Source organism: Salvelinus namaycush, chromosome 23 (assembly GCF_016432855.1).
Source record: "Salvelinus namaycush isolate Seneca chromosome 23, SaNama_1.0, whole genome shotgun sequence".
Classification (NCBI taxonomy): domain Eukaryota; kingdom Metazoa; phylum Chordata; class Actinopteri; order Salmoniformes; family Salmonidae; genus Salvelinus; species Salvelinus namaycush.
In genome coordinates, this window is record NC_052329.1 from 14,784,840 (window position 1) to 14,997,357 (window position 212,518).

The 212,518-nt window shown below is 43.1% G+C and overlaps 8 protein-coding genes and 1 non-coding gene across 17 annotated transcripts; 5 read left to right on the plus strand and 4 right to left on the minus strand.

Moving 5' to 3' along the window:
* Positions 1–11,351: 11,351 nt before the first annotated feature.
* LOC120018870 (AP-1 complex subunit sigma-3-like) lies at positions 11,352–16,960 on the minus strand. Its single transcript, XM_038962089.1, has 4 exons — positions 16,782–16,960; positions 15,675–15,783; positions 11,466–11,603; positions 11,352–11,387 (listed from the first exon to the last, which is right to left on the minus strand). Exons 1-4 carry the CDS (start codon positions 16,958–16,960, stop codon positions 11,352–11,354), a joined length of 462 nt encoding a protein of 153 aa, XP_038818017.1.
* Positions 16,961–18,793: 1,833 nt separating this feature from the next.
* On the plus strand, positions 18,794–24,308 carry LOC120018862 (DHRS-12_like_SDR_c-like domain-containing protein). Its single transcript, XM_038962082.1, has 10 exons — positions 18,794–18,864; positions 20,403–20,536; positions 20,704–20,786; positions 20,933–21,028; positions 21,335–21,416; positions 21,512–21,573; positions 21,708–21,812; positions 22,749–22,839; positions 23,104–23,241; positions 24,193–24,308. The coding sequence occupies exons 1-10, from the start codon at positions 18,794–18,796 to the stop codon at positions 24,306–24,308; spliced, it is 978 nt and encodes a 325-aa protein (XP_038818010.1).
* Positions 24,309–25,595: 1,287 nt separating this feature from the next.
* wdfy1 (WD repeat and FYVE domain containing 1) lies at positions 25,596–46,486 on the minus strand. The gene is made up of 12 exons (XM_038961085.1): positions 46,278–46,486; positions 38,671–38,738; positions 38,464–38,537; positions 38,198–38,252; positions 37,278–37,428; positions 37,012–37,124; positions 32,923–33,049; positions 32,505–32,610; positions 31,745–31,846; positions 29,550–29,680; positions 29,212–29,320; positions 25,596–28,718 (listed from the first exon to the last, which is right to left on the minus strand). Exons 1-12 carry the CDS (start codon positions 46,412–46,414, stop codon positions 28,659–28,661), a joined length of 1,233 nt encoding a protein of 410 aa, XP_038817013.1. The 5' UTR covers positions 46,415–46,486; the 3' UTR covers positions 25,596–28,658.
* A 3,141-nt stretch (positions 46,487–49,627) lies between these two features.
* Positions 49,628–56,391, minus strand: LOC120018101 (glia-derived nexin-like). Its single transcript, XM_038961087.1, has 9 exons — positions 56,071–56,391; positions 53,980–54,264; positions 53,346–53,573; positions 52,903–53,100; positions 51,881–52,079; positions 51,153–51,250; positions 50,689–50,775; positions 50,470–50,553; positions 49,628–50,216 (listed from the first exon to the last, which is right to left on the minus strand). Exons 2-9 carry the CDS (start codon positions 54,239–54,241, stop codon positions 50,179–50,181), a joined length of 1,194 nt encoding a protein of 397 aa, XP_038817015.1. The 5' UTR covers positions 54,242–54,264; positions 56,071–56,391; the 3' UTR covers positions 49,628–50,178.
* A 7,016-nt stretch (positions 56,392–63,407) lies between these two features.
* Positions 63,408–85,697, minus strand: prss16 (serine protease 16). Its single transcript, XM_038961088.1, has 9 exons — positions 85,415–85,697; positions 85,078–85,268; positions 82,895–83,127; positions 79,778–79,913; positions 70,370–70,484; positions 67,204–67,411; positions 64,292–64,382; positions 63,958–64,160; positions 63,408–63,761 (listed from the first exon to the last, which is right to left on the minus strand). Exons 1-9 carry the CDS (start codon positions 85,607–85,609, stop codon positions 63,649–63,651), a joined length of 1,485 nt encoding a protein of 494 aa, XP_038817016.1. The 5' UTR covers positions 85,610–85,697; the 3' UTR covers positions 63,408–63,648.
* A 156-nt stretch (positions 85,698–85,853) lies between these two features.
* On the plus strand, positions 85,854–99,905 carry LOC120018103 (26S proteasome non-ATPase regulatory subunit 2). Its single transcript, XM_038961089.1, has 20 exons — positions 85,854–86,044; positions 86,952–87,008; positions 87,237–87,401; positions 87,978–88,099; positions 88,259–88,483; positions 89,919–90,077; positions 91,452–91,596; positions 95,012–95,072; positions 95,176–95,322; positions 95,645–95,751; positions 95,895–96,022; positions 96,213–96,300; positions 96,417–96,681; positions 96,825–96,970; positions 97,190–97,273; positions 97,443–97,611; positions 97,911–98,005; positions 98,113–98,239; positions 98,578–98,696; positions 99,010–99,905. Exons 1-20 carry the CDS (start codon positions 85,940–85,942, stop codon positions 99,190–99,192), a joined length of 2,697 nt encoding a protein of 898 aa, XP_038817017.1. The 5' UTR covers positions 85,854–85,939; the 3' UTR covers positions 99,193–99,905.
* Positions 99,906–100,451: 546 nt separating this feature from the next.
* Positions 100,452–193,117, plus strand: LOC120018104 (eukaryotic translation initiation factor 4 gamma 1-like). 9 transcript variants are annotated; one of them, XM_038961098.1, is made up of 34 exons: positions 102,590–102,678; positions 109,280–109,361; positions 109,456–109,573; positions 109,695–109,778; positions 112,342–112,374; positions 115,441–115,461; positions 115,812–115,988; positions 116,675–116,774; positions 151,592–151,731; positions 158,919–159,035; positions 159,236–159,314; positions 159,635–159,751; positions 159,860–160,663; positions 161,122–161,210; positions 162,829–163,021; positions 163,358–163,491; positions 163,667–163,822; positions 163,945–164,352; positions 164,550–164,696; positions 164,830–165,063; positions 165,193–165,297; positions 174,476–174,775; positions 175,155–175,278; positions 175,371–175,488; positions 176,787–177,046; positions 177,261–177,376; positions 177,615–177,787; positions 178,172–178,297; positions 178,410–178,491; positions 178,654–178,752; positions 180,436–180,582; positions 183,942–184,023; positions 184,369–184,509; positions 191,672–193,117. In XM_038961098.1, exons 3-34 carry the CDS (start codon positions 109,499–109,501, stop codon positions 191,857–191,859), a joined length of 5,169 nt encoding a protein of 1,722 aa, XP_038817026.1. In that variant the 5' UTR covers positions 102,590–102,678; positions 109,280–109,361; positions 109,456–109,498; the 3' UTR covers positions 191,860–193,117. The 9 variants fall into 9 exon arrangements, with proteins under 9 accessions (XP_038817019.1, XP_038817020.1, XP_038817026.1 ...); XM_038961091.1 differs by lacking the exon at positions 102,590–102,678 and adding an exon at positions 100,452–100,470 and having other exon boundaries at positions 159,635–160,663; XM_038961092.1 differs by lacking the exon at positions 102,590–102,678 and adding an exon at positions 100,740–100,816 and having other exon boundaries at positions 159,635–160,663.
* Positions 160,830–160,961, plus strand: LOC120018990. Its single transcript, XR_005472287.1, has one exon. It is a non-coding gene; the product is annotated as a small nucleolar RNA SNORA17 (small nucleolar RNA).
* Positions 193,118–199,741: 6,624 nt separating the features above from the next.
* LOC120018490 (alkaline phosphatase, tissue-nonspecific isozyme-like) lies at positions 199,742–206,748 on the plus strand. The gene is made up of 4 exons (XM_038961722.1): positions 199,742–199,811; positions 205,835–205,951; positions 206,127–206,242; positions 206,479–206,748. Exons 1-4 carry the CDS (start codon positions 199,742–199,744, stop codon positions 206,746–206,748), a joined length of 573 nt encoding a protein of 190 aa, XP_038817650.1.
* Positions 206,749–212,518: the final 5,770 nt, after the last annotated feature.

Here is a 212,518-nt window from a genome sequence, read left to right on the forward strand (position 1 = left end):
CATAATATTCAATGTTTTTGATAGGCTAGCTAGAACAACACTGGTTACAATAGACCACTTTATACTGGCCGTACATCCACTTGTGTTCGTCCTCGTAAATTATATTTCCTACATGTATTCGGTAATGTGTAATGTATCAGGTTAATAAAGCATTGACTTTATTTTTTCCTTACTGTGTAGTGTTTACTAATTGGAGCGCACAGATGGTGAACAGGCTGCAGAATATCAAATTCACAACACCATCTGTCTCAATGTGTCAGCAATAACAATATGTAGCCTCGGCTTGTTGTTGTAAAATCTAAAAACTCTTGATCAATCAAACATCTTTGATTGACTGATAAGCTAGTAGTATGTTGCAATGCAATCAATTTGGTCAATTTAAAGCTACAATAATGAGCAAACGTGAAGATGGACATTTCAGCCACACAGAATAAGATTATATTTCTATGATTTCAGCACCTTGGACAGCTCCGGTCGCAACAAACAAGAATGACACATTTATTTTTAAAAATTTAAGAGGTGGATCAGCTTTAATATTGCGGATAGATTGTTGCTTCCATCAATATAATTGTCTGCATCATTTCCAATCCCCCATATATTCTTTGGGTAAACAAATATATATATATATAAAACACACATATAAGGTTGAAGTCGGAAGTTTACATACACCTTAGCCAAATACATTTAAACTCAGTTTTTCACAATTCCTGACATTTAATCCTAGAAAACAGTCCTTGTCTTAAGTCAGTTAGGATCACCACTTTATTTTAAGAATGTGAAATGTCAGAATAATAGTAGAGAGAATGATTTATTTCAGCTTTTATTTCTTTCATCACATTCCCAGTGGGTCAGAAGTTTACATACACTCAATTAGTATTTGGTAGCATTGCCTTTAAATTGTTTAACTTGAGTCAAACGTTTTGGGTAGCCAGCCTTCCACAAGCTTCCCACAATAAGTTGGGTGAAATTTGGCCCATTCCTCCTGACAGAGCTGGTGTAACTGAGTCAGGTTTGTAGGCATCCTTGCTCGGAACACACGCTTTTTCAGTTCTGCCCACAAATTTTCTACAGGATTGAGGTCAGGGCTTTGTGATGGCCACTCTAATACCTTGACTTTGTTGTCCTTAAGCCATTTTGCCACAACTTTGGAAGTATGCTTGGGGTCATTGTCCATTTGGAAGACCCATTTGCGACCAAGCTTTAACTTCCTGACTGATGTCTTGAGATGTTGCTTCAATATATCCACATAATTTCCCTCCTCATGACGCCATCTATTTTGTGAAGTGCACCAGTCCCTCCTCCAGCAAAGCACCCCCACAACATGATGCTGCCGCCCCCGTGCTTCATGGTTGGGATGGTGTTCTTCGGCTTGCAAGCTCCCCCTTTTCCTCCTAACATAACGATGGTCATTATGGCCAAACAGTTCTCCTTTTGTTTCATAAGACCAGAGGACATTTCTCAAAAAAGTACGCTCTTTGTCCCCATGTGCAGTTGCAAACCGTAGTCTGGCTTTTTTAATGGCGGTTTTGGAGCAGTGGCTTCTTCCTTGCTGAGCGGCCTTTCAGCTTATGTCGATATAGGACTCGTTTTACTGTGGATATAGATACTTTTGTACCTGTTTCCTCAAGCATCTTCACAAGGTCCTTTGCTGTTGTTCTGGGATTGATTTGTACTTTTCGCACCAAAGTACGTTCATCTCTAGGAGATAGAATGGGTCTCCTTCCTGAGTGGTATGACGGCTGCGTGGTCCCAGGGTGTTTATACTTGTGTACTATTGTTTGTATAAATGAACGTGGTACTTCAGACGTTGGAAATTGCTCCCAAGGATGAACCAGACATGTGGAGGTCTACACTTTTTTTTTCTGAGGTCTTGGCTGATTTCTTTTGATTTTCCCATGATGTCAAGCAAAGAGGCACTGATTTTGAAGGTAGGCCTTGAAATACATCCACAGGTACACCTCCAATTGACTCAAATTATGTCAATTAGCCTATCAGAAGCTTCTAAAGCCATGACATCATTTTCTGGAATTTACCAAGCTGTTTAAAGGCACAGTCAACTTAGTGTATGTAAACATCTGACCAACTGGAATTGTGATACAGTGAATTATAAATGAAATAATCTGTCTGTAAACAATTGTTGGAAAAATGACTTGTGTCTTGCACAAAGTAGATGTCCTAACCGACTTGCCAAAACTATAGTTTGTTAACAAAAATTTGTGGAGTGGTTGAAAAAAGGGTTTTAATGATTCCAACATAAGTGTATGTACACTTCTGACTTCAACTGTACATACACACACAATATATATATACACTGCTCATATATAGGACGATATAGGAAACGTATGATTTCTGTAATTGCAAACAAAGGTTTCTGTACCAAATATTAAGTTCTGCTTTTCTGATGTATCAAATACTTATGTCATGCAATAAAATGCAAATGAATTACTTAAAAATCATACAATGTGATTTTATGGATTTTTGTTTTAGATTCCGTCTCTCACAGTTGAAGTGTACCTATGATAAAAATTACAGACCTCTACATGCTTTGTAAGTAGGAAAACCTGCAAAACCGGCAGTGTGTCAAATACTTGTTCTCCCCACTGTATATATATCCAAGATGGTGTAGCAGTTCAGACATCTTTGTCTTGTTGTGTCCCGTGTATATATATATTTTTCTTTGTATATATTTCGTATATATTTTTAACCTCAATTTCAACATACTCTCCTGCAACACGCCGCACCCAATGTGGTATGGATCTGCTATTTTCTATACTTTAGAACCGGAATACCCAACAGAAGCTAGCCAGCTAACTAGCTACTAGCTAGTAGTCAGTTAGCCACTGCTAGCGGTCATCAGCTAACCTTAGCCCAGTCAACTCCTGCCAGTCTGCACAGCGCGATTCAACCCAGAGCATACCGGACTGCTTTTTCTCCACCAAATGTCCAAATCTCCGGATTCCTACCACAAGCTCTGAACCTTTTCACTTGGATCATCGCAACTAGCTAGCTGCTATCCGAGTGGCTACTCCTGGCTAACGTCTCTGTCCCGAAGCAAGCATTAGTTAACCTGGAACTAGCCTCGTGCAAGGCCCATCTCCCGGCTAGCTGAAGAGGTCCATCAGCCACTCCTTGGGCTACAATACCTATTTTGCCAATTGGCCTGGACCCCTTTTACTGCCGACACGGAGCCCTGCCGATCCATCAAGACTGGTCTGCCGATGTAACCGTCCGAGGGGGCTACAACAGACTCTTCCGTCGCGACGTCCCCCTAAGGCCCTTCTGCTAGTCCGCTATCCCCGGCCCGCTAGCTGTCTGAATCGCCGTGTCTCCAGCTCGCCTAGCTACTCACTGGTCCCTATGATCATTCGGCTATGCATGCCTCTCCCTAATGTCAATATGCCTTGTCCATTTCTGTTTTAGTTAGTGATTATTGCCTTATTTCACTGTAGAGCCTCCAGCCCTGCTCAATATGCCTTAGCTAGCCATGTTGTTCTACCTCCCACACATGCAGTGACCTCACCTGGTTTAAATGGTGTCGCTAGAGACAAAACTTCTCTCATCGTCACTCAATGCCTAGATTTACCTCCACTGTATTCACATCCTACCATACCCTTATCTGTACATTATGCCTTGAATCTATTCTTCCACGTCCAGAAACCTGCTCCTTTTACTCTCAATTCCGAACGTACGAAACGACCAGTTCTTTTAGCCTTTAGCCGTACCCTTATCCTACTCCTCCTCTGTTCCTCTGGTGATGTAGAGGTTAATCCAGGCCCTGCAATGCCTAGCTCCACTCCCATTCCCCAGGCACTCTCATTTGTTGACTTTTGTAACCGTGAAAGCCTTGGTTTCATGCATGTTAACATTAGAAGCCTCCTCCCTAAGTTTGTTTTACTCACTGCTTTAGCACACTCTGCCAATCCGGATGTCCTAGCCATCTGTGCCCTGGACACCATATGTGAATTTATTGCCCCCCTTCTATCTTCAGAGCTCGTACTGTTAGGTGACCTAAACTGGGACATGCTTAACACCTCGGCCATCCTACAATCTAAGCTAGATGCCCTCAATCTCACACAAATTATCAATGAACCTACCAGGTACAACTATAAATAGATATCATCCTGACCAACCTGCCCTCTAAATACACCTCTGCTGTCTTCAACCAGGATCTCAGTGATCACTGCCTCATTGCCTGCATCCGTAATGGGTCTGCGGTTAAACGACCACCCCTCATCACTGTCAAACGCTCCCTAAAACACTTCAGCAAGCAGGCATTTCGACCTGGCCCGTGTATCCTGGAAGGATATTGACCTCATTCTATCAGTAGAGGATGCCTGGTTATTCTTTAAAAGTGATTTCCTCACCATCTTAAATAAGCATGCCTCATTCAAAAAAAATGTAGAACCAGGAACAGAGAGAGCCCTTGGTTCACTCCAGACCTGACTGCCCTTGACCAGCACAAAAACATCCTGTGGCATACTGCATTGGCATCGAATAGCCGCCGCGATATGCAACTTTTCAGGAAAGTTAGGAACCAATATACACAGGCAGTTAAGAAAGCAAAGGCTAGCTTTTTCAAACAGAAATTTGCATCCTGTAGCACAAACTCCAAAAAGTTCTGGGACACTGTAAAGTCCATGGAGAATAAGAGAAGCTGCCCACCTCACAGAGGCTAGGAAACACTGTCACCACCGATAAATCCACGATAATTGAGAATTTCAATAAGCCTTTTTCTACGGCTAGCCATGCTTTCCACCTGGCTACCCCTACCCCGGTCAACAGCCCTGCACCCCCCCCACAGCAACTTGTCCAAGCCTCCCCCATTTCTCCTTCACCCAAATCCAGATAGTTGATGTTCTGAAAGAGTTGCAAAATCTGGACCCCTATAAATCACCCAGGCTAGACAATCTGGACCCTCTCTTTCTAAAATTATCCACCACAATTGTTGCAACCCCTATCACTAGCCTGTTCAACCTCTCTTTCGTATCGTCTGAGATCACCAAAGATTGGAAAGCTGCCGCGGTCATCCCCCTCTTCAAAGGGGGTGACACTCTAGACCCAAACTGTTATATCTATCCTACCCTGAGGTCTTCGAAAGCCAAATCACCGACCATTTAGAATCCCACCGTACCTTCTCCGCTATGCAATCTGATTTCCGAGCTGGTCATGGGTGCACCTAGCCACGCTCAAGGTCCTAAACGATATCATAACCGCCATCGATAAAAGACAATACTGTACAGCCGTATTCATCGACCTGGCCATGGCTTTCGACTCTGTCAATCACCACATTCTTATCGGCAGACTCAACAGCCTTGGTTTCTCAAATGGCTGCCTCGCCTGGTTCACCAACTACTTCTCAGACAGAGTTCAGTGACCAAATCGGAGGGCCTGTTGTCCGGAACTCTGGCAGTCTCTATGGGGGTGCAACAGGGTTAAATTCTCGGGCCGACTCTTTTCTCTATATACATCAATGATGTCGCTCTTGCTGCTGGTGATTCTCTGATCCACCTCTACACAGACGACACCATTCTGTATAACTCTGGCCCTTCTTTGGACACTTTGTTAACTAATCTCCAAATGAGCTTCAATGCCATACAACATACAACTCTCCTTCCGTGGCCTCCAACTGCTCTTAAATGCAAGTAAAACTAAATGCATGCTCTTCAACCGATCGCTGCCCGCACCTGCCCGCCCGTCCAGCATCACTACTCTGGACGGTTCTGACTTAGAATATGTGGACAACTACAAATACCTAGGTGTCTGGCTAGACTGTAAACTTTCCTTCCAGACTCACATTAAGCATCTCCAATCCAAAATTAAATCTAGAATCGAGCTTCCTATTTCGCAACAAAGCATCCTTCACTCATGCTGCCAAACATACCCTCGTAAAACTGACTATCCTACCGATCCTTGACTTCGGCGACGTCATTTACAAAATAGCCTCCAACACTCTACTCAGCAAATTGGATGCAGTCTATCACAGTGCCATCCATTTTGGCACCAAAGCCCCATATACTACCCATCACTGCGACCTGTATGCTCTCGTTGCCTGGCCCTCGCTTCATATTCGTCGCCAGACCAACTGGCTCCAGGTCATCTATAAGTCTTTGCTAGGTAAAGCCCTGCCTTATCTCAGCTCACTGGTCACCATAGCAGCACCCACCCATAGGACGCACTCCAGCAGGTATATTTCACTGGTCACCCCCAAAGCCAATTCCTCCTTTGGCCACCTTTCCTTCCAGTTCTCTGCTGCCAATGACTGGAACAAATTGCAAAAACCACTGAAGCTGGAGACTCATATCTCTCTCATTAACTTTAAAGCATCAGCTGTCAGAGCAGTTCACAGATCATTGCACCTGTACATAGCCCATCCAACTACCTCATCCCGATATTGGTTTCTTTCTCCTTTGTACCCCAGTAACTCTACTTGCACATTCCTCTTCTGCATATCTATCACTCCAGTGTTAAATTGCTAAATTGTAATTACTTCGCAATACAGCCTATTTATTGCCTTACCTCCCTAATCTTACCTCATTTGCACACACTGTATATAGATTCTTTCCATTGTGTTATCGACTGTACGTTTGTTTATTCCATGTGTAAATCTGTGTTGAGGTTTGTGTTGTACTGCTTTGCTTTATCATGGCCAGGTCGCAGTTGTAAATGAGACCTTCTTCTCAACTGGCCTACCTGGTTAAATAAAGGTGAAATAATGTTATATATATATACATATATATACACACACACACACATAAATATACATATATACACAGTTGAAGTCGAAAGTTTACATACACTTAGGTTGGAGTCACTCCACACAGTCACCACTCCACACTTGTTAACAAACTATAGTTTTGGCAAGTCGGTTAGGACATCTACTTTGTGCATGACACAAGTAATTTTTCCAACAATTTTTTACAGACAGATTATTTCACTGTGTCACAAATCCAGTGGGTCAGAAGTTTACATACACTAAGTTGACTGTGCCTTTAAATGGCTGGGAAAAGATGGCATCATGTGAAAGGAAACTTATGTGGATATATTGAAGCAACATCTCAAGACATCAGTCAGGAAGTTAAAGCTTGGTCGCAAATGGGTCTTCCAAATGGACAATGACCCCAAGCATACTTCCAAAGTTGTGAAAAATGGCTTAAGGACAACAAAGTCAAGGTATTGGAGTGGCCATCACAAAGCCCTGACCTCAATCCTGTAGAAAATGTGTGGGCAGAACTGAAAAAGCGTGTGTGAGCAAGGAGGCCTACAAGCCTGACTCAGTTACACCAGCTCTGTCAGGAGGAATGGGCCAAATTTCACCCAACTTATTGTGGGAAGCTTGTGGAAGGCTACCCGAAACGTTTGACCCAAGTTAAACAATTTAAAGGCAATGCTACCAAATACTAATTGAGTGTATGTAAACTTCTGACCCACTGGGAATGTGATGAAAGAAATAAAAGCTGAAATAAATCACTCTCTCTACTATTATTCTGACATTTCACATTTTTAAAATAAAGTGGTGATCCTAACTGACCTAAAACAGGGAATTTTCACTAGGATTAAATATCAGGAATTGTGAAAAACTTAGTTTAAATATATTTGGCTAAGGTGTATGTAAACTTCCGACTTCAACTGTAGGTTAATGAGCCATATATGTTTATTGTCCAATAACATATTTAAAATAATCCATCTACCTTGATGATCTGTTTGGACAATTTGCAAATTTGGATCAAAATTACTGTTAATATCATCACCCCTTTTGAATTTCTTTGCCCATGGAAGAAATATATTTCGCACTCCGCGTCATTTTTCCACAAAACGTCATCTAAAACTGTTGAATGGTTTTCCTGTAAACAATAGATATTATATTCCTTCTCTTTTAGCCAGTTAAATACTGATCGTCTTTTCTTATTATCTGCTAAGCCATTACAATTATAACTGGCTGTACTTATTTCACCACTTACCATAATGAGACACAACTTTCAATTCTATGTATCAAAATATATGTTTGTAAACGTACCATTAAAAAGTAACATGATGATTGAGTGTCTATATAGCTGTACCATGATATTTGCATTGCTACTAAGTTAACCTCCAATTGGTCTCCACTATTCCACCCGCTAATAGCCCTCCTCATCCCGAGTTGGGTTGTCATCCCAATGCCCTGCAGATCACCCCCGACCCCCCGGATCCCATAGCCCCGGAGACACCGGGACCCATCCTTGAGAAAGAGCACAGTGCCACCCACAGAACAGAAGTAGATCAACCACCAACTGCATTTCCATCGCCCTCACCTCGATTTGTATTATATATAGCAGTAAAAAAAAATATATATATATATATATATTTTTAAAATCCTGTTTCTTATTTTCCATAATTAGCTATTAATATTTGTAGTAATGTAGGCAATTTATGCAAAGGATTTTTACCTCTCACCAGTCTCGCCATTACCAAAATTACATTATGGCAAGCAATTATTATATTAGCAAACAATTATTGTGAATCATCCTATATTGCCCCTAACATATTTTACTCCTACGCAACAGTTGTGGGATACACACACACACACACACACACACACACACACACACACACACACACACACACACACACACACACACACACACACACACACTCAACCCCTTTTCCCCACAACAACCATAGACTCAGATTCTCAACAGTTGCACCATCCCAGAGCCCAACTCAAGAAAGGTCTTGATTTACAAATGCATATACAGATGCAGCTGTATGAGAAGTCCTGCAAAACTGGGCAGAAATGGGGAGATTTGATTAACCATTGTCACGTCCTATATGATGGAGGTCAGATATACCCCCTTCACCTGCAACACATACAACATGGTCCCCCGTCGCGACCATATTCCCAAGCATCTCCGTGCAGTCAGACCTTTGATTTTGTGCCACCAGGGCCACAATAATATGCGCCCTCTCTGAATGTCCGAGTGTGACCCCCTCCCCATGTGTTACTGCAGCTGGTGTTGCCAGCACTGCCACTGCCTGGAGGAGGGCACCCCACCGGAATCCCCACCGGCTAGGTACAAGGTCATCAAGGTTCTCATTAGCAGCTTTGAGAATTTCCTTGTATATTATGCTCTCCCATCAGGGGGCTTTGCAGGACCAACACTGCCAAGCAGGCTCAGAATCTTGAGTGGGCGGTGCTGCTCTAGGTCTCTGACCGCATTTTGGCCGCATACAGGCCACTTACAGCAGGCCCATAAAACAGATAGGGACTTCTACTTAGTATCTGGGTCATTCATGATGTTAAGCAATGTCTAGGGTATAGGGTTGTGGACCGTTCCATCAATATAGGACCATAAATAAAATGGTCTTAGATGTATAATTTATTTTAAAAATGTAGTTCCCAATGATAGGACAATAAACAAATGATATGTATAATTTATTTTAAAACGCTGTTCCACCACGATAGGACAATAAATAAAATGTATAATTCATTATAAAATGTATATCCCTCATCTGAACAACATCGAAAGCTCTCTCACAACCCCCGCTCACAGAAATACATTGGTTCTGGGATATGCAACCATTTCCTTTCTCACTCAACACCACTTTCCCAAACACCAAAAAAACCACACAGCATCCATCCACACTGTGCCTTCTGTTTACTGAGTTTTTTTTTTCTCCACCATGTTGAATTAGTGCTTTTGTGTTCCAATTAGTTATACTTGAAGATAGCTTTTCTATCTATATTTTTCTGTTGTATTATTACAATCCATAACCGGGCTAGAATTGTGTTTCCTTATTTGCCTCCTCTATGAGAACTTTGTAATTTTTTAAATAGCCATGGAGTAGTCTTTGTGTCTCTGAACAACTGGTTATCAATATACAGTTTATCTACTATGAGAGCTACGTGTTTCCCTTTCAACCTATTTTCCTTGAAAATTGGATACAGAACTTTACGCCGTTCTGCAATTTCCTTTGGGAACTGGTCATTCATGCCAGCAAGTCTTTTACCCATTATTATATCTTTAAAGAAAGCAAATTTGGCAACGATTGGGCGTTCATACCTCTGCCCTCTCTGTCTGAAGCGGTGTACACGTTCAAGTTGGATTTTGTCGATAGCTTCACGTGGAATCTGAAGCGCTGTAAGGACGAACTCTCTAACTGTAGATTCAGGAACTTCTCCTTCTTTCTCTTGGATACCTGTAAGTACTAGATTCTCTCTCATGGATCTAGTCTGTATTTCAAGTAAGGCTTCTCTCAGAACGATGACGAATTTCTTAACCTGGGGCAAACAGGGTAGTCCTTGTCAATTCCACTAATAAAACCAAGAGATCAATATTCAACAGGTGGAAACAACGTACCCTAACTAACATTTAAAAAGACAGACTATTCTGGAAACAAAACTATTTATTCAGACAGTACAACTTTAACGGCACTGTGAGTAGGCATCACTTTCCAAAATGTCAACCTTTAGCTTCAATCTTAGAACCCACTGGCTCTAGCTTGCCAACTGAGAAATATTACAATAAGGCACTATCACGTTTGTGCAGGCAGTGGCTATGTTAGCCAACATAGAATTAAAATCATAAATGTGACTTTCGAAGTGGTAAGAAGTTGTGGTTACAATCCTTGGATCAACTCGCAACGTTTGAAAATGCAGCAGCAACATGCTAAAATAACATTTTTGCTTAAAAATCAGATAAAGCAAAGCAGGCTACAATTACTGTAAAACATATGTGATCCTATCAAATATGTAATAATAAAATTATTTTAACTAATAACACATTTAAAAATAAATCGCAAAGTTAAACTCTGTGTTTTAAAATGAACTCTTAAATTATAAAACTCCTAATGCATCTTTTAGAAAGTGCATATATGGGCCTCCCGAGTGGTGCAGCGGTCTAAGGTACTGCATCGCAGTGCTTGAGGCGTCACTAAAGACCCGCGTCACTAAAGACCCGCGTCACTAAAGACCCGCGCTCTAGCGACTCCTTGTGGCGGGCCGAGCGCACACACACTGACACAGTCGCCAGTTGTACACTGTTTCCTCCGACACATTGGTGCGGCTGGCTTCCGGGTTAAGCGAGCAGTGTCAAGAAGCAGTGCAGCTTGGCGGGGTCGTGTTTCTTGACCGAGTCCGTATGGGGGTTGCAGCAATGGGACAAGACTGTAACTACCAATTGGGAAGAAAAATTAGTAAAAAGTACAAAAAAGACTAATAATATTAGAACGTGCTTATATAAAAACAGACTATGTATTCTGTCTGAATGGAAGAGTATTCCAGTTGAATAAGTCTTCTTTGAAATGTTGTGGCACTTATGGCAATTGAGAAAAGGATTCTTCAGTCTTAAGATTCGACTCACGTCCCTGTTATTGGTTCAGTAGGTCGGTTTACTCATATACTCCTCCATTGTCTGTTGAGAGAACAGAAGAAACATATTTAAATATTTTGGCAAGTGTGTCACACTTAAGTGACTGTGTGTGTGGGTCACCTCTTGTAGTGTCTCTGCCTCCTCCATAGCGATGCCCACAGCTGTCTTGGAGGTCTCCAGGATCTCTCCTCCCACCAGGAACTCATCCAGGATGAAGTAGGCCTTCTCAAAGTTAAAGATTATGTCCAGCTCACACACCTGCGCCACACACACAGGATGAAGTAGGCCTTCTCAAAGTTAAAGATTATGTCCGGCACACACACCTGCAGCACACAGTTGAAGGCGATCAATGAGTCACTCACTCCCAAGATCGGCCAAAGAATGAGTCAGGGTTGTAGGGGACTGCAGAAAGAGATGGTGTGCTACGGGAGGTGCGTATGACTGTGCTATCGTCAGCCAGTGGTCTTTTATTTTGGTTGCCTGTCAAGTCCTGTCTGGTGCAGGTCAGGGTGACGGCGTCACTTTCATTCATAAATATCCGTTGGGAGTCAGCACTCCAATAGATGAGCATGGTAGTACGATTTGTTTACTATGGATCCTGATTCCTTATACACTTTCAGATGACTTCCATTTTGGCATTGTAACAATAGATTAGGATGGTATCTCAGTGTGACTGTATGCATCTGTTGATGTATTTGGCTGATGGACCAACCACATCATTTTACTTTCAGCACAAGCCTGCACTTTTCATGTAATTCCCCAATAACCACACACATACACACACACAGCAATGTCTTACTATACTTGTGAGCAGAGGCACAACTTTCGCTGGGGACATGTTCCCCCCACCCAGTTTTATCAGTGCATTGTGACACAAAATGCAGCATCAGTGTGTGCTTTAGGACCATGCGGACGCCTCAGAGCGGTCGTTTAGGCTGTTTGGTGGTTTCAGCCTGCTGGATTTAGGACTGCATGGACGCCACAGAGCAATGTTGCCATGTCTGTATTTTTTCCGCAAATTGGGCTACTTTGAAAATTATGTTGAGGGTGAAAATGTATTGGTCACAGGTTGCAGATCTTTGGGCTACTTCTAAAAGCATTTTTCTAAAATAAAACATATATATATTTTACTGTGATCTGCTGCTCCTGACTATCAGGCGGTGAGGCAGGCTGTTGCTGAGTGAGTGAGTGAGTGTTGAGAGAGCACTGCAGCAGGCAGCTTAGTCAACTATTGGCTGAGTCACTTGAGTGATAGGAGACAGTCATGACAACTTTTTATCAGTTGTAGGTAGGCCTCTTAACTTGTCATTATTGAGACACCGTTTTTTCCCCTCAACCCTTTTTCCATAAAACATGGCATCAAGAAATAACAGCGACAAAACACTGGAAAACTACTTTGGGCGCACTAGAGCTCATTAGATAATTTGCTCGGAGGTGGTTTAAACTCCATTATAATGTCGATTTTTGCTTTGCTTATGGAAAACGGTATCAAGCAACAAAAAATAAAATTGGTTTTACGCATGCTCAGTTCTTGGGGGCTGCACAAGTGGAAATGGAAGTTATGGAACTCCCTTGCGTGCTTATGTTATGGAAAAAAGTCCTCAATAAAGTACTTTAAAGTACTAATTAAGTAGTTTAATGGGGTATCTGTACTTTACATATTTTTGACAACTTTTACTTCACTACATTCCTAAAGAAAAGAATGTACTTTAACCCCATACATTTTCCCAGACACCCAAAAGTACTCGTTACATTTTGAATGCTTTGAGGACAGGAAAACAGTTGAATTCACGCACTTATCAAGTGAACATCCCTGGTCATCCCTACTGCCTCTGATCTGGCGGACTCACTAAACACAACTGCTTAGTATGTAAATTATGTCTGCGAGTTAGAATGTATCCCTGCCAATCCGTATGAGATATTTACGTAATTTAAAAAAAATACATTTATAAAAACCTGTTTTTGCTTTGTCATTATGGGGTATTGTGTGCAGATTTAGGAGGGATAAGGCTGTAAAGTAACAACATATGCACTGTACCATATCCTTTCGTGCCTTATTGTTTAATCATAGCAGTCAAATTAGTTACATCGACATCCATTGATGGAAAATGATCTGGCGATTTAAATAAGGGCAAATTATCTTTTCTCTCTTTTTCTAATTTTGCTTCTAGTCGTTCCAATTCCTTCCTTATTGGCTCGATAACATTATGGAAAAAGGGTTTATTGTATAAATATGGCAACACCTCTCTTGCTTTGGAAAAAAACAATGGGCTAGTTTTCAGGCCTTCTGGGCGGGTTTTGAGTGGTCATTGTTCTAAAAATCTTTGCTAGAAATGGCATCCCTGCCACAGAGCACGCGAACAGAGGCAGCAGTTGTCTGTGTGTGTTGTGCTTTTTCTCCGAGTAGTAAAAGCAAGCTGAGCAAAAACTGTCTACTCTTTATTTGACTGATGTAGCTAGCAAAGTAACTGCTGTTTGACTTAACATAAAAAATGTATTTATTTCCAGTGATGAGCTAGTAGTGTAACTGACATGTAAAGTTAGCTAATGTCTCATCCCCCCTCGACTGAGGTTCTGTCTGAAGTGAATGAACTAGAGCTAGCTCATAGCTACCACAGCCAGTTCAGCTCTAGCCAACTGTCAGGTAGCAGTATCTAACAGCTGCTGTGAGTATGAAAATGTTTGGTAGCCTTTGTTTGTTTTCTCCAGTTGATGTACCATTAGAGCTAGCCAAATGTTGGCTAACGTTAGATATTATTTTTACCCCAATCAGAGTCAATATAGCAATGTAGCATTATTGATCTGTCAGTTTCCCTAGTTAGTTTCCTACTTGTTACACTGACATGGTATAAACAGCTCTACAGGCTTCACTGTCGCAGTGCACAGTCAGTACACAACACTATGCTCGTCTTAGCAGGATCAGATGGTGACAGGTGTCCCAGCAAATTCATACAGCCAGGGAAGACCAATCTTCGGCGCTCAGGTGAATTTTGCAGTATATTATAACAATCAGTGACTGATACAAAGTTCCATCTTGAATTGATGGGTAGACCTACAGTAGCAACAGGACAGCATCTTATATCTACAGTCTGGGATCTGGGAATAATGGTAATTTCAATAATTGAACCATTTATTCTATTCTTGGATAATATAATGTATAAATGTACACCAAGGTTATTCTTCTCCTGCCTCATCTGAGCAGGATCAGATGGTGACAGGGGTCTCAGCAGTGTCAGGTAGCCAGGGAAGACCAGTCTGTGATGTTGAGGAACTTTCACAGATGCAACACTTTATTCTCTTTGTGCAGTAAACACCGGACAAGCCAGAAGCTTCAAAGATTTAAACTATTTTAAGGCAGTCTGATTAACCTCTAAAGTTGATTTCCAAACTGTATCAAGGGTTAATAGAAGCTTTTCCTGACGACACAAAACATATAAAACAAAAATGTGAGGAAGACCTGGTAGAAGCTATTGATGATGGTGAATGGATACAGATGTGTTTGAATACTTCATCATGTTCATATAATCTCAGACATAAATGACTGCAGTTTAAGACCATCCAAAGAACATTCTATAAAATGCTAACCTCCCCTGTTATTGTAATGGTGAGAGGTTAGCATGTCTTGGAGGTATGATATGAGACTAACTTTCTCACTCATCATTATTCACGATTCATTAGGGATTATTCATAATCATGGTAGAAGTGTTTAGAAACATATTCTATTTACAATAAAAGACCACTCGCCAGGTTGTCCCCCCCCCCCACTCCTAAAACCAAAGTTGCACCCCTGCATGTAAGGACCTTTTGGGGGCCAATAATTGATTCCCATTCAAAATCCTATTTTCCCTAACCCCAACCCTAAAATAGCAAGTTAGGACTGGCAAAATGTCCTCACTTCTCAGAATTTTAGTTGGTTTACTATTCTTGTGAGGACTTCTGATACTCACAAGTATAGTAAAACATGTGCACACACACACACACACACACACACACACACACACACACACACACAATGAAGTAGGCTTTGTCAAAGTTAAAGATGATATCCAACCCACACCTGCAGCAGAGCAGACAGGGCAACACAGAGCAGACAGGGCAACACAGAGCAGACAGGGCAACACAGAGCAGACAGAACAGCACATCAATGAGAGGCAATAGGCACCATTAAGACTATACAATGTTGAAAATACTGTAAAAACATAGACCTTAACATTTAGTTTCTATTCATCAATTTAACCTATACTTTTCCCTTGTTTTAATGAACCTTTCCCCAGCGAGACCTTAACCTGACAATAAATATCCCTTACATTGCCTGTACATTATGCTTACGTTGCCAAAGTATTTGTCCAGCAGCTCGACATATCGTTGCAACACCTCCAGGGTCAACAGTTCATTGTCCTGGTCCTCCAGACCACAGCAGAAGTAGAGACTGGCATACCTGCAAGGGAGCAGAGGGTCAGGGGTCAAGGAACAGGGTTACAGTTGTTATGTTTATATGCAAGGGAGTCACTTTACCATAGAGGTTAATGTGTGAGGTTAAGAACAATCTGCTTGTCTGTTATGTGTTTAACATGTACACTGACTGTACAAAACATTAAGAACACCTGCTCTTTCCGTGACATCGACTGACCAGGTGAAAGCTATGATCCCTTTTTGATGTCACTTGTTAAAGAAGGATTTTTAAGCCTTGAGACAATACCGACATGGATTGTGTATGTGTGCCATTCAGAGGGTAAATGGGCAAGACAAAATATTTAAGTGCCTTTGAACGGGTTTATGGTAGTAGGTGCCAGGCGCACCGTTTTGAGTGTGTCAGCAAAGGTTTTTCACTGTCAACAGTTTCCCGTGTGTATCAAGAATGGTTCACCACCCAAAGGACATCTACCCAACTTGACACAAGTACTGTGGGAAGCATCCCTGTGGAATGTATTCGACACCTTGTAGAGTCCATGCTCTGATGAATAGAGGCTGTTTTGAGGGCAAAGGTGGGTGCAACTCAATATTAGGAAGGTGTTCCTAATGTTTTGTACAATCAGTGTATATTTAACTTGAGCGTGTGCCGTGTGTGTGTGTCTAAGGAGGATTGGTGAGGAGGAAGGGGTTTAGGAGGTTAAACATGAACCACTAATAAAGGGGCCAAGGATGGTTCCAGTCTACCCAATACCCTCCTCCCATCCCTCCCTCTACACTACAGTACACAGGCACCATAGTCTGTTCCAGCCCAGAGACAATAGTGAGAGGGGGTAAACACAGACAGCAATAGGCGTCAACAGAGAAACAGACAAAAGAAGACAGAAGTCAAAAATAGGAAAACAAATAATCTGCCAAATAAAGAAAATCAGAGACAGCGAGAAGGGGAATAAGAGAAAGAGATCGAAGGTAAACCACAGAGAGATCCATCCCAGACCCAGACAGAGGTTCTACTTCCTCAGTCACCTTTTGTAAACAATCTTGAGGTCCCTCCAGAGGAGGAAGTTACAGGAGCGGGGAGGGCGAGCCAGCACCATCAGAGTCATTTCCCTGATCACCTTCTTCTTCTCTCTCTCCGTCACCGGAGTGAACCACTTTTGCAGTCGCAACTTGCCCTGCCGGCTTAACAGCAGCATGAAGTGCATCTGTGGGGGGAGGGGGCAGGAAGTTGACCCGCATGGGACCCAAATCGTAGAAATAGAATGACTAGAATGGGTATTATTGTAGGCAGCAGATTGAAGAAATACACTCAGACATAGTATGCTCATGTAACACATGAATGGACATATTCATGCAGGCTACTCACACATACTCAGACACTTTGAACACACCCCACAATTACACACTTAGGCCTAGTTGATGTGTTGCAATCCAAACCACAATTCAAAACAACACTTCTAACTGATAAGTGGTTGTTGGGGTGGGTATAATTTGTTGAACGTTCCAACAGGAATATGTTCCAAAAACTTCGTAAAGTACAAGGTTGCCAACAAACAACGCATACAAAGTTGCATGATCAATTCACCTAGCTAATTAGCTGTAGAATAGGCATCAACTCACCACATAGCTTATTCTTAATGTTTGTCCATAGGCTACCAGAGAGAGGGCAGACATTTTTCGGAATAAACCTGGTGAGTGAAAAAATTGCCACCACCCTATTCACAAATAGGATGCCATGAAAAATGTACAAGTATTAAAATACATGTATCTTATTCTGCTGCTATACAACTTTGTATGCGTCGTTTGTTGGCAACCTTGTTATTTACCTTGTTAGTTTTTGGAACAGATTCCTGTTGGAACGTTGCACAAATTATAACCACCCTGGTTGTTGTGCCAGACAAAAACGATATTTCACAATTCTCCACAAAATCAGCCTTATAAAATTGACAGTTTTAGCAAAAATGTAACTTACACATGACTTTCAAAACGTTCTAGTATAAAAACAACCCATCAATAAACAGCTTCTTATGCAAGACAGACGGCACAACTGTTCAAGTGGAAGAGGTGGTTCCAGTGGTGCCAGCCAGCAACGCTTCTTTAAACTATTGTAGCGTCCGGGCAAACAGGTGGAGACAACCTGCCAAAGGAACTGTGTGTGCCATAGACAACACCGTTACTGTATACAGCCTACTCACCTTTTGGACAGGTGCATGTTCGACAGAGAGAATGTACTTGCCCTGTAAAATATGTCAAAACATGGAACCAAAAGCAGACATTTTACTCACCATCGTGAAGCTGCAATGTGAGAGTAAGGCCAACAGTTGAGGGAAAATATGTTAACTACATTCTTGCGTAAAACCGGTACATAGGGACGGGCATCGTCAAATTCCCACAATGCTGTGGGTTAAGTTGCGAAACCATACCTTCTCTAGTCTAGACTGTGCCGCGCCCCATTTTTTGCTTTGCTTGGTCGGAATTGGTTCACACCTTTCACAGGAGGTTCCTGGGCAAGGTGCATTGTACTACTGTACTAACTGGTTTATGATCAAATATAGATATTATCCTGTTTGTCAAGCCAAATTATGTGGGTCTATTATTTCATTTCCAGCGACAGACATATTGCGTGTTCTTTTGGATGTTTCTATTGTAGCCTAAAGGCCTATACAAACCGACAATAGTCTAAGTTCCCCCAGAATTATTATCAATAATTCCCTGATTTAATTTTCTTCTGTTACTGAAATATGCGGTTGTTGAAATTTTATTTGAAATGCTGTGCATGCAACTCCTGAATTTGCCATGCAAACCTATTGGAGATTCAATAGGATTGTTTTTTTTCATTCATTCAAGCCTATAGACATCATGGACAGTGTCGAGCTGACACCAGTTGACACCGAGTTTGATTGTGCTTCAGTTGTTGATCCCAACTCGCCGCTGGGTGGCCGAAGGTGTCATCCAATGTAAATTCACACACGTGGGTTTGGTCCAAGTTAAAACCGGAGCAGAGAGTGCAATAACGGACGACGGGACGAGAGGATTCCATGGGTAATACAACGATGTCTCTTTACCGCAACTCCGCGTGGTTTCTGAAAGGAATGACTGAATTCACCAGGTAAGATTTTCTCCTCTATGGTGTTTCTGTCATCATCATCATCATCATCAGCAGCATCATCACATTGATGCTTATATATTTACTCTGGAGAACAGTAGGCAATTGATCACTGGTCTCCTATCTGTTGGGCCCATACGCACACATTTGTTATAGTTGATTTTGATATTTCATGGAATCAAATCCCTGGCTACAAATGTCACAAATTACAAACTAAATCAATAAAATGTCTGAAACTGAATGTTCAAAAATATATATTTTCTATTCCAGAACAATGTGTATATTCTCTCTCTCTCATTTCCCTTTCTTTCTCTCTCTTTCTCTCTGTGCATGTGTGTTCATCCTTTGGCAAGATAGTATTAGATTCATCACAGTGAACATTCAGTGAACATCACAGTGGTTCAGGTAGATTCTAGATGTTCACTGGTAAAAAGAAACATCAACAAATTAAACTGATGGAGAACAATGGTTAAGCAGTGTTCCAACCCTGTCTTGATTAATCCTGTAATTTTGCTGCAGCAGACATACAGTATGACCTTTGAATGCCTCAGTCAGTGACCTGTAACTTGTATGTACAATACATATGTATTCATGTCTATATTGCTTACCACTGTCATTTGAGTTATTTTACCCTCATTGATTAAGTATTGCATTAGGATAGCAAAACCGATCCAAGATCTGGAAAATAGGGCCTGGGCCATTACTGCTGTGTTGTGTCAAAATCACTAAATGGACAAAACTGTTAAAGTTCCGTTTAATTTTTGCCATCATATTACTAATCAATTGGGTTATTAATGCTAACTACAAAGCTTTACAATCTTATTTGGATATCCACCAGCTCAAGTCAAGGCCATCATGTGGAACTATTGATAAATGGTTTACCAATAGCATCAGACCACACACTGCCCTTCCTCATTCTGAACAACAAAGCAATCAAATCCAACTGAAGAGGTGCCTTTGTCATTTATTCCCCACTTTCTTTGTTCAATGTTGTGTTTTCTTGCAGAGACCAGTCTCTTTACCCGCCCTGACCCTTGACTCCGCTAGTGTTTACGCTGCATGACACCACCAAACAGAGCATGCATTTAGCCCAAAACGATCCCTAAGTACGGCGCTGCCTTCCTCCCTTCATCCCCCATTGGGAACAATGGCTGCCATTGAACCCCTTGACGTGGCACACAGGCTGCTGTCGATGTCACCAGCGGTGGCCTCAGAACCGCCTCCTCTCTCCTTCTCACATTACCTAAGAGATGTGACAGTCTTTCCCTTTGTTAGACCTTTGTCTTGCTCACTGAATATCTAAACTGTTTTGAATTTGTTCCATTTTAGATGCTGTCTCCCCACTCTGACCATATCTGACCCCAGGACATCTATGTGCACTGGCACTGACCTACTTTCTTTTAATCTGTTTTCGATCAATCATTCAATGAATTATTTCAAATGGAAAGGGGTTTATTGTCACCCTCTACCACCCTGTGGAATGGAGCAGGGGATGGATAGCCTCCACCTGACTGCTGTCTGTCTATCTGTGTGTGTTGCAGGAGTGCGTTCCTCTCTGCTGCCAAGCACTTTGTGGAAAAGGACCTGGAAGTGTCCATGGCAGGCAGGGTCTTCATGATCACTGGAGCCAACAGTGGCATAGGGAGAGCTACAGCCATGGCCATCGCCAAGAGAGGTATGGTGTGTGTCTGTAGAGGAGAGAGAGAGCGAGTGTGTGTGTAAGTGTGAGTTAGTGAGTGCATGTGTGTCTTCGGAGGAAGAGCATCATCACGTTTCACCGCACTGAATACACCCCTGGTTCAGCCACTCTTGCTCTACTGTTATCCCCCATCCCCTTTCCAGGTGGTACAGTCCACATGGTGTGCAGGAACAAGGACAAAGCAGAGGAGGCCAGGGCTGACATTGTCAAGGAGTCAGGAAATAAAGTGAGTGAGTTTGGGCCTCTCTCTTATCCTCAAAATGTGTGTGTGTGTGTGGGGGGGGGGTGTAATAATCATGTAATGTGCCCCTGCTCCCCTCACCTTGTGCTCTGTACCCCTGCAACCAGAGTGTAATAATAATGTAATTTCAGGAAATATATGTCCACATTCTGGACCTATCGGAGACACGGAAGGTTTGGGAATTTGCAGACGCCTTCAAGAGGAAGTACAAAGCCTTGAATGTACTGGTGAGTGCTGAACACATGTTTGAATCAAAGTGATAACCATGTAACATATATTTCTACCTCTGGTCATCACCCTGCCTTTTATCATTCTCTCTCTCTCTGGCTTCTCTCTCTCCCTGGCTGCTCTCTCTCTCTGGCTTCTCTCTCTCTCTGGCTGCTCTCTCTCTCTGGCTTCTCTCTCTCTCTGGCTTCTCTCTCTCTCTGGCTTCTCTCTCTCTTTCTATAAATGTACACAGAGTTCTTCCCATGTTTTATATGTGTACAGTATTCATAATGTAGGATTATTGATTGACTGATTGACGTGGACAGATAAATAATGCAGGCTGCATCATGAGTGAGAGGGATGTGAACGCTGAGGGGCTGGAGAAGAGCTTTGCCAGTAACGTCATGGGTGAGTCAATGACAGAGGTTAATGTGAATACTTCAGGCTCAAAACCACTTCAGTTCAAAACCCCTTGAAAGAAACACATCTCTCTCTATCTCTAGGTGTGTATATCCTGACCAGGGGACTGATTCCCTTACTGGAGAAGAGTGCAGAGCCCAGAGTGGTGAGTTTGAAACCCACAACCCACTGGCGGTTTTTCTCTTAGATGTAATTTGACAAAAAAATAAAAATACTTTAGTGTGTGTCCTGTTTATGATTATTTAATGTTTCCCGTCTCCCCTCCCTCCTCCTCCTCAGATCACAGTTTCATCTGGAGGGATGCTGGTCCAGAAGCTGAGGACAGGGAACCTGCAAACAGAAATAGGCCGCTATGACGGGACCATGGTCTACGCACAGCACAAGGTGAGGGGAGCAGGGGCACACGGCATCAGGTGAGGGGAGCGGGGGCACACGGCACCAGGTGAGGGGAGCGGGGGCACACGGCACCAGGTGAGGGGAGCGGGGGCACACGGCACCAGGTAAGGGGAGCTGGGGCACACGGCACCAGGTGAGGGGAGCAGGGGCACACGGCACCAGGTGAGGGGAGCAGGGGCACACGGCACCAGGTGAGGGGAGCAGGGGCACACGGCACCAGGTGAGGGGAGCAGGGGCACACGGCACCAGGTGAGGGGAGCAGGAGCACACGGCACCAGGTGAGGGGAGCACACGGCACCAGGTGAGGGGAGCAGGAGCACACGGCACCAGGTGAGGGGAGCAGGAGCACACGGCACCAGGTGAGGGGAGCAGGAGCACACGGCACCAGGTGAGGGGAGCAGGAGCACACGGCACCAGGTGAGGGGAGCAGGGGTACAAGGCACAAGGTGAGCAGGGGTACACAGCACAAGGTGAGGGGAGCAGGGGTACACAGCACAAGGTGAGCAGGGGTACACAGCACAAGGTGAGGGGAGCAGGGGTACACAGCACAAGGTGAGCAGGGGTACACAGCACAAGGTGAGGGGAGCAGGGGTACACAGCACAAGGTGAGGGGAGCAGGGGTACACAGTACAAGGTGAGCAGGGGTACACAGCACAAGGTGAGGGGAGCAGGGGTACACAGCACAAGGTGAGGGGAGCAGGAGCACACAGCACAAGGTGAGGGGAGCAGGGGTACACAGCACATTTTGTTATGGGTCAGACATCCATACAAGGTTGGAGACAATTATAGTAAATGCATGATGTGGTGGTCTCTTGCTGGTCTGTGCTTGTCACATGGTCTAGGGCTGATTTTACTTGGTCAGAAATGTTACATTTGAGATTTGTCTTTGAACTGGTCCCAGCTACTGGTGTATGTGTGTTTCAGAGGCAACAGGTGGTGATGACAGAGCAGTGGGCCAAAACCCATAGCAACATCCACTTCTCAGTGATGCATCCTGGCTGGGTGGACACACCAGGTACTGTATCAATACACCACAGCTACACAACTACCAGCAGCAAACAGCTTCGGTTCTAAGTATGACAACATTGTAAACACATATCCACATTTGGAGATTGACATTTACTATTGAGATTTACAATTTCAATATATAAATCCGATGCCGTTTTAATACAAATCTAATAGTCTAAAAACTGTTTTAAAATGTAATACATTCTGATAAACAATTGATTATTAAAATAAAATATCTGTGTTACTGATGCGTCTCTCTCTGGAGTTGTAGCTGTGGCCAATGCCATGCCTGACTTCCACCAGTCTATGAAGGACAGCCTGAGGACCCCGGAGCAGGGGGCTGACACCGTGGTGTGGTTGGCCATCTCAGAGGCCGCCGCCACCAAGCCCAGCGGAAGCTTCTTCCAGGGTAGGCAGTAAAAGACACAGAATACACTTACCACACAACTTCTCCATTAAATGAAGTATCACAAACAAAAGTAAAGCATGGTCTGAAGCATGGGATTGTCCCCGTTTTTTTACCAATTACAGGGAGCGATTTAATACGTGTTTTGTGGTAAAGTATCGGAGGTCATGACCAGGAGAGAGACAAAACTACAGTTAGACAGCAAAGTGAGGTCCAGCGTGTTGTCATGGGTTAACTGTCAGATCCACACACTCTCTCTCCTCACAACTCGTTCTCAATCTGTGCTTCTGGAGAAAACAAGAGCTCTTTAAAACAGCCAGGCTTCTCGGGTACAGTGGACCTCAGTCAGAATTGGAGAAGAGAGACCGAAGTAGAGGGAAAGAGAGAAGAATAGAGCTAGGGAAAGAGGATATTTGGAGCATATGGGAGGGCTTTAGAGAGAGGGAAAGGAGAGAGAGAAAGAAGATGAGTGCTGTCTGAATGAAGTGTTTGTCTGTGTGGGTTTGACTGAGGGCATGAGAAGACGGGAGGTCGGGGATAGCGGGCGGGGGTGGGTTGGGCTGGGCTGGGTTTCTGGCGTTGGTCCACTGCAGCTGGAGCTCTCGGTACCAGATACTGCCAGAGAGTACAGTGGAACCCCCCCTCTGACACACACCCTCTTCCTCCATTGCGGCGACCTCAGTGACCTTCCCCAGCACAGCGGGATAGCAAAGAATCACTTCAATAGAGTCACTAACACAGACACCCCCTCTCATCTCTGCGCCTGCATTTACACAATACATATCAGGGGATCTGGGGTCAACAGCTATGCCTACATTGTATTGTTTTGGTTGAACTGTATTTTCTAGATAACTTCATTGACACGGCTATAGGACGGATCAATCACAACGTGAATAGTAAATGCTTCTATTTTAACCAACCAGGTTGTAAAACAGATTGTATTGTGTGTGTCAGATCGGAGGATGGTGTCGGCCCACCTGCCCCTGGCCTGGACCCACAGTTCCCCGTTGGAGCAGCAGAAGTTCATGAGTGTGATGGAGGATCTGGCCAAGACCTTCCAGCCCCACTAAGACCACTACCACACACCCCCCCACCAGTACTATAGTATACACTGGAACCAGTGCCGTATACTGTGACCCAGTTCAGCAAAGCTAACAGTCTACACATACCTGTCAGGTGGGAGAGAGGGGGAGTCCTACTAGATTTGATTTGCACTACTTTAACAATTTAGATATTTATTGAACTAGGGCACTTTTAATATGTAACCTCTACATGGCTTAAAACACTATATTGTAAGCTAAACTCCAGCACTGAGGGCTAAAACAGAACAGTGTTTGATGGTGATGATGCTGATTTAGGGTTCTTTACCTTGTTGCCTTTGAGCTGCTGATAGGGAAAGCACTTTTCAGTTATTTATACATTTAACCCAACAAACACAGTATGTTGCTTTTCTACCACTTCACACAGTGACTCAATGGAAGCTGTCAATCAGATGGGAATCTGATGTGACCAAAGTCACTTCCTTATTCATCCACAAATCACATCACAGCCTGTTGCTATGGGCCCAGCCTAACACGTGGTTGGTTGGTTTACTCTGAATGTGTTCAAACTAATTTACCCAAGTGCTTCTTTAGTATTACAACCTTATGAAGTTGTCTGTTGATCCATGAATCATCTACAAAGCTTGTGTACATAACTGATTAAATGCATGGTGTACATTAACAAAATGACAACATCAGGAGGGCAAACACCAGAGGGATATACTACAAAGCAGGATCAAAGTTAGCCAGCTAACTTTGATTAACAACCAGAAATAACTATTGAAACCTAAACTTTGATATGTGTTTTTGGTTGTTGAGTCAATTAGACCATGCCAATTTCATGCTTATCTTATAAAAATACAAGCTATTTCAGAATATTTGGCAAGTTAGCTGGCTAAATCATTGATCTTGCTTTGTAGTATAACACTTTGGGTGGTTATACTGAGCCCAGGCATGAAGAGACCTTTCACTATCAGCAGGTAGATGGGCATTTACCTATTTCACACCCAAGAGGTACAGGAGGGAACCACAGCATTACCTGACATGTCCAATACAGCTAAGGTATATTTATTTAATACTATTGATGTTTAAGGGGCACTTAAACAGTTTGAGGAAGTGATAAGCTATATATATATATATATATATATATATATATATATGCTTAAAGATAAGGCGATAATGTAGGCAGTCATGTATTTTGTGATTTCATCCTTGAATAAAATAAAATTCACTTATGTAAAACCCAGCTTCCAAGTCTTTTCTGACTGTTACTGTATTGCAGACGGGAGGCATCCAACACAAGAGTTATAGACTTAATAACAGGTCTGAATGGATTTCTTTATTAAGATTTCATTTCTTTCTTCACCGTGACAGAGTGCCACAGGGAGACTAAAGTCAGTACTGTCAATATTATCAAGAGTTTCTCTTTAAAAATACAATTATTAAAGATATACAACAATGGTCGGAAAAACAAGATTATTTACGAGCAGTATGACATGATAAAAGGACAACAAAGAGGTTAAAGAGTAATAGAGAACGTAAACTGTAGAATTCAGAGGAGGCTGGTGGGAGGAGCTACAGGAGGACAGGTTCAATGTAATGGCTGAAATGGCATAAATGAAACGGTTTTAAACACATCAAACATGGAAACCACATTTGACTCCATTCCATAAATTCCATGAGCTGGTCCTCCTATAGCTCCTCCCAGTAGTCTCCTCTGCTAGATACGGCTCCAGTTTGAGATCTTACAATTTTATACCTGTGTGAAAATGTGGATGGGGTTTAGTCAAATTACATGTATGCCCACCATATGATGAAAATAACTAATCTAATCATGTAAAAAGTATATACATTCTTCTTCATGGGATCGACCCATCAAACAGACTTATACTTCATTACAAACCAACATACCTAGAGAATAGTATTGATCACAAATGTGGTGGGAACAATATGTGGAGGGAATCACAAATGTTAGCTTCTAAACGTTACTGGCTCTTGGTTACACCTCATAATGGAATTAATCTAGTTGGGAGCAGAAATCACTGGGACTCCAGTTAACTGTCCCAAGTATCCTCTATAACGCCGGTATCCTCTATAACGCCGGTATCCTCTATAACGCCGGTATCCTCTATAACGCCGGTATCCTCTATAACGCCGAGGGTTAAGGTTAGGGTCATGTTTACAGAGCACCAGAGATTTCTTTTGATCTAACACAGTAAAAAAAAAGCTGAACTTGAGCCTTGATTGTACTGTAGTAAAAGTGTCCCCAAGAACACTGCACATCCCTGATGTCTGTACTTTACATTTTAGTCATTTAGCAGACGCTCTTATCCAGAGCAACTAGGGTGAAGCGCCTTGCTAAAGGGCACGTCGACCGATTTTTCACCTAGTCGGCTCGGGGATTCGAACCAGCGACCTTTCAGTTACTGGCACAACGCTCTTAACCGCTAGGATACCTGCCCCTTCTGTGACCTCACAATGTCCATCTGTGACATCAACACCCCTGTATCTCTGTGATGTCACAATTTCTTTATGATGTCAACACCTCTGTGACATAAACATGTCTCCCAGAGATGTCATCATGTTTCTGACATGACATGGTAAACATATCTGTGACAGATTTCTCAATGACATCATCCTGTCTGTGTGAACTCACCACCATCATCCTATACATGAAGTGTACATGACGTAAACAACCAGACACAATCAGAAACACATTGCTACAAATATAAATATTATACACTAGGTGATCAAACCTGGAATGGGATTACATTTGAAAAAAATCAGAACTCCCACATCATGTTCAGTTTACCTTTAGGCAAGCGTTAGTCTAACCTACCACAAATTAGCCAAATATTTACCAGTTTAAGGACGCCACGTAACTCAAGCCGTAATGAAGCAAATCCCCCAAAATGCAAACTTACAAAAACCTTTTTGTTTTAAATGCACAGCACATCTGCTCTCTAAACCACATGTAGTGCATTTCAATGCAATGGAGAACCTTCTTGGGCTCTGGAAACAAAACAGAGTGGGAGAGTGACAAAGAAACTAGAAGCAAGTCAATAGTGTTGAATGCTAAGTATTCATGGGTGACGGTTGAGTGTAAAATGCAGCTATGCTACAGAGCAGAGTGTGTATGTGCGTACATGTGAGAAGAGTCGTGAGCAGTTTGAAGGTTCTAGAAGGCTTGGGGCGTCCCGCTCTCTTAAGGCCTTAGAGGAAACGCAAGCAGCTTCTAATTTTACCCACAGTGAGAAGAAACAGTGTAAAACATCAGCGTGCATGGAAACTAGTGCTACATTGACTTTTATACAGTACCATTTCAGTACCTAAGTGCCTGTCTAAATAGAGCAAAAGCCGAACAAAAACCTCATTCAAAACCTTACACCGTTTTTCATTATACGCAAATTCATCTTAACTTATCGCAAAGGCAATAGAGTATGGGGTCTTGGTTATCAGGACTAGAAGTGATATCTGTACAGAAAATTGACAAAAGATGTTTTAGGTGTGTCTGAGGTGAAGTTGGACAATGTCTGGGGGAGAACAGCTGTGCCTACAGCTCGGCAAGGGTTGTCATGCCGACGGCTCAAGCATCAATCGGGCACATACAGCCATGCCGGCTAATGACTCTTCCATTTCCTCCTCCTGAGACAAACAAGTGAGTTTAATAAGGCCAACTAGTGAAGAGAGGACAAGAGAGGTGGAAAGAGAAGGACTAGCGAGAAAGAGAGAAACTGACCTCATGATCATTAAGGGATATACAGAGGTAAGTACACTGCATCTCATACTGTACACACTCTGCATGTGCATATATAAAAGCAGTGTTGTAATGGTTAGTATTTGCAATATTTCAAAATGTAGAAAGTTGAAGTCAGCAGCCAATAGGAGAGCCCTGTGTGTCTGTTGGGCAGGGTATTGTGGATGATGGGTGTTAGCAGTCCAATGTTACAGTGCAAGAGGAATGTGACCCACTTTGTCAAAGAAACCTGACAGAAGTCTAACATACGTCAACACAAAACACTGCTCCTTCCACCCATGCGCACACGCACACACACTAGAACATTGTGCTTGGAGCTCCACTGAATGGGTACACACTGGAAGTTAGACCTGAGACACATGAGACTTAACTTCTGTCGTACAAAACTGACACCAAATCAAGCGAAGGGTTACCAACACTAGTACCCACCCATTTACACAGCACACACGTATCTTCATCCAAACGTCCAGTGGGACGTGAGAGAACAGAAGCAGCCAGACAGAGAAGAGGAGCCAGAAGGATGAGACAGAGGAGTTGTCATTGCAACAGAGGTCCCAAGTAGAGAGACACCTGTCAGTAGTGCAGAGGACAGAGTTTGGGGGCCGATCGGGGGCAGGGGTTAATCAACGTGGGGAAAAGCCTGTTGCTATGCTACAGCCAACCACTTGCGTCATGTCCCATATCTGTCGAAAGAGCCAATCAGAGAGTCAGTAAAGTCAGATGAAAAACAGATGTATGAATATTGAAAGATGACATTAATACGCATGGAAGAAAGTGGATACGCATGGATGTACGTCACAATGGTGAAATGTAAACAACCGACACCGTGTAATTTTTGGAGACAAGGCAGAGCTAATGTAGTTAGCAATCTCTTCTACACTATTTTGCTAACTGTAAACAATTTTAGCTGGCTAGCTAATAATCTTGGCTAACTTTGGGGCGAAACAATTCACTTACTTACTGTTAACCAGCCACTGTAAATCTCTTTGCTAATAAAAGGCGATGCTGTCTCCAAAACTGCAAGATGTCTCTATTATTGTTTACTTTTTGACATTCTAGAACATTTTCACTTTCCAAGCATATTAAAAAAATGTAATAGTATTGAGTTTAATCCCCTATGATCAGGGACTGTCCATCTGACCACCAGTGAGTGATTGGGCTGATAGTATGTCTGACCTTGATGACACGGTCGCTGCCACAGGTCACCATCAGGCCTCTGGAAGGGTCCATGTCCATAAAGGCTATGTTGTGCTTCCCCTCATGGAACGTTGCTAACGCAGTGCGACTGGAAGATGAGACAAAGTGGTACGTGAGGACAATAAGTAGCAAGGAATAAGGTGGTTGGATGAAGACAAAAGTAAATCTGAGTCACACATTTTTATTATACTCATTTTTATCATCACACATTTTTATGTTACAGTATTATTATATTGACAGTACATTTGAGTCAATTAGCTGACACTGTTAACCAGAGCGACTTAGTTAGTTTGTTTTGGCATGTTTTTATTACTCACTCCTCGTCCTTGACGGTGTCGTAGCAGGTGTCACACACTCGCACCTGGAACTCAAAGCCCATCACAGGGTATGTAGTGCGCTTGGAACTACACTTCCCACACACCGCCTTGCCACACTTCCTGCAGTGGTGCTGAACCAGGAAACACATGAGGGTTAGCCAAGGGTCAAATAATAAAAACTGATCACGCCTAGTTCCTGTATTTCTATATGCCTGTATCTCAAATCAAATCAAATTTTATTTGTCACATACACATGGTTAGCAGATGTTAATGCGAGTGTAGCGAAATGCTTGTGCTTCTAGTTCTGACAATGCAGTAATAACCAACGAGTAATCTAACCTAACAATTCCACAACTACTACCTTATACACACACGTGTAAAGGGATAAAGAATATGTACATAAAGATATATGAATGAGTGATGGTACAGAATGGCATAGGCAAGATGCAGTAGATGGTATAGAGTACAGTATATACATATGAGATGAGTAATGTAGGGTATGTAAACATTATATTAAGTGGCATTATATTTCCATCAATTCCCATTATTAAAGTGGCTGGCTGTTTAACAGTCTGATGGCCTTGAGATAGAAGCTGTTTTTCAGTCTCTCGGTCCCTGCTTTGATGCACCTGTACTGACCTCGCCTTCTGGATGATAGCGGGGTGAACAGGCAGTGGCTCGGGTGGTTGTTGTCCTTGATGATCTTTATGGCCTTCCTGTGACATCGGGTGGTGTAGGTGTCCTGGAGGGCAGGTAGTTTGTCCCCGGTGATGCGTTGTGCATCACTACCCTCTGGAGAGCCTTACGGTTGTGGGCGGAGCAGTTGCCGTACCAGGCGGTGATACAGCCCGACAGGATGCTCTCGATTGTGCATCTGTAGAAGTTTGTGAGTGCTTTTGGTGACAAGCCGAATTTCTTTAGCCTCCTGAGGTTGAAGAGGCGCTGCTGCGCCTTCTTCACAACGCTGTCTGTGTGGGTGGACCATTTCAGTTTGTCCGTGATGTGTACGCCGAGGAACTTAACTTACTACCCTCTCCACTACTGTCCCGTCGATGTGGATAGGGGGGTGCTCCCTCTGCTGTTTCCTGAAGTCCACAATCATCTCCTTTGTTTTGTTGACGTTGAGTGTGAGGTTATTTCCCTGACACCACACTCCGAGGGCCCTCACCTCCTCCCTGTAGGCCGTCTCGTCGTTGTTGGTAATCAAGCCTACCACTGTAGTGTCGTCCGCAAACTTGATGATTGAGTTGGAGGCGTGCATGGCCACGCAGTCGTGGGTGAACAGGGAGTACAGGAGAGGGCTCAGAACGCACCCTTGTGGGGCCCCAGTGTTGAGGATCAGCGGGGTGGAGATGTTGTTACCTACCCTCACCACCTGGGGGCGGCCCGTCAGGAAGTCCAGTACCCAGTTGCACAGGGCGGGGTCGAGACCCAGACCCACCACAATGGTGGCCCTCTTGAAGCATGTGGGAACAGCAGACTGGGATAAGGATTGATTGAATATGTCCGTAAACACACCAGCCAGCTGGTCTGCGCATGCTCTGAGGACGCGGCTGGGAATGCCGTCTGGGCCTGCAGCCTTGCGAGGGTTAACACGTTTAAATATTTTACTCACCTCGGCTGCAGTGAAAGAGAGCCCGCAGGTTTTGGTAGCGGGCCGTGTCAGTGGCACTGTATTGTCCTCAAAGCGAGCAAAAAAGTGATTTAGTCTGTCTGGGAGCAAGACATCCTGGTCCGCGACGGGGCTGGTTTTCTTTTTGTAATCCGTGATTGACTGTAGACCCTGCCACATACCTCTTGTGTCTGAGCTGTTGAATTGCGACTGTACTTTGTCTCTATATACTGGCACTTAGCTTGTTTGATTGCCTTGCAGAGGGAATAGCTACACTGTTTGTATTCGGTCATGTTTCCGGTCACCTTGCCCTGGTTAAAAGCAGTGGTTCGCGCTTTCAGTTTCGCGCGAATGCTGCCATCAATCCACGGTTTCTGGTTTGGGAATGTTTTAATCGTTGCTGTGGGTATAATGTCGCCGATGCACTTTCTAATGAACTCGCTCACCGAATCAGCGTATTCGTCAATGTTGTTGTTGGACGCAATGCTGATGATGATGTATCTGTATTTCTACCACTACTATACAGTCGCAAGGATATTTGTATTTCAGTAACGGCTACACCAGGGGCTGCCTTCCCTCTCACCTGCCGAAGCCCAATGGTCTTTGAGTCCCACATCTGTTTGACATTCCAGAAGAAAGGCTGCTCACACTTCTGACACGAGTCACTGTCCAACCACTGAGGAGCCTGTAGAGAGTCAAGCGGGAACAGAGAGAGAGAGAGAGTCAAGCGGGAACAGAGAGAGAGTCAAGCGGGAACAGAGAGAGAGTCAAGCGGGAACAGAGAGAGAGTCAAGCGGGAACAGAGAGAGAGAGAGAGAGAGTCAAGCGGGAACAGAGAGAGAGTCAAGCGGGAACAGAGAGAGAGTCAAGCGGGAACAGAGAGAGAGTCAAGCGGGAACAGAGAGAGAGTCAAGCGGGAACAGAGAGAGAGTCAAGCGGGAACAGAGAGAGAGTCAAGCGGGAACAGAGAGAGAGTCAAGCGGGAACAGAGAGAGAGTCAAGCGGGAACAGAGAGAGAGTCAAGCGGGAACAGAGAGAGAGTCAAGCGGGAACAGAGAGAGAGTCAAGCGGGAACAGAGAGAGAGTCAAGCGGGAACAGAGAGAGAGTAGCTACTTTGTAGCGGTATTGAACTTTCAACACCAGAGGGCAGTAGGGAGTTGGTGATGCTCCGTAACCAAGGTGATTGGGAGTTCAGCAGCCTGTAAGGCAGAGGTGGGCAAACTACGGCATGTTTTTTGTTCTATTTTTTGGGGCCAGAAAGTTTGCCCACCCTTACTCTAAGGAGAGTAGAAGGTGAAGAGGTATTGAGATGTATTCCTGGTTCCTGACATACTGTACCTACCTCTTCTCTGGGAGTGTCCATGTTCCACACTGTGACGCCTCCATCTGCAGAACAGGACACCAGCTGTCTAGTCAGCTGCAGGTAGCGCACCGCCTGCACTCGTTCACTGGAGACGGGGAGGAGAGAGGAAGAGAGAGAGAAGGAATAACGTAGAAAATATTCAGGGTGATCTTCCAAAGAATCTCAGACAGCTGACTTATTTAATGTATTAACATAATGACAGAACTTCAGAGGAACTCCACTGACTTGGTCTGATAGCTACGCCATCTGAGGAGTTCACAGAACATAAAACATACAAATAAAACAATACGTGGTGAACAGCTCCCTGTGACAGCTGGTGCTAACCTACAGAGCCCTGCTACTGACAAGCATATGCACTGGATGACACACACTCCCTCAATCCCTCCCTCCCTCTTACTGGTGTCCCTGGAGCAGTAGTGTTCGTCCCTTGCGGCCCCCGATGTCCCACATGATGACACTGTGGTCAGACGCTCCTGAGAACAAAAGCCTCTGAACAGGATCCCACCACAGAGCTCCAATACTACCTGAGAGGGAGGGGGTGACAAAAGGATAATAGGAAGTGAGAAGGGGGGGTGAACAGGAAGTTATGACACAACAGACTGGTGGTTGGTAGTGTGACTGCTTTGTATGGGAACTGCTTGGTATGGGAACTGCTTGGCACCCAACAGCAAGGTGCTACAGAGGGTACATCACTGGGGCCGAGCTCCCTGCCATCCAGGACCTCTATACCAGGAGGTGTCAGTGGAAGCCACCAGCCGCCCAAGTCATACTGTTCTCTCTGCTACTGCACAGCAAGCGGTACCTATGCACCAAGTCTGGAACCAACAGGACCCTGAACATCCCAGCCTCTACCTCCAAGCCATAAGACTGCTAAATAGTTACTCCGGGTAGCTATTGGTTATCTGCATTTACCCTTTTTTCACTCTATTGACTCATCACATACGCTACTGCTATGTAAAGGATAATCAACGAGGGGCTATGCGTTCAATGGAAATTATGAAAGACGTGGAATGTGTGTTCCACGACGCGCTAGCATAGTAGAACTTACCTTCCGCGGAGTTGCATTATTTACCGTTGAACACATAGCCCCTCGTTGATTATTCGGGCTCAAGACATAGAACATGTAAAACTGAACTATAGCCATTGAATTCTACCGTGAGTTATAGGGAAATAATGCATGCTCTAGAATGCCCTTCAAGCCAATCCGAAATGATTATTCAACAATGCCATGGTATGTTTATTATAAACTGGGTGATTTGAACCTGAATGCTGATTGGCCGAGATCCATGGTATATCAGACTGTATACCACAGGTATGATAAAAAGTTTATTTTTACTGTTCTAATTACGTTGGTAACCAGTTTATAATAGCAGTAAGGCACCTTGTGGGTTTGTGGTATATGGCCAATATACCACGGCTAAGGCCTGTATACAGGCACTCCGTCATGCATAAGAACAGCCTTTAGCTGTGGTATATTGTTCATATACCACACCCCCTCGGGACTTATTGCTTAATTATCTATCCTGTTGCCTTGTCACTTTATCCATACCTATATGTACAGTGCCCTTCACTAATATTGGCACCCTTGGTAAATATGAGCAAAACGGGCTGTGAAAAAATTTCTTTAATTCAAAATATTCACAAAAATCAAAGCTTTAAAGTAAAATAACTGAAGAAATATCATAAAATGGCACCCCTTCATTCAATACTTTGTGCAACCTCCCTTTACCAAGATAACTCTGAGTCTTCTCCTATAATAATGCATAATGAGGTTGGAGAACACATGGCAAGGGATCGCAGAACATTCCTCCATACAGAATATCTCCAGATCCTTCAGATCCCGAGGTCCACACTTGTGGACTCTCCTCTTCAGCTCATCCCACAGGTTTTCCATGGGGTTCAGGTCAGGGGACTGGGATGGCCATGGCAAAACCTTGATTCTGTGGTCAGTTAACCATTTTTGTGTTTATTTTGAGGAGTGCTTTGGATCATAGTCCTGCTGGAAGTTCCAACCACAGCCCAGTTTAAGCTTCCTAACAGGCAGTGAGGTTTGATTTAAAGAAAAACAGCTCCACAAAGATACACCACCATACTTCTGCATGGCTATCCTTCTGTCTACACCAAACCCACCTCTAGTGTTTGTTTCCAAAAAGCTCTATTTTGTTCTAATCTGACAATATAACCCAGTCCCATTGAAAGTTCCAGTAACATTTGGCAAACTGTAGGCACTGGAGTTTGTTGTTTGATGACAGCAAAGGCTTTTTTATGGCAACCCCCCCAAACAACTTGTGGTTATGTAGGTGGCATCTGATCGTAGTGTTGGAGACTTTCTGACCCCAACACCCAACTAACATCTGCAATTCTCTAGCTGTGATCCTTTGGAGATTTTTTGGCCACTCGAACCATCCTCCTCACTGTGCGTGGGGTCAATATAGACATGTTCTTTTCTAGGGCGATTGTTAACATCTCCTGTTGCTTTAAACTTCTTAAATTATTGCCCTGATACTGGTGTCACACATCATTACTGTATTCTCGGGTCTTTCCCATAGTGATGGATGACTATTGGATCTTGGCCTGTGTGACACCTCATATTTATACCCCAGTGAAACAGGAAGTCATGACTTACCACTTAATTGCTCCTAATCCCTCAGGTGAACTTAAAAACGTAAAATATGAATGGGAATATACTTCAGTTAGATTTTACACAAGAATTTCTAGGGGTGCCAATAATTGTAGCACACGTGAAATATTTATTTCACATGTATTTTTTCAATCATTTTACTACAATTAAAAGGTTTGATTTTTGTGAATATTTTTAATGAAAGACCAAGATGATAAACGGCAGACATTGTTTTCACAGCCCGTTTCGCTTATATTTACCAAGGGTGCCAATATTAGTGGAGGGCACTATATGACCAAAAGTATGTGGACATCGGCTCGTCAAACATCTCATTCCAAAATCATGGGCATTAATATGGAGTTGGTCCCCCCTTTGCTGCTATAACAGCCTCCACTCTTCTGGGAAGGCTTTCCACTAGATGTTGGAACATTGCTCCATTTAGCCACAAGAGCATTAGTGAGGTTGGGCACTGATTTGGGCGATTAAGCCTGGCTCGCAATCGGCATTCCAATTCATCCCAAATGTGTTCGATGGGGTCAGGTCAGGGCTCTGGGCAGGCCAGTCAAGTTCATCCACCATTTCTGTATGGACCTTGCTTTGTGCACAGGGGCATTGTCATGCTGAAACAGGAAAGGGCCTTCCCAAACTGTTGCAAGAATCATCTAGAACAGGGCTGCCCTACCCTCTTCCTGGAGATCTACTGTCCTGTAACTTTTCAGTCCAACCCTAAATTAGCATATCTGATTCAGCTAGTTAAGGTCTTGTTGAGCAGCTAATTAGTAGAATCAGGTGTGTTAAATTAGGGTTGGACTGAAAACCAACAGGACGGTAGAGCTCCAGGAAAACGGTTGGGCAGCCCTGATCTAGAATGTCACTGATGCTGTAGCATTAAGGATTTCACTTCACTGGAACTAAGGGGCCTAGCCCGAAACATTAAAAACAGCCCCAGACCATTATTCCTCCTCCACCAAACTTTACAGTTGGCACTATGCATTGAGGCAGGTAGCGTTCTCCTGGCATTCGCCAAACCCAGATTCATCCATTGGAATGCCAGATGATAAACGTAATTCATCACTCCAAAGAACACATTTCCACTGCTCCAGAGTCCAATGCCATTCTACTGCCAGTGTTTGTCTATGGAGATTGCATGGCGGTGTGCTCGATTTTATACACCTGTCAGCAACGGGTGTGGCTGAAATAGCCAAATCCACTAATTTGAAGGGGTGTCCACATACACAATATATACAAAAGTATCTACCTCAATTCAATTACCTCGGACTCCCGAACATCGGCTCGGTACCCCGTGTATAAAGCAAAGTTATCTTTTACCCGTTGTGTATTTATTCCTTGTGTTATTATTTCTCTTTTTTTCTCTCTGCATTGTTGGGAAGGGCCCATAGGTAAGCATTTCACATAAAATTGTATTGGATTTTAGAAGGTTGGGGTGAATCACAGGGAAATGATTAGAGAAACCACAGGCAACCAGAGTGAGAGAAAATCACAGCACTGCAAAACTGTTACCACACTGCATGACAATACAGTATAGCGCCATACAATCTGCTACCAACATTTCCTCTTTTTAAAATGATTGCCAGTTGGCATTTGAGCAGTTTGCAGTGTCCGTTTCCATATTGTGCATAGGCAGTATACGTACAGTATACGTATATACAGTATACGTATGTCCATGTGTGTGTAGCACAGGAGGCTGCTGAAGGGAGGACGGCTCATAATAATGGCTGGAACAGAGCGAGTGGAATGGCATCAAACACCTGGAAACCACGTGTTTGATACCAATCCACTAATTCTGCTTCAGTCAGTCCTCCCCCCAATTAAGGTGCCACCAACCTCCTGTGATGTGCATGTTACCTTCGTGGCCCTTCAGTGTGGTGACGGTAGAGTAGGTCTGTCTCTCCAGTTTCAGCAGGGTGATCTGTCCTGAGTGGTCCCCTATAAAGGCATGCTGAGTGTCATTGTCATACCTAGACACGGAGTCAAGGAAGATACAGAGGAAGGGCACATAGGACAGACAGGAAGTGACCTTTGACCCAAGAAGTAATTCTTAAGAATATGAACATTACAATGCAAACTGACACCTGTCCAGCTCTCTCACACACACAGAGAGAGAAGGATACTGTAGACAGGAGGCCCAGGAGCCGAAGTAGTGGCGCCCCAGCATACTGCCGCTCTGGGTGCACATCCAGCTCACACTCTTGTCATGTCCGGTGCTCACCACCCACTCGCTCTCCAGAGAAAACACCATGTCTGACACACGGTTCTGATGGGCTAGACACACACACAGACAGCACACACAAATGGGTTAAATACATACACGCACAAATGTTTTAGTCATTATACCTTTTGCAGAAAGTTGAATGTAGGAGCGAGTTAAATTACTATAAACCATTTAATGTAGCTTTTCTGTTCTGGGGTCATTTTCTCTGCTGAAAGAGAACTGCTGGAAACTTCCAGTGACATCTGTTTTTTTGGCATCTAATGCTTAAAACTCAAGTTTCCAAAAGCAGGGATTTTCCAGTGATGAGAGTAAGGTCCAGGCTGCATGGCTAGGCTGTTAGTCACAGATATCATATTCACTGAGCCTGCGGGAAGGGGACTGTAATAACCTAATAATAAGCCAATATGTGGTGGTGGATCATCAAGCTATGATTGCTTGGACAATGATTACTTTCTCCTCTTACACTGTGGGTCTGGGTCTGTGGTTGTGTGCATGCATGTGTTCTAAGCAGCAATGACATCAGCCTCTATTTCCTGTTTGAGTCCACAGAGGGACATTTGCCCAGAGGCATGCTGTGTAGGGACCAGATGATTTCTTATGGGACTGGGTGAGGATGCAGAACACAGCCCAGTAGACAAGACACACAGACAAACATCTAATACACACTAAAGAGAAATGATCACTGAAATAGCAGATCATTATACCATTACTGATACACAAGACTTCCTTACTGAACACTAGAGATCATGTCTAACGTCACCAAAGCTTTTTTGTTGTCATTTGCTTTGTAAAGGCAGGAAACCCCCTCTCAGATCTCACCAGGATATGTCTTCACATGGTTCATCTTGTTGAAATCTTCAGATAGAAGGAATTCCTGTTAGAACCACCAAACAATAATAAAAATCTGCTACCAGTACCACTCTTATTCTATGTAACTTCATACTTTTGCCTTGATTCTCAATCAAAGCAGGGAAACATTGGAAAAAGGGTCAGTGTGAACAAGAATGGTATGTTATGAGTCCAGTCAAACACAGCCAGACTAGAGTTTAAGCATGAGGTCATCTTTAAGGCTTTAGCTCACTCACCACAATGGCCCCGTTGTCCTGCCCTATGAAGATGCGCCTGCTATCATGGTGGTACGACATACAGGAGCACGGCGCTAGTACAGAGAAGAAAAATATGCATTGAAAAACAATTATGTATGGCCAATGTTTTGATTCAGTAGTATACGCTTTAGCATCTACTGGATGTGTCAACTAAAGCCTACTTCTAAAATCGGTTGTGGTACTTACAGGAGACCGTGTGGTAGATGCTGGGCCAGTACTGTCCACTGTCTCTCTTCAGCCATACCCGGATAGTTCTGGACATAGGACACAGGAAATGTAATATTCAAACTTCAAGTGCCCCTCTTGGCACTGTTCCTGCAGGTGCAGCATGATAGTCTCAGATGTGAACAGGGATTACAGTACTAGAACTTGGGCTACTTGGGAGGAAAAGGTCTGTAGAAAAACATCAGTTCATCTATTGCAACAATTTTATAACGCAATGAAATTCTCAAGCCACAAGATCATTGTGACCCGTGACACAAAAGGAGAGTAAAGTGCCATTACGACAGTCCAGTCATGAGATATAAAATAAAAAATACTGAACCAACATCTCATACTATTTGATTCTCCCTTCCTCAAACTTTCCTTATCTCTTCAACCATGAGAAGCTAATCCTATTGTTGACAGGGAAAGGTGTCGATCCAGAGCATTCAATTGTCTCTATACCATGCTCAGGATATTGCTCCTCAATGTACAATTGACCAAGCATGACCGCCACATTTTTATTTCACCTTTATTTAACCAGGTAAGCTAGTTGAGAACAAGTTCTCATTTACAACTGCGACCTGGCCAAGATAAAGCAAAGCAGTGCAACACAAACAACAACAGAGTTACACATGGAATAAACAAGCGTACAGTCAATAACACAATAGAAGAAAAAATTAAAAAAATATTTATATATATATATATATACACAGTGTGTGCAAATGGCGTGAGGAGGTAAGGCAATAAATAGGCCATAGTAGAGAAGTAATTACAATTTAGCAAAAAAACACTGGAGTGATAGATAAGCAGATGGTGATGTGCAAGTAGAAATACTGGTGTGCAGAAGAGCAGAAAAGTAAATAAAAATAATATGGGGATGAGATAGATAGATTGGGTGGGATATTTGTAGATGGGCTATGTACCACTGCAGCTGCTCAGATAGCTGATGCTTGAAGTTAGTGAGGGAAATATAAAAGTCCCAAGCTTCAGCGATTTTTGCAATTCGTTCCAGTCAATGGCAGCAGAGAACTGGAAGGAGAGGCGGCCAAAGGAGGTGTTGGCTTTGGGGATGACCAGTGAGATATACCTGCTGGAGCACGTGCTATGGGTGGGTGTTGCTATGGTGACCAGTGAGCTGAGATAAGGTGGAGCTTTACCTAGCATAGACTTATAGATGACCTGGAGCCAGTGGGTCTGGCAACGAATATGTAGCGAGGGCCAGCCGACTAGAGCATACAGGTCGCAGTGGGGCTTTGGTGCCAAAATGGATGGCACTGTGATAGACTGCATCCAGTTTGCTGAGTGTTGGAGGCCATTTTGTAAATGACGTCGCCGAAGTCAAGGGCCGGTAGGAAAGTCAGTTTTACTAGGGTATGTTTGGCAGCATGAGTGAAGGACTTGCGACATAGGAAGTCGATTCTAGATGTAATTTTGGATTGGAGATGTTTAAATATGTGTCTGGAAGGAAAGTTTACAGTCTAGCCAGACACCTAGGTATTTGTAGTTGTCCACCTATTCTAAGTCAGAACCTTCCAGAGTAGTGATGCTAATCGGGCAGGCGGGTGCGGGCAGCGAACGGTTGAAAGGCGTACATTTGGTTTTACTAGCGTTTAAGAGCAGTTGGAGGCCACGGAAGGAGTGTTGTATGGCATTGAAGCTCGTTTGGAGGTTAGTTAACACAGTGTCCAAAGAAGGGGCCAGATGTATACAGAATGGTGTTGTCTGCGTAGAGGTGGATCAGGGAATCACTCGCAGCAAGAGCGACATCGCTAATATATACAGAGAAAAGAGTCGGCCCAAGAATTGAACCCTGTGGTACCCCCATAGAGACTGCCAGAGGTCCGGACAACAGGCCCTCCGATTTGACACACTGAACTGTCTGAGAAGTAGTTGGTGAACCAGGCGAGGCAGTCATTTGAGAAACCAAGGCTGTTGAGTCTGCCGATAAGAATACAGTGATTGACAGAGTCGAAAGCCTTGGCCAGGTCGATGGAGACGGCTGCACAGTACGGTCTTTTATCGATGGCGGTTATGATATAGTTTAGTACCTTGAGCGTGGCTGAGGTGCACCCGTGACCAGCTCGAAAACCAGATTGCACAGCGGAGAAGGTACGGTGGGATTCGAAATGGTCAGTGATCTGTTCATTAACATTCATTTGCTCTGATCTAGGCCTGGTGCCCTAAAGTTGACCAGAAGAGGATGGCCACCCGCTCTAGAGAATTGCCCATGCTACTCGCTCTTCCTCACCATTTATGTATTACTTTTTGGAGGAAGGTGTTTAGGCTTACATCTCTCTTTTGTGTCTAAATAGTATGGTTATGGGTCAGGGGGTCACAAAATGGCTCTAAACACCATTTTCAACTGCAATTGTGGTTGGAGGTGGTAGTAACACTTGTCAATTGATTCACAGTGCATACCCCTAATTTAAAAAGTCTCAAATAATGGTGACCGTTGGGTTGGGTATGTAGTAGTAATATTTTTGACGATATAATCGTATCGTTTTGACAATATCACAATATTATTTTTGTGCTAGTTTGCTGTACCAAAACACCAGTATTGTTCCTTCATAGCTTGTTCTGCCTCTTTTTAAATAGGGAGCCCATTGGTTTTCAGCACTTATTTCCATGACTGATCAAAACTAATTTTCTCATGGCTCTCCTCGTCCCTCTGCAGCAGACATATGGTGAACAATATGTTTGGAACATCGAATCGCAATCAAAGCAAAGTATCTAATCGCAATACGTATCGTAACCTACAAATTGTACTAATACCGTATTGTGAGGTCCCTGGCTATCCGGATGTCGGTGCCAGGATTATGCAGTTAGCTAGCTAACGTTACACACATCAATTTTATGCCCTGAGGATATGCATTCCATACCTATTAGCTAGCTAACTTGCTAAATCAATAAAGAAACACTATTTGCTATAGCTAACACCTACGAAAGCTGTAAACTGTTTAGGCAGTAGCCTCTTGGAGCGAAGTTGATTCATCCCGCAACAAGCCATTGTTTACAGCAATAATGTAAATAAACCCTGGATTGCTGATGCTATGTATTGGCCAAAGAGAGGCTTTAAACCCATCGGTCGGCCATATTGGCACTCCCCAGAAGGAGCATGCCTCCATTGGAATGAATGGAATTCTATAGTATTTAATTTAAATGTTTTGGAAAAATTGACATGTATTTAAGTAATTTTTGACTCCTTCAAGACTGTTGGAAATATATACACAGTACCAGTCAAAAGTTTGGAAACACCTACTCATTCAAGGGGTTCTTTATTTTTTTATTATTTTCTACATTGTAAAATAATAGTGAAGACATCAAAACTATGAAATAACACATATGGAATCATGTAGTAACCAAAAAAAGGGTTAAACAAATAAAGTAGCCACCATTTGCCTGACAGCTTTGCACAGTCATGGCATTCTATCAAACAGCTTCATGAGGTAGTCACCTGGAATGCATTTAAATTGACAGGTGTGCCTTTTTAAAAGCTACTTTGTGGAATTTCTTTCCTTCTTAATGCGTTCGAGCCAATCAGATGTGTTGTGACAAGGTAGGGGTGGTATACAGAAGATAGCCCTATTTGGTAAAAGACCAAGTCCATATTACAGCAAGAACAGCTCAAATAAGCAAAGAGAAACGACAGTCCGTCATTACTTTAAGACAAGAAGGTCAGTTCATCCGGAAAATGTCAAGATCTTTGAAAGTTTCTTCAAGTGCAGTCACAAAAACCATGAAGCGCTGATGAAGAAACCGGCTCTCATGAGGACCGCCACAGTAAAGGAAGACCCAGAGTTACTTCTGCTGCAGAGGATAAGTTCATTAGAGCTGAATGAGTAGGTGTGTCCAAATATTTGACTAGTACTAATGCACACACACATTTTATTTTGTTTCATTTTTTGTTGTCGTTTCTCTGTAATACTACTAGCCACCTAGCATTTTTATGAAGTTGGCTTTAGCTAGCCCAGATTGGGAACCTCTCCCCCAAACTCATAACCAGCTACAAATCAGTCAATTCAGGCTATCAATCAACTACCAATCAGGTTGGTAGACTTTAGAAAAGCAAGAAATTAATTACTAAATGTACTGAATAAGAATCCCATCGCTTTCAATCTTTTACACAGATTTTAGCAGAGATGCCGAGAAGCATATTTAGATTCTTTAAAAAAAATAACCACCAGTCAGGAGGATACAGACAGCTCAAGAGGTATGCTTAGATTTGGAGAACAATTTACATCGAATTAAGTAAAATTATTATGGCTGTAGATTGCAGGAAAAGGCTGTTTCAGGTGTTTCAGCCACTATCTGGACCACCACCCACCCATCCTCACATACTTTGTGCCCCCTCCGTTTTTGGGGTGCATGACTTGGGGACAGTAACATTAGTATTATCAAAAAATTATACTTAAAAAAATAACATGTTTTGTTTAGCTCACATAACACAATAAAAAAATATATGCATTAAAAGGTATCTGTAGAATAAAAGTGGCAAAAACAAAAGGTAGCCTTAACAAAATAAATTTTGTATAGCTTCTAAAATATTTTTTACAATGGTGGGGGAGTGCCAAGATGGATCACGGTGGCTTTAGAACAGTCATCTAGTGTAAATATAAATAATTGGTTTACAGGCTATTTAGGCAGAGGACAGCGAGCTGTTTGGTCAGTTTGATGATAACCTAGCCACGGAACGTGGCGATGTCCTCAAATTATGTAGACAACGCCACGCACATTTACATAGAGAAATCCTAAACGTCCCTTGTCTGTTAAGAATGTTGAATAAAATTCAACCGTGGCCTTCTCTTGTGAAGGCCAGACGTAAGAGAGAGAACAATGTCTAAACCTGGTCTTAACTGCCAATGCTCCATCCCCCTGCCTAACCCCCCTCCACGCCACTCCACCAACTGCCAGGATGCCCGGCATCAGAACATTCCAGGCATTCCCGTGATTGGCAGATAGCAGGTTGATTGGCATGTCGGACCCCGCAAACACTGGGTACTGGTAAGTACAACACAACCACCTCCTAGCCTAACACATAACTGTCTGTGCGGGTCGCTACAATACTAACCAAAATCTTGCACATAGAATTAGAATACTAAAATGGACAGTAACCTAATTATGATGGTCCAAAGGTTAATCATGGTTTGCCAGTGCAGTGATAAGAAAGGTGTAAAACAATGAAATGTTTAGAATTGATCTGCACTGTATCCCAGCTAGCAGTGGATCTGGGCCGATTCCGGCTGAGAGTCGGGGCACTCGGCTGAGTCAGACTCGGCCGACGTCATGTGGCCCGAGTTTGGGCTGACCTCAGCAGCATTAATTATGGCTAGGATGCGGCGATTGAGCTCGGGCCGATTCCGGTGTGAGTTATCTGGCCCAAATGTATTACTTGGGGCTCGGGCCGATTGTGGCTACTCTGGCAGATGATTACACGGGCTGCTTTATACAATTAACATTTATTTATTTATTTTTCCATATTTTCTCATTGTTTCTGTGATAAAAAAATGTTAAATAACATTTCAATTAAATTCTTTAAGAGTCCTGTTTAAGTAGTATTTTGATACTTTGTGCAAGGCAATTGATAAGAATTAAAACCTTTGTGGATGGGGTCTCCCGAGAGGCGCAGCGGTCTAAGACACTGCATCACAGGGAAAACTGCGATGCTGCAGATGCTGGTTCGATACCCGTGCCGGCCGCAACCGGGAGACCCATGAGGTGACGCACAAATGGCTCAGCATCGTCCGGGTTAGGGGAGGGTTTGGCCGGCCGGGATGTCCTTGTCCCATCGCGCTGTAGCGACTCCTGTGGCGGGCCAGGTGCATGCACGCTGACACGGTCACCAGGTGTACGGTGTTTCCTCTGACACATTGGTGCGGCTGGCTTCCGGGTTAAGCGTGCATTGTGTCAAGAAGCAGTGCAGCTTGGCGGGGGTTCTGTTTCGGAGGACACATGGCTCTCGACCTTCGCCTCTCCCGAGGCCGTACAGGAGTTGCAACGATGTGACAAGACAATTTGATATGACGAAAAGGGGGTAAAAAATAAATACAATTTAAAAAAAAATTGGGATGGTATAATTTGTATGTATAAAATGTATAATATTTAAAATGACTAAATCAAGTAATTTTGTATTCATATATTTAAAATTACATCAGGCCGCTTCTGGGGGGATTCCAGTAAGATGCCGGTAAAGTTGGCTGAATTCCGGTAGACGGAAATGGCCCGATGTACTTGGGCCGATTCTGGGCAGTCATTCATTTTGATTCCGGTCCAAATCCAACACCCGATTCCGGGCCGATTCAATCAGATCCGGGGGACTGCTTCTGGGCCGATTCCTCATTGCTAGCTGGGATCTGTGTTAGCTAGCTAGCCAGTCTTAGAGGAATGATTCCATTCAAACAATGCAGTCAATCCACAGCCACAAACTGTTTCAAATCAGTTGATGATAGGACTTAGACAAGTTGTAAATGCAACAAGTACTGATATTGTATCATAATAGCACAGCTTTCCAAGAAAAACACATCTGAGAAATGTATGGTCTGTTTACATATATTTTTGAGGCTATTTATACAGAAATGTGTATAAAAGATGTATAAACTGTATTTATAATTATGACAATATTTTAGGTTGACAAAAATTCCATTACACAACTTCTGATACATCATGCCTCAGCTGCCATTCTTCCAATTAGACTGTTTTTTGGATTTCTCCCTGAGGAAGATGGCTTCCATTTTCGCCCCATTAATGGAACTTTGAGGGTTTATGACATAGCTAGCACAGATAGAACAATAAGACAGATATTTCACCAGATGTATAAATGTGAAGCATCCGGTTGGCGTTTCCACTCACTACCAAATATGGTGATGGGCGGAAGCCCAGTGGCTGACAGTGGGAAAAGATGGAACGAGACTAATTTTGGCCTAGCTGTGTTTTGTAGACTTTACCCTTTGCCAAAGGGTAAAGTCTAAAAAATGCATTGTTTAGAGTGCAAGGGCGAATCGAGTTATTACATATGCGCACTTCAGATTAGGCATTCCCTGACGGAAATATGCAAATAAAGGCTAAAACGGGCCAATAGGATTTCACTAGCTCGTGCTTGACTCTGCCCACCTCCTTGCTTGTTCTGTCCACTATGATTAATTTGCTCCCATTGGAAAAACAGGCTCTGGTCAATCGTGGGTTAGTTATACAAATCTTTGTAGCTAGACCCTCTAGTAATTTAATAGGATCTCTATGGTCTTGCAGGTGTTAGAAATCTCAACGTCAGTACCGGTGTTGTAAAAAGTCGACAAAACAATACTTTCCTGTGGATATTTTGTCAAATATTTTGAGCAGCTAAAGGACCAACATCACGGACAATCGGCAGAGGAAGTTCAAATAATTGTATTCAACATTCCTACTTTTAGAGAACCATTTCCAGAATCAAACACTCATGATGTTCCAGACCGTGTATTTAGAAATTCACCGTCTGGTCCCCAGGCAAATGATAACCTAGTAAGTAGGCTAACAAGCTAGCCAGCTAATGTTATGTGGCTAGATCATTGTCTGGATAACAGTTAGCGTGCTAGCTAATGGGGCGTCAGCCAACCTACCTGTCCTCGCTAACTGTGATCACTCCGTCCTCTTTCGGTATCAAAACTGCAGCATTGACCGCGTCAGAGTGCCCTTCGATCTTATTTAGAAGAACTGGTCTTGAGCTTTGAGGCCTCGAATGAATCTCTGCCGCCATGGCTATGTTTTCTTTTTCTCCCAACTCGACAATCAGCTGACAGCTAAAAGGTTGAGTAGGATTAACGTAATCTCTAGAATAGCAGCGCAAATCCCGTATTTTTCTTTTACTATAATATTATGGCGGTACGTAAACAAACGTTAGAGGTAAATACCGCCAACTACTGTACTGGAGTGTGTAGTCAATCACAGTTTACAGACTAAATGAATAAAGAAACAAACAATAAGAGAGACTAAATTATTCTATCTAATCCTGTACTAATAAGAAAAGAAAAAGAGCCCTAATAACTTCTATCAAACCCTTCCCCATTGCTGTCCAACCTCAATAACCCTACACATGAATCTTTCCCTCTTTTCCACATACAGGTACTTACAACAATGCATCAACACATGCTTGCTTCACTGTTTCATCAACCATACACCATTTGCATGCTTTCCAACCAGATATGATGACGAGTTCAATGTACAATGTCCTGCCGAGACGGCAGGTAGCTTAGTGGTTAGAGCGTTGGACCTGTAACCGAAAGGTTGCAAGATCGAATCCCGGAGCTGACAAGGTAAAAATCTGTCGTTCTGCCCCTGAACAAGGCAGTTAACCCACTGTTCCTAGGCCATTGAAAATAAGAATTTGTTCTTAACTGACCTGACTAGTTAAATAAATCAAATAAAAAGATGCAACTGAGCAAACACCACCGCTTCCTGCCTAATTTGAATCTTGGTCAACCAACCTTTCTTTGGAGGGCATATAAATGCCGGCTCTGAGTCCCACCTCTTCTGCCACACATCTATGATAATGGCTCTACTCTTTAATTCCCCCCACTCCCAAATGGTCTGGGACCCAACAGAATCGCACTACTACACCCTATCACTCGATTCTCCATAATAACATGAATGCCTCCAATAGCAGATCATTCCTACTAGATTTGCCAGATGATAAACTATTAAATACAGACAGGGAATCTGAGCATACTGCAATTCTGACAGGTTGATGGTCCTCCACCCACTGGAGGGCAGCTACTATCACCAACAGTTCAACAGAGTATACTGACAGTTAATTTGTTAGTTGTCAACATATCACCACATCAAATTAAGGAATGTATTCACCTGCTTCTGTATGACCACATCTGTAAAACTATGTAAAAAAACAAAAACATCTACCAATGTAATTGTTAAACCCCTATGTCACTCACTTCTGACATTTATTTTTTGTTTCTACCAAGATTAGATCAACAGCAGGATCCAGAAGAAACCACGGAGGAACACCCCATCGCCACAGCAGGGCCAACCACCAACCACCAACTCCCTCAGACCACACTCATCAGCAAGCTTTTCAACTGTCCATCCAAAGCCACTGCCTTGTCTACTAGGGCGCACCACTCTTTGCTGCTGTTACTGTTCTATGGTCACACATAGGGAGATTCTCAATTGGTTTGCTCAACTCCTCCGTCCTCTCCTCGACTCCTTTTGAAAAATGTCAAAGCAAACCGAGGAGAGGAAATGTGGAAACAAATACGCTTGTATGAAATGAGAATCTCTTTCTTCACTTCTCCCATCATGCAAATTACATTTACAGGGGTGGAATCCCAAATGAAATGTGTAATGAGGTAAAAAGTAATCTGTATGTGGTAGACATTTTATAGATAAAAGTATAAGTAGCATAGTGTTTTTAAATATATGCATGCTTTTCTCTGAGTAAACAACAGCTGATTCAAAGGGGGTGTAGCAGATCTCAAAACTCTTCTGGGAAGGGCTCAAGTAGGATACTCTTGTTCTTCCTCTTCTTCTTCTTCTTTGGTATTATGGCATTTGCACATTTTGTTTGTCCATCCCGCCACCTACTGTGTGGTATTGTGTGGTTGATCACGTTACATTTTGTGATACGAAAACAAAAAGGGAAAAATTGCACCACCAACTAGCCCTATATCTATATACCACTATTACATACCACCAACACCTACATATCACTTTTGCATACCACCAACTAACCTTACACCTATATACCACTATAAAAAAATAAAAAAATCACCACCCCATGCCAGTACCTTGACCCTAAGTGATCCTTCACCAGGCCGACTGCTTGGGAGGACAGGACTCTTTTGTTCAACACACCTTGTAACTCTTCTGCAGTAAAACCTAGTACACCCAAGTACTTATCTGCAACTGCCACCAAAACATCTATTTTCTGTGATTTACATTCCATTTCTGCGGGACAGTTGATAATCATAGCAATGAATGTTAAGAAGCCAACCTTACTGAAGCACACATTTGTATCACTCTGTATTGCCCTAGGCATACTGCTCACCCGTGACTCATCATCCTCTTCTCTCTTCACTGCCTCAGCATACACCTTCTGTTCTACGCTGACCCTGGCAACTACAACCTATCTCTCTTCTGATCCCCAGTTAAGACTCTGCTTCCAAACTCAAAAGGACAGTGTCTTCTCAGTTTCATCACGCTCGCCACCGGGCCTGTGTCACACCAAATGGCAGGCGTCACAGACAGGGAATTTTTAATTTCAGTTGCTCCACCTCAACACTTAACGCCACCCCAGTAATCACTCCTTTCAAAGGCACCCTGTCTGGAGAGCAAAGCAAGTCACAGATCTTGTCCCTAGGCACGTGACACGAAGTGCCCGCTCCCTATGGATGGAAGAAACACAGAAAATCATCAAGTCCACTTCGAACTACCTTCACCGATTTAACAGTACCCAACTTATTTTCTACTCAGCCTGAGACTACATATGGATCAGCCAAAAGGCATGTATCCACTTTCTCCAATACCCACCTTTTCCTTGGCCCAATTTACTAGTCTGCCTTTTTCTAACCTCTCCATGCTCGCAAAACCTTACCTCACATGTGCTTCGTCGGTGGGAGGAGGCAAGGACACTCCTCCATTCGCCTACTAACTAAATGACACTCTCCTCGACCCCTCACCAACTTGAGTTGTTTCCAGGGCACGGAGGAGAGGATGGAGAACGGTCTTTTTCCCAAATGAGAATCTCCCCCAGTCAACTTGCACATCCAACGGTACTTTTCCCTAATAGAAGATATCCTTTACATATAGCTATAACATTATAAATACATTAATTTACTTTATGGAATGCTTTGTTTATTTGATTGATACAAGAGAAAGGATGTTTATTTAAGCACACCCCTCAATTTTTTCAGTTTTTCAAATACCAACTCATCCACCTCAATAACAGATGGTAATTGTTACATTCCATTTGGGGGAAAAAAAACAAAGTACAAGAGTACTCAAACAGAGTTTAATGCAAATGATTGACATATCAAAACATGGGTTTGAGTGGCTAAATGAATTCAGTGACTTGGAGTGTAACTTTCTAATCTGAAACTGAACATGTAAAACCACCAATAACATTAATTCAAACTGAAATGTACCCCATATAATATACACGTTTGACATTCAGGGTCATATAAAAAAGGTAACAAGTACTCTAGAAAGTATACAAAGGATAATTAAAACACTACAGAAATGTCTCATTGGCAGAACACTATATTATGGACCATAGAAAAAGTCAAATCAAATGCAAACATTTAAAACAAATAGCATCAGAATATATCCATATTGTACACAAATCTCCAGATGGCAAAAACACAAGTCTGAGTATGAGTGTGAATTGTGTTTGTGTGTTGTATGGGTGTGTTTGCATGTGAGCAAGGAAGTGTGTGCTGTGTATATTAATGTATTATTCTGAAGCTCAGAAGGCACATTCCAGGGAAAGGGATATCTGCAGGCAGGAAAAGCTCAAGGCTGGTTGACCTGTCCCATGAAGAGGATCGTACCTAAGGACCAAGGAAACAACAAGTAATTCTACAGCAAATAGAAGGAAATTAACATGGCATGCATGTCAACAAGAAAGAAAAACAAAGACAGAATATGACCTGACCTTCTTCCCGATGTATGTCGTTTCAATTACACAACAGCTAGATAAACAACTAGTGATCTTTGCCAAAGAGGATGTCAGTCTTTTGAAATGATTAGAGTACATTCTAAAAGTTACAGAAAAATGAGAGCCAGCCAGACAGCATGCTGTACCTGTTGGGTTGTGCCGGATGAGGAAGAGGAAGGGTCGGTCTACAATGACCCAAGGTGGAGAAGACCTGGCCATTAAGATGGCAGCTGGAGGAAAAGGATAAATACAAATCAAAACATGTCTTCAACCTGCCTTATCTTTAATATTCAGAGAGAATATCCACACAGATACGCAACTCAATTCAATACAAACACAAAATGACTAAACCAACAAACACTCACTCGTGGCAGCAGCTGCTTTGGTTCCATCCTCATTGACCTCTATCTTAGCTTTCTGTAGCGCTTTAGATACATACACAGGCTCTGTACCTGAGGGAAAAGTTAGATGACAAAATATTCAAGTGCTGTAAAGTTCCATTGATAAAAACAATGTTCCACTGGGTGGCACTAGAGGACAACAAGTCTGCACACGTTATATCTGGTCCATAATATCAGAAAGTCTGCAGAAGTCGTTAGAGGAAAATAACATCGTATGCTTCTTCACCACTTCACACCAGACAGCTAGACATGAATCATGGCTATTTGGAGCTCTCATTGCAGTAAACAGTCAAGCAATGTTTTCATATATTCGCACCAGTCATCGTTGTGTCAAGCCAGACTGAGACCAATGGTTGGTTGATACACTGTCAGAAAGAAGACCTTACAGTTCTATGTGATTTTTTATGTATGATCCCAGTGCCACTCACTGAGGTGCCTGAAGTCGGCTTTGCCATCATCAAATATGTCTGTTATCCCCAGGGCTGAGAGGGAGGCTCGCAGGTCCACTTCGGCTTCAGCAGTAAACCTACACACACATGCCAATGACATAATGACCATTTCATTCACCAATTAGTGAAGACTTTTCATACACATAACAAATAGCACAAATGTTGAAGCTAGGAGTGTTAGCAGGCGTGTTATTTGCTGATAGGAAGTGCTTCCTGGCCATAGGGCTCCCAAGTGGTGCAGCGGTCTAAGGCACTACATCGCAGTACTAGAGGTGTCACTACAGACCCTGGTTCGATCCCGGGCTGTATCACAACCGGCCGTGATCAGGAGTCCCAAAGGGTGGCGCACAATTGGCCCAGCATAGTCCGGGTTAGGGGAGGGTTTGGCCGGGGTAGGCCATCATTGTAAATAAGAATTTGTTCTTAACTGACTTGCCTAGTTTAATAAATGTTAATTAAATATTATTAAAATAAGAGCCAGGAGTGGGTGTGTTATCTTTGACCCGTCCCTGCAACAATACTTGGAAGTTACTTGGTCATTGGGGTGCAACATTACAGACACACTTCTCTGTCATGTAGTGGGCAATAATGTCAGCTCTATACAATATATTTTTACCTGCAATGTGTTCAGGACATTGCGTCCTACTGAACAGAATCCTGGGTAAGGGTTTTTGACCAGTGAGTGGGTTGTTGTGTTTGGGTCTTACTTGGGCAGCAGCAGGCGGACCTTCCTCTGGTGTAGCAGCTTGGTCCAGCTCTGTACCGTGGCTGTGCTGATGTGAGAAATGACATCACCTAGGGGCGTGTCCTCCTCCGATGGCAGGGCGATCAGCATGCTTATGCTGTTGCCGTGATACGGTAGCTCAATGACCTTATAATTCAGCCCCTGGGGTGTGCTGGCCAGACCTAGGAGATAAGGGGTCAGGAGTATCCATACCGTGGGCTAAGAAGTGTTACTGCATTATTGGTCTATCTGAAATTCTGACAATATTCAACACCCTTATGAGGATACTATATCTCTCCTCTATAGTGACATGAATATTGTATGTCAAAGAGTTTAGTCTAGTTTGGCTTTAGTTGCATAATGAGAAGGATGACGTTTGTTGGTTCCCAGGACAATCTGTGGTAGGGATGTGGTCCGCAAGACAAAGACGCCAAAACCACAGTGATACCAATCCAACAACATGTACAATCATGCTGTAAAACAGTCATAAAACAAGTCATCAAAGCTGAACTCCATATGTAGTCATAAAGCAACAATATGGTTCCCATTATACTCATATCAACCCACAGAAAAGTGATTTAACCTGTCAATTATGTCTGAGAAATATGCTTGCCAAATGTGTTGCTCTATAGTATTTACCCTGTAAATCGAGGTTGAAAAGATGACTCCCAAGAGCAATGCTTAATTCATGAGGCTTTCACAATTTATTATCAGAAATAAACTAGGCATGTCAGGGAAATAATCCCAGACAGTCCAGAGTAGCTATTCTGTCCTGAAACTGTAAGGCATTGATACAGTAAATACCCCACTCGACTACACTTAGGCCAACATGACAAACTCTATCCATGTCACTTAACAGGCTAAACTACAGCCAAGATGGAATTATGTGGTCTAACTACAGCAGACTAGTACAGTATATAATTTCACACACAGGTCAGAATATTAGCCCAGTGAGCAGGTCAGAAGGGTTCAGAGTGGTGTCTTAGGTTTCAGAGCAGAACTCACCAATGTTGAAGACCGACAGCTGGGACATCATAGGGACCTTGTATGCATTGCCGTCTCCCGCGTTGAAGGTTCTTATCTTGGTGTTCTCCAGCTGAAAGCGGGACTTCCACAGGCCTTTAAAGTAGATGGCGTTGACGGCCACCAGGCGGGTCAGAGCACCGTCCAACATGTCTGCCTTGACCAGAGTAGGGATGTGGCCTGCAAATTAGAACACAGCAGTCAGGAAAATGTATGATTCCAACACAAATGACACACTGACCAAAATAAACAATGAATTGAATAGGACAAGTTAGTTACCCCCATTTAATGTAAAATCACCACAAGACCTAGTGAAATAAAGTCTGGTGCTACATGAATGTAGCCTAATTACATACCATTAGAGATCTATGGTAATGTTTAAATTGACTGTCCTACAGTAAGCTTGTCTCCAGTTGGAGTCTCACCTTTGGTCTGGTTGTTGACCCAGTCATTGATGGTGGCTGCAGCCACCTGGGTGTCAGTGAAGTCCAAGGTCCGGCTCTCACACTGGAAGTTGGCCCTGTTGGAGGACATGAAAGCCTCCTCCATAGGGAAGCCCTGCTGGGAGAACATAGCGTTGGCGATAGTCACGATGTCCTGGTTGGACTTGGCTGTCAGCGTCTTGTGGAGCTTCCTCAACATCTTATAAGGTCCTGGAAAGAAGTTGGGTTGAATTGGGGTTGGGGAATTTCAATTAGATATTTTGGGATTTTCTGAAAACATTGTCGTTCCTCGTGGTAGGAGTATAACTGGAAGGCATGTCCTTCAAGTCATCATGTTGTTACTCTGGGTAGCGCAATGACTGGAAGTCTACAAGTACAGTAGCATATGCTAGCGTACCTGTAGACTTCCAGTCATTGTGCTAATACTAGTCAGCATTGGCTCGCAAAACTACCTTTTAACTTCCTTCATATTGCAAGGAGACATAAAAATGGTATCCATGAGTTCATCTGACTCTGGGTAAGAAGAAAAGTGGCTTAATTGGCAGAATCTTGCAGTATCCTTTAATGAGAGACACTGTATGAGGCTATGAAAGGACTAGTATTGAGGGAGTCTTACCATTCTTCTTGTAGCGGAGTGCTGTGAGGAGCTGCCTGCGGGTCTCTCCATGGGCGCCTGGCAGCAGCATGCCCAGGATGGAGGCCACGCCGTGGGGGGAAAGCACCACGTTCTCCTGGGGTCTGGAGCGGGCCACCTGCAGGAATACCTGGAGCCCCAGGTCGGAGCCCCGTTCGCCATAGGAGGGGGCTTGGGAGAGCACCCCCCGGTGGCCACACAGGGTCACCAGCACACACAGGCATAGTAACGAGGGGAGGCCCATCTCAGGTCTCAGGTCTCACACACCTGGAAGAGGAGAGAGTGTCATGGAAGTTATTTGTACGTAGGATTATGACTCAACGTGGTTCACCACAATCCAAACAGAGAGAGCAGTCTTGCATGTTCTTGTTCCTTATGGTTTTGACAGGCGCTGGAAGGTCTTGTGCCCCTATGGCACTGGCCTTAGTATCGCCATTGTCAAGTGAAGTGTTAGTCATGCTGTCTAAACATGACTAATGGATACTGTCAGCACCCAAAACCAGTAACAAGTAGTGCACTAATTACCTTGTTATTGGCACCTCATTGCCAGTCTTTCTATAGTTCATATTAAGTCTTGTTATTGGCACCTCATTGCCAGTCTTTCTATAGTTCATATTAAGTCTTGTTATTGGCACCTCATTGCCAGTCATTCTATAGTTCATATTAAGTCTTGTTATTGGCACCTCATTGCCAGTCTTTCTATAGTTCATATTAAGTCTTGTTATTGGCACCTCATTGCCAGTCTTTCTATAGTTCATATTAAGTCTTGTTATTGGCACCTCATTGCCAGTCTTTCTATAGTTCATATTAAGTCTTGTTATTGGCACCTCATTGCCAGTCTTTCTATAGTTCATATTAAGTCTTGCAGCAATTTTTAGAAGACTACATCAGCTCTAGCCTCCTTCCTGTGGAAATACCAGCTTTATGCAACAGCTTGCAATAAAACCCAGACAACCATTGTCTAAGTACAGATTGAGAAACAGATGGGGTGGGTGAATTATATTAATACAAATATTCAATAATATAAGTAAGGAGTTTTTCTCTACATACATATGGCCTATATCAATGTATTTTTATTTAACTAGGCAAGTCAGTTAAGAACAAATTCTTATATACAATGATGGCCTTCACCAGCCAAACCCAGACGACACTGGGCCAATTGTGCGCCGCCCTGTGGGACTCCCAATCACGGCCAGTTGTGATACAGCCTGGATTCAAACCAGGCAGCGGTCTAACAAGCCAATCATTGGAATTCTCTGACATGTAATCCTCATCACAGTTACTTTGTTGTGAAACTGTTCGTAAAAGCAAAAGCCCTGAGAACAGTAGGCTACTCACTGAGATACAGAACAAGATAACCCAACACCAAGCCCAATCTTGACCAGGAACTATCAACAACACTCAGTCATAGCCTCCTGCAGCCGAGGTATTTAAGGTTGGTGACAACCCACCCGCCTCTTCCCTACAAGTTAATTAAACTAACTCCAGTTCAGACGTGTACAGACAGACTGTAAACAGAGCTCCTTCAGAGCTGTGTGTGTGTTGGCTGGTAAAATGTAGGCTAAAGCCTGCCCTACTGTAGGCTATTCATAAAAAATTGTTGCAAAAGTGAAGGATGCCAGTCTGGAAATTTGAATAAATAAATTAGTTGACAAGCAGCCAACTAAATCACCTTGACATCTACTTTGAGAAACACTATCCATGGATTGAAAAAAAAATTAACAAAATCAACAGCAGTATAATTCTGCATTTCAGTTCTGGAAATGTGGTAGGCTTTGCTAACAGTACATGACGTTTAACCGTGAAGTCGAGACAAATGAGAATATGACCCAGGTGTTGACCAATGATGATCATTGTTTACAAAGTAGCTAATTAGAATAGATCCACTTTGAAGCGTCGCACTTGAAGGTGAATATTCGTCCACCCTGGCTGGCAACAATGTAGCTTCACATCACTCATCTCTCGAACTGTACAAACGACGTAGGCTAGCCTGAAACATAGTAACATTGCCATATCCTACATACATTTTTAAACTGTATATCGCGTCTCCATGTGGAGATAACCGATCCTTACCTGAATAGTTTGGATGTAAATGGTCCAAAAACGTTATTTGAGCATAAAACAGTTCCGGTTGGTAACGCAATATGAATACGACACCAGCCTCTCTCGAGTCACCAGTAGAGTGAACAGCCAGGCACAAGGTCTCCGTCGATGTTTGTCCCAAAGGTAAAGGTGCTGTCTAACACTCAAGATTATAATATGGAGGGTTTTACTAAGTTGATCTCCGCCCTCCCGACAGTCAAATTCGAATCGGAGAATGGTTGTTGAGAGAAGAAAGAATAACGCATAAAGTGACAACTTGCAAGTGTATAGTAGGCTACTGTAAACAGGAAGTCCTTGATAGTTCACGGTTAAAAATAACTGTTTTATAACTGCTAGCCTACCATTTGGGATTCAAAATGGTTAATTTAATTTAGCTTTGTGCATGTGATATGTGATATGTGTCCTATTTGAAACATAATTTCGTTTACTCATTTTTATTATCCTGATGTTATGTTGCGGGTCAATTTGACCCATTTCCACTTTTGAGTTGTCTAAAACACTACTTAATCTATCTTTTTCTACATGAAATTAAATTACTTTTACTCATTTAGGGTCACACACTGATATGTTTTGGAATGTCTATGTCGATTTTGTATACAAACCTTATGTTGTGGGTCATTTTGACCCGGAGGCTTTCATGTGTATAGATATTTGCACAGATCCAAATTAAACAAGTGTCTTTGATGTATTTTGTTTTGACTATTTCTGGTTGCACTTTTATAATTATATTTGGGTGAAAGGGAGCTTTCCCAAGCTTCTCCTTCTCAGTGTGAGAACAGCAGGTCTCTGACACTCCAAAATGAGCTCCAAACAGAAAATACTTGTTTGGGAGAAAGGAAATATGTTTAACAAATAGTTCTTAAATATAGAGTTTTTGAAATCAAATGTTCTTGTATTTCTTCTTTCTGAAAGGTCTGACAAGACAAAATAAAGTTGAGTGTGTTTAAACTGTGTGGGTCAATTTGACCATGTATGTATGTAATTTTTTTGCAGCAAAGCACAAGGGTTAATGCACAGACAAGGGAGTGGCTCACCCCGCAATGACATTTCATACCCAGAAGAGAAAGTGTTTGTAACATAAAGTTATAAGTAGCCTACTCAAACTCCACCTCTCCAACACTCACTATGGAGACATTGGAAGACAGCTTGTATTGTAAGTCAGTTTCCCCCAGTGGCCCCTGTATGGGTCACCCAGATAACTGTTGGCAGGACAAAAGGACCACCTGGTGCCTCTGTTTACCTGTGTGCACCCCACCCCCCAAACACACACACACACACACATATACAGGAGAGGCAAGCCCTGGCTTAGTTACACCGACTCTGCCATACTAAAAATACATGATTTTTTAAAAGAGTTAGTGGATGTATGGCGTGTTGAGTTACAGGAGATTAATTAAGAGAGAGTGAAGGTACACAGTGGCGATTTTAGCATGTATATCTTAGTGGGGGGGGGGGGGATGCATGCCAGCAACGCAACTACAGAACACAACACTGAACAATACATTAATTTCACTATAATGGTGAAAAACGGTGCCCACAGACTTTTAGGGTCTACATAAAGCTGTCCCAACACCTTACCACTGCTACACCTGGCCTTGTCTAGTAGCAAAACAGTTCATTCAGCCTCATTTACTGCCTTTAAAAAAAAAAGCTGATATTGCTGACTTGCTTAAACAAATGTGGTTTCTACTGACAATTGAGATGTACAAACTATGGCATAAGGGGACGACAAGCGGATAAGAGGCAATCCGTAATTTTGATAAAGACAATGAGCGAGCTAGGACGGATGTAGTCAATATAACTACTTGCTCAGCGCTTTTGAAATGTACAGCGACAGAATTCATAACATGGGCTGTTCTTACAGTGTTCTCCCTGTACACCAAGTCAGAACCGTAGGATAAATTAAGGGGGCATATAAGCAGACAATGAAAGCAGACAATATAAGCAGTATAAGCAGACAATATTTTATTTATTTAACCTTTATTTAACTAGGCAAGTCAGTTAAGAAAAAATTCTTATTTACAATGGCGGCCTAGGAACAGTGGGTTAACTGCCTTGTTCAGGGGTAGAATTACAGATTTTTACCTTGTCAGCTCGGGGATTCGATCTAGCAACCTTTCGGTTACTGGCCAAACTCTCGATGATTGCATTTCTCTAAAACAGGTTATAGGCTACATGTGCACCACCAAGTCAGAACAGTAGGCAAAATTAAGAGGGGAAAATAGACCAAATTATTAGGGTGAGGCACGTGGGCTACTAACAGCTTACTACACAACACTTAGTATTACTTTCTTAGCTACAGTATACATATCTCCCTGCCATATTACATAATTTATGCAGCAGCATACAAGACATTTTTGGCCTCACCTTGTTGTGCTGTGCTCACTTGAACAGGAAGGTGGCGCAGCGGTCCTTCGCGGGCAAATTTTGTCATCAAACTTTATCATCAAAGTCTGACATTCTCTTGATTTATGGTGATTTGAAGACAACTGGGAACTCTGAAAAAAACAATGTCGAATCATGATGACGTCAGTGATCTTCAGGTCGTGGCTCTTGAAAGAGGCCCGCGTTCTGGATGTACAACTCCGAGTTGGATGACCGCTCAAAATGTATTTTCCCCAGTCGGAGCTCGTTTTTCCCCAGTTCCCAGTTGTCTTGAACTCATTGAAGTCAGATTTCGCAGTTCCGAGTTAACAGTTGTTTTGAGCGTGGCACAAATCATGCTTCATTGACAGCATGGCCAATGTTGAATGTTTATCATTTTAACCTTGGAAAAGAGTCCCGTAATCCCAGACTTGGGACCACACAGCCACTCCACTGAATAGCAGGCTAGTGATTGCTTTGCAATGCTTGCAGTTAGCCACTGATTCCTTCCAAACCACTCATTGTTGAATTTGCAATTTCCAACTTGATGTGTAGTTTATGTCCAATGGCCAATGAGCACAGATATGTTTTATCTATAATTTCTCTTCATGTGACAAGGATTAGAAAGGATTTGCCAGTAGATTGTGATTCATGATGATGACTGCTAGCTAAGATTTTGAAAGTCTGATGTTGACATGATCAGTCCAATCAAAGCTACTGTAGTGATTTGACGTCATTTTATCTGCGGCCAATGACCTTGAGCCTTCTTGGATGGGCACTTCTAATGTAACTCCATGGCAGCGTGTATGTGGATATGTAAGCATGTCCAGCTCTTAAGGCTGCTGAAACTAGAAGAAGAGCAGATCCTGCCTGCAGACTGCTGTCATTTACACAAATAACATGTGCTCTATTGTAGGCTATATCTACAGGAGATATTGGAGCCATCTCTGCCCTTCCCCGTAATAGACCCTTACTCTATATCTACAGGAGATATTGGAGCCCTCTCTGCCCTTCCCCGTAATAGACCCTTACTGTATATCTACAGTAGATATTGGAGCCCTCTCTGCCCTTCCCCGTAATAGACCCTTACTCTATATCTACAGTAGATATTGGAGCCCTCTCTGCCCTTCCCCGTAATAGACCCTTACTGTATATCTACAGTAGATATTGGAGCCCTCTCTGCCCTTCCCCGTAATAGACCCTTACTCTATATCTACAGTAGATATTGGAGCCCTCTCTGCCGTTCCCCGTAATAGACCCTTACTCTATATCTACAGTAGATATTGGAGCCCTCTCTGCCCTTCCCCGTAATAGACCCTTACTCTATATCTACAGTAGATATTGGAGCCCTCTCTGCCCTTCCCCGTAATAGACCCTTACTCTATATCTACAGTAGATATTGGAGCCCTCTCTGCCGTTCCCCGTAATAGACCCTTACTCTATATCTACAGGAGATATTGGAGCCCTCTCTGCCCTTCCCCGTAATAGACCCTTACTCTATATCTACAGGAGATATTGGAGCCCTCTCTGCCCTTCCCCGTAATAGACCCTTACTCTATATCTACAGTAGATATTGGAGCCATCTCTGCCCTTCCCCGTAATAGACCCTTACTCTATATCTACAGTAGATATTGGAGCCATCTCTGCCCTTCCCCGTAATAGACCCTTACTCTATATCTACAGGAGATATTGGAGCCCTCTCTACCCTTCCCCGTAATAGACCCTTACTCTATATCTACAGTAGATATTGGAGCCATCTCTGCCCTTCCCCGTAATAAACCCTTACTCTATATCTACAGGAGATATTGGAGCCATCTCTGCCCTTCCCCGTAATAGACCCTTACTCTATATCTACAGGAGATATTGGGGCCCTATCTGCCCTTCCCCGTAATAGACCCTTACTCTATATCTACAGTAGATATTGGAGCCATCTCTGCCCTTCCCCGTAATAGACCCTTACTCTATATCTACAGTAGATATTGGAGCCATCTCTGCCCTTCCCCGTAATAGACCCTTACTCTATATCTACAGGAGATATTGGAGCCCTCTCTACCCTTCCCCGTAATAGACCCTTACTCTATATCTACAGTAGATATTGGAGCCATCTCTGCCCTTCCCCGTAATAAACCCTTACTCTATATCTACAGGAGATATTGGAGCCATCTCTGCCCTTCCCCGTAATAGACCCTTACTCTATATCTACAGGAGATATTGGGGCCCTATCTGCCCTTCCCCGTAATAGACCCTTACTCTATATCTACAGTAGATATTGGAGCCCTCTCTGCCCTTCCCCGTAATAGACCCTTACTCTATATCTACAGTAGATATTGGAGCCCTCTCTGCCCTTCCCCATAATAGACCCTTACTCTATATCTACAGTAGATATTGGAGCCCTCTCTGCCCTTCCCCGTAATAGACCCTTACTCTATATCTACAGTAGATATTGGAGCCCTCTCTGCCCTTCCCCGTAATAGACCCTTACTCTATATCTACAGGAGATATTGGAGCCCTCTCTGCCCTTCCCCGTAATAGACCCTTACTCTATATCTACAGGAGATATTGGAGCCCTCTCTGCCCTTCCCCGTAATAGACCCTTACTCTATATCTACAGGAGATATTGGGGCCCTATCTGCCCTTCCCCGTAATAGACCCTTACTCTATATCTACAGTAGATATTGGAGCCCTCTCTGCCCTTCCCCGTAATAGACCCTTACTCTATATCTACAGGAGATATTGGAGCCCTCTGCCCTTCCCCGTAATAGACCCTTACTCTATATCTACAGTAGATATTGGAGCCCTCTCTGCCCTTCCCCATAATAGACCCTTACTCTATATCTACAGTAGATATTGGAGCCCTCTCTGCCCTTCCCCGTAATAGACCCTTACTCTATATCTACAGTAGATATTGGAGCCCTCTCTGCCCTTCCCCGTAATAGACCCTTACTCTATATCTACAGTAGATATTGGAGCCCTCTCTGCCCTTCCCCGTAATAGACCCTTACTCTATATCTACAGGAGATATTGGAGCCCTCTCTGCCCTTCCCCGTAATAGACCCTTACTCTATATCTACAGGAGATATTGGAGCCCTCTCTGCCCTTCCCCGTAATAGACCCTTACTCTATATCTACAGTAGATATTGGAGCCCTCTCTGCCCTTCCCCGTAATAGACCCTTACTCTATATCTACAGTAGATATTGGAGCCCTCGCTATCCTTCCATTTAAAAGACCCCGCAGACAGAGCCTTTGCTCCTCTGCCCAGGAACCTATAACCGTTGCCTACATTTCACATTACATTTCTGAGTGCACCATTTCTAAAAAGTCTGCGCACGGACACAAATATTGTATAAACTTGACGAAAACAATAAACTCGTTACAAATAAGACCTGTCATAAAACTGCGCGTGTGAACGAGCATTAAAACCCTGCCAGGAAAACACCCTCCATATACCTTTTATGGCGCCAATAACCCTCTTTATTTGCAGTATAATTTAAAAACGATTTGAATTAGGCCAGGGCAGTTTCTTAAAGAGCAATGGCTATTTTGATCCCATTTCTGTAGAGGTGTGCGCAGAATGTTTTGATATTTTGTAGTGACTTTTTCAAACTAAACAAGCATGCTACCAACAATATATAGCGAGTACCTGTCCATGCATTCAGAAAGATTGATTGTATATTCGAAACAATTTAAAAGTAGGATAAACGCAGCCCACACTATGCAAAAGACGAATTGTTGTTCAATATTTAGTTCAATAGATTATTCTGTTTCTATGTCCTGCCTTGGTATGTCCCACTCTTATCGCACAGCAATACTGTGTAGACTACCCATACGTTCACATATTTTACATAAACTACCACTGTGTTGGCAGGATGTTTTAATCTTTAGCAGTAATTTATGATGTATCTGGAAAATGATTTGTGTCAGTTTCTATATGATTAAACACATTGTTGACCTGTCAGTAGAACGTTTGAATTCAACAATATTTTGCATCAACTTTTCCCCTAACCTAAATATGATGGACTGCCCATGAATTCTAAAACATTGTAAAGAAAATAGAATTACAACCACTGGGAAATGTGGAAACATTGATTTAACCAGTGTGCCCCCAGCAGGAATAGGGTAGCCTAGTTACAGTAACATACATAGGCCTACTTCAATGTCAAATATAAACTGTTCACCTGTTAATTAAATTTGACTGTATATTATAAACTGCGCTGCCTGTGGCATTGCAAAACTTGAAATCTATATTTAACCTTTCTATTTAGACTACTAGGTTTAAATAAACGAGAGATGTGCATGGTCATTAGTTGTATGGCTACTTCAGGAATATGAACCCATCACAGCCTGCAATGGTCATGAAAATAAAATATGAAAAAGATTGCTATGTAATTATTTTAGATTCTAAAAATAAAACTTGTCCACGTACATTTTGTACATATGCAGTTTATGAGGCCCCAGATGTTTCAGAGTTCACACCCCACCCCCTGTGTTGCTGTGGGTTGAATCCAGGGGACTGGGGGAGTAGTGGCCCTGCTGGGATATAGAAAGGGGATTGTGAAAAGAAACACTGTGGCGAGAGAGAAAGATTGGAGAGAGAGAGAATACAGCTGTGTTAGGATCATGTCCTGGAGAGGGATTTTGCAGTATCACTGAATCTCAAGCTCTTAAGGACAAAATCTCCCCATACATTCTTGACCAGGGCAAATATGAACTGAAAGATATACTGTAACACAGCCCCTCTGCTGTGGAGTGACTGTATTTCCAGAATGTTGTTTGTGTTTGACACGTCATCTTCTGGCATTTTTGTAGGACATAATCATGGTTCTCCTACTGTCATAGTGCCAATAGAGAGAGCATCATTTATGCATTTTCCTGCCGATATTTCACAAGAGTAGACAGTCAGACATTGTGAAGTGCACCGACTGTCTGGAAAAAAACTATTCAGTAATATTGGGAAATACACTTTATTTTGAAAGAATTTACTGGAAGAGGATAGTGTAAATCAAATCTGATTAATCTCTTAAAAGTTGTATTTGTCATGTACAAGGAGACAACATTACATTGATATAATCAATAGTCCTTACATTCTTATAGCACAGTCACTATTGTACAACTGTGGTCATTTTCTTTCTCCAAACAAACATAAATCCTTATCCTTCAGCCTGATTGACCACCGTGGCTGTCTCTCACTTCTCCTTCAGCCACTTCTGTAGGAGCTGGAAGACGTGTTCCCGAGCCAGGGTCAGCTGGGGAAGATCCTCAGCTCTGGCAGGGTACATGTTGGCACAGTGGGCTGTTCCTGGATCAGAGTGAGTGATATATATATATGAGAGAGAGAGATAGAGATTGCTGTTATACAGTGACATGACACAGCTGCTCTCTTGATCTCTTCCTGTACAAAGCATTTGTCAGATGCTGAAAGGACCTGAATGTAGTCACAAGACACCATAGTTGAAGGAGTTGAAGGATAGAACGGACCAACGTTGAGCCCTCACCCTTTATGAAGATGGCAGGGAGGTCATCTGAGATGCTAGAGGTGATGCCCAGGGCATGCCAGGGGTCGATGGAACCGTTGGGGAAAACTATTCTCGTGGCACGGATGTTGTAGCTGCCGTAGTTCTCATTGGTCTGGTCTATTCCAGCATAGAGTGTCTTAGCGCTGATGTTGAAATTGTCCTGACACTGTTCCACATGGTACCTGCCAGAGAGGGAAGGGATGGAAAGAGAGGAGAGGCGCCCATTGATCCAGTTATTCCACAGAGAGACATTCCTTCACTAGTACACACACACCTGGAGGAGAATACTTGTCAGCATTAAATAAGTACTCACTGGAGGCCAAAGCCACCGAAGGGCTGGTTAGGAGAATCAGTGGTCTGGAAGTAACCAAACTCAGTGCAGGTCTGGTATGTCCACTGTCTCCCTGGATACACAGAGATACATACATACACACACTGCCTATGGAAAGTATTCAGACCCCTTGAATTTTTCCACGTTTTGTTAGGTTACAGCCTTATTCTCAAATTGATCAAATTGTTATTTTTCCTCATCAATCTACACACACACAATACCCCATAACGGCAAAGCAAAAACAGTTTAGACACTATTGCTAATTTATTTAAAAAAAATAATAATATTAAATTTACACAAGTATTCAGATCCTTACTCAGTACTTTGTTGAAGCACCTTTGGCAGCAATTACAGCTTCACGTCTTCTTGGGTATGACGCTACAAGCTTGGCACACCTGTATTTGGGGAGTTTCTCCCATTCTTCTCTGCAGATCCTCTCAATCTCTGTCAGGTTGGATGGGGAGCGTTACTGCACAGCTATTTTCAGGTCTCTCCAGAGATGTTAGATCGGGTTCAAGTCCGGGCTCTGGCTGGGACATTCAGAGACTTGTCCTGTAGCCACTCCTGTGTGGTCTTGGCTGTGTGCTTAGGGTTGTTGTCCTGTTGGAAGGAGAACCGTCGCCCCAGTCTGAGGTCCTGAGCAGGTTTTCATCAAGGATCTCTCTGTAGTTTGCTTCGTTCATCTTTGCCTCGATCCTGACTAGTCTCCCAGTCCCTGCCGGTGGAAAACATCCCCACGGCATGATGCTGCCACCACCATGCTTCACGGTAGGGACGGTGCCAGGTTTCCTCCAGACGTGACACTTAGCATTCAGGCCAAATAGTTAAATATTGGTTTCATTAGACCAGAGAATCTTGTTTCTCATGGTCAGAGAGTCTTTAGGTGCCTTTTGGCGAACTCCAAGCGGGCTGTCATGTGTCTTTTATTGAGGAGTGGCTTCCGTCTGGCAGCTCTACCATAAAGGCCTGATTGGTGGAGTGCTGCAGAGATGGTTGTCCTTCTGGAAGGTTCTCCCACCTCCACAGAGGAACTCTAGAGCTCTGTTAGAGTGACCATCGGGTTCTTGGTCACCTCCCTGACCAAGGCCCTTCTCCCCTGATTGCTCAGTTTGGCCGGGTGGCCAGCTCTAGGGAGAGTCTTGGTGGTTCCAAACTTCTTCCATTTAAGAATGATGGAGGCCACTGTGTTATTGGGGACGTTCAATGCTACAGAAATGTTTTGGTACCCTTCCTCAGATCTGTGCCTCGACACAATCCTGTCTCGGAGCTCTATGGACAATTCCTTCGACCTCATGGCTTGGTTTTTGCTCTGACATGCACTGTCAACTGTGGGACCTTATATAGACAGGTGTGTACCTTTCCAAATCATGTCCAATCAATTTAATTTACCACAGGTGGACTCCAATGAAGTTGTAGAAACATGTCAAGGATGATCAATGGAAACAGGATGCACCTGAACTCAATTTCGAGTCTCATAGCAAAGGGTCTGAATACTTGTAAATAAGTTATTTCTGTTTTTTTATTGAAAAAATGTCTAAAAACCTGTTTTCGCTTTGTCATTATGGGGTATTGTGTGTAAATTGCTGAGGAATTTATTTTATCCATTTTAGAATAAGGCTGTAACGTAACAAAATGTGGAAAAAGTCAAGGGGTCTGAATATTTTCAGAAGGCACTGTACATATAGTAGGGGCCAATCAACACTGTCAGTTCCAGTATATTTAGTTATAAAATAATAATTTGTATGTACATCTCCGGTGACTTCAACTTGTCTGATTCACTAGAGCAAATATGTGTCTCACTAGAACAAATGTTAACTTTCAACTTTATTGCTTAAATTACATAGTAATACCACAAGACTTGAATGACAGATTAAGTTGTCCAAAATAATTTGAGGGAAAAACTATTTACTGTTCAATGTACTGTTTTGTGCCTTTGAGCAAAGACAAAGAAAGGAAAGTGAGAGGGAGCAAAGTTACCAGGAAGAGAGGGAGAGAGAAGGGAAAAGTGGGTGGTTTACAGAAGCTCCGGGCGGCTCTTTAAAAGCCCACTTCCTGTCCCAGTGATCCCCACTAAACCAATAAGCCCTCCCAGCCAAGGAAACTATCCATGGGAACCACAGCCACAGCCAAAGGCCAGAGCACAACATGGAAACTGGTTGAACATTATTACTAACCGAACACAACCTATGACAGGGCTCTAACCAAAGTTCTAGATCAGAGGATATAGAGAGACAATACTATCCACTGTAAAACTAAAAGGAATATATGTAAAATGCCTGTCTTAGCAAATGCACGCATGCACACACACGCAGACAAACAAACACATGTACGCACACAACACCACTGTCAAGCAGTATAACAAGGAGGGATCTTTCTTTAACGCCGAATAATACTATTAAAAGTGTATAAAACACACTTTACACGCTGCAGAGGCAACAGGAGCCAAACCTGCTCTAGCTCCAGGCCATCACTTGTACTCTTCATTTTCTTCACAAAACATATAGCATGAGATAGTCCATTGAAATGGTGTGTACGGTGATCACCATTCAAATTTAGCAAAGCAAATAATTGTGCAAATAGCAATGTAAATAAAAGCCTTATGGACAAGGATCCCCTGGACCAGTATTGAGTGACGGCCTCAGTGTTCCTCAGCGTGTTAACTGCTGATAAAGCAGGTTTGGCTTCTTCTGTCCCTTGGCATTGTACAGAGTTGGTTTTATTGAGGACATTGACATACATCTCCAGAGAGATGCTCTACCCCTTCCCCCTCACCACTCCAACCCCTCTCCAACTATGGGATCCTTTGCCCCTCACATCCCCAGGCTTAGGGTCCTTTGCCCCTCTCCCCCCGCACCTCCCCCGCAGTGCGGTCCTTTACCACTCTACCCCCTCACCTCCCCCACCATGGGGTCCGCTATAGGATGTGTTCCTGAGGTCCTGAAGGTTAGCGTTGTAGGTGAGGTCTTTAAAACAGGGCTTAAGAAGGTGGGTAATGGTTCTGAGGCGAACAAAAGCAGCGAAGCGGTAGTAGGGGTCTCCCAGAGAGGCATCGGACATCACACCACACACAGTCTTAATGGTGCAGTTCGTGTCCAACACATGCTGCAATGACACAACATCATGGTTACTCACTACAACTGTGGGTGGAAGTCTGTAGATTCTCATTGACTACCGCTGTCTATATACAGTACCAGTCAAAAGTTTGGACACACCCACTCATTCCAGTTTTTTTTTTTTTTTACTATTTTCTACAATGTAGAATAATAGTGAAGACATCAAAAGCTGTCATCAAGGCAAAGGGTTTAACACTTTTTTGGTTACTACATGATTCCATATGTGTTATTTCATAGTTGATGTCTTCACTATTATTCTACAATGTAGAAAATGAGTGTGTCCAAACTTTTGACTGGTACTGTACTTCACTGGTATCATACAGAGCTATACATTTCTACTAAGTATGCTAAGCAGCTATGGTACACGTGAGATCTTTAGTTAGTTACATATTTACTACAACTGGGTTCGACACAGAGCTGTATAAATTAACCCCACCTGTGACCATCACAAGAAGACATGTCTATGTTTGGATCTCTGCTATATTAAGTTAATACATGGAAAAAATAATAACCTTATAAACATTGTTTCATAAGATTACATAATTTCCTTCCTATTTTCTGAGCCACACATTGCTCAACCATGCAGGGGTATTAGACGTTTTGGTTATCTGCTTTACTCCCTATACAAATTCCTCAATGGTACCTGAACCCCCAGCCCCTATCCACCCCTCTGGGTGCTGGAGCCAACCAATCACTTTATTAGTGTGTTGTTCTGTGAAGTTCATACAAAACCACTCCTTTTAAAGCAGCTCTCTGCTCTGAGGCCAGGAAACTGGAGCCTGTCTGAATCCAAAGGCTCTTTTGTGCCCTTTTTCCACATTATTGGTAATTGGACTCACATCTCCACCGGCAACAAGCCACAGAGAGAATCGCCATGGTGACCACAAAAGACCCCTGGGAAAATGGTCAGATCTCTAAGCTCGGACGCCCCTCTCTGGCCTCGCTTCCTGAGGTAAAGACAGACACTACTTGGTTATGAGAGGGGTCACGGTTTCAGATAGGGGTGCATGAAAGCCCAGAGAACCGCCAGGAGAGCCTCTTTTCTGGGCCACAAACCTGGGCCTCTCGCTTTGGAAGAATTGCGGTTTTATTTCCTCCCTTGGGCTTCAGCTTTGAGCTACCTGTCCCTTCTTCCTCAACCCCATTTCCAGTGGTGTAAAGTACTAAAGTTAAATTACTACTTAAATATTTTTTTTTATGTATCTGTATTTTACTATTTATATTTGGACTACTTTAACTTTACTACATTCCTAAGAAAAGTATTTTTATTTTTACCTTTATTTAACTAGGCTAGTACGTTAAGAACAAATTCTTATTTTCAATGACGGCCTAGGAACAGTGGGTTAACTGCCTTGTTCAGGGGCAGAACGACAGATGTTTTACCTTGTCAGCTCGGGGATTTGATCTTGCAACCTTTCGGTTACTAGTGTAACCGATGTGAAATGGCTAGCTAGTTAGCGGGGCGTGCGCTAATAGCGGTTCAATCGGTGACGTCACTCGCTCTGAGACCTTGAAGTAGTTGTTCCCCTTGCTCTTCAAGGGCCGCGGCTTTTGTGGCGCGATGGGTAACGATGCTTTGAGGGTGGCTGTTGTTGATGTGTGCAGAGGGTCCCTGGTTCGAGCCCAGGTAGGGGCGAGGAGAGGGACGGAAGATATACTGTTATACACTAGGCTACCTGCCGCCCCGATGTATTTTCAGTGGTGGAAAAAGTACTCAATTGTCATACTTAGAAAACAACTTAAGTTAAAGTGAAAGTCACCCAGTAAAATACTACTTGAGTAAAAGTCTAAAAGTATTTGGTTTTAAATATACTTAAGTATCAAAAGTAAAACTGTAAATCATTTCAAATCCCTTATATTAAGCAAACCAGACGGCATAATTTTCCTGTGTTTTCAATTTATGGATCGCCAGAGGCACACTCCAACACTCAGACATAACTTACAAACGAAACATTTGTGTTTGTGAGTCCGCCAGATCATAGGCAGTAGACCAATGATGTTCTCTTGATAAGTGAGTGAATTGGACAATTTCTGTAGGCAGTAGACCAATGATGTTCTCTTGATAAGTGAGTGAATTGGACAATTTCTGTAGGCAGTAGACCAATGATGTTCTCTTGATAAGTGAGTGAATTGGACAATTTCTGTCCTGCTAAGTATGAAAAATGTAACGAGTACTTTTGGGTGTCAGGGAAAATGTATAAAAAACGTATTTTTGTAAAGTAAAAAGTACATTATTTTCTTTAGGAATGTAGTGAAGTAAAAGTAGTCAAACATATAAATAGTAAAGTAAAGTACAGATACCCCCAAAAAACTAGTTAAGTAGTACTTTAAAGTATTTTTACTAAAGTACTTTACACCACTGTGCACTTTTTACTCCATACATTTTCGCTGACACCCAAAAGTTAAATTTTGAATGTTTAGCAGGACAGGAAAATGGTCTAATTCATACACTTATCAAGAGAACACCCCTGGTCATTCCTGCTGCCTCTGATCTGGCGGACTCACTAAGCACATGCTTCATTTTTAAATGATATCTTAGTGCTGGAGCACGCCCCTGGCTATCCATAAATTTAAAACACAAGAAAACGAGGCTGTCTGGTTTGATTAATATAAGAAATGTTAAATGATTTATACTTTTACTTTTGATACTTATTATATACGTATATTTTAGCAATTACATTTACTTTTAATACTTAAGTATATTTAAAAGTAAATACTTTTAGACTTTTACTCAAATAGTATTTTACTGGGTGACTTTCACTTTTACTTGAGTCATTATCTATTAATGTATCTTTACTTTTACTAAAGTATGACAATTGGGTACTTTTTCCACCACTGCCCATTTCAGCCCTAAACTACCCTAATCCTGATTCAAAATGGTTCCTCTCCTAGGTCAACCAGGCTCCTTATACCCTGAAATGACATACTGTCCACAAACCTCTCTTACCTCAAATTCTCTATTGTCATTGTTGTATTGGACTGTGTTCATAATGTTGTCTGCCAGGGCATCTAGGATGTATGCCCGGTCCTTCTCTGACTGGATCTGCAGTTTTGAACATAAACTGAGAGACAGAGAATGAAAGAGTGAGAGTGAGCGAGAGAGAGAGTGAGCTGTGTTACAGAGACCGAGGGCCACTGCTGATGACAGTATAGAGTATACACATTCATGGAACTAGTCCTCTGTATAAGTAAGCCTGGCACGCAAACAACCTCATCTTATACACTAGGTCACTATTGTTCTGTTTTAGAGTCCATTTGACACTCACATTAGCTCACTCCTTTCTATCTAGTAATTTTTGTACAAGCGGAAAGGAGCCCCAAGGTACTCCTGACGCTTACAGTATATACATCAGTGGAGGCTCCTCAGAGAAGGAAGTGGAAGACCATCCTCCTCAGTGAATTTTTGTATTTTATATTTCACCTTTATTTAACCAGGTAGGCTAGTTGAGAATAAGTTCTCATTTGCAACTGCGACCTGGCCAAGATAAAGCAAAGCAGTTCGACACATACAACAACACAGAGTTACACATGGAATAAACAAACACACAATCAATAATACAGTAGAAAAGTCTATATACAACATGATCAATTTAAAAAATAATATTTAAAAATGTATCCTTTTTAGATAAAACTACACTAAATATATTCATATGTCACCAAATAATTGATTAAAATACACTGTTTGCAATGAAGGTCTACAGTAACTTCAACAGCACTGTCTGGGCTAGCACCATGGTGTAGCCTAAGGACAGCTAGCTACATTGACTTTAATACAAAACCTAGGAGGCGGGTAGGCCTCACCCCCTTCCATAGACATACATGGTAATTATGACCACTTCCGGAGGACGTCCTCCAACCAATCAAAGCTTTTGCAGTATGAACTGACATGTTGTCCATCCAATCATAGATGTAGGATCAGAGAACGAACCTAGATTGTTGTATTGGGATTGTGCCACAGAGCATTGTGGGGATTCTATGTGTTGAGAAGTTTGGTAACATTGTTGGATAGAGATTAAGAGTGAAGAGTTATAGTTGAGCATTTTTGGGACATTATTCAATTTAAATTCGTTATTTTTTAATTACAGGAGATGGAGGAGGTATATTATAAATTGTTTTATTGGGTTTAGAACGTTATTGCTGTGTACAGTTAGTGCAATTGATTTACATTTGCCTTGCTAACTTCAGTAGCTAGCTAGCTAACGTTACCAGCATGAGTGTGCTGTTTTCTCAACCCGAATGGTAGAATGGCCAACGCTGCCGAAAATGTTGTGGCCTTTTTGTTGAAGAACCCCTTTCACTCTCTGGGGTACACGGAAAAGGTGCAAATTAAAAGCGAGGGTCGACCTCTGCCTGAGATCAGTTTCATGAGGAAGAATGAAAAGGTGAGGGCATTCAATACAAACTGGTGTCAAATGTGTAACGTAAACTCACCCCATTCCGTACAAATGTGCGTAACCGCAACATTCAAAGGAGGCTACAAAGAAAACTAATGGGACTGTAGCAACTGTGTTGACTTCAAAATCGGGGGTGTGAACTAGGTTTCTATTCAAGCGTTGATCGACATGGTAATGGCTCTATAGTATTGGAGAAAAGTTTAAAAAACGGACCCTCCGTTACATCGTGGCGTGTCATGTCGTAACGTACAGCACGCATAAAGCAACTATTTCTGTCTTACAATCTCTCTCCACCAGGTGTAGCACCTCTCTCATCCTTTAAAAACAAGAAATGGACAGTGACCGGGGTAAGGGGGGATACCTAGTCATTTTTTGCTTCATCATTGCATGCGATCATCATTCTCAAAGCCGCTGTTCTCCTCTTAAGATCACTTTAGCACCGCCCTAAAAACCCGATTCAAATTCGACACAAACCTTCAAATAGGTATGTAATCACACATTATATAAACTCTTTATAGTGTTTTATTTACATTTTAGAGGCGATAAGGTGATAAGTTGGACAGATCGTGAAAAAAAAGCCATTTTCCCACAAGACATCTCTCCTTCTCACTGTCACGCATTAGTTTTGCTTCCCCACCCGCCATTTTTAAAAAGACCTGACGGTGCTCATTGCCTGCTTGAATTATGCAGAAACGGGCAGTGTTTAGGTCATGTAATTGATTCTGTTGGAAAGGGGAGAAATTGTGCTTTACAATGGTATTGATATTACAGTTGATCTGGAAGTATTACGTTTTTGGGGCGCTAAAATAAGGGCAATTGTACGGACCAAGGCGATGTACGAGTTTACGTTAGCTGGCTAACAGGGAGCCTATCATCAAGCCGTCTGTAATTGCACGTTACGATGTTTTCTTTACATGCTGAACATCTTAACTGGGATGTTGAAAACAATTCCAAATGATTTGATAGCTTCCATCGCATCATCCAGTAACATTTAGATTAGAGAGCTTGATGCAGCTATTTTTTTTGCGTGCGCTCAAGTAGGGTTTGCACTGTCCTCTGGTATATATTTAACAAAGATATCAAAGTCACTCCGGACAGACAAGCAAAAACTCATGACATAAATGGTGCAGCAGCCTAGGCTACACCGAAACATTAGAGATCTGACATGCTGTATGGGATGAAAACGAGACGATTTTTCTGTCTGATCAACTGTAGGCTACTAATAAGAGCAGCTGCATACATCCTATGCGCCCTGTCCATCTGGTCAGGGTAAACTAATTGGTAACGTTATTTATTTATAGTCCATTTGTGTGTCAGGAGAAAATTTGAATGTGATCAAATTTAGAATATATTCAAAATTGGGCTGGCAAGACTGCCTATACTTTTTTAAATCCAAAATTATCTGGAATTAATCAATCAACATAATAGTGATGGCAGATGCAATATTTATTTATTTACAAAGCCTACAGTTGCATAGGCCTGCAGGATGCAAACATGCATGAAGCAAGCTCAGCCCTGTGAGTTCTATTGTCTTCCAGTTGTTGTCTATGTGTCTGGGTAGAGGAAACCCCCCTTCTAATCTAGTCTAAATATAATTCATATGAACAAATATAAGGTAGATGCAGTTTGACAGGGTTTTCATCCCCCCCAGGGCCAGGAGTTTTTTAAAAACCATGTGACTTGATTATGAAAAACTGGTCCCATCATGCCCATATAAAACCTTTTACAACTGATTAATCACTGTCATACCTTATAGGGTCCAGAGTTTTCCTAGTTCGGTTAACATATAAGGAAAAACGCCAGGCCCCTGGGGGTAAAAATTGCCCCAAGGCTCTGGGACCTATGGTGCCACCAGTCTGCTTGCAGTTGTCAGTTATCATCAGGTATGTGGATGATCAGGGCTTTATTCAGGAACATTTCTCAGGCTACTTTGATGTGTCAAGTGGTCAAGATGCACAGTCTGTGTTTGACTTTTTTGAGATGTCTGAGTTTAAGTTCATAGAGAAACTCGTTGTCCAAACCTACGATGGCGCAGCTGTAATGGAATGTATCTGCTATTTGTATTTACAGCCAAGTCCCCTCCTGTTGCCTGATTAAGCAGTGATGACCACTCCACTCCACTACCATCAACTTTCTCCTGACATGAACTGAAGCCACGACTTCTCATGTGCCCACACATCCACTGGCACATTGAGTGTTTCCCTTCCAAGCACTGTGAGTACCCCTATCAATTTCCTCACATTACTGTATGTAGAGTCAATCACATCACACATTATTATGCTTTGCTTGGACTAACTCATTCTTAGCTCTTTTGTCTAACTGTGTAGTGTGTTGTGTTATTGTTTTGTCTTCCCAGTAAAATCCTGTCCAGCACTGGTCAAGCCTCTGAACATCTCAACTCATGCCTCATAACCTCATTCAATCACTGCTGTGATCCCTTTCCAACACTGTAAGTAGCCCTCTCATTCCCCTTCCCCATAATATTTTACAATACATGTCGTTATTAAATGTTTTAGGTTAAAATAATTCGTCTATGATTTTTGAAACGCACTTTGTGGTCTCCGTGCGTTCCGCGCCTATACTGTGAGTCTCCCATCCACCTCAATTTTAAGTCACCAGCCTCCACTGATATACATACACAAACATAAAACTACCTGGAAGTGTAAGAAGAGTCCAAATTTGGTGCTACCAAATGCACTCCATTGATATAAGTGATATGTTGCAACAGACTGACAGAAGGAAATACTTGACCCATCCCGTCAGCTAGGTTTAAGATAACAGGTTAAGACAACGTAATAATTCCATACAGAAGCGTTCGAAAATAAATTCATTGGACTCCGCGCCGGAGTGAAAATGACGGCGTGAATGGTAGCAGTACAGAAGTTCGCCATCAAAGTGTAAAATGAACACAATCGTATTGAATTTCAGCTAACTGCTCAGCAAACACATAGCATACACTGTTTTACTGTCATTTTATTCATTTAAACGTTTTTCTAATTCTCTAAAGCCAATTTATTACTTGATTTCCCGAACACTGGTTAACTTTTCAATGCTGATCCTGTAGAATCAGCCATGGCGCTGGTGCAATGAGTGTGTTTATTTTTGAACGCTCCGCATGGATTTATTATGTTGTTTTATCCTGTATTTTTTCGACCTAGCCTGTCAGTTTAATATAACCAGGATATTACACGGGTCCCTCACACCCATAACCAGGGGATCATGAAGTCGTTCGTCATGGTGACAGTGATTGGGTTGAGGGGGGCTGCCTAGGGGTTAGTGTGGGGTGGGGCTGGCACAATTACCGTGTAACCGACGTTTATGGATGAAGACCAGCATGAAAATAAAATAACCGTCATAACATAAAATAAATATGAACAGCTGAATGAACACGGGACAGCTGGGCATTAGTGTGGTTGAGTCCGTTTCTGCTGTAAGATGGACTCTTAACAATGTGATTAAACTTTGTTTCTCCTTTCTGAAACAAGCAAGGTATTGCAGCAAATGAGTCTTCGGTTGCATAGGCAACACCCCCTCTCTGCAGCAGCAGCACACATAGGGTGCGTTCGTAAATATACTCTGGTTATCTACTCTGATTTCAGAGCACTCTCGCCTGAGTGTGCAGAGTGCAGAATAACTGATGAATTTGCGAACGCTCAACGCCCGTTGTATATGGCCGGTGCCAGTAAACGTCAGCAAAAAAAGTGTAATTAAATTGTTGCCACCATCACAGTTAGTCACAAACGCTCTGGATAACATGAAAACAGCCTAACCAGCTCTGCTAGGGCGAGTAAAAAGGTGTTCTCTCATTTGAGCCAGCTAGCCAAAGTTAGCCAGTTAGCTTGGGTGCTTGACTGACGTTGTGAGGTAAGAACGCTCGGATCAACCCTACTCCTCAGCCAGTGTCCAGTGAGTGCTCTGAACATTCAGAGCGCGAAACGCTCTGAATTTACAAACGGACAATCTGACAGCGCTCTGAATTTACGAACGGCCAGAGCGCACTCTGAGTGCCTTCTGGCACTCCAGATTGAATTTACAAACACACCCAGAAATAGAATGAATAGAACGGGCTTGGAACCTCTAACCCTGGCAATTTGACTGGTAAACTCATGATTACTCGTAATGGCTGCCTGGTATTGTGATGTAATAATTTCTTTGGCAATGGAATGTCATTTTTGTAATGTCAGTTAAGTTGAATCAACAAATCACGGCACATATTGATGAGTACACTTCCTGCTTTTACTTCCCCCAATGGCCGCCAGTCCACCCATTATACCCATCATTGACTTGAATGGGGACGACTGTTCTATTCATTCTATTTAAGGACTCAGGAGCAGAGGAGAAAATGTGAGGTAATGTGTGTTTTTTTGCTATTCTAACATTGGGCTAGCAAATTACCGTCATCCAAAAGCCCTAGAGGGTTGTTGTTTGTGTTGTCATTAGTCACCGCCCACAACAGGCACAGTCCCACACACTAGTTGAGGTCACATGTTGACTTTGGAAGTGACCCGTGACAGAGCGACCTCAGGACAGAACTGTGACGCTGACACTGTCTCTCAGAGGTATCTTGTGGTTAGAAAATTGGACAGACGGAGACATGGCCTACATGTACATTTGTGTTTTTGTGTGTGCGCACTTGTACAGTGTGGTCAGGCGGCTGCCCAGACAAATGCATGGTCTATGTGTGTCAGTCTGACATCAGTAGCAGTAGCCAGACTAATAAAGCAGTCTCAGCCCACTGTTCTCCATATAAAATGACCATACAGTCACTATGACAACCTGGAACAAGCACACAGAACATGCAGTAATAAGAGACTGCCCATTAAGCCAAAGACCAATGTGACCAAGGCATGCAGACATGCAAACTCATAGCCACACAAACACTTGACTAAAACCCTACAAAAAGTCTACAAACACACCAAGAAATGATACGATGAAGGTTAAGAGGTTACCGGCTAGGGAGAGGTTAACAGGGAGAGGGAGAGGTTAACAGGGAGAGGGAGAGGTTAACAGGGAGAGGTTAACAGGGAGAGGGAAAGGTTAACCGGGAGAGGTTAACCGGGAGAGGGAAAGGTTAAGAGAGAGAGAGAAGGATAAGAGGGACTGAATGAAGAGGTGGAGAGTGATTCCTTTGTCCGCCTGGAGCACCAATGCCTTTCAGAGAGACTATTGCCGTGTCTAGACTTGACAGTTCTTGCAGCTTTAGTATTCTGATCGAATTTCGAACCAGTCATACATCTACACCTACATTTAAATGTCCACAGTGTGCCCGAATTCCATTTCCCCGCACTATATTCCTGTATGCATTCTACAAAACGGTAGAATAGGTAAAATAGCATTGCTTGCTGGCTAGCTACAGTATTTAGCAGCTACAGTATTTAGCTACTGCTGATGGCCTCTATAGCTAGCTAGCCAGCAAGCTGGCAAGCAATGCTAAAGGGATTACATACGGGTTAGCATAACTATAGCCCCCAAAAAAACATTATTCTAAAAGAAACGGCCCTTTTTCAGGACCCGGTCTTTCAAAGATAATTCGTAAAAATCCAAATAACTTCAGATCTTCATTGTAAAAGGTTTAAACACTGTTTCCCATGCTTGTTCAATGAACCATAAACAATTCATGAACATGCGCCTGTGGAATGGTCGTTAAGACACTAACAGCTTACAGACGGTAGGAAATTAAGGTCACAGTTATGAAAACTTAGAGGACACTAAAAAGAGGCCTTTCTACTGACTCTGAAAAACACCAAAAGAAAGATGACCAGGGTCCCTGCACATCTGCGTGAACATGCCTTAGGCATGCTGCAAGGATGCATGAGGACTGCAGATGTGGCCAGGGCAATAAAATGCAATGTCTGTACTGTGAGACGCCTAAGACCGCGCTATAGGGAGACAGGATGGACAGCTGATCGTCCTCGCAGTGGCAGACCACGTGTAACACCTGCACAGGATCGGTACATCCGAACATCACACCTGCGGGACAGGTACAGGATGGCAACAACAACTGCCCGAGTTACACCAGGAACGCACAATCCCTCCATCAGTGCTCAGACTGTCCGCAATAGGCTGAGAGAGGCTGGACTGAGGGCTTGTAGGCCTGTTGTAAGGCAGGTCCTCACCAGACATCACCGGCAACAACGTCGCCTATGGGCACAAACCCACCGCCGCTGGACCAGACAGGACTGGCAAAAAGTGCTCTTCACTGACAAGTCGAGGTTTTGTCTCACCAGGGGTGATAGTCGGATTCGCGTTTATCGTCGAAGGAATGAGCGTTACACCGAGGCATGTACTCTGGAGCGGGATCAATTTGGAGGTGGAGGGTTCGTCATGGTCTGGGGCGGTGTGTCACAGCATCATCGGACTGAGCTTGTTGTCATTGCAGGCAATCTCAACGCTGTGCGTTACAGGAAAGACATCCTCCTCCCTCATGTGGTACCTTTCTTGCAGGCTCATCCTGACATGACCCTCCAACATGACAATGCCACCAGCCATACTGCTCGTTCTGTCCGTGATTTCCTGCAAGACAGGAATGTTCTGCCATGGCCAGCGAAGAGCCCGGATCTCAATCCCATTGAGCACGTCTGGGAACTGTTGGATCGGAGAGTGAGGGCTAGGGCCATTCCCCCCAGAAATGTCCTGGAACTTGCAGGTGCCTTGGTGGAAGAGTGGGGTAACATCTCACAGCAAGAACTGGCAAATCTGGTGCAGTCCATGAGGAGATGCACTGCAGAACTTAATGCAGCTGGTGGCCACACCAGATACTGACTGTTACTTTTGATTTTGACCCCCCCTTTGTTCAGGGACACATTATTCCATTTCTGTTAGTCACATGTCTGTGGAACTTGTTCAGTTTATGTCTCAGTTGTTGAATTTTGTTATGTTCATACAAATATTTACACGTGAAGTTTGCTGAAAATAAACGCAGTTGACAGTGAGGACATTTCTTTTTTTGCTGACTTTATTAGCTAGCTGGCTAGCATTTATGAGGCCAGCTCACATACTAGGAATGTATTTCCTCCAATGACTTGCCTAGTTAAACAAAGGTTAAATAAACACACATATATGTGTGTTTATTTAACCTTTGTTTAACTAGGCAAGAAAAGGTGCCTCTAGGTCCCAAAACACAAGCTTTCTGGAGACTTGTGGGAGAAGTGCTGATGATGTTGCCCACTCTATGCGTTTTCGGTTGCCTGATTGCATCCAGACTGAGAAATCCGCACACAATGCATCCCTGACCACTTCCTGAAGTGGTCAGCCAGATTTGAACACAATCAGACCACAAAGCGACTTTTGTGCGTCTAGACCAGTCTTTTCAATGCGATCTTCATATTCTGATAACAGAAGTCGCGGAGTGACTGGATAATTTCCTGCCACTTGACCCCAATTTAATAACACACCTGTTTGTCCTCAGCCACACCACACACCTGTTCTGTGGTATTCGTCATTCTCTACTATGTAGTGATTCTTCTTACTGGAACTATTCCAGTAGATGAGAATAACTAATTGAGGGAGCGTATATGCTTGTGGTGTAACGACCCTCCTACTCTGTCTGCCGAATTCTTTCTCTTTGCTCTTGTTTTCCTTAATAGGATGTCTTTGGGCGGAGCCGGGAGGGTCGTCAGCGAAATGGGACACACGTGGGCCCGGGTGTGTCCCGGGGATAAATACACCTCTTCCCCATTCATTGAGGAGACTCTCTCCATGCAGACACACTGTTAGATTTTGGTTGTGACCGGTTTGTTTGTTTGCTTTGGCACCCTTCATTATCACATCTATGCATGCAACCACTCACTTACACACACACACCATTGTTTATTGTATATAGGTTACTTCAGTTATTAAATATATTTTTAAATATATCTCCACGTTGTCTCCCTTTTTGTTACGGGCTTTGATCCGGTTCGTGACAGTGGGCTATATTGTGAGAGACGGAGGGAGGGCAGGAAAAAGGAGAGGTGTAGTACTTGAAGTCTTTGGTGATGTTGTCGTAGTTGTTAGGGTCTTTGACGCGCTCCTGCAGGGTGTCAAAAGCCTTCTTTACCAGCAGGGGGCACTCTGGGTTCTCAGCTGCCAGGGCCTGCCACACCACCTCCAGGTATTCTGGGCAAAATGCAGAGAGAGAGAGACAACACACAGTTCAAACACGAGTCACTATAAACCAACACTATTTAAACAGAGCAAATAACATTTTGAGACAACATAAAGACATGGTGACTGTTCCAACACAGAGCCAGTAAGTCATGTCATAATATATAATGAGTAGATTGTATTTATAGAACCCTTTCTGCCTCCAGTCTCTAAGTACCTCCCAAAGTCATACTTAAACAGTGCGTAGGAGTACTGTTCAAATAACCTGAACCTTATTTAGAATATCGTACAGTGTTCAGAGTTATAAGAGTTTTCAAACATATTGTTGAAGTGTCTCCGTCCCAGTATGGACACAGGCTAGCTCCATGTGTGGTTACCACAATAATAACCATATTATTTCAATGTTTATGACTTTCTAAAAATGATGATCTTTACAGTGGAAAAAGTGAGCCTTGTTTAGACGAACAAGAGAAAGCACTTATGGTTAAAAACACTCACTAAACCACAATGACCTGCTCATTGTTGGGAAATAGAAACTTGCGTGGACTGGGAGAAATATGACGGTATCTGACATCAGTGCAGTATTCCCAACTGAGCTTCTGTGTTTGTGTGTGTTGGTTGATCTCTAAATGTTCCCTGTCTCATCAAAAAGGGTCAGTGTGTGTTGTTATAGTTGTCCATATTCGAAGACACTGTTGCCTTGGTGACACCCTTGTCAAATCAAATCAAAGTTTATTTGTCACGTGCGCCGAATACAACAGGTGTAGACCTAAGTGAAATGCTTACAAACAGGCTCTAACCAACAGTGCAAAAAAGGTATTGGGTGAACAATAGGTAAGTAAAGAAATAAAAACAACAGTAAAAAAGACAGTGAAAAATAACAGTAGCGAGGCTATATACAGGCACCGGTTAGTCGGGCTGATTGAGGTAGTATGTACATGTAAATATGGTTAAAGTGACTGCATATATGATGAACAGAGAGTAGAAGTCGAGTAAAGAGGGGTTGGCGGGTGGCGGGACACAATGCAGGTAGCCCGGTTAGCCATTTGATTATCTGTTCAGGAGTCTTATGGCTTGGGGGTAAAAACTGTTGAGAAGCCTTTTTGTCCTAGACTTGGCACTCCGGTACCGCTTGCCATGCGGTAGTAGAGAGAACAGTCTATGACTGGGGTGGCTGGGGTCTTTGACAATTTTTAGGGCCTTCCTCTAACCCTGCCTGGTGTAGAGGTCGTGGATGGCAGGCAGCTTAGCACCAGTGATGTACTGGGCCGTACGCACTACCCTCTGTAGTGCCTTGCGGTCGGAGGCCGAGCAATTGCCGTACCAGGCAGTGATGCAACCAGTCAGGATGCTCTCGATGGTGCAGCTGTAGAACCTTTTGAGGATCTGAGGACCCATGCCAAATCTTTTTAGTTTCTTGAGGGGGAATAGGCTTTGTCGTGCCCTCTTCACAACTGTCTTGGTGTGTTTGGACCATTCTAGTTTGTTGGTGATGTGGACACCAAGGAACTTGAAGCTCTCAACCTTCTCCACTACAGCCCCGTCAATGAGAATGGGGGAGTGCTTGGTCCTCCTTTTCCTGTAGTCCACAATCATCTCCTTAGTCTTGGTTACATTGACGGATAGCTTGTTATTCTGGCACCACCCGGCCAGGTCTCTGACCTCCTCCCTATAGGCTGTCTCGTCGTTGTCTGTGATCAGACCTATCACTGTTGTGTCGCCTGCAAACTTAATGGTGGTGTTGGAGTCGTGCCTGTCCATGCAGTCGTGGGTGAACAAGGAGTACAGGAGGGGACTGAGCATGCACCCCTGAGGGGCTCCAGTGTTGAGGATCAGCGTGGCAGATGTGTTGCTACCTACCCAATCCCTGCCACATAAGACGAGAGTCGGAGCCGGTGTAGTACGATTCAATCTTAGCCCTGTATTGACGCTTTGCCTGTTTGATATAGCAGGATTTCTTATAAGCTTCCGGGTTAGAGTCCCGCACCTTGAAAGCGGCAGCTCTACCCTTCAGCTCAGTGTGAATGTTGCCTGTAATCCATGGCTTATGGTTGGGGTATGTACGTACAGTCACTGTGGAGACGACGTCCTCGATGCACTTATTAATAAAGCCAGTGACTGATGTGGTGTACTCCTCAATGTCATCGGAAGAATCACGGAACATGTTCCAGTCTGTGATAGCAAAACAGTCCTGTAGTTTAGCATTTGCTTCACCTGACCACTTTTTTATAGACCAAGTCACTGGTGCTTCCTGCTTTAATTTTTGCTTGTCAGGAGGATAGAATTGTGGTCGGATTTACCAAATGGAGGGCGAGGGAGAGCTCTTCCTCGAGAAACCAGTGAGACAATAGAAGAGAGAAAAGAAGAGAAAGCCAAAGACAACAACCTAGAGAGGACCCTTCACTCTTCCCCATCCACCACTATTCCTCTATCTGCCCTCCAGGGTATAACACTGACCATTATCCTCAAGTCTAATATACATAGTGACCAGTGGAGGCTGCTGAGGGGAGGACGGCTCATAATAATGGCTGGAATAGAGTCAATGGAATGCTATCAAACATATGGTTTCCATTGCCTCCATTCCAGCAATTACTATGTGCCGTCCTCCCCTCAGCAGCCTCCACTGATAGTGACAGGCTCATAGTCAGTGCATGACTATTTCCAGTTCATTATTCCATAAAATGGATCTGCCTGGGGACTATATTCAGCAAGGTGAAACATTCCGAACATTGGGATCTTCTGAAGTCCAGGCCAATCCAGGCTCAACCTTTTGTTATGCCTCTGCTGTTTATTGAGTGATTTGCCTAAGTTTATTTCAGACAAATGTTAAAATGATTGAGACACCCTCCTCCAGGTATTCTGTAACACCCTGAAACTCCTGCAGGCAGAGTGACACTGGTCATGTAGAGGAAGAGAGATGGGGACTTGGACAAGCCTGAGAGAAAATTGACAGATCACTGAGAGAAAGGAGGATTACTGTGTGTTATTATTACCTGAGAAGTTGACCGTGGCGTGGAGAGGTGCGCTGCTTGCCACAGCAGCATGAATCAGGTGGGGGTACTTGAGTCGGGACCAGGCTGCCAGCGCACCTGGGTATGACCCGCCGAATGCCACCCACTTGCTGTTGGTCAAGCCCCGTTGTTTAGCGATGACAGTGCGGAAGTGAGCCAGGTCGGCCAGAGCTTGTTGACTGCTGAGGAACCGCAGGTTCTCTGTGCTCAGGTCACTGTGAGGGACAAGACAGACAAGGGGCTAATCAAGTCAGGAGGAAGCCAGTTTGAGAGCCTCACTCAACACCTGGTTGACTATTTCTATACTCTGTATGAACGACACGTCAATCAATCCCACTAGATTCTTTGAACTAGCCAGATACAAATAATGACAGATATCCATCAGTTAAATGAGATTCATATTGAGAGAGCACAGGACACTGCTGGACAGGGGGGCTCACCTTTTAATGGAACTCTGTCACCTAGAGGTTATTTGATGAAGAACAGCCACCGTAATATAGTGATACAAGCACATTTAAAATGACTAGATAAATCTAAACATACATAAAACCATCCCATATACAGCACCAGTCAAAAGTCTGGACACACCTACTAATTCAAGGGTTTTTCTTTATTTTTACTATTTTCTACATTGTAGAATAATATTGAAGACATCAAAACTATGAAATAACACGTAAGGAATCATGTAGTAACCAAAAAATGTTAAACAAATCAAAATATTTTATATTTGAGATTCTTCAAAGTAGCCACACTTTGCCTTGACGACAGCTTTGCACACTCTTGGCATTCTCTCAACCAGCTTCATGAGGTAGTCACCTGGAATGCATTTCAATTAACAGGTGTGCCTTCTTAAAAGTTAATTTGTGTAATTTCTTTCCTTCTTAATGCATTTGAGCCAATCAGTTGTGTTGTGACAAGGTAGGGATGGTATACAGAAGATAGCCCTATTTGATAAAAGACCAAGTCCATATTATGGCAAGAACAGCTCAAATAAGCAAAGAGAAACAACAGTTCATCATTACTTTAAGACATGAAGGTCAGTCAATGCGGAACATTTCAAGAACTTCTTCAAGTGCAGTTGCAAAAACCATCAAGCGCTATGATGAAACTGTCTCTCATGAGGACCGCCACAGGAAAGGAAGACCCAGAGTTACCTCTGCTACAGAGGATAAGTTCATTATAGTTAACAGCCTCAGAAATTGCAGCCCAAATAAATGGTTCACAGAGTTCAAGTAACAGACACATCTCAACATCAACTGTTCAGAGGAGACTGCGTGAATCAGGCCTTCATGGTCGAATTGCTGCAAAGAAACCACTACTAAAGGACACCAATAAGAAGAAGAGACTTGCTTGGGCCAAGAAACATGAGCAATGGACATTAGACTGGTGGAAATCTGTCCTTCGGTCTGATGAGTCCAAATGTGAGATTTTTGGTTCCAACCGCTGTTTCTTTGTGAGACGCAGAGTAGGTGAACGGATGATCTCCGCATGTGTGGTTCCCACCGTGAAGCATGGAGGAGGTGTGATGGTGTGGGGTGCTTTGCTGGTGACACTGACAATGATTTATTTAGAATTCAAGGCACACCTAACCAGCATGGCTACCACAGCATTCTGCAGCGATACGCCATCACATCTGTTTTTTTCCCCTCATCAATCTAGACACAATACCCCATAATGACAAAGCAAAAACAGGGTTGTTTTTCAACAAGACAATGACCCAACACACCTCCAGTCTGTGTAAGGTCTCTTTGACCAAGAAGGAGAGTGATGGAGTGCTGCATCAGATAGCCTGGCCTCCATAATCACCTGACCTCAACCCAATTGGTTTGGGATGAGTTGGGCCACAGAGTGAAAGAAAAGCAGCTAACAAGTGATAAGCATATGTGGGAACTGTTGGAAAGCATTCCAGGTGAAGCTGGTTGAGAGAATGCCAAGTGTGCAAAGCTTTCATCAAGGCAAAGGGTGGCTACTTCGAATAATCTAAAATATATTTTGATTTGTTTAACACTTGTTTGGTTACTACATGATTCCATATGTGTTATTTCATAGTTTTGATGTCTTCACTATTCTATTTTACAATGTAGAAAATAGTAAACATAAAGAAAAACCCTTGAATGAGTAGGTGTCCAAACTTTTGACTGATACTGTATATTTAAAAAACTTACACTGTGGGACGACTGTCGCCGTAGAAACGATGCTCTACCATAAGGCAGAGGGCGCCGAGCTTCTTGGCATAAGTAAGCCAGGCCGACCCAGGGTTCATGGCCATCCATCCGGCGTTTATTGGACCCTCTCCGCCGATCATCAAAAACACCGGTCCTCCAGCTCTGTAGTGCGTCTCAGTTACAAGGAATTTCTGGAAATGTAATAAACAGTATGTTGTGTTATGCATGAACTAACAGACTTGATCACGCCTAGACAGTAGACAGAAAAACTAACAGGTAACTGATATCTCCATATACTGCAGTGCGAATAAGAATATAATAAAATGTCAGAACTTACTTGATTCCACACTCGACTGTCTGCACCGTTGAAGTGGTCCAGTTTTTGCGTAATCCATTGCTCCTGAAAGACAAGCTTGCTTTTTCCCTTCTGCACATCATTAGAAGGTGTATCTATTTTTATGAATTTTCTGTTACCGTCACAAGGGACACACAGACATGCTAAAGTAAAAACTATGAGCGCTTGAAAAGCCATGTTGACGGGCTGGGAAAAACTAACAAGGAAAGATCATAGAAAAGTTGAAAGTACTCTTTTGGAAATAGAAAGACACGTGATATTTGTTTACGTGATCATGTGAATGTTTTTTTCTTATTTGTGTATGTGTCAACTTTGGATATACTAAGTGCTGCCATCTATCGTCGTGGGGTTAAGAGTAGGGATTGGTGCAATATTATTCCCGCGTAGCAGGTGGCGGTAGAACACTATCGATGTCAGCAAACTTCCACGGTTCTGAAGAGAGGAAGTTGTGCGCCTGGTCTCCTGTTCTTCAGTTTATCCGTAGCCGAATTTCGTAAAACAGCAACCATGGAGGACGCAAAAAAGAAAGAGAAAAAGCAGTCCGAAAAGACAGAGGAAAAGAAGATTAAGCCCACAGGGAAGGACAAGGATAAAAAAGAAGAGCAAGAACTGGTGAGTTGGGCCACTTTTCTAAACATCTTGAACAAGGGAAGCAGAGCAGCGTTTTTGCCTGAGTCACTCACTGCCTGGTTGACATGGTTGAACAGGCCGAAAGCATTGTCATTCAAAATAATAATGAACTGTTTGAGTCGCCTTTAATGAAAAGTATGTCATGGCTGGCTATATACCAGGTGCCAACAATTAAGATTGTTTCTGACTGAAAGCGAGTTATAAAACACGTATTCATCTAGCTAACGTTAGCAAAGCCGGTAGCTGGCTGTGCGAGCTAACGTTAGCTAACAATTGCTAATGATAGGCCAGAAATTAACTACCGATAGATAAACTAAAAGTTAGCTAAGTAGTTAGCTAGCCAAGTTACAATAACGTAACGTTAGCTAGCTAAATGACGTTAGTTTTGCATTGTAAACAGTTCGCTAATGTTGTTACAATACAGTAGCTAGTGACTTTGCAACTGCAGTAAATTAACCTGCCTGTCGTTATCAGATTTTCTTGTTGAGAGTAACTAGATACCTAGATGTGTTATGATCAGTGATCTTTGATTGCGAGGTGGGTATAGTTATTACGTGTGGTTTGTTTAGCTAGTTATTTACATAAATGGGTTTGTAAACGTATTAGCGAGTACAGTACATTAGCCAATTTCAGACACCATAACAATGGAGGCAACGTTGGATATAGCTAGTTATCAGGGAAACCCTTCCATCCGTCGACAATGGTATAGGACCGGTGTATGACAGAATGCTCCAATATTTATCAGTTAGCAAATTGCAGAGCCTTTTATTGCTTTAGTTTCCTGTTGGAACACACATTGTTCTTTGTTTACTGTGCAGGGTTCGTTTTTTAAAATTTCCCATGTTGAATCTGTCATACTGTAATGTCAGTTCCTTTCATTTCTCTCCAGTCTGATGAGGACAAACAGCTGCAAGAAGAGCTGGAGATGATGGTGGAGAGACTTGGTGTGAGTACCACTACCACAAGAACTGCTAAACCTCAAGTCTGGTTTTGCTTTGGACATTCTGGGACTATAGCTTCTTTTTTTTTTTACTGTACATAAGGTGTTAGTATGGAGAGTCAGTCATTTACACACACTGCAAGTCTTTGGTGACTCCATATCAAACAACATTATTTGTACTTATGAAATGTACACCTCCCCGCCCCTTTCTCTCTCTCAAACACCCATCCACAGGAGACGGACACGTCTCTGTACCGGCCTGCTCTAGAGGAGCTGCGCAGGCAGATCCGCTCCTCCACCACCTCCATGACCTCTGTGCCTAAGCCCCTGAAGTTCCTGCGGCCACACTATGGCAAGCTCAAAGAGATCTACGAGGGCATGGCGCCTGGCGAGAACAAGGTGGGAACACCGATGGCTATGTGGATAACTGCTAAATGGATAACTGACAGTTCGGGAAAACAGGAGATTGGGATGGCAAGACTTTATTGCTTCCTTTCCCTGTCTGCTTTTACTCCCAGTAATTTATTGGGTAAATCACCAACGTTTTGGCTTCACTGTGCCTTCAGGGTGGCATCACTGTGCCTTCTTCAGGGATCCTGAAGCTGGCACAGTGATGCCGAAACATTGGTGATTAACCCAATAAATTACTGGGAGTTTTATACACAGTGTGCGACTCTCTTTATTATTTTTTATAGCTTATAGTTTATTTGCTGTTAGGCAGCACCTCTACATAAAATAATTTTCTCTGGGTGTGCGCTAGCTCATGTTTTTTTGTTGCTTTTACTTTATAACCACAAAATCGGGATGGATTTATTTTACAATGTTACTGGAGATACAGAAAATTTAACAGTGATACATACCTAGTATATTGGACATTGCAGAACTGGATGGCACTAGAGGTTCATGTTCAGAACGACCCATCATAACTGTCATTATATAAACGTCTAGCTAACTCTTGTCTGTTTTGTTTTGCAGAGTTTCTGTGCGGACGTGGTGTCAGTCTTGGCCATGACAATGAGTGGGGAGCGGGAGTGTCTGAAATACCGTCTGCTGGGCTCCCAGGAGGAGCTGGCATCCTGGGGACATGAATACGTCAGGTAGGATACAGGATGCCAATCCAAATGGCTAACAACGCATACAGGGGTGAATCCTACCTACTACTTAAGTAGAATTTTCACTTAGTCATGCTTTAACAATGGTAGACTAAGTAAAAATGACCCAAACTCGTGTGTGTGTGTGTGTGTGTGTGTGTGTAGGCACCTGGCAGGCGAGGTGGCCAAAGAGTGGCAGGAGGTTGAGGATAGTGATAAAACACAACAGGAGACTCTGCTAAAGCTTGTGAAGGAGATTGTGCCCTACAACATGGCTCACAACGCTGAGCACGAGGCCTGTGACCTGTTGATGGAGATTGAGAGACTAGATATGCTGGAGCTCTATATAGATGATAATGCATATGCCAAGGTCTGCCTCTACCTCACCAGGTGAGTGGACAACACACACTCCTTACCATATGAGGGGCAAACATATGTACAGTTGAAGTCCAAAGAATACATACACCTTAGCCAAATACATTTAAACTCAGTTTTTCACAATTCCTGACATTTAATCCTCGTAAAAATTGCCTATCTTTGGTGAGTTAGGATCACCACTTTATTTTAAGAATGTGTAATGTCAGAATAATAGAGCGAATGATTTATTTCAGCTTTTATTTATTTCATCACATTCCCGGTGGGTCAGAAGTTTACATACAGTTGTGGCCAAAAGTTTTGAGAATGACACAACTATTAATTTCCACAAAGTTTGCTGCTTCAGTGTCTTTAGATGTTTTTGTCAGATGTTACTATGGAATACTGAAGTATAATTACAAGCATTTCATAAGTGTCAAAGGCTTTTATTGACAATTACATTAAGTTGATGCAAAGAGTCAATATTTGCAGTTAACCCTTTTTCAAGACCTCTGCAATCTGTCCTGGCATGCTGTCAATTAACTTCTGGGCCACATCCTGACTGATGGCAGCCCATTCTTGCATAATCAATGCTTGGAGTTTGTCAGAATTTGTGGGTTTTTGTTTGTCCACCCGCTTCTTGAGGATTGACCACAAGTTCTCAATGGGATTACGGTTTGGGGAGTTTCCTGGCCATGGACCCAAATATCAATTTTTTTGTTCCCCGAGTCACTTAGTTATCACTTTTGCCTTATGGCAAGGTGCTCCATCATGCTGGAAAAGGCATTGTTCGTCACCAAACTGTTCCTGGATGGTTGGGAGAAGTTGCTCTCTGAGGATGTGTTGGTACCATTGTTTATTCATGGCTGTGTTCTTAGGCAAAATTGTGAGTGAGCCCACTCCCTTGGCTGAGAAGCAACTCCACACATGAATGGTCTCAGGATGCTTTACTGTTGGCATGACACAGGACTGATGGTAGCGCTCACCATGTCTTCTCCGGACAAGCTTTTTTCCGAATGCCCCAAACAATCAGAAAGGGGATTCATCAGAGAAAATGACTTTACCCCAGTCCTCAGCAGTCCCTCCTTTTGAAGCTTCCAGTCTGTTATTCGAACTCAATCAGCATGGCACAATTGTTGTAAGAATTACTTGTGTCATGCACAAAGTAGATGTCCTAACCGACTTGCCAAAACTATAGTTTGTTAACAAGAAATTTGTGGAGTGGTTGAAAAACGAGTTTTAATGACTCCAACCTAAGTGTATGTAAACTTCCGACTTCAACTATACCTTCACTCACACACACACACACACACACACACACACGTTCAAACACCTGTACCACAGTCTGCTTCTGCCTCAATATACCTGTAGTGTGCTAAGAGCAGCCTGAAGAGACAAAAGGAAGTTCCTCTATTCAGTAATCCTAAACCCCTCTGCCATTCCTCTCTCCTTCTCTCTCCCTCCATTGCAGCTGTGTGAGCTATGTCCCTGAGCCAGAGAACTCTGCCCTGTTAAAGTGTTCCCTGAACATCTTCAGGAAGTTTAACCGTTATCCAGAGGCCCTGAGGCTGGCCCTGATGCTCAACGATGTGGAACTGGTGGAGAACATCTTCACCTCCTGCAAAGACATGTAAGGACGGACACAACACATTCACTGCGTTCTCTCTCGCTGAATTATCTCACAGCAACACTTTCGCGAAAGTGCTACTGCTAAAATAAAGGAAACTCTTGAGTAAATGAGGGATACAAAGTATATTGAAAGCAGGTGCTTCCGCACAGATGTGGTTCCAGAGTTAATTCATTCTTAAAAGTCTAAGCTGTTGGGGGGGGGTTCTAAGCTGACATGGAGATGTATGACGTTGGTCATACTATAGATCATTTAGCTATTTGATTTTGAATTTTCGGATCCTAGATATTGAAAAAAAAATATTTAAAAAAATTGAATATTGAATTTGCTCTTTACTCCTTTACACCAGAGAAACTTGTTGAATAACACATTCATAAATGGCAAAGACTAACAAGGTTTTGAAGTATTTGTCCTATATCTAGGAGATATAAAAAAGCTCAGGAAAGATGTTTTTTTTTTTTACACACCTTTTACACTACCTTCATACATACATGCATATATACATGTTTTAAAACCGGTACCGGTTACCTTCAAACAACTCCCAAACAACTCCCAAGCCGCTTGTGGGGGTCGTAGAGCAAAACGGAAAACACCATCGTATTTGTGAGATTCTCCACATTCCATAGAGTGGTTGCAGACCCATCAAACTGTTCAGATGCTACAGACGTTTTTGTGAGAAGACAGATTTTTGGGATGTCTCATGGTCTGGCAAACACTGCTCTCGGTCTTTCACCTTTCACCGCAGATGCAGAAGTGCAACATCGGCGGATGCAGTGGATTGAGACCCATCTAATGGAGAAGTAATAACACATCTCTAGCTTAAACTGACAGATTTTTATGGGGATTTTTTATTATGTTGCTTAGATGTGTCAATCGACTCTAGGGAATTAAGTTATTAAAACATCTCATCATGCTTAGGGTTGCCCATAATCTACCATGGCTAGAAGAGATCTGAGACTTTAAAAGATGGGTCTCAAAGGAGCATAGGGGGTTTAAAGGGGTGTGTGTCTCTGTCACCAGATCTCAATCCAGTTGAACACTTATGGGAGATTCTGGAGCAGTGCCTGAGAGAGCGTTTTCCACCACCATCAACAAAACAACAAATTATGGAATTTCTCATGGAAGAATGTTGTCTCATCCCTCCAATAGTGTTCCAGACACTTATACTATCTATGCCTAGGCACATTGAAGCTGTTCTGGCAGCTCGTGGTGGCTCAACGCCCTATTAAGACACACTATGTTGATGTTTCCTTTATTTTGGCAGTTCCGTATTTATTCATATTTTCAACTGACAATCATTGGGAATGCATTCAGCAGTGTTTTCCATAGTTAATGATGTGCATGAAGAGTTGACCGTTTAGTGGGTGTTTCCTGTAGCGTGATCCAGAAGGAGATGGCCTTCATGCTGGGCCGACACGGCATGTTCCTGGAGCTCAACGAGGACGTGGAGGACTACGAAGACCTGACGGAGATCATGTCCAACGTCCAGCTCAACAGCAACTTCCTGGCCCTGGCCCGAGAGGTGAGGAGAGAGGGAGAGTTAGAGGGGGGAGAGAGGGTAGACTACTAGAGAAAGGGGATGGGGTTGGAAGAGGTGAGACTGTTTCAAATCAAATCAAATTTTATTGGTCACATACACATGGTTAGCAGATGTTAATGTCAGTGTAGTGAAATGCTTGTGCTTCTAGTTCCGACAGTGCAGTAATATCTAACAAGTAATCTAACAATTCCCCAACAACTATCTAATACACACAAATCTAAAGGGGTGAATGAGAATATGAAAATATAAATATATGGATGAGCGATGGCCGAGCGGCATAAGCAAGGCGTAAAAGATATAAGTATAAAATACAGTATATACATATGATATGAGCAATGTAAGATATGTAAACATTAAGGTGGCATTGTTTAAAGTGACTAGTGATTGAGTCTCAATGTAGGCAGCAGCCTCTGAGTTAGTGATTGCTATTTAATAGTCTGATGGCCTTGAGATAGAAGCTGCTTTTCAGTCTCTTGGTCCCAGCTTTGATGCACCTGTACTGACCTCGCCCTCTGGATGGTAGTGGTGTGAACAGGCAGTGGCCCGGGTAGTTGTTGTCCTTGATGATCTTTTTGGCCTTCCTGTGACATCGGGGTGCTGTAGGTGTCATTGAGGGCAGGTAGTTTGCCTCCGGTGATGCGTTGTGCAAACCGCACCACCCTCTGGAGAGCTTTGCGGTTGAGAGAGGTGCAGTTGCCGTACCAGGCTGTGATACAGCCCGACAGGATGCTCTCGATTGTGCATCTGTAAAAGTTTGTCAGGGTTTTGGGTGACAAGCCAAATTTCTTCAGCCTCCTGAGGTTGAAGAGGCGCTGTTGCGCCTTCTTCACCACACTGTCTGTGTGAGTGGACCATTTCAATTTGTCTGTGATGTGTACTCCAAGGAACTGAAACTTTCCCCCTTTTCCACTGCTGTCCCTTCGTGGTGGATAGGGGGGTGCTCCCTCTGCTGTTTCATGAAGTCCACGATCATCTCCTTTGTTTTGTTGATGTTGAGTGAGAGGTTGTTTTCCTGACACCACATTCCGAGTGCCCTCACCTCCCTGTAGACTGTCTCGTCGTTGGTGGTAATCAAGCCCACTACTGCTGTGTCGTCTGCAAACTTGATGATTTGAGTTGAAAGCGTGCATGGCCATACAGTCATGGGTGAACAGGGAGTACAGGAGGGGGCTGAGCACGCACCCTTGTGGGGCCCCAGTGTTGAGGGTCAGTGAAGTGGAGATGTTTCCTACCTGCACCATCTGGGGGCAGCCCGTCAAAGCCCAGGACCTAATTTCACAGTATGGGTTTGAGACCCAGTGTCTCCAGCTTGATGATGAGCTTGGAGGTTACTATGTTGTTGCTTGCTGAGCTGTAGTCAATGAACAGCATTCTCGCATAGGTATTCCTCTTGTCCAGATGGGATAGGACAGTGTGCAGTGTGATGGCGATTGCATCGTCTGTGGACCTGTTGGGGTGGTATGCAAACTGAAGTGGGTCTAGGGTGGCCGGTAAGGTGGAGGTGACATGGTCCTTGACTAGTCTCTCAAAGCACTTCATGATGACAAGTGAGTGCTACGGGGCGGTAGTCATTTAGTTATCTTTGCCTTCTTGGGTACAGGAACAATGGTGGCCATCTTGAAGCATGTGGGGACAGCAGACTGGGATAGGGAGCGATTGAATATGTCCGTAAAGACAAAGCGGTCAAAGAAGGTGTTTAGTTTGTCTGGAAGCGTGACGTCGATGTCCGTGACGTGGCTGGATTTCTTTTTGTAGTCTGTGATTTCCTGTAGACCCTGCCACATACGTCTCATGTCTGAGCCGTTGAATTGCGACTCCACTTTGTCCCTGTACCGGCATTTCGCTTGTTGGATTGCCTTGCGGGGGAAATAACCACACTGTTTATATTCAGACATATTCCCAGACCTCTTTCCATGGTTAAATGCGGTGGTTCGCTCTTTCAGTTTTGTGCGAATGCCGCCATCCATCCACAGTTTCTGGTTAAGGTAGGTTTTAATAGTCACAGTGGGTACAACATCTCCAATGCACTTCCTTAAACTCACTCAGATTCAACGTATAGATCAATGTTGTTCTAGGAGGCGGACCAGAACATACCCCAGTCCACGTGATCAAAACAATCTTGAAGCGTGGATTCCGATTGGTCAGACCAGCTTTGAATGGTTCTAGTCACTGGTACATCCTGTTTGAATTTCTGCCTATAAGACGGTAGGAGCAAGATTGCGTCGTTGTCGGATTTGCCGAAGGGAGGGCTTTGTATGCTTCGTGGAAGTTAGAGTAGCTGTGGTCGAGTGTATTACCCCCGCGAGTACTGCGATCAATTTGCTGATAAAATGTAGGTAGTCTTGTTAAAATCCCCAGCTACAATAAATGCAGCCTCCGGATATATGGTTTCCATTTTACATAGAGTCCAGTGAAGTTCCTTGAGGGCCGTTGTGGTGTCTGCTTGAGGGGGAATGTACACAGCTGTGACGATAACTGACGAGAATTCTCTTGAGGTAAAATGGCGGCATTTGATTGTAGGGAATTCTAGGTTGGGTGAGCAGAAGGACTTGAGTTCCTGTATGTTGTTATGATTATGCCATGAGTCGTTAATCATGAAGCAAACACCCCCATCCTTCCACTTCCCAGAGAGGTGGTTCTCTGTCGGCGCGATGTATGGAGAAGCCCGGTGGCTGAACTGATTCCGACAACATATCCCGAGAGAGCCATGTTTCTGTGAAACAGAGAATGTTACAATCGCTGTCTCTCTGGAAGGCAACCCTGGCTCGAATTTCGTCTACCTTGTTGTCAAGAGACTGGACATTGGCAAGTTGTATACTCGAGAGTGGTGGGCGACATGCACGTCTACGTAGCTTGACCAGGAGGCCGCTCCGTCTGCCCCTTCTGCGGCGCCGTTGTTTTTGGTCGGCTTCTGGGATTAGATCCATTGTCCTGGGTGGTGGTCCAAACAGAGGATCCGCTTCGGGAAAGTCGTATTCCTGGTCGCAATGTTGGTAAGTTGACGTCACTCTTATATCCAATAGGAGCAGGACTAATGAGTGGGTCACTGTTCAAGTCAGTGGATGGAGTGTGACTGACAGTGGGGACTGAGTGTATGTTGGAGAGGGGGAGAAGGTGTTTAGAGTAGGGCCAAGGAGAGAGGAATTTGACGTGTAGAGATGAGTCAGAGGACCGTGCTCCATTTGATATTGTTGACGGGGAAATGGAGGAGGCTTGAAGAAGGTACTAAGAGGAGAGTGAAAGAGTGGGGTAGGGGTCAGGGTGGGAGAATAATGGTGCTTAGAGTGAGAGAAGAGATGAGGCTGGAGGATAATGAACGGCCGGCTGGTCTCGTGAATAAACCAGTTAGTGAAAGAGATGAAGCGAGCCAATAACACACTGTTCCCTTTCTTTACAGTTGGACATCATGGAACCCAAAGTCCCAGATGACATCTACAAAACCCACCTGGAGAACAACAGTGAGTTTTCCTTCGCTACAGCAGCACACTAATTGTCCTGGTCGTGTTATATCACACTCCTTTCCTCATCCTCCCTCTCATCACGCCATCTTCTGTCTGTCAGGGTTTGGAGGAAGTGGTTCCCAGGTGGACTCTGCTCGTATGAACCTGGCCTCCTCGTTTGTCAACGGCTTCGTCAACGCAGGGTTCGGACAGGACAAGCTCCTCACAGATGATGGCAACAAATGGCTGTACAAAAACAAAGATCATGGTGAGAAACCCCTTCCCCCCCACACAGACACAGCCTCACATCCCTTTCTGAGGCTCATGGTTCACATTTTTTAGGGCTTGACTGAAAATGTTTCATGTTTTGTGGTTCGACAGTGAGTACTAGTCTCATGAATCTAGGATTCTTAGCAGCAACTTAATGTACAGTGCCTTGCAAAAGTATTCACCCCTCTTGGCATTTTAACTATTTTGTTGCATTAAAACCTGTTGTATTCGGCGCATGTGACGAATATTATTTTATTTGAATAACAAAAATAACATTGCTGTTGTGTAAATGTTGATGCTAATTCTGTGTTTCTCTCCAGGTATGCTGAGTGCTGCAGCCTCTCTGGGGATGATCCTGCTGTGGGATGTGGACGGTGGTCTGACACAGATAGACAAATACCTCTACTCCTCAGAGGACTACATAAAGGTCCGTGCACACACTCACCCTCTTACCAAACACCCTGCATTAAAACCTCCGTACCACAACCTTCACAGCATCCAGAAAAGCCTTACAAATGCTATTAATGTAGATATGTCTCCCTTTCTCTTCCCTCTTCTCTCTCCCTGTAGTCGGGGGCCCTCCTGGCTTGTGGCATAGTGAACTCTGGGGTTAGGAACGAGTGTGACCCGGCCCTGGCTCTGCTGTCAGACTACGTCCTCCACAACAGCAACGTCATGCGGATTGGAGCCATCTTCGGGTAAGGAGAGAAGGAAATGGGTGTTCGGTCTCAAATCAACCCCTAGCCCCTACTGCCTGTCACCTCTTACACATTAATGACCTTTGTTGAGGTCTGTTTAGTCCTTTCTTAGCACTGTATAATCTCTGCCTGTTAAAAGTACTTGTTTTTGGTAGGGTTTGTCCCCCTGACCTTTCCCCTCTATCTTCAGCCTGGGCCTGGCGTACGCTGGCTCGAACCGTGAGGATGTCCTCTCTCTGCTGCTGCCTGTCATGGTAGACTCCAAGTCCAGCATGGAGGTACGGGGTGTGTGTGTGTGCAGTTCCAAAGTTTGTCGGGGTTTAAGTCAAGTACACATCCACACTCATTAAACCCAGCTCACTGTCCCTTGTTACGTGTCTTGTCACACACTCAGGTGGCAGGTGTGACGGCACTGGCGTGCGGTATGATCGCCGTGGGCTCGTGTAACGGTGATGTCACCTCCACCATCGTCCAGACCATCATGGAGAAGAGTGAGCTGGAACTGAAAGACACATACGCCCGCTGGCTGCCCCTGGGCCTGGGCCTCAACCACCTGGGTAAAGGGGAGGCCATTGAGACCACCCTGGCAGCGCTGCAGGTGGTGCCTGAGCCCTTCCGCAGCTTCGCCAACACACTGGTGGACGTCTGTGCCTATGCAGGTCAGTCTCATCATAGCTCCATTTTGTCTCCAATTGTTTTTGGTTTTTATTTGATTTAAATATAATTTATTTATACAGGTGATCTCATTGAGATTTAGAAGAAATGGCTTTCCTATATTTATCTCTGTTTCTCTCCATGCCAGGTTCTGGTAACGTACTGAAGGTGCAGCAGCTTCTCCACATCTGCAGTGAGCACTATGAAGCCAAGGAAAAGGAGGAGGAAAAAGACAAGAAGGATAAGAAGGACAAAGAGAAGAAAGAGAGTGCAGCCGACATGGGCTCCCACCAGGTATGCCAGGTTTTTGTTAATAAAGGGGTGTCAGGTAATCTAGCATTTAAGAGCGTTAGGCCAGTAACCCAAAAGGTCACTGGTTTGAATCCCAGAGCAGACTAGGTGAAAAATGTGTTGGTGGCCTTGAGCAAGGCGCTAAATGACAAAAATATAATCTGAGTGGTTTGAATGAAGATTTGATATTGAACTAATTTGCTCTCTGCTTCCCCCTCCCAGGGTGTGGCTGTCCTGGGTATTGCACTCATTGCCATGGGAGAAGAGATTGGCTCAGAGATGGCACTACGGGCATTTGGGCACCTGGTCAGTCTAACCTCTGACCTGTTAATTCCATTTGGCTTCAACACATTTTGAGGATATGTTTGGGGTTGATTTAGCCCCTGTCTCTTTCACTCGATCCAACCATCCCACGTGTTTTTCTCTATCTCTCCGTTGTCTTGCCTTCCTTCTCTCACCTCACTCACTCTCATAGTTGCGGTATGGAGAGCCTACTCTGAGGCGTGCGGTGCCTCTGGCCTTGGCCCTGATCTCCGTGTCGAATCCTCGCCTCAACATCCTGGACACACTCAGCAAGTTCTCCCACGATGCTGACCCAGAGGTTTCGCACAACTCCATCTTTGCCATGGGCATGGTGGGCAGCGGTGAGTGGGCCCTGGCATTACTGGCCAATGGGCTCTATTGTGTGCCTACTGTCTGGAACCCAATCAGTCAGTGGCTTCATTATTATATTGAGAAGTTATGTTGATTTGCCTCACTAAGTTATCACAATGTTCCCCTGTAATTATTCCTCATCCTTGAATAAGAAACAACATACCATATAACTGAATTCCCTGTGACAGATGACATCAAAGTATGAGACCTTCTCCACTGACTGTGTCTCGAGCTGTGGATGGTTGCCATGAGAACTCACTGACTCACAGCTCCATCTCTCTGTCCGCAGGAACAAACAATGCCCGCCTGGCTGCCATGCTGAGGCAGCTGGCTCAGTACCATGCCAAAGACCCCAACAACCTCTTCATGGTCCGACTGGCACAGGTGGGTAGCAAAAAGAGGTGCCGCTCTGGCACTCTAACCTGTGTGTTTAGAGAGAGGGGGAGAGTATGTGTCTGTCTCCTAACCCTTGCTCTGTGCCATGTCCACAGGGTCTGACTCACCTGGGTAAAGGGACCTTAACGCTGTGTCCGTACCACAGTGACAGGCAGCTGATGAGTCAGGTGGCCGTGGCAGGACTACTCACTGTCCTCGTCTCCTTCCTCGACGTCAAGAACAGTGAGTCCTTTTCCTCATTAATCTACCTTCACCATTCCTTTTATTTGCCTCTCCCTACCCTCCCTTTTTCCACGTCCTTGTGTTTAGGGTTGGGGTGAAGTTAATTTCTGTTGAGTCATTTGAGGAAGTGAACTGAATTTCAATGTATGGCTGGAAAATTCCACATAGAAAACAATTAGCATTTGTTCAACTCCTGAATGGCATTGGCCCTTGCCCAGCTTGTTTCATTGTCCTCCTTTTATGTCAGGTAGTAAGTCTGCTGAATGTCATAACCTGGGTCTGAGTATTTGGCTGTTTGTGTTGACATCGCCCCCTGCTGTTTCCTGTGTGTGCTCCAGTAATCCTGGGGAAGTCTCACTACGTCCTCTACGGCCTGGTGGCTGCCATGCAACCCCGTATGCTGGTCACCTTCGACGAGGAGCTGAGACCGCTGCCCGTGTCCGTCAGGGTGGGACAGGTAAGCCTGCTGCTCACCCTATGCTCTTAATAAGAGTCTGGGTGATTAGCTTCATATTTAAAATGTAATGCTAGTTAAGGATGTAGCTTAGATGGTGTGATGAAGGCCGAAATGTCAGCACGATATGACGCGATGCTTTGCAAGTAAAATGTGCTGGAGATTCTTTTCATTTTTTTAACTATGGTTGAACATCTCTAATGCAAAGTAACGTGTAGATGTGCAAGTGCTTTTTACTCTCAAGATTAGGATGTAATGTCATAAGATGGTAGAGTGGACTCGACCTTATGGTTCATGTAATGTAATTGTTCCATAGGCGGTGGATGTAGTTGGCCAGGCCGGTAAGCCCAAAGCCATCACAGGTTTCCAGACCCACACCACGCCGGTGCTCCTGGCCCATGGAGAGAGGGCAGAGCTGGCCACAGAGGAGTATCTCCCCGTCACCCCCATCCTGGAGGGCTTTGTCATCCTCCGCAAGAACCCCAACTACGATGCCTAGATTGCGCCCTATTGTCCTCCCCTGGTACCCACGCTACTCTCCTTACCGGTCTCTCATTGGTAGCCCTCCCTGACTCTTTTAGACCTCGTATTTTACTACTTTATTCCATGTCTGAAAAGAGCCAGGAAGGCCTACCCTTCTTTCTCTTGTCAACAGCCTCTGTGAAAATAAATGGTTGTGTTCTGGGTGGTCAAACTGACTGGCGCAGGGAGTGGAAACTGTCCCCTCATTCACACTATTTAGATTGGATTCCTCTTTGTTCTGATCTAGGATCAGTTCCTCATAAATGTATTAAACCAGCTTTTTAGGCTCCACAAATATATAACTGATCTAGGGTCAGCTGTCAGAAGGGAACTGTGTTTAGCCTCTCCCTGCTTCTCATTCAGCCTCCAAAGCTACATTTTCACAGGCATCCCCAAAAATTTTTTTTCACTAATTGGTCTTTTGACTAATCAGATCATTTTCAGAGTAGGTCTGATTGGTCAAGAGAACAATTTAGTGAAAAAAAATATCAGATTTGGGCTGCCTGTGTAAATGCAGCCCTAGTGATGAACAACACACACTCAGTCCACATCAATAATACAACCGGTTTCTCTTTCCCACATGACAACCTCCTTTTTGTAATTAGAGCATGGAAAATGTCTTCTTCATCATTCAGTTTTGTTGGTTTTGTTACAGTACTGTAAAAGGTTCAAATAAAAGTTTCAGATCCAGTTGGTGTAATTGTCTGTTATACCTGAGGGACAAGTTTCTGAAAGATACATTTCATTACACAGTTGGCAGATCTGGATGGCTAATTATGAAACTGAGCAGTGGAGAGCTACTGAGGTGAGATTGGTAATGAACCCTCACTGCAGCAGAGGTTCTGAATACTAACTTGCTGGATGTTGCAGACAACGGTATGTAATGAACATTCGAAATACACATTTAAGGAAAGTAAATGCATATTAAACTGATACGTTTTACATATCTTAATAAACTTTTCAGACTGCACACTGACATCACAGACACCAATCTGGCCATGCCCATGCGAGCAAAAGCAACCATCTAGCCGCTAGTGATGAGTGTGTTTTATTGTGCGTGTATGAATTAGTTTTAATATTACACGAATACTGTACTGCACATTAGTTTGTGGTTTAGCAATTCGACGTTTCAACTAAAACGGGTAGTAGCTACAATCATACCGGCTTCCCTGTCACATGACTGATTAAACCGGAATTTGGCTACCGGCTTCCGGGACCGCCCATTTCGTCCGACTGCGGACTGAAGGAGAGAAAGGTAAATGTTATGATTTCCATCTATACTCTTTGCTAATTCAGAATTGTGTGAGAAACAAATTGACAAACCGCATTCATCCGCGCTTTTAAAATTGAAATTAAACCCAGTAGATCGATATGGGGGCTCGAGCTGTGTCTCCACTCCCAGACTGTGATTTTTCCTCTGTTAGCCCAACCAACCCCCACCCCAAAAAGAGATAGGACACCCCTTCCTACGAGGTGATAAACATTAGCCTACGAAAGAGAATTGACGAAGGCAGGAGATTGACAGACCGAATTAAAAACATCCATTTGAATCCCTTTATTAGCTAGCTAATACTATTCTAAACGTGTATAGCTAATTAATGGTAAGCAGTTTTCTACTATGCAGCTAGCGCTAACGTTATGAGAAACTGTCACATAATTTGCTCGGTTTGTGGTGAATAACTGTTTGTTTTCGGTAGCAACTTTTATGACACATGTGTTCTTTACTTTATTCTTGAGAAATGGACATTGAACCCAATCGTTCCTTACAAAAAAATATTGCAGTTTTGAACGTGCGGTAACTGCAGTCGACTTATTTTGGACGCAGCATACTGCACTCTGACTGCTATCTTGTTTCGTAAGGGTGGTAATGTTATAGTTGAAGTACCGGTAGTTAGTTGGTCGAGGAGGCATAATTTTGTCGCCTTCCCAGTCTGCACGTCTGTGTTGTAACTAGTTAACACTGTGGTTATGTGGTGCTTCCAAGACAACTGGGAATTCGGGGGGAAAAACGAGGTGAAATGATAATCGACATTCAAAACGCTTTGTCCAGTCGGTCGTTTTTATCCCCGAATTTCCAGTTGTCTTCATTGCACTGAAGTCGGAGACTTCAAGACAACTGGAAATTCGGGGATAAAAACGACCGACTGGACACATCGTTTTGAATGTCGATTATCATTTGACCTCGTTTTCCCCCCCGAATTCCCAGCTGTTTTGAACGCGGCATATTTATTTGTACATTTTATTTAACTAGTTAAGTCAGTTAAGAACAAATTCTTATTTACAATTACGGCCTATCTGGGAACAGTGGGTTTACTGCCTTGTTCAGGGGCAGAGCGACAGATTTTTACCTTGTCAGCTCGGGGATTCGAACCAGCAACATTTCGGTTACTGGCCAAACGCTCTAACCACAAGGCTACCTGCCGCCCCACATGTTTAACTGTGGCGTTTGTAATTTGACAGAGGGATATATTGTGGGATCTCCGTTTACTGAGAATACATATTGCTGATGCATGGACAATGTGGTAGGATCCACATTGGCAAGTTCGTTTATCCTTGGATCCCATGCGTAATGTTCAGAGGATGACACAGCATATCGAGGATGCTACCGTGCGGTTGAAATGGTACAGATGCTGATCAGTTTCCGGGTGGTAGTTGCCAGAGACTGGTTACCATCTTTTCGGTATTTGGGAGACCCCTTGCTTGTTAGCTGAATGCTAAACTCAGTTTTCTTATATATCCACCTCGATGTAAGAACGGAGTTGAGCGTTCCTCAGCTACATGCTTGCTAGCCTGCATGTAATTATATGCAGATTGAGCATTGTCCGTTTATGGTTGCTATAAATGTTGGCAAATTTGAAAATCAAAACCGATAAGAGAATAGAGTAGTACAAGAAGCAGGCTGCTGTGTGTGCGCATTGTGCCACACTTGCTGCGCGCGCTAAAGCCGGAGATTCACCCACGTGGTAACTCCAAAGTGGGTTTGGGGGAAAAATGGTTGCCACTAGTTAGCACAGCCTCAAAGTCAGAATTGGTTATATCGTAAAGAACTCTAAAATGTTTGCTTTTTGTTCTTAATTTAAGGTTAGGCATAATGTCGGGGCGGCAGATAGTCTAGTAGTTAGAGCATTGGACCAGTAACCGAAAGGTTGTTGAATCGAATCCCTGAGCTGACAGATTAAACATCTTTCGTTCTGTCCCTGAACAAGGCAGTTAACCCACTGTTCCTTAGTAGGCCGTCAATGTAAATAGGAATTTGTTCTTAACTGACTTGCCTAGTTAAAAAAAAAAAAAAAATGTTAGCAGTGTGGTTAGGGTAAATTGTAGAACTGGGCGGGGTTTATGACTTTGTGGCTGTGGTAACTAGTGACGACCGAAAAAGCTGTTGGAGCAACATGGCGCTGCACAGCAAAGCAATCCTACACGCCTTATCGTCTCACGTTACCGGAGCTTGTCAGAACTGAGGGTTTGAAAGTTATCCACTATCCGTAGACTGCATGCCTGTAGCTAGCAATATTACTGTGTGTATTGTGTGACAGTCGTCAGGTCTGCCTTGTTTGTTGTCCCGTGAATTTGTAGCTATGTATGTTTTGCGTGACTGATAAATTACCGGTGTATGGCTTCTAATGCTAATGTAGCGTAGGGAATAATACATTTGGCATTAGCTCAAATGCTTTGTTTGACTGCTCAACTATTCAGTCCGCAGGGGTGTCTGGCAAGATGTCTTTCTGTTGTAGTAACATCTGCATTAGAGAAGCGATTACTGATATACGGCGATTACCGACACGTGAACTTGGCTGAGAACCTCGGCTCAAAATGGATGCCGCTTCAGAGCCAGCTCGTGAGCCTTGAGGAAGCAGGCGAGCCATGATCCCAGATTTACCCCATTATTAATTAGTCCTCTACCAAATGCCTTTCTCTGAATAGCTTTGGCGCTCATATTGAATTAGTTATTGTAAATAATAACAATAGTGGTGGAATTGTGATGATGATCAATAACAAATGACTGATGTAGCTTGCCAAGTGTACGGTCATTGACTAGAACCTGTCTGGTCCTGGGTGAAAAGGGTTAGGAAGCCCTGGTGTAGGGAATGAGGTCACTCACCTGCAATGTTCTGAACGTTGTTGATCATACAAATCTACTTTACAGAGGACACTGTCATTCAATTCTGTCCAACAGATGTGAAGTTGTTCTTTATCACATTTCAATTTGAAATGCTCTCTGGGATGGGATCTGGCAGATGGGTAGTGATTGGAATGAGGTAATCTTTTTTTTTTGGGGGCATGACACACCACAATACTTTAGAAACAATTGGCCCCTGATGTCCCTCCGTAAGGCGTGTTATATTAAGCTATGGGTTACATATAAACATTATTTGGCAGTAGCTATGCGTGCAGTCTTGACAGGTGTCTTTTTCCTTCGTTTCCACCACAGAAATGCATTACTTTTTTGGCACTGCCATCGGCCCATTGACCTGGCTGGTACTGTTCAAAGAGTTACCTAGCTTTAGAGTTGAACAGACATTTCAGAGGTCATCACATCTAGTGTGTTTGTGCATGGCCATCCAGGCAGTACAGTGCTTTTAAGGCCGACTATTGGGTAGGCTAAGTTATATGTGAACAATGTCTGAGAATCAGAGGCTAGCAATTCAAACGTTACAAACATGACATGTAGATCTCACTGTTTAGTCATTCCCTTCAGCACTCTTGGGGTTTGAGACTGCGTAACAAACATTGTGTAAACTTCCCATGATACTACCATTCACACAGACTAACACCTAAAATTATCCATTAGTACATAGGTAAACACACCCACACACACACACACACCTTTTCTGCTTTGTTATGGCGACAGCCTGGGTCTTAGGCCTCTGTGCTCCCACCCACACTAGGTCATGGGGTCCGTGTTGGGGTTATGCATCGGTCTCTGTTGCATTGGTGGTTGACCATGAACGTCCCCGCCCCACACATACACATTCATCCCCCTCTGCTGCCTGTCAGGCCAGCTGGATGACTGGAACTGGTGGGTGTGGTCTCGGCTGGGTTTCACACATCCCCCCTCCCTTCAACCCCTTCTCCCTTGGGCTATCCTGCCTGGTCAGTTCTGCACTGCAGCACTATTGCTGCGGGAGTAGGACACATACTGAGTTTATTTAGTATGCACACAGTTAATGCTGCTGGAATAGGAGGTGATTGAGATATATGGTCATAGCTGTTTGCTCATCAGGGAACTCAACTGAATCCTTCATGTATGTGAAGTGCTCCCTCATCCTTCCAGAGGGAACAGTTTTAGGACTCAGCTATAGGGTGTGGCCCAAAACATAGGTCTCTTCCCCTCAGGGTGAATTAGTTTTTCATTAGCTGTCTTGCTGTCAGTTTGAGTGTGTCAGGGTAAGCACAGGGAGACCCTCCAAAAGGCTCTACACAGTCTACGCAAACCAAGGCGATGGAGGGCCGTTTGCATCACTCTACGTAGTTCTACGTACATTTGTGCGGCTGAATTTTTGGAACTTGACGCAAACTAACTCTTGTTGGCTTCTTTTGCGTAGACTGGAGAGACCTTTTTAGCTCCGGAGTGTCAACTCAGCACAAACTCACTTTCTGTCTCTGACCTTAACCAACTACGACCTCCTTTTTTAGAGACATTGCCATTTCCCTTCTAACTCCCCCACCGGTCTGAGGGTGTAGTAGTGCTAGTGGAAAATGTCTATTTCAACATTTCTTTAAGTTTGCTGTTCCACCTGTCCATTTGAAAGGTGCTGGGTTTATGTTTAGTGTGCTTTTCTTCTCTGTCTTATAGTCAGTGTTTGTTTTGGCTTCTTTCACCTGACAGAAGTGTAATTTCCCTTAGAAAACACTGACTCAGAATGACTCAGGGCTTTTCCCAACTGCTCTTTGTGTGTGGCTGAGACGGAGAGAGGGTGTGTGTCTACTGTTAATTCAAGAGTGAATGGCCGTTAGATGAAACCCAACATATTCTATCGGGACAATAGTAGTGATGGGGTGAAAAAAATCAATAGTTATATATTGCAATATTATTTTGGATGATATATCGATACTTTGACTCCAAGTATCGATTTGTAAAGCAATTAAATGCTAGATGGCTAAGACTATCAGGGGTTTTTATGCATAGAAAAGTCTTGGGTGGGCCTCCTATGTCTAAACAGTTACAAAATAGATAATAATAATCGCGTCCATGTGTATACGGAACGTATTCAGACCCCTTCCCTTTTTCCACATTTTGTTACGTTAGTCTTATTCAAAAATCTACCAAATAAAACATTTTCCTCATCAATCCACACACAATAACCCATAAAGGCAAAGCGAAAATCGATTTTGAGATTTTTGGGGGGATTATTTATATATATAAAAAAACGGATACCTTATTTACGTAAGTATTCAGAGCCTTTGCTATGAGACTGGAAATTGAGCTCCTGTTTCCATTAATCATCCATGATGTTTCTGCAACTTGATTGGAGTCCACCTGTGGTAAATTCAGTTGATGGCACATGATTTGGAAAGGCAAACACCTGTCAAAATACGGTCCCACAGTTGACAGTGCATGTCAGAGCAAAAACCAAGCCATGAGGTCGAAGGAGTTGTGTGTAGAGCTCCGAGACAGGATTGAGAGTCGAGGCACAGATCTGAGGAAGGGTACCAAAACATTTCTGCAGCATTGAAGGTCCTGAAGAACACAGTGGCCATCATTCTTAAATGGAAGACGTTTGGAACCACCAAGACTCTTCCTAGAGCTGGCCAAACGGAGTAATCTGGGGAGAAGGGCCTTGGTCAGGGAGGTGACCAAGAACCCAATGGTCCCTCTGACAGGGTTCCTCTTTGGAGATGGTTGTACTTCTGGAAGGTTCTCCCATCTCTGCAGCACTCCACCAATCAGGCCTTTATGGTAGAGGGGCCAGACGGAAGCCACTTCTCAGTAAAAGGCACATGACAGCACGCTTGGAGTTTGCCAAAAGGCACCTAATGGACTCTCAGACAATGGGAAACAAGATTCTCTGGTCTAATGAAACCAAGATTGAACTCTTTGGCCAGAATGCCAAGCGTCACGTCGGGAGGAAACCTGGCACCGTCCCTACGGTGAAGCATGATGGTGGCATCATCAAGAAAACTATTTAATCAACTTTAGACTAAGGCTGTAGCGTAACAACGTGATAGTCAAGGAGTCTGAATACTTTCCGAAGGCACTGTGTAGAGTACCAGTCAAGTTTGGACACACCTACTCACCTACTCATTCATTCTACATTGTAGAATAATAGTGAATACATCAAAACAATGAAATAACACATGTAATCATGTAGTAACCAAAAAAGTGTTAAACAATTCAAAATATATTTTAGATTAGCCACCCCTTGCCTTGATGACAGCATTGCACACCCTTGGCATTCTGTCAACCAGCTTCATGAGGAATGCTTTTCCAATAGTCTTGAAGGACATCCCACATATGCTAAGCACTTGTTGGCTGCTTTTCCTTCACTCTGCGATCCAACTCATCCCAAACCATCTCAATTGGGTTATGGTCGGGTGATTGTGGAGGCCAGGTCATCTGATGCAGCACTCCATCACTCTTCTTGGTCAAATAGCCCTTAAGCAGCCTGGAGGTGTTTCGGGTCATTGTCCTGTTGAAAAACAAACTGTTTTTGCTCTGTCATTATGGCATATTGTGTGTAGATTGATGAGGGGAAAAATAACAATTTAACACATTTTAGAATAAGGCTGTAATCTAACAATGTGGGGAAAGTACTTTCCGAAAGGCATTGGGTGTTGACATATAATTTTTCGAGATGGAAAAATGTTTTCAGTGTGAACTTAAATGACGAAAACAAGATTTAAAGTATGTAGAAAAGATAATGGACCTATATAAACTCAGCAAAAAATGACACGTCCCTTTTTCAGGACCCTGTCTTTCAAAGATAATTCGTAAAAATCCAAATAACTTCAGATCTTCATTGTAAAGGGTCTAAACACTGTTTCCCAAGCTTGTTCAATGAACTATAAACAATTAATGAATATGCACCTGTGGAACGGTCGTTAAGACACTAACAGCTTACAGACGGTAGACAATTAAGGTCCCAGTTATGAAAACTTAGGCCACAAAAGAGTTCTTTCTACTGACTCTGAAAACACCAAGAGAAAGATGCCCAGGTCCCTGCTAATCTGTGTGAACATGCCTTGGGCATGCTGCAAGGTGGCATGAGGACTGCAGATGTGGCCAGGGCAATAAACTGCAATGTCCGTACTGTGAGACGCCTAAGACCGCGCTACAGGGAGACAGGACGGACAGCTGATCGTCCTCGCAGTGGCAGACCATGTGTAACAACACATGCACAGGATCGGTACGACCGAACATCACACCTGCGGGACAGGTACAGGATGGCAACAACAGCTGCCCGAGTTACACCAGGAACGCACAATCACTCCATCAGTGCTCAGACAGTCCGCAATAGGCTGAGAGAGGCTGGACTGAGGGCTTGTTGGCCTGTTGTAAGGCAGGTCCTCACCAGACATCACCGGCAACCACGTCGCCTATGGGCACAAACCCACCGTCACTGGACCAGACAGAACTGGCAAAAAGTGCTCTTCGCTGACGAGTCGTGTTTTTTTCTCACCCGGGGTGATGGTCGGATTTGCATTTATCGTCGAAGGAATGAACGTTACAATGAGGCCTGTACTCTGGAGCGGGATCAATTTGGAGGTGGAGAGTCCGTCATGGTCTGGGGCGGTGTGTCACAGCATCATTGGACTGAGCTTGTTGTCATTGCAGGCAATCTCAACGCTGTGCGTTACAGGGAAGATATCCTCCTCCCTCATGTGGTACCCTTCCTGCAGGCACATCCTAACATGACCCTCCAGCATGACAATGCCACCAGCCATACTGCTCGTTCTGTGCGTGATTTCCTGCAAGACAGGAATGTCAGTGTTCTGCCATGGCCAGCGAAGAGCCCGGATCTCAATCCCATTGAGCACATCTGGGACCTGTTGGATCGGAGGGTAAGGGCTAGGTTCATTCCCCCCAGAAATGTCCTGGAAGTTGCAGGTGCCTTGGTGGAAGAGTGGGGTAACATCTCACAGCAAGAACTGGCAAATCTGGTGCAGTCCATGAGGAGGAGATGCACTACAGTACTTAACGCAGCTGGTGGCCACACCAGATACTGACTGTTACTTTTGATTTTGACTCCCACTTTGCTCATTATTAAATTTCTGTTAGTCACATGTCTGTGGAACTTGTTCAGCTCATGTTTCAGTTGTTGAATCTTGTTATGTTCATACAAATATTTACACCATGTGAAGTTTGCTGAAAATCAACACAGTTGACCGTGAGGGGATGTTTATTTTTTTGCTGAGTTTATTATTTTTAAGAACTAACAATCACCAAAATGAACCACATTCATTAGTATTTTTGTCGTGGCCTGGGGCCTCCATTAATTCTGTTATGTTTGCGTCACTCGGCTAGGGTAAATCATGGCAAAATGTGTAGAATTGCAGGAAATTGGCTTTACAACAGCACATTTTTCTTTGACTTGTGGAAATGTGTAGAATTGTAGGAAGTTAGGTTTTAACCGGCTACATTTTGTCACTGCGGACAACAGAAGGGCCTCAAATGTTCGGTTAGCGACCACTCCAATGGCCACGCTCACCACCTAAGCACCATTTCTGAACCAGAATAAACCCTGTCTAACTCTCATTGGCTGTACCTGTGCCAACTCCGGTATTTTTATCATATAGCTTGTTCTGTCTTTAAAATAGTGAGCCAACATGTTTTCAACACTTATTTTCATGACTGATCAAAACTCATTTTCTCATGCTCTCTTCGCTGTGCAGCAGACATATAGTGAGCAATAGGTATGTTTGGAACATCAAATCGCAATAAAATCGCAGTATTGAATCGCACTAACCTACATATAGAATTGTGAAATCGTATTGTGATGTCCCTGACAATTCCCAGCCCCTGACAATATGTCTGTCTCCTGGGGAATAGAATTGTATCCCCTGTGTACCAAACCATTGGATTCATAACTGAGATGACAATCTGACCTCTCTCTTTCTGACAGGGCGATCAGAGGACAGACGACCACCACATTGGCACACCACCGAGCCTTGCTCCCGTTCCTGGGACTAAACACGGTTCAAAGTGTGAGTGCTGATCAACAAAGCCTAAACACCGTTCTCTCTCTCGCATAGTCTATCCCTGATTTTCTCTTCACCTCCTCCACCCTCTTCCTCTCAGATTTCTGTACAAGTCCGAGTGCGCCCATGCAGAACCACATGAAATGAATAAAGCACCACAGCCTATAACGGGACCCCCCTCTGCCACCCACCCTGCCCCCTCCCCCGGACTCCAACGGGTAATGAGAATCTACTGTTTGTTTTAATTGGGGCTTCAATCTTGTCTCATGGTTGTTTGTCCAATCAGCAACCAATAGTGTTGATCACGGTCTCTCCCCTCCTTTCCTCTCCCTTTCACAGGCCACCTTCCCTCCTGGACAACCCCCCTCTGTTGTCTTTGCCACCCCACCTCCACAAATGAACCCAGCACCACAGCACCGACAGGTACACACTCCGTCACCCCACAGCTTCATTTAGTCCCTAGTATAGTGTCTTAATCCATTGGTAGGAATGTAGATCCTGCTTAGGGCTGTTGTGACCGTATTACCGCCACAACGGCGGTCAAGAGTCATGAAGGCAGTCAAATTCCAAGTGACTGTTTAGTAATTAGGCTTCTCCAAGCTCTGATGCTCCTGATGGTCATTAGTAGCCTACCAAACTTGCTAACTGCATGGTACTCAGCGCTGTAACACTTCATGTTGCGCAACATTTCTATAGGCTGTGCAATTGCATGAGACAACAGAGTGATGGCCTCTATTAAAAATAGGAGGATCCTATCAGCTTTCAATAGGCTAGGCCTACCAAATGTATTCCTCAAGTTTCCTAATATTAAGCACATGGCTTCTCTTTAAAACAGAAGTATAGCCTACCTGGCTGGCTTGAAAATGTACCACGGGAAAAGCCTCCTCCATTTGCTATTTAAGTGCATAGATTACTTGTATTTTTTCCCCCGCCCCTGTTTCGAGACGGGTGCATGACAATGGTACATTATAAATCAAAACACATTTAATATATATAATTTTGACTTTTTCGAACCACAGTCGCGCACCTCATGTAGTCTAGCCCATAGGCCTATATGTTTAATTAAGGTTTGTATCACAACTAAAGTGGCCAAATAACTTCTTAGAATTAAGCACATGAATCCTTCTTTACAAGTCGTGTAGAGCCTAATTGCCATAAATAAGCAGCGGTTGAGTTTCAAATGTAGTGAATTTTTTTACCATAAACATGCACCTTTTTATAATAAAAGCATTACATACATAATCGCATTTGTGGTCACTTTTGATAATGGTGTTTTCCCTCTAATGGAACATTGCTGCGCTTATAATGTGAAGAAATAGCCTAATAGTTTATCAACATTTTAAGCTACGTTCTGAAAAGTTGTCCGCCTCATTGCATAAAAAAATATTTATTGACGCTAGGGGTTGTATTAATTTGGGATCTATCGCATACCACAACTGTCCCAGACTTATTTATTTCTCGGACAGAATAGAATAGGTCAACTTTTGTACTATGGGAGATATTAGATTGACATAAGACTAGTGCTTTTGCTGTTCGTTAGGCCTACTCATCTACTCATCTTGTTGGATGACAAGAAGTAAATCTGGACAGTTCTTCCAATATCTTTAATATGCACCTCGGAATTGCAGAAGGATGCGCGCAGTTGCGTCCCTGATGTGTCTGTCTCCGCTTGTAACCTGGGAGAAAGACCCGATCACGTGCTGGAGAGCCATGTGAGTGAGAGGTGCTTCGGAGCACGCAGTACTCGGGGAGAAGGGAATTATCATCATTATATCTAGCCCAAGGGCACAACGGCCACTAGCCGCAAAAGGCATCGATTTTTGTAGAGAGCATTACAGCCACACAAAGGGCATGCCGCCAGGAAATTCGAGACATTATCAAGTGCTTGTCAAATTGTGAATGAGAGACTGATGAAGTGTGTACAGCCTGCGCAAAAATAACAAAGCAGAGCTCATGCCTTTTCACGCGACCTTTTTTCAAATCATTAGTCGCATCATGCAGCCTTACAATGTATTAATAATCTAAACATATATCCCAACGTTTGTAGAACTAAAGGTACATAAATAACTCTAAATTAAGCATATAGGAGTACTCAACACAGAATAGCCGCACGTGCTCACTCCCTCAAATCTTTTGGAGAAAATAGCCTTTCTATTTTATTCAGCTTTGTTCAATTGTATTCTTCATACTATATAATAATGCCACGGAATTCTAAGCAAATCTTGTCTGCTAAAAGAACTAGTGTAGCCCACAGCCATATGGCATATCCAGATCAGGACTTAATATAAGGACAACTCAGAGTATGCTATTCTGTTCTTCTGAAATGGACTACATTTTCTTCGTATCATGTTTCTTTAGACCTGTCTTAAATACATATTGGATTTATTTTGAAGGTGTGGGCTATATTACATGGATTTATTAGACTTTTTACAAATTTAAATATTCCAAAGGTCTGCATCAGTGGCTTTGGAAGCCAGGAGATGCTAAATGTGTTTGTTAATTAACGGTCAACAATCACAGGCTGACGAAATGTCATGACAGCCATAATCGTGCTACGTGTAAACTTTCATTCTTTCCTCTTGATACCATCTCTTACTGTTTAGTGTTCAGTGAGTGTACGTTCCACACTCCAACCTGTCATTGTTACTGCTAGAAGGCAAAATCATTCTCTCAGATGAGACCTGTATTGTGTTCTGAATCCTCTTGTTGAGCCCTGCTCCATGCCTGCCTATCTCTCACTCTGTGTGTGTGTGTGTGTGTGTGTGTGTGTGTGTGTGTGTGTGTGTGTGTGTGTGTGTGTGTGTGTGTGTGTGTGTGTGTGTGTGTGTGTGTGTGTGTGTGTGTGTGTGTGTGTGTGTGTGTGTGTGTGTGTGTGTGTGTGTGTGTGTGTGTGTGTATCGAGGAGGGTTGTGTCTGCTGCTCTCCAGCTGGTGTCCTATGTGGGTTTAACCTCTGACCTGTGACCTGTCTTGCTCTCCTTTTCTAGTTTGCCCCCGGGCCCCGTGCTTTACACCAACAGGTACTAACAGCCTAACCAGGGACTTGGGTGGGCTGGGTTGAAATAGGGGGCAGTGTAGAGTTCTCTCTATACTTGCATTTCCTGTCTTTCTAAACTGTTTTTGAGCACTGAATGTTGTAAAATCTACACGTTTATTATGGTAGGCTAAGAGATTGAATCTGCTGTAGAATCCTATTCCAAAAGTATTCTGGGATATCTTGGCTCTGGGATCCCTCATTCATTGGGAACTTGTCATGTTCACACACACACCAGGATTTCCGTTAGCGGGTAATTATTGGCTTTTGTCCGGTTACATCTAATTATTTGTATTAAAAAAAAATAAGCCATAAATTAAATTGGCTCCAGACAATTGTCCAGGGGGAGAGAAAAAAATTATAAGTGCGAAATAATGCTTTTTAGGCTATTCATTGATGGAAATACCAGTCGATGGAAATACATTTGACTGGTCATGCTTATCGGTTTGTAGGCTAATTTGCATAATTTAGTGGAATTAAATTGGCCTGTGTGTACATTATATTCATTATGTATCTTATTTATTACACGCATACAGATACAGAGCCTTTGAGTAGAAAATCATCTGTCAAACAGCACAAGAGCTGCTGCTGCTGCGTTCCAAGTTGTTTTGAAGGCGGCATCAAACTGCAACATAAGGCAGACTTCATCAGCACGTCACACACCACTTTGCAATGAGCTGGAGGCAATGTGCTGTTAGAAGACATAGACATATACGTTTTAATACATACACTGAACAAAAATATAACATGAAACAATTTCAAAGATTTAATTGAGTTAGAGTTCATATAAGGAAATGAGTTAGGCCCTAATCTATGAATTTGGTCACAAATACCTTAACATTTAAACAATAAATAAAAGTATGGATGTGGATCAGAAAGCCAGTCACTATCTGGGATGGATCTCAACACAGTATCTCTGTGCATTTAAAATTGCCATCAATAAAATGCAATCGTGTAAGTTGTCCGTAACTTATGCCTGCCCATACCGTAACCCCACCGCCACCATGTTCACAACATTGACATCAAAAAACCGCTTGCCCATCCGACGCCATACACGCTGCCTGCCATCTGCCCAGTACAGTTGAAACTGTGATTTATCCGTGAAGAGCACACTTCTCTAGCGTGCCAGTGGCCATTGAAGGTGAGCATTTGCCCACTGAAGTCGGTTACGTCGCCGAACTGCAGTCAGGTCAAGACCCTGGTGAGGACGACAAGCACGCAGATGAGCTTCCCTGAGATGGTTTCTGACAGTTTGTGCAGAAATTCTTCGGTTTGCTCAAACCCACAGTTTCATCAGCTGTCCGGGTGGCTTATCTTAGACGATCCCGTAGATGAAGAAGCCAGACGTGGAGATGCTGGGCTGGCATGGTTACATGTGGTCTGCGGTTGTGAGGCCGGTTGGACATAATTTCTCTAAAACGACGTTGGTTGCGACTTATGGTAGAGAAATGAACATTCAATTCTCTGGCAACAGCTTTGGTGGACATTGCTGCAGTCAGCATGCCAATTGCATGCTCCCTCAACTTGAGACATCTGTGGTATTGTTGTGTGACAACTGCACATGTTAGTGGCCTTTTATTGTCCCCAGCACAAGATGTACCTGTGTAATGATCATGCTGTTTAATTAGCTTCTTGATATTCCTAACCTGTCAGGTGGATGGATTATTTTGGTAAAGAAAAAATGCTCACTAACAGGGATCTAAACACATTCTTCACAACATTTGAGAATAAGCTTTTTGTGCGTATGGAACATTTCTGGGATATTTTTATTTCATCTCATGAAACATGGGACCACTTTACATATTGCGTTTATATTTTTGTTCAGTACATTGAGGAATTTCTTACCTTGCTTCAAAGTAGCCTATTAGATCTCCTCTCTTTTAAAATGTTCATCTCTGTCACATGAAAGTGCTTGCATGTGCTGTGCGCTTTTGACAACTATGGTTTCTGGCTAATTCCCGACTGCATTGTGTGCATTGTTGCGCTTATAATGTGAAGAAATAATCTTTTATCAACGTTTTAAGCTAAAAGTTCTGATCTGTTGCGTCAGACTCATTGCTTTCTGTTTGTTTTTATGTAGCCTAGGCCTGCTGGTTGTATGAGTCTGTTTGGAATAGGCTATTTCTTTCTCAACAAGCTGACCAATAAAATAAGTAGCATAAACTTTTCTACTCTTGATTGACATAGACTATTGATTTTGCTGTTTGTTACTCTTCTTGCTGGCTGAGGAAAAGTTAAATAGGAAAACAGTTATTCTAACATGTTCAAAGTGCACATCAGAATTCAGTAAGAAGGACCGTACATCGTTGCATTCTCCACTTGCATGTTCTGTTAATATGAATGACCATATACTAAATGTGATTTTTGTCATTCTGAGCACAGTGCCCTAATCAGGTTATGCACCCAATGCATATTGGTCTGGTAAATAACATTTAAAAAGCCAAATGTCCGGCGCCACATTTTCCTAACGGAAACCCTGACACACACACACACCGACTCAGTGTTCTATGTTAGCTTTGACATGGACACAGTTGCTCACACACCTGCATTTTTAAAGGACAATGGATGCATGCTGCTTGTTAATTCACTACTGTGGGGGTAGGTTCTCTGCTTTCTATCAACTGACTGCTGCTCTCTCTCTTCCCCCCTCTCATTCTCTCTTCCCCCCTCTCATTCTCTCTTCCCCCCTCTCATTCTCTCTTCCCCCCTCTCATTCTCTCTCTCCCCCCTCTCATTCTCTCTCTCCCCCCTCTCATTCTCTCTCTCCCCCCTCTCATTCTCTCTCTCCCCCTCTTTTCAATCTCTCTCCCCCTCTTTTCTCTCTCTCCCCCCTCTCATTCTCTCTCTCCCCCTCTTTTCTCTCTCTCCCCCTCTTTCTCTCTCTCCCCCTCTCTTTCTCTCTCTTTCTCTCTCTCCCCCCTCTCTTTCTCACTCTCCCCCCTCTCTTTCTCACTCTCCCCCCTCTCTTTCTCTCTCTCCCCCCTCTCTCTCCCCCCTCTCTCCCTTGCGTCCGTGTGCATTCACGTGGTGTCTGTGGGATGTGCTGCTGAAGGGAGGATTCAGGTCACTGCAGGTAACACTTCTCCTCTTCTTTTTCCAGAGGAGTCGGTCTGTCTGTAGTTGGCAGTGTTCGTGCCTGTGGTCCTGCCATCATTTTTTGGCTTTAGTTTTGCTTAAAGAGACGCATCAGAATGTAAATGAAGCAACACAGAACGTTCTAGTTTTATTCGGTCTTTAGCAGTTTGAATTCTGCCTTTATGAACAGGCTGTTAGTGTCAGAACAGACTGTTAAATTGTTGTAGTATAAACTGCCATAAGGAATGGCAAGGGGAAATATAATAGCCCTCATTTAACGTTTTAATTGTTGAATGTTCTTTACAAAAGAGGACTTTTCCATAACTTGTTCCTCTCCTACCTCTCCAGCCGTACTACAGCCGGCCCAGTCTGCCCAGCAATGCCCCCCGGGTGCCCCCCAGCAGCACGGCAAGGCCTGTGGCGCCCACACACGTCTACCAGCCGGGCCAACAGATGATGATGATCCCCTCACAGCAGATCCCCTTCCCCAACCAACAGGGCCCCGCCTACTTCATACCCGGACAGGTAACTTCACCCCGCCCCTTCCACCAGGGTGCTCCATCTATACTAGGGGCCACTGTCATTCTCTTTACTCAGACATTCACTATACCTTTTGGGACTGTTCCTTTGCACCAGGCAAGCTCAATCAAACGCAGCTATGGTATTTGGAAAGAAAGGAAATGCTTTTTGAAACCAGGTCTGGTAGCAACTAGCAAGGCAGTCCCCCTCCCCGTCTGTGAGGGAGGCCCCACATGGAGTGGTCTGGTGACCCTGGCTCAGGGACAGATTCTGCTGAGTCTGGCCTCCGCTCTATGGAGCCAGTGCTGGGAAAATGCCCCTCTCCCCTTCCCCAGGCGATCAGCTGACCCTCCAGTCCCTTCCTGATTGTGCAGTGCTTAAAAGCACCACAGAGAAAGAGAGACGGATGGCTGTTACTGTGTGTTAGAGGGAGGTGGAGGGGTGCAAGTTAAACCTTCAGAGAGGTTTTCCTGCCTTGCCTGTGTGTGGGACAAAGAAAGGTATAGGTATCTGTGTGTTGAATGAGTTAGATCAAATACTAGTTGGCAGGCTGTCTTAGCACCTTTTCCATCCTACTCATTGTTTTGAAGTTGAATTTTAGCTTGCCTTTAATACTCTGGGCTTGGGGAACATTCTACAATGTACCTTTTTAGATAATATCTAAACCATTCTGTCATGTCTCTCTCCCTCAGTACCGGTCAACGTACGTGGCCACCCCTCAGCAGTACCCGGTCCCACCGGGCAATCCAGGCTTCTACCCAGGCACCAGCCCAGCTGAATATGGCACATATGGTAAGAGGCTCTGTTTGGGGCCTTGCCTGCCGATACCCACCTTTACCCAAAACCACAGGCCTCAGCTTAACACTGCTCTCTCCTGGACACACTGAAAACAGGGATGTCAATTCCTGAGATTAATTTAAATGTATTTTCAACAGAATTTCAATTGACTAAATTCAAGTGAAATTGATTTCAACCCTGACACACAGGTCAAATTCCAAATCTGTTACTTATTTCGGCACAAATAAGTAATTCCCAACAGTGTTGTCTGTTCCAAATTCCTTAACTTCCCTGTTCATTTTATCTAGTAAAGAAGGCCTCTGGGCTGGTGATGCAGAGTATGACTGCCCTCTAGTGGTATGTGTTTGCCAGTACAGGGGCTATAGAAAGCTCACTGGTTGTCCTGAAAACAAGCTTGGTGACCCTGCTCACAAGTCTGTGTGCTATGTAGTGGCTTAGTCTGTCTGCACAGTTGAACAGTGACCAGCCATGGGCAGAGCAGTCCGTATGTGGAGTCTACTTTAGAAATGTTAAGTCTTGACATGCATTACTCCAACATGGTATACAAGAGAGAGGGGGGAGTTGATGTGTGGTTGCTTGTGTGTGTGTGTGGATATATTTCTGCATATCAATATTTCTGTGTGTGTACTTTGTATAGATCTGGTCAGATGTCATTGTAGAGCTGTTTTTCGACTGCAGACTAGAAATCTTTCTTCCTTCTGAGCTAGAACATTTAGAGGAGTGAGCACATTTTCTGAATTTTTCCCTCGTGCTGCCAGTCTAATAGATTTAGCTTGTGTGCTCATGTTAGTCACGTGCTCGCTCAATGACTCACAAAGGTACTGACTCATGTTCTCTCACACCTGGCTAACACATGCACTGTCACACACATGCACCAGTCTCACACTGACATTGACTCCCTTTTTGTTTGGGCCTCTGCAACCATGGACAGACAGATAAATGTGCACAGAGCCTCTGCCTGTATGCGTGTGTGTTTTGAGACCGCAGTGCAAAGTTTGGGGGCAGGAATGTATTTGAGTCTGCTCCAGTAGGCTTCTGGCTGAGACCAAGACCAGGAGGAAGGGAAGTGAGTGTGACCTCAGGCTTAGCTCACTGGTGCTTCTTCCAGTTTTGGCAGCAAATACTAGTGTTGAGGCTGGTGCTCTGGAGGTGTGTGAAACTCAAATACCTCCCCCTCAGTGCCTCACAGATTTGCCTTGCTTCCATTATGCCCCCTAGCTCCTTCTCCCATTCGCTGTTTTAAAATACCTGAAAGGACTGGATATGTGTAAGCAGTATGGTGATGGCTCCGCCGGCCTAGCTCTTCAGTAGGCAAAGTGGAACTTCCGCTCGACTGTTTTCACCTACACAGTCCTTTGAGATTTTCACACCTGAGGGAGTGGGAACTAGAGGGCAAGATGGAAGCAGATTGAGTACATGTTAGCTGGTGACAGATTGACATTGAAAGGGGCCTATGTAGTGCGTTAGTGATCATTCCAGAAATGCCTCTTCATTTCATCCCCTCAAGCCCACACACTAGATTTGACATGCCCAGTTTATCAAAACCAATTTTATGTCACATGCGCCGAGTACAACAGAATTCACCTTACCGTGAAATGCTTACTTACAAGCCCTTAAACAACAGTGCAGTTCAAGAAATGGTTAGAAAAATATTTACTAAATAAACAAAAAAATACTTTTTAATTGTAACACAATAACGAGGCTATATACAGGGGTACCGGTACCAAGTCAATGTGCTGGGGTGCAGGTTAGTCGAGGTAATTTGTACAGTTAAAGTCGGAAGTTTACATACACTTAGGTTGGAGTCATTAAAACTCGTTTTTCAACCACTCCACAAATTTCTTGTTAACAAACTATAGTTTTGGCAAGTCGGTTAGGACATCTACTTTGTGCATGACACGTAATTTTTACAACAATTGTTTAGACAGATTATTTCACTTATAATTCACTGTATCACAATTCCAGTGGGTCAGAAGTTTACATACACTAAGTTGACTGTGCATTTAAACAGCTTGGAAAATTCCAGAAAATGATGTCATGGCTTTAGAAGCTTCTGATAGGATAATTGACATAATTTGAGTCAATTGGAGGTGTACCTGTGGATGTATTTCAAGGCCTACCTTCAAACTCAGTGCCTCTTTGCTTGACATAATGGGAAAATCAAAAGAAATCAGCCAAGACCTCAGAAAAAAAATGGTATACCTCCACAATTCTGGTTCATCCTTGGGAGCAATTTCCAAATGCCTGAAGGTACCACGTTCATCTGTACAAACAATAGTACGCAACTATAAACACCATGGGACCACGCAGCCGTCATACTGCTCAGGAAGGAGACGCGTTCTGTCTCCTAGAGATGAACGTACTTTGGTGCGAAAAGTGCAGATCAATCCCAGAACAACAGCAAAAGGACCATGTGAAGATGCTGGAGGAAACGGGTACAAAGGTATCTATATCCACAGTAAAACGAGTCCTATATCGACAACCTGAAAGGCCGCTCAGCAAATCAAATTGTATTTGTCACATGCAGATGTTAATGCGAGTGTAGCGAAGTGCTTCTAGTTCCGACCATGCAGTCATATCTAACAAGTAATCTAACCTAACAATTTCACAACAACTACCTTATACACACAAGTGTAAAGGAATGAATAAGAATATGTACATAAAAATATATGAATGAGCAATGGCCGAATGGCATAGGCAAGATGCAGTAGATGGTATAGAGTACAGTATATACATATGAGATGAGTAATGTCGGGTATGTAAACATTATATAAAGTGGCATTGTTTAAAGTGGCTAGTGATACATTTATTACATCAATTTTTTATTATTAAAGTGGCTAGAGATGAGTCAGTATTTTGGCAGCAGCCACTCAATGTTAGTGATGGCTGTTTAACAGTCTGATGGCCTTGAGATAGAAGCTGTCTCTCGGTCCCCGCTTTGATGCGTCTGTACTGACCTCGCCTTCTGGATGATAGTGGGGTGAACAGGCAGTGGCTCGGTGGTTGTTGTCTTTGATGATCTTTTTGGCCGTCCTGTGACATCGGGTGGTGTAGGTGTCCTGGAGGGCAGGTAGTTTGCCCCCGATGGTGCGTTGTGCAGACCTCACTACCCTCTGGAGAGCCTTACGGTTGTGGGCGGAGCAGTTGCCGTACCAGGTGGTGATACAGCCCGACAGGATGCTCTCGATTGTGCATCTGTAAAAGTTTGTGAGTGCTTTTGGTGACCAGCCGAATTTCTTCAGCAGCCTTCTTCACCACGCTGTCTGTGTAGGTGGACCATTTCAGTTTGTCCGTGATGTGTACGCCGAGGAACTTCAAACTTTCCACCTTCTCCACTACTGTCCCGTCGATGTGAATAGGGGGCTGCTCCCTCTGCTGTTTCCTGAAGTCTACGATCATCTCCTTTGTTTTGTTGACATTGAGTGTGAGGTTATTTTCCTGACACCACACTCCGAGGGCCCTCACCTCCCTGTAGACCGTCTCATCGTTGTTGATAATCAAGCCTACCACTGTAGTGTCGTCTGCCAACTTGATGATTGAATTGGAGGCGTGCATGGCCACGCAGTCATGGGTGAACAGGGAGTACAGGAGAGGGCTGAGAACACACCCTTGTGGGGCGCCAGTGTTGAGGATCAGCGGGGTGGAGATGTTGTTACCTACCCTCACCACCTGGGGGTGGCCCGTCAAAGTCCAGGACCCAGTTGCACAGGGCGGGGTCGAGACCCAGGGTCTCGAGCTTAATGACGGGTTTGTAGGGTACTATGGCGTTAAATGCTGAGCTGTAGTCGATGAACAGCATTCTTACATAGGTATTCCTCTTGTACAGATGGGTTAGGGCAGTGTGCAGTGTGACTGCGATTGCGTAGTCTGTGGACCTTTTGGGGCGGTAAGCAAATTGGAGTGGGTCTAGGCTGTCAGGTAGGGTGGAGGTAATATGGTCCTTGACTAGTCAAAGCACTTCATGATGACGGAAGTGAGTGCTACGGGGCGATAGTCATTGAGCTCAGTTACCTTCGCTTTCTTGGGTACAGGATCATTGGTGGCACTCTTGAAGCATGTGGGAACAGCAGACTGGGATAAGGATTGATTGAATATGTCTGTAAACACACCAGCCAGCTGGTCTGCACATGCTCTGAGGACGCGGCTGGTGATGCCGTCTGGGCTGGCAGCCTTGCGAGGGTTAACACGTTTAAATGTTTTACTCATGTTGGCTGCAGTGAAGGAGAGCCCGCAGGTTTTGGTAGCGGGCCGTGTCAGTGGCACTGTGTTGTCCTCAAAGCGAGCAAAGAAGTTTAGTTTGTCTGGGAGCAAGACATTGTTGTCAACGACGGGGCCGGTTTTCTTTTTGTAATCCGTGATTGACTGTAGACCCTGCCACATACCTCTCGTGTCTGAGCCGGTGAATTGCGACTCTACTTTATCTCTATACTGACGCTAAGCTTGTTTGCTTGCCTTGCGGAGGGAATAGCTACACTGTTTGTTTTCGGTCATGTTTCCGGTCACCTCGCCCTGATTAAAAGCAGTGGTTCGCGCTTTCAGTTTTGCGCGAATGCTACCATCAATCCACGGTTTCTGGTTGGGGAATGTTTTAATAGACGCTGTGGGTACAACATCACCGATGCACTTGCTAATCAACTCGCTCATCGAATCAGCATATTCATCAATGTTATTGTCTGACGCTATGAGGAACATATCCCAGTCCACGTGATCGAAGCAATCTTGAAGCATGGAATCCGATTGTTCGGACCAGCGTTGAACAGAACTGAGCACGGGCGCTTCCTGTTTTAGTTTCTGTCTATAGGCTGGGAGCAACAAAATGGAGTCGTGGTCAGATTTGCCGAAAGGAGGGCGGGGGAGGGATTTATATGCGTCGCAGAAGTTAGAATAACAATGATCCAGGGTTTTGCCAGCCCGGGTCGCGCATTCGATATGCTGATAGAATTTAGGGAGCCTTGTTTTCAGATTTACTTGTTAAAATCGCCATCTACAATAAATGCAGCCTCAGGATATGTGGTTTCCAGTTTACATAATTTGACTCTAACTTCTTTCAGGGCCATCAATGTGTCTGATTGGGGCGGGATATACACAACCTTGATTATGATCGAAGAGAATTCTCTTGGTAGATAATGCGGTCGGCATTTGATTGTAAGGAATTCTAGGTCAGGTGAACAAAATAACTTGAGTTCCTGTATGTTGTTATGATCACACCACGTCTCGTTAATCATAAGGCATACCTTCTTCATACCGCCCTTCTTACCAGAGAGATGTTTGTTTCTGTCGGCGCGATGCGTGAAGAAGCCGGGTGGCTGTACCGACTCTGATGTATCCCGAGCGAACCATGTTTCCGTGAAACAAAGAACGTTACAATCTCTGATGTCTCTCTGGAAGGCAACCCTCGCTCGGATTTCGTCTACCCTCTTGTCAAGAGACTGGACATTGGCAAGTAGTATGCTCAGGAGCAGTGCGCGATGTGCCCGTCTACGGAGCCTGACCAGAAGACCGCTCCGTCTGCCCCTTCTGCAGTGCTGCTGTTTTGGGTCGCCGGCTGGGATCTGATCCATTATTCTGGGTGGTGGACCAAACAGAGGATCCGCTTCGGGAAAGTTGTATTCCTGGTCGTAATGTTGGTGAGTTGACGTTGCTCTTATATCCAATAGTTCCTCCCGACTGTATGTAATAAAACCTAATATTTCCTGGAGTAACAATGTAAGAAATTACACATAAAACAAAATACTGGATAGTTTCCTAGGAACGCGAAGCGAGGCGGCCATCTCTGTCGGCGCCGGAAGGAAGAAGCCACTGCTCCAAAACCGCCATAAAAAAAGACAGACTACGGTTTGCATTTGCAAATAGGGACTAAGATCGTACTTTTTTGGAGAAATGTCCTCTGGTCTGATGAAACAAAAATAGAACTGTTTGGCCATAATGGCCATTGTTATGTTTGGAGGAAAAAGGGGAACGCTTGCAAGCCGAAGAACACCATCCGAACTGTGAAACACGGGGGTGGCAGCATCATGTTGTGGGGGTGCTTTGCTGCAGGAGGGACTGATGCACTTCACAAAATAGATGGCATCATGAGGGAGGAAAATTATGTGGATATATTGAAGCAACATCTCAAGACATCAGTCAGGAAGTTAAAGCTTGGTCGCAAATGCGTCTTCCAAATGAACGATGACACCAAGCATACTTCCAAAGTTGTGGCAAAATGGCTTAAGGACAACAAAGTCAAGGTATTGAAGTGGCCATCACAAAGCCCTGACCTCAATCCCCTAGAAAATGTGTGGGCAGAACTGAAAAAGCATGTGCGAGGAAGGAGGCATACAAACCTGACTCAGTTACACCAGCTCTGTCAGGAGGAGTGGGCCAAAATGAACCCAACTTATTGTGGGAAGCTTGTGGAAGGCTACCCAAAACGTTTGACCCAAGTTAAACAATTTAAAGGCAATGCTACCAAATACTAATTGAGTGTAATGTATACTTCTGACCCACTGGGAATGTGATGAAATAAATAAAAGCTGAAATAAATCATTCTCTCTGCTATTATTCTGACATTTCACATTCTTAAAATAAAGTGGTGATCCTAACTGACCTAAAACAGGGAATCTTGGATTAAATGTCAGGAATTGTGAAAAACTGAGATTAAATGTATATGTAAACTTCCGACTTCAACTGTAGGTAGGGGTAAAGTGACTATGCATAGATCATAAACAGCAGTGTAGAAACGGGTGGGGGGGGCAATTTAAATAGTCCAGGTGGCCATTTCATTAATTGTTCAGCTGTCTTACGGTTTGGAGGTAGAAGCTGTTAAGCCTTTTGGACCTAGACTTGGTTCTCCGGTACCGCTTGCCGTGCGGTAGCAGAGAGAACATTCTCTAACTAGGGTGGCTGGAGTCTTTGACAATTTTTTTAGGCCTTCTTCTGACACCGCCTAGTATATAGGTCCTGGATGGCAGGAAGCTTGGCCTCTGATGTACTGGGCCGTACACACTACCCTCTGTAGCGCCTTACTGTCGGAACCTGAGCTATTGCCATACCTGGCGGTGATGCAGCTGGTCAGGATGTTCTTGATGGTGCAGCTGTATAACCTTTTGAGTAATCTGGGGACCCATACCAAATATTTTCAGTCTCCTGAGGGGGGAAAAGGTGTTGTCGTGCCCTCTTTGCGAATATCTTGGTGTGTTTGGACTAGGGTTGCACATTTTGGGGAATATTCAGAGGTGGAAACTTTCTGTGGGAGTTAACGGGAATAGATGCAAATTAATATTAATACCATTCAAATGTAGTTGCTTTTTGCATTGGATATATTTACCATATCATATGGAGACAGAAACATAAACCTTTTACCTTATCAAATGTAGACAATTTCAAATGATTAAATCCTTCCAATAGAAATAAAAACAATTTAGTTACGAATTGAACTTTAAATGAGTTGACTCTTCACATGGGATGATTTCACTGAACAATAAAAGGGAATGTTAACTTCTCTAGGGTATGTGGGACGGTAGCGTCCCACCTCGTTAACAGCCATTGAAACTGCAGGGCGCCAAATTCAAAACAACAGAAATCCCATAATTTAAATTCCTCAAACATACAAGTATTTTACACCATTTTAAAGATACACTTGTTGTAAATCCAGCCAAAGTGTCCTATTTCAAAAAGGTTTAACGACAAAAGCACACCAAACGATTATGTTAGGTATGAGCCAAGTCACAGAAAAAGACAGCAATTTTTCCAGCCAAAGAGAGCAGTAACAAAAAGCAGAAATAGAGATAAAATGAATCACTAACCTTTGATGATCTTCATCAGATGACACTCATAGGACTTCATGTTACACAATACATGTATGTTTTGTTCGGTAAAGTTCATATTTAAATAAAAAAATCTGAGTTTAGACGGGACGCTACTGTCTTACTTGGCAAAAAGCCTGAGAAAATGCAGAGCGCCAAATAAAAATTAATTACTATGAAAATTACTATAAAATCAAACTTTCATTAAATCACACATGAAAGGTATCAAATTAAAGCTACACTGCTTGTGAATCCAGCCAACATGTCAGAATTCAAATAGGCTTTTCGGCGAAAGCATACGATGCTATTATCTGAGCATAGCATCATAGTAAACAAAAGAGAGAAAACATTTCAACCCTGCAGGCGCGACACAAAACGCAGAAATAAAAATTCATAATAATAATAATTCATGCCTTACCTTTGACGAGCTTCTGTTGTTGGCACTCCAATTTGTCCCATAAACATCACAAATGGTCCTTTTGTTCTATTAATTCTGTCGATATATATCCAAAATGTCCATTTATTTGGCGCGTTTGATCCAGAAAAACACAGGTTCCAACTTGCTCAAACGTGACGACAAAATATCTCATGTCAAACTACTTTTGTAATACAACTTTAGGTATTTTTTAACGTTAATAATCGATAAAATTGAAGACGGGATGATCTGTGTTCAATACCGGAGGAAAACAATGTGTAGCATGCTTTCTGGTCTCCCGCCTCTAACAAACAGGACACGTCGAGTGACTCTCGTTCAAGATGGCCGTACTTCTTCATTACACAAAGGAATAACCTCAACCAATTTCTCAGGACTGTTGACATCCACTGGAAGCCGTAGGAACTGCAAGCAGGTTGCTTAGAAATCTGGTTTCCCAATGAAATTCATTGAAAAGAGAGTGACCTAAAAAACAAAATCTGAATGGTTTGTCCTCGGGGTTTCGCCTGCTAAATAAGTTCTGTTATACTCACAGACATGATGCCAACAGTTTTAGAAACTTCAGAGTGTTTTTTTATCCAAATCTACTAACAATAAGCATATCTTATCTTCTGGGGATGAGTAGCTGGCAATTGAATTTGGGTATGCTTTTCATCCAAACGAGAAAATGCTGCCCCCTACCCTAGAGAGGTTAAATGATCCCCAATGATCCATCGCATCTCTCAAAAACATTTTCAATATACATCTGTAAAATTATATTCTAGAAGCTAAAGCTTTGGCTGTCTTCCTCTCAGGCTTCCAAGTCTTCCCCCTGAACCTCCTCAATGTCCACCTCTTGAACATAGGACTCTGTGGCCTCATCTTCACTGTCACTTTCCAACCGATGGCTCGTTGTCAGGCTCAAAAAGCCTCAAATTTTGACAACCCTTGTATTGGTCAGCCTATTGCGTGCTTTGGTGTGTGTGTTCCCAAACAAGGACCAGTGGCGCTCTGAGGCGGCTGATGTTAGTGGGATTTGGAGGATGATGGAAGCAACAGGGGAAAGAGCCTCAGATCTTCAAAGTCCCTTCCACCAGGTGGCTGATGAGATGTTGGCATGACTGCCATATTGCATCTCCATCCCAAAGCCCTTGCTTGGAAGTGTACTTCGCCAGACTGCCAAGAACCTTGCCCTCATCCAGGCCAAGGTGGCGAGACACGGTAGTGATGACACCATAGGCCTTATTGATCTCTGCACCAGACAGGATGCTCTTGCAAGCATACTTGGCGTCCAACATGTACGCTGTGGCATGTATGGGCTTCAGAACTGCAGTTTCCTCTGCTTGGAGCAACAGTGAAGTGGGCAGGGCAGTACGGATTTCTTCTCTTACATCTGCAAGCAGAGTTTGAACATCAGACAGGATGGCATTGTCTCCCTCAATCCGTGCAATGGCTACTGCTATAGGTTTCATGAGTTTCAGGCTGCTTACCACTCTCTCCCAAAATACATCATCCAGGAGGATCCTCTTGATGGGGCTGTCCATATCGGCAGACTGTGATATGGCCATTTCTTGGAGAGACTCCTTCCCCTCCAGGAGACGGGTGTTGCTTGGCAGCTTCAATGTGGCGCTCTTATCCTTCTCATTTTGCTTCATGAGGTAGATTGCTGCTATAACTTGATGACCCATCACATACCTAACCATTTCCTTGGCTCTTTTGTAGAGTGTATCCATTGTTTTCAGTGTCATGATGTCCTTGAGGAGCAGATTCAATGCATGAACAGCACAGCCAATGGGTGTGATGTGAGGGTAGGAGTACTCAACTTTAGACCAAGCAGCCTTCATGTTCGCAGCATTGTCTGTCACCAGTGCAAATACCTTCTGTGGTCCAAGGTCATTGATGACTGCCTTCAGCTCATCTGCAATGTAGAGACTGTTGTGTCTGTTGTCCCTTGTCTGTGCTCTTGTAGAATACTGGTTGAGGGGTGGAGATGATGTAGTTATTTATTCCTTGCCCACGAACATTCGACCACCCATCAGAGATGATTGCAATGAAGTCTGCTTTCTCTATGATTTGCTTGACCGTCACTTGAACTCTGTTGAACTCTGCATCCAGCAAATGAGTAGATAAAGCATGTCTGGTTGGAGGGGTGTATGCTGGGTGAAGAACATTCAGAAATCTCTTCCAATACACATTGCCTGTGAGCATCCGACTTGGAACAGTTGCATACACAGCTCGAGCAAGACATTCATCAGCATTTCTCTGACTACGTTCCTCAATTGAGTCTAAAAAACGTTGGATTCCAGGAGGACCATGAGCTGTTGCTATCGATAAGGTGTCTGATTCATCATTTTCACCTTGAATAGAAGTAGAGGGACTTTTGTCAGAGGTTGCTTGTTGTGAGCGCTGAGGGAACTTTATGCACTTGGCCAGATGATTCTGCATCTTTGTTGCATTTTTCACATATGATTTGGCACAGTATTTGCAAATGTACACAACAAACATGAGTAAAAAATAACCCAAATACAATTCCATGTACAGATAAATAGTTAAGCAGTTAGATTAAACAACTTCTTTGTAAGAACTGTTTTAAAATGAAACATGTATGGAAACAGGTGAATTAACACTTCTCAGTTAGCAGGCTCAAGCAAGCTAAAATCCACATGGTAGCAAAAACAAACTACTAGAAATTGTTAAGATAGAAATTATTTAAACACACTTTGCTCTAGGCACCCAGTATTTTAATCAAAATTTACCAGAAAGCTTGTAGTCCTTGCCTCAGACAGTGTAGTAGTGTGGGCTCAATAGCATCTCGTTAGTGTGCAAGATCTTGAGAATCAGCTGTACATGTGATGGAAGATTGCACTGTGCATGCAGAGGGTTGCAATTCCATTGAATTGGGAATAGTTTAACCAAAATATGCCACAAGACCTAGAATTGCCTTGTGTATCCCACAAAAAAAGGTTCACTGTTATAAGCTAACTTTATTGATGAATTTAAGCAAAATTCCCAAAATTCCCGGGTTTAACTTCCCATTGAAAAATTCAGGAAATTTACTGGTAAATTTCTGACCCTTTGCAACCCTAGTTTGGACCATGAAGGTTTGTTAGTGATATGGACACCAAGGAATTTAACTTCTTATGGCTGCAATCCTGTTAACGGGATGATATGACAACAGCCAGTGAAAGTGCAAGGCGCCAAATTCAAACAACAAAAATCTCATAATTAAAATTCCTCAAACATACATTTATCTTATACCATGTTAAAGGTAATCTTGTTGTTAATCCCACAAGTGTCCGATTTCAAATAGGCTTTACAGCGAAAGCACCACAAACGATTGTTAGGTCACTGCAAAATCACAGAAAAACAGTCATTTTTCCAGCCAAAGACAGGAGTCACAAGAAGCAGAAATAGAGATAAAATGAATCACTAACTTTTGATGATCTTCATCAGATGACACTCATAGGACTTCATGTTACACAATACATATGTTTTGTTCGATAAAGCTCATATTTATATCCAAAAACCTCAGTTTACATTGGCGCCATGTTCAGAAATGCCTCCAAAATATCCGGAGAAATTGCAGAGAGCCACGTCAAATAACATAAATACTCATCATAAACTTTGATGAAAGATACATGTTTTACATAGAATTAAAGATACACTTGTTCTTAATGCAACCGCTGTGTCAGATTTCAAAAAGCTTTACGGCAAAAGCACAATATTCAATAATCTGAGAACAGCAATCAGCCACAAAAGGAAGCCATACAGTTACCTGACAAATTGTGCAGTCAACAAAACTCATAAAAAGCATTATAAATCTTCACTTACCTTTGCTGATCTTCATCGGAATGCACTCCCAGGACTCCCACTTCTACAAGAAGTTTTCGTTTTGTTCGGTAATGTCCATCATTTATGTCCAAATAGCTATTTTTGTTAGCGTGTTTGGTAAACAAATCCAAAGTCAGAAAGCGCGTTCACTAAAAGCTGACAATGTCAAAAAGTTCCGTAAAAGTCAGTAGAAACATGTCAAATGATGTATTGAATCAATCTTTAGAATGTTTTTAACATAATTCTTCAGTAACGTTCCAACCGGAGAATTACATTGACTTCAGATATGCGATGGAACAGAGCTCCCTCTCATGTGAACGCGCATGGTCAGAGCATGGCCAGGTCATGGTAGACCTGACTATTTCCTGTATCCTTCGGCCCCACTTCACAGTAGAGGCATCAGACAAGGTTCTACAGACTGTTGACATCTAGTGGAAGCCGTAGGAAGTGCAAACTCATCCATATCCCACTGTTTGTTCAATAGGGGCTGTGTTGAAAATCTACCAACCTCAGAATTCCCACTTCCTGTTTGGATTTTTTCTCAGGTTTTTGCCCTGCCATATGAGTTCTGTTACACTCACAGACATCATTCAAACAGTTTTAGAAACTTCAGAGTGTTTTCTATCCAATATGAATAATAATATGCATATATTAGCAACTGGGACTGAGGAGCAGGCAGTTTACTATGGGCTCCTCGGTGCACCTTTCATCCAAGCTACTCAATACTGCCCCTGCGGCCATAAGAAGTTAACTCCCGACCCGCTTGACTACAGCCCCGTCGATGTTAATGGGGGCCTGTTCGGCCCTTCTTTTCCTGTATTCCACGATCACCTCCTTTGTCTTACTCACATTGAGTGAGAGGTTGTTGTCCTGGCACCACACTGTCAGGTCTGACCACCTCCCTTTTGGCTGTCTAATTGTTCAGGCCTACCACTGTTGTCGTCAGCGTACTTAATGATGGTGTTGGAGTCTTCCTTGGCCACGCTGTCGTGGGTGAGCAGGGAGGGAGTACAGGGGGACTAAGCACGCATCCCTGAGGTGCCCCAGTGTTGAGCATCAGTGTGGCAGATGCTGCTTCAGTGTTGCTTGCCTCGAAGCAAGCATAAAAGGAATTTAGCTGGTCTGGTAGGCTCGCGTCACTGAGCAGCTCGCGGCTGGGTTTTCTTTTTTATACGTAATAGTTTGCAAGCCCTGCCACATCCGAAGAGCGTCAGAGTGTGCGTAGAATTATTCAATCTTAGTCCTGTATTGATGCTTTGCCTGTTTGATGGTTCGTCTGAAGGCATAGTGGGATTTCTTATAAGCGTCCGGATTAGTGTCCCGCTCCTTGAAAGTGGAAGCTCTAGCCTTTAGCTCAGTGCGGATGTTGCCTGTAAGCCATGACTTCTGGTTGGGATATGTACGTACGGTCACTGTGGGGACGACGCCATCGACGCACTTATTGATGAAGCCGGTGACTGTGGTTGTATACTCTTCAATGCCATTGGATGAATTCCGGAACATATTCCAGTCTGTTTAGGCAAAACAGTCCTGTAGCGTAGCATCCGCATCATGTGACCACTTCTGTATTGAGCGAGTCACTGGTACTGCCTGCTTTCGTTTTTGCTTCTAAGCAGAATCAGGAGGAAAGAATTATGGTCAGATTTGCCAAATGGAGGGCGGCCAGTTGCTAATAGCCTTGTACTAAGCGCTCTATTGTCCCTCTTATCAGTCTGACATTATTGCAATCGAAAATCAAATACTTAATGAGAGCCCTGGCATTCAGAGTTTGAGAGCCAGCTCCTCATAGCTGGCATGAAAATTAAGCGTGAGAAAAGTGTCCTCCAATTTCTATTCAAGTGCATACAAATGGCGTCTTTTTTTGCCCCTCTTCCGACAGGTGCAGCATAATATCCCATTCTAAATCAACTAATATCGCACACAATTTTTTTACATACCAAATTAAATTGAGAATAGTCTGACAGGTGAGAATATTATCGCTGGTGAATGATGCCCAGCGTGTGCAGTCTAAAGAGGCAAGGAACAGTGCATTACTTTCAAATTCAAATCAGTTTTCTTTTTTAGTTTGACATTTCAAATCAGTTGCATGCATCATTTAGCCTATTCCATAGGTCTATATGTTTTGATAAGGTTTGTATCACAACTAAAGTGGCCAAATAACTCCGAACGTAGCCTATAAGTCTAGGACCCCTGGAACACGTTTAGAGAGCCCATCGTCTACAAAGCCCAGTGAAACACCTGTTCTTATAAGGCCAGTCATTGCACAATCATGTGTGAAAACAGAGTTTTGACTGGCCACTATTTAAGAGGATCCCAGCTTTCTTTTGCTGCAATGTTTATTGCTAAATTCTTAAAATTAAACACATTCATCCCGCTTTACAACCAGTATAGACTACCTGGCATATTAAAAAGTATGTTGACACCTGCTCGTCCAACATCTCATTCCAAAATCATGGGCATTAATATGGAGTTGACCCCCCCCCCTATTTACTGCTACAACAGCCTCCACTCTTATGGGAAGGCTTTCCACTACTGGTTTTCATTCAGCCACAATAGCATTAGTGAGGTCGGGTACTAATGTTGGGTGATAAGGCCTGGCTCGCAGTCTGCTTTCCAATTCATCCCAAAGGTGTTCAATGGGGTTGAGGTCAGAGCTCTGTGCAGGCCAGTCAAGTTCTTCCACACCGATCTTGACAAACCATTTCTGTATGGACCTTGCTTTGTGCACAGGGGTATTGTCATGCTGAAACAGGAAAGGGCCTTCCACAAACTATTGCCACAAAGTTGGGAGCACAGAATCATCTTGAATGTCATTATATGCTGTAGCATTAACATTTCCCTTCACTGGAACTAAGGGACCTAGCCCAAACCATGAAAAACAGCCACAGACCATTATTCCTCCTCCACCAAACTATACATTTGGAACTATGCATTGGTGCAGGTAGCATTCTCCTGGCATCCACCAAACTCAGATTCATCCATCGGACTGACAGATGGTGAAGCGTGAGAACGCGTCCAATGGCGGCGAGCTTTACACCACTTGGCATTGTGCATGATGATCTTAGGTTTCTGTGCAGCTGCTCGGCCATGGAAACCAATTCATGAATCTCCCGGTCAACAGTTTATTGTGCTAACGTTGCTTCCAGAGGCAGTTTGGAACTTGGTAGTGAGTGTTGCTACTGAGGAAAGACCATTTTTACGCGCTACGCACTTCAGCACTCAGCTGTCATGTTCTGTGAGTTTGTGTGGCCTACCACTTCATAGCTGAGCCTTTGTTGCTCCTAGAAATTTCCACTTCACAATAACATCACCTTATTGTGTGGGACACTTTTTTTTAAATGTGCCTTTTAGAGGCCATGCAATTCAGTACTCATCTATAAAACAAAAGCAATTTAGATCAAAAGAGTCCATATTAACAAAGGAAATTGAAGGACTAACAGTACAGTTAGATAGCAATAAAAACGGTGCCATAGAGGCACAGAATAAGTTAGAGGGAAAATAAATGGAGCAACCTATTCAAGAAAGATCCAGTTCAATATATTATAAAAATAAAGTGAACTGGATGGGATAAGTTATTATTTCTCTGTCTTCAACATAGAAATTCTACCAATTTTTTTTTTATTGACACTTGTTACAAAAGGATTTACACATGATTCACCAAACAATATTTTGAAAGAGGAAGTAAAATAAGCTAATTGTATGGATTTTTTCCCTGTTAATAATGTCAAATTAACATCTGTACAGAAAGACTCATGTGAAGGCCAAATTACAGAGGAGGACCTTATTGATGCAATTAAAGCCTTTAAGGCTGGTAAAACTCCAGGGCTGGATGGCATATCAGTGGAAGTATACCAAACTTTATTTGATATACTCAGAGGACCATTATTATCATTATTACCACTCCCATCTTAACTGTAGATTATCGGACACGCAACAAGGTCTGATTTCATTATTACTGAAACAGGATCCAAGTGGTGTGTGTATATATAAAGATCCAGTCCATTGAAAAAATGGAGGCCTCTTAAACTTGTTTTTGCATCACGAGGTGTGATGCAAAAATTCAAGCTAAATGCTTGGCGCATAGAATTAAAAAGGTATTGACAGATATTATTCAACCTAATCAGACAGGTTTTTTACATGGACGATACTTTGGAGATAATATAAGACAAGTACTGGAAACAATAGAATACTGATTTTGAAAAGGCTTTTGATAAAGTATGAATAGTTTATATATAAATGCCTAGAATATTTCAGTTTTGGAGAATCTCTTATTAAAATGCTTAAAGTTATGTATAGTAACCCTAGGTGTAAAATAGTAAATAATGGCTAAATCTCAGACAGTTTTAAACTATCAAGAGGAGTAAAACAAGGTTGTCCACTATCGCCATATCTATTTATTATTGCCATCCAAATGTTAGCTGTTAAGATTGAATCCAACAATAATATTAAGGGATTAGAAATCCGTGGCTTAATAACAATGGTGTCATTGTACGCTGATTCGTGTTTTCTTTTAAAACCACAATTAGAATCCCTCCATAGCCTCATAGAGGTTCTAGATACTTTTTCAAACCTCTTTGGATTAAAACCAAATTATGATAAGTGTACTATATTATGTATTGGATCACCAAAAAATTCAACTTTTACATTACTGTGTAGTTTACCAATAAAATGTTCTGACGGGGATGTGGACGTACTCGGTATACAGTGGGGCAAAAAAGTATTTAGTCAGCCACCAATTGTGCAAGTTCTCCCACTTAAAAAGATGAGAGGCCTGTAATTTTCATCATAGGTACACTTCAACTATGACAGACAAAATGAGGGGGGGAAATCCAGAAAATCACATTGTAGGATTTTTAATGAATTTATTTGCAAATTATGGTGGAAAATAAGTATTTGGTCACCTACAAACAAGCAAGATTTCTGGCTCTCACAGACCTGTAACTTCTTCTTTAACTTCTACTTGGTCACAATCCCGGATCCGGGAGCACCCCCATCAGTAAAAAAGCTGACTAGCATAGCCTAGCATAGCGTCACAAGTAAATACTAGCATCTAAATATCATTAAATCACAAGTCCAAGACACCAGATGAAAGATACACATCTTGTGAATCCAGCCATCATTTCTGATTTTTAAAATGTTTTACAGGGAAGACAATATGTATTTCTATTAGCTAACCACGATAGCGAAAGACACAACTTTTTTTTCTCCACCATTTTTTTCCTGCATAGGTAGCTATCACAATTTCGACCAAATAAAGATATAAATAGTCACTAACCAAGAAACAACTTCATCAGATGACAGTCTTATAACATATTTATTGTATAGCATATGTTTTGTTCGAAAAATGTGCATATTTCAGGTATAAATCATAGTTTTACATTGCAGCCACCATCACAACTCTCACCAAAGCAACTAGAATAACTACAGAGACCAACGTGAATTACCTAAATACTCATCATAAAACATTTATGAAAAATACACAGCGTACAGCAAATGAAAGACAAAGATCTTGTGAATCCAGCCAATATTTCAGATTTTTTAAGTGTTTTACAGCGAAAACACAATATAGCATTATATTAGCTTACTACAATAGCCAACCACACAACAGCATTGATTCAAGCCAACAATAGCGATAACGAATAAACCAGCAAAAGATATACATTTTTTCACTAACCTTCTCAAACTTCTTCAGATGACAGTCTCATAACATCATATTACACAATACATATAGAGTTTGTTCGAAAATGTGCATATTTAGCGGCACAAATCGTGGTTATACAATGAGAATAGTAGCCAAGCTGCCAACAAAATGTCGGGAGAAATCTTGGGAGAGGCACCTAATCTAATCATTAACTAATCATAAACTTGACTAAAAAATACAGGTTGGACAGCAAATGAAAGATACATTAGTTCTTAATGCAACCGCTGTGTTAGATTTTTAAAATTAACGTTACTACGACATACAGCGTGCGTTAAAGCGAGACCGCACCGAAATTAATGGCGGAATAGTAGGTCAACATTTTTCAACAGAACAACGAATTAACATCATAAATACTTCTTACTTTTTGATGAGCTCCCATCAGAATCTTGGGCAAGTTGTCCTTTGTCCAGAGGAATCGTTGCTCGGTTGTAGATTGTCGCCTTCAACTTTGGAATTAGCAGTAAACATTAGCCATGTGGCGAAGACGTGTCCAACTCACTATAACGCAGCACTAAGAAATATCCGAAAATCGCAATATACTGATATAAACTGATATAACTCGGTTTAAAATAACTACATTATGATGTCTTTAACACCTATATCGAATAAAATCAGAGCAGGATATATCTAAGGCCTATAACGGGAGCTTTCCAGAACGCAATCCTGAGGTCTGTCTTGCGTCATGGCGAATGATGAAAAGACTGCACCCCACGTTCCCAGACCATTTATATGGCCTCAGATCTGCCTAGCAACTCCATTCCAATTCTCACTATTTGCTGACATCTAGGGGAAGGCGTATGCAGTGCATCTCGACCAATAGAAGACATGCAAATGAATAAACTGACCCCAGAACTGCCTGCCTGATTTCAGATTTCTCACTTCCTCACAGGAAAATTGCTCCAACTTGAGTTCTGTTTTACTCACAGATATAATTCAAACGGTTTTAGAAACTAGAGTGTTTTCTATCCAATAGTAATAATAATATGCATATTGTACGAGCAAGAATTGAGTACGAGGCAGTTTAATTTGGGAACGGAATTTTTACAAAGTGAAAACAGCACCCCCTATTGAGAAAAGGTTAAGAGGCTCCTCTGTCCTCCACTCGTTACCTGTATTAATGGCACCTGTTTGAACTTGTTATCAGTATAAAAGACACCTGTCCACAACCTCAAACAGTCACACTCCAAACTCCACTATGGCCAAGACCAAAGAGCTGTCAAAGGACACCAGAAACAAAATTGTAGACCTGCACCAGGCTGGGAAGACTGAATCTGCAATAGGTAAGCAGCTTGGTTTGAAGAAATCAACTGTGGGAGCAATTATTAGGAAATGGAAGACATACAAGACCACTGATAATCTCCCTCGATCTGGGGCTCCACGCAAGATCTCACCCCGTGGGGTCAAAATGATCACAAGAACGGTGAGCAAAAATCCCAGAACCACACGGGGGGACCTAGTGAATGACCTGCAGAGAGCTGGGACCAAAGTAACAAAGCCTACCATCAGTAACACACTACGCCGCCAGGGACTCAAATCCTGCAGTGCCAGACGTGTCCCCCTGCTTAAGCCAGTACATGTCCAGGCCCGTCTGAAGTTTGCTAGAGAGCATTTGGATGATCCAGAAGAAGATTGGGAGAATGTCATATGGTCAGATGAAACCAAAATAGAACTTTTTGGTAAAAACTCAACTCGTCGTGTTTGGAGGACAAAGAATGCTGAGTTGCATCCAAAGAACACCATACCTACTGTGAAGCATGGGGGTGGAAACATCATGCTTTGGGGCTGTTTTTCTGCAAAGGGACCAGGACGACTGATCCGTGTAAAGGACAGAATGAATGGGGCCATGTATCGTGAGATTTTGAGTGAAAACCTCCTTCCATCAGCAAGGGCATTGAAGATGAAATGTGGCTGGGTCTTTCAGCATGACAATGATCCCAAACACACCGCCCGGGCAACGAAGGAGTGGCTTCGTAAGAAGCATTTCAAGGTCCTGGAGTGGCCTAGCCAGTCTCCAGATCTCAACCCCATAGAAAATCTTTGGAGGGAGTTGAAAGTCCGTGTTGCCCAGCAACAGCCACAAAACATCACTGCTCTAGAGGAGATCTGCATGGAGGAATGGGCCAAAATACCAGCAACAGTGTGTGAAAACCTTGTGAAGAGTTACAGAAAACGTTTGACCTCTGTCATTGCCAACAAAGGGTATATAACAAAGTATTGAGAAACTTTTGTTATTGACCAAATACTTATTTTCCACCATAATTTGCAAATAAATTCATTAAAAATCCTACAATGTGATTTTCTGGATTTTTTTTTCTCATTTTGTCTGTCATAGTTGAAGTGTACCTATGATGAAAATTACAGGCCTCCCTCATCTTTTTAAGTGGGAGAACTTGCACAATTGGTGGCTGACTAAATACTTTTTTGCCCCAATGTACATATCCTGAAAGAAAGAAATGATTTCACTTCAATAAATGTTTATAGAAAGTTAGCAAAAATAGATAAGCTCTTGCTACCATGGAAGGGAAAATACCTGTCTATTTGTGGAAAAGTCACCCTGATTTAACTCTTTAGTCATATCACAGTTTACCTATTTGCTTATGATTTTGCCTACCTGCTTTTTCAATTATATAAACAAAAAATATTCCATTTTATTTGGAATGGCAAGCCAGACAAAATTAAACGGGCCTATTTATATAACAAATATTAATTCGGAGGGCATAAATTATTAAATATTAAAAGCGTTAGACCTCTCACTAAAGGCATCAGTCATACAAAAGTTATACTTAAATCCGAAATGGTTCTCTAGTAAATTAGTAAGAATGTCTCACCCCATGTTCAAGAATGGACCTTTTCCCCTTTATTCAGATTACAACTGCTCACTTTCGGTAATTTGAAAACCAAATCATCTCCAAAATATCGTTCTTTTTTAAACAAGCCTTAGAAAGTTGATTACAATTTCAGTTTAATCCACCTGAAAAGACAACAAATAATACAACAAATATTGTGGTTAAACTCAAATATACTAATTGGTGATAAACCCTTATTTTTCAATACATTTTTTTAAAAAGGTATAATTTTTGTAAATGATATCATAAATAAGACCGGTGAAGTTGTCACACATGCAGCTAACACAGACATATGGAAATGTCTGCTCTACCCAAAATTATAACCAACTAATTGCAGCATTACCACAAAAATGGAAGAGGCAAGTACAAGGGGGAAAGTAAGGAACTTGTCTGTCGGCTCTGCATTAAAGACCATAAATGGTTAAAGAATATTGTGATAAATAAAAACATAGACCAATTTAATTTAACCTCTCTTGGGCACGTGAGACGGTAGCGTCCCACCTCTTCAACAGCCAGTGAAACTGCTGGGCGCCAAATTCAAATACAGAAATACTTATTATAAAAATTCAGAAAACGAAACATATTTTACATAGGTTTAAAGATTAACTGCTTGTGAATCCAACCACGGTGTCAGATTTTAAAAATGCTTTACGGCGAAAGCATACTTTACGATTATTTGAGAACATAGCCCACTAGACAAATCATTACAAACAGTAGCCAGCCAGGTAGAACAGTTACACAATTTATAAATAGAGATAAAATGAGTCCCTTACCTTTGATGATCTACATATGGTTGCACTCAGCAGACATTCATTTACTCAAATGTTCATTTTGTTCGATAAAGTCTCTTTATACCCAAAAACCTCTGTTTTGTTTGCATTTTCTTCAGTAATCCACAGGCTCAAACGCAGTCAAAACAGGAACACAAAAAAATCAAAATTGTATCCATAAAGTTCATAGAAACATGTCAAACAATGTTTATATTCAAACCTCAGGTTGTTTTTAGCCTCAATAATCGATAATATTTCAACCGGACAATAACGTCGTCAATTTAAAAGGTAAACAAGAAACGCACTCTCTCGGTCTGGCGCAGGAAAAAGCTCTGTGACACGGCAGGGTCCACTCATTCAGACTGCTCTTACTTCTTCATTTTTCAGAATACAAGCCTGAAACAATTTCTGAAGACTGTTGACATCTAGTGGAAGGCATAGAAACTGCAATTTGAGTCCTAAGTCAATGGATACTGTATTGGCATTGAATAGAAACCTACAAAACCAAAAAAAATAACTACTTCCTGAATGGATTTTTCTCAGGTTTTCGCCTGCCAAATCAGTTCTGTTAAACTCACAGGCACACTTTAACAGTTTTGGAAACTTTAGAGTGTTTTCTATCCAAATCTACCAGTTATATGCATATCATATATTCTGGGCCCGAGATGCAGGCAGTTTAATTTGGGCATGCATTTCATCCAAAATTCTGAATGCTGCCCCCTACCCTAGAGAAGTTAAGGACCACAAATGTACAGCTTTGCCATATAAATGGCAAAATAGTTTGGAAGAGATTTTCGATGTACCGATTCCGTGGCACATGGTTTATGAATTGACACGCAAAACAACGCCGGATTCAAAACTTCACATTTTTCAATTTAAATTATTATACAAAATTCTTGCAACCAATAGAATGTTATATATATATATATATATATATACATATATATACATATATATACATATACATATATATACATATATATATATATATATATATACATACAATCTTCCCTGCTCTGCAGATTTTGCTGCGAGGGGGCAGAGTCATTAGATCATTTATTTTTGTGCTGTTCATATGTAGCTGATTTTTGGTCTTAGGTCCAGGAATGGCTGAAGAATTGCAACATTTACCTAAAACTAATGCTCCAGATGGCAATAATGGGTGATTTGAAAAGTCATAGTCAATCGATCAATAATATAATTATTTTAGCAAAAAATTGTATCTTTATTTTACCATCTGTAGAAGCTATGCGAATCGAAAGGTTCCGTACTTTTGTGAAGCATCACAGTGCAGTTGAAAAATATATGGCGACTAGAAATCCAAAATATGGTGTTAAGAGATAGATGGGAGGGATTGAATGGACCTGAAGGGTGGGGATAATAACACGATAAAAATGTAAAACATACAGGGTCTGTAAAATGTAAATAGGTTCAGACATTTTGTGAAATAGCACAGTTACAAATAGAAATCAAACTGGATGGACATCAGAAATGTTGGAATGCCAGGACTAAAATTCTAATAAAATAAAACTATTGTAAAATAGATTGTGCCTGTAAAATGTGTATAAACTGAAGGTAGAAGCCTAATTGTTATTGTTTATTAGTTTACTCCAATTGGGGGAGGGGTGGTAAGGTTTGCGGGGAATAATAAAGGTATATTCTAAGAAAAGTGTTTGTATACATGTGTTTCTGTGTATATGTATGAATGTTTGTGTGTGTACGAATGTTTGTGTGGAGAGAGCCAGAGAGAGAGACTCCCAAAAATATATGGGGGATTGGAAATGATGTAGACAATTACATTGATGGAAGCAACAATCTATCCGCAATATTAAAGCTGATCCACACCCTGAGAAAATAAAAAATAACAGCACTTAGTTGACCGGGGCAGTTCTAGCAGGGTAGAAATTTGTCGAATTGACTTGTTGGAAAGGTGGCATCCTATGACGGTGCCATGTTGAAAGTCACTGAGCTCTTCATTAAGGCCATTCTACTGCCAATGTTTGTTTCTGGAGATTGCATGGCAGTGTGCTTGATTTTATACACCTGTAAGCAACGGGTGTGGCTGGAAAAAGCCGAATTCACTAATTTGAAGGGGTGTCCACATACTTTGTGTATATTAGTTGGCCGTACTGTATGTAAAGACCACAGCCCAAGTTGTAAATCTGCAGTGGGGCTATTGAGACTTGCTTCACTCTGCTTTAGGTATGATCATCTCCCTAGAAAATGTGTGCATGGCCTGTTCTTTTTTTAGGATGTCGTATGGTTGTTGCATCTTTATCAGCCACGTCGTAAGGTTGTCATGGTGTGTGTGTCACTCTTTTTTCCAGAAGTCACATGTCCTGAGGTCAGTCTGACACACAACCCTCTTCTTCACTTGTCATATGACAAGGAGACGAGAACTTGGTTTCAGCAACCCACACACACACTAGAGCCCTGATGAGACAGCAACATGTTTTCTTTTTTTATTTAACCAGACTTAATTCGTGAGAAAATTGGGGGGAAATACAGTTGGTTTCTGCTTGCATCTTTCAGTGTGAATACGATAAGTGTTTGTTTGGGCCCTCTTTTGGTGAACTAGTAGGTTTACTCTGTTTCGTCAATACACCCTCCTGGAGGTGGAACCAGGCATGGTTTGGGTCTGCCATATTTTTCCACAGCTAAGGTGTATTCTTTAGAGGTCGACCAGTTAATCGGAATGGCCGATTTAATTAGGGCCGATTTTCATAACAATCGGTAAAAGGTGTTTGCCGATAAAAAATAAAATATATTTTTTTAAACTTTATTGAGAAAAACACTTATTTTCAATGACGCCCTAGGAACGGTGGGTTAACTGCCTTGTTCAGGGGCAGAACGACAGATTTTTACCTTGTCAGCTCGGGGATTCGTTTTTGCAACCTTCCGGGTTACTAGTCCAACGCTCTAACCCACCTGCCTCTCATTGCACTCCACGAGGAGCCTGCGTGGCAGGCTGACTACCTGTTACGCGAGGGCAGCAAGAAGCTAAAGGTAAGTTGCTAGCTAGCATTAAACTTATCTTATAAAAAAACAATCAATCTTAACATAATCACTAGTTAACTACACATGGTTGATGATATTCCTAGTTTATATAATCGATGCGGTGCCTGTTAATTTCTCATTGAGTCACAGCCTACTTTGACAAACGGGTGATGATTTAACAAGCACATTTGCGAAAAAAGCACTGTCGTTGCACCAATGTACCTAACCATAAACATCCATGCCTTTCTTTAAAATCAATACACAAGTATATATTTTTAAACCTGCATATTTAGTTAATATTGCCTGCTAACATGAATTTCTTATAACTAGGGAAATTGTAACTTCTCTTGCGTTCCGTGCAAGCAGTCAGGGTATATGCAGCAGTTTGGGCCGCCTGGCTCATTGCGAATTGTGTGAAGTCCATTTATTCCTAACAAAGGCCGTAATTAATTTGCCAGAATTGTACATAATTATGACATAACATTGAAGGTTGTACAATGTAACAGCAATATTTAGACTTAGGGATGCCATCCGTTAGATAAAATACGTAACGGTTCCGTATTTCACTGAAAGAATAAACGTTTTGTTTTCGAAATGATAGTTTCCGGATTCGACCATTTTATTGACCTAAGGCACGTATTTCTGTGTGTTATTATGTTATAATTAAGTCTATGATTTGATAGAGCAGTCTGACTGAGCGATGGTAGGCACCAGCAGGCTTGTAAGCATTCATTCAAACAGCACTTTAGTGCGTTTGCCAGCAGCTCTTCGCAATGCTTCAAGCATTGCGCTGTTTATGACTTCAAGCCTATCAACTCCCGAGATTAGGCTGGTGTAACCGATGTGAAATGGCTAGCTAGTTAGCGGGGTGCGCGCTAATAGCGTTTCAATCGGTGACGTCACTTGCTCGCAGACTTGGAGTAGTTGTTCCCCTTGCTCTGCAAGGGCTGCGGCTTTTGTGGAGCGATGGGTAACGCTGCTTCGAGGGTGGCTGTTGTCGATGTGTTCCTGGTTCGAGCACAGGTAGGAGCGAGGAGAGGGACAGAAGCTATACTGTTACACTGGCAATACTAAAGTGCCTATAAGAACATCCAATAGTCAAAGGTATATGAAATACAAATGGTATAGAGAGAAATAGTCCCTATAATTCCTATAATAACTACAACCTAAAACTTCTTACCTGGGAATATTGAAGACTCATGTTAAAAGGAACCACCAGCTTTCATATGTTCTCATGTTCTGAGCAAGGAACGTAAACGTTAGCTTTCTTACATGGCACATATTGCACTTTTACTTTCTTCTCCAACACCTTGTTTTTGCATTATTTAAACCAAATTGAACGTTTCATTTTTTATTTGAGGCTAAATAGATTTTATTGATGTATTATATTAAGTTAAAATAAGTGTTCATTCAGTATTGTTGTAATTGTCATTATTACAAATACATTTTTAAATCGGCTGATTAATCGGCATCGGCTTTTTTGGGTCCTCCAATAATTGGTATCGGCGTTGAAAAATCATAATCGGTCGACCTCTAGTAGTCGTGACAGGAGTAGCAATTAACTGAGTACCACAGTGGAAAACTGGCATAAGCAGCACATTCTGTAGAGCCATAGAATACATGCCATATACCTCCGATCCATTAGGTGGTACTGGCAACATGATCACGGCCAGGTGAAAAACAGTTTCCTCCTACCCTCTCAGGCTTTGTGGTGATGGGATACGGGTGGGAGGGGGTTATTTTTAGCCCACATTTGAGTGATTTACTAACCCCTCCCCCCACCTACGTCCTGGGCTCTGACCTAGCTGGAAGCCCAGATCACTTCCATTAAAAAAACATTTTTTAAACGACGTGTCTCTCTTTTCTCTCTCTCTCTCATGGTGTACAGCTCTCTCCTCTGCATCTCCACACTGCTGACCCCGGGAGACTTGGGCTACTTGTTGATAGAGTTGAGAGAGAAATAGGGAAGGAGAGGGGGGTGAAACAGAGAGAGGTCAAATGACGGAGGAGAGTAGTAAAGACTCTTAAGCAGTTGAGGGGATAACTCAGCTGTAGACAGGAGAGGAGGACTTCAGAGACGATACCCTCTTCTCCCCCTTGTGTTCTCCTCTCTCTCACACTCTCGGGATGCCATTGAGATTGGGGAACTGTGCCTCTAGGATGAGCTCCCAGCAGGCTGAGGGTAACTATGTGATGTGGTCTGGTTACACCGTCTCCTTTAACCCCACTCGCTCTCCACCCTGCTCCCCATTCCCTCCCTCTCGTCGTGACTCATATTTCAAACTCTTATTTACTGGGAGGGGAACTCTCCAAGAAAGTCCTGTTCCCTTTGCTTTCTCTTTTTGTGCATGTTCCCCCTCTCCCTCCCTCCCTCTCAGTGCTCGGTGTGGGTTTTGACTAAATTTAGTCGGTGCTCTTCCTGGTCAACAATGCGAGTTAGACTGAAATGTGTGCTATTCACAGAGGCCACTTCCGTGAGTTTTTTTTCTGTGAGAGAAGAGGGGGATGTGTGTGAGTTTGAGAGAGTGGGAGGAGACTGGTTCATACTGTAGCTGACGGCCTTGGAAGTTCAGGTCCGGAAAGAACTAGGAAAGCCAGGTCTGGAAAGACCAGGTAATACTAATTAATTGTGGAGTCATGTACAGTGAGGGAAAAAAGTATTTGATCCCCTGCTAATTTTGTACGTTTGCCCACTGACAAAAAAATGATCCGTCTCTAATTTTAATGGTAGGTTTATTTTAACAGTGAGAGACAGAATAACAACAAAAAAAATCCAGAAAAACGCATGTCAAATATGTTATAAATTGATTTGCATTTTACTGAGGGAAATAAGTATTTGACCCCTCTGCAAAACATGACTTAGTACTTGGTGGCAAAACCCTTGTTGGCAATCACAGAGGTCAGACGTTTCTTGTAGTTGGCCACCAGGTTTGCACACATCTCAGGAGGGATTTTGTCCCACTCCTCTTTGCAGATCTTCTCCAAGTCATTAAGGTTTCGAGGCTGACGTTTGGCAACTCGAATCTTCAGCTCCCTCCACAGATTTTCTATGGGATTAAGGTCTGGAGACTGGCTAGGCCACTCCAGGACCTAAATGTGCTTCTTCTTGAGCCACTCCTTTGTTGCCTTGGCTGTGTATTCTGGGTCATTGTCATGCTGGAATACCCATCCACGACCCATTTTCAATGTCCTGGCTGAGGGAAGGAGGTTCTCACCCAAGATTTGACGGTACATGGCCCCGTCCATCGTCCCTTTGATGCGGTGAAGTTGTCCTGTCCCTTTAGCAGAAAAACACCCCCAAAGCATAATATTTCCACCTCCATGTTTGATGATGGGGATGGTGTTCTTGGGGTCATAGGCAGCATTCCTCCTCCTCCAAACACGGCGAGTTGAGTTGATGCCAAAGAGCTCCATTTTGGTGTCAGCTGACCACAACACTTTCACCCAGTTGTCCTCTGAATCATTCAGATGTTCATTGGCAAACTTCAGACGGGCATGTATATGTGCTTTCTTGAGCAGGGGAACCTTGCGGGCGCTGCAGGATTTCAGTCCTTCACGGCGTAGTGTGTTACCAATTGTTTTCTTGGTGACTATGGTCCCAGCTGCCTTGAGATCATTGACAAGATCCTCCCGTGTAGTTCTGGGCTGATTCCTCATCGTTCTCATGATCATTGCAGCTCCACAAGGTGAGATCTTGCATGGAGCCCCAGGCCGAGGCAGATTGACAGTTCTTTTGTGTTAGTTCCATTTGCTAATAATAGCACCAACTGTTGTCACCTTCTCACCAAGCTGCTTGGCGATGGTCTTGTAGCCCATTCCAGCCTTGTGTAGGTCTCCAATCTTGTCCCTGACATCCTTGGAGAGCTCTTTGGTCTTGGCCATGGTGAAGAGTTTGGAATCTGATTGATTGCTTCTGTGGACAGGTGTCTTTTATACAGGTAACAAGCTGAGATTAGGAGCACCCCCTTTAAGAGTGTGCTCCTAATCTCAGCTCGTTACCTGTATAAAAGACACCTGGGAGCCAGAAATCTTTCTGATTGATAGGGGGTCAAATACTTATTTCCCTCATTAAAATGCAAATCAATTTATAACATTTTTGACGTGTTTTTCTGGATTTTTTTGTTATTCTGTGTCTCACTGTTCAAATAAACCTACCATTAAAATTATAGACTGATCATTTCTTTGTCAGTGGGCAAACGTACAAAATCAGCAGGGGATCAAATACTTTTTTCCCTCACTGTATTTCTGAAGATGGAGTGTTGGAATTTGGGATCTCTGTGTGAATGTGGAAAAGACTAGAGAGGGGTGGGGCAAGGATTGCTAGTGGGCAGGCAACTCGAGGAGGGAGTGCTGTCATGGTCCTATGGCCTACCTTAATTGCTTCTGGTCCAGGAACAACCCCTAGCCCATACTCCCTAGGCACTTAACATATAGGTCTGAAGATGGCTAAAAATTGCTCTCTGATAGGCTTGGTAGCATTTTAGCTATATTGCTTGATGCCAATACATTCCTCTCAAATCTACCCTAGATGCCTAGGGCCTAAGATTTGTCTGTGGACTGTTTTGTTAGACTTAAGTGCGGCTTTTGACATTATCGATCATAGTCTGCTGCTGGAAAAAAGTTGTATCTCTTTACACTCCCTGCTATATTGAGGATAAAGCGTTACCGGTCTAACAACACAGAGGGTGTTCTTTAATGGAAGCCTCTCCAACATAATCCAGGTAGAATCAGGAATTCCCCAGGGCAGCTGTCTAGACCCCTTAATTTTTCAATCTTTACTAACGACATGCCACTGGCTTTGAGTAAAGCCAGTGTGTCTATGTATGCGGATGACTCAACACTATACATGTCAGCTACTACAGCGACTGAAATGATTGCAACACTTAACAAAAAGCTGCAGTTAGTTTCAGAGTGGGTGGTAAGGAATAATAATAAATGATGTGGAAATTGAGCAAGTTGACGTGACTAAACTGCTTGGAGTAACCCTGGATTGTAAACTGTCATGGTCAAAACATATTGATACAACAGTAGCTAAGATGGGGAGAAATCTGTCTATAAAGTGCTACTCTACCTTCTTAACAGCACTATCAACAAGGCAGGTCCTACTGGCCCTAGTTTTGTCGCACCTGGACTGCTGTTCAGTCCTGTGGTCAGGTGCCACACCACGGCTGGCCTTTGGATGTACACAGAGAGCTAATATTAATAATATGCATGTCAGTCTCTCCTGGCTCAAAGTGGAAGAGAGATTGACTTCATCACTATTTGTATTTATGAAAAGTATTGACATGTTCAATGCACCGATCTGTCTGTCTGAACTACTGGCACACACATCGGACAACCATGCATACCCCACAAGAGGTCTCTTCACAGTCCCCAAGTCCAGAATGGACTATGGGAGGCGCACAGTACTACATAGAGCCATGACTACATGGAAATCTAGTCCACATCAAGTAACTGATGCAAGCAGTAAAATTAGATTTTAAAAAGCGGTAACAATACACCTTATGGAACAGTGGGGACTGAAGCAACACAAACATAGGCACAGACACATGCATACACACACGATAACATGCGCTATACACACACTTACACATGGATTTTGTACTTTAGATATGTGGTAGTGGTGGAGTAGGGGCCTGAGGGCACACAGTGTGTTGTGAAATCTGTGAATGTATTGTAATGTTTTTAAAATTGTATAAACTGCCTTAATTTTGCTGGACCCCAGGAAGAGTAGGGATCCATAGTAAATACAAATGTCATTATAACAGAGGAAAGAGTTAGCCCTGTTTCCTGAAGTAGCCTAGTCTGATTTTTCTGGGATGACACAATTTTCCATAGACAGACATGTATGCATTAATGCATACATTTTTTAATCAAACAATACATTTGACTTAGTTTTTTACCAATCTAACTACATAACATAATGGTAATAATTGTATTTGAATGGCAAATCTCTTGATAAACTGGGTAACTGAAGGTGTCATAGGCCTACTCCAGATGCAGGTGAATACATATTCAAGTGTGTGCATGCATTGAGTTATTGTTTTGGCTGATCAGTAGTGCTACAGATGACAATCTGTTTGCCTTCCATTTGGGACTTATGGTGCCTTCAGAAAGTATTCATACCCCTTGACTTATTCCACATTTTGTTGTTACAGCCTGAATTCAAAATAGATTTTTGTCACCCATCTACACACAATACCCCATAATGACAAAGTGAAAACATGTTTTTAGAAATTTAGTGAAATTTATTGAAAATAAAATACTGAAATATCTAATTTACGTAAGTATTCGTCAATACTTTGTAGAAGCACCTTTGGCAGAGTACAGCTGTGAGTCTTTCTGGATAAGTTTGTAAGAGCTTTCCACACCTGGATTGTGCAACATTTGGTCATTATTTTCTAAATTCTTCAAGCTCTGTCAATTTGGTTGTTGATCGTTGCAAGACAACCATTTTTAGGTCTTGCTATATATTTAAGTCAAGTGTTACTCAGCCACTCAGGAACATTCACTGTCTTCTCCAGTGTAGATTTGGCCTTGTGTTTTAGGTTATTGTCCTGCTGAAAGGTGAATTCATCTCCCAGTGTCTGATGGAAAGCAGAGTGAAAAATGTTTTCCTCTTGAAATTCTTCCTTTGCTTAGCTCCATTCTGTTCTCTTTTTATCCTGAAAAACTCCTGATTACAAGCATACCCATAACATGATGCAGCCACTATTATGCTGGAAAATATGGAGAGTGGTTTTCAGTAATGTGTTTAATTGGATTTGCTCCAAACATAACACTTTGTTCAGGACAAAAAGTTGATTGCTTTGCCACATTTTTTACAGTATTAACCTTGTTGCTAACAGGATGCATGTTTTTGGAATATTCTTTTCTCTAGAGGCATTCCTTTTCACTTTTTTGTCAATTAAGATAGTATTGTGGAGTAACTACAATGTTGATCCATCCTCAGTTTTCTATCACAGCCATTAAACTCTGTAACTGTTTTAAAGTCACCATTGGCCTCCTGGTGAAATCCCTGAGCGGTTTCCTTCCTCTCCGGCTACTGAGGTAGGAAGGACGCCTGTATCTTTGTATTGACTGGGTGTATTGATACACCATCCAAAGTGTGATCAACATGCTCAAAGGGATGTTCAATGTATCATATTTTCATTTTTATCCATCTACTAATGGGTGTCCTTCTTTGTGGTTGAATCTGTGTTTGAAATGTACTGCTCGACTGAGGGACCGTACAATTTTCTCTATGTGTGGGGTACAGAGATGAGGTAGTCATTCAAAAATCATGTTAAACACTATTGCAAACGGGAGTGAGTCCATGCAACTTTAAGCAAACGTTTACTTCTGAACTTATTTAGGCTTGCCATTAGAAAGGGGTTGAATACTTAAAAAAAAATATATATATATATATATATATATATATATATATATATATATATATATATATATATATATATATATATATATATATAAACCTTTATTTAACTAGGCAAGTCAGTTAAGAACAAATTCTTATTTACAATGATGGCCAAACCCGGACGATTATGGGCCAATTGTGCGCCGCCATATGGGACTCCCAATCACGGCCGGGTGTGATACAGCCTGGATTCGAACCAGAGACTGTAGTGACACCTCTTGCACTGAGATGCAGTGCCTTAGACCGCTGCGCCACTCCGTAGCCTGACTTCTTATTGATTCAAACAATTTCAGCTTTACATTTTTTATTAATTTGTAATAAAATAAAATAAAAGCTAAATTCCACTAACATGGGGTATTGTGTTTAGGCCAGTGTAAAAAATATCAAAATTTTATCCATTTTAAATTGGGGGTGTAACACAACAAAATGTGTAAAAAGTTAAAGGGTGTAAATACTTAATGAAGGCATTGTATATTAGCCTACTGATCAACAACATTTGCATAGAAGCATCACTCCAGCATGTCATGCCTGTATGGAAGGACATCATATAGGCTCTGCTGTTAGTTTGAGAATATAAAATAACATCTACAGTGCCTTCAGAAAGTATTTTTGACCCCTTGACTATCCACATTTTATGTTACAGGCTTACTCTAAAATGGATTACATGGTTTTTCCCACCTCGTCCATCTACACACAATACCCCACAATGACAAAGCAAAAACTGTTTTTTAGAAATGTTTTAACAATAAAAATTTAAAAAATCACATTTCACATTAGTATTCAGACCCTTTACTCAGTACTTTGTTGAAGCACCTTTGGCAGCGATTACAGCATATAATGCTGCCACCACCACGTTTCACCATAGGGATGGTGCCAGGTTACCTCTAGACGTGACACTTGGTCACTCTTCAGGCCAAATAGTTCAATCTTGGTTTCATCAGACCAGAGAATCTTGTTTCTCATGGTCTGAGAGTCTTTAGGTGCATTTTAGCAAACTCCAAGCGGGCTGTCGTGCCTTTTTACTGAGGAGTGGCTGGCCGCTCTACCATAAAGGCCTGATTGGTGGAGTGCTGCAGAGATGGGAGAACCTTCCAGAAGTACAACCATCTCCAAAGAGGAACCCTGTCAGAGTGACCATCGGGTTCTTGGTCACCTCCCTGACCAAGGCCCTTCTCCCCTGATTGCTCAGTTTGACCGGGCGGACAGCTCTAGGAAGAGTCTTGGTGGTTCCAAACTTATCAATTTAAGAATGGAGGCCACTCTGTTCTTGGGGACCTTCAATACGGCAGAATCTTTTTGGTAGCCTTCCCCAGATGTGTCTCGACACAATCCTGTCTCAGTGCTATACGGACAATTCCTTTGACCTCATGGCTTGGTTTTTGCTCTGACATGCACTGGCAACTGTGGGACCTTGTATTGACAGGTGTGTGCCTTTCCAAATCATTTTCAATCAATTTAATTTACCACAGGTGGACTCCAGTCAAGTTGTAGAAACATGTCAAGGATGATCAATGGAAACAGGATGCAACTGAGCTCAATTTCGAGTCTAATAGCAAAGGGTCTGAATACTTATGTAAATAAGTTATTTTGGTTTTATTTTTAACTTAGCAAACACTTCTAAAAACCTGTTTTTTGCTTTGTCATCATGGGGCATTGTGTGTAAATGTTTTATGTAATCCATTTTAGAATAAGGCTGTAACAAAATGTTGAAAAGTCAAGGGATCTGAATACTTTCCGAAGGCACTGTATTCAAAGCAGCATTTGGTTTTCGCCAGGCATAATGGGACCCATGTCGTCCAAAATGTTGACTCAGGTTTGCCAAAAAGCATCATGAAGACTCTTGAAAGAATGTTCTATGGACAGATGTTTTAAAAGTGTAACTTTTTGGATGACATGGGTCCCATTTTTATACCTGGCGAGAACCAAACACTGCATTCCACAATCGTGTGACAATTTAGGAATGCTTTGCTGCCACAGGACCTGGACGACTTTCTTTAGTAGAAGGAACCATGAATTCTTCTGTGTCAGAGAATTCTACAGGAGAATGTCAGGCGCTCCGTCTGTGATCTGAAGTTCACCTGGGTCATGCAGCAAGACAATGATCGAAAACAAACAATAAAGCCTACATGAAAATGGCTAAAAAGCAACAAATTAGAAGTTCTGGAATGGCCTAGTCTAGACCTAATCCCTATTGAGATGTTGTGGCAGGACTTGAAACGAGCAGTTCATGCTTCAAAACTCCAAAATATCGCTGAGTTAATGCAGGTCTGCATGCAAGAGTGGGCCAAAATTCCTCCACAGCAATGTGAGAGACAAATCAACAACTACAGCAAGCATTTGGTTGCAGTCATTGCAACTAAAGGTGGCACCACCAGTTATTGGGTTTAAGGGGGTAATTACTTTTTCACTCGGGGGCATTGGGTGTTGCGTAACTTTGTACATTAAATAAATTAAATTGGAAGGTAATTGTTTGTTCACTCAGGTGCCCTTTATCTAATATTAGGTTTTGGTTGAAGATCTGATAACACTCAGTATCATAAATATAAAAAAGTAGAGAAAATTAGAAAGGGGATAAGTACTTTTCACGGCACTGTATGTGAAGATGGTGCTTTTATCTGTTTTGTAGTAAAAAACATAGCGGAAGATAAGTGTTTCGAATGCCTATTCACAATTGGTCAAAATCACACGAAGCACACCCATGTCGTCATTGGAAACACTTATCTTCCGCTATCTTTTTTACTACAAAACAAAGAAACATTACATTTTCTCATATGTTGGGGTGATGCTGGAGATGATGAATATAAAGTAGAAAAATTGTGACGTTTCCTTTTAATTCTGAAAATACTCCGACAATCTGCCGCGGCTGGTGAATTAGTACGGAGAATGTTTTTAAGTGCTTCTCATAGTGGTTAGTACTGCAGCTCTTCTCACAACACATATGCTTGACACCAAACTTTGGCGTTTTGCTGGTGATTTCCAAAAGTGCTGACATTCATAACTACTTGCGTGCTAATTTAAAGTTTGTGGGACAACTCTCTCTGTCTTGTCCACAGCAGGGGCATACTACCCGGCCCAACAGCAGTACACGTCCTCAGTGCCGGCTGCTCCGGTCATCATGAACCCTCCCCCCCAGCAGCAGCAACTACCTCCACAGCAACAGATCCACCCCAAAAGGGAGCGCAAACAGGTACAGGTAAACTCATCGTCCCACCTCTACTGTTATACACCACACACAGTTAAACTCATCACCCCACCTCTACTGTTTCATTTTGTGGTTTTATTTAGCAGATAGGATAGTAGAGAAAAGACAGGAGAGATGGGAGGAGCACAAGGTCAGTGAGTTGGATTGGAACCCACAGGGCCAGCGGCACTAACTGCTGGACCGCAGGCCAGCCCACGTAGCACCTCTCCTAGATCAGACAATCAGGTAGACAATCAGGTATCCTGATCCCAGAATGGACAAGTAACACAACTGGAAACAACCACCATGAAACATTTGGGGTCTGATGTTATACAGACAGTGTTCCCCCTCATGCAGAGCAGGGTTTGAATACTTCAGTGATTCTCATGTTTTAAAGGAAGATAAGGACTGTGCTAATAAAGCGTGTGAATATAAAAATAAATAAAAAGTATAGTTTGTCAGCAAGGTGTATCCAACACTGATTCCTTTCCCCATCATCCACTGTGAAGGTGCACAGTGCAGTTTTGGTCTACAAAACTGGTCTACTGTGTCTTCCTGTCTGGCCGGATGTGACATGACACGTTGCCATGGTAACGAGAGGACTTGTGTGATAAACACTGTGCTGTGGGGTAGTGTTGCATTCTGTCTAGGGAGGATTCTAGATGGGTCTACTCCTCATGATTTACGTTTGGGTCAGTCATTGATTTGAAATGGATAACTTTTTACGTGATGAACTATACTACTAAACTGCTGTGTGACTGAAGCATGTTCTTTAGGGCTGTAGTACTAGTGTGCCTCTGCTGGTGGCCTCTGCTGGTCTGGATTCATCAGGTATGTCTATTAGTGATGGGGAGGGGGGAAATGATAGTTACATATCACAATATTATTTTGGACTAATATTATATCAATACTTTGACTCAAAGTATCAATTTGTATAACATATATATTTTTTACAAATTTGCTAGGTAGCGTCAGCTAGCGCTAGTCGGCTGTATCTGCCAAAACTCCGGTATTTTTCATCATATAGCTTGCCCTTATTTTTAAATAGTGAGCCAACATGTTTTCAGCAATTTTCTCTTGTCTCTGTGCAGCAGGCATACACTGAGTGTACAAAACATTAGGAACACCTTCCTATTATTGAGTTGCACCCAATTTTACCCCCAACAGCCTACAATTTGTCGGGGCATGGACTACAAGGTGTCAAAAGCATTTCACAGGGATGCTGGCCCATTGTTGACTCCAATGCTTCCCACAGTTGTCAAGTTGGATGCATGTCCTTTGGGTGGTGGACCATTCTTGATACACACAGGAAACTGTTGTGTGGAAAAACTCCAGCAGCATTGCAGTTCTTGACACACACAAACCGTTGTGCCTGGCACCTACAACCATATCCCGTTCCAAGGCACTTAAATCTTTTATCCGAATGGCACACACAAACAATCCATGTCTCGATAGTCTCAAGGCTTAAAAATCCTTCTTTAACCTGTCTCCTCCCCTTCACCTACACTGATTGAAGTGGATTTAACAAGTGACATCAATAAGGGATCATAGCTTTCACCTGGTCACTCTGTCACTCAGTGTATATTGAGTCTCCAGTGTACCTGTGCTCTGTATGGTACGATGGGCCTGGCTGCTTTATCACTGGCAGTGGGAGCATGCTGTTGTAGCTGGGGTGGACTTTGGCCAGCCAAGCGGCCTCATCCCACGCTGCACGCTGCTGAAGGTTCTTCAAGAGAGGCCCCCTGAGCTTCCAGTCCCACTATCTGTCATACTATCCAGGTCTGTGCCCAAACAATACGGGCTTCTACTTTTAAAAATCCTCTTTTCTAGAAACAAGTCTCTCACTGTTGCTGCTTGTTATAGACCCCCTTCAGCCCCCAGCTGTGCCCTGGACACCATATGTGAATTGATCGCCCCCCATCTATCTTCAGAGTTCGTACTGTTAGGTGACATAAACTAGGACATTCTTAACACCCTGACCATCCTACAATCTAAGATAGATTCCCTCAATCTCACACAAATTATCAAGGAACCTACCAGGTACAACCCTAAATCCGTAACCATGGGCGCCCTCTTAGATATCATCCTGACCAACTTGCCCTCTAAATACACCTCTGCTGTCTTCAACCAGTATCTCAGCGATCACTGCCTCATTGCCTGCGTGCGTAATGGGTCCGCAGTCAAACGACCACCCCCATCACTGTCAAACGCTCCCTAAATCACTTCAGTGAGCAGGCCTTTCTAATCGATCTGGCCCGGGTATCCTGGAAGGATATTGACCTCATCCCGTCAGTAGAGGATGCCTGGTTGCTCTTCAAAAGTGCTTTCCTCAACATCTTAAATAAGCATGCCCCGTTCAAAAATGTAGAACTCAGAACAGATATATCCCTTGGTTTCACCCCAGACTTGACTGTCCTTAACCAGCACAAAAACATCCTGTGGCGTTCTGCATTAGCATCGAATAGCCCCCGCAATATGTAACTTTTCAGGGATGTCGGGAACCAATATACTCAGTTAGGAAAGCTAAGGCTAGCTTTTTAAAATAGAAATTAGCATCCTGTAGCACTAATTCCCCAAAATTTTGGGACACTGAAGTCCATGGAGAATAAGAGCACCTCCTCCCAGCTGCCCACTGCACTGAGGATAGGAAACACTGTCACCACCGATAAATTTATGATAATTGATAGTTTCAATAAGCATTTTTCTACGGCTCGCCATGCTTTCCACCTGGCTACCCCTACCCCGGCCAACATCTCAGCACCCCCTGCAGCAACTTGCCCAAGACCCCCCCGCTTCTCCTTCACACAAATCCAGACAGCTGATGTTCTGAAAGAGCTGCAAAATCTGGATCCCTACAAATCAGCTAGACTAGACAATCTGGAACCTCTCTTTCTAAAATTATCCGCCAAAATTCTTTCAGCCCCTATTACTAGCCTATTCAACCTCTCTTCGTATCGTCTGAGATCCCCAAAGATTGGAAAGCTGCCGCGGTCATCCCCATCTTCAAAGGGGGAGACACTCTAGACCCAAACTGGTATAGACCTATATCCTGCCCTGGCTTTCTAAAATCTTCAAAAGCCAAGCTAACAGATCACCGACCATTTCGAATCCCGTCGTACCTTCTCCACTATGCAATCTGGTTTCTGAGCTGGTCATGGGTGCACTTCAGCCACGCTCAAGGTCCTAAACGATATCATAACCGCCATCGATAAAAGACAGTACTGTGCAGCCGTCTTCATCGACCTGGCCAAGGATTTCGACTCTGTCAATCACCGCATTTTTATCCGCAGACTCAATTGCCTTGGCTTCTCAAATGATTGCCTCGCCTGGTTCACCAACTACTTTTCTGACAGAGGTCAGTGTGTCAAATCGGAGGGCCTGTTGTCCGGACCTCTGGCAGTCTCTATGGGGGTGGCACAGGGTTCAATTCTCGGGCAGACTCTTTTCTCTGTATACATCAATGATGTCGCTCTTGCTGCCGGTGATTCTCTGATCCACCTCTACACAGACGACACCATTCTGTAGACATCAAATCAAAGTTTATTTGTCACATGCGCCGAATACAACAGGTGTAGGTAGACCTTACAGTGAAATGCTTACTTACCAATAGTGCAAAAAAGGTATTAGGTGAACAATAGGTATGTAAATAACTAAAAACAACAGTAAAAAGACAGTGAAAAACAGTAGCGAGGCTATAAAAGTAGCAGGGCTACATACAGACACCAGTTAGTCAGGCTGATTGAGGTAGTATGTACATGTAAATATGGTTAAAGTGACTGCATATATGATGAACAGAGAGTAGAAGTCGAGTAAAGAGGGGTTGGCGGGTGGCGGGACACAATGCAGATAGCCCGGTTAGCCAATGTGCGGGAGCACTGGTTGGTCGGGCCAATTGAGGTAGTATGTACATATGTACATGAATGTATAGTTAAAGTGACTATGCTTATATGATAAACAGAAAGTAGTAGCAGCGTAAAAGAGAGGTTGGGGGGGGGAGGGCACACAATGCAAATAGTCCGGGTAACAATTTGATTACCTGGTTCAGGAGTCTTATGGCTAGGGGGTAAAAACTGTTGATAAGCCTTTTTGTCCTAGACTAGGCACTCCGGTACCGTTTGCCATGCGGTAGTAGAGTGAACAGTCTATGACTGACTACTCTACCCTCTGTAGTGCCTTGCGGTCGGAGGCCGAGCAATTGCTGTACCAGGCAGTGATGCAACCAGTCAGGATGCTCTCGTTCTTGCAGCTGTAGAACCTTTTCAGGATCTCAGGACCCATGCCAAATCTTTTTAGTTTCCTGAGGGGGAATAGGCTTTGTCGTGCCCTCTTTACGACTGTCTTGGTGTATTTGGAACATCTGGCCCTTCTTTGGACACTGTGCTAACAAACCTCCAAATGAGCTTCAACGCCATACAACACTCCTTCCGTGGCCTCCAACTGCTTTTAAATGCTAGTAAAACTAAGTACATGCTCTTGAACCGATTGCTGCCCGCACCCTCCCGCCCGACTAGCATCACTACTCTGGATGGTTCTGACTTAGAATATGTGGACAACTACAAATACCTAGGTGTCTGGTTAGACTGTAAACTGTAAAATCCTAAATTAAATCTAGAATCGGCTTCCTATTTCGCAAACAAAGCCTCCTTCACTCATGCTGCCAAACATACCCTACTAAAACTGACTTTCCTACCGATCCTTGACCTCGGCGACGTCATTTACAAAATAGCCTCCGACACTCTACTCAGCAAACTGGATGCAGTCTATCACAGTGCCATCCGTTTTGTAACCAAAGCCCCATATACTACCCACCACTGCGACCTGTATGCTCTCGTTGGCTGGCCCTCACTACATATTTGTCGCCAAACCCACTGGCTCCGGGTCATCTATAAGTCTTTGCTAGGTAAAGCCCCGCCTTATCTCAGCACACTGGTCACCATAGCAACACCCACCCGTAGCATGCACTCCAGCAGGTATATTTCACTGGTCATCCCCAAAGCCAGCACCTCTTTGGCCGCCTTTCCTTCCAGTTCTCTGCTACCAATGACTGGAGCGAATTGCAAAAATCACTGAAGCTGGAATCTTATCTCTCCCTCTATAACTTTAAGCATCAGCTGTCAGAGCAGCTTAACGACCACTGTACCTATACTCAGCCAATCTGTAAATAGCACACCCAACTACCTCATCCCAATATTATTACTTACCCTCTTGCTCTTTTGCACCCCAGTATCTCTACTTGCACATCATCATCTGCATATCTATCACTCCAGTGTTAATGTAAATTGTAATTATTTCGCCTCAATGGGCTATTTATTGCCTTACGTCCCTAATCTTCTACATTTGCACACACTGTACATAGATTTTTCTATTGTGTTATTGACTGTACGTTTGTTTGTAACTGTGTTTTTGTCGCACTGCTTTGCTTTATCTTGGCCAGGTCGCAGTTGTAAATGAGAACTTGTTCTCAACTGCCCTACCTGGTTAAATAAAGGTGAAATATAAAATGTAATTTATTAATAGGGGGATGGTAGACCGGGGTGGCAGGGGAGGAAGTGCTGCAGCAGCAGACAGCGAGTCAGTTGTGATTCAGACAGTCTGTGTCTGAGCGTCACATTGTCTTTCTCTATGATTTCAATAATGTCTGCCAGCATGCTGGCAAAAGAGTATGAAGTGTAAAGCTGTTGTTTTTCAGCAAAGCTAAGCAGACTGTTTAGTCGTAGCTGTGAGGTAATTTTCTAAATGTTTTCCTTTTTTCCCCACTGCCTTCAAGCAGTGCATTGGCCTGTTTTTTCTCCACTGATCTTTATGAATCTCTCTCTCTCTGGTCTCTGGGTAGACCAGGGGGGTTTAAGGACATGTCAGCACATAGCTCAGCTCCACGTGGCTGCCGGGCTCCTCCCCCTCTGAGCCAGAAGCACAATGGCTGACCTATCTCCTCCCCTTCTCTCTCGCTCCCTCTCTGCTGCTGCTTCTGTGGCATACCCCCCCTCTCCCCCAGGAAGAGGCTGAAATGTTTTGTAGTGCGTGAGTACAGAATGACAGAAGAGCAGCTGAGAGGGAGATAAGGGGGGGGGGTTACACTAGCCGGAGCTCATTTGTTAAAGTTTTGAATCGGTTTTTTTCTCCTCCTTTTTTTTCTGGAGTTGCTCCTCCCTCTTTCCCCCTCTATTTGGCCCCCTTTGACTGTCTGTACGGTGCTCAGTGGGCGGGGGCGCTTGCATTCCAGTGCTGCAGCTCCACAAGGCCAGTCACTCTGGCTTCTCTCTCGCTCGCTCTCTTTTTGTCTTTTGTCTCTCCCTCTAAGTGTGTGTGTGTGTGAGAGCTGGGAACGAGGCTCTGCCCTGCTGGCTCTGCGAGTTGTTGAGGGAGTAGGCTACGTGCGCTATCCCAACCACGGTTGCAAAAGCAGCCTACTAGCTGGGAGAGGCCTGCAGGCCGACAGCTCAACTCCGGCCCCAGGATGAGAGAGGCCTGCTAAGGGTTCTGGAGCCTGTCCGCGTCAGGTAAACGACTCTACCAGCGGGGGAATGTGCTGGCTCATGCCTGTTGCTGACAACTCTTAGAGTGTGTGACAGACAGAAAGAGAGCGAGGAGAGTTTGTGATAGAAAACATGTGGCTCTGTGTAAGGGCACACCTTGTAAATGAGTAATCCGTTTTTCAGTTTCAATAACAGCAAATCTGGCTGATTTTCTAGGTATAGTTTGAGTTCATATGGAGAGAGAAAAAATAATGTCTGGCTTGCACTGGAATTTATTTGACTAAAGTTGAGTATGTCCGTAGTCATATTTTGTTGGGGAAGAATTAGCTTAAACAAGGCAGCAATCTGTCTACAAATCTGTGTTTGTCAGGCTGCATAGCTTTGTGGGGCTGGTGTTTCTTGTGTGAGTGTGAGAAATGTAGCTCTGCTGATTGAGAAGACGCTGCTAGGCCACAGCCCTACAGTACAACACAGAAGACTTGGCAGAGTTGGAAACAGGGCCTAGCATCATAGGAAGCAGTTAAGTTGTGACAGCTATTCTCTTCAGCTTTCTCCTCACCCTCCCTCTCGCCTTTACTCTCGTTCGTTCTCTCTTTTTTGCTCTCCCTCCTTTAGAAAGGGAATGAAACGAGAGCGAGTAACACGTTTTTCTCAAAGTCTCTCCTGCATTCTCTAAATGTTTCTTCTTGTATCCCTCACTGTTGTCTTGTGTCCTCTCTATAGATCATAATACGAGACCCTAACCAGGGTGGTAAAGACATCACTGAGGAGATTATGTCAGGGGGCACCCGCAGTGGCACCACCCCCACACCCCCACAGGTGAGCGACGACTCTTCAGAGGTGAGCTACCATACCCTCGTCACCAACCATCATCCCATTACACACTTTTAGCTACCATACCCTCCGGTTATTGGATGTGCAGACATTTTGTTTTCATATTGGGCATTGTATCTAACCTGTCACAAGGTTTTCATAAGGCTGTCATATGGTTGTGTCCACTCCAGTTACCTAATGTCTGTGTGTTGTATTCGGTCCCTTAGTCGTCTATATCTGGATCAGAGGGCCCAGCCATTGCCCAGGCAGACTGGGAGAACGTGACACCTGTCGTGGTCAGACCAGGTGAGTTGGCCGAGGGGTCAGGTCATCTTGAAGGACGTAGCTGGCCGTCGCTCATTGGTTCACCTTCAGTACATAGAAGTCATTTTTTGTGAATTTGACTGAATCACATAGACAAAATGCTCCTTTGGAAAGGACCTGTGTATTTTTACCATTTAATGTTGAATTGATAATAAGTGGGTAATTATAAAAAGATCAACAGACATGAGGGTCAATTTGAACATTAGTATGGTAATATGGTCCATTTGAGTCTGTTAACCATTACCTTTCTAAGGTGAATTTAACCAGTTGTTTTTCCTCGTGGCATCTCCTTTCCTCCTCAGATGACCGAGGGAAACCTGCAGCCACTCTCATAACGGGCCCCCCAGCCCCGTCTAAAACCCCTGAACTGGTCAAGACTTCCCCTGCCCCAACAGAGGTCAAACTCCCAGACACAAACAGTAAATCCCCTTCCTTATCCCAGGACCTACCCTCACCCCCGTCGGTAACTACCACCCTCCACACTACTGTCCCTACTACCCCCCAACCCTCAACTTGTCCCATTGCAGACATGATGGACGCTCCAGTCCCAGCCGCTGTTCCAGCCCCATCTGCCCCTGAAGTGCCCGCTTACCCTGCACCCCTGCCTGAACCCCGCCCCACTCCTGCAGCTGAGGAGCATCCCTCAGCTGCCAAGAAGGAGCGGGAGGAAGTGAAGGAGAAAGAGGAGATTAAAGAGGTGGCAGAGGCTAGGCAGAAGGGGACTACATCATCCAAACCTGAGCCTTCCCTTGCTCCAGTGACCACCCCTAGCAGCAGCACTAATGGTATCTCTGCCACCCAGCCAACCCCAGCCAAGGAGGAGGAGCCAGCAGCCCTGTCCATCAACATGCCCACCCCCCAGGCAGCAGAACCCCCCCCGGAGTCTCCCATCGCCCAGCCAGAGGAGCTCAGGCTGCCCAATGGCCTGCCGCTCCCCAGCCCCCAGGACCCTGAGAAGATGTGTGCGGAGTTGTCAGAGTGTGACGTCAGCCCCATCGCTGAGCCTGAGGTGGCCCAGTTACAGAGCGAGGCACCCATGCCTAAACCGACGCCTGTTGCAGTCACAGCAATGCCCGCCCCCGTTGTCAAGGTGACGCCCGCCCCCGTTGCCAAGGCGACGCCCGCCCCCGTTGCCCAGGCAACGCCCGCCCCTGTTGCCCAGGCGACGCCCGCCCCTGTTGCCCAGGCGACGCCCACCCCCATTGCCCAGGCGACGCCTGTCCTAGCTGAGACTGCTACTACTACAGTTGTAACTGCTCCCCGTGTGGAAGACGAGATGGACTCTCCACCACCACAGAGCACCACCCCAGCCGGGGAGAGTTCTATGCAAGGTCAGTATCAGTCTGACTTGCTTTTTCTCTCTCTACTTCTTTGAAACAGTCTCCTTCTGTCTGTCTTTTTCTCTATCTGGATCCATCTGTCTCATTCAACCACGTTGTCTTTCTCTATTTTAATTCCTAACCCTACCGCTTGGCACTTGGTGAAGATTAAACAGGATCTGCCCCTTGAGGCGTTGCAGTCCGACTGTGTGTGTCGAGCCTGTGTCGTGAGGGGCAGAGAGTTACCGGGTTATGTCTATGCTGAGGACCCAGAACAGTGGCTACTTGGAGTGATCACAGCTCCAACAGAAAGCCATACAAATAAAAAGTTGGATAGGTGGCAATGTGGTAACCGCTCCACCTTGATTTCTGATAGTCTAGGTGGAGTTTGGGTGCTAGGGTTGGACTTGGGATTGAGTGTCAATCCATAGAGGTTTAGTCTGACTGTGTTGGTGGTGTTCTGCTTGTAGCTGCTGTTTCTGTGCCAAAGAAAAAGAGGAAGATGAAGGATCTGAACAAGAAGGAGGCTGTTGGAGACCTCCTGGATGCCTTTAAGGAGGTCCGTTCACATGAACTACCCATTCAATCCATATCAAACACACCACCCACGCCATCTCATGTCAAACACACCACCCACGCCATCTCATGTCAAACACACCACCCACGCCATCTCATATCAAACACGCCACCCACGCCATCTCATATCAAACACACCACCCACGCCATCTCATATCAAACACACCACCCACGCCATCTCATGTCAAACACGCCACCCACGCCATCTCATGTCAAACACACCACCCACGCCATCTCATGTCAAACACACCACCCACGCCATCTCATATCAAACACACCACCCACGCCATCTCATGTCAAACACACCACCCACGCCATCTCATATCAAACACGCCACCCACGCCATCTCATGTCAAACACACCACCCACGCCATCTCATGTCAAACACACCACCCACGCCATCTCATATCAAACACACCACCCACGCCATCTCATGTCAAACACACCACCCACGCCATCTCATATCAAACACGCCACCCACGCCATCTCATATCAAACACGCCACCCACGCCATCTCATGTCAAACACACCACCCACGCCATCTCATATCAAACACACCACCCACGCCATCTCATATCAAACACGCCACCCACGCCATCTCATATCAAACACGCCACCCACGCCATCTCATATCAAACACGCCACCCACGCCATCTCATGTCAAACACGCCACCCACGCCATCTCATGTCAAACACACCACCCACGCCATCTCATGTCAAACACACCACCCACGCCATCTCATATCAAACACGCCACCCACGCCATCTCATATCAAACACGCCACCCACGCCATCTCATATCAAACACGCCACCCACGCCATCTCATATCAAACACACCACCCACGCCATCTCATGTCAAACACACCACCCACGCCATCTCATATCAAACACGCCATCTCATATCAAACACGCCACCCACGCCATCTCATATCAAACACGCCACCCACGCCATCTCATATCAAACACGCCACCCACGCCATCTCATATCAAACACGCCATCTCATATCAAACACGCCATCTCATATCAAACACGCCATCTCATATCAAACATGCCACCCACGCCATCTCATATCAAACACGCCATCTCATATCAAACACGCCATCTCATATCAAACACGCCATCTCATATCAAACACGCCATCTCATATCAAACACGCCATCTCATATCAAACACGCCATCTCATATCAAACACACCATCTCATATCAAACACGCCACCCACGCCATCTCATATCAAACACACCACCCACGCCATCTCATATCAAAGCTTTAAGAATGCCTGTTTACAGCTGGCCCATTAAAAACCCCAGAATGAAAACAATGTACACTGACTAATACCCTTTCTCTCTCTCTCCCCCCCCCCTCTCTCTCTCTCCCCCCTCTCTCTCTCCCTCCTCCCCCCCCCCCCTCTCTCCCCCTCTCTCTCTCCCTCCCTTTCTCTCCCCCCTCTTTCTCTCCCCCTCTCTCTCCCCCCTCTCCCTCAACCCTCTCCTTCTCTCTCCCTCAACCCTCTCCTTCTCTCCCCCTCTCTCCCTCTCTTCCCCCTCCATCTCTCCTCCCTCTCTCTTTCCCCCTCTCTCTCTCTCTCACCCCCTCTCCAGGAGCAGGTAGTGGAGAGCCCTCCTGAGCGAGAGCAGGCCACACCCACTTCTGCCTCTGACGCTAAGGAGCCCCGCCCAGCCGACACCCCTGCAGTCGAAGAGGTGGATGAGACGTGGGAGGAGAAGGAGGACAAACTGGATGCAGAGAATATCGAACCCAAGCCCGAGGATCTGAAGTACCAGTACAAAGAGGGTGGGTTCTGAACCTTGGCCCGGAGATGCCCTATAACATTTCTATACTTAGAAATGTTATCCTCTTAACGTTATCCTCTACACCTTATCTCACAAGGTATGCGTGTCAGTCAAGAGAGGATGCAAAGTTTCACTTTATTGGAAATGCTTTGTCAGAGCACGAGTCATAAAGTCCCATTTGACATCAATGTATGATTTTTAGAAGTGAAACGGAGTAATACTCAGTTCGGATGACAGACTATATACCCCAACTCTACCAACCTAAACCCTGAACACTATACTGATGAAAACTCACATAAATGTGATTCATCGATAATTCCTTGTTCCTCTCCATCAGAACTATGTAGGCCTATAGACCCAGAGGAGAAGAAGAGGTATGACAGGGACTTCCTGCTGGGCTTCCAGTTCATCAGTGCCGCCATGTCCAAGCCTGAGGGCCTGCCTCAGATCAGTGACGTGGTGCTGGACAAGGTACAGTACAACACTCTGTCCCCTGCTGGACTGGAGGAACCGCTGCACGGTCCATTCGAGAATATAATTTTTTTTCTTCAGATAGACCACTTTGTTTACCAGTTATTTATTTTGTCTTTCTTTGTGTCTGTCATTCTTTCTCTTCTGTCCTTGTTCGGTCATTCTTTCTCTCCAGGCGAATAAGGCCCCTCTCCGCCAGCTGGACCCCAGCCGTTTGCCAGGGATGAACATGGGCCCCGACTTCACACCCTCGTTTGCCAACCTGGGCAGGCCTGGAATGGGAGGAGGAGGAGGAGGTGGTGGAGGTGGAGGTGGCCACAGAGGAGGACCAGTGAGTTATCATGAAAAACTATCTGTCAATCTTCTCAAAGACTACACTCTGATTCTGAAACTCTGGGATTATATTAAAACAATGTTGACTGAATTTCTTTCCCCTTCCCTCCTCTCCTCCAGCCCTCTGGTATGGGTGGTGGAGGACCGCGTCGCTCCCAGCAGGGCCAGCGTAAGGAGCCCAGGAGGATCATCAACATCTCTTCGTCTCTGACGGAAGACGTGAAGCTCAACAAGGCTGAGAAGGCCTGGAAGCCCGCTGTCAAGAAGGCTGCCAGTGGGCAAGCTGCTCCTGAGGAGGAGAGCGACGACTCGGAAGAGGCCAAGACCCAGGAGCTGTTCAAGAGGGTCCGTAGTATCCTGAACAAGCTGACCCCTCAGATGTTCCAACAGCTGATGAAGCAGGTCACAGAGCTGACCATCGATACAGAGGAGAGGCTGAAGGGAGTGATAGATCTGATCTTTGAGAAGGCCATCTCTGAACCCAACTTCTCCGTGGCCTACGCCAACATGTGCCGCTGCCTTATTGGGGTGAGTGACTCTGAAGGGTGTGTGTCTGTTTGTGTGTGTACACCTAGTGTGCTGGTCTCTGTTCTGTGCCACGTGTCTGAGTGGTGCCACTACACACTCATGACGTCTCTTCTCACGTTCCCTCTTATGCTTTATGTGACGTCTGCAAAGCTCTCCAACCGTGGCCTAAATGTTTGTTTTTCTGTTCCTCTCGTCAGCTCAAAGTCCCCACCACAGACAAGCCGGGAGTCACTGTGAATTTCCGCAAGCTGCTTCTGAACCGCTGTCAGAAGGAGTTTGAGAAGGACAAGGACGATGATGTCATCTTTGAGAAGAAGCAGAAAGAGCTGGACGCTGCAGCCACGGTACGAGCTGTGCTCTGTGACCAATTCAAATGTCCTTCACACACACGGTTATTGTTTCTGTAGGCGTTAGTTGACCATCTGTCTGGTATGCCTCCCTCCCCCTACTTCCTGTTACATCACTTCCTGTCTGAAGGAGGAGAAGGATCGCCTGAAGGCAGAGCTGGAGGAGGCCAAAGACCAGGCGCGGCGGCGGTCGCTAGGCAACATCAAGTTCATTGGTGAGCTGTTCAAGCTGAAGATGCTGACAGAGGCCATCATGCACGACTGCATCGTCAAGCTGCTGAAGAACCACGATGAGGAGTCACTAGAGTGCCTCTGTAGACTCTTGTCAACTATAGGGAAGGACCTGGACTTTGAAAAGGCGAAGGTAACGCTGAACCAGTGTCACTGACAGACACACAGACACGCATCGTTTAGAACACTTATGCCTTATTTCTAAGAATCAGATTTACACACAAACGCATACACATTAACCTGCCTGTCTCTCTTTCTGTAGCCACGTATGGACCAGTACTTTGCCCAGATGGACAAGATCATCAAGGAGAAGAAGACATCGTCCAGAATCCGCTTCATGCTGCAGGACGTACTGGACCTCAGGAGGGTAATTCCTCGTCACACACACACCAACCACCCACCAGTGTCTGGGGAATGCTTCAGCCCCCTCACCTAAACCTTTTGGTCATCTCTAATCTAATCTGACTGACCCTTGTCCTCTGGTTGTTATGTATCCAAGCATATCAGTAAACACTATGGGTCAAACTACCATAGACAGAATATTCTCCCCTAACCCCACATTATCTCTGAATTTACCCATGACCCCAAATCACCTCTGACCTCTCTCACGTCCTTTACATGTCCTCTATTTGCATGCAGGTGTAGTGTATAATAGTGGGTTGTGTTGTTTTGTGTGCTGGTGTCTTACTGGCCCATAGACACCCTCACTAGTCTGTGTGGGTGTCGAGGGTTCTGAAGTGGGCTAAGAGGGAGACACGGTCAGATCTTTAATACAGGGAGGCTCCCCAGCTGGGCCCTCTGTGCCATAAGCTGAGACTGGAGTCAGTCTGCATCCTTTTTTTATTTAACCTTAACCCTTTATTTAACCTTTATCCTGCAGCCAATCCCTTCTCCATGCCACTGTAACCAACTCCCTCCTCTCCATGTCATTCACCATCTAGATGTTTACCTCCCTTCTAAATGGATGTGTCCCTTGATGTTCACATAAACTACTTATCCATGCCTAGTAGGCTTGGGCAGTATCCAGATTGTAACGACCTAGTGCCATACTGGGATATTCGGTAATACCTGCGCTGAACACAAGGGGCACTATTTTCAATCCAAAGGTTAGCAATGCTAACAAGTACATGTAAAATCTAACGAACGCATGCAAACATTTTATACAGTCTCTTGACAAACTTTGCAGGACAGACATCCCACTCATAAAGTTATACAAGTAACTCAAAAATGTTACACAGTCTGCTGCACACGCAAAACAAATATTAGACGGAAGGGATTCTCTGCTGTTACCAAGAAGAGCTTGATTGCAAGAAGCTAACCACTTAGCTAGATAACTTGGTACTAAGTTAGCAAACCAAATACACAACTGCAGAGCATTTAGCACATTTTAGACAGTTAACTTAATAGTTCTAAGATATCTAGTTGTGAATTCCATACTGTAACCAGATCACCTGGCGCGGGCTGCAGTTAATCCCAAGACTACCGGTAAGCTTCGTAATGAAATAACAAGATCTGCGTTATCTCCTAAATTGCACAAGTTGACTGCAGGTATTTACTTAAGTAGCTACAAATATTCAAATTAGTTAAAATAACGTCAAATAAATAGTTTGTGGTATTGACAGTGTTGAAAAACCGTCCCGTGGGTATTTCCAAATAACCTGGTATATACGGTATACAGCCCAAGCCTCATGCCTATGATCCATTCACTAAGTTTTCAGGTATTCACAAACTCACATTTCTTACTTTATTTGAAAAGGACTAGTTACTAAGAACATACAGGTATGGATCTGTAGCCTAGGCCTCTAAGGTCTAGATGTGCATGTATTTGTACAGTGCTGTTAGCTGTGTGTGTGTGTGAGGTTTCCCATAATGCAGTTTTCCGGAAAAAATAAAAGCTGGACTGTTCCACTTTAACTAGTTTATTATCCAGTGACTTTTCTGGGAAAATGTCTGCAGAGCCTCAGTGTGTTTGTGTGTCTGTTCGACAGTGACTCGCAGTATGGTGAGAGCAGTGGTGTTACACTGGATCCAGTATCCCCACTGTGTGTGTGAGGATGTTTCCTGCGTGTTCAGACAGGTTCCAACATGTGCACCACATAATTACCTTATAGGATCTCTATGGTTCCACCCCCAGTAAGTGTCTTACCAAAGCAGCAGTCGGGATGTTTCACAAGAGCTGATCAGCTGCACTCAGTCAGCACACTGGCCCCTGCTGTTTACTGGGAAAACACTCTAGTTTCAGTTTCCATTCTCTGGAAAAGCTGACAGCGGGATCTAGTTAGGGCAAGGCATCTCTCCCGCTCTTTCTATAGCCTAGTTGTCACCCATTTATCTCTTATTTTATTGACTAAGTAACCTTTGCCTGGAAAGAGATATGGAGTGTTAAGACTACGCCACACTTTTCCATCTAACTCCAATCCTCAGTTAAAGTACATTACTGTTCTCACTCTAGGGCTCACCCCATTTAGTTGACTGGTCGATTGTCTGGTCGATAGGCTGTTGGTCGACCGAGATTTCTTTAGTCGAGCAGTCGCAATACATTTTTTTTACAGGGTGTGCAAGACACCTGTCTGATTCACTCCGGTCTTAGTGGACTAATCCATTACAGAGGCCACGGAATGGCACAGTCCATCACTCTGAGACATGTGATACTAAAATTGTATATGGTTATAGTATGTAAAAATATATATATATATATATATATAATAAAATCGAATATGTAAAAATTCAATAATATCTATTTTATAACATGTGGTTTAATTTAATTGGCTGCGGTCGCTGTCCGCGGTTATGAAACATACTCTACGTCCAAGAATTGGCGCCTTTCCCTATGTTGTTATGTGCATAATAGCAAAGTTGACCAGCATATTGGGATTGAGAACATTGTGGTGGAGGCAGGAGGAAACGAGGAAACAGCCCTTGCCTTAGCCCTAATTGTCTAAGATAATTGAGCAGAGAGGAAACCCTAACTTAATTAGATCTATAATCAATAGGCTAACTGTTAAATGTGCCTGGCTTTATAAATCATCCATATATATCTACAGAAATAAGACAGATCCTGCTTCTGTTGCCTGTTAGTGTTTGTTTAATAGCCTACTGATTCCATGAGTACCAAGCTTAATGCAACGGCAAAATGGAGGATAAAGCCATTTTTAAGCTTTGCTCTGCTGTAATGAAGGCTTTATATTTGTTTTTTCGTTAGAACAGTGTAATGAAGGCTTTATATTTGTTTTTTCGTTAGAACAGACTGGTATTACTTCTAATTTATTTAGTGTTTACACTGTTCCAAACAGGAGAAAAATCATATTGTAATCTAACACCACCTGTTTGTCACACATAATATGTACGCAGCTCTCACTCCTATACCCTCATTTTTCTTGATCTCCTTATTGTTATTATGATCATCATTATAATAAGTAGTGTCGTTATCATTAGTAGGCTTTGTATAAGTATCCTTGTGTAACTACCTTCAAGCTGTAGGCCTAAGAGCGTGTCCTGTTTAGTCTTAAAACCGTAACTAACTTAGGCCTATTTTTCTATATATAGGCTACTGTATCAATCAATCAATTATTAATTCGTTCATGCCATCACACCGCATACGCGACATTCATGCTTTAAAATGCAATCAAGCATTTTCGTTTTAAAATTAAATAACAAAGGGAGCTATGCGTAATTAGCCTAAACAATAAATACATCGCAATTCACGAATGCATGCAACTGTTTTTAGTCTGTTGTAATAAAGACTTTATATATTTTATTTCTCGTTAGAACAGACTCTTTAGTACACTTATTTGGTGTTTACACTTCCAAATGGTAAAAAAAAATGTAATCTAACAGCAACTGTTTGGCACACAATACTCACACAACGCTTGCTCCTATACCCTCCTTTATCTAGATCTCCAGTAGTTTCCACAAATAGGAAATGTTTTTCCGAAACAAATGAGGGATTTCGGTAACAGAACTTTTGAGTCAGAAACAAGTAAGAAACTAAATGGCTGAAATAATGTAGCAATTTCAGCACGGACAGCACAATAAACACTTCCTGTGCTGTGGTGCCTTTTCACTACAGTAGGGAGGAGAGCGAGACAGCGTGCGCCAGTCACACAGGCACTCACTGTCATTTTGTTGTAACAGTGTGACCATCGGGCTCTTTCTTGTCTCATTTGTCTCTTAATTATGTAATCAAACAGTTTTTTTTATTTATTTTTTTATTTATTTTTTATTTTTTGGCGGTGGATCAGCTTAATATTGCGGAAAGAATGTTGCTTCCAATGTAATTGTCTGCATCATTTCCAATCCCCCATATTTTTTTGGGTAAATATATATATCCATACACGCATGCATACATATATACATATATACATACACATACCTATATAGACATACATACTTTTTTAAAGAATATACCTTTATTATTATTCCCCGCAACCCTACCACCGCTCCCCCAATTGGAGTAAACTAATAAACACTTCTGCTTTTACCTTCAATTTATACATCTTATACCTATTTTACAGACACAGACTACTTTATAATAGTTCTCTCTTGTTTGTTCTTAGTCCTTCCTCTATTTCTGTTGTCCATCCAATTTTATTTCCACTTGTAACTGTGCTATTTCACAAAAGCTCCGCACCTATACAAATTTCACAGATCCCGTATGCCCTACATTGTTTATCTTGTTATTAGTCCCACCCTTCAGTTCCACTCAACCCTTCCCATCTATCTTCCAACATCATCCATTTCGGATTTTTATTTGCCATATATTTTTCAACTGTGCTGTGATGCTTCACAAAAGATATGAACCTTCCTATTCTCATAGCTTCTACAGATTGTAAATTAAAAATAAACATTTTTGCTAAAATAATTATTATATTATTGATTGATTGACTATGGCTTTTCAAATCCCCCAGTATTGCTATCTGTAGCGTTAGTTCTAGGCAAATGTTGCAATTCTTCAGCCATTCCTGGACCTGTGACCAAAAACGAGCTACATATGGACAATACCAAAATAAATGATCTAATGACTCTGCCTCCTCACAACAGAATCTGCAGAGCTGGGAAGATTGTATACCCCATATATATAACATTCTATTAGTTGCAAGAATTTTGTACAGTAATTTAAATTGAAAAATTCGAAGTTTTGAATCCGGCGTTGTTTTGCGTATCAATTCATAAACCATGTGCCATGGAATGGGTACATCGAAAATCTCTTCCCAACTATTTTGCAATTTATATGGCACAGCTGTCAGTTTTTTGGTCCTTAAATGAAATTGGTATATGTTTTTATTTATCACACTTTTCTTTAACCATTTATGTTCTTTAATACAGGGCCGACATACAAGTTCCTTACTTTTTTCCCCTTCTACTTGCCTCTTCCATTTTTGTGGTAATGCTGCAATTAATTGGTTGTAATTTTGGGTAGAGCAGACATTTCCATATGTCTGTGTTAGCTGCATGTGTGACATAACTCCACCAGTCCTATTTATGATATCATTCACAAAAATTATACCTTTTTTAAACATTTCTTCGATAAATACAGTTTTTTTATCAATTACTATATTTGAATTTAACCACAAGATTTGTTGTACTATTTGTTCCGTCCTTTCAGGTGGATTAAACTGAAATTGCAACCAACTTTCTAAGGCTTGTTTAAAAAATAAGGATATTTTGGAGATTATTTCCTTTTCAAACAACCGAAAGTGAGCAGGTGTAATCTGAATAAAGGGAAAAAGGCCCTTCTTGAACATAGGATGAGACATTCGTACCAATTTACTAGAGAACCAGTTTGGATTTAAGTATAACTTTTGTATGACTGATGCCTTTAGTGAGAGGTCTAATGCTTTAATATTTAATAATTTCTGCCCTCCGAATTCATATTCGTTATATAAATAGACCCTTTTAATTTTATCTGGCTTGCCGTTCCAAATAAAATGGAATATTTTTTGTTCATATAATTTAAAAAGCAGGTCACTAGGTGTAGGCAAAACCATAAGCAAATAGGTAAACTGTGATATGACTAAAGAGTTAATCAGGGTGATTTTTCCACAAATAGACAAGTATTTTCCTTTCCATGGTAGCAAGATCATCACATGTAGAACTTTCTATAAAAATTTATTGGAGTGAGATCATTTCTTTCTTTTGGGATTTTTATACCGAGTATGTCCACATCTCCGTCAGACCATTTAATTGGTAAACTACATGGCAATATAAAATGTGTATTTTTTAGTGATCCAATACGTAATATGGTACATTTATCATAATTTGGTTTTAATCCAGAGAGGATAGCAAAGGTATCTAGATCCTCTATGAGGCCGTGGAGAGACTCTAGTTGTGGTTTTAAAAGAAAACATGAATCATCAGCGTACAATGACACCTTAGTTTTTAAGCCACGGATTTCTAATCCATTAATATTAATGTTTGATCTAATTTTAACAGCTAACATTTCGATGGCAATAATAAATAGATATGCCGATAGTGGACAACCTTGTTTTACTCCTCTAGATAGTTTAAAACTTTCTGAGATGTAGCCATTATTTACTATTTTACACCTAGGGTTACTATACATAATTTTAACCCATTTTATAAGAGATTCCCCAAAATTGAAATATTCTAGGCATTTATATATAAACTCCAGTCGTACTTTATCAAAAGCCTTTTCAAAATCAGCTATGAAAACCAGACCTGGTGTCCCCGATATTTCATAGTGTTCTATTGTTTCCAGTACTTGCCTTATATTATCTCCAATGTATCGTCCATGTAAAAAACCTGTCTGATTAGGATGAATAATATCTGACAAAACTTTTTTTATTCTATGCGCCAAGCATTTTGCTAGGATTTTTGCATCACAACACTGAAGTGTAAGAGGTCTCCAATTTTTTAATTGGACTGGATCTTTATATATACCACTTGGGTCCTGTTTCAGTAATAACGATATCAGACCTTCTTGTTGCGTGTCTGATAATCTACCATTTATATAGGAGTGGTTAAAACAAGCTAATAATGGTCCTTTGAGTATATCAAAAAAAGTTTTGTATACTTCCACTGGTATGCCATCCAGCCCTGGAGTTTTCCCATCCTTAAAGGCCCCAATTGCATCAAGCAGTTCCTCCTCTGTAATTTGGCCTTCACATGAGTCTTTCTGTACAGATGTTAATTTTACATTATTAATAGGAAAAAAATCCATACAATTAGTTTCAGTTAGTGGAGATGGAGGAGCCTGAAACGAAAACATATTCTTAAAGTACTTTACTTCCTCTTTCAAAATATCATTTGGTGAATCATGCGTGACTCCATCATTTGTAACAAGTTTTAATACATTTTTTTTGGTAGCATTTCTATATTGAAGATTGAAAAAGAATTTGGTGCATTTTTCCCCATATTCCATCCAGTTCGCTTTATTTTTATAATATATTACACTGGATCTTTCTTGAATAAGTTCCTCCATTTCTTTTTGTTTTTCCTCTAACTTATTCTGTGCCTCTATGGTACCGTTTTTATTGCTATCTAACTGTACTGTTAGTCCTTCAATTTCCTTTGTTAATATGGACTCTTTTGATCTAAATTCCCTTTGTTTTATAGATGAGTACTGAATTGCATGGCCTCTAAAGGCACACTTAAAAGTGTCCCATACAATAAGGGGATCTGCTGTACCTATGTTATGTCTGAAAAAGTCAGTTATAAAATTTTCTGTCCTAGTTCTAAACAATTTATCATCTAGTAGACTTTGATTAAATTTCCAATATCCTCGCCCACGTGGAAATTCTGTAAGAGAAATATATATGCCAATTATGTGATGATCCGACCGCATTCTGTCCCCTATCAACACTTTTTAAACTTTTGGTGCCAGAGAGAATGGTATAAGAAAGTAGTCAAGACGACTAGCTTGATTCAGCCTCCGCCATGTATATCTCACTAAATCAGGGTATTTAAGTCTCCATATATCCACTAATTCCAGTATATCCATGACATTCATGATTTCCTTAAGTGCCTGAGGGTGATAGTTTGTAGTGTGAATTCCTTTCCGGTCTATAGAGGTATTTAAGACCGTATTAAAATCTCCCACTATAATAATAGAGTCTAGTGTTGCTTGTAGAGTTGATAAATTCTTATATATATTTTCAAAGAAGCTTGGATCATCATTATTCGGACCGTATAGGTTAACAAGCCATATTTGTTTATTGTCCAATAACATATTTAAAATAATCCATCTACCTTGAGGATCTGTTTGGACAATTTGCACATTTGGATCAAAATTATTGTTAATTAAAACCATCACCCCTTTTGAATTTCTTTGCCCATGGGAGAAATATATTTTGCCCCCCCAGTTCTTTTTCCACAAAACTTCATCTAAAACTGTTGAATGGGTTTCCTGTAAACAATAGATATTATAATCCTTCTCTTTTAGCCAGGTAAATACTGATCGTCTTTTCTTATTATCTGCTAAGCCATTACAATTGTAACTGGCTATACTTATTTCACCACTTACCATAATGAGACACACCTTTCATTCTTTTAATCAGAATATATTTTTGTAAACGTACTATTAAAAAGTAACCTAATGATTGAGTGTCTATATAGTTGTACCATGATATTTGCATTTCTACTAAGTAAACCTCCAATTGGTCCCTACTATTCCACCCGCTAAAAGGCCTCATCTCGAGATGGCTTGTCATCCCAATGCCCGGTAGACCACCCTCGACCCCCTGTATCCCATAGCCCTGAACCGACTGGGATCCATTCTTTGAAAAGAGCATACAGTGCCATTTACCGAATTGAAGAAGATCAATTACCATATGCATTTCCATTGCCCTCACCTCGATTTGTATTATATATATCTGTGGATCATCCTCTATTGTCCCTAACATCTTTTACTTCTTCCTTCGCAACAGTTGTGGGATACACACATACACCCACACACACTCAGCCCTTACCCCCACACAACCATAAGCTCACTTTCTCAACAATTGCACCATCCCAGAGCCCAACTCAAGATGGGTCATGATTTACAAATGCACTTGCAGTTGCAGCTGCATGAGAAGGCCTGCAAGACCGCACAAAAAATTAGCAAAAATTGAGAGATTTATTTACCATTGTCATATCCTAGATAATGGAGGTCTAATGTACACCTTATTCCTGAAACACCCACAATACGGCCACCCGTCATGACCATGTCCCCACGCATCTCCATGCAGTCCGACAGCACGGACAGCACAATAAACACTTCCTGTGCTGTGGTGCCTTTTCACTACAGTAGGGAGGAGAGCGAGACAGCGTGCGCCAGTCACACAGGCACTCACTGTCATTTTGTTGTAACAGTGTGACCATCGGGCTCTTTCTTGTCTCATTTGTCTCTTAATTATGTAATCAAACAGTTTGCTTAAAGCATCAGACAAGCTCAGTGCATATATAGTTGATTTTATTCAAACACATAGGATGTGTCTGCCTATATATTGAAAAATCAATTGGTCGAAAGAACAGGACGTCTCTGTCGACCAAGATTTGTTTTGAGTCGGGTACAGCCCTAACTCACTCCCTGCCCCCCCTCCCAGAACACGTGGGTCCCCAGGAGAGGAGAGCAGGGCCCCAAGACCATAGACCAGATCCATAAGGATGCTGAGCTGGAGGAGCACAGGGAGGTTCTCAAGGTGCAGCAGCAACTCCTCAACCAGAACACCCGAGGAGGAGGTGGAGGACGTGGTGGTGGTGGAGGAAGAGATCAGGGGAGCCGCGGGGGCCAACACCCCCAGACGGGCCAAAGGAGTCAGCCCCAGGATGAGGGCTGGAACACAGTTCCCATCTCCACCAAGAGCAGACCCATCGACACCAGCCGACTCAGCAAGATCACTAAGGTCAGTGATACATTATACTGTGGATTCTCAGCCACGCACCGTGGACCCATACTCAGTTTGGACTGAAACACTCCAACCCCCTCCACTTGCAGTCTAGCATCCACCTCCTTAACCTTCAACCTCATTGTAAAGTTCTATCAGCCCTACCATTCCCAACTGAAACCCCAAACCCACTCCCTCTGTAGTCTGGCACACACCACTCAACTTTTAAACCTCCATTTAGAGTTATGACCATACTATTCCTGACTCCTCCAAACTTCTCACTTATATAACTCGAAACTTCAGACCTTTTTCAGATCTCAAGATGTTTTGCCCCCAACAATCCTGCTAGTCTTCTTTCCTCAACAGTAATGTTTCTAACATCTCCTTCTCTCTGCAGCCCGGGGCTTTGGACTTCAACAACCAGCTGCTGGCGCCCCAGCTCGGGGGTAAGGGCATGTGGGGCAGCTGGGGCAAGGGCAGCAGTGGAGGCACCACCGGAGCAAAACCCGCTGGTGAAGCCAGTAAGTCCTCTTACCAGTACAACCACCATTGCGAAATATCTACTCTTAGGCTCTTCAAAAATTCTGTGTTTGTGTTTTGTGTGTGTTCATAGCCCCAGAGTCAGGAGGCCGCCCAGCCACCAGCACCCTCAACAGGTTCTCAGCATTGCAGCCACAGCAGCCCTCCTCCTCAGGGCCCTCACATGACTCGGACAGAAGAGTTCCTCAGAGGTCAGCAGCACTGGGACGTTACAACAGACTACATCTGTCCTTTACATATAGTGCCTTCCGAAAGACTTCAGACCCCTTGACTTTTTCCACATTTTGTTACAGCCATATTCTAAAATTGATAAAACATATATCATCCTCAGCAATCTACACAGAATACCCCATAATGACTAAGCGAAAACAGGTTTTTAGATTTTTTTTGCAAATGTATTAAAAATAAAAGCAGAAATACCATTTTTACATAAGTATTCAGACTCTTTTCTATGATAACCTTCCAGAAGGACAACCATCTCTGCAGCACTTCACCAATCAGGCCTTTATGGTAGTGGCTAGGCGGAAGCCACTCATCTGTAAAAGGCACATGACAGCCCGCTTGGAGTTTGCCAAAAGGCAACTAAAGACTCCCAGACCATGAGAAACAACATTTTCTTGTCTGATGAAACCAAGATTGAACTCTTTGGCCTGAATGCCAAGCATCACGTCTGGAGGAAACCTGGCACCATCCCTACGGTGAAGCATGGTGGTGGCAGCATCATGCTGTGGGGATGTTTTTCAGTGGCAGGGACTGGGAGACTAGTCAGGATCGAGGGAAAGATGAACAGAGCAAAGTACAGAGATTCTTGATGAAAACCTGCTCCAGAGCGCTCAGGACCTCAGACTGGGACGAAGGTTCACCTTCCAACAGGACAACGACCCTAAGCACACAGCCAAGACAGCGCAGGAGTGGCTTCGGGACAAGTCTCTGACTGTCCTTGAGTGGCCCAGCCAGAGCCCGGACTTGAACCCGATCGAACATCTCTGGAGAGACCTGAAGATAGCTGAGCAGCAACGCTCCCCAACGAACCTGAAAGATCTTGAGAGGATCTGCAGAGAAGAATGGGAGAAAGTCCCCAAATACAGGTGTGCAAGCTTGTAGCGTCATACCCAAGTAGACTCGAGGCTGCCAAAGGTGCTTTAACAAAGTACTGAGTAAAGGTTCTGAATACTTGTGTAAATGTGATATTTCAGTTTTTTATTTTTAATAAATTAGCAAACATTTCTAAACTGTTTTTGCTTCATCATTATGGGGTATTGTGTGTAGATTGACAAAAATAACAATTAAATAAACTTTAGAATAAGGCTGTAATGTAACAAAATGTGGAAAAAGTCAAGGGGTCAGAATATTATCCAATGGCACTGGTTTGAATATGGAACATCACTGCTACCACAGGGCAGAATGTTTATGATTGGTTCAGATGAAGGTCATCTTGTGACTCTTTGTATCTAACCCCCCCCCCCCCCCCGCCCATATACACAAACAGGAACAGCTCGAGTCGGGACCGTGGCAGCGACAGATTCGAGCGTCATGACCGTGGCAGCAACGACCGCTTCGACAGGCGGGACGACCAGCGAGACGACCGGGACAGGAACCGGCCCACGGTCACCAAGCGGAGCTTTAGCAGGGAGACGGAGGAGCACAGCAGAGAGAGGGAGCACCGCGGCCCTGCTGATCCTGTACGCCGCGTAGCCAGCATGACCGACGACCGGGGCAGCAGAGACCGAGCCAGGAGCAAAGACAATGGTACGAAACAAAGAATACACACAGCATACTTTGTCAGGCTTACAGTACTGCTGGCAGGAGTGACCAGGAGTTTTAAAGGGATGGGGAAAGGCAGAGAGTTGGTGCTATGTTAACCAATTCAGGAACCTTTATGGGGAATTTGCAATGTTTTAAAAGGCAAGGATTTCTCAGGGAGACATTTGTATGTGACTTTCTCTCTCTGTTTGGGCCACAGTGAAGAGGGAAGCTGCTCCCCCTTCTGCCCAGAACAAACCTGCCTTGAGTGAAGAAATGCTGGAAAAGAAGTCCACAGCTATCATAGAGGAGTACCTACACATCAACGACATGAAGGTACATCACATTTATACCCATGCAGATCATTGGAGAGACTTAACTACATATCAACCACACACGGATATGATACATAACTTAGCTAGTTGGCCACATGGTGGTAATTGAAAATGGCTTTCCATGTAAATGATGTACAACAAAACAGGTTATTGTTTATGTGTTTTTATTATTGAAACACTGCCCTACTTTAGAGGAGTAAAACTAACCTTTGAATCCTGTTTCCCCTCCGGCGCTGTAGGAGGCGCTGCAGTGTGTAGTGGAGATGAACAGCACCCCGCTGCTCTTTGTGTTTGTACGGAGCGGTCTAGAGTCCACTCTGGAGCGCAGCCCCATCGCCAGAGAACGCATGGGCCTGCTGCTGCACCAGCTGTACAAGGCAGGGACCCTGCCCAAAGAGCAGTACTACAGAGGGTCAGTCACCTCAAAGAGAGTCTGTGTTTTCTGCCCGTGGAACAGCACTATACACAAATGAGTTGTGAAACATTGAATATGTGGAAAAGGTTATAGTGGATCACTAGTATATGTTAAGTTCATGTTTTAAGTATCCCTATATTTCTGTTATTACGGGGCTATCACTCAGTCAAGAGTGCGCATGCGCAGGAAGTCTAGTGGTTGTTGGACCTAGCCGGGAGTGTAATGGCTACCTTGTAGTGTGTTCATATAGTAGAGTAAACTTTGTTAAACTGGAACCTTGTCGTTGTGTCATTTCGAGTTAACAGTATATTGACCTTTTTCTTTTCTAGATAAAGTCTATCTGATAAATATGAGTGATTGATTTGGTGTGTGTGTCAACAGGCTTCAAGAGATACTGGAGGTGGCGGAGGACATGGCCATAGACGTCCCCCACATCTGGCTCTACCTGGCTGAGCTCATCACCCCTATGCTTCACGAAGGAGGCATCCCCATGGGACAGCTCTTCAAGTCAGTCCCAGGCTTCATTCTAGGCCTCTAATAATAATAACTATTTAATCAGTCAGTATCCTCTATATTAAGATGTGACCTACTGACCTTGTTTTGACCTATGACCCTGTAGGGAGATATCCAAGCCCCTGGTTCCTCAGGGGACGGCTGGAGTTCTGCTGGTCCAGATCCTCACCTTACTCTGCAAAGGAATGGTACGTTCTCTCACTACCCAACCTGTGAAGGAGATGGTGCTTTATGTTTTCATATCTGTCCAGACGTCTAGATGACCTTTGATGTTTGAATTATATGCAAATGTCATGTTGTTTGTGGATCCAAAGTGTTTTTAATGGAACCACCTGTATCCGCTACCTCAGAGCCATAAAAAGGCAGGTGCCATGTGGAGGGAGGCGGGGCTTAGCTGGAAAGACTTTCTGCCTGAGGACGAGGACGTCAACAAGTTTGTGACAGAAAAGGTAAGAGGTCGGCGGTCATGACCCTGTAGGGATTGAAAGCAGATTCACCATATAGTATTGCCCCTTTTTGAACTAAGAGACAAATATGAAATAATAGTCAATTATTGAAGGTGGACTCAGGTAAATTACTTTGCCACGAGCAGCACTGCAGATATTGAGATAAGCAAGATACAAGACTTCGCTCACACAGTCACAGTATCTGTGCATGTGCACGGATTCGCTTCACGCTCTTACAGCCAGGGGACCAAAACAGCTGAGGTTGAGCGTCACGCTTTAACACACTTTAGTTGTTGGGGAAATTGACCTACTGCTGTTTACTTTGCATCTACGTCATATCGCTGAGGCTACCTTTAGATCAATCTATCAAATTGCAATCAAATGTGTTTATATAGTCTTACTTGCATCAACAGTTGTCCCAAGGTGCTTTAACTTCTTAGTGATCCCTTGCGCGATTTGACAACACCCAGTGAAATAGCAGCGCGCCAAATTCAAAAACAGAAATACTCATCATAATAATTAATTAATCATACAAGTGTTATACATCGGTTTAAAGATTAACTTCTTGTTAATCCAGCCACAGTGTCAGATTTCAAAAAGGCTTTACGGCAAAAGCAAACAATGCTATTATCTGAGGACAGCACCCCATCAAACAAACACATGAAAATCACATTTCAACCCGCCAGGCGCGACACAAAAGTCAGAAATAACAATATAATTCATGCCTTTGAAGATCTTCTTCTGTTAGCACTCCAATATGTCCATTAAACATCACAAATGGTCCTTTTGTTCGATAAATTCTGTCGTTATATCTCCAAAATGTCCAGTTATTTGGCGCGTTTGATCCAGAAAAACACCGGTTCCAACTCGCGCAACATGACTACAAAGTATCTAATATAGTTAAACTTGATCCAAACATTTCAAACAACTTTCCTAATCCAACTTTAGGTATTTTTAAACATAAATAATCTATAAAATTTAAGACGGGATAAACTGTGTTCAATACCGGACGAAAACAAAGTGGAGCGAGCTTTCAGGTCGTGCGCCCCAACCACAACAGTACACTAGACTCGACCCTCGTTCTGATCAGCCCTACGTCTTAATTTCTCAAAGGAAAAACATCAACCAATTTCTAAAGACTGTTGAAATCTAGTGGAAGCGATAGGAACTGCAAGCAAGTGCCTTAGAAATCTAGATCCACATAGAAATCCCATTGAAAAGAGTGACCTCAAAAAAAAAAAATCCTGGATGGTTTGTCCTCGGGGTTTTGCCTGCCAAATACGTTCTGTTATACTCACAGACATACATTTAACAGTTTTAGGAACTTTAGAGTGTTTTCAATCCAAATCTACCAATTATATGCATATCCTAGCTTCTGGGCCTGAGTAGCAGGCAGTTTACTTTGGGCACACTTTTCATCCGGATGTGAAAATAGTGCCCCCTAGCCTGAAGAAGTTTTAAGGGCTTTCCAGACAGGAAGCGGCAGCAGAGTTGCCCGTTGATTTTCAATGGAGCTAGGCAGGCGACATTATTCTAGGCGGAGCGATCTGCGGTGCTCGTGCACGTGAAAGCTACTCAGCCGAAGCAGAGAAAATGTGAATCTCCTCATCGCTTCCTGTCTGGAAAGCCCGTAACAGTAATTATGGGAAGTTTCACTCTCTTGCTGTGTGTTCCCTCTGAATGCAGAATTTGGTGTTCACCCTGGGAGGAGGAGAAGATGATGAGACAGAGAAGAGCAGTAAGAAAGAGCTGAGCTCAGAGGAGCTGACCAAACAGCTGGACAGACTCATACAGGACAAGGCTGTCAACCAGAGGATCTATGATTGGGTCGAGGTATGACGTGTGAGAGGGAGAGTGTGTCCACTCACCCAATTAATATTTCGGTTTGCTTTTGTTACAGTGCATTCGGAAAGTATTCAGACCCCTCGACTTTTTCCACATTTTGTTACGTTACAACCTTATTCTAAAATGTATTAAATAGTTTGCCGCCTCAATCGACACACAATACCCCATAATGACAAAGAAAAAAAATATTTGTTGCACATTCAATGTAAAATGTATTCAATATCACTTTTACATACAGTACCAGTCAAAGGTTTGGACACACCGACTCATTCAAGTTGTTTTTTTTAAACTATTTTCTATGTTGTAGAATAATAGTGAAGACATCAAAACTATGAATTAACAGATATGGAATCATGTAGTAAGCAAAAAAGTGTTAAACAAATGAAAATGTATTTTATATTTGAGATTCTTCAAAGTAGCCATCCTTTGCCATGATGACAGCTTTGCACACTCTTGGCATTTTCTTGATCAGCTTCATGAGGTAGTCACCTGGAATGCATTTAAATTAACAGGTGTGCCTTGTTAAAAGCTACTTTGTGGAATTTCTTTCCTTCTTAATGCGTTCGAGCCAATCAGATGTGTTGTGACAAGGTAGGGGTGGTATACAGAAGACAGCCCTATTTGGTTAACGACCAAGTCCACATTATGGCAAGAACAGCTCAAATAAGCAAAGAGAAACGACAGTCCATCATTACTTTAAGACATGAAGGTCAGTCTATCCGGAAAATGTCAAGAAATTTGTACGTTTCTTCAAGTGCAGTCACATAAACCATCTTGCTCTCGTGAGGACCGCCACAGGAAAGGAAAACCCAGATTTACCTCTGCTGCAGAGAATATAAGATCATTAGATTTACCAGCCTCAGAAATTGCAGCCCAAATAAATGCTTCACAGATTTCAAGTAACAGACGCATCTCAACATCAACTGTTCAGAGGAGACTGCTTGAATCAGGCCTACATGGTCGAATTGCTGCAAAGAAACCACAACTAAATGACACCAATAAGAAGAGACTTGCTTGGGCCAAGAAACACCAGCACTGGACATTAAACCGTTCGAAATCTTTCCTTTGGTCTGATGAGTCCAAATGTGAGATTTCTGTTCCAACCGCCATGTCTTTGTGAGACGCGGAGTAGGTGAACGGATGATCTCCGCATGTGTGGGTCCCATCGTGAAGCATGGAGGAGGAGGTGTGGGGGTGCTTTACTGATGACACTTACACGGAACACAAACCGGCTGCGCGAGTGCGCTATCGTGCATAAATGTATCTTCCCCCCCCCACACCAAACGCGATCATGACACGCAGGTTAAAATATCAAAACAAACTGAACCAATGGCAATAATTTGGGGACAGATCGAAAAGCATTAAACATGTATGGCAATTTAGCTAGTTAGCTTGCACTTGCTAGCTAATGTTAATTTGTCCTATTTAGATAGCTTGCTGTTGCTAGCTAATTTGTCACGGGATATAAACATTGAGTTGTTATTTTACCTGAAATGCACAAGGACCTCTACTCCGACAATTAATCCACACATAAAACGGCCAACCGAATCGTTTCTAGTCATCTCTCCTCCTTCCAGGCTTTTTCAGCGTTTTAATTTATATGGTGATCGCATCAACTTTCATTGTATTACCACGACTACCGGCAAAATAGTTAGTCTTTCAATCACCCACGTGGGTATAACCAATGAGGAGATGGCACCTGCTTCTATAAAGCAATGAGGAGATGGGAGAGGCAGGACTTGCAGCGCGATCTGCGTCAAATAGGAATGAGTTCAATTTAAGCAGTGTGGGTGCAATAATTGAATAACATGGATTTCAAAATGTATTTTGCGGCACTCGCGCACGCGACGTGTCCGGTCTGGTCAGCATGTTAGTGATTTATTTAGAATTCAAGGCACACTTAACCAGCATGGCTACCACAGGACTCTGCAGCGATACGCAATCCCATTTGGATTCCGCTTGGTGGGACTACCATTTGTTTTTCAACAGGACAATGACCAACACACCTCCAGGCTGTGTAAGGACTATTTGACCAAGAAGGGTGTGCTGCATCAGATGACCTGGCCTCCACCATCCCCTGACTTTAACCCAATTGAGATGAGTTGGACCGCAGAGTGAAGGAAAAACAGCCAACAAGTGCTCAGCATATGTGGGAACTCCTTTCAAGACTGTTGGAAAAGCATTCCAGATGAAGCTGGTTGAGCGAATGCCTAGCGTGTGCAAAGCTGTCAAGGCAAAGGGTGGCTACTTTGAAGAATCTCAAATATAGAATATATTTTGAATTGTTTAACACTTTTTTTTGATCACTACATGTGTGTTATTTCATAGTTTTAATGTCATCACTTATTCTACAACTTATTTTCTATAAAAATATAGAAAAACCCTTGAATGCGTAGGTGTGTCCAAACTTTTGACTGGTACTGTAAGTATTTAGCACCTTTGGCAGCGATTACAGCCTCAAGTCTTTTTGGGTATGACGCTACAAGCTTGGCACACATCTATTTGGGAAGTTTCTCCCATTCTTCTCTGCAGATCCTCTCAATGCTCTGTCAGGTTGGATGGGGAGTGTCGATGCTCAGCTATTTCAGGTCTCTCCAGAGACGTTCGATCAGGTTCAAGTTCGGGCTCTGGCTGGGTCACTCAAGGACTTTCAGAGACTTGTCCCGAAGCCACTCCTGCGTTGTCTTGGCTGTGTGCTTAGGGTTGTTGTCCTGTTGGAAGGTGAACCTTGGATGGGCGGCCAGCTCTAGGAAGAGTCTTAGTGGTTCCAAACTTCTTCCATGTAAGAATGATGGAGGCCATTGTGTTCTTGGGGACCTTCAATGCTGCAGAAATGTTTTGGTACCCTTCCCCAGATCTGTGTCTCGACACAATCCTGTCTTGGTGCTCTACGGACAATTCCTTCGACCTCATGGCTTGGATTTTGCTGTGGGACCTTATACAGACAGGTGTATGCCTTTCCAAATCATGTCCAATCAATTGAATTTACCACAGGTGTACTCCAATCAAGTTGTAGAAACATCTCAAGGATGATCAATGGAAACAGGATGCACCTGAGCTCAATTTGAGTCTCATAGCAAAGGGTCTGAATACTTATGTAAATAAGGTATTTCTGTTTTTGCTTCATCATTATGGGGTATTGTGTGTAGATTGCTAAAAAATATATATATATATTTAATCCATTTTAGAATAAGGCTGTAACGTAACAAAATAAGGATAAAGGAAAGGGGTCTGAATACTTTCTGAATGCACTGTATATATATCCCCATTAGTCCTATTGGTCCTTGTTGTATATCCCACTGCTCAACCCCACTGATATGTGTTGTGACTGTGCCTCCCCTCTTTAGGCTAACCTGGACGAGACGCAGATGTCCTCCAACGTGTTTGTCAGAGCAGTCATGACATCCATCTGCCAGTCGGCCATCATCTGTGAGTTACTCTACCTCTACCTGTCAATCCAACACTGTATCAGGACAACCCTGCACTCTTAATAGTCTTTTCACCGAACTTAGCAGCTCTGTACTGATGCATAGTTGCTTTAACCGTGCTGGAACGGACAATGTAGAAATAATATATCCGAGCAAACACATTATGGCTCAGATCACTCCAAACGCATCATCATGATAATGTGTCTAGTGACACTTTGCTTCTTGAAAGTCCAATATCTTGAAAACATGACTGCTGACATGCAAAACATTTTGGGACTGTATCAATAGTGGACTAATGTAAAAAATACCAAAAGGTAGTTTTTGACCCCTCCCCCTCTGCCCGCAGGTGAGAACCCTTACAAGTTGGATGCGAAGGTGATCACCCAGAGGGCCAAGCTGCTCCACAAGTACCTGAAAGATGAGCAGAAGGAGCTGCAGGCTCTCTACGCCTTGCAGGCCCTCATGGTGGAGATAGAGCAGCCTGCCAGTGAGTGAGATACAGAATGACTTCAGTCACTTTCCTCTCTGTTTCCCTATGTGTCAAGTCTCTGGCAGTTTTTTTTGTGATGCACCGATATGACATTTTTGACTGATACCGATATTTTCCTTGCCTCAAAAAAACCAATACCGATAACCGATATTGAAAATTTTACCGGCCTTTTAAGCACTCTAGTACAGTTAAATAGTTAGACCACTGCGTTCATTGTGTGTTAAGGCACTGCATCTCAGTGCAAGAGGTGTCATTACAGTCCCTGGTTCGAATCCAGGCTGTATCACATCCGGCCGTGATTGGGAGTCCCATAGGGCGGCGCACAATTGGCCCAGCGTCGTCCAGGCCGTCATTGTAAATAAGAATTTGTAGTTAACGGACTTGACTAGTTAAATAAAGGTTACACACACACCACACTGACCAAAAAGTTATTTTGTTGGCATTTACACATGTCCCCATTACCAGTGAAACATAATCAGACCTATTTCAGTCACTTACTTGCAGTGCTGTTTCGTTGTTCAGTTGTTCAGTCATGTCTGTTAAGTTCATGTTTTAAGTATCCCTATACTCCTGTTATTACGGGGCTATCACGGAGTCAAGAGTGCGCATGCGCTGGAAGTCTGTTCGTTGTGGGACCTAGCCTGGAGTGTAATGGCTACCTTGTAGTGTGTTCATATAGTTGAGTAAACTTTGTTAAACTGGAACCTTGTCGTTGTGTCATTTCGAATTAACATTGGTAGCAGACGATGGCTTCTAACTACAACGTGCCACCTCGCTTCGACGAGAAGAGGTCGTACGAAAGTTGGAAAAATGAACTGGGAATCTGGACACGCGTTACTAATCTGGACGCGAAAAAGCAAGCACTTGCGGTGGTATTATCGCTCGAGGGAAGAGCGAGAGATACAGCACTGGAGATATCCGTTGAGGATTTGAACAAGGATGACGGTATGGGAACTTTGATCACAGCACTGGATTCTGTATTTCTTAAAGAAGAGAAAGACCGTGCCTACGAGGCATATTCAAACTTTGACAGTGTTACGAGAGATATTTCGGTTGCAATGGCGGACTACATCATTGATTTCGAACAGAGGTACAATAGAATGCGCAAGTACGACATGGTTCTCCCAGATGCAGTGTTAGGGTTCAAGTTGCTAGACACTGCTTGTCTAGATGGTAGGGAGAAACAGTTGGCGTTGACTGCTTGTACTGTGCTGACTTTTGCATCTATGAAGTCGGCACTAAAAAGAATATTTGGTGAAAAGACGTCTGTCGCGCCAATAACAGATGGAATGCAAGTGAGTGACGCAGCATATTACACCGAGCAGCACAGAAAAGGCGCCAAAAAGTCACGTTCTCAAGATAACCAGAAGAGGGCGCCATTTCCCGGCACAAATCCACTGGACACATATGGAAGGAGATCGAAATGTGCTATTTGTCAAAGCACTTACCATTGGGTTAAAGACTGTCCTCATAAAAATGAACAAGTTAAACTAACAGAGGAAAATGTAAACACAGAGATAGAGCAGTGTAACATTACACTGTTTTCAAATGAATCTGCTTCTGATACTGAGATTTTTATAGTTGAATCCTTAGGATCTGCTGTGATTGATACTGCATGTACACGGACAGTGTGTGGTGCAAAATGGCTTGATAGCTATGTCAGTGAACTAAATATGAAGGAAGTACAAAATATGATTGACACACCAAGCAACAGAGCTTTCAAATTTGGAGACGGGAGAATTGTCCATTCTACCAAGAGAGTTAAGATACCAGCAAAAATTGGTCAGACTAAGTGTCACATTGAAACAGAGGTGGTCCCTACAGATATCCCCTTACTATTAAGCAAAGCTTCCCTCAAGAAGGCAGAGGCTGTACTAGACATAAAAAATGACAAGGCAGTGATGTTTAAACAACCAGTGACTCTTGAACTTACTACCTCAGGCCACTATTGTGTAAACATTTTAGACAAAGACATCACACAGTGTCCATGCAAAAATGAGATTCTGACTGACACAGAGCACATGAAGATTCTGACAGTCACAGAGAACATGAGCACTAAAGAAAAACACAAAGTATTGTTAAAGCTTTACAAACAGTTTGGACATGATACAGTTAACAGACTTCAAAAGTTACTCAGCAGTTCAGGGAATAATGATGATGAGAAGTACGAGTCTGGAGACAAAGTGTACTACAAACGAGTTGACTGTCAAGAGTGGAAAGGACCGGGAGTAGTCATTGGTCAAGATGGTGTGGTGATATTTGTGAGGCACGGAGGCATGATTGTCAGGGTGCATCACTCAAGATTGCGGAAAGTAAATGATCAACAAGATAGAGGGGCTGTTGCTGAGAATCAGTCTCCTAATGAAAATGACAAAAAGGACACAGTAACAGACACAAACCTACCAGATGTCGCATCCAATGATATGGACACCGAAACTGACATAGGAAATGGAGCAGAGACCTTCAACCATGCCACAGGTAATACTGTTGAGCGTTCAAATGAGGAAAACATTCAACAGCCACATGTGTTAAGAGAACATGGTTGTTCCAATCTGAAAACTGGACAACCTGTTAAATACACGGACAGAGAAAGTGGTATTCCACATACAGCAACCGTCATTGGACGAGCAGGAAAAGCAAAACACAAGAACTGGTACAACTTGCAGTACTCTGAACCAGCTACACTTTCTGGTACAACAGGGTCAGCTGACCTGCCACTTGTAGATAATATCAGAATTGAACCAATGGAAAATCGAGAAAAACAGAATGACATTCAAAATGATGATGTACTTGAAACAAAGGACGTGTCATTTGACTCAGCTAAGCTAGATGAGCTCAGTAATTGGAGGAAAAATGGAGTGTTTGAGGAAGTCAAAGACATTGGCCAAAAGTGCGTCTCAACAAGGTGGGTGTGTACCCTTAAAGAATCCTTAACTGGAATAGTGCCCAAAGCACGTCTAGTGGCTAGAGTTTTTGAGGAGCTGGCTGCTAAAGAACTCCCAAAAGACTCACCGACATGGGCCTCAGAGTCACTCAGATTGCTGATGTCAGTGATCTGCCAGAAAAAATGGAAACTTAATTCCATAGACATCAAATCTGGATTTTTGCAGGGAACAGAGCTGTCAAGGGACATTCACATCCGACCTCCGCCCGAAGCTAAAAGTGAAGGAACACTGTGGAAACTAAAAAAGTGTGTGTATGGACTGGCAGATGGATCACTCTACTGGTACAACAAAGTCAAGGCAACAATGCTGAATACAGGTGGAAAAATGTCACAAGTGGATCCTGCAGTCTTCTATTGGCTTGATCAAGACTGCAATGTGACTGGAGTACTTGCCTGTCATGTTGATGACTTTATCTGGGGTGGCTCACAGACCTTTGCTTCAACTGTGATTCCACACCTCAAAGCTGTTTTCTAGGTTGGCCGTGAGGAGCATGATCATTTTTGTTATGTTGGCATAGAGTTTATTACAGTTGATGGAAAAATACTGATGCAACAGGAGAGCTATATCAAGAATCTTCAACCTATCCACATGGATTCTTCAAGAGCCGTACAAAGGAATTCCCCTCTGTGGAATTGAAGCTGGTCAATTGAGGTCAAAGATGGGACAAATTTTATGGGCTGCGAGACAGAGTAGACCTGGTTTGATGGTTGCAACTTGGCATCTAACACAAAACACGCCACTGTACAAACCATTCATGAGGCAAACAAAGTTGTTCGTAAACTGGAATCACAACAAGTGACGTTAAAGTTTCAGCATGTTGGAAAAGATGACTCTTTGAAACTAGTTGTCTTCAGTGATGCTTCGCTAGGTTATCACTGGTGGGACAAAACGGCACTTCCTACCTGTAGTTTGTGTCACTGACAACTACTCATTAGTTGATGCTGTGAAGTCAACCAAGTCTGTCACAGAGAAAAGACTTTGAGATTAGCAGCATCAAGGAACTTATTCAAGCACAGAGAATCCAGCGGATTCTGTGGTCGACCACAAAGGAACAGCTTGCTGACTGTCTGACTAAAAAGGGAGCATCCGGTCTTGTGCTCCTACAGGCTCTCAGTAATGGAAAGTGGCAGCCTGTAACACAACCCATTTGTAATGGGGATCTTGAATAATACTTGGACCTTTAATTATGTTGTTGATGTTTTATTTGTCTTTAAAGAAAAGGGGGAGATTGTTAAGTTCATGTTTTAAGTATCCCTATACTCCTGTTATTACGGGGCTATCACGGAGTCAAGAGTGCGCATGCGCTGGAAGTCTGTTCGTTGTGGGACCTAGCCTGGAGTGTAATGGCTACCTTGTAGTGTGTTCATATAGTTGAGTAAACTTTGTTAAACTGGAACCTTGTCGTTGTGTCATTTCGAGTTAACAATGTCATTCTCAACCACGATTTCTATGGAACGCCGTTTGCGTCTTTGCGTGTCAAAAAAGATACACGTCAAATAACACTATTTGACCAATCAGGACCTGAATATGACTGCACGTCACATAATAATTTAACGCGTTCATACATTTTTTATGTAGTTATTACACATTGATTACGCGCACACGTATTTCATGTCACAACAATTCATCGATACGTATGCTGTGATGCTGGTAAAGTTGTCTGCGCACCTACAGAGCTGTTTTTTTTTTGTTTTTTTTTAAGCGAGCTAGCTCATGGATGCAAACAATGTTCTTCCCCAAAAATGACACAAACTAGGTGTCATCTAAAATAACCCTCATTTATAAGACAGTTCTTATTTGATTAATGATGGTCGGACCCATCTATGTGAAGCTAGCCACAATAAGAATTCACCACAATAGTGGACTTTGCGGTTAGCCTTCAAAATAAAAGTATGGCATAATTCTGCTATTTGTCTTCATTTGCATCACTGTCAATGATACACTTTTATTTTGAAGGCAAACCGCAATTCCACTATTGTGCCTAATCCTTATTGTGGCTAGCTTCACAACACATACCCCAGTCCGGTTGAGCCTCACTAGCCAGATGAAGCTAGCTGGCTACTTATAAACGTTAGCTTTGGGCAACAGAGTTAACCTTTAACGAGTCACCAACCCGGATCCGGGATCACCCCCCACTCCCCCCCCACTGAGTAGCATAGCTAGCATAGCGTCACAATTAAATAGTAGCATCTAAATATCATTAAATCACAAGTCCAAGACACCAGATGAAAGATACAGATCTTGTGAATAACCCCATCATTTCTGTTTTTTAAAATGTTTTACAGGGAAGACACAATATGTAAATCTATTAGCTAAACACGTTAGCAAAATACACCACTTTTCTAACTCCATCAGTTTCTTACTACTTCAGGTGCTATCACCAATTCGGCTAAACTAAGATATTGATAGCCACTAACCAAGAAAAAACCTCTTCAGATGACAGTCTGATAACATATTCATGGTATAGGATAGTTTTTGTTAGAAAAAAGTGCATATTTCAGGTAGAAATCACAGTTCTACATTGCAGCTGCAATCTGAAATAGCGTTGGAAGCAGCCGGAATAATTACTGAGACCGACGTCAATTACCAAAAGAATCATCCTAAAACACTTCAGAAAAATAGACAGCCTACAGCAATCGAAAGACACAGATCTTGTGAATCCAGAGAATATTTCAGATTTTCTAAGTGTTTTACAGCGAAAACACAATATAGCATTATATGAGCGTACCACAATAGCCAGAATCACAACCGCATTTACCAGCTGTAAATGTTAGCGATCGTAACAACCCAACAAAAGATATATAATTTGACTAACCTTGATATACTTCATCAGATGACAGACCTGTAACATCATATTACACAATGCATATAGCTTTTGTTCGAAAATGTGCATATTTAGCAGCACAAATCGTGGTTATACTATGTAATCACTACAAACATTGCATGTATTCTGGCCGGCGCCATTTTGGATTAGCGCCTATTCTTATAAAAATACTATTCATAAACTTGACTAAAAAATATAAGTTGGACAACAATCGAAAGATAAATTAGTTCTTAATGCAATCGCTATGTTAGATTTTTAAAATTAACGTTACTAGACATATAGTGTGCGTTGCAGCCAGACCAGTGCCTGCAAAAGTGGCGCGCAAACACTATGACATTTTTCCACATAAATACATAATAACATCATAAATAGTTCCTACTTTTGGACGAGCTTCCATCAGTATCTTGGGCAATGTGTCTTTTCTTCAAAAGAATAGTTGCTTTGTTGTAAAACGTCCTCTTCACCTTTGGAACTAGCTGCTACCATTAGCTATGTCGCACACACATGTCCAAATCCTCAAACTAGATACAAAGGAAATTCAGAAAAATAGCACTATACTCGCATAAACTGATATAAATCGGTTTCAAATAACATCGTTATGATGTTTCTAACACCTATATTTAATTAAATTACAGACGGATACATCTCTGGTCGATAACTGAGCGTTCCAAAATTTCATCCTGACTTCTTGCCAGGCGCCATGACGAACGAGACAAAGAAAGGTACTCTCGTTCCATCCGGCTTTATAACCTCGGACAGCTACGCAGACAGACCATTCCACTTCTCATTGGTTACTGACATCCAGGGGAAGGCGGGTGCAGTTCAATTCCAGCCATAGGATATACACAGGCTTTAAAACTGAACCCAGATCAGAGGATAATTCTCAGACCTTCGCAAGTCATGTCAGGATTTTTGCTGTAGAGGGAGTTCTGGGTCACCCACAGACATAATTAAAACGGTTTTAGAAACTAGACAGTGTTTTCTATCCAATATTAGTAAGGATATGCATATTGTACGATCAAGAATTGAGCAATAGGCCGTTTAATTTGGAGACCAAAATATGCTAATGCGGAACAGCACCCCCTATAGTTGCAAGAAGTTAAGTAGCTGGCTAGCTATTTATTTTCATTAACTGAAGTTCAATTTCATCAGGCAAACAACAAGTGGCATCTCGTTAGTTTGTTTTTTAACATGCTGAAGACTCAGATTTGTCCTGTGTTTGTCTCGTAATGTTAGCCTTTTTCTTTCTTTTTTTCCATAGGGGTTATTTGACCGAGGGGTGTGGTTGACCAATTTGTATCCTAGATGTTATTTTTGTGCACATTGTGTATTGAAATCCTGTCTCCCTCTGCTTACATTGTTGACATGCTCTCTTCCTCCTTTCTTGTAGACCTGCTGCGGATGTTCTTTGACACGCTGTACGATGAGGACGTGATCAAAGAGGAGGCCTTCTACAAGTGGGAGTCCAGCAAGGACCCCGCAGAGATGCAGGGCAAGGGTGTGGCCCTGAAGTCCGTCACCGCCTTCTTCACCTGGCTCCGTGAGGCCGAGGACGAGGAGTCTGACAACAACAGCTAGAACCTGCTCACCAGTGCCCCCTGGACTCTGGGAAAAGACCTGCAGGAGAAAAAAGAACATCCTGTTGATGATGATTCAGGAACATGGGGCGTTAAAAAAAAAGAGGAAAAAATCAGCTAGGAGATTCTACTACGGATTGAACATGCAATTGTTTTTTGTTTTATTTTCTTCAGTTTTGTTTATTTTGCGCTGCCGAATGTCTTTGAACTAAATTGAGAAACTAATTGCGAGAGAGCGATAAGCGTTACAACAAGCTGTAGGGGTGGCTGTTTCCTTCAGTGTTTTGAGGTTTTATCCCTTGTTTTAAAGGCGTCACGTTGCCGTAGCAACACTATTCATGATGTTTAGCAAAACAACAAAAGATTAAATCCCCAACAGACCGAACTAATAAAGGCTGCTCATATATATATTTTTGATTACATCATATATCCTGTTGAATGAGACATGATGGCCATCATGTTGTATGTATGATTCTACACGACTCTGTCAGCGATTTAGCTCTTTCTTTTTGAGTTTAGGATGATTGAAGTGTTTCTTTTTTTTAGATAAAAGAAAATCTGTATAAAGAAAAGTGGACATGCTGGAGCTCGCTTTCTTTGAACATTACAGTGTGGAGTCTTTGAGACTCCTGTGGACTTCCTGTCTGGTGGAGAGGGACAGTGGGGCGATGGACAATGACCTTTTGCTGCTGGGGGTCACAATGCTTCCTTATGGCCATGCTCGCCAACCCCATTTTGTCCCGTGTTACATTTCTCCTACACTTCCAAAAACTGTGGGTCTGGAAAGGGAGAACGGGCTTGCAACGACGTGGATTTTTAAAAAGACAAAATCATCATTCAAACTTGAAAGGTATATATATAAATCATCTTTAAAAAAGCAATTTCAAAAAGAGTATAAAATTACATTCACAGTACGTTTCCTAAGGCTTTTTCTGCTTCCGTTTAGTGGAAATGCATTTCAGGAGAGTTATGTAATATATTGCTTTTTTTGTTTTGTTTTTCAAAAATAAAAATGCTAATGTTATGCCATGTATTTTTTTTTCTGAAACAAAGTGGCAGTTCTCTGTATTTATATTTTTCTCTCCTCAGCTAGCAGGTGCTTGTAATGATCCACCTGAAGTCATTGATTACAATTTAATTGAATATTTTGTAAATACTTTTTTGCTTTACTTTATGAAGTATTTAATTAAGAAAATGAATGCCTCTTTTCATATCTGAAACTGGAAAAGATAATAAAGAACATTGCAAATAAGACACCATTTTAATATATTGATTTTTATCCAGAGGGGAGGACTGACAGCCTACATGTAGTTTCACAGTAATGTCAGATTTTAAACTGTTTCTCCCCACCATGTCCTCTCACTCTGTTGTCCCACACAAAGAAACTGAAAGCCTTTACTCTACTTAATTGTCCTGTGGAATGAGGAAGCCGACTGGGCATTGTGTAAGTCTCACCCAACCAGAGAAATTGCATTTGTGTGTTTTCATTGTCTCTGCTTCTAAAGTTCTCCCATCTGCAGAGTTATGTGTTCTGACTGTTCTCTTTTGTGCAGAAGTTCCATCTGTGTAGATCAGGGGTGGAAGAGGTGACTTAACCTTAATCCTACACAACAGATTTGTATAGTCTGACCTCTGTAACAGGTTAGTGATGGTAGTAGCGACGTGTTTCAGGTCCCCTGAACTCTTAACCTATTCACTTTTTGTGTGCGCTCTGAGCACTCCTCATCTTAGCCCTCACTACTTATATGGGTTTACCACACTATTTGATCTCCATTTTATCACAAATCAGGCTCCTTTCCACTTTTGTATTCTGTTTGACTGTGAGGAGTACCTGGTAAATGGGATAGGGCTGTAGTTTTGAATATATTGATAGGTAGAGGTTTTTGAGATTTAGGTTTACTGAACACAATCATTAAAACAGCTACAATGCAAGCATTCTCATATCATAGTAATGGGTCTGTCTAATGATCGAGGTGGAAAAGGTGGCAGCCACAGACCAAGTTCCAGGGAGGGCTGAGTGCAAAGGCTGTCTGTAAACAGTGTAACGCCACCAAGGGCAACAAGATCACCTCCATACTGCACTGGGTCAAAGATGCAGGTACTGTATAGCCTACACACATCCCATCATGACTGTCCTAAGTAACAAGCACACTCAAACTGCAACCTCCAACTTTGAGCATATCTTGGATGTAACTATGAACATATCCTGGATCAATGAGAAAGATTGATAACCCTCAAGTTCTACCTGCTGTGCTTCTTTCTCCCCTTTCCCTACTCATCCCTCTCCCTTCCAGTCTGACCTTATGTCCAGTACTCCCCTTTCCCTACTCATCCCTCTCCCTTCCAGTCTGACCTTATGTCCAGTACTCCCCTTTCCCTACTCATCCCTCTCCCTTCCAGTCTGACCTTATGTCCAGTACTCCCCTCTCGGGTACAGTTGAAGTCGGAAGTTTACATACACTTAGGTTGGAGTCATTAAAACTAGTTTTTCAACCACTCCACAAATTTCTTAACAAACTATAGTTTTGGCAAGTCGGTTAGGACAGCTACTTTGTGCATGACGCAAGTAATTTTTCCAACAATTGTTTACAGACAGATTATTTCACTTATAATTCACTGTATCACAATTCCAGTGGGTCAAAAGTTTACATACACTAAGTTGACAGTGTATTTAAACAGCTTGGAGAATTCCAGAAAATGATGTCATGGCATTAGAAGCTTCTGGTAGGCTAATTTACATTATTTGAGTCAATTGGAGGTGTACCTGTGGATGTATTTCAAGGCCTACCTTCAAACTCAGTGCCTCTTTGCTTGACATCATGGGAAAATCAAAAGAAATCAGCCAAGACCTCAGAAAAAAAAATGGTATACCTCCACAAGTCTGGTTCATCCTTGGGAGAAATTTCCAAACGCCTGAAGGTACCACGTTCATCTGTACAAACAATAGTACCCAAGTATAAACACCATGGGACCATGTACTTTGGGACCAACGTACTTTGGTGCGAAAAGTGCAAATCAATCCCAGAACAACAGCAAAGGGCCTTGTGAAGATGCTGGAGGAAACGGGTACAAAAGTATCTATATACACAGTAAAACGAGTCCTATATCGACATAACCTGAAAGGCCGCTCAGCAAGGAAGAAGCCACTGCCCCAAACCGCCATAAAAAAGCCAGACTACGGTTTGCAACTGCACATGGGGACAAAGATCATACTTTTTGGAGAAATGTCCTCTGGTCTAATGAAACAAAAATAGAACTGTTTGGCCATAATGACCATCATTATTTTTGGAGGGAAAAGGGGGAGGATTGCAAGCCGAAGAACACCATCCCAACCATGAAGCACGGGGGTGGCAGCATCATGTTGTGGGGTGCTTTACGGCAGGAGGGACTGGTGCACTTCACAAAATAGATGGTATCATGAGGTAGGAAAAGGATGTGGATATATTGAAGCAACATCTGAAGACATCAGTCAGGAAGTTAAAGCTTGGTCGCAAATGCGTCTTCCAAATGGACAATGACCCCAAGCATACTTCCAAAGTTGTGGCAAAATGGCTTAAGGACAACAAAGTCAAGGTATTGAAGTGGCCATCACAAAGCCCTGACCTCAATCCTATAGAAAATTTGTGGGCAGAACTGAAAAAGCGTGTGCGAGCAAGGAGGCATACAAACCTGACTCAGTTACACCAGCTCTGTCAGGAGGAATGGGCCAAAATTCACCCAACTTATTGTGGGAAGCTTGTGGAAGGCTACCCGAAACGTTTTGACCCAAGTTAAACAATTTAAAGGCAATCCTACCAAATTCTTATTGAGTGTATGTAAACTTCTGACCCACTGGGAATGTGATGAAAGAAATTAAAGCTGAAATAAATCATTCTCTGCTATTATTCTGACATTTCACATTCTTAAAATAAAGTGGTGATCCTAACTGAACTAAGACAGGGAATTTTTACTCTGATTAAATGTTAGGAATTGTGAAAAACTGAGATTAAATGTATTTGGCTAAAATGTATGTAAACCTCCGACTTCAACTGTAAATCTGTTGGTTATGTGAAAGCCGACTCGGGTACAACACGCCACGGTTGCTGTGAGTTATGCCAGGGCTGTACAACAGGGCTGTACTGACCTGGTCTGCCAGATGGTACATAACATGGTCCATAACATCCCTGACATAGAGACTTGCACTGCAGCAGCACCTTTTCATCTTCCTACAATGCACTCAGAAAAGTTTTCCTCTCCACTTCAATTTTCACCTTTTAATTTGATGATCAGAAGGTCTATTGGAATAGTTGAATGTTGTCTTCTGTGTTAAACAGAAATCTTTCCTCTACCTTGTCTGTTCCCTTTGATAGGAAATGTTCTGAATGGTAATGAAGGGAGAAATCCTCCCTCTACCTTGTCTGTTCCCTTTGATAGGAAATGTTCTGAATGGTAATGAAGGGAGAAATCCTCCCTCTACCTTGTCTGTTCCCTTTGATAGGAAATGTTCTGAATGGTAATGAAGGGAGAAATCCTCCCTGGCAGCTCTTTATTTAATCCTGTTTATTCTGTTAACCCTTTGACCACTCCAGATAGTTGACAGCTCGTAGAGACAGACTCCCTTTTGATAGAAAACATTCAACCTCACACCCTCTTCAATACACTACCTATAATGAAGATGACATTCAACCTCACACCCTCTTCAATACACTACCTATAATGAAGATGACATTCAACCTCACACCCTCTTCAATACACTACCTATAATGGAGATGACATTCAACCTCACACCCTCTTCAATACACTACCTATAATGAAGATGACATTCAACCTCACACCCTCTTCAATACACTACCTATAATGGAGATGACATTCAACCTCACACCCTCTTCAATACACTACCTATAATGGAGATGACATTCAACCTCACACCCTCTTCAATACACTACCTATAATGAAGATGACATTCAACCTCACACCCTCTTCAATACACTACCTATAATGAAGATGACATTCAACCTCACACCCTCTTCAATACACTACCTATAATGGAGATGACATTCAACCTCACACCCTCTTCAATACACTACCTATAATGAAGATGACATTCAACCTCACACCCTCTTCAATACACTACCTATAATGGAGATGACATTCAACCTCACATTCCCTTCAATACACTACTTATAATGAAGACAACGGAGGTCTCTTTCATGTATGTACTCACTGTAATTTTACACCGCTGTAACCTTATCCCGGTGGCCATTTTGTTTCCCTTTGTTATTGTTTTATCTTGCCTGACTGTTACAGGAATTATTCTTTCCCCTGCTGACATGTTGATCCTTCAATTACTGTCATGGTCTTATCTTTAGCCTCCTTTTATCCATCACAATCAACAGGTTCCTCCCAGTTTTCAAAGACCGCTAACCAACAGATAGGCTAAAGAGGCCTAATAGGTCAGTACAGTATATGGGGCACTGGGGAAGACTGACTGTGTCCGAAATGACACCCTATTCCCTAGGCCAGGGTTTCCCAAACTCTGTCCTGTGGTCCCTCCCTCGGGGCACGTTTGGATTTTTACCCTAGCACTACACAGCTGATTCAGGTTTGTTCAATGCTAACATAATCACTAGAGGGAGCCATCACACCATCTATGTGACTGCACATTATTGGAGATGTGAGTGTGAGTGCATAACACCTCTGCCTGTGTATTGCAGGGCTGTCTGCTCCCAGGGACATGAGTTTTGAGCTGTACAGGGACTCCAGCATGGAGCTGTCTATTCCAGGCATGATGGTGGCAGCATCCTCAACAAAAAACCCATGGGATTGTTCATACTGGTGAAGCGTAAGCAGTCTGTCAACCAACCAGCTAGTCAGTCAGTCAACCAACCAGCTAGTCAGTCACTCACTCAGTCAGTCAGTCAGTCAGTCAACCAGCTAGTCAATCACTCACTCAATCAGTCAGTCAACCAACCAGCTAGTCAGTCACTCAATCAGTCAATCAAACAACCAATGATTAAGTCACTCAATCAGTCAGTCAACCAACGATGTAATCACTCAATCAGTCAATCAGTGACAGTGTATGCCAATGGCCCGTGGGCACACCTCCTCACAGGCACTAAAGATACAACCTAACTTACATTGCCCACGTGATGGCACATGCCTCCTGCCTGTAAATCCCCCCGCAATAACACAGAGCCAACACGCCCTGCCTTCACCCTCACCACCGCTGTTATCACTACTCACACTACAGTGTTTGGGGCTGCTTGTCTCTGCGTGTAGGTTCTTGAATGTGTGTGTGTGATTTGAGTGTTAAGATGTGTTATGTTGAAAGTCTGTGTAGTGAGAATGTGTGGGAGTATATGTGAAAATCTGTTCATAAATAAGTTGCCGTATTTATATGCATACGTGATTAACTGGTGTGTGTGTTTGGCAGTTGTTCCCCAGACAAGAGCCCTTCATCCATGCAGTCCAGTCCCCTTGGACTCTATAACGTAAATCATCCTTTATCCCCCTGTCTACTGTGTTATTAATGATCTACTCATTTAGTGTGTGTGTTTGTGTGTGTTCCCGATTGTATTAGCAGATCCGAGGTCAGTGTTTACAGTGTGTTTAGTGGAAGCTCTGTCTCCACACACTCTCTGTGCCTTTAATCAACTGCTAGTCTGTTAATCAATAAAGTCATAAACAAAAGCAATGATTCAGAGCTGTTGGCTCTAATAATGTCTGAGTAGGTGTTTTAATCTGTGGGACATCAGGTATTCAAACAGCTGTAGAGAGTCTAAGGTACTTGAGTTCAGTCTTTCTAGTGGAAAGGCCATGAAATCACAGAGAAAAACATGGCGTGTGTGTGTGTGTGTCTCATTGCTTTCTTAATTACTTGCACTTCATGTGTCTGCTTGTGAGAGCACACTGGTGTTGGTTTGTCAGTCACCTCTGATGTTGGTTGTCAGTCACCATATTGATTTTGGTAAGGTTGTCAGTCACCACATTGGTGTTGGTGTTGGTTGTCAGTCACCACATTGGTGTTGGTATGGTTGTCAGTCACCACATTGGTGTTGGTATGGTTGTCAGTCACCACATTGGTGTTGGAGTTGGTTGTCAGTCACCACATTGGTGTTGGTGTTGGTTGTCAGTCACCACATTGGTGTTGGTATGGTGTCAGTCACCACACTGGTGTTGGTATGGTGTCAGTCACCACATTGGTGTTGGTGTTGGTTGTCAGTCACCATATTGGTGTTGGTGTTGGTTGTCAGTCACCACATTGGTTGTCAGTCAACACATTGGTGTTGGTATGGTGTCAGTCACCATATTGGTGTTGGTATGGTTGTCAGTCACCACATTGGTGTTGGTGTTGGTTGTCAGTCACCATATTGGTGTTGGTGTTGGTTGTCAGTCACCACATTGGTGTTGGTGTTGGTTGTCAGTCACCACACTGGTGTTGGTATGGTGTCAGTCACAACACTGGTGTTGGTATTGTGTCAATCACCACATTGATGTTGGTATGGTGTCAGTCACCACATTGGTGTTGGTATGTTGTCAGTCACCACACTGGTGTTGATATGGTGTCAGTCACCACATTGGTGTTGGTATGGTGTCAGTCACCACACTGGTGTTGGTATGGTTGTCAGTCACCACATTTGTGTTGGTTATCAGTCACCACATTGGTGTTGGTTCTCAGTCTCTACATTTAATATCTTCTCGTGTGCTGAAGGTGCCAACCACGGTTTGGCCAGAATCAGTGGGGAGATCTCAAAGATACTAAATGGTGTGTGGCCTACGGTCACTATCAGTCAGTTTTATGACCTGCCATTACAAATTATTTATGGCCAGGGAGGGCTGGAATATATTTTTCTGTTGCGCTGAGGGGTGATCAGAGAGAATAACTGTCCTCTTTAGACATCATCATGGAAACTCAGAAATGGTCCATCATGGCCCTGTGTCTGCTGGGGGTTTTGGGTTCAACCACCGTCAAAGGTAAAAGATCTGCGAGACACACATTTACTCTGGATGGTCACCTGACCTGACTTAGCTCATCTCCTGCTCTTCTCATCGACTTACAATCATTATTACTTTCTTCTGAGTTGTGTTTGTAATTATATTCACTCTTTTCATTGGTTTCTACGGTCCTTTCCCCTCAAACCTTACTCCCTCCTTTCACAAACTAATCTCCTCTCACTCCATCATCATACTCTCTCTCTCACCTGATCTCACTCTTCTCCTACTCTTCCCTCTGCTTGATCTCCTCTCACTTGTCTTAAACTTCTAAACTCTTAATTGCCTCTGTCTCTCTTCTCTCTCACCTCGCTACACAAGTTCTCCTGAATCTGACAAAACATCAAAGTACGAAACAACTACTATCTGCAGTCCTAATTGAAACCCATGACAATATGTAATTGAAGCACTGTCTGTAACCTCCTATCGATAGTATATTACTGTAGCAATCTATCTACAGTATGTTACTGTAGCCTCCGATCTACAGTATGTTACTGTAGCCTCCTATCTACAGTATGTTACTGTAGCCTCCGATCTACAGTATGTTACTGTAGCCTCTTATCTACAGTATGTTACTGTAGCCTCCTATCTATAGTATATTACTGTGGCCTTCTATCTACAGTATGTTACTGTAGCCTCCTATCTACAGTATGTTACTGTAGACTTCTATCTACAGTATATCACGGTAGCCTTCTATCTACAGTATGTTACTGTGCCTCCTATCTACAGTATGTTACTGTTTGCTCCTATCTACAGTATGTTACTGTAGCCTCCTATCTATAGTATATTACTGTAGCCTTCTATCTACAGTATGTTACTGTAGCCTCCTATCTACAGTATATTACTGTAGCCTTCTATCTACAGTATGTCACTGTAGCCTCCTATCTACAGTATGTTACGGTAGCCTCCTATCTACAGTATTCTACGGTAGCCTCCTATATACAATATGTTACAGTAGCCTCCTATCTACAGAATATAACTCTAGCCTTCTATCTGCAGTATGTTACGGTAGCCTTCTATCTACAGTATGGTACTGTAGCCTTCTATCTAGAGTATGTTACTGTAACCTCCTGTCTAAAGTATGTTACTGTAGCCTCCTATATACAATATGTTACAGTAGCCTCCTATATACAATATGTTACTGTTGCTCTAGCCTCCTGTCTACAGTATGTTACTGTAACCTCCTATCTACAGTATGTTACTGTAGCCTCCTGTCTACAGTATGTTACTGTAACCTCCTATCTACAGTATGTTACTGTAGCCTCCTATCTACAGTATGTTACTGTTGCTCTAGCCTCCTATCTACAGTATGTTACTGTAGCCTCCTATCTACAGTATGTTACTGTTGCTCTAGCCTCTTATCTACAGTATGTTACTGTAGCCTCTTATCTACAGTATGTTACTGTTGCCCCCTATCTACAGTATGTTACTGTAGCCTCCTATCTACAGTATGTTACTGTAGCCTCCTATCTACAGTATGTTACTGTAGCCTCCTATCTACAGTATGTTACTGTAGCCTCCTATCTACAGTATGTTACTGTTGCTCTAGCCTCTTATCTACAGTATGTTACTGTAGCCTCTTATCTACAGTATGTTACTGTAGCCTCCAATCTACAGTATGTTACGGTAGCCTCATATCTACAATATGGTCCTGTAACCTCCTATATATAATATGTTACTGTATCCTCATATATACAATATTTTACTGTAGCCTCCTATCTACAGTATGTTACTGTAGCCTCCTATCTACAGTATGTTACTGTAGCCTCCTATCTACAGTATGTTACTGTAGTCTCCTATCTACAGTATGTTACTGTAGCCTCCTATCTACAGTATGTTACTGTTGCCCCCTATCTACAGTATGTTACTGTAGCCTCCTATCTACAGTATGTTACTGTAGCCTCTTATCTACAGTATGTTACTGTTGCCCCCTATCTACAGTATGCTACTGTTCCCTCCTATCTACAGTATGTTACTGTAGCCTCCTATCTACAGTATGTTACTGTTGCCCCCTATCTACAGTATGTTACTGTTGCCTCCTATCTACAGTATGTTACTGTTGCCCCCTATCTACAGTATGTTACTGTTGCCCCCTATCTACAGTATGTTACTGTTGCCTCCTATCTACAGTATGTTACTGTAGCCTCCTATCTACAGTATGTTACTGTAGCCTCCTATCTACAGTATGTTACTGTTGCCCCCTATCTACAGTATGTTACTGTAGCCTCCTATCTACAGTATGTTACTGTAGCCTCCTATCTACAGTATGTTACTGTAGCCTCCTATCTACAGTATGTTACTGTAGCCTCCTATCTACAGTATGCTACTGTTCCCTCCTATCTACAGTATGTTACTGTAGCCTCCTATCTACAGTATGTTACTGTAGCCTCCTATCTACAGTATGTTACTGTTGCCCCCTATCTACAGTATGTTACTGTTGCCCCCTATCTACAGTATGTTACTGTTGCCTCCTATCTACAGTATGTTACTGTTGCTCTAGCCTCCTGTCTACAGTATGTTACTGTAGCCTCTTATCTACAGTATGTTACTGTTGCCTCCTATCTAAAGTATGTTGCTCTAGCCTTCTATCTACAGTATGTTACTGTAGCCTTACATTTACATTTACATTTTAGTCATTTAGCAGACGCTCTTATCCAGAGCGACTTACAGTAGAGTGCATACATTTTATTACATTTTTACATACTGAGACAAGGATATCCCTACCGGCCAAACCCTCCCTAACCCGGACGACGCTATGCCAATTGTGCGTCGCCCCACGGACCTCCCGGTTGCGGCCGGCTGCGACAGAGCCTGGGCGCGAACCCAGCCCGGCCTGGGCGCGAACCCAGAGACTCTGGTGGCGCAGCTAGCACTGCGATGCAGTGCCCTAGACCACTGCGCTATCTACAGTATGTTACTGTAGCCTCCTATCTACAGTATGTTACTGTAGCCTCCTATATACACTATGTTACAGTAGCCTCCTATATACAATATGTTACTTTTGCTCTAGCCTCCTGTCTACAGTATGTTACTGTAGCCTCCTATCTACAGTATGTTACGGTAGCCTCATATCTACAATATGTTACTGTAGCCTCCTATCTACAGTATGTTACTGTTGCCCCCTATCTACAGTATGTTACTGTAGCCTCCTATCTACAGTATGTTACTGTAGCCTCCTATCTAAAGTATGTTGCTCTAGCCTTCTATCTACAGTATGTTACTGTAGCCTTCTATCTACAGTATGTTACTGTAACCTCCTGTCTAAAGTATGTTACTGTAGCCTCCTATATACAATATGTTACAGTAGCCTCCTATATACAATATGTTACTGTTGCTCTAGCCTCCTGTCTACAGTATGTTACTGTAGCCTCCTATCTACAGTATGTTACTGTAGCCTCCTATATACAATATGTTACAGTAGCCTCCTATATACAATATGTTACTTTTGCTCTAGCCTCCTGTCTACAGTATGTTACTGTAGCCTCCTATCTACAGTATGTTACGGTAGCCTCATATCTACAATATGTTCCTGTAACCTCCTATATATAATATGTTACTGTATCCTCATATATACAATATTTTACTGTAGTCTCCTATCTACAGTATGTTACTGTAGCCTCCTATCTACAGTATGTTACTGTTGCTCTAGCCTCCTGTCTACAGTATGTTACTGTAGCCTCTTATCTACAGTATGTTACTGTTGCCCCTATCTACAGTATGTTACTGTAGCCTCCTATCTACAGTATGTTACTGTAGCCTCCTATCTACAGTATGTTACGGTAGCCTCCTATCTACAGTATGTTACTGTTCCCTCCTATCTACAGTATGTTACGGTACCCTCCTATCTACAGTATGCTACTGTAGCCTCCTATCTACAGTATGTTACTGTAGCCTCCAATCTACAGTATGTTACTGTAGCCTCCAATCTACAGTATGTTACTGTTGCCTCCAATCTACAGTATGTTACTGTAGCCTCCAATCTACAGTATGTTACTGTAGCCTCCAATCTACAGTATGTTCCTGTAGCCTTCTATCTGCAGTATGTTACTGTAGCCTCCAATCTACAGTATGTTCCTGTAGCCTTCTATCTGCAGTATGTTACTGTAGCCTCCAATCTACAGTATGTTACTGTTGCCTCCTATCTACAGTATGTTACTGTAGTCTCCTATCTACAGTATGTTACTGTTGCCTCCTATCTACAGTATGTTACTGTAGCCTCCTATCTACAGTATGTTACGGTAGCCTTCTATCAACAGAATATAACTCTAACCTTCTATCTGCAGTATGTTACTGTAGCCTCCTATCTACAGTATGTTTAGCTGAAGGAGATAAAAGACCAGGCATGTGAAGTATGATAGTCGTTGCTACATGTTTCCTGGAGCCTGACTAAAGACCAGTCCATAGGGCGTTCATCTCTATCCCCTCTGATCTCTCTCTCTCTCTCTCTCTCTCTCTCTCTCTCTCTCTCTCTCTCTCTCTCTCTCTCTCACAGTCCATAGGGCATTCATCTCTACCCCCTCTGATCTCTCTCTCTCACAGTCCATAGGGCGTTCATCTCTATCCCCTCTGATCTCTCTCTCTCTCTCTCTCTCTCTCTCTCTCTCTCTCTCTCTCTCTCTCTCTCTCTCACAGTCCATAGGGTGTTCATCTCTACCCCCTCTAATCTCTCTCTCTCACAGTCCATACGGTGTTCATCTCTACCCCCTCTGATCTCTCTCTCTCTCTCTCTCTCTCTCTCTCTCTCTCTCTCTCTCTCTCTCTCTCTCTCTCTCTCTCTCTCTCTCTCTCTCTCACAGTCCATAGGGTATGCATCTCTATCCCCTCTGATCTCTCTCTCTCTCTCTCTCTCTCACACAGTCCATAGGGCGTTCATCTCTACCCCCTCTGATCTCTCTCTCACAGTCCATAGGGCGTTCATCTCTACCCCCTCTGATCTCTCTCTCTCTCTCTCTCTCTCTCTCTCTCTCTCTCTCTCTCTCTCTCTCTCTCTCTCTCACAGTCCATAGGGTGTTCATCTCTACCCCCTCTGATCTCTCTCTCTCACAGTCCATAGGGTGTTCATCTCTACCCCCTCTGATCTCCCTCTCTCTCTCTCTCTCTCTCTCTCTCTCTCTCTCTCTCTCTCTCTCTCTCTCTCTCACAGTCCATAGGGCGTTCATCTCTACCCCCTCTGATCTCTCTCTCTCTCTCTCTCACAGTCCATAGGGTGTTCATCTCTACCCTCTCTGATCTCTCTCTCTCACAGTCCATAGGGCGTTCATCTCTACCCTCTCTGATCTCTCTCTCTCTCACAGTCCATAGGGCGTTCATCTCTATCCCCTCTGATCTCTCTCTCTCTCTCTCTCTCTCTCTCTCTCTCTCTCTCTCACAGTCCATAGGGTGTTCATCTCTACCCCCTCTGATCTCTCTCTCTCTCACAAACATATACACTCTCTCAAAGTAGATTATACCAAATATTACAGAAGTTAAAACATTTTTATATTCCTGAAATGTTTGCTCTGTGCAAGTTTTGAGAGTTAGAGGAGTTCAGATAAGTGTGTTTTAGATAAGCAGGTTTTTATTAGTGTGTTTTAGATAAGCATGTTTTTATTAGTGTGTGTTTTTATTAGTGTGTTTTAGATAAGCATGTTTTTATTAGTGTGTTTTAGATAAGCATGTTTTTAATAGTGTGTTTTAGATAAGCATGTTTTTAATAGTGTGTTTTAGATAAGCATGTTTTTATTAGTGTGTTTTAGATAAGCATGTTTTTAATAGTGTGTTTTAGATAAGCATGTTTTTATTAGTGTGTTTTAGATAAGCATGTTTTTATTAGTGTGTTTTAGATAAGCATGTTTTTAATAGTGTGTTTAGATAAGCATGTTTTTAATAGTGTGTTTAGATAAGCATGTTTTTATTAGTGTGTTTTAGATAAGCATGTTTTTATTAGTGTGTTTTAGATAAGCATGTTTTTAATAGTGTATTTTAGATACGTATGTTTTTGAAAAGTATGTGTGTCTCTGGCCCAGTTGAGGAGGAGAACCCAGAGTTCTGGAGAGCCCAGGGTGCTAAGGCTTTGCAAGCGGCGCTGAACAGGAAGTTGAACACCAATGTGGCCAAAAACATCATGCTCTTCCTGGGTGACGGTGAGTGACCACCGTCCAAACCTCACATCAGTGGTGTATTAAACGTATCCAAATACATAACAAATACAATGAGGGAAACTCATTCGAAACCTCCTTTTCCAGCCTATTCTAATTCACCAGTTACAGTCCAGTTCAACCCCAGTGTGACCTATTTCTCTGTGCCATTCCCCCCAAGGTATGGGCATTACCACTATCACAGCAGCTCGAATCCTCAAGGGCCAGATGCACAACCAGTCTGGAGAGGAGACAGTGATGACCATGGATACTTTCCCCCATGCAGGCCTCCTCAAGGTACACAAACAAACAAACAATCTTCAAATACATACATTAACATGCATAGAGATACCCACAGAGATTACACTTTGTTTGATGTGCAGCCTGAACCATGGGTACCTCTTTCAGAGGAAGAGATTGTGTCTGTTGTGTATAATGATGTATGTATGAGGTGCAAGCTCATGCGTACATATTATTCATGTGTATTCCTTTCTATCCCTTAATGTCTGCATGTACTGTCTGTCTGTGTGCAGACATACAGTGTTGACTTCCAGATCCCGGACAGTTCATCCACAGCCACAGCCTACCTGTGTGGTGTTAAGACTAACCTGAACACGGTCGGGGTGAACGCTGCCGCACGCAACGGAATCTGCAAGACCCAGAAGGGCAACGAGGTCACCTCTATTCTCAAGTGGGCCAAAGATGCTGGTAGGAACCATATCTCTGTCCAACTTCCCACATCACTAGGGCCCCGAGTTTATCCTGATCCAATTGACTTACCAGGAAAACCTTACTACCGATAACTAGGGTCCAGAGCTTGTTCTGATCCAGTTGACCTATCAGGAAAACCTTACAGACAATAACTAGGGTCCAGAGTTTGTTCTGATCCAGTTGACCTACCAGGAAAACCTTACAGACGATAACTAGGGTCCAGAGTTTGTTCTGATCCAGTTGACCTACCAGGAAAACCTTACTACCGATAACTAGGGTCCAGAGTTTGTTCTGATCCAGTTGACCTACCAGGAAAACCTTACTACCGATAACTAGGGTGCAGAGTTTGTCCTGATCCAGTTGACTTATCAGGAAAACCTTACAGACAATAACTAGGGTCCAGAGTTTGTCCTGATCCAGTTGACTTACCAGGAAAACCTTACAGACGATAACTAGGGTCCAGAGTTTGTTCTGATCCAGTTGACTTACCAGGAAAACCTTACAGACGATAACTAGGGTCCAGAGTTTGTTCTGATCCAGTTGACCTACCAGGAAAACCTTACAGACGATAACTAGGGTCCAGAGTTTGTTCTGATCCAGTTGACCTACCAGGAAAACCTTACAGACGATAACTAGGGTCCAGAGTTTGTTTTGATCCAGTTGACTTATCAGGAAAACCTTACTACCGATAACTAGGGTCCAGAGTTTGTTCTGATCCAGTTGACTTATCAGGAAAACCTTACAGACGATAACTAGGGTCCAGAGTTTGTTCTGATCCAGTTGACCTACCAGGAAAACCTTACTACTGATAACTAGGGTCCAGAGTTTGTTCTGATCCAGTTGACCCACCAGGAAAACCTTACTACCGATAACTAGGGTGCAGAGTTTGTCCTGATCCAGTTGACTTATCAGGAAAACCTTACAGACAATAACTAGGGTCCAGAGTTTGTCCTGATCCAGTTGACTTACCAGGAAAACCTTACTACCGATAACTAGGGTTCAGAGTTTGTTCTGATCCAGTTGACTTATCAGGAAAACCTTACAGACGATAACTAGGGTCCAGAGTTTGTTCTGATCCAGTTGACTTACCAGGAAAACCTTACAGACGATAACTAGGGTCCAGAGTTTGTTCTGATCCAGTTGACCTACCAGGAAAACCTTACAGACGATAACTAGGGTCCAGAGTTTGTTCTGATCCAGTTGACTTATCAGGAAAACCTTACAGACGATAACTAGGGTCCAGAGTTTGTTTTGATCCAGTTGACCTACCAGGAAAACCTTACAGACGATAACTAGGGTCCAGAGTTTGTCCTGATCCAGTTGACTTATCAGGAAAACCTTACAGACGATAACTAGGATCCAGAGCTTGTTCTGATCCAGTTGACCTACCAGGAAAACCTTACAGACGATAACTAGGGTCCAGAGTGTGTTTTGATCCAGTTGACCTACCTGGAAAACCTTACAGACGATAACTAGGGTCCAGAGTTTGTTCTGATCCAGTTGACCTACCAGGAAAACCTTACAGACGATAACTAGGGTCCAGAGTTTGTTCTGATCCAGTTGACTTATCAGGAAAACCTTATTACCGATAACTAGGGTCCAGAGTTTGTTCTGATCCAGTTGACCTACCAGGAAAACCTTTCTACCGATAACTAGGGTCTAGAGTTTGTTCTGCTCCAGTTGACTTATCAGGAAAACCTTACAGACAATAACTAGGGTCCAGAGTTTGTCCTGATCCAGTTGACCTACCAGGAAAACCTTACTACCGATAACTAGGGTCCAGAGTTTGTTCTGATCCAGTTGACTTATCAGGAAAACCTTACAGACAATAACTAGGGTCCAGAGTTTGTTCTGATCCAGTTGACTTATCAGGAAAACCTTACAGACGATAACTAGGGTCCAGAGTTTGTTCTGATCCAGTTGACTTACCAGGAAAACCTTACAGACGATAACTAGGGTCCAGAGTTTGTTCTGATCCAGTTGACTTATCAGGAAAACCTTACAGACGATAACTAGGGTCCAGAGTTTGTTCTGATCCAGTTGACTTATCAGGAAAACCTTACAGACGATAACTAGGGTCCAGAGTTTGTTTTGATCCAGTTGACCTACCAGGAAAACCTTACAGACGATAACTAGGGTCCAGAGTTTGTCCTGATCCAGTTGACTTATCAGGAAAACCTTACAGACGATAACTAGGGTCCAGAGCTTGTTCTGATCCAGTTGACCTACCAGGAAAACCTTACAGACGATAACTAGGGTCCAGAGTGTGTTTTGATCCAGTTGACCTACCAGGAAAACCTTACAGACGATAACTAGGGTCCAGAGTTTGTTCTGATCCAGTTGACCTACCAGGAAAATCTTACAGACGATAACTAGGGTCCAGAGTTTGTTCTGATCCAGTTGACTTATCAGGAAAACCTTATTACCGATAACTAGGGTCCAGAGTTTGTTCTGATCCAGTTGACCTACCAGGAAAACCTTACTACCGACAACTAGGGTCTAGAGTTTGTTCTGATCCAGTTGACTTATCAGGAAAACCTTAGACAATAACTAGGGTCCAGAGTTTGTCCTGATCCAGTTGACCTACCAGGAAAACCTTACTACCGATAACTAGGGTCCAGAGTTTGTTCTGATCCAGTTGACTTATCAGGAAAACCTTACAGACAATAACTAGGGTCCAGAGTTTGTTCTGATCCAGTTGACTTATCAGGAAAACCTTACAGACGATAACTAGGGTCCAGAGTTTGTTCTGATCCAGTTGACTTACCAGGAAAACCTTACAGACGATAACTAGGGTCCAGAGTTTGTTCTGATCCTGTTGACCTACCAGGAAAACCTTACAGACGATAACTAGGGTCCAGAGTTTGTTCTGATCCAGTTGACCTACCAGGAAAACCTTACAGACGATAACTAGGGTCCAGAGTTTGTTTTGATCCAGTTGACTTATCAGGAAAACCTTACTACCGATAACTAGGGTCCAGAGTTTGTTCTGATCCAGTTGACTTATCAGGAAAACCTTACAGACGATAACTAGGGTCCAGAGTTTGTTCTGATCCAGTTGACCTACCAGGAAAACCTTACTACTGATAACTAGGGTCCAGAGTTTGTTCTGATCCAGTTGACTTATCAGGAAAACCTTACAGACAATAACTAGGGTCCAGAGTTTGTTCTGATCCAGTTGACTTATCAGGAAAACCTTACAGACGATAACTAGGGTCCAGAGTTTGTTCTGATCCAGTTGACTTACCAGGAAAACCTTACAGACGATAACTAGGGTCCAGAGTTTGTTCTGATCCAGTTGACTTATCAGGAAAACCTTACAGACGATAACTAGGGTCCAGAGTTTGTTCTGATCCAGTTGACTTATCAGGAAAACCTTACAGACGATAACTAGGGTCCAGAGTTTGTTTTGATCCAGTTGACCTACCAGGAAAACCTTACAGACGATAACTAGGGTCCAGAGTTTGTCCTGATCCAGTTGACTTATCAGGAAAACCTTACAGACGATAACTAGGGTCCAGAGCTTGTTCTGATCCAGTTGACCTACCAGGAAAACCTTACAGACGATAACTAGGGTCCAGAGTGTGTTTTGATCCAGTTGACCTACCAGGAAAACCTTACAGACGATAACTAGGGTCCAGAGTTTGTTCTGATCCAGTTGACCTACCAGGAAAACCTTACAGACGATAACTAGGGTCCAGAGTTTGTTCTGATCCAGTTGACTTATCAGGAAAACCTTATTACCGATAACTAGGGTCCAGAGTTTGTTCTGATCCAGTTGACCTACCAGGAAAACCTTACTACCGACAACTAGGGTCTAGAGTTTGTTCTGATCCAGTTGACTTATCAGGAAAACCTTAGACAATAACTAGGGTCCAGAGTTTGTCCTGATCCAGTTGACCTACCAGGAAAACCTTACTACCGATAACTAGGGTCCAGAGTTTGTTCTGATCCAGTTGACTTATCAGGAAAACCTTACAGACAATAACTAGGGTCCAGAGTTTGTTCTGATCCAGTTGACTTATCAGGAAAACCTTACAGACGATAACTAGGGTCCAGAGTTTGTTCTGATCCAGTTGACTTACCAGGAAAACCTTACAGACGATAACTAGGGTCCAGAGTTTGTTCTGATCCTGTTGACCTACCAGGAAAACCTTACAGACGATAACTAGGGTCCAGAGTTTGTTCTGATCCAGTTGACCTACCAGGAAAACCTTACAGACGATAACTAGGGTCCAGAGTTTGTTTTGATCCAGTTGACTTATCAGGAAAACCTTACTACCGATAACTAGGGTCCAGAGTTTGTTCTGATCCAGTTGACTTATCAGGAAAACCTTACAGACGATAACTAGGGTCCAGAGTTTGTTCTGATCCAGTTGACCTACCAGGAAAACCTTACTACTGATAACTAGGGTCCAGAGTTTGTTCTGATCCAGTTGACCCACCAGGAAAACCTTACTACCGATAACTAGGGTGCAGAGTTTGTCCTGATCCAGTTGACTTATCAGGAAAACCTTACAGACAATAACTAGGGTCCAGAGTTTGTCCTGATCCAGTTGACTTATCAGGAAAACCTTACAGACGATAACTAGGGTCCAGAGTTTGTTTTGATCCAGTTGACCTACCAGGAAAACCTTACAGACGATAACTAGGGTCCAGAGTTTGTCCTGATCCAGTTGACTTATCAGGAAAACCTTACAGACGATAACTAGGGTCCAGAGCTTGTTCTGATCAGTTGACCTACCAGGAAAACCTTACAGACGATAACTAGGGTCCAGAGTGTGTTTTGATCCAGTTGACCTACCAGGAAAACCTTACAGACGATAACTAGGGTCCAGAGTTTGTTCTGATCCAGTTGACCTACCAGGAAAACCTTACAGACGATAACTAGGGTCCAGAGTTTGTTCTGATCCAGTTGACTTATCAGGAAAACCTTATTACCGATAACTAGGGTCCAGAGTTTGTTCTGATCCAGTTGACCTACCAGGAAAACCTTACTACCGATAACTAGGGTCCAGAGTTTGTTCTGATCCAGTTGACTTATCAGGAAAACCTTACAGACGATAACTAGGGTCCAGAGTTTGTTCTGATCCAGTTGACTTATCAGGAAAACCTTACAGACGATAACTAGGGTCCAGAGTTTGTTTTGATCCAGTTGACTTATCAGGAAAACCTTACTACCGATAACTAGGGTCCAGAGTTTGTTCTGATCCAGTTGACTTATCAGGAAAACTACTACCGATAACTAGGGTCCAGAGTTTGTTCTGATCCAGTTGACCTACCAGGAAAACCTTACTACCGATAACTAGGGTCCAGAGTTTGTTCTGATCCACAACTGTATCAGACAAACTCTGGACCCTAGTTATCGTCTGAAGGTTTTTCCTGGTAGTCAACTGGATCAGAACAACTCTGGCCCTAGTTATCGTCTAAGGTTTTCCTGGATAAGTCAACTGGATCAGGACAACTCTGGACCCTAGTTATCGTCTGTAAGGTTTTCCTGGTAGGTCAACTGATCAGAACAAACTCTGGACCCTAGTTATCGTCTGTAAGGTTTTCCTGGTAGGTCAACTGATCAGAACAAACTCTGGACCCTAGTTATCGTCTGTAAGGTTTTCCTGGTAAGTCAACTGGATCAGAACAAACTCTGACCCTAGTTATCGTCTGTAAGGTTTTTCCTGATAAGTCAACTGGATCAGAACAAACTCTGAACCCTAGTTTCGGTAGTAGGTTTTCCTGGTAGTTAACTGGATCAGACAAACTCTGGACCCTAGTTATTGTCTGTAAGTTTTCCTGATAAGTCAACTGGATCAGAACAAACTCTGGCACCCTAGTTATCGGTAGTAAGGTTTTCCTGTGGGTACC

Excerpts from the sequence above, each read along its gene's own strand:
- LOC120018870 (XM_038962089.1), bottom strand. The coding sequence starts at position 16,960 with ATGCACTTCATGCTGCTGTTAAGCCGGCAGGGCAAGTTGCGACTGCAA. Across the intron at positions 15,784-16,781 it reads CTCAAGATTGTTTACAAAAG|GTATGCCAGTCTCTACTTCT; the intron begins GTGACTGAGGAA and ends GCTCCCTTGCAG. Across the intron at positions 11,388-11,465 it reads AGGCAGAGACACTACAAGAG|ACAATGGAGGAGTATATGAG; the intron begins GTGACCCACACA and ends TTCTCTCAACAG.
- LOC120018862 (XM_038962082.1), top strand. The coding sequence starts at position 18,794 with ATGGGTAATACAACGATGTCTCTTTACCGCAACTCCGCGTGGTTTCTG. Across the intron at positions 21,417-21,511 it reads CTTTGCCAGTAACGTCATGG|GTGTGTATATCCTGACCAGG; the intron begins GTGAGTCAATGA and ends CTCTATCTCTAG. Across the intron at positions 23,242-24,192 it reads CAGCGGAAGCTTCTTCCAGG|ATCGGAGGATGGTGTCGGCC; the intron begins GTAGGCAGTAAA and ends TGTGTGTGTCAG.
- wdfy1 (XM_038961085.1), bottom strand. The coding sequence starts at position 46,414 with ATGGCGGCAGAGATTCATTCGAGGCCTCAAAGCTCAAGACCAGTTCTT. Across the intron at positions 37,125-37,277 it reads TCCTGGGCCTCCTGTCTACA|GTATGACAATGACACTCAGC; the intron begins GTATCCTTCTCT and ends CTCCGTGTCTAG. Across the intron at positions 29,321-29,549 it reads GACACCGTCAAGGACGAGGA|TCGCACTGCGTTAGCAACGT; the intron begins GTGAGTAATAAA and ends CTCATCTTCCAG.
- LOC120018101 (XM_038961087.1), bottom strand. The coding sequence starts at position 54,241 with ATGGGCCTCCCCTCGTTACTATGCCTGTGTGTGCTGGTGACCCTGTGT. Across the intron at positions 53,101-53,345 it reads GGTCAACAACCAGACCAAAG|GCCACATCCCTACTCTGGTC; the intron begins GTGAGACTCCAA and ends TCTAATTTGCAG. Across the intron at positions 50,554-50,688 it reads CAAAGCAGCTGCTGCCACGA|CTGCCATCTTAATGGCCAGG; the intron begins GTGAGTGTTTGT and ends CTTTTCCTCCAG.
- prss16 (XM_038961088.1), bottom strand. The coding sequence starts at position 85,609 with ATGGCTTTTCAAGCGCTCATAGTTTTTACTTTAGCATGTCTGTGTGTC. Across the intron at positions 70,485-79,777 it reads AACATCACCAAAGACTTCAA|TTTATGTTCAAAACTGCAGA; the intron begins GTACTACACCTC and ends TCTGTCTCTCAG. Across the intron at positions 67,412-70,369 it reads ATGACAATAGAGAATTTGAG|CATGTGTTGGACACGAACTG; the intron begins GTAAGAGAGGTT and ends GTGTCATTGCAG.
- LOC120018103 (XM_038961089.1), top strand. The coding sequence starts at position 85,940 with ATGGAGGACGCAAAAAAGAAAGAGAAAAAGCAGTCCGAAAAGACAGAG. Across the intron at positions 87,009-87,236 it reads TGATGGTGGAGAGACTTGGT|GAGACGGACACGTCTCTGTA; the intron begins GTGAGTACCACT and ends ACCCATCCACAG. Across the intron at positions 95,073-95,175 it reads AACCCACCTGGAGAACAACA|GGTTTGGAGGAAGTGGTTCC; the intron begins GTGAGTTTTCCT and ends TCTGTCTGTCAG.
- LOC120018104 (XM_038961091.1), top strand. The coding sequence starts at position 109,499 with ATGAATAAAGCACCACAGCCTATAACGGGACCCCCCTCTGCCACCCAC. Across the intron at positions 165,064-165,192 it reads TGGACTTTGAAAAGGCGAAG|CCACGTATGGACCAGTACTT; the intron begins GTAACGCTGAAC and ends CTCTTTCTGTAG. Across the intron at positions 175,279-175,370 it reads AAAACCCGCTGGTGAAGCCA|CCCCAGAGTCAGGAGGCCGC; the intron begins GTAAGTCCTCTT and ends GTGTGTTCATAG.
- LOC120018490 (XM_038961722.1), top strand. The coding sequence starts at position 199,742 with ATGGAAACTCAGAAATGGTCCATCATGGCCCTGTGTCTGCTGGGGGTT. Across the intron at positions 205,952-206,126 it reads CATGCTCTTCCTGGGTGACG|GTATGGGCATTACCACTATC; the intron begins GTGAGTGACCAC and ends ATTCCCCCCAAG. Across the intron at positions 206,243-206,478 it reads CCCATGCAGGCCTCCTCAAG|ACATACAGTGTTGACTTCCA; the intron begins GTACACAAACAA and ends GTCTGTGTGCAG.